The 288,358-nt window shown below is 40.2% G+C and overlaps 2 protein-coding genes and 1 non-coding gene across 16 annotated transcripts; 1 reads left to right on the top strand and 2 right to left on the bottom strand.

Moving 5' to 3' along the window:
- Nucleotides 1-212: 212 nt before the first annotated feature.
- Nucleotides 213-158,114, bottom strand: ENAH (ENAH actin regulator). Of its 14 annotated transcripts, none has more exons than XM_061382369.1 (16): nt 157,388-158,114; nt 77,005-77,170; nt 67,724-67,901; nt 46,823-46,879; nt 41,895-41,979; nt 24,329-24,633; nt 22,359-23,159; nt 20,114-20,418; nt 18,982-19,127; nt 18,767-18,824; nt 17,932-17,980; nt 15,335-15,401; nt 12,708-12,770; nt 9,497-9,575; nt 3,760-3,817; nt 213-3,204 (listed from the first exon to the last, which is right to left on the bottom strand). In XM_061382369.1, exons 1-16 carry the CDS (start codon nt 157,390-157,392, stop codon nt 3,167-3,169), a joined length of 2,460 nt encoding a protein of 819 aa, XP_061238353.1. In that variant the 5' UTR covers nt 157,393-158,114; the 3' UTR covers nt 213-3,166. The 14 variants fall into 14 exon arrangements, with proteins under 14 accessions (XP_061238353.1, XP_061238352.1, XP_061238359.1 ...); XM_061382368.1 differs by lacking the exon at nt 157,388-158,114 and adding an exon at nt 156,995-157,337; XM_061382375.1 differs by lacking the exon at nt 157,388-158,114 and adding an exon at nt 156,995-157,318 and having other exon boundaries at nt 22,359-22,469.
- Nucleotides 158,115-227,383: 69,269 nt separating this feature from the next.
- Nucleotides 227,384-227,457, bottom strand: TRNAG-CCC (transfer RNA glycine (anticodon CCC)). The gene has a single exon. It is a non-coding gene; the product is annotated as a tRNA-Gly (tRNA).
- Nucleotides 227,458-266,604: 39,147 nt separating this feature from the next.
- SRP9 (signal recognition particle 9) lies at nt 266,605-277,340 on the top strand. The gene is made up of 3 exons (XM_061382384.1): nt 266,605-266,878; nt 271,551-271,619; nt 275,787-277,340. Exons 1-3 carry the CDS (start codon nt 266,807-266,809, stop codon nt 275,904-275,906), a joined length of 261 nt encoding a protein of 86 aa, XP_061238368.1. The 5' UTR covers nt 266,605-266,806; the 3' UTR covers nt 275,907-277,340.
- The last annotated feature ends 11,018 nt before the right edge of the window (nt 277,341-288,358 follow it).

Consider the following 288,358-nt stretch of genomic DNA (forward strand, 5'->3'; position numbering starts at 1 on the left):
TCAAGCAAAAAGCAGATACATGACCACATATTCCCTCTGTATACATTACTTAGTATTTATGACTTATGAAATCTTTAAAGAATAGTGTCGTGATATGTAAACTTTAAGTAGTGAAATCATGGATTTTAAAGAGCGTTTTTTACATTCAAAACAACTTATTTAGAACCAACAGATTATGTCAGATTATCTAAGTGTCACAAACAAGCAACATGTATATACTGCAATTTTATTTCAATCGCACAAACGAAGTTAGCGTGTAGGAAATTTAAATGGAACAGTATGGTAAAAATAGCAGAGAAACAAAAATTCTACAAAGGAAGTACACCTAGAGCATGAGGATTCAACATTCATTAGTGTTTCATCTTCAGTTCTGATTGACACTTGATGCTTGCAAATTCTGAAACAAACTTTGAGATCATGATGACTATTCTGAAGAGATTTCAGCACCAGCACTAAGGTTGTACATTCAGTTGGTTTGCAGTTGACTTGTTAGCCATTTACATAGTGTGTAGTACAGATTTGTCACAGGTCAGATCACAGTGTTAAAGGAAAGAAGTACCTTCCTGTAATTAGAAAGGATCCCCTAAACTGCACTCAGCTTAAGACATCCAATGTACAAGAGCACGAAAACCATCATAATAATGTGGCTCCAAGGAACATAGTTTTGATAAGGAAAATAACCTAAGCTTCTGTTTCCCATTTTAATTACTGAAATCTCTAACAATGACAAAACTGTCACACAGGACAGTAAATGTGTACAGTAATTCAATCAAACTTCTTGGAAAGAACACATTTAGCAGTCTGGGATAAAGCAGAACGACAGGAAATAAAATGTGATTCAACACTGGTTCTTTTTGTCATTTTACATAGACATGTTAATATTTAGACCAAGGCACAAAACGTTTAGTGCATAAACCAGTTTCTTCTTCAAGATCTAGCATTTTTAGCGTAGTCTTTTATCTTACTTTGGACCACTTATACCCAGTACTCTATCCTACTGTTTAACTTAATCAACAAAATCAAAAATGATTTCTGACCAGATTTATGGGGGACATAAACATTTATATCTCCAAAGTGTTTGCATAACCAAAAGTACGGTAATAAAGATGGGAATGCCTCCTATTTCTTTAAGAAAGTAGTACTTTATAAGCTTGCTGCATCTTTAATGTCTTTACTGGTGGATGACAATATCTGATAGAAAAAGAACCGCATATTAGAATTATGATAGCTCATCCATCACAGATTAATCTAAAAATGAAGTTTCTACAGAAACAAGAACTGTTTTAATACGGGGGAAAAAAAATTTCCTCATTCAAACCTCTTTGAAGTGGTGATGGCCGCAAACCTGCATTTAGAAAACTATGCTATCAACAAGCTCTGTCTTATGAAGGAAGATTAAGAAATCCAGAAAGCAGACAACAGTGGATTATTTCTTCAAAATTTTAGTAAAACTACAGATAATCAAAGATTTCAAAGCAAATATGGCACATAACAACTCAAGCATAAACCAAGATGGAGAGCCTGGAGAATTTTTGATTTCCTAGATTTCCAAAAAATGCTATCATTGTAACATACAGGATTGCTCCCCTATTTTAATCTCAGAAGTTTCAAAGAAAAGGGAGTGCATTGCACACACACACACACACACGTGAGTGCCCACACAAACACGCACACGTACATGGTGGTAAGTAGGGCATCTAGTTCCTTCTTCCTACCACCTAACTCTCTATTTATTAAAAGAAAATTATGCAGGACCCCTCGTCGTTTTTCCCTTTATCTGATGATTTCTGTGACCTTAATTGCTGCCATCGTTGTTACTTTTCTAGTATTTCAACGTAAAAGTCCGAAAGCAGCTCTGAAGTCAGGAATGTGTACCTGACACCTGGATAACTACAGGGCACCTAGGTAATAACAACTGTCAGATTCAGGGACGAACGTTTGAATTCCACAGTAAGACAGAATTCACGTGAAGCTCAGAATCATGTTTCAGACCATTGAAGTTACTGAATTAAAATACAAATAGCTGAAGACATGATGTAAAAGATTAAGTACTCGGTTCTGTTAACATATTTACCAATTAAAGTCACAAAATATTCCTCATCATTATTCATGCAGATAACTGAGAAAAAAGATAGTGCAGAAATTAACTTTAAATAAAAAGTTATTCCTTCCCCGCCTCCCACTCCCTATACTCTACAAAATGTTTTCCCTGGGACTAGGCCTTGAGAAGGCCACTACATATTAGTTTAACATGCATTACTGTCTGCAATTAAAAAAGCTAATTTTTGTGGTGGTTGTAATTACGTTATAAAAATGTCCACATGCATAAATCTAAAAAAGGTTGAAAACCTACAGTAAATCTACAATATATTGTTTTACATTTGACCACTGGTTTGTGTTATGTAGGAGTCATAGATTTGGTAAAGCATTGTAACAATTTAGGAAGGCATCTAAATCTTTAAATTCTGGATGAATTTTATGTTTGAATCTACAAAATTGCATGAAGGCTAAACTCGAGAGACCTCCTATCATTCTAAAATTCCTCTCTGGACAAATCATTTTTAGGACACTTTCTTATAAATGTCACCTTTTGAAAGCACATACAATTACATTTGTTCCACATTTTATGATCTTAACCTACACAGGGCTGATCTCAATTATCCATGGAATATCAAATATGATAGGAAGACAAACCTGAGAGAAACATTTACAATACAATAGCATCACTTGCTAAATTCTTCATCAGCATTCTCTGGAAAAAAAACTTCTCAAGCCTTTCTCCTCTTTATTTTAGCAATGGACTGTGGAAAATGTGCAATTGTCTCTTGACATGAAAATATTTTCAATGTACGGTGATCTTGCCTGACGGGTTTAGTTATTTTCTGCATAACTGATATAGGAACTCCTATACGACTCTCTTCCATCCTGTTGTAAAGGTCAGAAAAAAGCAGCAAACTGGGAGGGAAATAGCTTATCCGCCGGAGTAGTAATGTTTGAAGGCTTTCAAAGTATGTTGGTTTTCCCCTCCTTCCGACTGTGTATCTCCGTTTTCTTCTTACAGCTCACAAAATGTAAGGGTTTTGTTGTTGCTAACAGTTGTTCTTCGCAGGTTTTTATTTTCTTCTTTTTCCAGATGAAAAGTCCTGTCTCTCCTTAGTTTGTTTCTCTACGCAGTATTTGACTTGCTCAGTTCCTGCCTGATTGCTGGTAGGAAAAGGAAAAATATTAGAAATAAATATAATGGTAAGGTAATATAAGTGGGTGATTCATTCTTAAGAAATCTTAATGACTGCATTCAAACTCACAGTAATACAAAGATAAACTGTGCATCTTTCATTGAAGAAATCTATGTTATTATTTTTACAATATTAACATCATATATATTTATATATTCTCTCCATTTTGTACACAAAATGAAAACACTGATTCTTTGGGCTCAAAACAAGAGTTCAGTGGGATGGGATGGATGAAAAGGAGTAACCTAGAGAAAGAGTGGTTTACTTAGTTTTCCATCTAAAACTACTCAATACCAGAAACTTAAGAGGAATTTTGTTTACCCTGTTTTCACAAATAATTTCCATTATATGAAGGAGAGAGACCCTCTCTTTGGCATCTGAAGCCAGGTAAAGGGCAGGATAATATGGGAAAGTAATTGTTTTATGCCCTCAAGTAATAAACTAGGTATTTTTTAATCTTCATTTTCTTTAACATGGGTATTATTAAGCATTATAAGAGTAGCAAATTTGTTTAGACACTCACCATCAATGAGCTCTTCTTTTAGCTTAGTTAATTCTTTTCTCATTTCATCTAAAATGTCCTAAAATATTAGAGAAAAACATCAGAAATACAGAAAATAAAGATTCTTGCTTATATAAAATTTTATGAATGTATAAAATGTTAGCTCTGTCTTTTGTTTCCAGGTTCATAATTTATGACTTAGAAGATCAATTTTGGTAAATTGTGTTTTAATAGTCTTCCCTTCCCAATCTTTGCTTATTCTAGCTTAGCAAAATATGAAGCAGAATGTTTTCTAAACCTAAAATAATTACCCGGTCATGCCGTGAAAGCTATGATTCAGATAATGCCTATAAAACATATAAGAGCTCTGCTTTTAATCTAATCTTTTGGGAGCTAAGAGGCAATCCATAAACAAGTTTCAAGGAAGAACACACAAACTGGACAATCAGCTCCTGGGAAACTTGTCATCTGGTCTGAAGTATGGGGACTGCTTACGAATCACCAGAGCTGTCAAACTAAACTTCATGGAATCTAGGATTCCCCTGGAGGGCCCTCGGGGGCTGCCCTAATAGGTGGGGAAGTAGGAGGATGGGACCCTGCTGGACATACACAGTCTTAAGACAGAAGACCAGCCACACATAGCTACTGAGCACTTGAAACATGGCAAGACTGAGGTGAGATGCACTGTAAACGTTAGACACCAGATTTCAAAGGTTTACTATGAAGAAAGTAAAGTAAAATAACTAATCAGTAATTTAAACATACTGATTATATACTGAAATATTACTTTGGCTACATCAGGTTAAATAAAAATATATTAAAGTGAATGTCACCTATTTCTCTATATTTAATGCACCTGCTAAAAATTTAAAGTATGTGATCCATCTTACAAAGAGTTGGTCAAAAAGTTCACTTGGAAAAACCCTAACAAACTAACCAATCTGATCATATGGACCACAGCCTTGTCTAACTCAATGAAACTATGAGCCATGCCATGTAGGGCCACCCAAGACAGACGGGTCATGGTCAAGAGTTCTGACAAAACGTGGTCCACTGGAGAAGGGTATGGCAAGCCACTTCAGTATTCTTGCCTTGAGAACCCCATGAACAGTATGAAAAGGCAAAAAGACAGGACACTGAAAGATGAACTCCCCAGGCTGGTAGGTGCCCAATATGCTACTGGAGATCAGCTGAGCAAAAACAACACCCAGTTGTGGATGTGACTGGTGATAGAAGCAAGGTCCAATGCTGTAAAGAGCAATACTGCATAGGAACCTGGAGTGTTAGGTCCACGAATCACGGCAAATTGGAAGTGGTCAAACAGGAGATGGCAAGAGTGAATATCGACATTTTAGGAATCAGCGAACTAAAATGGACTGGGACGGCTGAACTTAACTCAGATAACCATTATATCTGCTACTGTGGGCAAGAATCTCTTAGAAGAAATAGAGCAGCCATCAGTCAATAAGAAGTCCAAAATGTAGTACTTGGGTGCAATCTCAAAGACAGAATGATCTCTGTTGGTTTCCAAGGCAAACCATTCAATACCACAGTAATCCAAGTCTATGCACCGACCAGTAATGCTGAAGAAGCTGAAGTTGAACAGTTCTATAAAGACCTACAAGACCTTCTAGAACTAACACCCAAAAGAGATGTCCCTTTCATTATAGGGGACTGAAAGTAGGAAGTCAAGAAATACCTGGAGTAACAGGCAAATTTGGCCTTGGAGTACAAAATGAAGCAGGGCAAAGGCTAACAGCATTTTGCCAAGAGAACGCACTGGTCATAGCAAACACCCTCTTCCAACAACACAAGAGAAGACTCTACACGTGGACATCACCAGATGGTCAATACTGAAATCAGACTGATTATATTCTTTGCAACCAAAGGTGGAGAAGCTCTATACAGTCAGCAAAAACAAGACCGGGAGCTGACTGTGGCTCAGATCATGAACTCATTGCCAAATTCAGACTTAAACTGAACAAAGTAGGGAAAACCACTAGACCATTCAGATATGACCTAAATCAAATCCCTTATGATTATAGAGTGGAAATGACAAATAGATTCAAGGGATTAGACCTGATAGAGTGTCTGAAGAACTATGGAAATTGTACAGGAGACAGTGATCAAGACCATCTCCAAGAAAAAGAAATGCAAAAAAGCAAAATGGCTGTCTGAGGAGTGCTTACAAATGGCTGAGAAAAGAAAGGGAAAGGAGAAAAGGAAAGATATATCCATCTGAATGCAGAGCTCCAAAGAATTACAAGGAGAGATAAGAAAGCCTTCCTCAGTGATCAATGCAAAGAAATAGAGGAAAACAACAGAATGGGAAAGACTAGAAAATCAGAGATAACGGAACATTTCATGCAAAGATGGGCTCGATAAAGGACAGAAATGGTATGGACCGAACAGAAGCAGAAGATTAAGAAGAGGTGGCAAGAATACACAGAAGAACTATACAAAAAAGATATTCATGACCCAGATAACCACAATGGTGTGATCACTGACCTAGAGCCAGGTATCCTGGAATGAGAAGTCAAGTGAGCCTTAGGAAGCATCACTATGAACAAAACTAGAGGAAGTGATAAAATTCCAGTTGAGCTATTTCAAATCCAGAAGATGATGCTGTGAAAGTGCTGCATTCAACATGCCAGCAAATTTGGAAAACTCAGCAGTGGCCACAGGACTGGAAAAGGTCAGTTTGCATTCCAATCCCAAAGAGAGGCATTGCCAAAGAATGCTCACACTACCGCACAATTGCACTCATCTCAAACACTAGCAAAGTAATCCTCAAAATTCTCCAAGTCAGGCTTCAACAGTACGTGAACCGTGAACTTCCAGTAGTTCAAGCTGGATTTAGAAAAGGCAGAGGAACTAGAGATCAAATTGCTAGCATCCGTTGGATCATCAAAAAAGCAAGAGAGTTCCAGAAAAACATCTACCTCTGCTTTATTGACTATGCCAAAGCCTTTGACTTGTGGATCACCACAAACTGTGGAAAATTCTGAAAGAGATGGGAATACCAGACCACCTGACCTGCCTCTTGAGAAATCTGTATGCAGGTCAGGAAGCAACAGTTAGAACTGGACATGGAACAACAGACTGGTTCCAAATTAGGGAAGGGAGTACGTCAAGGCTGTATATTGTCATCCTGCTTATTTAACTTATATGCAGAGTACATCATGAGAAATGCTAGGCTGGATGAAGCATAAGGTGGAATCAAGATTGCCGGGAGAAATATAAATAACCTCAGATATGCAGATGACACCACCCTTATGGCATAAAGCAAAGAGGAACTAAAGAGCCTCTAGATGAAGGTGAAAGAGGAGAGTGAAAAAGCTGGCTTAAAACTCAGCATTCAGAAAACTAATAAGATCATGGCATCCAGTCCCATCATTTCATGGCAAATAGATGGGGAAACAGTGGAAACTGTTTATTTCTTTGAGCTCCAAAATCACTGCAGATGGTGACTGCAGCCATGAAATTAAAAGACGCTTGCTCCTTGGAAAAAAAGTTATGACCAACATAGACAGCATATTAAAAAGCAGAGACATTACTTTGCCAACAAAGGTCCATCTGGTCAAGGCTATGGTTTTTCCAGTGGTCATGTGTGGATGTGAGAGTTGGACTATAAAGAAAGCTAAGCACTGAAGAATTGATGCTTTTGAACTGTGGTGTTGGAGAAGACTCTGGAGAGTCCCTTGGGCTGCAAGGAGATCCAACCAGTCCATCCTAAAGGAAATCAGTCCTGAATATTCACTGGAAGGACTGATGGTGAAGCTGATATTCCAATACTTCGGCCACCTGATGTGAAGAACTGACTCACTGGAAAAGACTGATGCTGGGAAAGACTGAAGGCAAGAGAAGGGGATGACAGAGGATGAGATGGTTGGATGGCATCACCAACTCGATGGACATGAGTCTGAGAAAGCTCCGGGAGTTGGTGATGGACAGGGAAGCCTGGCGTTCTGCAGTCCATAGGGTCGTAAAGAGCTGGACATGACCGAGTGACTGAACTGAACAAACTTTTTGGCCAGCCCAATATTTCTATTTAATAGTGATGCTCTAGACCCTCTTTCCTCTATGATAACCACTCTGTCTTTACTTATTTTGCAAAATTTCTATTTATAAAGTTCAACTTGAAATAATGGATACATCCTCTAGTTAAAAAATAAAGATTGTATAACATGAACGCTAAAAGGGCTAATAAGGTGATAATTTTAATGGGTGAAAAACAACTATCCTTTGGAAGGATTATCAAATTCTATGACTTTCTTTAGCACTGTGCACACCTTAGGTAAAATTAAATAGCTCTATGTTTAAGGCTCATCTTTAAAAAAAAAACCTTTTCACGTTTAAATTAGGTTGAAAATTATCAATTAGTTTATTTCCTCCATTTTCCAGTGAGGAAACTGAGGCACAGAACTAATAGATATTCTTTTTCAAATTAACTTAAATCAGTCTTAAAATCAAATCTATTCCTCTCATCAAGTCCCCTACTTCAGACAGTCAAGAACTGACCATATTTTAATTGCGTGCAAGCGCTCCACTTCAAGATATTTTTCCAGAAAAGAAAGCCATGTTTAACACACAGGAAACAAGCACTTGATTATCAATGACCACATGGTTTTCAAATTACATAACTCAACTGAACTGTTCAAACAGTTTTGCAGTATAAAAGTCAGGCTGATCTGAAACTGTTACTATTTGTTGCTTTAATTCCTATTTAACTTTTACTTTGAACTCATTATACTGCAACATTATTGGTACTCTTTTAAGCCCCAAACTGCTGATATTTTAAAAAATGAGTGACGGAATGGGGAAAGCGGGCTCTGAAGATAAAGACAGGATTCTGATCCTGATTATGGGACTGAGTAAATTCAAATTCTCTGAACCTCTGATGTGCACAATTTGAGTACAGACACTATGTTATCTGACTACTACCAGGATTAGGAGACAATGTCACGCTAATAACCTAGCAAATGCATAACACTGAGGTCTGCCAGATAGTCGGTAAATGCCTATTATAGTGATCACTACCACTGTTATCTTTACAGGCTATTCTGAAGTGCAGGATAAGAAGACAAAGATTAAATTGTTCATTACAGGCATAACTATCAGGTCTACAAAACTGATAGCTGTTTCACTAAGACGTCTTTAGCCTTCGTTTTCCAATCTTTTATTTTTTTTTCCAATCTTTTAAAACACTATCATTTTAAATTATTTTACCTCTTTTAGAACTAAAACAGTTCTAGGTTCCAACTATTACTCCTTCCATTTTTTTCTGTGTATATAGGTATTAAACACAATGCATACTGTGTCTAAAATACAAACAATGTCTTTTTCTTATTGACTTTTTCCCCCAAACCGCTTCCTTTCACAGAAATATGTGCAAGTACTCATCTTCCTTACATTCTTGCTAAAACCAGACCTGGTGGGTCTGCTTTGGCCAATGCTGAGTGCAAGCCCATTTTTTCTCTTGAACAACTGTACGCCATTTACTTACATTCAACGTTTATCCTATTACATTAAACCACTGTCGCTACCCTCCACCACTGCTGGCACTTTATGCAAACTGATGAACCAAAAACTGAGGCTCTGAAAGAAGTAATACAGCATGAATGCTACTGTTTAATTTCTATAAAAATATCAAGTCTATATTCTTTTCAAATACATTCACAACCTGTCAAATATACGTACATGGGGTTATTTTTAAAAAGAACAAGTACAAATAAAGGGAAGCTGCTGCTGGGCCCACCTGCTTCAGCCTGTCATAGTCCAGTCCCTCCGTCTGGACTCCGTTGGCACTGGGCTGTGACGAAGGCGCAGATTTTGGTCTGGACAAATGAAATTTTCAGGACAGGTAAGTAACACTTAGCATATTTAATGAGTTCATTAGTAATTCAAACTTACCAACCCAACACCAGATTACAGTACAATTCTTAAAACGTGTTAAAAAGTTAATTATCTTAATAATTGCAGAATTAGGATGTACAAAAATATTTTTCACTTTTACAGCATTATCAGTATAAAAAAATTAGAAAAGGTTGATAACATGACAAAACTCTTCCAATAAAGAGTAGAAGACAATGCTCTTTGGGCACGAGGAGGGTGGTAGGGTACCAGGTAGCATCATGACCAGGACAGACGGGAGGCCAGCTGCAGCGACCCAGCCCAAGTAACACCATCTTGTTCTTTCCTTTTGAAACTGTACGCTATCTACTAAATATCTGGCAAACCAACGAGAGTGAAATGATAAAGATCAAACTGTTTCATTCTGTATAAATCAATTTTCAAATTCTATGCCTTGGTTTCCAGTGGCAGGGGAAGGAATTGCTTAATGAGTATGATTTCTTTGTATGTGTTCCATTCCATATCAAGCATCAAAATAAATAAGCATCTTGGAAATATGATTAAGTTAAAAATAAGTTATTAAGTTTTAAAAAGTATGTTCGTATCCAATTGGCTTTATGGCTATTTCCCAATGAAGTTTTTATAAAGATGGTATCTGAGTGGTCATCTAACTACTTCCACAAACTTACTTTGTTTAAAAAACAGGGGGAGGGTAAGGAGACAGAAGCAGACTGTCAGTTACTATTACATTTTCAAAAGTTGAGCTTCTGTTAAAAAATTTTACATGAAGAAGTAAGTCTTAAGAATTAGCCATATTTTAAGCAAAAAGTTTCAAAATCAAATCAGTCAGTCATGACTCCCTCTCCAATTCTGGCAATAAGAGAAAACACTAAGTGGAAAAACTTAGAATTTTAACTGAATGATACTTCATTTTCAGCTTTTAGTACATATTAAGTGGCCACTTTTTAAGGGTCACAAATCAACGCAAATGAAAACTATTAGGCCATATATTTCCAACTTTGCAGAATACCAATGTGAGAAATCTGAACCAAGACTTAACAGGCATAACTTTTTCAAACTTACAATTCTTATAAGGCATATTATACTCCAAACCCATAGGCACTGTGTGTGAAGATGAAATCTTGAGTCATTGAGGTTTATATCAAACATATGACAGCTTAAAAGACTGATGTGAAGCAACTCAACCAATTTTACTACATATATGCTGCTATGTTTATATTAACAAGAAAAATAATAACTCATAAAATTTCATTCAAGAGGCACTGAATGAATAAGGCCCTGTGCTGGATAAGATTTATATGACATACTTCCTCTTGAGACAATATGCCTTTTCACCTTGTTGAGGAGGTGACTTAATTCCACAGTCATTTAAGATGCACTGAGATCCACAGTATGCAAATCACACTGCACTGCAGAATCCAATCTATACAGTAGGTATCATAAACGTCGACTTTTATGCATTTCCTTTACCCATACTGCCTGTTCCTGCTCTCCAGAAGTAAATTATTATTTATTCTGCTTTTCTTTTACATTTCACATTTAATTGGTACAAACACTGTTTTGGTTTCTTTTACTAAACTTACATAATGAATATCCTTGAAAATCATGTGAATAACAATAGTCTGTTACTTAACTGGGGAGTATGTTATAAATATATCCATATTTACTAAACAATCCAGAAAATTATTGTTATATAATTTTAAGAAATCGTGGAAACATGCAATTTGTAAAAAATTTAATTCATGCTAACATGCAATCCACCACCGCCGCCGCCACCACCACCACCATCACCATGATAATTAACTAAAGGGGGGAACTTTTCATACTTAAGGAAAGATGTAATCACCACTTTTTAAAAAAGGTTTATCAACAACATTATCTCAGGGGGATACGATGTATGAAAGCGGCAAACTGGAAAGATTTACAACAGAAAATCTCATTGTTAAATGCTATTTTTCTATGTGTTAGCAAATTTTCTAAATAAGTCTTTGGTCAAAACAATTAAACCACCTCAAAAAAAACAGGAAAAACTATTTCACTACTGTATTATAAATACTTTATGCAAATTTAACTGGCTAACAAAAACGAACTTGCCAAATATTTTAATCATCAATGGCATGAAAATAACTGTAGCTAATAACAATAACAATGTGGTCGAATAGAGTCTGATTACAGAACTCCTTACTCACTACCAAAGACAACCTCCCGTATACTATTTATGCTCCCAGTAGACTTGATGTGTACTTTAAAAAACAGATGCATACAGTAACATGAGTATAATATCTCAGTTATTTCTATCATTAAGGTTTTCGCCATAATTGGTAACAAAAAAGGGGGATTTTTATTACTTTGTAACGAGAGTGCTGCCTCTAGATACTGCCTATAAAATAACTATACTGCAACTATTTAAGTCCCTGTTTTGCAAAATTAATTCTAAATATAGCTTAAGCACTTGAGGATCTTAAGAAATTGTCAATTTTTTTTAATTAAGAAAGAAATACATGGTTCATATCCTAAGTTTTCTTAATTAAAAAATGGTATAACAGGACTCATCCTAGAAAACAAATAATCTGCTCAAGGATATTAGATGTTAGGTTGTTAAAGATACTCAATTTACTGCAAAGTACGTAGGAAACAAGAGATTTTCCTCAAATAATAAATTATTCACAATGGCTATTCACTGTGGCTGTAATACTGTCCTGTCTTCCAGTGACAGAGGACAGGATTTTCTGTTCAACTTTTTAAAGCCTTGTCTTCTAAAAGGAATGGCTTTTAAAATAAAATGCAAAAGCTAGACACTCTCGATACATGTGGACTTCGATTCTCATTCTCGTATTTCAGGTATGTTGACCATTAATGTTCATCATGATCCAAATATAAACTGATGGCAGGGAAATGAATACTATTAATTTTTCTCACTAAAATCACTCCGAATTTTTTCTAAAAGGGTGTTTTAGATACAGCTAAATATGAAAGATTTACGTTATCGCCATTTCGCCTTTGTGGTGATTACCAATCCATGTAGAAAAAGCTCAGCCCTATCCTGAAAATGTTATTTAAAAGTCTCAAATCACAAAGTCACATCAGGATGATACCTGTGTAATGAATCATAGGACCTGTTGTCAAAAACAATCTGATTTTTCCTTGGAGAATCCCGTCTATGAAGGGGAAAAACCATTTAAAGGGATACACAATAGAACTCTTAAAAATAATTCTCATTTTGTTACTGTTTTACAGGTTTTTAGTTATAGCAAACAGAAGAACTAAAGGAGTCCATTAACTTTAAAATAATTATATAAAAAAAAAAGATTATTTGGAGACTAAGTCTAGTTATGTGAGGACACTATTTACTTGATAATTACAGAGAATTCTTTTAAAAAATCATTACGTAGTGGCTGCTTTTACATACTGTAAAACTTACATAAAAATTCAACAAGTATCAAAACACAGGACATTTCTATTAGAGTGAATATAAATAAAACTACAGACTCAAATAAAAAGCACAGTAAGAATCACTGTAGCTTGAAGTATACAAAATTAGCTCTTCTAAGGAGGCATGTAAAGAACTTTTTTCCATCTTGAATACAAGATCTGTAAGCTCCCAATAAATGCCATGGGAAGGATTCATAAATTTTCCAATGTTACATTCCAGTCATGATTTAGAGCTTTTTTTTCTAATTTATTTTTTATATTGAAGGATAATTGTTTTATAGAATTTTGTTGTTTTCTGTCAAACCTCACATTAATCAGCCATAGGTCAACATTCTTGCTTTTATTCCACTGTCTGACATCTTCACTTAATACAGAATATATATTACAGGATATTAATCCATCTTATCACTAACATAATTTTGACACTGCATATTTATACTTTCAGTACTGTGCAAGGATAAAGTGTTATCCTTGCACAGTAAAGGATAAAGTGTTTTTTTGCTTAAAGAAAAGCAAAAAAAAAAAAAAGGCTAATATACTTGTTTTCAGAAGGAATGAGGGGAGTAATTTAGGAAGAAAAGCAATACAGTTCTTTAATTGGGCATTTTAGAATGTTCACTCTAGGAAAAGAGAGGAAAATCATCTACCAGAGTTAGAACATGATTACAATACACTACTGGATAATAAGAACCCATATTTGATTAATCTATACAAAATATTTTTAAAATAGTAATGCTTAAAACATTTATCAAACTTTCTTTAGAAGTCTGAAAACTCTCTGAAAGAATATTCTGTCCTTTATTAAATGAACCCAACCAGAACAAGGAACACATACATTCCACCTGGAGAAGTTTTTCCATGTCCCGTCTATGATAGAACTTTTGCCATGAACTTAAGTTTAGCTTTAGGCAAGCTCATTATGGAATCCCTATCAATGAGGCAGGGATGAAAGTAGTGACAAAGAGAAGGCATTCCTCCCCGTTACAATTTGCAACTTCAAAGGACACGGCACATCACAGGTCTGTTCTGAAAGGCACAGTGCTTGATAAACTGGGTGTTGAACAGTGCTCCTGAAGAAAATCTGTAACTACTACTAGAGATACATCAGAAGGCCACATCAATTAGGTATCTGGGAACACAAATGCAGTTTTTCCACTGTTGAAGAAACATGTTCACCAAAAGCAATTCCAGTCAAATATATTCATCTTTCAGTGACAGAGAAACTGAAAGCTTTTATATATTCAAAAAGGCCAAGTTTCTTTGTGAAATTTAATTAACTATGTCATCACCCCAAATTTTTCTCACCAACAGAAAGAACCACACAAAAAACCAACCCAAATTTAGACTGAAGCTCATGTACAACAGACCTGTGACAATATAAGGTCTATTCTTGTATTTTTTTAAATTAGGCTTCTATAATTAGATGTTAAGTCTGCTTTTTTATGAGGCAAAAATAAGGCGAATAGCTCAGAAACAAAAGGTAAAAAAAAATTTTTCAGTCTCAAGACACATACTTTTTTCTAGGAAAATTATGAGTCCTTTAAACTGTCTCATAAACCAAGAAAATGTTTCATCTATGTTTAAGACCTACAATATAAAGTTAGTTATGACAGTAAAGTATACCTGACTAAGGCATACTGAATTTGCTTGACTATGCAACACATAGCCACTTGTAGAAACATGAATTAACTAGTGTTGTTCCTGGGCATTATCTGTCTTAACTCGACTATAATTAGAAGTTTCAACTGAAAAATAAATCTTTCTACTTTATATTTTCAAAATTTTAGGTTTTATTCTGTTCTCTCTTAAACACTATAGCCTTTTCTCTCCAGCTGCTTTTCAGTTTAAAGCATTATGTTTCTTTCAAAAGTTCAATGTTATTTATTGACAGTAATAATGATATTGAGGTTATACAAGAGAATATCCTGTTTCTTAAGACAAATGCTCAAGTATTAGGGCTGAAGCAGCATATATTTGCAAACTGCCTTCCAAGTATTCAGAGAGAAAAAAGTGTGCATGTGTAGACAAGAGTTCAAGCCAATGTTGGCAAAATGTTAATAACTGGTGAATCTAGGTGATGGATACATGGATGTTTGCTATATTCAATTTTTCGGTAGTTGTTTTGAATTTTTTCAAAATGTAAGTACTGGGAGGAATAAAAGCTATCTAGAAATTTCAGACAACCTGGGTGATAATAATAAGCATATGGTAGAATTCAGATCGATAAAAATGCAGATGTTAATTTCTTAGATACAACTGTAATATAAAACTTAGAAAAAAAATTGATTACCTGGAAATAACAGGTGACTTGCTGCCATTCATTGTATTTGTTCTTTCCCAAGGTTTTCTTATCGGTTCTTTAAAAATTAAAGAACTTAAGTTAGATATCCTATATGCTCCCAGAGTTAAGATTCTAATTTGTATAATTGCAGATCCCAAAATGAAAAGAAATTACTAAGCAACTAAGTGTGACAACTTTCTCTACGAAGAACTTAGATTGTTAAATTTACAATACTGTAATTCTATACACCAGATGGTAAAAAGTTTCTCTAATAAAGATAGGATAAGAAGAATAAGGGTAGGATAATTTTGATTAATTACAATGAAATCGTAGGGATTATTTTAAATTAATAAGGATAGCTTAAATTAGAATGGGAGAGTACGGACTATACACTCTTTTAAACTATTTTTGGTGCCAATGGTAAAACAAATAAAAAGAATCTTTAATGTGTTCATGTACTTCAACATTTAATCTAAATTCAAACAGCCCTCTTGGCAAAAAATTCAAGCAACTCAAAATGTATTTCAGAATTATCTCATTCTACTGTACTTCCTTGATTTTCAAACAACCAATTGTTAGGACTTAGCAGACAATTCCAGTTAAATAAAATTAGATTTCTCTGAACTTTCAGTTGATTGTGTTTTGAAAAACGAAGTTCTAAACTGTTTTTGCTAACCGGGGCTGCCTCTCTGATGCTGTCACTGGCCTCACTAGATGACTAGGTGAAATCCGGAGTGGAAGCCTCTCATGGAAGAACAAATTTGGGCCATGGGAGAATCAAGTCTAAGTTGTGCAGAATTTTAGCTTGAAAAACTGCTGAGTTCTGCTGTGGCCCCTCCACTGGCCTATGGGCATGCACGTATGCAAAACTCCACTCTCAACTCAAGCCTGAAGCACTGCTTATTTTCCAGATTTCTGCTGTCTTCAGTCATCTAGTGAAACAAAGTCATCATTCATCTTGCTTTACTCCTTGTCCATCAACCAGTCAATCATTGCTCCTTCTGTATTCTCACAGCTAACACACTCTCACTGACCACCACAGACTGAGCCAGTGGACGTCAGATAATCAGATGAGGATGTCCATGACAGAGAGAATCAGAAACACATCCAAGAGATACCTCCAGAGTAGGGGAAAAGAGGGGAATCCTGAAGGACAACTGGACAGGCAGTGGATGGTCATAAGAACACTGTCACTAAAGAAGAGATAGGCGAAGTAATGTCTCCTAGTCTCTTCCAGCTCCAACTCCCCATCTCTGCCCATGCCATACCCACTTCCTCTACTTCCAGCTAAGTGAAATACTCTTCAAGGCAAGGCAAAATGTCATTTTCTCCTACAAAGATGATCAGGTGACTCCAAACTATACAATCTCCTTCTCCGTGATACATTTTTTAATATTCAACATGTGGTTATGAAACATTAACTTTTCACTTGTGTGTGTGTCTCAGCATCCAAGCTGAATCATGAATTTCTTGTGCTTAGGCTGACTTCATCTTTTGCTTCTTTTTGGCCTGGCAGGTGTCTGACATGTGGCAATTAGAGGAAAAAAACTGACTGCAACAAGCGAAGTAAAAAAGCCTCTAGACCTTTTGAATGAATCCTTAATTTTATAAAAATGGTACACATGTGCAAAGACACACAAAAAGACACATGCAAAATCCATGCTTCAGTTTTCCATGTTTTAAATAAGGGGATATACATTAGATAAGGAGTCTGTACATAACCTTCAGGGAATTAGTGAATATTTCAAAATGATGATCAGTTTTGTATAAAAATATGATTTTTTCTTCCCTGGGAGAGGGCTCATAGCTCTTTTCAAATTCCAAAAAGTTCTCTGACTCTAAATTATAGCTGAGTCCTAAAATATCATTGGTTTAGTAATAGCATGTATACTGATTTTGGGAAGACAAAGGTAAAAATAAGTAAATCACAAACAAGAGAATTTTTAATGAAGGTAACATAAACTGATTTGAGTCCTATTCAGAGGAAAAATTATTCACATTTACAATATTAATTATAATACAGCAATCAGGCCACTACAGATCACTATTCAGTGAGAATGAGTGGTTGTTATAGATATTTCTCTATAGTCAATTCCTATGGCTAACTCTAAATATTAATTCATCAAAATTATCAAACTTCATTCCAAATTAGGTAGGGAGAGAAACAGGCAGTTCAGTGTTTAGTCATTTAGTCAAATATGAAGAAATGACATGCAAAATCCTCGCCTTTAAGAATCAATTATTAAAAGTATTTCTTTCATCTAGATAACATATTTTTCCTTGTTTAAATGAGTAACTTCAAGTGATTAACAATAATATACATAGAATGTGTAAAAATTATGATTTTCAGAGAAAGTCACAGAAAAAACACTTTGGATTTTAATATCATCTCCCAAGGTCATCAAGAAATGAACAGCTAGCTGCTTCAGGGTCACAAAAGGTAAAGGAGAAAGTCAGTGCTTTCAAGTGTGAACCAAGAATTTTAACGTTTTAGTAGCTAAGCAGTCACTTGATCTAAACATGGGGAAAGGGAGAGTTTTTTTAATTGAGAAGTACTAATATTTAGATCAAGTTCATAAAGATGAAAATGTATCCCCTGAACTTACCAGGTGTAGTTGTTGAAGAGGCCTTAGAAGTTACAGGCTCTGAGTCTTCCTAAACATACAGAAATATATATTAATAACATCATATCTTCTAGAAATCTGCTGCATATATTTGGTGCTTTGTACCTTCGGCCATTTCCCACTTTTGCCTTCATCAGTCTCTTCTCTCTTCTACACTAAGTTTAGGCTTTTTTTCCTTTCCTACCAGCCCCACCTCCAAACTCCTCCCTCCCCCACTGCAGTTCCTTGGGGCTCCCTTCCTCGTGTGTTCTCACTGAGAACTGCACACTCAATGAGAACCACACCTGCCAATGTGCTGCTGAATGGAAGAGAGGGCACAGCTAATAACCACCAGTATCTGGTCAAATTCCTTCATTTTTAAATGCAAGGAAGCTGAAACTCTCAGATATTTTAAAAACCTAGGAAAAAGTCCTTCACTCCTTTAATGGCAGGCTTAGGTACACAATTAAATATAAGTAAGAATTCCAGTACTTTTCCCCTAACTACACACATTCAACCCATTTTACTAAGAATGTCATTTAAAATATATAAAAAGTGATGCCATTTTTAATATCTGAAGAGTTAAAAATAAATATTGTTAGTTGAAATTAATTAAATTCAAACTAATCTTTGACATGAGCTATACTTGAATCTCACATTTTCAGGTGCAGCAGACTATTTTGATTTTTATTTATTTTTTGCTCACACCACTCAGCATGTGGGATCTTTGTTCTCAGACCAGGGATCAACTTGTATCCCCTGCAGTGGAAGCATGGCGTCTTAGCCACTGGACTGCCAGGGAAGTCCTCGTGAACTAGACTCTTTTTTATTAACTTACATTTTTGTCCTCTTTTTGTTCTGTTTCTATCGTTGATCCCTTTTCAGCAATTCTTCTCCTAGGAAAAAGGTACGTCAGGTAAAAAATTAAAACAAATCATGTAACAGTTAAAAACTATACCAAAAAGGAAGGCCTGCATCTAGTTAAATTATACTTAGAATAAAAATAACACAATTCTTTCAATCCTGGACACACCCACGTAATTTCTCACTCACCTCCTGGCCAGCAGGGCACTCATTTCTTCCATTAAACCACTACCCCCTAAAGGAAGGGGTCCATTTCCACGACCTGTATCTGTTTTAGATGAGGCCGAATTCACACCAGTGGTGTTCCCTCCGCTTGGGAAAGAGGCATCTTCCATCTTAATGAGAATATAAACACATAATGAGAATATAAACACATATGTGGGGCAATCCTAATATATCAATCTTTTATTAATATATTACATTCAAAACAGAAGGATATATCCTTTTTATATTGACATTAATAAAAACATCTAGGTATTATTTTTAAAACAATAAAAATATTGTCAATAAAAACATCTAGGTATTATTTTTAAACCTTAAGAACCAATGGAGTAATTTTATGTATCAGGGAAGTTTTATCAAAGCTAACATCACCAATAATGGCATAACATGCTATCACATGTCTCCTTGTATAAGGCATTGAAAAGGATGTATTACGTTGGTGGAAAAAATTGCAAAACCTGTCCCCCAAAATGCATAACCTCCATCAAATCTTAGGGAAATACCAGATCTACAAAATACTTATATTATTGTCTTCAAAAATGTCAGTATCATGAAAGAGGAAAATGAGGAATTATTACATTTTAAAGTAAATTAAAGCGATATCACAACAAAATGTAACAGGAGTGACCCTGAAACAGAAAAAAATTGCCATAAAAGACATCATTGGACAACAGGTGAAATTTTAAGAGGTTTGTAGATTATGTAGTATTGTATCAATTAAATTTCCTGATTTTGATAATTGTATTGTGGTCATGTGGGTGAATGTTCTTCTTACAAAATACACACTTCAGTATTTAGGGAAATAGGAGCATGGTGTCTCTGATTTATCCTCAATTCAGACAGAGTGTGTGAGTTTATGCAGAAGAAAACATATACAAAGAATAAATATGGTAAAACGCTTAGTGGCCAATCCAAGTAACGAATTTACTGAAATTCTACACTATTCTTGCAACTTTTCTTAAGTTATTTCAAATTTTTTTAGTCAATGAAGTTAATAACACAGGGTTCATACAATGAGAATACAATAAATTCAATTTTTAGATGCTGAAACAGAATGAGACACACATAAGAAATACAATGAATTAGGAAATCCATTTACCCGTGACACTTTCCTAAGTTTTGCTCCAGCAATTGCAGCTGCAAGTCCAGTTAAAGGGCGATTGTCTTCAGACATGGATCCCGAAAAAAATCCAGACGCAGGGAGGGGAGGAGCAGGAGGTGGAGGAGGAGGAGGGGGTACTTGATTGGGAAGAGGTGGTGGAGGAGGCGGGGGCGGAGGCCCTGAGGATGGGAGTGGAGGAGGTGGAGGGGGTCCTGGTGGGGGAGGGAGTATGGCTGGTGCCTGGGCAGGACCTGGCGGGAGTGGAGGAGGGGGTGGAGGGGCAGGTGGTCCCAAGACAATGCCTGAGAGGAAGAAATGTTAAGACCGTCAATGATAGAGCCATGTTACACTATCTTAGAGGAAAGGCATGTAGAGTGACATGCTAAATTAAACATTTATCACAAATTTATGAGCTCAATTTACATAACAGTTAAAATCCAAGTCAGTATTAAAAAGATACTACAAAAAAAATTTCTTAAAAAATGCTAAAATTTAAAGCCAAATCTTAAGCTAACTAATTAAACGTAGAGTTTAAGTAACAGAACTTCTAAACAGATTGTCTAATTAGGTTTTTTTTGGTTCATGGGGATTTGGTAAATAAATGCTTATAAAGGTCGGGATGGAGGTAGCATCACTGGAAAGAGAAATACACGTATAGGTCGGCTGTTAGTGTTATTTGAAATAATAGACCCAAAATAATCTGGATAAACCTTCGGAGTTGAGATAATAAATCCTACACTAATGAAACATGTAGTTTACTTGCTTTCCAAAATGGCTGAATTGAGACCATGAAAGAAGGGCAGGGCCCACGCTCCAGCATCTCAAAAATACTCCATACTTAAATACAGTGTATCAAGAGAGTTGAGAATAACCGAAGTAAAGGAATCTTTACTTTATTAAAATAACCAGGAGACACAGAACTTGTACAGAGTTTTAGCCTAGAAGACAGGGGTGGGAGAATGTCCAGGTCTTGTAAAATCACAAAGCAGTGGACAAGAACAAAATCAGGAGACTGACCCTGTAGGTCCTTCCCCTTCCTTGAAGGCTTAAAGGGCTGTTTTAGGACAAATAAAATGCTATTTGCGTATTGAGTGGTTGAGTTTTTCAAAAGTGCTAACTTTGAACAGTGACACAAGCTGAAACGACAAACTCCTGGCAGAAAAACAGTGATGGGCTGTCAATCTTCCAACAGAACTCTGAGGATACAGGAGGTGGCTGTCTGACCTTGTCAAACTCTGCCTCTTCTGTCCAGCACCACTTTCACAGTGATACTGAACTGCATCTACTAGAATTGTGATGCAATGTTTAAGCAAAATTCACCAAGTCAACATGAAAAATATATATACGGAGATAACAAGACCCCTAGAACAAAGATCTTTTTTTAAGATGTGCTTAAATCCAGACTACAAAACTGCTTCTTTGTAAGTACAAATTTGTCATATTCCTTCCTGAATTTCTCACTAAATCCTATTTTAAAAAGGGAGTGGTTGCTAGGAATCTTTTTATTTACTTACAGAACCAGGTCCTTCTCTACTTAGGAATAATCCACACCTAGAAGATCATAACCCCCTTCCCTGTCACCGAGACAGCAAAGTTCGAGCATGGGGAATAGGGGGATGACTGCAGAGGATGCTACCATCTCCCAGCTATCCCTATAGGCTGCTACATCTTACAATCTGGACCATGGAATCCTTTGGGGCATACATCACGACTGCCCTCTCCCCACTCTGTGCAAAGCTGGGATGCTCCCCATGGTTTAGGGTGGCAGCCACCCCTGGAAGTTTGATACGAGAAGCCCAATGCATACAGGAGGGGCCAAAAAGAAACAGGGTCCAAGATAAGAACTGTCCCAGAGGAGACTCCTGGATGACATACATCTAATGACTACAGTTGGGCACTAAACATAATTTCTCTATTTCCCAGAAATTAAAGGAAGACACGTTTGATTATATATTTATTGTGTGGATTAATATGTCTAGTAATGTTTTCCCAGTGATTATTCAGAGAAATGTACAGAGACCCTGAAACACGGAAAAACACCTCCAACACTGCAGAAGAACCCAAATCTAGCTCAATAGGGAAATTCCTCCTACTGATCCTCCAAATGCAATCAATCCAACGGAAAGAAACCCACCTTCAACTTTTTCAAAACCATCCTCCCCATTCTTCTAGGGAAGTGAAGCTGTCTGGGGTGGAACATTTTCAAGGGCTTAGCGGTTAGTCGCGATAAGGGAAGCCTTACCCTGCTGGGCTGGAGTCTCGGCCGGCTGAGAGGCTGCCTGCAAGCCTGGCTCAGGAGCAGAGGAGTCTCCCAGCACAGAGTTTAGAGGAGTCTCCACAGAGGCAGGGGCAGCTGCAGAGGGAGAAGGGAGAACACTAGGCTTGGATGAGGGAGTTGAGGCAAGAGGGGTGCTCGGAGGTGGAGGAGGAGAAGCTTGCGATCCACAGTGTGAGAGTGGTGCGAGGGAAGGCAGTGGCGGCGGCGGCGGCGGTGCTGCTGGCCCTGAGGTAGGCGGCGGAGACACGGGGTGCGGGACAGAGTCAAGCAGCCCGCTGGGCGCTGTTGGTGAGGGGGGCATCGGGGGCACAGGAGAAGAAACACAGACGGGGAGGACAGGCCTTGGACCCGTGGCTTTGCCTGGGGGGCTGCTAATCATTACTGGGGGAGACGGAGGGAGGGGTGAAAAATTGGGAGTAGGCCAGGCACAGGGCTTCGTAGCTGGAGGCTGAGGAGAGGGTGTGTTCACAGGAGAAGAAGGTCGAGAGTTTTTGTTCAGAGGACGAGGAACTGTAGCATAGTGGGGAAGAACGGGGTGGAAGGCAGAACCTAGAGATGTTGCAAAACGTGTCGCGGGGTGTCGAAGTGGTGGTGTAGGGGGTGTGGAAGTAGGTGGCAAAGCGGTCACTACAGCGTATTCAGGAGTGGCCTCTGACACTGGAGCTGAGATGACTTTAGCGTATGATGGAGGAGGTGCTGAAGGAGGCTGGCAACTGGCATACTCAGGAAGTGGAGCACTATACAGGGAGCTGTCGGAGGATGGAGCTGGACAGAGGTAGAAAGCAGCAGCGAAAGACAGGATAAAAAAGGAGAGAGAAAAAGGGAGCTAGTAAAGCCACAAAACCAGCATTCAGACAAAATGTACAAATGTAGACTACAGTTAGTTCCAGAGAATTAAAGCACATGTGCAAATACCTGACTTCACTCAAGAACGTTTTAACTTATAAATAAATTTTGAGATCCAAAAGACGGTATGTTTTCTTTAAATCAAGTAACAGATCAGTAAATTAAACTGATTAGCTTATTCTTGCAGCAAAAAAATACAGTCGTCTTAACCTTCATTATTTTATCCACTAAAAGGACATTAACATTACATGAATAAGATCACAAAGAAGAATAAGTTGCTTTTTAAAAATAATAGAGAAACTAGCAAAAAAGTTCATCATTAAGGGCTAGAAGCCCCCAAATTCAATGATCATTTGTGGAAAAGTTATGTTGACTATAATCCCAGAAAATAACTAGGCAATCAAAACAAATGAATTAACAAACCAATCAATATTTAATCAACCCACATTGAGACTTTAGATATAGATCATATGGAATAGAAAAATTGTTAAATCCTATAATAAATGTTAATTTTAATGAATGTCAAAATACCTCAAATTTTTAGTCATATCTTTACCCTTATGTCCTTCAATAAAATTCCATATTTAGTAATTTTCACTAATTTTTCACAATATTAAAATACGTTTACATTACTAGTCAGCTTTAGAGATGGTATTTTTTAACTTGCTGTTTTTAATTCCTCCTTCAAAAACTTGAGAACACAATCCAGCAAATTTCTGGAAAGCTACAGTACTCAAGAAAATTGAAGCAACCTCAAAAGGGAAATATATTCCAAATTCATCTAACACAAAAAATTTCCCATGAAAATAATTTACACTTTATAGCCAATTTATAGGCAGTTAGAAGAATTAGAATGCCAGGATAAAATTTTCCAAGAGCTTTAAGTCTCCAAGCAATAAAAGCAACACAGAAAGAAATTTAAAAAAAAAGATAAAGTAGCAATCACCACATATTTTTTCTAATTTCAAATCGTACTGCTTAATCCCAAGAATCTCAAATGCTAAATATTCTTCCTAATTTATTATGACTCCACCAAACACCACCAAGCTCAGACATCAGGAACACAGAACAGTCTGTAAACTTCTTACCGGCATTTGATATTCTCCGCTCTCGCTCCCACTCCAGCTGCTCCCTCTCTAGTTGCTCCTGCCGCTCTCGTTCCTGCCTTTCCCGGTCCAGTCTCTCCAGCCTCTCCCGCTCTTGTCTCTCCCGCTCCAGGCGATCCTGACGTTCCCGTTCTTGTCTCTCTCTCTCCAGCTGCTCCTGTTCCAGCCGCTCCCTCTCCAGCCTTTCCCTTTCTAACCTCTCCCTCTCCATTCTCTCCCTTTCCATTCTTTCTCTCTCCAGCCTTTCCCGCTCCAGCTCCTTTTGTCGTTGCTGCTCTTGCAGTTGCCTGAAATTAAGCAAGTAAACAGTAGGCAATTATGGCTACTCACAATGAAAAACCCATTCTTTTCACAATGAACCTACAAGAACCTTATTTCTGATTTAAATACAAAGCAGTGTAGACCATGCAATCAACATCTCTCTTTCCACGTGAAGAAGGACTATGTTCAGTAGAGACAGCTTATGTTACATACAAATGAAAAAAATTTCTCTTATTAGGATCATTTTCGCTGCTTCAGCACATTAAACTAATATCACATTTTATCTTGCACTTTTCCTGAATAAAGTGGTCCAAAGAAACAAATAACTGAACATACCACTTTAATGACCAAGACATCCAGAGGTCAGTATAATTAACATTTTGACATTCACGCTCCCAGACTTTTCCTCATGTAAAAATACATAAGGAATATGAGGAATATAAACCAAAAACCAAATAAAACAGAGTATTTCTCTACCACTCTGAAATCTGTTTTCCTCTCTCCCACTTGATATATTGTAAAAGGTATTTGACGCACTAGGTAAAGTTTTGCACCTTATACTTTTCATGCCTGTGTAGTGTTCCACTGTTCAGTTGTTCAGTTTGAGCAGTCTCCTATGGTACAATATGTTAGCCTAATACTATTACTAATATGGCAATAAACATTTATCCTCACGTATCTTTGAACTGTTTTCTAACTGCTTCTTAAGCATCACCATCCACACAGATTTGCTAGATGAAAATATATAAATATCGAGAATTTTGATATACAGCTCCAAACTGTCTTCAGCAATAGCGGTGCCAATTAACACTCGCCAGCAGTCCAACAGTATATGAGAATATCCACTTTTCTTTCCTTTCACTATCATTGTTTTTAATCTCTGCTAATCATGTAACAATTTTCACTTAATTACTTCTGATGTTAAATATTTTACAATTTGTTTACTGATTTTTATATTAGTATTGACTGCATATGTTCTTTGATCAGCTTTCTCTTGGGAGAGTTAATACTCCATATTTCTCTGAAAGATTCTTTTCTATATTAAAGGTCACAATGCTTTGTCACACATTGGTCATAGGTATTAACTTTTATTATGGCTTTATGTCTTTGATTTTAAAAGTGTTATTTTGTAATATGGCTTTTAATTTTATAGAGAAAATCGAGTAATATTATTCCTTTATGTAACCTGCTTTCGATACCCTTCTGAGGCAGCCTCATCCCACAAAAAGATTATATAGTTGCTAACACTTTCTTTTCATACTTTTATTTTTTTACAATAAAAGTCTTTAGTTCATATGAAATTCGTCTTGGGCTTAACATGTGAAGAAGTGACCTATATCACAGCACCTATTATTGGATAGTTTATAGCCCTGATTTAAGATGTCACCTTTACATGTGCTGACTATTACTGAACTTCCAGAATGTTCTGGAGCATGGATCTGCTTGTCTGGCAAGGCACGAATATCTTGATGCTTTGATACCCAAAGTATACTTTAGTATTTACTAGGATGCAGCCATTCTTATTACTCTTCTTTTTGAGTTTTTCTAGATGATTCTCAGATATTTAACTCTTTCTAGGTAAATTTTAGAATCACTTTGTTTAATTTACCCTTTCTGCCAACGCCTATGCTTTCAATCCTATCAATGTTTCATTAAATTAGAAAAAGTCATATTTTTATCTCCTTATCTAAGGAAGTATAGACTGTCTCAGTATTTATATTCAATTCGACTAAAAATCTCAACTCTAGGACCTCAAATGATGACTATAAAAATATCTGCAATTATACTAAAACCTGCAGAAGCCTCCTGCGTGTGGCTCTAAAATACTTTGCTTTTTACCTTCCATACATAATATAACAGAGCAAGAAGATGTCTCCAAGTATCCAGCTCAACTTAAACAATTAAACTGTTATAAAAATTAACGTGCCCTAAGATTTAAAATAAAAGGTTATATTCATCTTACACATAAAATATTTTAAAACACTGGCAGGATGATGAAATGAGATAGTATCGTGAAAGCTCTTTAATAAGTACCTGGAGCATAAGAACACTCAGTAAATGTGAGCTATAGTAATAATTATTTGGAAATTTCAAATTGAGACTTTCCCTGGACTGACTGATAAGCTGACTGGGTTCTGACTAGAGGGAGTGCTACATGACAGAAATGTGTATGCTGTCTTTTGTTCCTCCCAGTAGTATCAATAAACCAATAAAATCTTTCCATAAATCTCTTTCATGCTTCGCTAATTGATTATTAAACAAAAAGAAAAGTCCAAGCCCTCTCCTATTAGCACAAAAACACAGAGCTTCTTTCTGGACAGATCATCATACTCAGTAAATGCAAGAGAAAAACCGAAGACATCTATGGTAGTCCTGCTTATGAGAAATAGCTGCTTAAAAATACTGACAATAAAATCTGATTTTTAGGGTACATTACTGACTTCATTATACTATTTGATAAAATACTAGCTGCCAAAGTTTCTGAGGGATAATGATATCACTGTAGGGATGAGGGCAAGAAATAAGGTGTATTCAGAAGAATGTTTTTAATAATAAGACAAAATTATTATTTTTGAATAACCGGCATCTAACGAATAAACACAGGTAGGGCTTATATTGCATTTGAAATTCATAACACTCATCAAAAAATAAGAGCATATTAAATACAATACTCTAAACAACCTACTGGGTCGAGAAGACAAAAGATATACCCATATTATTCTAATTAGAATATATTTGAAAACAGAAGCTAGGGGAAAGTATTTAACTTTTAATGTAGCTGTACTAAGATCTATGATTAAAATATTCAATTTATTAGGCTCTGTTACGATCCTGTGCTACCTCTTACATTTTATTCTATCAAAATAATACAAGCACGTAGTTTTTAAAGTCTGTAAGAAAAAAACAGCAGTTCACTGCTCCAACCCTCCCATCTCAGTTTCCAACATATCAGAGATAATTACTGTCAACTCTTTTGGCTGTTTCTTTAGATATGTCAGTTCTTTTCATTATTTTAATTTTATAAAATATGTCAACTGACATAAGATATCTCTTAACTTCCTCACCACACACAGGCTTTTCTCAATATAGTCATGGGAAAATACTGATTTTTGGTTATATCAATATTCATTCAGAGTTTACATTATTAATATGATAATGTAAACGCTGTTAACAGCTTAACCACATAGTACTCTAAGACTACATTTCATTTCTCATCCAAGTTCTTGGGTTTTTTTTAACCCCCCAGTTAATGGCTGCTTCTCTAGACCACTTTTAACACAAAAAATAAGCTTAAAGCACAGGCAGAAGGCCAGGTATGACTAAAGTGAATCTGAAAGAATTATTAAATAATGGCATTACCAATCAATGTATCCTGACTTAAAATAACAGTTGCACATGTCATAATACCTGGGTTTTCAGGCTATGAAAGAAAAGGAATATACTGATGTAAGAAAAGAGCACAAGGCCAGAAAGATCATCCAAGTTCACTGACAGAAGACTAAGTAGGCGGTTCCTACAGCAGCAGGAGATTCTGTTATTTATATTTTTGATTTGAAAGGAAGAAAGATGCAAGAAAGAAAAAGTGTTTGAAGTCTCTAATTTTTAGCCTGCTCACTGAAAGGAAACACATCTAAACATATTTTCCCAAGTTGTGTGTCAAAATCTCAGGCTTACAAATCCATAGTGGAATGAATAATTCCCACCTAAATTGGATGGTATAAATAAATCTACTGACTTTCATGTTTTGACTTCTAAAGCAAGACATTTGTATATCTTTTTAGGGGGACAGTTTCCAAATTTATAAACTCCGCTTTTCTTAGAAATATCACTGCCAACTCACACACTGGAAATGCACATGATTCTTCCCAGAGCTCTGACTACAAATGACTGTTTCCAACTGAAAATTTTTTCAAAGTACACAGGCCCTAATTCTGAACGATGGAAACATTCTGGAGACTAATTTTTCTTTTGGATATGCATTTTACAGCAATTTAAAAGTTTCTGAGAAAATATATTTTTTCATAAAAAAACAAAACAAACAAACAAAAAAAAACAGTGCAAATGACTAACAGTATAGTCATAAAGAGCATTTAAAAATATCGGGAAAAATTCTTCCCACCACCAAAATATCTATTTCTTCCCGAGAAGAGTTACCCCCAAATGTAAAGAGAATTGTTGCCTGTAAAGCACCAGGCAACAATAAGATCAATAGCTTTTTTATATACTTGAATACATATTTAGTTTATGTTAACTCAAAGATTTAATTTTCTTATAGCAAGCACAATCTATATAAAAATTTGAAAATACATTTCATTCAGCCTTATGTATAACAAAAAAATAGCACTAGGTAAATGAAAAGTAATTTAAATTTCAACATAATAAAGGAGGAGAGTGGATCAGGAAAAATGCTCCAGGTTGCTAACATTCAGTAACACTAATGCTACCAACATTTGACAGAAAATAAAACCACATAAATAAAATGTGGGCATTTCAAATCTCTATTAGTAAACAAACAAACAATGGATAAAACTAAACAAGATAATAAAGTTTTTAAAATTACAAAACTCCTGAGACAGGAGACAATACTCACAAGAGAAGGCGGTCAACTCTTGGTCCATCCTGCCTCTGAAGGCTAACCTGAGGACAGTACACTCTCATGGCTGCAACTCCTACTTCTGTGCGGGGGTTATTACTCCCCTCTTATAACTTTCAGGTAGTAGTGGTGATTTGCAAACTATTTATAGATACTAACTAAATTAAGTTCTATGCTGAGACTGACACAGGACTGACTCATGTTTCTTAGAATATGTTTTTTCATCAGTCAACCAAGGAAGCCAAATTAATAGTATGAGTAGGAATCAGAAATTGGTATTAACAAATGACACACAACATATGAATAGAAAACTATACTATCATCATCTCACTACAGCAAAAGTATTGGACTAATAAGATTTAACATCTAAGGTAATTATTGATTTTATCAACTCAATTTTACCCTCATGAAAAATTTTAAAATTACTTGTAAAATAGTTTAAAAGGTCAAAGTGTTACAAAGTTTATAATAAAACACTAATCCAACACTCATGGAAAACTAACCAAATTGATGACATGGATCACAGCCTTGTCTAACTCAATGAAACTATGAGCCATGCTCCTTAGGGCCACCTAAGACAGACAGATCATGGTGGAGAGTTCTGACAAAACGTGGTCCACTGGAGAAGGGAATGGCAAACCACTTCAGTATTCCTGCCTTGAGAACCGCATGAACAGGATGAAAAGGCAAAAAGATAGGACACTGAAAGATGAACTCCTCAGGGTAGTAGATGTCCAATATGCTACTAGAGAAGAGTGGAGAAATAACTCCAGAAAGAATGAAGAGATGGAGCCAAAGCGAAAACAACTCCTGGTTGTGGATGTGACTGGTGATGGAAGTAAAGTCTGACACTGTAAAGAACAATACTGTGTATCAGAGTAATCCAAGTCTATGCCCCAACCACTGATGCCGAATAAGCTCAAGTTGAATGGTTCTTTGATGACCTACAAGACCTTCTAGAACTAACACCCCAAAACAGATGTCCTTTTCATCATAAGCGACTGGAATACAAAAGTAGGAAGTCATGAGATACCTGGAGTAACAGGCAAGTTCGGCCTTGGAGTACAAAATGAAACATGGCAAAGGCTAACAGCATTTTGCCAAGAGAACGCACTGGTCATAGCAAACACCTTCTTCCAACAACACAAGAGAAGACTCTACACATGGACATCACCACATGGTCAATACTGAAACCAGAAGCTGACTGTGGCTCAGATAATAAGCTCTTTATTGCCAAAATCAGATTTAAATTGAAGAAAGTAGGGAAAACCACTAGACCATTCAGGTATGGTCTAAATCAAATCCCTTATGATTATACAGTGGAAGAGACACATATTCAAGGGACTAGATTTAACAGAGTGCCTGAAGAACTAAGGACAGAGGTATAAGACACTGTATAGAAGGCAGGGATCAAGACCATCCCCAACATCCCCAAGAAAAAGAAATGCAAAAAAGGCAATATGGGTGTCTGAGGCGGCCTTACAAATGGCTGGGAAAAGAGAAGCAAAAAGCAAAGGAGAAAAGGAAAGATATAAGCATCTGAATGCAGAGTTCCAAAGAATAGCGAGGAGAAATAAGAAAGCCTTCCTCAGTGATCAATGCAAAGAAATAGAAGAAAACAAGAGAATGGGAAAAACTAGAGATCTCTTCAAGAAAATTAGAGATACCAAGGGAACATTTCATGCAAAGATGGTCACAATAAAGGACAGAAATGGTATGGACCTAACAGAAGCAGAAGATAAGAAGAGGTGGCAAGAATACACAGAAGAACTATACAAAAAATATCTTCATGATCCAGATAACCATGATGGTATGATCACTCACCTAGAGCTAGACATCCTGGAATGAGAAGTCAAGTGAGCCTTAGGAAGCATCACTACAAACAAAGCTAGTGGAAGTGATGGAATTCCAGTTGAGCTCTTCCAAATCCTAAAAGATGATGCTGTGAAAGTGCTGCACTCAATATGCCAGTAAATCTGGAAAACTCAGCAGTGGACACAGGACTGGAAAAGGTCAGTTTTCATTCCAATCCCAAAGAGAGGCAATGCCAAAGAATGCTCAAACTACTGCACAACTGCACTCATCTCACACACTAGCAAAGTAATGCTCAAAATTCTCCAAGCCAGGCTTCAACAGTACGTGAAGATGAACTTCCAGATGTTCAAGATGGATTTAGAAAAGGCAGAGGAACCAGGAATCAAATTGCCAACATCCGTTGGATCATAGAAAAAGGAAGCAAGTTCTAGAAAAACATCTGCTTTCTTGACTACGCCAAACCCTTTGACTGTAAGGATCACAACCAACTGTGGAAAATTCTTTAAGAGATGGGAATACCAGACCATCTGACCTGCCTCCTGAGAAATCTGTATGCAGGTCAAGAAGCAATGGTTAGAACCAGACATGGAACAACGGACTGGTTCCAAATTGGGAAAGGAGTACGTTAAGGCTGTATGTTGTCACCCTGCTTATTCAACTTCTATGCAGACTACATCATGCAAAATGTCAGACTGGATGAAGCACAAGCTGGAATCAAGATTCTCAAGAGAAATACCAATAAACTCAGATATGCAGATGACACCACCCTATGGCAGAAAGCAAAGAGGAATTAAAGAACTTCTTGATGAAAGTGAAAGAGGAGAGTGAAAAAGCTGGCTTAAAGCTCAACATTCAAAAAAGGAAGATAGTGGCATCCAGTCCCATCACTTCATGGCAAATAGATGGGGAAACAGTGGAAATATGACACTTTATTTTTGGGGGCTCCAAAAGCACTGCAGATGGTGACTGCAGCCATGGAATTAAAAGATGCTTGCTCCTTGGAAGAAAAGCTATGGCCAAAGTAGACAGCATATTAAAAAGGAGAAACATTACTTTGTCAACAAAGGTCCATCTACTCAAAGCTATAGTTTTTCCAGTAGTCATGTATGGATGTGAGAGTTGGACCATAAAGAAATCTGAGCACCAAAGAATTGATGCTTTTGAACTGTGGTGTTGGAGAAGACTCTTGACAGTCCCTTGGATAGCAGAGATCCAACCAGTCCATCCTAAAGGAAATCAGTCCTGAATATTCACTGGAAAGACTGATGCTGAAGCTGACGCTCTAATACTTTGGCCACCTGATGCAAAGAGCTGATTCACTGGATAAGACCCTGATGCTGGGAAAGACTGAAGGCAAGAGGAGAAGGGGATGACAGAGGATGAGATGGTTGGATGGCATCACTGACTTGATAGACCCAAGTCTGAGCAAGCTCTGGGAGTTGGTGATGGACAGGGAAGCCTGGCGTGCTGCAGTCCATGGGGTTGCAAAGAGTCAGACACGACTGAGTGGCTGAACTGAATCCAACACACTAATCCTCTTCTCAACTCTTCATTACTTCTGATTCCTCTCCCCAGAAACAACTACATTCAACACTTGATATTTATGTTTCTAATTTATTTGTTTAGAACTAATACTTCTTAGTCTTTCAGATTTAGAAGTTATCTACTGACTTAGACTACATAAATGATTTAATTCCCAGACCCTCTAACCCTCCTAAAAATCTTACCTTACTTATTCTCCATAAAGTCATGACTTTGGATACATCAGCAGCCACTTAACTTACTCTTGCTGACCATATTTACCTTCCAGAACAATTCTTTTCTAAACAGTGGTGTTAAAAATGGCTATTTTCAGAATTTGATTCTTTTTTCCATATCTAACCCAAACTCTCCATCAGAACTCTAGACCCTCTCAATGCGGTCAAATATTATCGGGTGATCTATTTTTGTTTGTTTGCTTACTCTTTTTCTTTCCCCCAGAAAATTTTGGCCCATCCTACAAAGCTACAGGGGTAGAGATGAACTAATGCCACAGAGACCTTGTGGCCCACAAAGTCTAGGACCTTTATTGTCAGGCCCTTTTCAGAAGAAGTCAGCACCCCTGACCATGATCAGGTCACTGAATTCCAGGAAAGTTCCTTATATTATTTGTTTGCAGGTTCCATTTCCTCACATTTTTGATCTTGTTCTCCTAAAATTCCTATTATTTAGATGGAATGCCACCTAATCTGATCTTAATTTTTTTCCCCTCATATACTATCTCTTTTACTGCTATTTTCAGGACAATTGCCTCATTCTTATTTTTCAAGCCTCCTATTATTAAAATTAATGCTGTTTCAAAAAGATTTTCTAAGTACATTTCTTTACACTCATTCTTTTTAAAATATATATGTGTGTGATGTTCAAGCTGTTTTAGAAAAGGCAGAGGAACCAGAGATCAAATTGCCAACATCCGCCGGATCATAGAAAAAGCAAGAGAGTTCCAGAAAAACATCTATTTCTGCTTTATTGACTATGCCAAAGCCTTTGACTGTGTGGATCACAATAAACTGTGGGAAATTCTTCAAGAGATGGGAATACCAGACCACCTGATCTGCCTCTTGAGAAATTTGTATGCAGGTCAGGAAGCAACAGTTAGAACTGGACATGGAATAACAGACTGGTTCCAAAAAGGAAAAGGAGTTCGTCAAGGCTGTATATTGTCACCCTGTTTATTTAACTTATATGCAGAGTACATCATGAGAAACGCTGGACTGGAAGAAACACAAGCTGGAATCAAGTTTGCCGGGAGAAATATCAATAACCTCAGATATGCAGATGACACCACCCTTATGGCAGAAAGTGAAGAGGAACTCAAAAGCCTCTTGATGAAAGTGAAAGTGGAGAGTGAAAAAGTTGGCTTAAAGCTCAACATTCAGAAAACGAAGATCATGGCATCCGGTGCCACCACTTCATGGGAAATAGATGGGGAAACAGTGGAAACAGTGTCAAGACTTTATTTTTCTGGGCTCCAAAATGACTGCAGATGGTGACTGCAGCCATGAAATTAAAAGACGCTTACTCCTTGGAAGAAAAGTTATGACCAACCTAGATAGCATATTCAAAAGCAGAGACATTACTTTGCCAACAAAGGTTCATCTAGTCAAGGCTATGGTTTTCCCTGTGGTCATGTACAGATGTGAGAGTTGGACTGTGAAGAAGGCTGAGCAAAGAAGAATTGATGCTTTTGAACTGTGGTGTTGGAGAAGACTCTTGAGAGTCCCTTGGACTGCAAGGAGATCCAACCAGTCCATTCTGAAGGAGATCAGCCCTGGGATTTCTTTGGAAGGAATGATGCTAAAGCTGAAACTCCAGTACTTTGGCCACCTCATGCGAAGAGTTGACTCATTGGAAAAGACTCTGATGCTGGGAGGGATTGGGGGCAGGAGGAGAAGGGGATGACAGAGGATGAGATGGCTGGATGGCATCACTGACTCGATGGACGTGAGTCTGGGTGAACTCCGGGAGTTGGTGATGGACAGGGAGGCCTGGCGTGCTGCGATTCATGGGGTCGCAAGGAGTCGGACACGACTGAGCGACTGATCTGATCTGATCTGATCTATATTACATATAGATACAAATATCTCTCTATATATTTGTATATAGATACACGCACATATTTTTTTCCTGTATCAGGTCTTGGTTTCAGCATATGGGATCTTTAAGCTCTGCCATGCAGGATCCAGTTCCCTGACCAGGGATCAAACCCACTTCCCATTCCTGCCATATTAGGAAAGCAATATCTCTGGAATATCAGGGAAGTCTAAAATAGCTACAAATGTTTGCTTTATGAATAAAATATATTCTTAGTTCTCTGAAGCTATTACAGTATATTTTTAGGTTTTCTTCTGTTCCCTGTTATTACATCTATTTCCTCCAATATCAATTTTTTTGTTTGTTTTGATCTGTCTTCATGTTGTAGAAGTTATCCTTAAAGACATGATGATCCCTGGCTGTCCACTCACATTTATAAGCAGTACTAAAGCTGATTCAGAAGGCCTTAAAAAAATGAGCTTCACTGGGAAGGACCCTGGATGTCAACATCTTTGATTTTTCTCTTGGCTGAGCAAGTTTCTGGAGGAGGACTCTTCTTCCTCACCTGAGTTCTACGGTCTGGCTGCCAATGACGGCAACTGAGCAAGGGAAAGAGACCAAGTTGGCGGCTTTCACTCATCCCCTCTCCGGTATGGCCTCTCGCCTACATCTTCTCTTCTCTGTCCTGCGTCAGTTTAGCTTTTGCTGGCCTACTAAGTTAGTGACCACCTATACTGGTTTCTTTGGTTACATAATAAAGAACCACACACTAGGTGGCTTAAAACAACAGAAATTCACTGCCTCAGTATGAGGTTAAAGTCTGAGATCAAGGTGTCAGCAGGGCGGGTTCCTTCTAAGGGCCTCAGGGGAAGAGTCTTGTCCATGCTTCCTCTTCCTTCTCAGAAGGCCGTTAATTCTTGGCATTCCTTGCCTTGCAGAAGGATCACTATAGTCTCTGCCTCCATCTTTACATGGTGCTCTCTGTGTCTTCACATGATTATCTTGCTTCTGTAACTTTCTCATCTTCTTATAAGGACACCAGTCACATTTGACAAAGGGGGTCCATCTCACTCAAGTATGACCTCATCATAACTAACAACTCTATTTCCAAAAAGTTACATTTTGAGGTGGTGGATTTCCTGGGAGACACTATTCAATTTGTAACACCACTCATCAACAAAACTGCAGAAACCAGAAAGCAGATGGCCATTCCTAGTCTTCACATTGTACAACTGATGTCCCTAAAGTTGCAAATGAAGTTCCTCAATGTCCAATGGACTGTCCCAAACAAAAGCAGATTCTTCAGAAATCAGATTCAGATTCCTACTTCACTTCCTCTTCAAGGCACAGCTCAGAGAACATCTCGTCAGGAATGCCTCCTGCCGGCTCTCAGAGCACAGACAGAATAGCCCAGGCAGCATGAAAAGAGTGCGTATTATCTTATTTAATGGTCCCAACAACCTTATGAACTCCTATTTTCTGCCTGTTATGTCCCAACACCTACATATAAATGAATTCAGTACCACTAGCTTTTTGGCTTTTTATTAAAAACTTTATTCAGGATCCTACTCTCAAACAGCCAACGATGTTTACTGTACAGGTTAAGACTCATATGTAAAATAAACAACAAACAATAAAATATAAAAAGCGTGTGGTTAAATTGTAGGAGTTCAGAAAAGAACATCATTAAAATACCTGGAGAAGAGTCTACAGAAAAATGATAAGACAAAAAAAAACAAGAAGGGCAGGACAGAAGAGGTAAAATGCTACTGAGGGAAGTGCAGAGGGAAGAACAGAGTATGGTGTAGAAACAGTCATACAGAGGAAAGAGACACATGGAGGGGCTCTCCAGGCCAGAGAACTGAACTGGGTGTAAGGAGAGCTGGCCCCCAGGAATGCAGGCGGCGAGTGACAGGAGTGTCTGGACTCTTACTCAAGTTGGTAGATTTGACCAGTCAGACTATCTTTCCCCACTCCAGAATGCTAATGGAATTTAAAGTGTGCATAAACAAACCCATTACAAAGTAGGAAATTACAGAGTGGTCTTTCGTAGACCAAATTTATCATCAAATTTTCGGAAGACAGAAAGGGTAGGGAGGAGTTACATGTCTAGAATTCTTTCCCAGTTTCTACAGACTAGTTCATCCAACTACCTATTTTCAAAATTCATCTGATCTCTCCCAAAAAAATCTACTCAGTCTCACCCGTTTCAGTTCATAGTAATCTCATCCTTCCCACTAGTTCACGTTAAAAGCCACAACTCCTCTTCTCTCACACTCACGTACAATCAGTCCACCAGAAAGTGTGAGGACCTTTCTCACTGCTCCCACTACCTGGGGAAGCCACCATTATCTCCCACCTAGTTAAGGTCTCAACAGAGCAGCCAGACTAAGAGGTGAAATCGCTCAGTCATGTCCAACTCTCTTCGACCCATGGACTGTAGCCCACCAGACTCCTCGGTCCACGGGATTTTCCAGGCAAGAATACTGGAGTGGGTTGCCATTTCCTTCTCCAAGGGATCTTCCTGACTCAGGGATAGAACACTGGTCCCCCGCATCACAGGCAGACTCTTTACCATCTGAGCCACCAGGGAATCCCATAATTAACAGAATTAGAGCAGCCAGACTAATTCTGTTAAAATTTTAAGCCAGATCATTCCCATCAAAATCATCCAATGGGTACTTCATTTCTCTCAGAATAAAAGATAAATTCTTTATAATTGCCTGCAAGGTCCTGCATGATACGACTCTCCTTTTTTGCATCTGTTCTCTCGGCTAAAGCCTCAACATCTCCTTGTTCCTCCCTACACACGTGAGCACAGTCCTGCCTTAAGGCTTTGCAGAACCATTCTCTCTGTTGCAACGCGCTTACCCAGACATCTACTCTGCTAACTCCTTCCGTTCATTTCTAGAAGATGCACTCCAACCAACCTCTTTAAAGTTATAACCACTTCCCCTGCCTTCCTGCAACATATATTGCCTTTATTCAGCTCTACTTCTCCCCACAGCACTGACCAACTTCTACTACACCATGCCACATTCCCTCTCTGATTAGGGTGAGGCTTTTTGTCCACCACTCCTCACCATCATGTACTATAAGCACTTAGAACAAAACACTTAGCCTTGAACACAACTGGACTGAAGAGTGGAGGCATCCAGAGTCCAGAACACACAAGGAGGATGGCTGAAGCAGACATGAGAAGAAGCTGGGGAAGACCTAACTTGAGACGAGCAGATACAAGAGGATGGAAATGTGAAACATAACCTTAATCAAGCTGATGAAGAAACACACACATTATCTGAAGAAAATTCACCAGTCATCCCTCTGCTCCCTAATCATTAAAAATAATTTTATGTTTTACTTCTGCTGGTATGGCTATTAGAAAAATTTTAATTGAATATGTAGCTTCTATTTCTACTGGACAGTTCTGGTCTAGAATGTACAGTTAAAAATATCACCAAGAAGGGACTTCCCTCGTGGTCCAGTAATTAAGAATCTGCCTGCCAATGCAAGGGACAAAGGTTCAATCCCTGGTCAGGGAACTAAGATCTCATATGCCTAACAGCAACTAAGCCTGTGCAACACAAATTACAGAGCCCATGCACTCCTAAGCTGTGCACCACAGCTAAGACCTGATGTAGCCATAAATAAATAAATATCTTAAAAAATATCACTAAGAATACAGAACAAAGAAACAGAGGCAGGAAATGAGAAAACACCAGCATCATAAGGAAATAACTCAGGAGGCACAGCATTTGATCAGTAGGAGCTCCCCAAAAAGAGAAGAGAAGAAACAGAAGGAAATGGTTAAAGAAATTAAAACTTCTTAAAAATTTAGGAGTTGTGGCTAAGTCTTAAACATTAACAGTCCACCAAGTATTGAGCTTAATAAACAGGGGAGGACCCCAAAACCTAATCTTATCACATCTTGGTGAAAACTCAGACTACTGTGGTTACTAAGAAGGTTAAATGGATTCTAGGAAGGGGGAAAAAAGATCACATAACATAAAGACAAAAATTTAATAATAGTAACAGAAAGACTGCAAATGTATAAACCTTGAAAATAATAAAAAAGATGATGTGTCTGCCAAAGCTAGGTTGCAGAATGGAAGAAAGGGGGCAGCAGGACGTACAGAACTACTGCACTCTTCTTACAGAGTTAGGAGTTAAGACATATTGTCTAAGGCTGTTGTTGTTTAGTCACTCAGTTGTATGCGACCCCATGGACTATAACCCGCCAGGCTCCTCTGTCCATTAAATTCTCCAGGCAAGAATACTGGAGTCAGTTGACATTTCCTTCTCCAGGGATCGAACCTGTGTCTTCTGCACTGGCAGGCAGATTCTTTACTGCTGAGCTACCAGCAAAGCCTTAGAAGAACTGAAAATAGTAACTACTCATAATTGGCAGGGGAAGTAAATAAATCTTCATTTTTCATAGCAAAGATTCAATAGCTACTCTCTGTAATGTGACTAATCAAAAAATAGAAATATAAACAAATTATTATGGGAGAACTCATCAAAAGTACTTAAGGTAGAAATGGTTAAAAATGTTTAAATCTGGTGATTAATATGAGGAGAAGGCATAATTGTGCAGCAGATTACCCTCCCTAACTTGAGACCCTCCTGTACTGTTTGAGCAAAAAAAGTTTAATAAAAAAAATTAATCTGGCAGTGATAAAGTAGGAATAACTGAAAGGGATCTAGGTTAAAGATAGAAAAACTAGAAAGTCTAATCTATAGTAGTATATAAGAGAATAAATACTGGAGAAAGCTACTACCAATGAGACTATTAGAACAGTAAACCCAACAGGCTTTTAGAGAAAGAAAGAATGAACTGTATTTGAATAGATATCATGAATGAAGATAATTATAGACTTTCCAAGTAGCAATTCTGGGAGAAATATTAGAGAGAAGAAGGAATGTACATTACGAATGACATCATAAGGGTTTAAACTCAGGCATCAGTGGGATACCCAGGTGGATGAGCTCTACACAGGAATTTTCATTAAGCATCCATTGTTGGAATTAAAGGGGTCTGTGATCCTCTGGACCATGTAAGGACAGACGTGTGCACAATCACACACACCTATCTGAAGGGTGTGTCTGTGGCGGGGGACAGGATAGAAGGAGGCAGTGGTTTACCACTTCCTCCCAGTTCTCAAAAAGGACCCATGACTCTACTCCATTTCACTGGAAATATGGGTCTAGATCTCTACTGGATAATTAGGAGCTGTAGATTTTGAAGCCATCAGCATAAAACTACAAGACCCAACCAAACCATCAATTTTTCAAAGGTTATACTATGTGCAGAAAGAAAAAATAAAGATAGTTTAGTGTAAAAACTTACATAAGAAAACAAAGAGGTACAAAAAGGAGAGAAAAGGAGAAGGGTTAGGAAAAAGAAGAGATTCTCAAGTATCAAAATGAAGAAAGAGAAGTGGTACATGTGTTCTAAGAGAAGACTAGTCTAAGTAAATGATGGAAGCAGCATGTCCAGTAGATCTGTGGAGACACAGGCAGATTTCATAAGAATAAAAAAGAAGTGGGTGGAGAATAAAGAAAAGGAATGAAGATGAAATAACTATTGGAGAGAGAAGGAAATTGGTTGGTGTCATGTGGAAGGAGAAAGCAGTCTATGCGTGACTGTGGACAAAAAATATAAAATTTATATGAACTTTTCAGAAGTTTGGATTTTATGCTTCAAAATGACTGAGTTCAAGTCTTCAACTAAACAAGTAATGTAAACATCTTCACTTTTCAAACTCAAAAGCATCTACTTATATACAAAGAGAAAAACTTCGCTCAGATGAACACTTTGAAAAGAGAAAAAACATACATGAGGCATGGTGTTCTAGTAACAATTACTAAAAATTCACTTAAAATACTCACTTCCAACTAAAACTGTATGCTGCAAGTTCTTGACAGCCCTGTGCAAAGCGGATGTCCCACCTGTGACCCTGAATGAGTCAGCAGTACTAGCAGATGGTTTCTGTCTCTATTCTCTACTGTCCTGGCCTCCAGCAATTGTGTCTGGGATTGCTTGCTTGCCCACTTTGTAGCACCCAAAGATTATGTACTTACTATGTTCAGGGTTTTCTCCTGATTCTTCCTAGCCTTCTACAAATCTACTACTCTTAACATTGGGATGTTAGTTTCCTGGCCAGGGATCAAACATGTGCCCCTTGCAGTGCAAAGACAGAGTCTTAACCACTGGACCACTAGGGAAGTCCTCTATGATAATTTTTACTAACTACTTTTCTTTTTGTGTGTGTGAGAGACAGATCATTACAATTTCTGTTAGAATTATCCTAGTATGTTTAAAACTTTCAACACAGAACTGAAATGATTATGTCCTTTCAATTTTATTTCTACAGAAACTCATTTTATTCATATCTGTCACAGCATCACTCTAAAGGGCAGACATAGTTTCACCAAATATGGAGGCTATTTCTGGAACTACCTGAAGATACAGACTGTCAAAAACAAAATTCATTTTGGGAGATCCTGGAGGGCATTCTTCAAGAACTAAGTAATTACACAGCAAAGTAACCAACACAGAACCACAGCAAGAGATCCCTTGACCACCCGTCAGGGAAACGTGGCACATGTATTAATAACATAAAGAATATAAAGAATGTTTCAGATGTGAGGTCCAAATCAAAGACAACAATAAAAAATACTGGCCTGCATGGAGCAAATCCCTTTCAACTGGAAAATTCCATCTACATGATGGCTATCAATTTCCAGAACAAAACAGGGGTAATCTACTAGTAATAAAAAGCAACATCAACATCTCCAAAAAGTTTTCCTTTCTTTAAGTAGGACACCTGGTTTGACTAGCTTAATTTTAGTTACTGATTGTACCTGAATTTTATAAAACTGTTTTGTTATAAAGTAGCTTATAATTTAGAGACTATTTTGCTAATTCAGAAAAAAAAATCCCTAGATGAAGCTGTATTATAATTTCAAATGTATTTCTACACTACACTGAAAATAATGAAGATAATATTATTGATTTCATTAAACCAGCAGTTTAATCAAAATCAGAATGACTATACACTTCATTACTAAGTCATATCTAATGTCCAATGCCTTATACAGTCAACACTACTTCAACCTTCCAAATTAGTCACTTGACAGCCGTAACAATCATAGATTAATTTATAACAGCTATAAAAATAAGATGTCTTGAAGACTTCTTAACAGTACACAGTTCATGATGAGACACAATCTACTTTCAATATCAGATGTTCACAGACTGGTCTTCTGCAGTAGACAGGGGCAAATAATAACTTGGGAATTTACCTTCTTTGAATTTCCAATTCTTCTTGTGATGGGCCATTCTGAACTTGGGCAGGTAGTTGTGAATTTTGCCTAGGCAATGTTGGCCCTAAAAAGGGAGGGAAACATTATAAATGAACATTATCTTTATATTGTGCTGGATAGAGGAGGTAAAATCATGAGAATAACATAAAACCATCACATAATTACAAATGTATCTTCTTTTTGTTTAGCAAAATAAAATATAAGCTTCATATAACACACAGCAAATGAAAGACTGCAACAAAATACTGTCATTATTTCCAGAAGGCTTACTTGAAACAAATGGAAAACATCAACAATAAAGGAAAAATAAACATTTATATATGAAGAGCTTGAGTAAAACAAGTGTTCAATGAGCATCTGAATAGGCACCTAAGCTTGACATTTTCTAAGACAATGAGACATTCTCTTTGGGGTACTTATTCATGAAGTGGAGAGGGAGAACTTAAATGAAAAATCAGAATTCAAAAACTCACCTAAATAGAACACTGGAAATGAAAAACAGGAGAGAGAAAGCATGAGAACCTTATTACTAGACTGATGCACGCTAATGCATTTATCAAACTTGCCCACTTTAAGTTGCCATTCTTATTTAATGGCCTGGCATTTCCAGCACTGGTGAAAACAAACATTTGCTAAACTTTCACATATAATTAATCTACTTATCTGAACTTTTTAATGTAACAGAGATAACTGCAATAATTTTTCACTTGGGGTAAAACAAAACAAAAAACCTGCATTCAAACCAACACGATTCTGTCATGAGAAACTAATGACCATTCATTCCCATGTCATATAAAATGCAGACCCATTTTTAGCATCTCATAAAGAAGGCCACTAAACAATGGGACATTTTAATGTCACTGGATATAAAAATTGTGTCACAAAATGAGATAAATAAAATACTGGACCTAATATACAATGCTTATAGTTATAATAGAACAATCTTGAATTTAATCCAGTAAAGAAGAGAATAAAGAAATAGTAGTTATCTTTCACTCTTGGAGAGAAATATATGCATAATGATAATGCTATACATATTTGTGAATTCTAGTGTGCTAGCAAAGGCCCCTGGCAGATATTTTGAAAGTGTTTTTATAGACCACTAGTATAAAATACAGTTAATAAATAAATGCTTCTAAGTGCTAAAGCAAATTCTTGTAAATCTGAGTTAACAGCCCCAAGTATCTATTTTATACTAGTGGAGATTTCACAAAGAGAACGATAAGGTTCATTAGAATATAATACAGTACTTGTTATATCGCAAGTGTAAAAAAAAATTTGATCTGCACTTACCTACTAATTTTTCCCTCATCTCTTTACATGTTTTTAATCATTTAATTTGTCCTCTGAAGACAAATTAGATGACAACTGCAATGATACTTCACTAGATTTCCTAAAAGTCTCTGCTATTTTAAGAGCCACATAAAGGAAATATAAAAATATATTAATTCCATGTCATCAGTAACAGCAACAACAAAAAATCAAAAAGCTTCTAAAATTAAGAATGCATTTAAATGTTTGCATAAATGAAAATATATAGTGTCTAGTAAACAGACTGGAATTCTCCCCTTTCTGATATCAAGATAATGATACAAAAACAGACTGCCGTATTAAGCCATATACTAATGTTCAGTGTACATTACTTGTCTCTTCTGGCCAAAGGACGGGGACAAACAAGGTGGGAGGGTACTTTTGAAAACATAAACTAGTTGGAGGCAGTATTTCCAAAGTTATATTTATAAAAAAAATACTAAATGTGAGTATTTAGCATGGGCAACTCACAAGACCATCATGGTTTAACAATTTTCAAAAATAATGTTTGGATATTTAAGTTAAAACCTCATGCGGCTCAAATAATTAATCAGGTGAATGTCGGATTTGTTTGGCATCAATCTCAAATTTGATCCTAACACATCTATACCAGGCACTGTAATTATTATTGTAACAATAATATTAATAGATTAAATTCACCAATTAAAAGCTCTTGATGTTAAGTTTCAACACAAAGAGAAAGATGTCAATAACTCAATCCTACTGATTTCATTTAAAGGTTTTTTAAATTAAACTAACGAAAGTTTGATATAACTCACAAAAAAATCTGAATGTGAGAAAGCTCTCTTTTAGCAATTCATAAAAACTAATTTGGATTTTTTTTTTAAGTTTTGAGTTTTAAGTTTACTCAGCAAACTTGTTTTAAAAGGAGCTTTAAAAAATGTGGGTAATATTTTCTGGCTTATATTACTAATTATAAAAATAGTTTACAACAAGGAAGATCCTTTTTAAATGGGAGGAATCCAAGAACTAAAAGACACTCTTTAAAATTCTTTTCTACATGGTTCTTGGTGATAATGGGTTATCTTCCCAAAAACTTTCTTTAAAAGGGGTGGGGGTGGGAACAGAAAAGGAGAAGCCTCCTCCCCCAGCATTTTCTCACATCCATATTTAATCTGGTTATTTTGTTTCCTCTTTATCAATACAGTCAACTCACAATTAACAAGCACATTGAAATGTATGTGCATTTAAAAATAATATAAATGTACTGTGAGATTAAGTAAGAGTTCTAGGTAAATTATGAACTTTAGGTACACGATTACATTCTTTCTTCTCGTCCAACACTCTACGGGGCTACACAGTTGGTAAATTATACCAAAGGCACCACACAACATGAAGCAGCAGGTGAGAGTACAGGCTGTCAGCTGCCACTGTACTTTCTGTAACACAACTACTGGTCACTGCACACAGGTCATATGTCTACATGAGTATCTGTGTTCTCAGAGAATGCCAAAAAAAAAAAAAAAAGGTAGTTTTCTAACAAGTGGGTTAAATAACAACATTTTAGGAGCATCACAGGATAGTCAACAGTTCTTTTGGAGGGAAAAGGGAGAAGAGACAAGTGAACCTGCTCTGTCCCTACTCTAGTATCATAAAGAACAGTAGCTATATGAGAGTTAAGTTTTTTTCTGTTTTATTACCAGAGCCAGAGACAATAGTTGGTCTTAATGTGTCCTGGCTAGGATTCATGTAGCAAAGTATGTAAATCACTGATTCTAATAAAGAAAATGTGTCCATGTCGCTGATACAGTAATTTACAAATGATGGAAATCAGAACAGAACATCTCTCTAAACCAGGAATGAATGGCATTTCAGTCTTGACTTTAGTACTGAGTTTTGGCTAAAGCACATTTCACTTATTGTCACATTTTAATTTTCCCATATCTTGTTTCACACTTAGCCACAGACTATTTAAAAACACAGGACTAAAAGACAAATAAGTGTTATTATACACAATACAATCAAGTTTAAACTTAGCAATGTGGTAATTATATTGTTTGCACACAGTTCAATCAATCAAAGGTAATAATGGGGGAAATTTGCTTTTATTTTACAGCTTAAAAAATTCACCTTTATGAAGGCCAAATCTCTTTCTTCTCTGCAACTGGGTAAACTCTATTATTCTGCAACTAGGTAAACTCTATCTATTATTCTGCATGTGAAACCCCACATATTAAGTAGCAAAGTATAGAACATCAAGTAAGTTTTCAAAAAGAGCTACAGAGTCCTAATAACACAAACAGGAACAATCACACTTGCAGCTAGTCCAAAAGATGGCCTGGAAGAACCCCCAGGAGGAGGCAGAAAAATCAAAATTAAAAGTTACTAATTAAACACTTAATCTGCAAGGATTAACTGAGGAATCTGAGATGGAGTGAAGTGTTTATACAGGGCCGCATGACAGGCCCACTCCTATAACTGTCACCTGGAACAATCATAAAATAAAACCTCAGGTGATTAAGGAATGCAGCAGAATTTTCATTTTGGGGGGCAATTTATAACACATATTTCCTTGCCTAAACCAGCAAGTATATCAACCTTAAAACAATTCTCTTTATAGGTAAAGAAACAATATTAGTAGTACTGAAGGAGCATATCAAAAACTCTGAGTCACGTGGATAAAATAAAGATACACAGCTGAACTGTTCATATAACATTTTAGTAGTGTTTATCATTCTATCTCTCATAAAATAATCTGGCCAGTTAAGGTATATAGTGGTAAAAAAGGCATATCTGAGTCAAAGACGGGGGCTGCTGCGCCTGTAAGATTTAAAAGTCACTTTTTGAACTGGGGTTTTCAAAACCAAAGTTTTAGAATCAAATGAAACTAAAAGGAATTCAGATGTATGTCTGTGTGTGTGTGTAAATGTTTACATATGCAGATATATCCTAGAGTAAGGAGAAGGATATGCATATACTTGATTAACTGTAATGTGGAAAAAAGGCTAAGTGACATAACTGATTTGTCCATGCAAACAACACATATATGTGCACACATGTGTATATGAGCGTGAGAGTGAAAGAAAACACACTATAAGCCTAAATTCACTCCTAAGCCACAGATATCTAACCTACTGAATCAAGGAGGCTGTCGATCAGAAAATCAACCTATCAAAGCATGAAAGAGCTCACAGCTGCCTCACAACATGTACATTTGGAAACTAATTCAAGCTAAGCAAACGCTCCCTTCCAGTAAATCCCAATTACATTCCTGATATCATAGTAAGATGGATAAAACTTTCCCTCTAAAACTCTAATTTAAAAGACTGCTCTCAAACAAAGTAGTTAAAAACAAAAACGAACAAACAAAAACCCCTCTCATTCATGTTGGAAGAAGTGAACAAGAATTAGTTCTGAGATCCTAATTTTAACTAAACCCTCGCTAGGAAGCCAACTCAAAAGCTGACCAAATCACCTACATGAACCACAACAAATATCACAACATAAAACAGTAGCTTGCTGTATATCCCAAATTCCACAAACCAGACCATGGCCTAAGGAAACAAAAGTTATGGAAATGCGCAAGTAGTATGTACCACAGCTTGAAAAAGTAATGTAAACATAATGTTGCTTACCACAGAAAATACATCGCAAATTAGTGCTGTCCTGGGTAGCAGTAACCTTGCTCTGGGCTGCAACAGACACCTTGGTGTTAGAAGCTTCAAAAGACAACGGGGCCATCTGAAGAACTTCACATAAACTAAAAGGTGCTTTGAAAGGTTCAAAACGTATTATACATACGTCCTAGCTAGACCCTCATACTCTGTGACATAATTTTTTCAAAAAATTTTATGTGGTTTTTTTTTTTTTTTTGTGGAAAAACCCTATAATAAGCCACAGATCAAATGATGCACTTACAGCTTAATTATTTCCTGAGTTACACAATCAGAGAACGCATCAATTTGAATTTTACAATTTATCTTAAAACATAAATGTATCTGAGATACACGGAGTCAAACCTTTGGCCATTAGTTAATTTCAAGATAGTTACCCTCTTTCAGTATTGCTCATTTAAAAGAAGCTGCAGCTGAACAAAATTTAAGGGAAATGCTTATGATTAGCTTAACATGAGCTGAACTCATTTCTCCTAGTTGAAAAAGACCAAAGCCATTTTAAACAGCCTCCAACAATTAAAGTGTTACATATTTATTGATGTAAAGTAAGAATATCTTCATTTTTCACTTTGAAAAACATCAAAACTATTGTTTTATCAAGCCACATTTTACTTTTCCTTTTTCTTCAACATGTGTGTATGCATACACATTTGAAAAAAAATCTTACTAAAAATGTGTGGCCACATCAAAAGGCCATTTAGTATTTAGGCTATCTACACTAAAATTTACTTTGAGTATTAATGAGATAAATTCTCTTTAAGTGAAAAATTCAATGAGGAGGAGGTGATAATTTATGAAAAGGTTTTTATAAAAGCAAGATGACACTCAAAATTAGGGTGGGAAAAACAAAACTAAATTTCTTTTAGTTTTACATTAATAACATTCAAAACTTTACATCAATACTTTTCTATAAAATACTAAAGAAATTCTTTTCAGCTTGGGAAAGATTTTCTCTTCCAATCAGTATTAATCAAGAAACAGTGAACAAGTTAAAAATATACTGACTTAAGAAAGACTGAAGAAAGGCAAACAAGACAGTATTTCCCTTAAAACTGTATTCTTTAATAATACAATATATGCTAACTAAAAAAAGTCTGCATAGAATCAGAACCAAACCAATTTATATTTTAAGAATATACACCTGCAAATGGTAATAAATCTTAAATAATCAAGAAAATCTTTATCATTTATAGAAATTAGATTTAATACAATCCAATTAAGTTTAAATCTTGCTTTAAAGATATTAAATACAGCAGATTTTTTAAACACAAACAAGACTAATGAATGTCACCTTTGCTAAGTACTTCCACCCACCCAATCAATTATTATTAAAGTAGCATGCACAATTATTTACAGTAATGACATAAAAAAAGACCACAGGCACACATATAAAATGTCTACTAGCCTAATCAGATCATGCCAATCAGTAATTACATTTTAAGTTTAAACTTAAAAAAAAAAAGATCTGTCTTACCGATGTCTGTAAATGACTACTTCTATAAAGCCTTTAGTAAATAAACATGCCTAGTCTTCAGGTTTTACCTTTCAGTTCCTTTCATTTATATTTAAAGGATTAAAAAATAAGAAAAATATTAAAAACTTACAGGAAAAACCTGAGAAATTATCTCGTCTCTGACAGCAAAGAAACTGCCACATTCCATTACCAATCATTTTGGCAAAAAGTCATCTGACATTTGTCAGAATGCAGGTAAAACATTATTACCACATAAGACACAAAACTCCCAATCTCGTGACAATTTAAACAATTATGCAATATTCTATGCAACCTGGTATCTTTAAACATCTTTTTCCTACTGACTTTTACTTCATACCACCCTGTAAAGAACTATCTAAATTCTGATAAGCTAGATTGAGTTCTACTGCAGTTTGCATTTCCCGAAGATACTAAATTATTCATTCCATCATATGCATAAGGCTAACAGCACTTCCTGCTTAATACTGATGCTGCTGACTCTTTGCTCAACTGAGGGAGGAGCATAGAATATGCGAAAAGAAGGTTCAGTGTTCGGATTGAAGAAATTCAGTTAGAAAAAGAAAAAAAGGGACATTTCTCTTTAAATCAGCGTATTAAAATAGGCTTAGGGCTTAGAGAAATAAGGATGGACCCTAAAGGAAAACACGAACTGAGGAGGTTAAGATGTATCAAAAAATCAAAACTTAACCTCTATTTTAGACTTCAAGAAAAGAAAAATGACCTATCTCTATTAGCTACACCGACCGTGAAATAGTCTTGTCATGGTTGTTCATATATTTCTAATAGTTTGTAAAACAGCTATCCCTCAGGCTTTCTCCACCCTTTAACATACTTTATCGTTAGGTGTTTTGTACAAGCAGGGGAGTACAGAAACCTTGGGTGAGATACTAGGAGAAAATGACAAGATGTCACTTGATCAGTATTACTGTTACTGCTATAAAGAATTAGTATAGTAGATTCTTAGTATTCACATTTTTAACCTTAGGTGTCACAGCAATTAATCTCAAAGCAACTTGTAATGAGGATACTACCCATCTCAGCATTTTTTCTGAGGATTAAATGAGAAAATGTTTGCTTAGAGCTGGTTTTCATTTGGTTTGTGCTCTCTGGAAAGCTGGTCTGTTGAGTGAGCACAGCACCAGCATCCAAATTAGCAGTGGCTACCACGAGGGCCCCAGGTTATCATCATCATGACTGCAAAGAGCTACTGTCAGCAGTTGTGAGAGGGCAGGAAAACATGTTAAAAAGCAGAGACCTCTGCCAACAAAGGTCCGTCTAGTCAAAGCTATGGTTTTTCCAGTAGTCATGTACGGATGTTGAGAGTTGGACTATAAAGAAAGCTGAGTGCTGAAGAATTGATGCTTTTGAACTGTGGTGTTGGAGAAAGACTCTTGAGAGTCCCTTGGACTGGAAGGACTGATGCTGAACCTGAAACTCCAATACTTTGGCCACCTGATGCGAAGAACTGACTCAATGGAAAAAGACCCAGATGCTGGGAAAGATTGAAGGTGGGAGGAGAAGGGGATGACAGAGGATGAGATGGTTGGATGGTGTCACTGACTCAATGGACATGAGTTCGAGTAAGTTCTGGGAGTTGGTGAATGACAGGGAAGCCTGGCATGCTGCAGTCCATGGAGTCACAAAGAGTCAGCCACGACTGAGCGACTGAACTGAACTGACTGAAAGCAAATGTGCTTGTGTTTGTTCTAATACATCTAGAATAGAATGGAGGAAGACGCTGCAGTGTGGTATGGTTGCCTCTCTTCAAAAAGTAGGTACCATGAAATAGAAGCTGGGGCAGCTACTATGGAAAACAATATTGAAATTTCCCCCAAAATTAACAACAGAACTACCATATAACCCAGAAATCCCACTTCTTGGTATATTCCCAAAAGAACTGAACACAGGTAACTGAAGAAATAATCTGCATTCCCATGTTCAGTTCAGCAACAGTCACAAAACTTGAGATACAAAACAACCTAAGTGTTCATTAACACATGAATGGACAAAGAAGATGCACTATATTAATATATATATATTAATATACACACACTGCAATATTATTCAGCCATAGGAAAAAGGAAATACTATTATTAGCAGCAATGTAGATGGATCTTGAAGTTATTATGCTAACTGTGATAAGCTGGACAAAGAAAAGACTGCATGGAATCACCTGGATGTGGAACCTAAAAAGCTAAATTCACAGAAACAGAAAGTAGAAGAGTGATTGCCAGGGGCTGGGGAGTGGGGTGGATCGATAATAGGCTGGTAAAAGGATACACATTCTTAGCTATAAAATGAATAAAGACTGAAGATCTAATGTAAAACATAGTTGATAACAATGTACTGTATAACTGAAATTTTCTGAGAAAAGAACATAAATGTTCTTACCAAACAAAACCACTAATCAACCAAACAGAAAAGATAAATATGCAATAGCTGCATTAACCAGATGGAAGAAATCCTTTCACAACTTATACATGTATCAAATCATCATGATGTACACTGTAAACATCTTACAATTTTGTCAATTATACCTCAATAAAAATGGGAGGAAAAATGTACTCTATCTGCAGGGCACTGTGCTAAATGACATGAGACTTACAAATAGTAAATTTTACTCAAAGTGTGGTATTTTTAAAGTGGTATTTTAAAACATTTTCAAAAGAATTTCAAACTGTTTTAAAATACATATAGTTTTTAACAAAGGAAAATCTTACATACCTCAGGAAATGAAACATTACATGTCCATAGTCATGAGTGAAAAAAATACCACCACTCTCTTTTTCTAAATTACTGAGTCTTAGGCAAAACTGTTTGTATGGTTGGGTTTCCCCACCCCTCTTCATTTCTTTAGTTCTCCCCTAAATTAGGGCCTCAAACGCATTTTATTTCTTTCTAAGCAAGTATGAAGATGACTGCTCACAGTTGATAAATTGCTGATAATTGATTAGGCTTTGGCAACAGCATCATTCCAACACCTGTTTCGTAAGCCCTTTGGATGTGGAATGAGTGACTACCTCCAGCTAAAGAAACTGAAGAGTCAAGCTGCAGGGTCTATATGACACTTCCAAAGGCAAGAGTAACTCATGTCCAGCATTCGTGTCTCTGCTTCTTCCTCCTGAGCATAGATCAAGGCCTGTCCATCAATCACCTTACCACCTCCATCCCCCCACCCCCACCCCTCCCTGTCCTTCCTTACTAAGAAATTAGTAAGAATATGCTCAGAGAAAGCAGCACGTTCAGGCAGAATGCTTTAACAAAGATGTTGAGCTCATTACTACAGCATCTGGTTAACTCTCTAATCTATTCAGGTACGCAAACCAGATATCTAGGGCTCTCTTCACCTCTTTTTTCTATTCTGCACTCAGTGGTGTCCTACTCTTTGTGACCCCATGGAAGGAGCCCTCCAGGCTCCTCACTCCACGGGATTATTCCACCAAGAATACTGGAGTGGGTTGCCATTTCCTCCTCCACGGGAATCTTCCCAACCCACGGAGTAAACCCAAGTCTCCCGTAGCTCTTGCACTGGCAGGTGGATTCTTTACTACTGAGCCACCTGGGGATTCCGTTCCGTCTATTACTACTATTCAACCTATTTCCAAGTCCTATGAATACAATCTCTGCATTTCTCTCTCCAAACCATCTCCACTGCCACTGTTCATGTTCCATGATCTCTTGTTTTGATTCAGGATCTTTTGGTTTGCAAAGTGGGGTTCATATCCCAGAATACTAATCATACCCTGCGATGGGAAAGAAAATAGTAGTACTTCTACTTCTGTTCATTTTTTCTCATTCTTTTTATATTTCTATAATTTCACATTTTATAATGTATTCAACATGTCAATACTAAACATAAACTATAAATACACATGCATTTAGGGACATAAAATACACCAGCCTAGACTATTTTACATGGGGCTTCCCTTGTGGCTTAAAAGGTAAAGACTCTGCCTGCAATGCAGGAGACTCAGGTCCGATTCTTGGGTTGGGAAGACCCCCTGGAGAAGGGAACGGCAACCCAATTCAGTATGCTTGCCTTGAGAATTCCATGGACAGAGGAGCCTGGTGGGCTACAGTTCACGGGGTTGCAAAGAGTCAGACACAGAAGCTACTAACACCATCACTATCACTAGCCTATATATGGCATCACCTAATTAATCTGTTCATCCTGATTGTCCTACCTCTCCCCTCCCCCACAGAAACCAGTAATACTTAATAACTAAACCAGATCAAATCATCTCCCTTAGTAAAATCGCTTCAATAGCTTTCCACTGATCTAAAGATAAATACCAAAATCCAGTGCTTTCTCCCCATGATGTAACTGTATCCTAACTCATCCAACTCATACTCTGTTTCTCTCTGGGTACGCTGGCCTTTTAAATTCTCAAATGAGCTGTATGCTCCTCCTATGTGCACATGTCTTCTGTCTGTGATCTTCTTGGTCAACCAGTATGCTCCCTCTTTGAAGATTAGAACTTTCTGGTAGTCAGCAGGAGTTACTATTAGTCTCCAGACAACTAAGATAATTATTTCTCCCTCCTTTCCTAGGCATTCTTATTTCCTGTTTCAAGTTTTATTAATTACCTATGTTTTTAAAGATTTTCCACTTCAAAAATTTGAAAGGAGATAATTAAGTATAAATACAAAATTGGGTAATACTAAATTTTCTAAGAAATGTGAAGAATCTGCCTAGACTTAAAAGTTTTAGGCAACATTAACATTAGGCAAAGTGGGAGGGAGAAGAGGGAGGGGATGGGGACCCAATTCCATGGGCCAGGCTCATCTGGGGATGAGAGGTAGCATCTAATAATATGAGAACACCTCAAAACATTCTTAAGGAAATTCACACAATTTCGTTCCCTCATCCTTAAGTGAAGAGGTGAAATTCTTTTAACTAAGAAAACTGTTTTCACTCTAAAAGTGCAACACAGAAGTTTTCAAAGACCATGTCTGTTCTTCCCTACTTTTGTAAGAGAGGAGAATCAAAAAAGTATGAAGTTTAAAAAAAAAAAGTATGAAGTTTCTAAGCTAATGCTCTTGGATATGGGGGTAAAAGTGAAGGCAGGACAATGCTGGGCGAGAAAATGTGCCTGAGAGCCAAGACAATAAACCTAAGAGATTTTCACAAATGGTCCAGCATTCTTCTCTATATACAATCAATTTGACACAGAAAACCACTACACGATTCTACCTTACACCATTTACCACATTTTAACATGTTGGGTTTTATAAAAAATATGAGGAAGCCTTTCTGCTTTGGTTATAACCTATTTATTTTGAAAATGTTCAGAATTAATCATTACTTTCACTGTATACAACTTTAACACATGAAAATAAATTGTTAAAATGAGAAACTCAGCTGTTAAAATTTAGAAAGTATGCCTGGATTTATAAATATGTGCTAATGATTTACTTTTCAAACTGCCATGCATGACACATGCTACAAAATAGATGAACTGTGAAAAAGTTGTGCTAAGAAGCCAGTCACAAAAGATCACATGTTGTATGATTCCATTTATATGAAATGTACAGAACAGGCAAATATATAGAGACAGAAAACAGGTTAGTGGTTGCCAAGAGCTGGGAGGGATGAAGGAATGGGGTGACGTAAGGGTGTGTGCATGCTCAGTTGCTCAGTCATGTCTGACTCTTTGTGACCCCATGGGCTATACCTGCCAGGCTGTTCTGTCCACAGGATTTTCCAGGCATGAATACGGCAGTGGGTTGGCAGGTGGATTCTTTACCACTGAGCCACCTGGGGTGTGGGGGGTAAGAATGGTGATAATGCTTAATGGTGTGATCAAACTGCTCTAAAACTGATTATGGCGATAGTTATACACTTCTATCAGTATACTAAAAATCACTGAATTGTACACTTTAAATGGGTAAACTGTATGGTATATGAAGTAAAGCTCAATAAAGCTGTTAATGGGGGAGGAAGGGAAGTGCCCTGTCATGCTCGTGTTCTTGGAACTGAAAGACCAAGTTGAAAAGTATCTCAGTGCCTATTACTTTTCTATTATGGATAATATTAAATGTAATTACCTCTGGGTGGTAAGATTTTAGATATTTTTACTTTCTTCTTTATGCTCTTCCATCCTGCTTAAACTTTATAATAAGCACGTAACTTCTTGATTAGAAAAAAAATCAGAGCAAAATGCTGTGCTGGAAATTTGAGCTCTTTGCCAAGAGCAGTTGCCATCGGTGGAGCTCTAACTGGCTCTAGGTTCTGACGTGAGAACTGGATGTACACAATGAGGGAAGTGACTTGATTAACAATACCAGCGTGACCCCAGGTGTCTGGAAGGACTGCAGAGCCAGCACTTGGGTATCCTTCCCAAACACTTGAGCTGGCCTGGGAAGATTCCTCTGCCACCAGCTTGTCCTTCAGGGGGAATAAACAGTCAAAGGCATTTGTTAGGCCATGACTCTGAATACATACCCATTCAGGAAGGTTCATACAAAACCAGGCCTGTCCTAGTTAAGCCAGAACAGTTATCTCCTCTCTGGGAACCCTACTGCCCTTCCCTTCTCATTTTCTCTGCACAGTAATTCATGACACTTCATCGGTGAAACCAAGAAGCAACTTCTATCTAAAACAACTCAGGAAAGCTGATGCTTAAATGACAAAGATGTCCACATTTACTTTTTGAAACTCAAAATTAAGTAAAATTTTACTGAAAGAGTAATTTTGTTCAATATATAATAAAATAAATTGGGTTTGTTAACCTGACATGGAGTTTATGAAATAGAATTAAATATAAAAGTTATTGGTGTGGGCTGTCAGTAAGGACATAAAAACTTATTCTACAAACTAAACTCATTAACTTCAGTCTCTGAAATGTAATTATATTTGTAACAATATGTATCTTTGATTTCACTACTCTTTAAAAAAGATAATATCTAATAATTAGTAGGCCTAAATTAGATACAACAATTCAAGCATGAGGGTATGTTATTTAGACAAAACATCAGTGTACTGAGACAAACAAAGAAAATGAAAAAAGCCAACACCTACACTGTTGAACTTACGAAAAAATTTAGCAAACTTTAAATTAGGAGTGCCATATTCCCAGTCGTAAGGATCCATAGATGTTACTCAATAAAGAACTTCTTTTTCTGGAAAACTATACAAAATACTTATTATCATACTTTAAATGATAGTCTTAGTTATCTTAGTTCAACCTGTAGGCCTATAGTTTTTATTTTCTTCATCAGACATTTTTCACTAAATCTCAGTCTTTTACTACTATTCATTCTCTAAAAATGAACTATTATACAAAAGCAGCAGCAATACACTGTTATTTAAAAATAAAACAGGGGGAAGGGAAAAAGAAAACTTCCATACCAGCCACAGCCCAGAAGGAAACACACTATGAAACATTAAAACTGGCCCAGCTTAAGGTCTTTACAATTCACTGTGTGATGAATTTCCCTTTATATCACGTACTAGAGTCAGCTGTGTGCCTCACTAGACCTCAAGATGCTCAAAGGTAATATTCATCTTCCCAATTACCAGCAACCAGCATGGTGTTCAGCACATTGTAGGTGATCAGCAGGGGACTTCCAGGTGGTGCAATGGTAAAGAATCCACCTGACAATGCAGGAGACGCAGGAGACAGAGGTTCAGTCCTTGGGTAGGGAAGATCCCCTCAAGGAGGAAATGGCAAACCACCACACTATTCTTGCCTGAAAAATTCCATGGACAGAGGGGCCTGGCGGGCTACAGATCATGGGGTCACAAAGAGTTGGACACGACTGAGTGACTGAGCACATACACACAGGTGACTGATAAACCTGTTTAACTAAACAGGAGTTTTACCAAACCAATGCAATGTAACCAAAACCCGCTGAAGGCCTACTATGTTAGAAGTACCTTTACATACAAGAATCCATCTAAACAATGTAAATGGGAGAGAATAAGTATGAGAATGAACGAATCTGTATATAATTTTATAATTAAGAAGCAGGAGATTTACACAACACCAGAAATATTTAAACAAAAGTCAGGGAAAGAAAACTGTCTTCAACTGAAAAACAACCTTTATGTGGATGGGTAAATAGGGATTCCTATAAAGCCTTGTTCAGTATAATTTAAAGAAATCCCTGAATACCCAGGAAATATACATCTAAAGTTTTTAACAGATTATAAGGTTGGGACCCCTCAAGTTTCCAGGAAAAAGAAAATCAACTTTTAAAAAAGCAAGGAAAAACCCAGTGTGAAGACATTCAGGTGAAGGCAAGTTATTTCTACAACCTTCATGACCAAGAACCATAAGAAGGCAGGGCACAGAACTATTAAAGGGAGGGGCGACTCTAGGAAACAGGGAGGTGGCTTTAGATAGGCAATCTGGCTGAATCTCCTCTGGCAACAACTTCATGCTGAATTTGTTTTTTAGCAAGTCAAGATTCTACAAGCTGACTACAGGGACCACACCATCACTATTCACAGGAAGAGGAAATACACAAGAAATACTCATGGGAAGTTTTTAAAATGATACATGTTCTAATTTATGCTTTAATGAATAAAAGAGTAAATACTGCCAGAGAAATAATTGCTGGACTAACTGACAATGTGGAAATACCAGAGTCCTAAAAACCTAGCTCTTGCCTGGGTTATGATAACTCGAAAATAAAACTGAACTACCCAAACTGAGGCAAAAGTACCTACTTAAGAAGGAAAAGATATAAATTCAAGCTGGTTTCCCCAAAAGAACAGCAACCCTTTGGAGCAGAAAAATAGTTCTAGCTTCCTCAGAACAAAACTCTAGAGACTCAAACATCTCATGTAAAAATACTGTAAATTACTACTACTGTATTAAATATACTTGAGAGATGTTTATATATCATATATTAGTCCAGATTAATAAGATTGTAGGCTACATTTAAAAATGTATGAATGCATGTATCTTTTGGCCTTCAGCAGAAGACACTTTGAATAATTTGATCTTTATATGCAAATAAAATCTGCCAGTAACTGTCACTGTATTAGGACTGTCTCCAAATTTATTTATACAAATCATTTTAAAGTGTTTTTGACAACAAAATCCTTTCCCCTGCGCAATTTTCAGCCCACTGGGAAAGACTGGTTTAGGTAATAAACATATAAATCACCAAAAACAAAAAAGTCATTGAAAACACTCACCATGGTGAAAGAAGGAATAGAAGGTGCAAGGATCTGAACCAGGGAGCATGTTTAGTTAATGCAGAGTCAAGAGGGGCCAGTTCATGAAGGAATCCGGATTTCTGGTAAGAAGCCTGTATTCTGTTCTAAGAGCAACAAAAAGCCACTGCAAGGCCATTTGGTATACACAAAAGTCCAATCTACCTCCTATGGTCATTCCCTAGTAACATCTGCAGAAGACACTAGAGACCTGTTTCCAGGAACTGACATCAGTCATCCAGTCAGTACCTTCAAACTCGGGGTGTATGGTTCTGTGACTTAAGAAAAATGTTAAATCCATGGAGACCAGTGTGAGTTTAAGTCTGAACAAGGTAAAGTAATTCTTTGTGTCTAGTACAGTATTATCACGGTAAAGATCAGGACAGTATTTGCATAGGAAATTCCTTAATAAAGATGCATTTCTTCTTATATGAATGGCACTTTCACGGCCAAATTATCACTGAAAATTTCCAGAAAACAGAAGCCACTAGTTTCCTCAGGTGAATCATCTCAGAAACTGCAAAAGCTTACAGAAATAGCAGGTCTACTTCACAGGAGTTATTTCTGGTATCCTTACATGAGTAGCACGCTGTATTTGCCTATCTCATTTCCTAATTACCACTCTGTACCATTCATGGTTCTCACGCCGTCTTGCAGGTATTTCTGACCATGGCTTATCTTCTCTACACAATAGCCTCTTAAGGTCAACAATTTTGAACCATTCATTTCTGTTTCTCTAGCATCATGTAACGTAAGTACCTTATCTGGAGTACAAGTAATTCAGTTCATTGTGGTTTTTCCTCTTTTATGAGACCATCTACCTCTCAGGAATTTTTAACGGGTTAATGAAATAATATCACATATTATATATATATAATAATATGTTGTCTATATATATGTAATATTGTGACACTGTTTATATATGTATGTGAAGTGAAGTGAAGTCGCTCAGTCCTGCCCGACTCTTTGCGACCCCGTGGACAGTAGCCTGCACCACGCTCCTCCGTCCATGGAATTTTCCAGGCAAGAGTACTGGAGTGGGTTGCCATTTCCTTCTCCAGGGAATCTTCCCTACCCAAGGATCGAACCCAGGTCTCCCACATTGTAGACAAACGCTTTACTGTCTGAGCTACTTATGTATGTATGAAAGTGAAAGTGAAGTCGCTCAGTCATGTCCGACTCTTTGCGACCCCATGGACTGTAGCCTACCAGGCTCCTCCGTCCATGGGATTTTCCAAGCAAGAATACTGGAGTGGGTTGCCATTTCCTTCTCCAGGAGATCTTCCCGATCCAGGGATTGAACCCAGGTCTCCCGCATTGTAGGCAGATGCTTTACCATCTGAGCCAGCAGGGAAGTCAATAGCAGATGTTAAAGAGATCACCATTTAATACCATCTTCAGAAGATTAACTAGAATTAATTAGAATTTTGCTATCGTGTCTAGACCATACCAACAGGAATGCCCAGTGTTAATTCAGAGGCACTGCACCAGCGTGTACATGCTCTCTGCTGAATACAAACACGAGCAAACCAACAGTATACACTATCATCTACACACTGATCAAAGTATGTCCAAAATTAAGCTGTGACTCTGAAACTAGTACAATATTGTGAATCAATTATACTTCAATTGGAAAAACACTAAACTGTAAAAGTTGTGAACAGGTTTGGCTACGACTGTTGTAACTGGTCTCACAAGAGCAGAAGTGGTTCCTGCAATTTGAGTCTTCGCATCAGTGGACAATGAGACAGATTCTGTTCTATCAAAGCTTCTCCCTATCTCTTACATCCATAGTTAAATATGAAAAAGTCCGACAAAAAGGTATCAGAACTTTCAACTGTCTAACATCCAGCAAATGCTTCTCCAACCTACGGGCAACAAATAATGATTACAATCCAAGAAGACAAGTAAAGTAATTGTATACAAATAACTATTCTCATGCAGGAAAATAATCACAAAAATAACTGTGTAAATAATCATGAATGACATCCTCAGTTTGCTGCAGCCCCATTAATTAAACTTCAAGTTTATTGTAAAGTAAGCCTAAAGAACTGAAGTCACCAGTTAGACCTGTATCAGACACATTAATAAGAGGTCCAACTGACAAAGAAACAGAGAAATAAGAATGAGAGAGAATACAGTGTCTGACAACAAACTTCAGGCTAAAATAACTTTCTATAATTATGAAACACAGATTCATCAGAAAAATCTTGTCTGTTTTAGTTATTTAATCAATTCTACAACACAAGACTGAAGCTGTGCTTAAGAAAAACACAGTATTAGACTCGAGTTACAGTCAAGACAAAGCAGCTTTCCCAAAAAGCTAATGATCAGGAACTTAAAAGTCACAGAAATAAATAGTTTCTAATTCTTTTATTATAAATAAAAGATAATCATTTGTATGTTATAACGTAATAGTCACCAAGTCATTTTGCATAAGTGCTTAACCCTCTCGTAACCCTGGATGAGAAAGGTTGGGCATACGAACCAGATGCCTAACTCAGTAGTTCTCAACATTTTCAACAGCTAGAAACCCTTTTATTATTTTAGCTAACCCCCTTGGACTCGATACTTACAGTGAGCTTGTTCAAAGGAACTGTATTTATCATTAATCTTTGTTCTTTCTTAAGTAAGCAAAGATACATAATTGGTTGACCTCAATTCAGGTACTAGGACTATTTAATGTTGCTTATCAGCATCGTGGCACAATCACAAGATCCAGAAATTCTTCAAAGTGTCAACAACAGCTAATTAGGATTTCTGATTGGTTTCAGATAAGCATCCCTACCAAGAGCTGGCAAATTTTAGTCCCCAACAAAGAAGTTTAACATCTGACTTAGGAGGTATAATCCTATCGCTGGAATGTATGATGTACATTGTTTATTTAGCTTTCCAAAACACTGAAAATTATCTCAAAAGTGTATCAGTTGTTTTGTATTAGTTTTGTAACAAGTTGAAAACCATTGTTCTAACTCAAACAGAATTATCTCCCAAAGAAAAGGACATTCATATATAACATGGATGCGAACTCTGTTAATAAATTACTGAACTGTGGGCTTAACATATTTGCTCTCTAAAAGCTATTTGAAGACAAATCTGTGTCCATGTACCATTCTTTCTAAAACTTGGACTCTGGTTCACAGTAAAAATTCAAACTCATGCTGAACAGCATTTTCATTTTTCACCTCTTTCTCCCCAACTACTGACTTTTTTCATAAGTAGAAATTATTGTAGGTACCACACTATCGGCAAACAGATATGATACTCTCCCAGAGAATTCTACTGCTTTCATGTGAAAATCTGCAGCCAGAATTCTTTCGTAAAAGGAAAAGTTGTGTAAGGGGAGGAAGTACTCATACAATATTGATTTCCTATCCCTCTCCTACGAGAATTTTCTCCTCTATTCCTACTATTTTTGCCTTTATTCAGCAACTTAAGGCTTGTCTCAGTTTTCAGCAGCTCCCTTTTCAAACCATTGCTGGCCTTCTGAAGTACAGCTTTGTTCACATCATTCCATTTGCTCAAAAACGTACACTCAATCTCTATCACCCACAGCTCTCAAAGGCCCTTTTTGGTCAGACCTATCTTTCTGACTTTATTCCCTATCAGGCCAATCAAATAACTCCTGTTCTACAAACAAGCTCATTTTTCCACTTTTGTACTCCTACACTACTTCCTGGGCCGGATAGATGTGCCTTTCCCCCTTATGTCCCTCTTTTATCTATCTTTCAAAATCAGTTCAAAATCCATCTCATTGTTAACACTTTCCTCAATTGTTCCAATGGAACAATTCCCCTCCTCATATTCAAAGGATTTTATCTGTGTCTCACAGACAACTCTCTCTTTTGGATTAAGATTGTGTCTTATCTCTCCTGCAAGAGTAGAAGAATCCTTGAGGGCAAGATTTGAGTCTAATTTTCCCCTGTCATGTATGTATCAGATGATGGATAAATTAATTGATTTTCTATGGGGAAACATAACATGGTATATCTTTACCAGGCAGTAAAGACAAAGAGGTTGCAGAAAACTTCAAAGTCTGTCTACTACTTTTATTCCTCTAAGAAAATTAATCCACACAGAATTTTCTGTGTATTTTTTAGTATTAGCATTAAAAAATAACATCCTATAGTTTAAAAATACTAATCCCTTTACCTCAATTAATCCCTAGGATACAGTAACACAGGTATTCTCATGATCCTTTTATAAGGATCCCTTTATATGTTTCCTCATTGAAGGGAACAGCTTTAGAGAAAGCAACCTGCCAGGGGAGAAGTCAAAATTGGAGTCTTTCACCTCCAAACCTAAGTTCTTTCCACTAAATCAAAAATGAAAGACCATAAAATTTTACCCCCCCCAAAAAATAAAACAAAAAGTAAATGAAAGTTTCTCTCTTTCCGATTTTCTCACCTTAAACGGACATCCCTCAAAAGCCTTTTAAAATATGCTTTGAAGATCTTGAGCTGAAATGCAGAGAAACAAATACAAAGAAATCTCCTGAAGGTCAGTAAAATCCAATCCCAGTTGAGCCTCCCTTTCTAGGTATATATGACCTCAGCGAAGTCCCACCTCTCTGTGTCAGTCTTCTTAATTAGAAACTGGGGGTGACAATACTGGTAGACTAACCTCATGTTTTTATAGAGATTGTGAGTTTATAAATGTGGAAGGGTGTGAAGAGGTAAGTTAGAGAAGGAAGCAACCAGAAAAAGGCTGTCCCACCCACGCAGCCTCCAAACCTCTTACTCATTTAATCCTGACGAGCAGCTACAGTTCTATGTTTCACAATGTTACTTCTCTGATAAGATCGTTGATTAAGGAAAGTTAGAAGTGCAAAGTACTATATCCAAGATCACCTTTAGAATCCATTTTCCCTGACTGCCCAAAACGACACAATCTGGTAACTGTCTTAGAACAGCATCCTCTTCTTCCTGACCTATCCATTACATCTCATGGACACAGTGGAAAAAAGGTGAATGCTAAAACTAAATCAGGGTACAAATGGCCATTTATGCCACTGTCTTGCTGTGGGCTCTTGAGCCAGTCCAGAGACCTTTTGTTAAGCCCCAACCTTATGTCTTCTGCTGCTGCTGCTGCTAAGTCACTTCAGTCGTGTCCCACTCTGTGCAACCCCATAGACGGCAGCCCATCAGGCTCCCCGTCCCTGGGATTCTCCAGGCAAGAACACTGGAGTGGGTTGCCATTTCCTTCTCCGAAGCATGAAAGTGAAAAGTCAAAGGGAAGTCGCTCAGTCGTGTCCGACTCTTAGCGACCCCATGGACTGCAGCCTTCCAGGCTCCTATATCCATGGGATTTTCCAGGCAAGAGTGCTGGAGTAGGGTGCTATTGCCTTCTCCGAACCTTATGTCAAAAACAAGCTTAATACCAGCAACTCTGTAGTGTTATACAGATTATCGGTAATAAATGTGCCCAATTAGGACCAGCCACAAAGCTGGTGCCTAAAAACAGATTATTATTCCTGCCTCAGAACTGCTTTAAGGACTAAATGAGGATGTAAGTAGAAGGCCTAAAACAATGCCTTCACAGGCAAGGTTGGCACTAAAAGTCTGTCACCTCCTCTCCACTCTGCTCCTTTCCCTTCTCATATTGTGTCATTTCAGGACTCATCACTCTCACTGGTATTATCACAATGGCATCTGAAACTCATCTCCATGCCTACAAACACATGCTTACCAATCCATCACTTTTGTCCTAAAGTATTCAGCACGTTTCAGAGACCGCATTACCGACCAGTATCCTGAACTGCACACCGCCCAGCAGGAACACAAGGCCCTTCCCAGTCTCATCTCTTGCAACTTCCCTTTCAGATAGAAACCGTCTGGCCCAAGCCCACCACATCGCTTGTTTGTTTCCCAACTGTGCCAGGCTCTCATGCCTCCAAGCCTGTCCAGAATGTTCTTCTATCATCTACTTATTCTTCAAAAGACAGCTCAAACATCATCTTCTCTACAAAACTTCCCTTTACTCTAGAATTTTCTTCTGCATACTTCATTCACATGTCACAAACCATACTCTAATTTTGCTAAGAAATCCTAGAAGGCAGAGGATAGGCCTTATCATGTTAGCATCATTTCCAGTATCCAGCACAGGACCCATGCTCAAAACATGTTTGGCGGTTTTGGTGACATAACCTTAATATTGGTCCCATTAATACTGGCATTCTGGATGTCTGAAAAATAAAAGTGCCACTATAAACATAAGAAGTATTTCTAGAAACTTTTTGAGATATTTTAAATTCAGTTAATTCTGAAACATATGTCAAAAAGATTTTTTAAATGCTGAGATAAAACTCATACAAATGCACATATGAAAGGTTTATCAGACCAAATTACCAATTCAAAAAATGAATGGAATCTCAGTCTTCATAAATATTTAACTATAAGCTCTAAGGAAAATTCCCAACAGGAGGTTGCCTTTGACTATATTCTTGCTTTCAATAGATACAAAATAAAACCCAGCAAAAGCAGTCTTAGACAATGGTAAAATATTTTAAGGTTTTCCTCTTAGAAAGGTATGCTTAATTTTGGTTCAGCAGAACGAAAGGAGTAGAATAATCTTACTTAAAACCAATATGATTTCCCTTTTTTACAATTGGATTTTAAGAATTATCTCTTTTCAAATGACTTAAACCTTTTTCAAAAGGAAATAGACTGTGGAAGTTTACATCTACTGATCACGAAAAAGACTGACTTTATATTTTATATAATCCATGCCTATTATCTGCAAAACTGCTACACATATACTTGATAAATAATAAAGAAATAAAAAATACCAGGCTGGATAACACATTTTGAATGTACTTAATTGAGTCCATTTCTATTAGGCAAAGGAAACAGATAAACTAGCTTTTGGTATAAAAGAAAGCATTAAATTCAACTCTTTTTCAAAACTGTTAGAACATGTGACTTGTTTCTTAAATTCCAAATATAACTCACTGTATTTAGCACCTTCTGTACTTTCCAGTATATTAGATAATTGCACACTAAGTTAAAAACAAAATAAAGGAAAACATTCCTGCCACCCACCCCTTTCATAAAAGAAATGGAAATATTAAACATCCACACAGAACACCTTGTAAAGGTCATCATGACTAACTATACAAAAGGCCGGTTTTTTTTTTCCCTTAATTTGAGCATTTTGTTTGAGGATTTAGAGACGTGGAGGGGCAAAGAAAAGAGGAAGGAAGAATTTTGTGATTTTTTTTTTAATTTTGGCAGAAAAGATGAGTTTAGTAATTTCCAAATCCTGCTCGGGGGAACCACATGGGTGTCGCCATGGTCAGAGGCTCCCAACTCCCACATTAATCAGAGAATCTCTGCAGGTTTCTTTTTTTTGTTTGGGGGTGGGGGGTGGGGATGGGGGGCTTGGTCTGTTTATGCACTAAGCACCTGAAAAAGATTTTTCTTGTACAAAGGTGACCATAACTTCAAAAAGCCTAAATACCACTAAAAAGGACTAGCGAATATTCAATGAATAATACATTAAACCTAATAAACAGAAAATCCAGAAGCATTCAATATAGAAAACTGGTTTTAAAAAGTGGAAAGACACCAAGTAAAAACAGACTACTAGCTACAGGTACTTTACCTTTATGAATAAGTTTGTTTCTTTTGCTTCTGATCAGAGATTTACAGGGTATATTATTTACTTAGGGAGGGGACATGCAAGTTACCTGTTCCCAACTTGGTTTTGGCAGGCAGAGAATAGATGGTTTTAGCAAGCAACTGGCTATGAATCCAAAGCAAACAGCTGTGAAGAGGGACGACGTGTTCAAGATGAGAGGTGACATTATTGGGTATGTTTGTTTATGTGGATAGCAGGGACTCACAAAATTAACACTGGGGGTGGAGTTCTTACCGATTCTACTGAGATCTACAGAAAAGTTTATATCCTTTCCTGAGGACACTTCAGATTCACAGCATCTAAATCCTCTTATGACTCCAGTGAAACTCGCTCAGTTGTGTCTGACTCTCTGCAACCCCATGGACTATACATACAGTCCATGGAATTTTCCAGGCCAGAATACTGGAGTGGGTAGCCTTTCCCTTCTCCAGGGGATCTTCCCAACCCAGGGATCAAACCCAGGTCTCCCACATTGCAGGCAGATTCTTTACCAGCTGAGCCACCAGGGAAGCACCTTATGCCTCCAATGCCAAGCCAATTATTGCTATCAAAAACTGCAGACAGTGTTTAACTATACTAATGTATGAAAACAGTCATTTTCTAAGTAAGTCAGACTATGAAGAACATTTCATGTGCTTTGCCTTCTCTGATGAAAAAGCCACAGAACCAAAAGCTTCTATGCCAGTGACTGGGGCCATGATGCAAGGAGATGGCTAGGATGGACCAACTTCTTCCACCACTCTCTCTCCTGCCTCAGCCCATGATATTCTAAGTTGAGACTGTGACAGAGAAGAAAGAGAATAAGCTTCAAACTTATCTAAGAGGAATCTATTCAATTTTTCTGCCTTAACAAAATGCTTGCATAGCTAATGAGATGATGGGCGATCTTCCCATTTACTAAACTTTCTATAATGTGGAAATTACAATAGACAATGTAATTGAGTCTCTCCACATTAAGATCAAAAGATCAAGATCAAAAGAAAAAATCATTAATTAGCATCTGCATTTTGAAAACAAACTATATGACTATACACTGATAAAAACCTTTTCTAATTGGTTAAAAAAACTGATAAGATGAACAATAATGTTAACCACTTTAAATTAGTAACATTCAATTCTAAGGATCAGTGGACAAGCTTTTGAAAGTTCAGAAATAAAAATAATGCTAGACTGTTCCAAACATGGAGAAGCTAAACGTTATTGTCACCTATGCTCTCCAAAGTTTGGCTCTTCAATTATTTATTATGTAGTTGATCTATTCAATAAAATATTAAGAACAACAATTAGAGTTGCTTCCTTATGGTAAAACTAAGTAACAGAAAAGCAATTCTATACCTACAAGAGAATGCTGATAAAATACTGATGCCTGAAAGCAAAGTACAGTGACTTAACAACGTACATACAAGTCTGTACACACAGGCAGACTTCTGTGCTATTTTCTAGATTGAGTGACACACTAGAAGAAGTTCTAGTGGTTTATTTTCTCAAAATAGATGAGAGTTATGTACAAATTATTTATAGAGACATTAATTTCCTCAAAAGAAAAACCACCTATAGGTATAATAAAGTAGTTTTAGTAAGATTCCAAAGTGTCTTCTTGCCCTGAAATTCACATCTGAAATAGACTAACACATAGGCTAGATGCTTCAAACATTTTTAGAATAGGGCAAGGTATAAATAAAACTTAAATTATCTATAACAGGTTTTGAAATTCTGTACTTTCAACAAAATATTGAATTTTAATGTAAGTCCTTCCTGATAAAATATATAAATAAACTTTATTTATGGCATGCTTATATCAATAAGGTTGCTACTAAACACAGAAAGGCAAGCAAGAGTAATCATACGTGTTTGCTTTATTATAACCTTAATTTTCTGAATATTAAACCTATCTCCCCAAAGAAATAATCACAAATTGGCATATTTTTCCTATTTTTTAAGTCAAAATAAAAACAGCTCATCTGTGACACGTATACACTTTCAAATCCTGTGTGTTTTTAAGTGAATTATTTCTACACACCTCTCTGACCACCATGCAGTGTCAGACGACATGCAATTCAAAGCTTACACCACCGGAGGGCACTCTGAAAATCTTTAAACAAGTTTTAGAATGGAATTTTTACCTACTGGGAAGGAGACCTAGTCCTAGACCTTGAAATTCATGGACTCAGTAGTGGCTTAAAAAACATGTTTCAGAAAACATGTGTTTCATCATAAAAAATAAGATGACGACAAATATGCATATTCAGTCTACAGCTTATCTCTAAGTCTCATGTTCTTGCAATGAAAGTTTAGGTTCTAGATCAGAATAAACAAATAATTTCAAATAAGAACACTAAAAAATTACTAACTACTAACCAGTCTCATAAGATTATCCTTCTTGAGTAAATGTTCATCATCAACAAACAGAAGTTCACATTTTTGTAGAAAACAAAACAAATTCAAGAATCACTTCAAATATTAATACATATATATATGATTTAAAAGTTGGTCAGAAAAGACTTGGTTTAATATATACACAGCACTTCAGTTCAAGGAAACAGGTAACCCGTGGACACCCTACCTGTTTCCTGTGAATTCAACACTTCTAAGGCATGCATCATGGCACTTGCGAAGACATTGGCATCTTCTTTGCTGCCAAAGTTGAGACCATACACCTGTCTAGCATCCCGCCATTGGTGGAAGGTCTGTGTAGCTTGATTGTACTTCAATCCTTTAGGAATGGCACAATTTATCACAACCTAAAAGACAGTAATTCTTTATAAAGTTAAGCTAATAATTGGCAAAATCAGCAAAGTCAACATCCTGACTGGACATGCTCATTGAAACCTGCTCCTGACCAACCTCGGCAAAAAAAAAAAAAAAGAAAAGAAAAAAAAGGTTAAAACCAGTATTTGGAGTAAAATCAGTCTGCAGAAGTTAACAGCCTGATAGATGTTAGGCTGTCTGATAGTTACAAGTCTCTGGCCTTAAAAGACTAAATCAGCAAAACAAAAGAAAATCTATATCCCTCATTAAATATTTGAAAATGTTTACTGAAATTTTATAAATTCAGAAAGCATATAAAACATAATCATGTATCTTAGTGATTGCTCCTAGGTAGCCAAACCCTGATCAAAAAATAGGACATTAACATCAGAAACCCCCTCCCAAAGGCATCAGCCACACTTCTAACATCAACAAATAGCTTTGTAGGTTTTGAGGTTTTATGTACAAGGAGTTACACAATATATACTGTAATTTGCTCTCCTTGTCTCAAAATTATTTATGAGACGCATCTATTCATTGTATGTAATTGTGGTTTACTGCACACATTTCTGTGGGGCATATACCTAGAAGTGGAATTGTCACAAGCCATACATATGCTCAACTTCAGCAGAAAACTCCACGTAGCTTTCCAAATTGGTCCCATCAACGTTCACTTCCACAGCAGTATACAATGGCTTGCACAACCACACATACAGTGCATCGCTATAATTGGTATCGTCAGGCTCAAGTTCAGCGATTCTGCTGGGTATAAATACTACATCATTGAGGTTCTAGGTAGCATTTCCCTGGTTACTATTGAGATGCAGCACTTTTTTGTATTTTAAAGGCTATCTGGAGATCTTCTATGAATACATGCTTAAATTAAATCCCTTGCTCATTTTTTAACTGAGTTGCTCATCTTTTTTTTAATTGATCTATTAAGAGTCCTTTATATATTCTGGATGATCCCACTGTTGGTTGTATGTTACAAATATCTACTCCCATTCTGTGACTTGCCTTTTCACTCTCTTAATGGTGTCTTTTGATGAACAGAAGTTCTTAACTTTTATTCAGTCCAAATACACAATCTTTTCCTTTATACAGTCAATGCTTTTTGAAATCCATTTAACAAATGCTTCTCATGTGTGATAAAAGTGATAAAAATATTAGTCCATGTTAATTTATAGAAGCTTTACTGTATTAACTTTCATATTTACATCTCCAATTCAACTGGAATTCATGTATGCCTATGAAACAAGGTTCAGCTTTCTTTTTTGTTCCAATATGGCTGTCCAACTGATCTGGCAGGACCTACTGGCCTGCTGCAGGTTTACCTTTTTCATAAACCAAGTGTCTAAATGGCTCTATTTTGTTCTACTGCTCAGTATGCCGATCTTTGAGCCGACATCACAGTGACTTAATCATCATAACTTTACAGGAGGTCTGGATAGCCACTAGTGTGTCCTCCTACTTCGCAGCTGCTCAATATTGCTTTGGCTGTTCTCAGTCCTTTGTGTGCAGCTACAACTTTATACTTATTGTCAATTTCATATTATTTATCCAATTTACCAGTCTCTGTTTTTAACGGTAGTGTTTAACCCATTTACACTTACTGCAAGTTTTACATAAATCTGGGCCTAAATCTATCATACCTTCCTTTAAAGTGCTTTACTACTGTCCTATTAGCTTGCCAGTTACACAGTGTTTTCACTGTTGTTTCAGTGGTTGCCCCAGAGACTGAAACAGACGTCTTAAACTTATCAAAGACACACAGGAACCAATACCTTTGTCTTCACCTCAACAATCCACAGACTTACAATACTTTATCTCCCCTTTCCCAATGCCCATCCTAAGAATTCTACACTATTTTTATCATGTATTTTTAATTCCATTAAATCCCATAAAACATTATTAGTAGTCTTATACAGTTGATGGTCATTTAAGATTTACCCAATATTTACCCTTCTTTTTGTTGTTTTTTATTCCTCTGTCCTCTCCAAGCTTCTGTTGGGACCATTTCTGATCTTGATGAGCACCCTTCAGAATTTCATTCAAAGTAGATCTCCTGATAATGAATTCTCTATTTTGGTTTCTCAAGAATTCTTGAGAAAGAATTCTCAATTCTTAATATCTTTATTTCACCTTCATTATTGAAGACTATTAAGTATGGGATTTAAGTGGTCATTTATTTTCTTTTATCCTTTGCCTTCTAACTTTTATTGTTTCTACTGAGAAGTCAGCTGACAGTTTATTATTGCTTTTTAAAGGTGTATTTTTCTCATGGATCAAACTAAAGAACTTCAACTTGAATTTAGTATACAGTGATTTTAATATGGTATGTTTATATGTGGTTTTCTTTGTACTTATCCATTTATGGTTTACAGCATTTCTAAGGTGATATCCTTTCACCATTTCTGAACATTTGTGTTCACTATTTTGTCTTCGATTACTGCTCCTCCACATTCCCTCCTCTCTTCTGAGACGCCAATAAGGTAAGGGTATACCTTACACTATTTTTACTATATTTCCTATGTCCCTTAAGCACTTTTTCATATGTCCATAATTTTCTCTCTCCAAACATCACAGCTTCAGAATGAATATTTCCTTCTGATCTATATTCCAGTTTACTAATTTTTTTCAGTAGCTTCTAATTTGTTATAAACTCACCACTGAGTTACTAATACCAGCTATTTTATTTTTCAATTCCAACATTTCCATTTAGCTCTTTTTCTACTGAAATTCTCAATTTAGTCTTTTATCTCCTTGAATACATTAAGCATAGTTATTTTAAAGTCAGTTTCTGATAATCCCATTAACTGGATTCCCAGTAGGTTACTGTTACTGTTCCTCTTACCGTTCCTCTTGTCTCCTCGTATGCTGTTTATTTTCACTGAATGCCAGACACTGGCTATGGATAACTCTATGGAAATTTTGAGGCCTAAAACGATGCTATATTTTCCCAGGGAAGATTTACATTTGTTTCTGGCAAGCAGCTAGGGAAACTAACAATTTCAAATTACCTCAATCCAAAAGTGATTAAAATGATTAGAGGCTGGGTATCAGTTCTTCTAAAGGCTAGTCTACTTAGAGACAAACTTCTTCCCAGGGTATGGGGCTTCTGGGTCCCAAATCACAACCTGGGTGATTACCAAGACAACGTCCCCTCATTAGCAGATCTGACTTATAATTTTTGTTCTACTAGTCCCAAGAGTCTGCCAAAAGTTCTGTTCAGCTACTCAGGCTCCTCTTTCAAAACTAATATGTGCTTCTGGGTAAAAACAAGTTCCAAGCTAGGCTCACTTCTCTGATTCCTTCTTCTTTTAAGTCATGGACCCATAATTCTTCACTGTCATGTAAGCTCTCCAAATAGACTTTTTTCTTTTGAACATTCATCCAATTATTTTGGTTCACAGAGACAGGCTTTATCTAAATTACCTCATCCACCAATATCCAAACATGACATTATTTTTAAAATATGACGACCACTTAAAGATAAGTGAAATAAGCTAGATTTACAGGAAAAAAATATTGTATGATTCCAATTATTTGAAGTACCTAGAATAAAAAAATTTGCAAAAACAATACAGAATGGAGGTTGACAGGGATTATGGTGGAGGGAAATGGAAAATTACTGTTTAAAGGGTTCATAGTTTCAGTCTGGATGAAAAAGTCCAGAGATGAATAGTAGTGGTGGTTGCAGCACGGCAGTGTGAATGTATTAAATGTCCCTGAATGAAATTAAAAAATACTCACCCCTTGGAAGGAAAGTTATGACCAACCTAGACAGCATATTAAAAAGCAGAGACATTACTTTGTCAACAAAGGTCCATCTAGTCAAGGCTATGGTTTTTCCAGTGGTCGTGTATGGATGTGAGAGTTGGACTATAAAGAAAGCTAAGTGCCGAAGAACTGATGCTTTTGAACTGCGGTGTTAGAGAAGACTCTTGAGAGTCCCTTGGACTGCAAGGAGATCCAACCAGTCCATCCTAAAGGAGATTGATCCTGGGTGTTCACTGGAAGGACTGATGTTGAAGCTGAAACTCCAATACTTTGGCCACGTGATGCAAAGAGCTGACTCATCTGAAAAGACCCTGATGCTGGGAGGGATTGGGGGCAGGAGAAGAAGGGGACGACAGAGGATGAGATGGGTGGATGGCATCACCGACACAATGGACATGGGTTTGGGTGGACTCCAGGAGCTGGTGATGGACAGGGAGGCCTGCCATGCTGCAGTTCATGGGGTTACCAAGAGTCAGACACGACTGAGCAACTGAACTGAACTGAACTGAACTGAACCATACACTTAAAATTTATTAAAATGGTAAATTTTATGTTATTTTTACTACAACTTAAAAAATATGGTCACGTCTTACCATTTAATTTCTACACATATTGAGAGTGGGAGAGGGTTACAAATCCTTAGCTCCTAGAAACCCAAAGCTACTAGAATTTAATACCACAAGAAAACTATGAACCAAATTTTAAGGCAATCTATATCCTGCTTGACAAATAGGTTATCAGGGAAGACAAAAAAGATAGTTACGTTTACTTTTTCAACTCTTCATTGACAATTAGAAAAAGTTGAGGAAAATATTACTAGAATTAAAATTATACTACCAAAAAAAAAAAATTATACTACCTAAATCATTAGCTCGGTTTTTTCAATATAGAAATTTTAAACTGTGAAATTTTAATAATTTATAGAATACTTTACAGAAATTTTAATAATTTTAAACAAATTATTTCATTCAATTCTATCTTTCAAGGATAGACAATGCTATATAATCTTAAAAAGCTTTAAAAGTAAAGAGGGACACATACACCTTCATTTAACAATAACTGTTCACTAAGGATGCTATTGGGTATGAACTTCTTCAAAATTCTAATACAGCAGACCCACGGAGCTTGAATCTAGATTAGTGATTTACACCCTGCATACACCCATCCATTTTTAGCCTGATCATAACAGATTAAACCATGCAATAAACATCTATGCTTCTTTCTGAAATGGCTCATCAGCTTATCTTGTCTATGTAGTCATCACAACCTTTTCCCCCATCTTCTCAACAAACTGATCGTTCTTTTATGCCCTAGCTACACAATGATTTATTTATCATAACTGAAACAACTAACTGTGCTTTCCTTACATGTGTAACATCCCCATTCTTTACTGCATTGTTCTTCAACGTCAGGAATTTATTACCTATATAAAACCTAAGCACAGCCCCTAGAACACAGTAAGTACTGAAGTATTAAGGAAAAAATGGCAACTTTTTATATATATGTATATGATTTGTACATATTCAATTTTATAAACTGTGGTTAATGTTTTAACGGCTCTTAGACATTATTTAATAAATTATGATAATATGTTCCCACTTAAAACAGACTGATAACCATTAAGCAATGAAAAAAGGTACTCTGGAATGAAACCAATATTTATGAGATCTATTCTTAGGTATTTTATCACTGCTGTTACTTTAAGTAGTATCTGTATAAAGTTATATTTTCAAATTGTTTATTGCTAGTTATACAAAAATGCTACTGATTTTTATATAGTCATCTTATATCCAAAGACCTTGCTGAACAATTTTATTAGTTCTAATATTTTATCTGCAGATATTGGGATTTTTGTTACATAGACAATTGTATTATCAGTGAATAAGGTCAAGCTCTGTTTCTTCCTTTTCAATCCTTATAGTTTCTGTTTCTTTATCTTTATATTACTAGACTACCATCTCTGCAATAGAAAATGAAAATGACTAAAGCTGAAACCTCAAACTTATTCCTGAGTTTAATGGAAATCCTTTCAACACTGAACTGTCTTGTAGATGTCAGCTGTATGTTTACATTATTCATCCTTATCAGCTTAAGAAAACTCATTTTTATGCCAAACGTGCAGAGCATTGTTCTGTACGGATTTTATCAGTGTTGTTCTTCTAGGTTTTCTCCTACCAAATTAATAGGCTACTTATGTTAAACTACCTTTACATTACTGAGATAAAGAGGAAGAAATCCTCTTTGGTTAAGAGGTGATCTTTCCCCCCACTCCTCCACTATACATTGTTACATTTGGCCTGCTAATATCTTATTGAGGACTTTCATCTCTTTAAAAATGTTAATAATTGAAATGTGTTTATAATTTTCCTCTCTGAAATGGTTCTGTGTCTTAGATATCAAAATTATACTAGCCTCATAAAATACTCCTCTTTTAAGATTTCTTTTTTGACACGGATCATTTTACAGTCTTTATTAAATTTGTTACAATATTGCTTCTGTTTTATGTTTTGGTTTTTCGACCACAAGACATATGGTATCTTGACTCCTGGACCAAGGATTGAACCTGCAGCCCCTGCAGGAAGGCGGAGTCTTAACCACTGACTGCCAAGGAAATCCCAAAACACTCTTTTCTAGAACAGTTTACATAAAACAGGTAATAGTTTAAAGATTTTTAATTTCATTTATAAATGCTCTGGACACTGTCCTTTTTAAAAAATATTTGGGGTAGATTATTAACTACTGCTATATTTTATGACTGATAAAACAAAATATAGTCTATTATGTTTCTACACTTTTTGCCAGTTATGATAAATTGTATTTTTCTACAGAATGGCCCACTTATTGGTGTAAAGTTGTTCATAATATTATCTTATTATTTATTTCCTTACTGTAACTACAGTGATATCTCTTTCCAACCCTAATGCTGTTTTATTTGTAACTTTTGGGGGGTTTGATTCTGTCAATTTATTCAGGGAAGCAGTTTCTTGTGTTATTAATTTCTATTTATTATTTATTTTCTTTTATTTTTAGTATTTCCTTCTGCTTTCTTTGGGTTTGCTTATTATATGCCATTAAGATTTGTCCATCTACCTAGAGGGTATTATGCTAAATGAAGTAAGTCAGACGAAGACAGACAAATACGCTGTGGTTTCACCTGTATGTGGTATGTGAAAGAAAACAAATGAACAAACATAACAAAACAGATTCACACATACAGAGAACAGGCAGGCAGGGGGAGGGACTGTCTATCTAAGGACAGCTTAGACATCCCACAGGTTTCTAGGTGTCATACCTTGTCACTTAGATCCAGGGTTTTGTTGGGTTTTTTTTTTTTTTTTTTTTGACTTTTGAACATTTTCTAATCTTCATAATGATTTCATCTTAGTGTCACAAATTATTTAGAAGTGTTTTTAAATTTCTAACATTTTAAGAAACACTCCATTTGTCAAAAACTGGAAGCCATAGGATAGCTACCTTCTCTTTTGAATAAAAATGTCAGTATTTCATCTTTACACAGATTTCTTTCTAATCATTTGTTTTCAACTGAGGTGTAACTGATATATAACATATTCATTTCAAGTGTACAAAATAATGATTTGATCCCATTATTTTTAAATACCCATCTTCTTTTTCAACAACATTTAGATATATTTAGGTTTGTTCATCAGGATATCAAATGACCAATTCACTGAATTTACCAAAAATTTATTTTACAGCTACTGGTTTGTAATGTGTTTAAAATGTTCAGTAACTTCTATAAAGTCCTAGTTGTCCAGTTCCCATTTTTACTTTGCAGCAGCATCTTAGGGAGTATTCAGTCAGTCTCTGGCCCAACTCACTCCTGAGACAGTCTGCTGGAGGAAAAGACAAAGAGCACAGAGAGGCAGAGAGGGTTCTTGGTACAGAGACTGGGGGAACCAGAGAAAGGCTGAGCAACAGGTGCACAGAGCAAAAGGAGAGAGGGGAGGAAGAAGAAGGAAGAATAGGGTGGAGGTGGAGGCACAGGGGAGAGAAGGGAGCCTGAGAGGGCAGAGAGCAGCAGGCTAGGACAGTCAGTACTAATAGGTAAACTTGCTGCATTCAGTGAACTGCTCTTTCTGCCAACTGATTCAGGTCTTGGAAAGTTCCTCTCCTGGGGAGCAATATATTTGTTTTTGCCAGGTGCCGTAGGAGTTTCACTGGCCCGCAACCAGGATTGGTTAATTTCTCGGCTGCAGATGTGTAAATGAAGCTAGAGGCTTCCATTTTTCAGAGGAGCTCCTAAACTAGCTCAAACTCCTCTGCCTACCCGTGCTGGTTAGGAAGATTGTTCTTAGTCTTCTTTTTATGGTATGCAGCCCCTTGAAAAGGTTCAGCTTTAGGCAGTTTTGAAACTTTGATACCAGTTTCGAGGCCCAGCATCTCAAAGGGCATAACCTGTACCATACAAATACCAAATCTAAGTCCCCGGATATTACCAGTTCATAATTTCCATCCCCAAATACAAGGCTGTCACAGCATCTCATCACACACTACACCAGCCTGTCTCCCAGTGGAAATTCAGAGAACTATCTTTCTCTAATAAGAACTCAGCTGGAAATCTGTTGCATTTTTTCCCCCGCCTATGTTTAACACTGGCTGATTTTACCATCTTACCAGTGTCAAAAGTATTTCGTAAATCTGTTCTTTATAAAAGTCCTCACTATTATTAGTATATACTTAATGCTAGTAAAATCCCATCTCCATTTTGCACTGTCTACTGGCTCCTGATCTGGAAAGACCCCAGAAATCAAGTAATCAGATAATCCAGTCACCTTTCTAAGAAATCCAGAGCAGGGAATTAGCAAAAGCTTAGTTGTCATGCCAGACATGAATGACAAAAGCCTAACTATTCCAGCAACCTTAATACAATTTTTCTATCATATATGAATTTAACAATACTTTATGAAACTACTTAAATTTTGAACTCCTTCCTATAGTCCAATACCCCATGCCTTTGGTGGGAAATGAATTCCTTAAGCACAATCTGCTACTTAAGTGAAATTTCACATTTTAGTTTGTCTTAAATTTACTTTAGATTCCCAAACCTAGCTAGTTTGAAGGCCAGAGGATTTAGTGAATATCATAATTTAAAAACTCAGATTTATATTCCTGAACAATTAGTTCTAAATTGTCATCTAAATTCAAGCTTTATAAAGATGGAGAGGGTGGAATGGCAAAGCTATACCCAGTTTTTCCCACAGAGACTCTTTTGGCTACAAAATATGACTTTATTTTACTGAATATAGCGAGTCCTTTTGTAATACTAGGTAACTTTAAGAATTAACAAATCCTTACCTGATGGTCCTGAATCTTCCTGCCCACCACTCTGAATGTGTTGTTGCCTGTATGGTGATATATGTGAACTCTGCTGAACCCAGTTGAACCACCGGCTGGCACCCACTTTTTATTGGCATCATCGTAAACCATCACGGCAGCTCTTGCCTGACAGATACTCTGTTCACTGGGAAATGGAAAAAAAAAAAGCAAACTTTTAAGATACTCAAATATGCTGTTTCCCATAAGTCCATATAAAATAGTTATCTAACAAGGCGGTCGGTCAGCAATCAGTGCTTTACTTGCTGCTAGAAATGATGACAGTGAATAAGGCAGAGGCCTGCCTGCTCTTATGAGTAGACTCTAATGGGGAAGACAGACCAAAAAATGAAGTGTAATGAGGAAGCAGAAGGAGGAGATCAGGATCCACAAAGGAGACTGTATATTATATAAACAATACAAAAAACATTTTCTTCTATCAATAAATCTAACATATCCATTAAACTGAATAGAACTATAAGTATAAATTAATCATTTCACTGTGTGTGTATATATACATTTATACTATTGGTGAACTGTTTGTGATTACCCATCTTTGGAAAAATTACTTTTATCATCGGGCTTGCTTCAAGGTCTGTATAACGAATTCTGCTAGGCTCCCTCTGTCCCGTGAGATATGGGGGGGCACTAATGATCCTTGGGTGGCATTGTGACTGAGCCCCTGACTCCACTCAGATAAGGTAACATCCTATGTCTCAAATTTCTTTACTTGATTTCTAAGCATTCTTTTGGATTTTCAATTCTAACCTTCACAAATAAATATTAAGGAAAATAAGACCAACTTCATGATAGAATGTTTAAACCTCAGCTTCCTCTCAATTATTTTGTTACCAAGTGAGAGTGAGATTTTGTTGCTGTTGTTGTAGAGATGATCTTCGTTACATATTAAGCAATAATTTCATATTTCAACTATTCCAAAATACTACTGGGCAAAAAAGACTAGTTGGAATTTTACTTTATACCATATTTTACTTCTTAAAAATCAAATACAAAAATTGAACAGAAGAAAACAGGTATGTTAACTCCATGATGACTATTAACCTAATTAAAATGACTCAATCTTCACAATTTTCATAGATTTATCTGACGCTTAAGTAATTGTTAATGGAGATGCCAAGTAGCTTACCCAACCCTATCTTCAAAGAAAGCATTGCTCATTCCACAAATTTCAGCCGCAAAGTAAATCATATGGGTTCTTCCCCAATATCCTGGGAAACAAAAAGTCACTTTCATCCCTCCCTTCTGGCCCATCTCTCAACAGTATCTGCTTGTGCTTTGCTAGACTTCTGTGATTTGATGACAGAAGGATCACAGGAAACCTAAAGAGGTCACAGCACTGAGCAATAAAACCACTCACAACGGTAGTGTTAAAACCGTTCATAATTTTCCATTAATGAAATCTCACCAAAACTAACTGGTAATAATATCTGTGCAGTACAAACACTGAAATAAACCCAGTGGTACCATCTAAATTTTTATGCTGTACTGAATTTTTTTTTTGTTTTGGTAAAATAGTTCTGGGAGTAAAAATGAGACAATGACTAAAGCTTGAATTATTTTTAAAAGCTTGATTAAAGAGTCTTTGTCAGCACAGCAGTTGAAATCTCTTCATCACTCACAATAAAAATACTTGTTAAGTGACAAAATTTACATAACCCTTTAGAAAGAAACAAGCTAAGGCAAACTGCCTTTTATGGCATACAATCCAAGAAATAAATTTACTAACAGTGAACAACAATTCAATAAACCCGTCTGTAAATTAATATAGAACAGTATTTTCCAGTTTTCACAAAACAGTATTTTTGGACACACAATTGCCAGGCCTCAAAAAAAAAAAAAAAAAGTAAGAAAGATATATCAGAAATGTAAAACCAGGAAAGTTAAATATAATGTCCTAACTTTCTCCTCCACTTTTTTCTTCCCCGTTGCTCTACAATGGGATGCTGGAGACATTCCAAATATTGAAGCTCATCAGTCAGTCAGTCAGTCAGTTCAGTCACTCAGTCGTGTCTGAGTCTTTGTGACCCCATGGACTGCAGCACGCCAGGCCTCCCTGTCCATCACCAACTCCTGGAGCTTGCTCAAACTCACATCCATCAAGTCGGTGATGCCATCCAACCATCTCATCCTGTCGTCCCCTTCTCCTCCCACATTCAATCTTTCCCAGCATCAGGGTCTTTTCAAATCAGTCAGTTCTTCCCATCAGGTGGCCAAAGTATTGGAGTTTCAGCTTCAGCATCAGTGCTTTCAATGAATATTCAGGACTGATTTCCTTTAGGGTGGACTGGTTGGATCTCCTTGCAGTCCAAGGGATTCTCAAGTCTTCTCCAACATCACAGTTCAAAAGCATCAATTCTTCAGCACTCAGCTTTCTTTATAATCCAACTCTCACATCCATACATGACTACTGGAAAAACCATAGCTTTACCTAGATGGACCTTTGTTGGCAAAGTAATGTCTCTGCTTTTTAATATGCTGTCTAGATTGCTCATTGCTTTTCTTCCAAGGAAAAAATGTCTTTTGATTTCATGGCTGCAGGCACCATCTGCAGTCATTTTGGTGCCCAAGAAAATCAAGTCTCTCACTGTTTCCATTGTTTCCCCATCTATTTGCCATGAAGTGATGGGACTGGATGCCATGATCTTACTTTTCTAAATGCTGAGTTTTAAGCCAACTTCTTCATTCTCCTCTTTCACTTTCATCAAAAGGCTCTTTAGTTCTTCTTCACTTTCTGCCATAAGGGTGGTGGTGTAATCATACCCTCATAGTTAATTGAATAGCTATTCATCTCTAAATGAACATATCAAAGTAGCCAAGAAAGACCAAAAATGCAAACACTAGTTGATGTTTTATAATGAAGATGAAAAGACATCTTCAAAATGAGATTAAGGATACAAATCTGACACTCAACAAAACAAGAAGCACATAAAGAAATCAAGATTAAATGGAACAAGATAAGACATGGTAAGAGCTGAGATGTTATTGGAGATATTAGAGCCATTCAGGTTATGTATCAAGCTGTAAAGACACAAGTTAGCCCCAGACAGCCCTGGAGTTCTAGCAGGCATCCAGTCCTCAGAGAAGCCACATCACGCAAGGCCCAGCCAGAAAAGAGAATGGCACTGTCCAGTGGGGCCTTACTGACCAAGTCAAATCTTTCCATTCCTTCCACACACCTCACTAGAGACACACATCCTACGGTATAATAAAAAAATACTTGGTCTTTGTCTGGTTCCTGGAACAGAACTCCTAAACCCCTTGGCATCTCCCAAGCAGTATCTTTGTAAGCTAATAAGATGACTGACTCTAGGCTTCCGATGGGGGCTGTGCACCAGAAGTAGCAAGCCATGATCAGAGGGTAGAAATTTTCAGTCCTGGTCTTTCCCCACCTCTGAGGAGGGGAAAAGTGCCAAAGACTGGTCTCACTCACCATCACGCCTCCATGATGAAATCTCCATAAAACACCCAAAGCAGCTCACATGGAGGTGCTGGTTGGATGGCATGCCTGGAGAGAGCATGGAAGAAGCCCTCTTATACCTTGCCCTATGCGCCTCTTTCATCAGGCCGAGTTGTATCCTTTATGATAAATCAGGAATGGTAAGTAAAACACTTTCTGAGCTCTGGGAGTCATTCTAACAAATAACTGGGCCTGAAGGGGAGTCGTGAGAACCCCTGAATTTGTAGGCCGTGGGCATAAGTAGGGGGGTAACCCAAGTATCTGACTAGCAGTGCCCACTAAAAACTGTTACCTGCCATCTGGTTCTACAAGAATGAAGCCACTAGCCACTGCAGTCGCTGACCTTCAATACACCCTGAAAGGAGTTTGGGGCGGAGATCAGGAATGAGGCACTCTGTGCTCTGGGAAAAACTGGCAGAACAGGCCTTCAGATGTGCCCGATTTCTTGCACCTTCTCATATCTAGAAAAGCACTAAAATCATTAACGGAGACATCTGCTTCTCGTGACTAGCAGCAACCTTCTCGTGACTAGCAGCAAGCCTCTGAGAAAACCTGTGCTTGATCGATCCTCCTTCACCAAAATCTCATATATACTGACCTCCCCCTTATCTCTTCAGAACAGTTCCTCAGAGCTTTCTGAGAGGCTGTTTTCTGGGCTACAGTTCTCATTTGGCCCAGTAAAACTTAACTCACTACTGTCGCACTGCATTTTTTTTCCCCCAGTCAACAGCAGTTAGGTCTAAAGTGGGGCAGTCTTGTGGGAATGAGCCCTTAACCTACTAATTTCAGAGAGTCAGTGTTTGTATTCAGCTGAATTGCTGGACACCCAGCTTGTATCAAAAAATAAGAAAACTCATTGTTGACCTGAGAAGAAAACCACCCAATATATCAACTCCAATTACAGGTGTGCACAAATAAGCTAGTGGTACCCAATTTTGGATTTCACAGACTCATAAACTTCAAAAACCAACTATATGAATCAGTACAGAATAGGTCAACAATATTTTGACCTACTTGACAGGCAGGACATTTCAGAAGAGGGGAGGGAACCACCATAACTTACTAAAATGAAGATAGTTTGGAACTTAAAAATCTCAAAATAAATACAATGTAATATACTGTAAGTATAATAACTAGCTTTCTATACAATTTTCTACATTGTCCACTTTTTTTTTTTTTTTTTCATTTCTCCCCAGCCCAGTGAAATACTGATATTATAAGCCTGCTTTACAAGTATGACTATATGACTAGCCCGCTTAGAGGTTCTTCTGGTAGGAATTTCCCACTTTAGCTAGAATTTTTAGATGAGAAAATCAATGAGTGAATTTCTGAAATTATAAAACTTTGCAAATTCAGTATGTGCAGTTTTTCAGGGAAAAGTAATTTGGAAGGAAAAGGTTTAAGAATCACAGCTACTGAAGAGTCAAAAAGGCAGGAAAAAAAATTAAAGAAAATGAAGACCTAAACAAGCACAGCAAAAAAGACAAAAATTTTATAATCTTTACACTTATTATTCTACAAGCCTCAAAATGAACACCTAGTCAAAATCTTCAACACTCTGAATCAGTAAAGGAAGGATACAAAAGATTAAATTAATTAATTACAGCTATACTTCTGTGACGATCAGGCACTAAAATTAGTTATCTATAAAAATTTCATTTTATGACCAAATGCAATTGGCATATGTAATTGGTTATACTTCATCTTCCTGATGTTAATTTTGGCTTTTTAAAAAAAATTTATATATGGCCATAGAAGGCTAGAAACAGCTTGCTTTTTTCTAAAGTATAAAAACCATGACACTACAATCAAATTTTGTGGCTTTGTCAAAATTTGTTTCTGAATGTACTCAAATTTCCTGAACAGGTATATATGATGATAGAAAAAGGTTGGCCTGATTCTATTTTTATAGGTACCCATGAATGAAATGGTTCCTGATATTTAAGCAGACTAAGGATCCCTTGGCTCTTGTATATGCTATTTATTGAAGTTACAATAAATACAGCCAACTCTTTGAAAATAGTGACTTACTTTCAAAGTAATCATTACCTGTCAAAGCATGAATCTGCAGTGCCTAGGCACATAGAGCCACTATTTATTTAAATTCTTATTCAGTACATAATTTCATTTAACAAAAGTCTACTCAAGACCTGGACCAAATACCATTCCTTCTGTTAAGTCTTTCTGGAGCCTTCAAAGTCAGATTCAACTGTTACCTCCTCTGAGTTCCCATAGTATTCATTCATTTTTCCATAAGGAGGACTCTCTGAAGAGGTAATATTTGAGATGGGATTTTACCCAAGTGCACTGGAAAGCCAGTAGAGGGCTTTAAGCAGAACATGACTTATAGTTTTAAAAGATGATTCCAGTTTCTATAAAGAGAAGAGATTCGGGAAGGTGGCATGGAAGTCAAGGACACAAGCATGAAGACTAGTGTGAGAAGTGTATTTATGATGAGATTCGGTCTAGATTAAAGGAGAGGGAAGGGTGTGGGATATATATGTCAGAAGCACAGGACATAAAATTTGCCAACAGGAAAGATGAGAGAGCTGACTCATTGGAAAAGACCCTCATGCTGGGAAAGATCGAAGGCAGGAGGAGAAGGGGACAACAGAGGATGAGATGGTTGGATGGCATCACCAACTCAACGGACATGAGTTTGAGCAGGCTCCAGGAGTTGGTGATGGACAGGGAAGCCTGGGGTGCTGCGGTCCATGGGGTCAAGAACAGTTGGACATGACTGAGTGACTGAACTGAACTGAACTGAAGATGAAAGAGAAGGGAAAGGAAGAAGACAAAGACAAGAGAACAATTATGTCACCTAGCATTTTACTGATATTTCCAAAGTAATGACATGCTACAAAGGATGTAGCATAGAAGTCATGACCCCAATTTATTTTTACATACATATAAAAATGTCATCATCTTTGAAAAAGGAGAATGTCATTCAAATGACAGAGCCTAATTTGCAGTAAATTATCAAGGTCTGTATCATAACCTCTATTATGCTACCAACCACTTAGAGAATCTATCCTAAGAGAATTGGCATCTTGTCTGTTATGATACTGAGTCATTCTGTGAATCAAGATGTCAGTTATGCAGAAGATAAAACATTAAGAAAGAAACTACACAAAAAAGTTGGAAATTTTTAAAGACAGTATTTCCATCTTATTCTCTGATGTCAATTGTTTTACTCAAGCTTGCAATTTTATAACATTTCAAGCATTAAAGAGGGTTAAACACAATGTTAAGATCTCAATTCAAGTCCACAATTATTTTTCATATCTACATTCCATGGCCTCCTAGAGTTTCAGAAGACTATGTACTGAAATCAGGAATAAAAAACATGTATTTTCTTCAAATAGGAAAGTAAACAATAAAGAGCATGCCCTGTATTGTGTTAAGCACGAGAGGAGTCACACACAGAAGACTTTTCCTCAGTTCACCACTCTGGACTCTAGCTGTCTTGCAAACCTAGGGGTCACGCCAGAACTGTCCCTGCTCTTGACCTTGCCAGGTGCTCTGTCACTGAGGCCTGTCAGTTCTACTTCCTGAATTCAGTAGTTCCCTTTGCTCACAGTGCTCACAAGTTTTAATCTGGGCCCTCCCTAGCTTCTCATCTGGATTATTTCAGATATCTCCTAACTGGTATCCTTGACTGCAATTTTACTCCTTCCTCCCAATGCTTCCAGCGGGAAAATTTTTCTAAATCAGATCTCAAGACATCACTCTTCTGCTTGCTGCTGCTGCTGCTAAGTCGCTTCAGTCATGTCCAACTCTGTGTGACCCCAGAGACGGCAGCCCACCAGGCTCCCTGTCCCTGGGATTCTTTCATGGCATTTCTCCAATGCATTAAAGTGAAAAGTGAAAGAAAGTGAAGTCACTCAGTCGAGTCTGACTCTTAGGGACCCAATGGACTGCAGCCCACCAGGCTCCTCCACCCATGGGATTTTCCAGGCAAGAGTACTGGAGTGGGTTGCCATTGCCTTCTCCGACTCTTTTGCTTAAGACACTCCAAAGACTCATTTCAGGATAAACTGTGGCTTCAGGGGTCTGGTGTGATCTGGCTTCTTTCTCAACATTTATACTTTCTTTCAAACACTGACAGCATGATACATGTGTCAGTGTATAATGTAAATGTTCTAGCATCCTGCTGCACACAGTGTTCACTACAGCAGTAACAATTACACCATACCTGTCCACATGTCCACGCCTTTGCACACGCCCTGCACCTAAACTACCTGCTACATAACATTTTCTCCTCCCAAACACCTCCTCCCTAATACTGACTGTTCTCCAAGATTTAGACACAAGTTATACACAAGTATCATATACTCCTGAAAGTTTTTCCTCTCCTGCTCAATACAGGGCCTCCCTTTCTGTGCTCTCACAATACACATGCTTATCATCTCTACAACATTATATTAAACCCCTGAAGGGTTGGCATTATATCTTTTTATCTCTCCAAAGTAAGATGTGTTGAAGTAATGAGTTAGAAAGTAGTGAGCAATATTAATTGTATAAGGTAAACATCTATAAGCTTTGAGTAAAAGCCCCAAAACATGCCAGTGAAAGCTCTTTTCTGACTTCGAGTACCTAAATGGACAATCTCAGACCCTCTCCTTTCCATCTGTAATACATACCATAAGCACTCAAGACCCTGAGCTCTGAGCCAGTAGACTACTCTAATCCCCCTGCACTCTTCTGCTCCCAGCAGTTAGGCTGTGTACTTAGCAAGAGTCAGCTGTGTTTGTGACCAAATGTACTCATACCAATTATACTGTAATTATGCAATTTAAATACTCTATAAATGGATACCATGTGAATATATAGAAATTCTATGAAAATTAAGTTTCTATCAAGATGAGTCACTAAAAAATTGTGAGATATACATAAAAGACAAGGCAGAATGCTATATTCAGAACACTCTGCATATATCTTAAGTTCTCTCTCCACTTCAAAGAAACTGAAGCTGAAATTTTGAAGATAAAACAGAGGCATGCTTTAGCAAAGAAAAATAATGTAGACTTCTCATCACCTAACACTAAAAGTTTTACAAAAACAAAGGTCACCGGTGGCCCTGATCCCTACAGATCCTCAGGAACAGTCAGCCAGGCACTGCTACACCTCTCAGACAGGCTAAGGTCTGCGGCCCCAGCCCCTTTCCCCGTAAGAATAAGGGTGTAGAGTCTCAGGGGGGAATGAGACAGGCTGGGACCTGGGATCCTTTTCTGCAGTGCTGCAATGCTTGCACCTGGACAAACCTCTCCTCTAGCAACAAAATACAAGGGAACTATATGGGACTAAAAATAACTGCATGCATATGCAGTCGGCACAAATTCTGGACAAAAGATACAAAGAGACCAAAAAACCCAACTGCCTCTTTTGAAGAGCCTGGAGCAAAAGCAGGGTACTGAGAATGCCCCCGCACGCAACACTACCAGAGTGGGCAGAACACTGGGCCGCCCCTCCAGCCCGAACCCCACACACCCCTACCCTCAAGCCATCTAAGGAACAAGCTCACCCCCAACTCAACAAGCGAGTGAGCAGGCAAGGGAGCTTATTTGTCCTCACTCCCCTACTATAATAGGGCCCCAGTAAAGCCTTGCTTGGAAAACAAAACAAAGGTCACAGAATTAACACATACATTATAAAGGAGATTAAACGTTCAAGGGCACATGTCATTTTTAAGGATACCAAACTTGAGGTCAATTAACCAATCAGTACAGATCACAATACAAGGGCTTCTTACGATAGGGTACATTTATGAAATACTAACTAGCTTTTCTCCTTTCATATTCCATTCATAAATAAAACACCTGCTAAGAATGGAGGGATGCTACTTGCTAATAACAATTAGGTGCTGCTGTCATGGCTCACCGACTGAGGGGTAAGGGAAGAACACTGTGAATACCACTGACAAATAGCAGATACAAACAATGGCAGCAAACATTTTCTACAAGGCAAGAAAACCATCTGTGAGGCGGCAGTTCCAAAGACACAGAAAGGCAACATTTCCAGTAAAGGCCACACAGTTGTAAACCATTCATCTTTCTAAGAGATACTAAAAGGTTTTTGTAAAAAGTGAAAATATCAATGTCACTACTTAATTCTTTCTTTCCATAACAGCTATATTCATGTACCAAGTACAAATGCAATCTAACGAATGAGAGATCCACAGTCACCACAGAAAATAACCTATGTATCTAAAGCAAAATATACTGCTTTAGAAAACATTTCAGCCAATCTGTTGGGTTATCCCACAGGATGACAAAAACCTCTTAAAGGAGAAATTAATCGTTAAACAATATACAGAAGAAGCATCTAAAAGGAGGCATCTGCATCTTCAGAAGTAAGAGTGATCTTTTAAAAAAAAATCTTTATGGTACTATTTGACTTTAATTATGAATACCGCTGACTCAAGCATAGAATGTGCAGAACTCTGTAAATGTGACTTGGCCAACAAAAAGGACCTGCCTCTGCCCACAATATACCTGGAGAGAGGGGAATAATAGAACGAAAACGTGACAATTTCGGTATTCTTAGAACCACAAGAGAGAGGAGAAATCTAGGATGGAATTTATCAGTTTGCAAAGAGGAAAGAAAATGAAATCACACTGCTGCTGCTGCCAAGTCGCTTCAGTCGTGTCTGACTCTGTGAGACCCCAGAGACGGCAGCCCACCAGGCTCCCCCGTCCCTGGGATTCTCCAGGCAAGAACACTGGAGTGGGTTGCCATTTCCTTCTCCAATGCATGAAAGTGGAAAGTGAAAGTGAAGTCACTCAGTCGTGTCCGACACTGGGTAGGAAGTAAAAAGAGAATTAAGAAACTAATAAAATCTTGGCTGGAAAACTGCCTCTGCATGCAACTGGTGGCAGGGTACTAGAGGAACCTTGGTCTACTGCTGAGAAGCCCAGGTAAATCAGGCCCCTCCTGCCTTTCCTGTGATACAGAAGACTAGGCAACAAAAATAAAGCAAACATTATTTTTAAAAAATCATGTACAGCTGTTTCAGGAGACTGCAGTCTACAAGAATCCACAGGTAAATATTTTTGGAATTTGTTTCAAAGTAATGCTTAACTGCAACACAAAAACCATAACAAAAATCAATGAGGGAAAATGTGTTAATTTTTTTTACTATCTACAGTCTTCAGTATGGATGGACATACCCCCAGTTATAGTCTAAAAGAATCCAAATCTCCTTATATTAATAAAGACCTAAAACCCAGAGACAAGTGACTGTAACTAATTACTGAGTCAATGTGATGATAATACTGTTACTACTAATAATAACAAATACTAATATGAACATAATACTTAAGAAGGGCCACACACTGTTCAGCGTGCTTTGTCTATATTATTTCACTTATTTATTCAACAACTTTATTTGGGAGATACTTGTTAATATTCCCAGTCTACAGATAGGGAACAGAGACAGAGAAGTGTGGTGTGCTTAGTCTCTCAGTCGTGTCCAGCTTTTTGCAACCCCATGGACTGTAGCCCGCCAGGCTCCTCTGTCCATGGGGCTTCTCCAGGCAAGAATACTGGAGTGGGTTGCCATGCTTGCATCCAAGGGATCTTCCCAACCCAGGAATTGAACCCAGGTCTCTCGCACTGCAGGAGGATTCTTTATGGGTTCTTTACCATCTGAGCCACCAGGGAAGCCCAAATTAATTTAAAGAACTTACTGTAGGAAGCAACAGAAATGGAACTCAAAGCAGCCAGTCTGCTTCAGAGTTTGGACTTATGACCACTCAAATAAGAGAGCTAAAGTCTACCTAACTACCGATTATATTAGCTCAACAAAATTAACTCCTCAGAAGTTATTATTTCTGCATTATTCTTCATGTTATATTTAATTTGAAGCTAAGGGGAGGGAATTTATATATTTGCTGAAATTGATGTTCCTGTAGAAATAAACAAGGATTCTTTTGAAGATTTCATGAGAGAAAACTATACCTTATACTACTACAAAAACATATCTGGGGGGCTTCCCATGTGGCTCGGTGGTAAAGAATCTGCCTGCCAGGGTTTGATCCCTGGGTCAGGAAGATCCTCTGGAGAATGGAATGGTAACCCACTCCAGTATCCTGCCAGGAGAATCCCATGGATAGAGGAACCTAGTGGGCTACAGTCCATGGGGTTACGAAGAGTCAGACACGACTCAGGAAACTGAGCACACACACATGACAATGCTTGGTTTGGAAAAGCCCTAAACAACCATCTCTGGGTTTTCTTTAAAAAAGCAAAACATATCTAAGGCTATCACAGAGCTTCCCTTGTCGCTCAGTCGGTAAAGCATCTGCCTGCAATGCAGGAGACCCGAGTTTGATTCCTGAGTTGGGTAGATCCCCTGGAGAAGGAAATGGCAACCCACTCCAGCATTCTTGCCTGGAGAATCCCATGGACAGAGGAGCCTGGCAAGCTGCAGTCCATGGGGTCACAGAGTTTTTAAAAGATAGCAGTACAAAACACATGCGTAAAATAAATCTTTCAGGGAAACTTCCCTTCAAATTGAACCTCAATGTTCTTCTAAGAATTCATGAAGACAAAAATCCGTGGGGAGCATTGTAGGCATCAAATTAGACACACACAACACACATGCACACAAATGGAGAATATAACATGATTTTCTAAAACAAGTCATATGGTAGAATAGCACCCACCATCCCATGATGTTACTCTGATTTTGTTACTACACGATGTAAAAATTTAACATTATAGGAGTACGTGAACTTTAAAATATACTAGCCGATGAGGAATATAGCTCTCATTTTTCAAAAAATGAATAGGCAAAATGAAATAATACAAGAAATGTTAATGATTTTCATCCAAGTTAGTAAAGTACTGACTAGAAAGTTAAGATAAAATTTCAGTCTAAAACTACAGGAAAAAAAAAAAAAAGATTCTTTCAAGTAAATGAAAACAAAGAGAGGGTTGCATATGAATACAGATGGAACTAGGACTAGGTGTAACACTATAATTATTTACTAAAGTCTCCTCAACTAAATTGGGATGGTAAGGCCTTGCTTTACTAATATATTTACATTAGCTGGTATTTAGCCCCTACTTTTAGGAGCTCATTAAACTTCTGCTGAGTCAAAGACTTCGTACAGAATGAAGTGATAATTTTTTAAAAAGTACAGGATAAAAAAGCTCCATTTTATGCTGAGTTCTAGACAGTTACAAGTGCCAGAAATCTCACCTTTCAATGAGTGGCTGATTTACTGTCTGACTCCCCTAAAATTGGACAGATCTGAATTATAATCTAAATCCAAAATTACTGTAGAAATGTGAATGGTCAGCAGACCCAGTGACATATGGTGTGTGGTTTATTTTCTAAAATACCATAAACATCAGCATCTTAAATTACACTAAGTGTACGCATATTGTTAATTATTCTTTAAACCAGTCATTAAAACAAGATGAAACTTTTATGAAAAGGTTTTCTTCTGGTGAGACTTTTAATGAAAACTCTGTATGAAAAGTTCAGTCTTTCACAAAAAGATATGTTAACACCACTTGTAACTAGGCAAAGTTAATGAAACAATTACTTGGGTACCTAGTATTTGTATTTTTTAACTAGTAGAAATCTCTCTTGTCTTCTGCTACAGATGTCTTTTCAATCAAAAAACTTAAAGCTAATTGCTCTCTGTGCCCACCTGTACTGGGCAGCTTCTGAGATAGCCCACCCCCAAAGCAGAGACTTAAACAGACATCTGTACATCAATACTCACAGCAGCATTCTTCAGCCAAAAGGTGGAACCACCCCAATGTTCATCAATGGATGAATGGATAAATAAAGTGTGGTATATACAAACATATTCCTCAGATGCAGAAAAAAATCCTTACACGTGGATTTTACATATATACATGCAACCCGCTCCAGTATTCTTGTCTGGAAAATCCCACGGACAGAGGAGCCCAATGGGCGACAGCCCATAGGGCTGCACAGAGTTGCACAGAGTTGGACATGACTGAAGCAACTTAGCACCGCACAGCACATACATCCTATATATGTAACATGATATACATGTACACAATGGTATATATCATCCATATATAGTATGGATGAACCCTGATGACATGAGGCTAAGCTAAATAAGCCAGACACAAAAGGATAAATACTGTACGATTCCACTTATACAGAGTACCTACAGTGGTCAAACTACTAGAGACAGAAGGTAGAATGGTGGTGTCCAGGAGCTGTGGAGAGGGAAGGAGGGGGAGTAAGTATTTAATGGATAGTTTTAAAATGCTGGGAAGATCAAACAGTTCTCGAGATGCCTGGTGGTGACAGTTACACAAGAATGTGACTGTACTTAAGACCACTGAACTGTGCACACTAAACATGGTTAGAATACACAAAACTTGGTATTATGTATACTTTACCATAACTAAAAATACATAATAGCTTTAAATATTAAGAAAATGTGAAAACATTTTTTAAAAAAGTATTTTTGTCTTTCAAGGAATAAAACTTCATTTATTAATCCCAGTCATATTTAGTTAAAGGTTGTACCTTAACAAAAATCTTAGAATTTTTATATTAATACAGAAAACACAAATAATGACATTGTCTAGAATTAATCCAACATGTTATAATGTATATTTAACATTTTCTTATGTCCTGTTATTTAAGATGCTTTGCTACTCATTCTTCTTTCTGTAAGACATTTCTTTGGGCTGTACTAACAACCATTAGCTTCCTAGTTATAAACTTTGGTTTATAATTTCCCCCAGCTGTATGTTTCTGGCTCCCATTACAAGAACAATTACAAGAAATAATTTGCATCTTTTTTCCTCCTCCCAACCACACAAAAAAAGATGGCTCCCAATGACCACCACCACCTGGTACTCATGCCTGCAAGCACTGAATTCAACCATAATTATGTGAGCGAGTATAGAAGCCCCCTCCCCTCATGATGACTTCTGTTAAGACTACAGCCCTGGCCAACATGTTGACAGCAATTGTTGAGAAACCCTGAGCCAGGGGACCTATGTGCTGTGCTTAGTTGCTCAGTCATGTCCAACTCTTTGCGACCCCATGGACCGGGGCCCCCCAGGCTCCTCTGTCCATGGGGATTCTCCAGGCAAGAATACTGGAGTGGCGTGCCATGCCCTCTTCCAGGGGATCTTCCCAACCCAGGGATTGAACCCAGGTCTCCTGTATTGCAGGCAGATTCTTTACCATCTGAGCCACCAGGGAAGCAGGGGACCTGTACTCTGTCTAATCCACAGAAACCACGTGATAATGAATGAGTACTGTTTTGAACTACTAAGTATTGCTGTAATTTTACTGTGTTGCCATAAATAACTAATATGCCACCGCCCCACCCCTTCTTGCCTGTCCCCCAAGATCTTAAACTTCTTTTTCCCCCATTATTTAAGTTCCAGGTATACAACATAATAATTCAGTATTTGTATATATTGCAAAATGATCACCACAGTTAAGTCCATCACCACAGTTACAGTTATTTTGCTTGTGATGAGAACTTTTAAGGTCTCTCTCACCAACATGCAAATATACAATATAGTATTTTATGTAAACTTAAAAGTCAAAACAATCTCAGATTTCACATCCCCCAAAGAACTCAGCACATAATATTCATACACATATGGCTCATATACTGTATCTACCCACTCATCTGTTTTTTAACTGACCTTAAGTTTTCAAGCATCAATTCTCAGTGAATGAGCAAATCTATTAAACTTTGATTCATAGCTTGATAGCTCACAAAAGTAAGTACATTTATAAATGGTCAGCGACAGGAAGGAAATACAGGAAAACACTTCACTTGACAACACAAACCTTGCCTATCCTAGCAAATCTTCCCATTAATAAGAATTGAAGCAATTGATTAGAAGTGTCCCTGTTTCCTGAACTTTTCTGCCTCACAATATTTTCATCAGGCTGTAAAAAATATAAAAGGTTTCATTCATCAAAAAAAATACAATCATAAATGTTCAAAACCCATGAAGCAAAAACTGGAAGAATCGTGCAATGTATCAGTGCATCAAATCAACACTTTACACTTCCACAATCTTGTGTGTTAAGTTTATCTCAATACAGCCAAGAAAAACACTGACAAAGAGAGAGGACAACAATTTTCACAACAATTAGTTGCAAATTTTAAACCCCCCTCTCAGTTAACTATTAAACTAGATAATAATTTATAAAGTAATTAAAAAAATACTGAACACAGAGAAAATCTGAAACCTATTAACCACTATGACTTAACTGATATTTCAAAAGCATTACTGCAACAACTGGCGAATATACATTCTTTTCAAGTACACAGTATGATCACCAATATACTAGCCCATTATACTAGCCCATTAAAAAATTCTCAATAAATGTAAAATAACTGAAAGCATACAGAGTATAACCTCTGACCACAATGGAATTAAATTTGAAGTTAATTATACTAGGCTTCCTAAGCAGAGACATTACTTTGCCAACAAAGGTTCGTCTAGTCAAGGCTATGGTTTTTCCTGTGGTCATGTATGGATGTGAGAGTTGGACTGTGAAGAAGGTTGAGTGCCGAAGAATTGATGCTTTTGAACTGTGGTGTTGGAGAAGACTCTTGAGAGTCCCTTGGACTGCAAGGAGATCCAACCAGTCCATTCTGAAGGAGATCAGCCCTGGGATTTCTTTGGAAGGAATGATGCTAAAGCTGAAACTCCAGTACTTTGGCCACCTCATGCGAAGAGTTGACTCATTGGAAAAGACTCTGATGCTGGGAGGGATTGGGGGCAGGAGGAGAAGGGGACAACAGAGGATGAGATGGCTAGATGGCATCACCAACTCGATGGACATGAGTCTGAGTGAACTCCAGGAGTTGATGATGGACAGGGAGGCCTGGCGTGCTGCGTTCATGGGGTCGCAAAGAGTCGGACACGACTGAGCAACTGAACTGAACTGAAGTTAGAAAAGAGTAAAGAAAATCCAAAGGAAGTAGGACAAAGAAAATAACAAAGAAATCAGTGAAACAGAAAACAGTAAGGAAAGTAAAATTTCTAGTTAAACTTATCAAGAAAACGAGAGAAAGTAAAATACCTAATAACAGGAATGAAAGAGGACTTATCACTACAGATTCTATAAATACTTCAATAATACTAAGGGAATTTGATGAACATGTTATGCCACCTAATTTGACAAATTAGATGGAATTGGAAAAATTTCTAAAAAATAAATTGACATAAGATGAGACAAAATCTAAATAGCTTTATCTATTAAAGAAATTACTGAGCTTCCCACAAATAAAACTCCAGACACAGGGGTGCTCTAGTGAACTGTATCAAATATTTAAGGAAAACACAACATCCATTTTACACAAACTCTCAGGAAACAGAGGAGAAATCATTTCTAGTTGGTTTGATGAGGCCAGCATGACTCTAATTCCAAAACCTGACAAAGACGTTACAAATAAAATGACGTTGCCTTTCCATAATACAGATTTGACAGTGAATAAAATATTACAAAGTCAAAATTAGCAATATATCTAAAGAATAATTAAATATTCTTTATCCTAGGAACGTACAGTTGACTTAGCATTTGAAATCCAAAGTAATTCACACATTAACAGAATACAGGAGAAAAACTGTGGACTGCAAAAGATGCAGAAAAAGCATTGGATAAAATGCAGTATCTGTCATAACAAGAACCCTCAGCAAACTAGGAACAGAAGGGAATTTCCTTGATATGAAGAGCATCTACAGAAATAGCTATAACTAACGTTATACTTCACTGTGGCATACTGAACTCCTTCCTCCTAAGATGAAGTACAAGGCAAGGATGGCCCTTCTCACCACTTCCATTTAACACTGTAGTGGCAATCCCAGCCTTTGTACCAAGACAAGTAACAGAAAGACCAGAAAAAGTAATGCCTTCTAACTACAAATGACAAATATTTATATAAATAAATCCTACCAAATCCTCAAAGGCAGCTACTATAACTAGTAAGTGAATTTAGCAAGGTTGCAGGATTCAAGTATTTGACTTAGTAATAAATTTAATATCAGATATGCAAGATCTCTATGCTGAACATTATAAAACACTGGTAAGAGAAATTAAGCACAACCTAGATTTTAAAAAGTATACTACATTCATATATTGGAAGACTCAATAATGATACAATATAAAGGCTCCCTCAAATTAATCAATGGATTAAATGCAATTCCAATGAAAATCCCAGGAAACATTTTTGCAGAAATTAACAGAGTCTAAAATCCACATGGAAATTCAAAGAACACAGAATATCCAAAACCACTCTGAAGAAGAATGTTAGAAGGCTAACACTATCCAATTTCAAGACATAAAGCTTTAGCAAACAAGAGTATGATAATGACTCCAAGATAGACAAATGTATCAATGAAACAAAAGAGTTAAAAATATGGATTGATTTTGTGTTTTACAAAGACGCAAAGACGTATTAGTGGGGAAAAGAGTCTTTTCAATTAATAAGTACTGGAACAACCAAATATGCACACAGAAAAACATAAATCTCAACCTAGACCTCACACCATACAAAAGAATTAATTCAAGATTATCATAGACTTTAACATAAAACCTAGACTCAAAACTTTTAGAAGAAAACATAAGGAGACTAGTTTCATGAGTTGAGGGTAAGCAAAGGTTTCAGCAATAATCACAGGAAAAAAAAAAAGTAGGTGGGTTAAAATTTTCTCTCATTAGAAACCACCTTAAGAAAATGCATGACATAAATTACATCTCAATAAAGCTGCTACAGAAAGGAAAGAAACTAGGGAATTTAGGCCACAAGGGAATTTCTTTACAGACAGGCAAGGTACAGATGTGTAAAAAAAATATTTACAAAACATAAATCTGAAAAGCATCTAGGCTGCATTTTTAAAGCTCAATAATTGAAAGACAACTAATAAAATATTGGGCAAATAATTTAAACAAACGTCACAAAATGTGATACACAAATGGTCAGTAAATCCATGTAAAAGTGTTGAACACCATTAACCATCAGGGAAATACAAATTAAATTCACAATGTAATGTCACTACCCATCCACCAGAAGAGGTAGAATGTGGTGCAGCTGTTAACTCCCATACAGTACTAATGGAAATACAAAACTGTCACACAACTTTCAAAGATACTTGGTACTTCAAGATATAGAACAAAACATACACTTACCCTTTGACCCTTCAATTCCAATGCTAGATATTGCAAAAAACTAGAAAAAGCCCAGGTATCCACCAATACAAAGGATAAACTGTATATTCATATAACAGTGTATGATTGAGCAAGAAACACAAACAACAGAAACAAGCAACAACAGAGTGTGGAAAGCATTAGTCACTCAGTCATGTCCTGACTCTTTGCGACCCCATGGACTATAACCCACCAGGTTCTTCTGTCCATGGAATTCTCCAGACAAGAATACTGGAATGGGTAGCCATTCCCTTCCCAACCCAGGGATCGAACTCCAGTCTCCCGCACTGCAGGCAGATTCTTTACCCTCTGAGCCACCAGGGAAGCCCCAACAATATAGATGAATAGCAAAAACATCCTGGGAGGGAAACCTTAAGCAAGAATGTGTATTTTATGATTCCTAATAGATGAAGTTCTTGATTAGGAAATACTTACAGTGGAAATTAAACAGTGGTTGTGGGCGGGGGCGGGTGGGGGGGGGGGAGGAGCAGACAGTGAAAATGAGGATGATGTGAGAAGAGGCTTCAGGGAACTCTGCCATCAGTCCCAGAATGTTTTGTATCTTGAAAAAGATTTGGGTTACACAGGTGTGTGCATCTCTCAAAACTTACCAGATGATCTGTACAATTCCCTGTATATATTTTACAACAAAAGGGAAAAAACTGTATTATAGAGCCCTAGGTAATGATATACATACAGGAAATAGTGCACTGATGACTCCACATACATACGACTAGATAGATAAGTGATAAAACAAGTATACTGAAGTGTTAATGGTAGAATCTGGTAGATGGTGGGCAAATAAATTTTCACTGAACAATTCTTTCAATTATCCTGTGTGTTTACAATTTTTCATAATAAACTGTTAGGGGCTGGAAGGTAAATTAACTAAACATTCATTCCTGTGTAGTCTCCTCTATAAAGAAGCTAATTATGCAGACTCAACACCTGTAATAAAAATTATGATTATGTAATATAGTACATTTTTTTTATTTTCAGTAATAAAAGAGAAAGACAAAAGACTGGCATGATTTACTTCTCCACGTTCATTCAAGAAAGAACTCTAAAAGTTTTAATTGAATGGGTTGAGAAACAATGTGCAGATGAAAAGAATCAGCTTGGCAAGTAGTGTAGTGACTAATCCCTTCCCCCCTCACTCAAAATACACACATACAACCACCACCATCACCAAAGCTTAAATAAGAGTCCACACTCACAGTTTCAAATGATACCTGCTAGAAACTGCCAGCACAAAGTGATTTCCAGCCCATACTTCTAAGCTCTAAACCCATACAGACAGCTGCCTGGTATGTATTTCTACTTACATTATCACAAACTCATGTCAGCATACAACCTATTTTCCTCCCTCACACATCTGCCCCTCCCTATTTCCAATTCCAAGGAAGGGATACAAAAGTCCTACTGTCTGGCACCAGCTAGAAACCCAAGTGCCACTCCAGGCTGCTCCTCTGCTCTCATCCCCACGTCAGTCACCAAGCCTAGCCAACTCCACCATCTAAGTCTCTACCAATACCGCTCCCCCCAAATCTGTCCCACTACCCCCGCTTTAATGCATTATTTCCTGAATTACTACAGGGCCCTCCAAAATAGCATTCCTACCTATACCCTCTCTGGGTAGAAGCCCGATAATCAGCACTTTCTGCACAAGAATAAGCATCTTAACACTACCTAGAAAATATAATGTCCCACTATTTCTCCATAAGAGGCTCCAGTTAAGAATATTTTAATTTGGACCCTTTACAAAACAGATTTACATTTCTGCTGGTTTCACTAATTTTCATTTTCCAGTAAAACTAATAAAAAGTTTATTCATACTACCACACCAGTTTAATCATTAAGACCAGATGACAGTGATGATCTTAGATTTCACTACAGAACTGTTACTAAGCCTATATAAGTTACTAAAATCATTGATACACAGACTATACTTCCCTCCCTGCTCCCAAAACAACTTGTACTTCAAAAGGTTTCAAATTTCTTTCTGAGACCTTAATGTCAGTCAGTACTAGATTCTACAGGGCACAGAGGGTATCTTTAAAAGTGCTAGAGCATGGGAGTTAAGAGTGGAATTGAAGCTGAATCAATTTCAGTTCCAGCTCTGTCATTCCCAATGCACACATACATGTGACCCTGAACAAGCTTCTGTTTAGACTAAGCCTCCTGATGGCTCCGACAGTAGAGAGTCCACCTGCAATACAGGAGACCCAGTTTCAATCCCTGGGTTGGGAAGATCCCCTACAGAAGGAAATGGCAACCCACTCCAATATTCTTGCCTGGAGAATCCCGTGGACAGAGGATCCTGGCGGGCTACAGTCCACGCGGTGTCAAACAGTCAGACACAAATGAGCAACTAACACTTTCACTTCACTTTCCTGATTTCTAAACTGGAATGATAATAGTTCCTGTGTCACAGAACTGCTGTGAGAATAAAACCATGTACTTCCACTACTCGGCACATCACTGGCATTCAGTAATGTTTTACCATTATTGGTACAGCAGCGTTAGCAACAGCATTTTGGTAAATGAGGACAGCAAATAAGTGGGATTCCAGAATCACAAGTGATGGCAACACTACTGAAGAACTGAAGCGCACCCTTAACATTTGATGTGCTAACAAACAAACCTAAAGATCCATGGCATTCATGGAGTCATCCTTCAACCAATACAAGACTCAGAACATCCCACTCTTCCAGTCTGGCGCAGTAAGAGTGAGCTTGATCAGATTTCTATCACCTGCATGCCAATGGGGCTGTCTTCATTTCTACACATCCCTGGGTACCTATTCACTTTGGTGACTACTACAGGCTCAGTTCAGTTCAGTTCAGTCACTCAGTCATGTCCAACTCTTTGCAACCCCATGGACTGCAGCACACCAAGCCTCTCTGTCCATCACCAACTCCCAGAGCTTACTTAAACTCACGTCCATCAAGTTGGTGATGCCATCCAACCATCTTATCCTCTGTCATTCCCTTCTCCTCCTGCCTTCAATCTTTCCTAGCATCAGGGACTATTTGAATGAGTTAGTTCTTCGCATCAGATGGCCAAAGTATTGAAGTTTCAGCTTCAGCATCAGTCCTTCCAATGAATACTCAGGACCAGTTTCCTTTAGGATTGACTGGTTGTATCTCCTTGCAATCCAAGAGACTCTCAAGAATCTTCTCCAACACCACAGTTCAGAAGCATCAATTCTTCAGTGCTCAGCTTTCTTTACAGTCCAACTCTCACATCCATATATGACTACTGGAAAAACCACAGCACAGGCTACAGTAGTTATTTATGGATCTGGTAATTCATAATAGCCTTGGAATATCACAAGTATACTGCTGCAAGTGGCTGTTGCTTAGCACATCTCTATGGGGCTAGAATATAATTCTAGCTTCATGTTTCAATTTAGCTGCTTCTGCATGTGACTTAACAAGGATTATGGACTACTCAGGGGATTCTCAGGTGGCACTAGAGGTAAAGAACCAACCTGCTAATGCAGGAGACATAAGAGACACAGGTTCGATCCCTGGGTCGGGAAGACTCCCTGGAGGAGGGCATGGCCACCCACTCCAGCATTCTTGACTGGAAAATCCCATGGACAGAGGAGCCTGGTGGGCTACAGTCACAAAGAGTCGGACACGACTGAAGCGACTTAGCACACATAGCACATGGACTGTTCAAGTCCTAAAAAGTTGCTTTTTTGTTCATTTTTAATAGTTGATTTAAAAGTTAACTTAAAATAAGATATATATATATATATAAATATGATGTTCAGGTAAATAGGATATGTAGTCAATTAAACTAATTATAAATACACTAAATCAATTACAAACATTTCTCATGCTTAAAAACAACCACCCAAGGAAAGTCTGGTTTTCCTATTACTCTAAGGAAACTCTTCATTTCCCAAGAGTGTTTCTTGAACATTCATGGTTCCAGACCAGATATTTATATAGTTTGGCAAATACATTCAACATCCGCCAGCTGCCAAGTCTTGTTTAAAACTACTTTTTTGAGTGGTGAAATCCTGCCCTGAAAAACAGTCTGTCCACTACAGCTGGGAAAACATACTTCTCTAGTCTTTCTCCATATATAGTTCTTCCACATAGACCAGGAATTCAGCCCCTAAATGACAGACCATATCATCCTTGGCACAAATCAGCTAAACCAAACGTCAGCATACTTTAGTTCTGAGGACTAAACTATGATGACTACCCAAAAACAAATATTCCAGAAAAAGCATCTGAAGATTACAAGATGCCACACAGCAGGCTTTCAACACACATACCCTAAAGGAGTCTAGGAGCCCTACAGAGCCTACAGCAAACACATTTCTTGGAAGCTTCACATTAAAATGTAGTGAAAGTGAAAATGTTAAGTCACTCAGTCGTGTCCGACTCCTTGCAACCCCATGGACTGCAGCCCACCAGGTTCCTCTGTCCATGGGATTTCTCAGGCAAGAATATTGGAGTGGGTAGCCACTCCGCTTCCAGATCCAGGGATAAAATGTAGTTGAGTATTCTTCAATTCACTCCATTACCCAGGCTACTTTAATATGATGTTCTTCCCAAAAATCTTTCAGTGAAACTGACATTCCAGGTAGAGAAGCCACATTTGCCTGACGATCTGCTTCATACACAAGCGCACTGCAGCACGTCCCTGAGGTACGGACAAGGACTCCGGCAGTGTGAGCAGACCGAAGTACCAAGAGTGCAGTAAGCCCTGCAAAAGGGAGCCTGAACTGCACAGGGAATACCAAAACTTCACGCAGGCGTTGGCAAGCGGAAGAAAATCCACGTGACTGACATGGACAACACAATAAACACGATAAAAGCTGAGAGTGATTCAGGAATCACTAGCATAGGATGTTCTGTCACGCACCTTGGGGGTGTGTCTGAAAGTAATTATAGCAAAGCATGATCAAAGAGAATGGCTGACCATATCTGAAAAACAGCAGCCCCACTTTCATCACTCATCTTCAGCCAAATATAAACAGCTTGACATTTAAGAAAATTTTCAATTTCTTGTTCTGTACTTCTACAAAATGTTCAAACAAGATGTAATGATAATTATTATTATTATTTTTTTAAGTTGCTTGACTAGAATGCCTTAATGCTGTGCTTTGCTAATCATATCAACAAAGTGGAGTTAATAACAATCAACAGCCGAGTGCAATGAAGACTGCCTGCTGGAATCTGCTGAAGTAGCAGCCAAGCTAATGTGCCTTGAGAATATACCAATTATTCTCACGTGGTATCAGCTGTAAAATTCTCTTTTCAGTCTACCATAAGAAGAAGTTGAAATGAGTGTGCATGCAATAAATGTTGAGGGGAGGCTAGAAATGCAGAGATTATTTATCTTGGGAACCAACTACACTGCTTCATTCTCATGTTGCTAGATTCAGAGTCAAGGGTATTTCTTCTGAAATAGCTGTGGAAAGTCATAAGCACATGCAGTATCGTTTATTTTTTCAGTGAGTGAGGACATCTTCAAGCACTGCAGTTTCTGGAACTGCTTCAGTGAAATGACGTCATCACCATCTACTAGACTTTGTTTTCCACTTGGGGCAACAGTCTCTCTTTTCTCCATTCCTTTGATCAGGCTACTCCTGAGTGTTCAAAAGCCTTCTCTGCCTTCATCACCTTGTTAATTGTGACTGCTCAATCGGCACCCCGCAGTTCACATCCAAGTACCCTGGGAATGGCCCCTTCCCATACCACCCCTCAAGGAGGTCTGCACGCACCACAGAACTCTAGGAGCACTCCTATCATAGCGTGATTCTTTCTGTAGTGTAACAATTCATTAGGCAGTGCACATCCTGGTACAGAGAACAGCACCACCTCTACACTGTTAATACCTGAAGCGTATTCAAGTATTTGCTGAATGTCAAGTGAGCAAACGGATCGAAATGCCCAGCATGAAACACGGACAATCACTATTTTAATCTTCTTAAAGTTTTTAAATTAGCAATAATAATCTCCCACAGAAATAATATGCAATTTTGTATCCGAAGTCAATGGGAAATTTTCTCTTTATAGACATCTTTGCTAAAAGCATGTCAGTGAAGGTTAGAACCTAACCTTCTAGATTCTGAACATTTATATAGTTATGCACTAAATAAATACACATAACTGATACAACAGAGGGGAAATGGGCATATAAAAAACAACACTTACACTGGCAGATCTATTTAATTGAAGTTTGACAGTAATTCTATCTTAAAACCATCAAATTAATTATGGCACAAAGATTCAAACTAAATATTTCTACTAATCAATTAATTTTTATCAAATGAAATCTGAAACTAAAGTTGACTTAAATATATCTTGACATGAGTAGTTAGTTGGTCATACTTACTCTAATTCTTAACAAAATGAAGGGGAAATATTCCCAGCTTTCCAATAGAAATCCTAAAGCCAGGCTCTCAACCATGAAGTGCTCCTTGTCATGACTACTGGGTACCTAAAACAAGGTATGCACTATTCAAAACATTCAAAAGCATGATTTGATACCCATATTCTCATGTGTTAGCTTCATCTTTTATTTTTGTGGCAGCTGACTATCAGCAGGCATAGGACCTAAATCACGATCCTATTTCTCACAGTAATTCACATACATTGCCAAGCAACAGCTGTGTAATTTTTATAGTACATCTAAAAATATATAGTTCAAAACATTAAATAAATTTCATCTAACATTTAGGAATGACTGAACAAAATAGTCAAACTCAATTCATGTCAAAGGAGTAATGTAGCAGAAGGGAACATTCAAAACGATGAGTAATTCAATTCACAAAAATTAAAAATGTATATGGGCTACATTTTAATTTTAGAAGTATCCTCTTTCTTTCCTTCATGATATGTAATGCCTGCAACTATACTTCAAGTACTACTAAAGAGGATATTCTCTTTGGCTAAAAATTTAGAAAGCTATAGTTTCCTCAGTCTCTTGACATAGGTCTATGCCCTCCCACAACTTTAATTGAAAAAGACTTTTCTGAAGCTGGCTTATTTTGTCTTCCCTTGACTGACCTCATAAGCCACTTAGCTGCAAAAGGCTCATGCTATCTTTTAATACGCTTTCCCAGAAGTCCCACTGCTAATGAGATATACAGCTCTGTCTAACACAAAGTACTCCTCATCGAAAAACTTGATTTTCAGATGCTTTTCTCACCTAAGCAACAACTGCCATAGGGACTTATGTTTTACTTTGGCTTAAGCGTGCCAGGCAAACCCACCTGACTGATCCCTCTGCAAATCAGCCCTGAGACCTGATCAGCAGAGTTTGTGAACTCCAGTTGAGTTCAGCCCTCTTGGAGTTTTCAACCTCCTGACCTGTAAAGTAAAACAGTCCCTGGAATTACCCAAGCCATATTACAAAACTAGCAAGGCCACATATAGCCTTGGTAAAGCTTGGGTTGGGGTGGACAGGAAGGGTGGCTTCAAAAAGGACTTTTTCAAAAAGTTTAACTATTCACTTATACAACACTTATACAAATAGCACTTATACAACAACCAAAAAAAAAAAAAAAGACTATAATTATTCCCCAATTATTAAGCCTAAAAGGAGTGATTTAGCTTAGGTATATTATTCCAATTAAGTTTTTACAGTTTCCAGGAAATCTGACTTATTTGGTCTAGGAAAACAGTTGAAAACTTGATCATACAGATAACCATTTCAAAAGTCAGTAAAATCAGGTGATACAAATCACACATGATAAAATGAGGCGATAAAATCACACCATCATCAAGTGATACAGACAAAAATTGGGCAGCAAAGGGTTAAAACTTACTTTGCTCTTGCAATTGGTTAGGCTATTCTTCACAGCTGCTACCTTAAGACTTCAGTTTTTCTCTAAGATATTCAAATAAAAATTAAAACATTTCACCAGTAACATAAATGGTACGTAAGTTGAATAAGTGGCCACAGCTGCTAGCTTCAGTGTTTCTCTCATTCCCATGAGAAATCTAGGTCAGAAGACTTAAATTCCCTACCCCCTCTTCCCTCCCTCCTAACACTCTCTTGAAAAATACAGTAAAAGTTCTCCAGTCAACCAGTGGACACCATTCTTATATGTGGGATGTATACCAAAGTGACCAGTTATGTTTCTGTTCTGCCAAGAAACCAATATTCTACCAGTGACGAAGCATAACAATTTAAACATTAAAACCATGTTAAATCACTACCCAGAGAGACCCCATGTTTTGTAATGGTAGTGCTTTGGAACAAGGTAAATACTAAAACAAAAAATTACTAAAAGTGGAGGACATTACACAAAATAAATAATCTTTAACTCATCAAAAAGGTCAATTAAGAAAGACTGGAGAACATTCCACAATAAGAGACATGACAACAAAACCCAGCATGCCATCTGAGCTCAACCCTGAACCAGAAAAAATGGAGTTTTGTTTTTGGTTATACTAAAACTGAACAAAATATTAAAAAATAAAGTATAATGTCTACCAGGTATATACTAATATCACATTCTAATGGTATATACTAATATCACATTCTAATGAGATCCAAATCTGAAATCAACCTGTTTAACTTTTTATTTAGGTCTCTGCTTCTTAATCACTTTAAGACTTTCCTTCTGCTTACTGTTTTATTTTTTACAATTATTAATTAATATTATTATTAGTTGGAAACAGTGGCAGATTTCATTTTCTTGGGCTACAAAATCACTGTAGACAAGACGCTTGCTCCTTAGAAGAAAAGCTATGACAAACCTAGACAGCATATCAAAAAGCAGAGATGTCACTATGCCAACAAAGGACCGTATAACCAAAGCTATGGTTTCTCCAGTAGTCATGTGTGGATGTGAGAGCTGGACCATAAAGAAGGCTGAGAGCTGAAGAATTGATACTTTCGAACTGTGCTGCTAGAGAAGATTCTTCAGAGTCTGTTGGACAATAAGGAAATCAAACTAGAAAATCTTAAAGGAAATCAGTCCTGAATATTCATTGGAAGAACTTCTGCTGAAGTTGAAGCTCCAATACTTTGGCCACCTGATGCAAAGAGCCGACTCACTGGAAAAGACCCTGATGCTGGGAAAGACCGATGGCAGAAAAAAGGGGCAAGAGAGGATGAGATGGTTGAATAGCATCATCGACACAATGGACATGAGTTTGAGCAAACTCTGGAGGAGAGTGAAAGCACAGGAAGCCTGGTATGCTGCAGCCCAAAAGGTCATAAAGAGTCAGATGCAACTGAGCGACTGAACACCACCACCACTTATAAAAGTAGGTGTAAAAAAATCCTAAATAAAATACTGATTGACCAAATCCAATAGTGTACTTTTTAAAAAATAAGATCATATTAAGAACATATTAAAGGCTAAAATATACACATTATATGATTATCTCAATAGAAGCAGAAAAGCTCAAAGAAATCAGCATCTATTCATTAATTTTTATCTTAGCAAACTAGGAATAGAAGGAAGTTTCCTTAACTGGAAAAGGTTACATATACTGAATACTATATCAAGTTAAAAATAAAGAAATTTCACGTGAGCAAGCTCCCGGAGTTGGTGATGGACAGGGAACCGTAGCGTTCTGCAGTCCATGGGGTCGCAGAGTTGGACACGACTGAGCAACTGAACTGAACTGAACTTTAGGTATGTGCACAAGAATAATGGCCAAACAGAACCAAATAAGAAATTACTACATGACACAAAAAATTTAAATGATAATTTAATACTGAGTAAAAGGGCAAGGCTCTTAGCCATCCAAAATGAGGACCTTAAGAGTGTCATTTTCTCTAAGTAAAAAAATAGAAAATTTAACAAAATGAACATTTAAAATTAGACATGAAACTTCTAAAGAATTTTAACTACATATATACCTCCTTCTTAAGAGTTCAAAGTACATGTTTAAAAGCTAGTGAAAAATAATTGCTTAAATGAGTTGTTTATGATATGGTAATCTTTAGCTCCTGCAAAATTATTTTTAAATATATATTAGTGACCATCAAAAAAGCAAGAGAGTTCCAGAAAAACATCTATTTCTGCTTTATTGACTATGCCAAAGCCTTTGACTGTGTGGATCACAATAAACTGTGGAAAATTCTTCAAGAGATGGGAATACCAGACCACCTGACCTGCCTCTTGAGAAACCTGTATGCAGGTCAGGAAGCAACAGTTAGAACTGGACATGGAACAACAGACTGGTTCCAAATAGGAAAAGGAGTATGTCAAGGCTGTATATTGTCAACCAGCTTATTTAACTTATATGCAGAGTACATCGTGAGAAACGCTGGGCTGGAAGAAGCACAAGCTGGAATCAAGATTCCCAGGAGGAATATCAATAACCTCAGATATGCAGATGACACCACCCTTACGGCAGAAAGTGAAAAACTACAGAGCCTCTTGATGAAAGTGAAAGAGGAGAGTGAAAAAGTTGGTTTAAAGCTCAACATTCAGAAAACGAAGATCATGGCATCTGGTCCCATCACTACATGGGAAATAGATGGGGAAACAGTTGAAACAGAAGCTGACTTTATTTTGGGGGGGCTCCAAAATTACTGCAGATGGTGATTGCAGTCATAAAATTAAAAGACACTTACTCCTTGGAAGGAAAGTTATGACCAACCTAGACAGCAAGCATATTAAAAAGCAGAGACATTACTTTGTCAACAAAGGTCCGTCTAGTCAAGGCTGTGGTTTTTCCAGTGGTCATGTATGGATGTGAAAGTTGGACTGTAAAGAAAGCTGAGTGCCAAAGAATTGATGCTTTTGAACTGTGGTGTCGGAGAAGACTCTTGACATTCCCTTGGACTGCAAGGAGATCCAACCAGTCCATCCCAAAGGAAATCAGTCCTGGGTGTTCATTGGAAGGACTGATGTTGAAGCTGAAACTTCAATACTTTGGCCAGCTGATGCGAAGAGCTGACTCATTTGAAAACACTCTGTTGCTGGCAAAGATTGAGGGTGGAAGGAGAAGGGGACGACAGAGGATGAGATGGTTGGATACCATCACCGACTCAATGGTCACGGGTCTGGGTGGACTCCAGGAGCTGGTGATAGACAGGGAGGCCTGGCGTGCTGAGGTTCATGGGGTCGCAAAGAATCGGACACAACTGAGCGACTGAACTGAACTGATTCTAAATTAAATTAAACTGGAAAAAAGCATGCCCTCAAATATAAACCTTTGCTTTCTTTCTCCAAAACTGCAATTCTATTCATCTTTAAATTTAACCCTTGTATCAAGTTCAGTTCCAAAAAAAAATCAATTGCCTCCACAGCCTCAAAATGTACATAGAGGCATTCATTACAGGCATGCCTGGCTACCTAAGTGCTATGAGTCATGCTTATTTTCAAAGACAACACTAAGGGAATGTCAATCAAAAAAACTGTGAAAAAGCATATTAAGAAAAACGTTGAAAGTGAAAGTGAAGTTGCTCAGTCGTGTCCAACTCTGCAACCCCATGGACTATAGCCTACCAGGTTCCACTGTCCATGGGATTTTCCAGGCAAGAATACTGGAGTGGGTTGCCATTGCCTTCTCCAGGAGATCTTCCCGATCCAGGGATTGAACCCGGGTCTCCCGCATTGTAGGAAGACGCTTACTGTCTGAGCCAATTTACCAAATGTAAAGTTTTAAAATTTAGATTATCAGCCAACACACAAATTGGTAAAACAAATTATTTAACATAAAATTTTGCAAATTTAAGTAGCATATGGCTATGGGTTTAAATTAAAAATGCTCATTACTTAGGATTGTAAAGAAAAGACTGTAAAATCAGAAATGTATTATAAAAAACATGGAAGTACTACCCAATAGCCTTTAAAAAATCAGGTTTTAAGGGGTCAATCTTACTCTAAATCTTATTTATTCAATTACAATGTAAAATTTTTTGTGGGTATGGTTAATCTCTGCTAGAAACTTCTAATAAAACTTGTCTATAGGTCAAAAAATCTTCAGTAACAGTACACATTATAAGTAAAAATAATAACACTATCATTCCACGAAATAAACATAGGAACTCAAGCTACTTTCAGTGGTAGACATAAAAACTGGAATTCCTTGTCTTGGTCCATTTTGAAAACACCCAACTCTTAGGGGGTAATCCAGGCATAATTAAAGTCCACGCTTTTTCACCATTTTGGCCAGTGAATTACTACTGCTTTGTTTTCCTTTGGATACTGTCAATGACTTATGAACGGATGGGCAAATAAGAGAATAGGGAAATGAGGCTTACTAAACAAAAGTGGGTAAATAAGTAGGTGGGAAAACATGGACTGAGTGGCTGTTACAAAGGAAGACTGCTTACCAAGTGATTTGTCCACAAGCAATACGCACCAACATTTAAAAATTGCATGTGTTAGAAAACAAACATAGATACCAAAGGCGGAAGTGAAGGAATAAATTAGGAGTTTGGGATTAAGAGATACACACTACTACATATAAACTAGGTAAGTAACAAGATTTACTGTGCACAGTAAACTATATTCAGGGAACTATATTCAGTATCTTGTAATAACCTAACCTATAATGGCAAAGAATAGATACAGATATATATGTGTGTAAAACTGAATCACTTTGCTGTACACTTGAAACTATCACAACTCTGTAAATCAAATAAACTTCAATAAAAAAGAAAAACAGACAACCACCATCCAAAACCTAAAACACTGGAATATAGTACAAACAGAATATAAAATACCAAATAGCATAAACCCTGTTTTATTCTGCTAAACAGCACCAAAAAAAAAAAAGGCAACAAGTACTTGGAAAAACAAAACAAGATCTGAAAATAAATATAATTCACATTATTCAAATAAACCCTAAGAGAAAAGATTACAAGCCACTGCAAGAATACCTCAATCAACACTTAACTAGATATTACAGTAGGGATTATGAAGGGTTAAACAGTTTATACACAGTAAGGATGTATGTCAGTATACCATATTGATTGCTCACAGCGCGTATGAAAAAAATCTGTACAACAGAAGAACAATTCCAAAAACATGAACCTGGAGCAATCGAACTGTTAATCTCTGAAATGCAAATAGGAAATAAATACTAAATTAAAAATCTGAAACACACTCAACTTATAAACAGCATAACATTACTTTGAAAAGACAATAAGAACATTATAAAATAAAGACTGAAATGCAAAACAAAGAATGACATCTGCCCTTTAAACAGTCCTGCTATAGATAAAAAATACTACTAATGATGGCAAAACAGTGAATATATTATAATCTACTTTTAAAAAAGACTGGACACAAAGATCTAGCTTTTAAACTCTACTGGGGTGGCGAGGGGGGTGAGGGGGGAGTCACAATTTTATCTTAGTATTTAACCAAGCAAGATCTACTAGCCTTTTGGTCAAAAGAGTTCTTGTAATGTGCAAGCCTTAACTTCCCCAATAATCAAGAAACATCCAGGGTGTGCATCTATGCACCGTGTGCTTTGTGTTGTAACAAAACCAGGTCCAAAGCAAAACCAGCACTGTCATAATCATGGGTCAGTTGATTGCTACTGAAAAAAAACAGCGAGTTACAATAGGAATCCCTCCTAAATATGGTGTACTATATGTTTTATTGTTTTTATTTTTATTGAACTATAGCAGAGCTGCAATGTTGTTAGTTTTATTCTATTTTTAAACTATTATCACAATTAGAAAAGCGACTAAACAGACGTATTCAAGAAATCTCAAGATTGTTTTAAGGCTAATTACAGTTAGCTGGAAACACATACTGTCTTGAATTAAAAAATTATAAATACTATTTGAAATAAGTACTCCTCTCTATTTAACGCAGATGAGGTTTCTAGTGAAAAGGCGAGGAATGCCAAAAGGGCCCTGGAATCAAGGATTCTACTCCCACAACCATTAACTAATCTTTTCACTCATAGCTTACCTTCCACACAGTACTTACTATGCAACCTGCACTGGATAAGAGCTTTTCAACCACTATCTCAGCTAATTCTTGCATTAGTAATATGAAATAGGTACCATCTGTTGTTATTCCCATTTTTCAGGTGAAGAAATTGAGATTTGGAAGTTAAAGAGCTTGCCTAAGATTATTAAGGTACTAAACCATAAAATCAGGATTCAAACTTGAGCTATCTGAACCTAGAATCCTACCTTTAGCTACCAAGTGTATATGCATTTTGGTCTTTTTAGTTTCAGCTTCTTCAACCAGGAAATGAAAGGTTCTATTCTCTTTAGTTTAATTAACAAGTAAGAAAACAGAATTTTCAACTTTTACACAAGTAAATCTAGAAGCAATGGAAAAGACACTTAAATAAGAACACAAATACCCCAATATAAAAATGGACAATTCACAAAACATTTAGAGAAACCTTATAAAGATATGGAAAATACTGAGGCTCACTAGACAAAGAAACGCAAGTTAAAACAAGGTATCTTTTCTAACTTTGATAATGTCAGAATGGGAAAAGGGCACTATCTTATCTTGTTGATAAAGGTGAAATAAGCATTTTGAAAAGCTGTTTGTCCTTAAACATCAAAAGTCTTTGAAATGTGCACTGATCAAGCAGATTACATTTCTGTAGGTTTCACTTAAGTATCTGCATGCTCAGTTCAGTTCAGTCGCTCAGTCGTGTCTGACTCTTTGCGACCCTATTAATCGCAGCATGCCAGGCCTCCCTGTCCATCACCAACTCCCAGAGTTCACTCAGACTCACGTCCATCGAGTCAGTGATGCCATCCAGCCATCTCATCCTCTGTCGTCCCCTTCTCCTCCTGCCCCCAGTCCCTCCCAGCATCAAGGTCTTTTCCAATGAGTCAACTCTTCGCATGAGGTGGCCAAAGTACTGGAGTTTCAGCTTTAGCATCATTCCTTCCAAAGAACTCCCAGGGCTGATCTCCTTCAGAATGGACTGGTTGGATCTTCTTGCAGTCCAAGGGACTCTCAAGAGTCTTCTCCAACACCACAGTTCAAAAGCATCAATTCTTCAGTGCTCAGCCTTCTTCACAGTTCAACTCTCACATCCATACGTGACCACTGGAAAAACCATAGCCTTGACTAGACAGACCTTTGTTGGCAAAGTAATGTCTCTGCTTTTGAATATGATGTCTAGGTTGGTCATAACTTTTCTTCCAAGGAGTAAGCGTCTTTTAATTTCATGGCTGCAGTCACCATCTGCAGTCATTTTGGAGCCCCAAAAAAATAAAGTCTGACACTGTTTCCACTGTTTCCCCATCTATTTCCCATGAAGTGATGGGACCGGATGCCATGATCTTCGTTTTCTGAATGTTGAGCTTTAAGCCAACTTTTTCACTCTCCACTTTCACTTTCATCAAGAGGCTGTTTAGTTCCTCTTCACTTTCTGCCATAAGGGTGGTGTTATCTGCATATCTGAGGTGATTGATATTTCTCCCAGCAATCTTGATTCCAGCTTATGTTTCTTCCAGTTCAGCATTTCTCATGAAACATTTGCATCCTCAGTCCTGTCCAACTCTTTTGTGATCCCATGGACTACAGCCTGCCAGGCTCTCTGTCCATGGGATTTCCCAGGCAAGCATACTAAAGTGGGTTGCCATTACCTCCTCCAAAGGATCTTCCTGACCCAGGGATAAAACCCACGTCTCCTGCATTAGCAGGTAGTTTCTTTACCACTAGCCACCCAAGAAACCCCAAGTAAGTATATTATGTATGTTTAAGAATGTTAAACCAACAACCGATGACAGGAAATTTCACTGAGGGACTGACTTAAATACATTTTTCAGTTGAACCTTATGAAATTGCCAGTATTCAAAATGACTTGTGAATACAAAAGCATACGGTAATTTTTAAAATAATATATAATCTATATTTGAAATTGACATTTTTTGATATTAAATGGGGGGGGATAGACAAAATACAGTATTTTAGGGGGAGAAAAATCCAATAGTGAATATTTGAGAGGCAACTCTACGTCCAGGCACTTTAACATAGTCTTTAATTTCATACAACCACCCTGTGATATACTGTTACTTCCAGAGTACAGATTTGGAAGCAAGTCTCACAGAGGTTAAATAATTTAGGGAACTATAAAGAGGCAAGACTAAGATTCAAGCCAAGCCTATATGTCTGCCTACAAAGACCATGTGTTAGTCACTAAGTCATGTCCAACCCTTTGCAACCCCAGACCGTTGCCCACCAGGCTCCTCTGTCCATGGAATTCTCCAGGCAGGAATACTGGAGTGGGTAGCAATTCCCTTCTTCAGAGGATCTTCCCGACCCAGGGACTGAACCTGGGTCTCTTGCATTGCAAGCAGATTCTTTACCATCTGAGCCACAAGAGGAGCTCCACGAAGACCATACTAGTAATATTTCTACTGGGCTACACAAGTACATTCCTTTCTCAACTGTATTTGAAACAATACTGCTTTCAAAGCATAAGAGATAATAAAAATATTTTTTAATGGCTGAATTTTATTACCCCCACTCACCCAAATTCATATGTTGAAGTCCTAACACCAAGTACCTCAGAATGTGACTGCATGTGGAGTCAGGATCTTTAAAGAGACAATTAGGTAAAATTACGTGGTACACAGGGGCCCTAATCAACACGACCCGTATCTGTGTTAGAGGAGAATGGGACACAGACTAAGGGAGGACTATGTGCCGACAGCGTGAGGTGCCCCCTACAGGCTAAGGAGGGGCCCACAGAAGAAACCAAACCTGCCAACACCTCGGTCTCCAATCCAGCCTCCAGAATTGTGAGAAAATTAATTTCTGTTGTTTAAGCCACCCAGTCAGTGGCATGTTGTCATGGCAGCCCTTCCAAACTAATACTCGTAATCTAAAAATACTGAACATCTTAAAAACCTAAACCCCACATCCCCCTTGTATTAAAGAATATACTCCTTTTAGAAAGATTATCCATAAAGCACCAAAAGAGATCTTTTAACAAACAGTTTTAATGCAATGTTAATCATTTTAAAAATACATTTTACTGAAATTTAACTTACTAGAATTACTATATCTTAATAAATAAGTTGAAAAGCACTGATAGTCTATTCAAAGTAAGTAAACTTTAATAACCTTAACCAATCACAAAACTTCTGACATTTATCCAATGAAATAAGTACACATGAAGGTCCTGAGTAATGCAGCTGACAGTCCCAACACAAAGACCGAAGAAGGCCTCACCAGAACACCCATCCTCTCCTTAGCAGAATGGAGCAATGGCGTTTCCTATAAGTCCAACATTAAATAATAATTATTTTAAGGCAGAGACCATACACAAGCAAAAAAAAAATAAGACTTACACATACATACACGCACACACACACACACAATTGTAGCAAACTATACTTTTGGAAGCTAGAAAGTAAATGGATGAAGACAACAGACATTGTCTAGTGAGGCTGTTGAGGGTTAGTGCCCAGAAAAGCCTACAAAGGTTCAGGAATCAGGAGTCAGGGTAGGCTAAAAAGAACTGGTTAAAAACACTATAAAAGGAGCAACTCCCAGACCACATAACCCAGAAATCCAACCAGATACCCAGGCCTTCATTTTGGGAAATTTACACTTAGGGAGACTGCAAAGGCCAATTCTGAGGGAAGGAATGACGAGGATGAAGTGTAAGTGTAAATACTGAATGGTAACTACCCACCACCTACCATCCTCCTCTCTCCCAACACAGCACAAAATCTTGGCAGTAAAGCTTACCTCTGAGGCAGGAAAATCTATGGAAAACAAATGCCTACAAGAAAAAAGACCTACCAACACTGCCAACTGAAGGTCTCTCAAAGAAAATCAGATCAACTAGTTACCCTTCAAAGAGGAATATCATACTATAAGCTTTCCATGTAAATACACCCTCCCGTTCACTTTAAAAGGGAAAAAAAAGCTTCACACGTCAATCTGGACAGCCAAGGATCATCGAACATTTAAGACTTTAATTTGAAAACCAAGGAGCAAAACAGAGGGAAGGAGGGAAGAAATTTTAATATAGAAACAAATACAGTAAAGCAGGGAACAGGAAAAATTTCAAGTTACGTGAAATACATATCCTCAGAAAAAAAGATATTCACTAGTGAAATAAAAATGTTATTAAAAGGGACATTCATAAAACAAGTCAAAAAATTTCAAAATTTAAAACAGATGCTAAAAATTTCAAATTCAATAAAAGAATTAGAACACAAAGAACAGCAACAACAAAGATAGGAAACAGGAAGAAAAAAAAAGAGAAAGTTAAAAAAAAAAGACAACTGGTTCAGAAGACTAAAAATAAAAACGTTAACAGGCATTCTTCCTTTTCAGAGCCCATTATCAAAGAAATAATAAATTTCCTAGCATTGAAGAACATATGTTTCTAGATTAAAAGGGTCTAGTATAATGAGTTTTGGGGTTCCCTCCCCCACAGAATAACATTAAGACTCATCACTAACAAGTTTCACAGCATCAGGAATAAAGTTGCGCTGTGTGCGTACTCAGTCAATGGCTGACTCTTTGCAACCCCATGGACTGCAGCCTGCCAGCCTCCTCTGTCCATGGGATTCTCCAGGCAAGAAAACTGGAGTGGGTTTCCATTTCCTCCTCCAGGGGATCTTCCCAACTCAGGGATCGAACCCACATATCCTACATCTCCTGCACTGGCAGACGAATTCTTTTAAAGGCTCCCAGGAAGAAAAAGGTTTCTTACAAAGGACCAGGAATCAGAATGACACCAGATTTTCCACAACACCACAAACTAGAAGACACTTAAGAGCAATGCCTTCAAAATTCCGAGGAAAAATAATTTCCAACCTTGACTTCTAAACTAACAGCCATATTGTTGGTCAGAGGCTCTAATAAAGAGCCCCTGTAGTCTAGGTCTAAAGCCATTTGCTTCTCATGCTTCAATAATGAGGCAGCTACAAGTGGTAATAAGCACACAGAAAAAGCCAAAGAGAATTCCCATGATGATGGTGAAAAAAAGCTCCACTACAAGAAGCCGGTCCAAAATGGAATAGAAGGTTAAAGGTATCCAAGAAAAAACTGAAAAACACTGAAAGATTACTTGATATGTCTGACTATATTGAAAGGAGAGTTAAACATCAGAAGCACAGTTTGGAGCTGAATAAATGATGAGTGTATGGAAAACTATTAAATAAATGAACACAAAGATTCATTAAGTCTGGATAAAACAAAAGGCTGTTTCAAAAGAAAATGTAATCATAGCACACACATGGCACAGATGTAAATATTATGTAATCATCATAATGCAAACTTGGTTAACCAAAATTTGTCATACAGCCATACCTAGAATACAGAAAGTACATGTTGTGGGGAGGGACGCAATGTTTAAAAACTAAAATATCTTCCACAGTGGCAAGTTAAGAAATAAATTCTAAAATTGGAACAAGTTAAGAAATGTTGGTTTAAGCGTGTTATCTGGAAATACCAAAAAACTGTAGAACAAGTAAAAGACGGGAGCCATCCCTCCACAGAGTCAGATTGTAGAGGGAAAAAAAAAAGCTACATCCCCCTCCCCCAATCCCAAGCCTTGCCAGAACTAGTTGAACTCATGTGCTACTTTTATAGAAACTAGATTTTACATCATGCTTTTATTAAAAAAAAAAAAATTCAGAATAATATAGAGCAAAATATTCATAGTACACTATTATGGGAGAAATCACATTATAGAACATTATGTTCAACATAAAAACAATATTGCATTAAAAATACAGGAAGTATACACAGAAAAGTGGTTTTTTTCTAGAGGTACTGGTATTACTTTCACTTTAAGAAAACTTTCCTGTATTTTTCAAATTTTCTATATCACATGTATGCTATTTCATAATTTTAAAAGAAAGTACTTCAAGAAGGAATAGAAGATTAATAGAACTCAAAGATCAAAGAATTACAGTAATATTTAATTCCTGCCTCAGTAAGTCACTTACGGTCTCAATGTGGGGGTTAAAGATAAATGGGAGTTTTTTATAATTACTGTAAAAACACTGGCAAACATTCTTAAAATTTAATAAGCAAATAAAACAATGCCAGATCCCCAGGTCAAGAAATACTCTTTTTTTTTCAAGTATGCTTACATTTGATCACCCTTCCACTTCATACCAAGATTACCTGACTCAGAGAGCTGACTCTCCATATCAAAAGCTCCAGATGGAGTGGTCACTTTCTAAACTTACAGTTAACCAAAGGGAGAAAAAAAAAAGGAAACCACTAAAAACTTCCTTATGTCCAAAAAAGAACTAAAATTAAACAAATCAGCAAGCAAAAAAAGTCAACCAACAAAGTAAATACTTACACCAAGGGCAACACTACAAAACTACTACTAAACCTGAAGCCAGTACAGCCACTCTGGAGACTGAATATGGGCAGCACACACGTGCTCAAGAAAAAAACAAATACCAGAGTTCTCAAAACACTATCATATCCCCAAACAAGAAACTACACATGCAGATGTTCATCAACAGAATGGATAAACAGCTAGCATTTCACACAACGGCATAAAACGAACAATATGGATGAATGAATGGGACCAACTGAAAGTTAAGCCAAAGAAGCCAGACACAGAATACATACTGAATAATTCTATTTACAGAAGAACTAAAACAGGCAAAATATGTTACAAGTAAGAGTGGTTACCCTTTGGGAAGAGGTTTTAACTGTAGGAGGGCATGAGGGGAGCTGGCTTCTGTTGCTTGATCTGGATGCTGGTCACATGGGTCTACTGAGTTAGTGAAAACTGAGTTAACACTCAGAACAGGTATACTTCTGTACATGTTATACATGTTGTATGTCAATTAAAACTGAAAACTGAAAATTTTCAAAGGCCAACAAACACATGAAAAGATTATACAACATCATTAGCCGTAAGTGAAACAAATCAAAAATCACAATGAGATTCACTCACACTCAGTAGACTAGGATGGCTATAATAAAAAGCAAAAATATCAAGCGTTGGAAGACAATGTAGAGAAAGATGAACCTTCATACACTGCTAGTGGGAATGTAAAATGGCACAGCTGTGGAAACCAGTTTAACTGGTCTAAATAGATTAAAAACAGAATTACCTTTTGACCCAGTAATTTCACTCCTAGGTAAATGCTCAAACAAACTGAAAACGGGGACTCAAATATCTGTATGTAAATGTACATAGCAACTCTACACACTCACAATAACTTCAAGGGAGAAATAACCCAAATGTCTATTAGCAGATGAATGGAGAGCCAAAATGTGGTGTAACCAAACACGTACGGAACAATGGAATAAAATGGAATACGGCGCTTACACTTGCTGTGGCTTAATGAACCTCAAATCCTCAGCTAAATAAAGCAGCCAGACACAAAAGACCACATATTCTATGACTTCTTCTACAAGAAATGACCAGAATAAGGAAATCCATAGAAACAGAAAGCCTATTAGTGGCTGTCAGGAACTGGGTAGCGGGGGTTGGGGATGGGGGGCATGGAAAGTGACTGTTCAGTCTCAGTGGGTACTGGGCCACCATCTGAGGTGATGAAAAAGTTCTGAAATGGCAATAATAGTTGTACAACATGATGAATGCATTTAATGCCAATGAACTGTAACTTTTAAACGGTTACCATGGTAATTTTAGGTCATATATACTTAACCACAATTTTTAAAATTAAAAAAAAAAAGACAATAATATAGGCCAGGATATAGTAAGAACTCTCCATACACTGGTTACTGCAAAGTATTTTGCAGTAAGTAATTCTTATCTTTGTACCAATTCACATTTCTCCTTCTGAGAACAATCCTAAGCAACAAAAAAGCACTCATGTAACATTTATAATAGTGAAAGACAGAAAGAAAGAAAAGGAGGAGGAAGGGGGAAGGAAAGGATGAGAGGGAGGAAGAAAAGAAATCTAAATGTCAAATTATCAGGGAACGGGTAAGAAAATCATGAAGCACTTACAAAATTAATTATGCCAGAACGAAAAATGTTTACTAAAAGCATTCATTGTGAAATGGGGGAACGTTTATATGATGAAGCAAATGTGATACAAGCAGAATACCAATTCTATAAACACAAGCCGAACTATACATCAAAAAAAAAAGACTCGAAATTATCTTTCTCTTTGTACTTACCACAACATGAGAATAACTGAACTTCTGATTTACGTACATTCATCTTTCTTCTCCATCCCCTACTAGAATGTAGGCCCCCTGAATACAAGGACTCTCACCTTTTAATTTTAAATGTATCATGCCACCCCAGTCTGGTCAGCAGACGTTCTGCTGAAAAATCAGCTGATAACCTTATAGGCATTCCCCTGTATGTTTTCAATATTTTCTCTTTGTCATTTTGATTACAACGTATCATGGAATATTCCTCTGTGGGTTTATCCTGTATGGAACTCCACGATTCCTGGACTTGGTTGACTGTTTCCTTTCTCAGGTTAGGGAATTTTGCAGCTATAATCTCTTCTAATATTTTCTAAGGCCCTTTCTCTCTCTCCCTTCTCCTTCTGGGACCCCTATAATGAGAATGTTAGTGCGCTTAATGCTGCTCCAAAGGCCTCTTACACGGTCCTCATTTCTTAGCATCCTTTTTTTTTTTTTTCTGCTCCACGTTAGTGATGTCCTCTACTCTGTCTCCCAGCTCACTGATCTGTTCTCCCGCATCTCCTCTACTAGATTCCGTTCAGTGTGTTTTTCACTTCAGTTATTTTATTGTTCAACTCTTGTTTGGTTGTTCTTTATATTTTCTCTGTTAAAAATTCCTAACTTATCAATCTGTGCATCCATTTTTCTCCTCAAATTTTTGGATCATCTTTACAATCGTTACTCTGAACTCTTTCTCAGGTAGATTGCCTACCTCCACATCACTTAGTTCTTCTGGGGTTTTATCTTGCTCCTTCATCTGAAACACATTCCTCTGCCACCTCATTAACTACTTGTCTCAAGTTTGGAGAAGGAGCCTTCTTAGGAGACCTCCTATGGGTCCCAAGAGTGTGCTCCTCTCTTGTCACCCAGGGCCAGGGACCAGTAGTGCCAGGGTAGTGTTTGGCCTGCGTCTGCAGACTAAAGGCTGCTGGATCATAGTTTTCTTCCTTCTGGATTCTGCCCCAGATGGGTGAGGCTAACCTAGAAGCTTGTGTAGGCTTTCTGGCAGAAAAGGCTGATGCCTGCCCACTGGTGGGTGGCGCTTGGTCCTGGCCCTCTGGTGGGCAGGACCATGCCTAAGGGCCTGTGTCTAGAGGTGGCTGTGGGATTAGGAAGTCTTTAGGAAACCTGTCTGCTAATGGATGGGGCTGTGTTTCCTGCCCAGTTAGATGTTTGCCCTGAGGCATCTGGCCTAGAAGCCTACAGGCTCTCGAGGGGGCGGTCAAGTCTTGGTGCTAATAGTCCAAGCAAGATGTCTGCCTTGAGGAGAGTTCATGCAGATAAATAATCCCCAATAAATCTGCCGCCAGCTTTCATGACCACATGAGGCACAGCTGCCCCCTGCCTCCCCAGGAGACCCTCTCCAACACCAGCAGGTAGGACTGGCCCAGACTCCTATGAAGTCACTGCTTTTGCCCTTGGTCCCAGTGCACGTGAGATTTTGTGCAATCCCTTTAAGAGTTAAGTCTTCGTTTCCCTCAATTCTGTGGAGCTCTTGCAATAAGCCCTGCTGGCCTTCAAATCCAAGTGCTCTGGAGGAGGTGGGGGGTGGGGTGGTCTTCTTTCCGATGCTAGTCCCCTCAACTGGGAAGCCAGATGCAGGCCTCAGAACTGGCTCCGTGGGACAGCCTCTGCAAGGTCACCCACGGGATGGGGCTGGGGAACTTGATCATATTACAAGCACACACCTCCTACCATCTTGCTGTGGTTTCTTCTTTATGCCTTTAGATGCTGAAGATCTTTTTCTGTAGGTTCCAGACTTTTTTTAATCATTGGTTCTTCATCAGTTAGTTGTGATTTTGATGTGTTCACGAGAGGAGGTAAGCACCAGGTCCTTCTACTCCACCATCTTGATCATCTTAAATAAGGACTCTTACCTTATTTATCTACACATCTCCAGACCCAGAGAGCTGTACCTCGCAGTATTAATGAATACTTGTGAAGCTAATCAGTAATACTGGTTGACTTTAACCTGTTCTTTCTATACTTCATCAATTTTCTATAACAGCACACACTACTTTTATATGTTTTAAGTTTTTGTTTTTGTTTTTTATTTTCTTTTGGCCACAGAGCACGGCTTACAGGATTTCACTTCCCCAACCAGGGACTGAACCCAGGCCCTCCACAGTGAAAGCACAGAGTCCTTACCACTGGACCACCAAGGAATTCCCTCTAATCTTATTTTTAAATATAAAATACTTTGGTGGGCAAATATCACTTATCAAGTCAACGAAAACATATAACTTTGGTGATATTCCCTAATACAAGGCAAGGGTCCAGTTTTCAGTCATAACAGCAAAATCACTAATTACATACTCTTCCTAATAAAGGGTAAAGTTCTAGTACATTTTACAGCACATCTTATCAACTTTCACAAATTTAGAGACCTCTCTCAAATTTCTGATTCCATAAGGTACTTACAATAACCCTTCTCCCAACCCCAATTCTACGCCCACCATCCCAATGCCCTCCCCCATACACATACAAACCCGTTGAGTAGTATTTTAATAGACTCACATCTAACACATGAGAATTATTTCAGAATTCACTGGAATCAATATGCTAATATTAAACAATGTTGAGAAAAAATAAATTTAACTTTACTCATGTGAGTGAATTTCAAATTAAAATATACTAGTGTCCTAACTACATTTACTCTTGTGTTGATCTGTAATTAAAATGCAGTTCCACAAGAACCTAACTATATATAGTATTTGCAACTATATTTATATTGTATCCATATATAAAAATTGAAGAGAAAAATATCCTTGTTTTGAAGAGAAGAGCTAGTGGGATGTTGAAGAATCTAAAGTGAAACTACCGTTCACAAGGAATAATTCCAGACTCTGATAAAATGTAAGCATTCAAAATTCACTGTCACTAAGTTTCTACTGGTGATTGGAAAACTGAGCCCACTCACTAAATTAAAGTTTGAAGACAGTAGGTTTAAGTGCTGAAAATCTGCTGAGCTCAGGCCAACAAATGCAACTGTGGACATCAGAACGAAAAGGACACTTCCATGTCTTGTTTTAAAGTTTGATAAAATTTACCTGTCCACTGACAACTGCATCAATTCTTAAAAAAAAAAAAAAGTGAACTAACTTCTTTGTTGTATCACAAATATACAACAAACTGAATATGCAAATACACCTCGAAATCCTGTGCCTTACCCTTCCAGGATCCCAGATAGCACAAGACTTTCCAGCTTACCGACAACTTTGTAAGTGAAAGTGAAAGTCGCTCAGTCTTGCCCGACTTTTTGTGAACCCATGGACTAAAAAGTCCATGGAATTATCCAGGCCAGAATACTGGAATGGGTAACCTAGCCCTTCTCCAGGGGATCTTCCCAACCCAGGAATCGAACCACCGTCTCCTGCATTGCAGGTCAACTTAGCCATCAGGGCCAGACCTAAATAAATACTGGGGCATTAAGACCCTGGCTCAGGATACTTAGATATCAGATTATTATCTGACATACAGAAGTCAGCACACACCGCAAATGAAGCCCGAAAAGCAGCAGGTTCTCATCTCTAAAGTATTAAAAAAAGTATTTACTCAGATAATCAAAAAGAACTTAACAGAACAGTGCTAAATGGGCAATGGGCAATAGGCTGGCAATAATTTAGTCTCTTCTGTAAATGTTTGACTAAATTAGTACCATGATTGGTCAGAAATACGACACATGTATACAACTCCAACCCACTATCAAGCTTAGGATTCAACCAGCTAAGTAAATTCTACTACAAATGCTTCTAAGGGGCTTCCCAGGTGGCACAGTGGTAAAGAATCTGCCTGCCAACGCAGGAGACACAAGAGACTGGGTTTGATCCCTGGTCGGGAAGATCCCCTGGAGTAGGAAATAGCAACCCACTCTAGTATTCTTGCCTGGAAAATTCCATGGACAGAAGAGATTGGCAAGCTAGTCCATAGGATCATAAACAGTTGCACACAGCTGAGCAATTGATCACACACACAATGCTTCTAAAGGTTATTAGAATTTAAATTCCAACCCAAACTATGGGTAAATCTTGCTTGATACTGACATCCAAAGGATCAAAAGGCATCTTCCATCTCTACCATTACCAAAATGGTTAAGTAGTAAATAGCAAATTTTTTAATTCAAACATCCTGCTACCACCAACTTGTGATTAAATTTTGAGCAAAAACTAAGGGAAGACAGAAGCAACATTTTTAATTGCTTCATAGTAAGTAGCTGTCAAAAACTATCAAAGAAGCGCCCTTCAAGAGTGGCTCAGCTGGTAATGAATCTGCCTGCAAAGCAGGAGACCTGGGTTCGATCCCTGGGTTGGGAAGATTCCCTGGAGAAGAGAAAGGCTCCACTCCAGTATTCTGGCCTGGAGAATTTCAGGGACTGTATAGTCCATGGGGTTGCAAAGAGTCGGACACGACTGAGCAACTTTCACCTCACTAAAGAGGAAGGTTATCAGAAAAATTACCAGCCAGAACTAAATGAATGTAACCGAAATAAGCAGAAAAACATTTACCCTTGAGGCAAAGAAACATAATTTCAGGAACCAGGAGGCAGATTTCAACTACATACCAACTTGTACCTAATCCCCAAGCAGATTGTTTAGCAGCTGTTGCCCTTGCCAAAGCAGTCCCTCCATTCTCATCCAAACATCCCCCAGGAGGAAAATGACAACTCCCTGAAAGCAATCAGCCTTCCTCACAATCAACTTTTCCAATAACTGGGGAGAAAGAAAAAGTGAACCATGGGCCAATATCCCTCAAAACTAAAACCACCACCCAGTAGCTCTCTGCATGAATGGTTTATCCATTTCTCTTCAAACAGAAAGGCCATCCAGATACAAAACTGGCCACAGGGACTGTTTTTAATCAACCAGTTGCCGATTTGGGATTCCTTCCCTCTTATCTCTCCCTTCCAAGAGCACAGTATTAAAATTAAGGGAAGATAATCACCTCTGTTCACTTGTGCTTCATATTCACTAATAAGTAGTTCAATGATCCTAGACAAATGTTCAGACTCTCTCCATTCACTTAGCCAGTCCACAAAGACTTACTGAGTGCCTGCTAAATGTCACTATTCTATCTTGTTTTCTTCTGAATCACAGATGAATCCTTGGTGACTTCTACAAAACTCAACTAAGAAGTTTTTTTGTTTGTTTTTTGGCCACGCCACAGGGGATCTTAGTTCCCTGACCAGGGATCCAACCCGCAGCCTCTGCAGTGAGAGCACTGGGTCTTCACCACTGGACCACCAGCAAAGTCCTTTAACCAGGAAGTTTTACATTCTACTAACAACATTGAAACGAAAAAAGGAGAAAGGCATCGACCTCTGTGTCTTAGGTTTTCTGTTTTTAACTGCCTTTAGACCAGCAACTACTAGGAAGCCCCTTAAAAAAAAAAAGACTCCCAAAGGATTCCACCCTCTATAAAACTGTATTTCATTATATGGCAGGTAAAGATAACCCAGTGAAAGCGAAGAAGGCCTATCACTTGGCCCACAGTAGAAACAGAGTTAACAAAGTCCCAGGACCCTACAACAGTATACCTGAAACCCAACCTACAGCAATTCATCTACCGAAACAGCATCAAATTACTGAAGCCAGTGATAAATACACGGTACATACCACGACGTAGTACATACATACAAAGAGAACTGAAACAGTTTCATGGAACAATACTTGCCATAACAACGTACAATGTACTCTGATATTTTCTATTCTACTCTTTCATTTTGATAAACACTGTTTAAAAATCCAGTTTGAAGACCACCATCATAAAACACTCCCTTCTTACCCTTTTTCCCCTCTCATTCTCTCCTCTTATTCCAAGGAGGATCCCTTCTCCCAATCTGAGAAGGAGCAAAAGCAACATTTTGGGGAATGAAGAATCTTCGATCTTGGGCATCTCGATTTCAAACTCTGCACGGATGGTCCCAAAGAGATGTTTTAAGATATGTCTATCAGGTCAATTGTGTAGGACCAATGTTTGTCAAATAAATTACAGACATCAAAAATATCTGGTGAGAATGAAATGTACTGGGCTGAACCATATTCAATTGCTAATAACTGATGCTTTTTGACCTAAGAGTGTAATACATACTTCAAAGACATGATGCATTAAATGGCCCGTGGACTGAGGACCTAATCACCCCTCATTACAACATAGTTTCCACAGAAAGACATGTGCTAAATTCTTACCAGACAACTGATTTCAAAAGCTGAGACTATCTGAAGTTAAGCTGTGATATGATCTGATAGCTCTGAAAGTTTTTTCAATACCATCGCTACTGGTTTCTACTTTTTTTTAAATTTTATTTTATTTTTAAACTTTACATAATTGTATTAGTTTTGCCAAATATCAAAATGAATCCATCACAGGTATACATGTGCTCCCCATCCTGAACCCTCCTCCCTTCTCCCTCCCCATACCATCCCTCTGGGTCATCCCAGTGCACTAGCCCCAAGCATCCAGTATCGTGCGTTGAAGCTGGACTGGCATCTCGTTTCATACATGATATTTTACATGTTTCAATGCCATTCTCCCAAATCTTCCCACCCTCTCCCTCTCCCACAGAGTCCATAAGACTGTTCCATACATCAGCGTCACTTTTGCTGTCTCGTACACAGGGTTATTGTTATCATCTTTCTAAATTCCATATATATGCGTTAGTATACTGTATTGGTGTTTTTCCTTCTGGCTTACTTCACTCTGTATAATAGGCTCCAGTTTCATCCACCTCATTAGAACTGATTCAAATGTATTCTTTTTAATGGCTGAGTAATACTCCATTGTGTATATGTACCACTGCTTTCTTATCCATTCATCTGCTGATGGACATCTAGGTTGCTTCCATGTCCTGGCTATTATAAACGGTGCTGCGATGAACATTGGGGTACACGTGTCTCTTTCCCTTCTGGTTTCCTCAGTGTGTATGCCCAGCAGTGGGACTGCTGGATCATAAGGCAGTTCTATTTCCAGTTTTTTAAGGAATCTCCACACTGTTCTCCATAGTGGCTGTACTAGTTTGCATTCCCACCAACAGTGTAAGAGGGTTCAATGGATTAAAGATCTAAACATAAGACCAGAAACTATAAAACTCCTAGAGGAGAACATAGGCAAAACACTCTGACATACATCACAGAAGGATCCTCTATGACCCACCTCCCAGAATATCGGAAATAAAAGCAAAAATAAACAAATGGGACCTAATTAACCTTAAAAGCTTCTGCACATCAAAGGAAACTATCAGCAAGGTGAAAAGACAGCCTTCAGAATGGGAGAAAATAATAGCAAATGAAGCAACTGACAAACAACTAATCTCAAAAATATACAAGCAACTCCTCCAGCTCAACTCCAGAAAAATAAATGGTTTCTACTCTTAACCACCAGAGAAGCCCCAGGCCTCTAAAAGCCCAGAACTTTTCCATGGTTCATTCTTGTTTTCACACAATTATCAAATCTGGGGTCTCAACTTCTGCTCGATGCTTCTATCAGCCCTCTCTGATTTTCTTAAAGTATGTTCAGTTCAAACCAACTGATCATAAGCTCCTTAATGGTAGAGACAGTTCCTTTTCATCTTTAAAAACCCACTTCTTTGCAGTCTTGTACACAATCAAATGTGTCCTGAATTAAAACAGATCTTCTCAAGAAAATCTTTGCCTGATTTCAACTTGCCTAAAATCTTTTGAGAAGTGACAATGAGCCTACATACTAGCAAATTCCATAACACTGGCTATGCTTTCGTACCACATGATCTTTAACTCACTGGAGTCATTACTATATCAAAACTACTTTGTCTACCAAAAAACTTTCCAAACACTCCTTTATTTCCTACCAATAATCTAAAGCTGTACCAGCAACCATTCTCATTATATTTATTTTAAATGAGGAGGAGCCTATGGGACCTTCCCAGGACCCTCGACCACCTCATCTGCTTTTGCTCCTCTGTGAAGTACGTAGATAATAGTAGATGAGGCACATTTCCTGAGTTGTTTTTACAGCTGCTAAAACCCCCACCAAATGAAAGATGTTAAGTTACTTGATGACCATGAGCACACAGGCCCCAGCCTGAGGCTTGATAGTGTCAGCCCCTCACTGCCCTGTTACCTCCCCATCAACCAATCAGAGAACTGTGTGTGAGCTGATCACATACTCTGTGATTCCTCCATCCCTCACCTGGTCTTTGTTGGCCGCACCCTTTACGGGATCTTAGTCCCCAACAAGGGATTAAATTCGGGCCTACAGCAGTGAGGTCACAGATCTCACAGTGAGATCACATCGCTGGACAGTCAGAGATTTCACCACCTGGCCTTTAAAAATGCCTCCCTGAAACCCATCGGGAAGCTCAGGCTATCATGAGCACTCCTGGACGATTTGTGTGGCGCCTCACAGTGAACGCTGCACGCTTCTTCACCACAACCTGAGGTGAGAAGGACTTCTGCAAACTGGGCATGTGTGTGGGTGGGGGGTCCTCTTTAGAAGAGTACCTCCCCCATAGTTCCCTCCTCTGGCAATTCACCCTTTGAGTGACTTTGTGGAGCACACAGGGTCCTCCACCCTCAACCTTTTCTTATAAGCTATCTTCAAGTGTTTGAGCCTTGTAGTTCTGTCATTCTGCCACAGTTTTATATTTAATACAACTTAAACATTTTAACAGCTTTATTGACACATAACTGACATAAAGTAAACACCACCGCCAGGTGAGCAGACCCAAGTGTGAGTGAGGCCATGAGAACTGTCTCTTTAAACCTGCCTCTTGGCATTATGCTAAGTGTGTAAGCCAGAAAAAGACAAATATTGTATATTCTTGCTTCTGTGTGGAATCTAAAAAAGTCAAACATATAAAACAAAGAACAGACTGATGGGTGCCAGGGGTTGGAGATGGGAGAAATAGGAAGATGTTGGTCAAAGAGTACAAACTTCCAGTTACAAAATGAATAAATTCCAGGGACCTAATGTATAGCAACTGTATTAACAGTACTGTACATATACAGTTGACCCTTGAACAATGTAGGGGTTAATCCAAGTATAACCTAGAGGTGGCCCTTTATACTCAAGGTTCCTCCACATCCACAGACTCACCCAACTAGGGACTATGTGATACTGAAGTATTTACTTTTGGAAAGTATCTGTATATAAATGGAACCTCAAAGTTCAAACCCACCTTTTTTTTTTTAATCCACATTTTTCAAGGGTCAACGGTACTCGAAAGATGTTAAAGAGAATAGACCTTAAATGTTCTATTTTATTTTTTTCACATAAATTAATTATGTGAGGGGATGGAGGTGTTAATTAACCTTATTGGTATTCATTTCATCATACATACAGTTATCACCTTGAATTTACATAGCTTATATGTCAACAATGTTATATGTCATCTCAATAAGGCTGGGGAAAAAAGAAATGAGCACGTGTAAATAAACAAACCTACCTCTTCATCAACCATTAAGATTATTTTAGATTCACACCACAAGAATCCCGTCATTCCACCAACTAAATTTTCCCTAAATATTTTTCCCTAAATTAAATATTTCAAATTTGCACTCTTGCCATGTGCTACATAGGCCTTTAATAATTGAATACATCCCAACTAGGGACTCTCATTCACCATCTGCCTCATCCCACAGTTTGTTTCATTTAGTTAGAATGTACAAGCTCTCTGCAGCATACCTGTCCCTCTCACGCCCGAGGAGATGAGTACTCACTTCGGAAGAGAGGGGACCATTTACATGCAGTCTCACTCTCTTTTACTCTCTCCTTGCCTCTTTCTTCTATATCTCTTACCCCCAAAACAGCTGAAAATGTCTCTATCCCCAACATGAAACATTCAGGGTACTATCAAGTCAGATGTGCAAAGAGGGTGTTTTAACATATCATTGGTCAACTCTTTAAATAAAGTCCTGCTACTATTAAGACCAGGTAACAAAGGGGGAAAAGTGTTATTGATACTGTGGTAAGTTAAAAAAAAGATACCACAGGTCATGCAAATCAAGTGTTAGGATTTAGGAGTGACTTCCCTTTTTCTCCCTATTCTCCAAATTTTTGTTGACATGCTTCTGTTTTCCTTTTAAATTAGGGGTGATAAACAGGTTCACTGATAGCTTCCCTGGTAGCTCAGCTGGAAAAGAATCTCCTGCCTGCAGTGCAGGAGACTCAGGTTCAATCCCTAGTTCGGGAAGACCCCCTGGAGAAGGAAATGGCAACCCACTCCAGTGTTCCTGCTTGGAGAATCCCATGGACAGAGGAGCCTGGCAGGCTACAGTCCATGGGATTGCAAGAGTCAGACACAACTTGGAGACTAACCCACCACTACCAAACAGGTTTACTAACTTGACTGTAGTGACGGTTTCATGGACACATACATGTGAAAACTTATCCAGCTATACATTTTAAATGTGACATTTATTTTATGTCAATTATACTTTAGTAAAACTATTAAAATGTCTAAGTTGTATTAGTTTATGAAATTATGGCAAAAATGAGAGAACGGCAAGCCTCAAACATGTAAAACTAGCTTATAAGAAAAGACTGAAGGCGTGAAACTCTCTATGCTCCATAAAGTCACTCAAAGGGTAAAATGCAAAAGGGAGTCGGGGGGTATGTTTCTAAAGAGAACCCCCTCACACATGCACTCAGATTACAGAAGACTTCTCTACCTGAAGCAAAAAGCAAAAAAAACTTGCAAGTTTAAGGTTTCAGGAGTAGGAAAACTTTTGCATTGCAGAAAAGATTCTCGACGACACTAAGATCCAAAATAAAGGCAGCCAAGAACTTTCAAAACACTGGAGTTCTCACTGGGGACCTGAGGTATCTCTGAAAAAACAGGCTCAGAGAAAGGAACAAGATGAAACAAAGGGGTTTTTTCCCTATTTGCTTTTAACGACACATGCTTCTTGTGCTTAGCTATTATATTCTGTCATTCTGTTTTTTGCATTATATCTGCTAATTAGCAAATCAGTCCCTTTGTTTTCTATTTTCCTCCAGTTTTTGTTTTGCTTATTAATATTAATATTATTGTATTAGTCAAATACTTCATCAAGGGCTCTTAGAGGTTAATTCTTTTGTGTCGGTGCTTTTTTAAAAAAACAACTTGTGTTATCCTGGTGATGGGGGCGGGGGGGAGGGGGGGATACCTAAAGAGTCTCTTTATCAGAGATCAAAAATCCATAATGTCACTTGTAAATCCAAAGTACCATGATACTTCCATCACTTCCATTAACAAATCTCTTGGAAAATAAGACAAGCTTCGAATGTTAAAAGTTTCCTGATTTAGTGGAAGGGAGACCATCTGTGCTAGACAGTGAAAGGATGCTCTGTTTTCCTCAACACCTGGACTCTAGCTACAGGGGATGAAGAAACCAAGATCAAGACCCCCTGAGGGGGAAACAGCTCAGGATCCGGACAGGGTAAGTTCTCTCCAGGCCACAATCTTACATGGTAGATACAAATAGATAGGAGAGCTAAGGAGTAAGGACACCCTGACCCAGTGGGATGCCAAGTAGCTCCTCCTTGAGTCCGTTTTCTGATGGTGGAGTAGGAGGTCAACATACTGGACATGGAACACTCAGGATGTGGAACTCCAGGACCCCTACTCTCTCAGACATCACCCATTTCTGGAAGCAGGATGTCTATGAGCTGAGCAATAGTCTTTAAAATGAGTTTTCATTCTAAGAGTCAAAATCCAGAAAATTCCTGGGTAGGGGATGCATGTTTAGTTTTAAAAACTAAGGTATGAAAACTCACTTAAATAAAAAATACAGATAAAATTAATTTTCTAAATAAGTCTCACCTCAAATTTCTAATTTCTTGGCTTACTTAAAGCAATATTTAGTAGACAGAAGTGATTTTTGTTGTTGTTGTTGCTCAGAGACCTTATAAGAAATGAGATGTTGTCTTACCAATTTTCTTTAAACTTTGTCTTAGGAAACCCCAACTTTTTTATTACTGTAAAGGAAAAGGAGTGTTGCAAGCTACATTCTTTGACAAGCTCTGTAACTCTGTATCTCAAGCAGGTAACTAACACATTAATCTCTAACTTCTCACATCATAAAACTTTATCTTTTAGACCTGTCTCTCTCTTTTGTACATGTAACTGGCTTTCGCTACCGTCCTTTTCTGAGTTATCATAATGCATTTCTGTTTGCCAGCATTCCTTCTCCCACGTTAGAAAAGCTCACTCCCCACACCACTGACGCTCATCACAGCATTCCACCCCCCACTGGAGAAGAATGCACAGTGACCTAGGTAGGGCTTATTACCAATCTTCAGCCAGGATTTTTTTCTACCTGAAGATCACAAGAAACATTCATTGACTTAAATTTACAAAATCTGGAAAAAGGGACTCTGGAGAAGCCATGTGAAGCAAGAGTATGGAGCAAAGAATAAAGTCTAGCAAAGAATGGGTAACTACTAACAGTTAACTGATACTGCCAGCTCTGAAAGCACTCCGGGCTTCAGCCGCTCTCACTGTGATGCTGTAAGCTATACTAGGGTCCTTCTTCAGCTAAACTGAGTTTTCATCAGTGTCAAAATTATCACGTATGATATACAAACATAGAAACCAGTTTAAGTACAAACAGGGGTCCATCCCATTACCACTTTCAGAATACCTAGTGACTTTCAGATTTCTTTCAACTGTATTATTAACATTTCATTTCTTGTTTCCTCCTCGTTTTTATGAGCACCAACAACAGTACAAAAATAAATGTGAATAAAAATACAATAAATAAATGCATACGATAATCTACAAAGGCATTGATACTGACAAAACTGAACTGTTGAGTAAGTTGTACCACCATACAATAGTTCAAATTACTGTTTGTCACCTCACATATGAAATACTAACCTGAGGAAAAAAAGAATGATATTTAATGGTACAGGTACATAGCTCACATTAAAAAAATCCTTTAATAAGAACCCTTCTTCGTTCAGACATTCAGAAGAAAATAGGTAAACTTTCTTCTTGCCTACCAGAAGAAATCACGGATCTAAAGTTTACAAAATGAGAGTGAAAGGCATTCCTTTCAGTATTATAAGTCCTATACTGGTATTATTTATAATTTAGCCCCTTATGTTATTTTTTATGGTTGAAAGTCTGAGGGAAAAATGTCATTGAAATATGTATTTATCAGTAAGTACAAATCTGTATGTTCGTATCACACACTCTGATTTGGACATGTGATGTTTAAGGTGCTCATTAGTTAAGCAAATAAAGTTGTGAGCTTATGTGGAGCTCACAGAACTAGCCAGAAACTTGAATCTGGGAATCAGAAGTACACAGGTGGTCAAGTCCAGGGGCTGAGTAAGACTGGGCAGGAATGCAAGTCGAGGGGGAGAAAGAAAAGGGAGGAGAGGACTGAGAGATGCAGCCAGTGACATGAGGAGAGAACCAAGAGAACTTAAAGCCACCTCAGCCCAAGCGGTCCAAGGCAGGACAGTCAACTGCACCGAATGCGGTTATGAACCCAGAGGCAGCTTCTACATTATCAGCTTTCAGGAATGCTTTTCCCTTGACTTTTCTTCTACTCAGGGAAAACATTCTATCAGCTCTTAGTTCTTCTGAATTCTTTATGAATTTTTAGGGAAAAGCCACTTTACCTCCAGAGCTGTTCGTTATTTTCTAAGTAAAGAAGTAACAGTAACTCAGGCTACATCTGAGAAGCACCCCCTGGACAAGGTGGCCACTGAACCTGATCTCGGTTGCCTCTGCTGCCCATGGAGCCCCCTGAAGGGTGAAAGAGAGCGCCAAACCCATTCCTGCCCAGGCTCTCAAGGGAAATGTCATCTGAAACACACACATTGTTCCATACCATCCAACTTATCAAAATAATTAAGGGACTGAAAAGCAGAAAAAGTCAGTCATTCGCGCATGCAAAAGGGTACAGGGGTAAATGAAACCTCATCTGGGCACTGACTGCATCAAAACAGAAATCAAAAAGCAGTTGAAGGATAGAAACTAGTAGCCAGGCCTCCCGTGTCTCGAATCTAATCTCAACCACAATTATAATTCTAGGTGTAATTTAGGATAAAGGTCCAGCAGAGCTGTAAGTCAACTCTTCTTAGATTTAAAGGTCAGCATCAAAACATTCTCTGTTGCTGCTGGTTGTGGTAAAATGGACACTCCATAAATTGCAGGCTGGCATGAAAACGGGTACAACACTTCAGGAAAGCATTTGGCAACATGATTCAAGAGCTTTTAAAACTGTTTCTATTTATTCAGAGATCTAATACTATTTCTGGAAATCTATCTTAAGGAATTAGTCTGCAATTAGGAGAAAAAAACCCTTAGAGTTCATGAAAGCATTATTCATTATACAAAAATCACTTTAAACCATACAAATAGCCATTTAAAAGGAAACAGGTAAATTACAGTGAAACATGCTACTAAAAATCCTGAACAGCTTTTTAAAAGCATAGAGAATGCAAAACATTATCAAGTGAACAAATGAAAAGAGGCATCAACATATATAGTAATGCACAAAAATAAAAGGAGAAAAAAATTTTTTAAGATGGTGCAACTATGAAGAGAAATGAAAAGCAAACTCACTATAGAACAAATCTGTTTGAGCAGGATGAGACCATATAAAACAGGGAAAATCAAGGTCAAGGGTTCTCAAGGCAAAAATCTACTGGAACGGGGGGAGGGGCAGCACGGGATGGGGGGGAAGGTAAGTACTTCAGTTAAAGAATAAAAAGAGACATAAGAGTACCTAACAGAAAGACAGCAAAATTTTAAAAAAAATACCCATCCCTTTGCATCAACTGATAGTTCAAATGACCGCCTGCACTGCTCTTCTCCCTTTTCACTCTTGAGCACTGTTCTTTATTGTAGATTGCCAATACTACAATTAACTCCATATTATCCTTGAAAAAGAAGAGCATGAATTTAGAAAATACGAAGAAGTAGATGATCCAATGCCAACTGGCTTTAGACTTTAAATGGCATCACTTTAGAATTCTTTAAAAATACTACACCTTCCTGTATGTTTGTATCAAACGATCAGAAAATAATCTGCATATTCCATACATTCTATTGGAAAGAATTGCAAGGCAAATGACCCAGAAACAAGCTGAAAGGGGGAATTAAATCCTTTCTATATGGTTAACCAAAAGGTATATAATTTTTATACAAAATTAACCATAATACAAATTATATCCTTTTTAAATATTCAGGGAAAAAAGTATAAAATATGGCCAAATTAAATTTACTAAGAGTCCATAATACTGTTAAAGCATATTAATTTTACTTGAATAAACTATAAAAATTAAAAAAAAAAAAAACAACACACACACACATTGCTCCTACCACTAAAAAGAAAGTAATTCCTAAAGAGGGCAACACAGCGTAGCGGCTGAGAGCACAGCAGAGCAAACTGCTGGGGTGTGTGAATTCCAGCTCCACTCATGACTAGGGCATGCTCTTCTCTGTGCCTCGGTATTGTCACTTGGAACATAACAGAAATACTTACCTTACAGGGTTGCTATGATGACCGAATGAGTTAATTTATCTAAAGCATTTACAAGAGGGCCTGGATTAAGTTACTAAATGGATGCAAAAGGCTATCAGTTCCAGAGATGAAGAAACGTGATAGTCTGTACAACTATGTGAGTGTACTTAATGCCATGAAACCATACACTTAAAAATGGTTAAAATCATGAAATCTTATTGTAATATTTTGCCCCTTTTTTAGGAAAAGGCTCTTATCAACCACCCACTTGCTATTAAAACATTTTAATTTTCCTGGGAGAAAATAAAGTAACAGATTCTACAGGAGAGTCTGTATAAGTTTAGGATTCCTATAAAAAACATCTTTATCAACAAAGGGATGCTGATATCAACATCTGGGTCCATACTTCTCAAAACTAAAATTTAAAATAATACGTTGTGCTATTGAAAAGCTCTGATTTTCAAATTACTTAACTTGAATTTCCAAGCAAAATCTGACTCCGTGAAAGTGGCAGTACCATCCTTCTTACAGTTACAGAACAAAAATACTGCTCTAAACTGAAACTACTTGGAAACAGATCTATAAACCCTTTCTTTGAACACAAGCATTTCAGTGTATCTTCTACACAAGAACAAAGACTTCACAGACCTTAAATGCAACCAATTAAAAAAAGCAACAAAAATCTTCAAATGCCTGTTTTAAAATAAAACCTTGCAAAATAGCCTGAAACCACTTCTCTCAGATTACAAAATGAGCATGTGGTGAAAGGGACAGAGAACACCAATTTACTATACCCTGTGCTGACTGACAACGTCTGTTGCATAGCAACAAGATTCTGCAGTCTGAAAACAGCACAGAACTCCTTTTCTTGACTTGCCAAGCCTCGATTAACCCCATCAAGGCTGAGAAACCAAATTTACAGAGATTACTACCAACATCGGCTTCCCATGTGGCACAGCGGTAAAGAATCTGCCTGCCAGTGCAGGAGACTCAGGAGACATGGGTTCGATCCCTGGAGGAGGATATGGCAACCCATAACAGTATTCTTGCCTGGGAAATTCCATGGACAGAGGAGTCTGGCAGGCTACAGTCCACGAAGTCACAAAGAGTCAGACACAATTGATCACGCATGCACAATACTACCTTCAGAATTCCAATGATATTCTAAATGCTAAAACTATAGTATCATAAGCCTAAATTCCAGCCTGTTCACAGCTTGAATGTACTGGTATGCCTTCACTCTCCATGATTCTCTATGTACTAGCATAAAACTGCTACTTAAATTCTTTTAAAAGCATCATTTAGAAGAGTCATTTTTAAAATCCTATGTAACAGCATACCACATGCCTTTTGTTCCATAATTTAAAAGTCCTCTCAGTTTATTTTCAAAAAATCCTAATTTATAAAACAAGGGCTATAATTTCCTAACAATTTAAATTTCCTACTTGATATTTACTTGAACTATTTTAATGGATTTGCCTATATAGGTAACTAGTAACTTTTTTCCCCCGAAGTCTTCATCCAAAAAACAAAAATTTAGAGTCTGCAGTTTTTCTTGCCGTGTCTATAAATATTTGCATTATTTGGGGACATCCCTGTCTTTTGAGAAAGTTAAATGGTTGCCAAGCCCCACCTAAAAAACAGATCAAATACAGATAAAGTCAATTTACAACAGTGGTTTTCAGCCTTTTTGAAGATAAGAAGGCCCTGTAAATTCATAAATTCTACTTTTAACATATTCTGACTCAGAAAAAGTGATGTAAAAGTACTTAGAATTTACTACCTTTTAGGTTAATCTATATCTTATCATAAAAGTACCTACATACTTGAAATATAACACTTACAAAGGCAGGTATCTCTGGGTTACAGACAAAGCTTGGTGTGCACCAATTGGTTCAAACTAACTCCTCAAAATAATCCCACAGCTGCCCCCAGCGACCACAAATTAGAAGTCATTAATCTACCAGAAAAGTTCAAACCACTTTGAAGACATAGGGCTAAACACATACAGGTTTGGAAGTGAAACAAAGTTGGGTTTAGGGTTCTGAAACAAAGTTAGGTTCCTTCCACCCCTTATTAGCCATATACTCAAGCAAGGCCCAGGGACGGAAGAGCCTGGTGGGCTGCCGTCTATGGGGTCACACAGTCGGACACGACTGAAGTGACTTAGCAGCAGCAGCAGCAAGCAAGGATACTAATGAGGGTGATACCTATTCTAGAAAGCAGCTGTAAAGATTGGAAGAAATAGTGTATAGAAGTATGAAGCACATGAGTTTCATTCCTTTCCTGTTATTCAAAGCCTTTATAAAATCCAGTTCAACCTGCTGCATTTCCCATACTTCCTATACAAACTCCAACAGTATTGGATTCAATCTTAAGGATGGAAAATGAAATCTGAGAAGCCGCATTAAAAGAACAATTAAAAGCCAAAGTAATACATTAAGAGCAAGGTCTTTGGAATGATGCAGGACTTTGATTTGAACCTCGGCTGTCATTTAGACCATGTGACTTCAGACAAGTCACTTAAGCATTCTAAGCCTTGGTTTCCTCTAATGTAAAATTAGCAATGATGACACCAATCTCATTTATTCTAATTTATTAAATGAAAAGATTCACATGAAGCGCTTAGCAATTGCCGGGCTCGTAACAGATGATAGCTGATATTTATAAACATCTACTTACTTTGGATAAGTGGAGGATACTAAAAGTTGTCATGTGTAATTGGATAGCCCATATGGCCTGTAGGAAGCATGAACAAAGGTTAGCCTCCAAGATACCACAATCTTCAGCCAAGGGCTCGTGTCCTGTGCCAGGTACGTGATGGGTTTCCAGTTACTGGGCCTCTGGATCAGTGAGGAAAATTTATCAGGTTTTAGGGACACAAAAGTTAATCATGAAATTTTCTTTAAAAACAATGAGTTAAGTTTGTTTTAAACACTAATATTGAACTAATTATGAAGAGGTATAACAATTTCTTCCAAAGTGTTTTTTTTTTTTTTCTCCTTTTCACCTATGTTAAAATTCAAAGGCTGATTTTTTTCATCTTCAGGTAGTTTCTAACTTACAGACAGACTTAAATTGACTGATTTGCAGAACACATTTTTCTGTTTTGAAACACTTTATACTCTGTGGCTGGGTTACCAGACTAAAGTTTATATCTTTATAAACTTTATATCTTTATATTATATCTTATATCTGGTATATATATAAATATATATAAATCTTTGGGATATAAATCTTTGGGAATCAAAGTAGGAAACAAAACAGGAGTCACCTTTTTTCACTTAAACATAAAACATTTAAGGGAATTAATTCCTTGGTGGTCCAGTGGTTCGGACTCTGTGCTTTCACTGCAGAGGACATGGGTTTAATCCCTAGTCAGGGAACTAAGAAGATCCCACAAGCCACATGGCACAGCAAGGAAAAAAAAAAATTAAATGTTTTAAAATACACAGAACATATTTTTTTAATATTTAAAAGTTATACGATAATTCCTGACATTTCAGAATTCATAGCAGTAGTTCTCAACTGGGGCGATTTTTCCCCCATCCAAAATTTCACTAGGAGGAAATTTCCACTAGGGGTGAGCTACAGGTATCTAGTGGGTAGAGGCAGGAGTACTACTAAACACCCTTCAATGCACAGGACAGCGCCCACAACACAGAATTCTGAGCCCAAATATCAATAACACCAAGGCATTCATACTGTAGAGAAAAATCCCAAACTCTTTCAAAAGAACTATGAATATCCAGTTTTCTCAGTAACGTGTTGAAAAGATTATCCTCTTCCCATTAAATGATCTTGGCACCCCTGTCAAAAATCGATGGATTTCCCCGTTAATCCAGGGGCTAATACTCCACACTCCCAATGCAGGGGGCCTGGGTTTGATCCCTAGTCAGGGAACTAAGATCCCACAAGCCTCGCTACACAGCCAAAAAAAAAATTTTTTTTTTAATTTTTAAAATAAAATCAAAAATCAATTGACTGTAAACATGAGTTTGCCTCTGGGCACTCTATTCTGTTCTATAGGGCTATATTTATGGCAGCACCACGCTGTTTAGATTACTGTAGCTTTGGAGTAAGTTTTGATATCAGGAAATATGAGTCCTCCAAGTTTGTTCCTTTTCAAGAGTGCTCTGGCTATTCCAGGTCCCTTGAAATGCCATACAAACCTTAGGATGAGTTTTTCTATTTCTGCAAAAATACATCACTGGGGGACTTCCCTGATGGTCCAGTGGGTAAGTACCTGCCTTGCAATGCAGGGGATGCAGGTTCAATCCCTGGTCAGGGAACTAAGATTCTACATGCCACCAGATAACTAAGCTTAAGTGCCAAAACTACTGAAGCCCCCGTTCGTGACACAACTAGAGAGTCCATGTGCCACAATGAAAGATTCTCCCATGCCACAAAGACCAGACACAGTCAAACAGATACATAAAAAAAATTTTTTAATAGATCACTGGGGTTTTGACAGGGATTGCCTGAATCTGTAGATCATTCTGGATAGTACTATCATCTTAAAAATATTAAGTCTTTCAATCCATGAACACAGAAGTTGTTTTCATTTACTTAGGTCTTAATTTTTTCAGCAATATTTTGTTAAATTCCATTTCACTGGTTAAATTTATTCTGAGGTATTTTAGTCTTTTAGATACTACTGTAAATGGAACTGCTTTCTTAATTTCCTGCTCATATTGCTCACTGCTGGTGTACAGAAACAACTGACTTGGGGGCATTAATCTTGTACCCTGCAATTTTACTGAATTCATTCATTACTTCTAACAATTTCATTGTGGATATTTTGCATGTATTTATATTTATTATATGTGTACACGTAACCTCCTCTGTTCAGCTGACTAAAGTGAGAGATGATGAGACCAAAGTCTTGGTCCATACCCAAATGGGAGACTAAGGCAAAAGCTGATGTTGAACTAACTCCCAGTAACACAGAAGGTGATACTTGGAACCACAGAATCATGGCAGATATAATTAGTTAAGATGAGATCACATTGGAGTAATCTGGGCCCTTAATCCAGTATGACTGGTCTCCTTAAAAGAGAAAAATGCCATGAGAAGACAGACACACGCAGAAAATACAGACTTATGACAACAGAAGCAGAGATTAGAGTAAGGCACCTCTAAACCGAGAAATGCCAAGAATTGCCAACAAACACCAGAAGCTAGAAGAGGAAAGGAAAGAATTCTGCATCAAGACTGTGACATAAAAACTGAGTTTCGATACTACCGGCTTGCCCTACAAATTCCAGACTCAAGATGCAAAATCAACTCTTGTCTGAATTTCCAGTGTGCCAGTTTGCCTTACAAATTTCCTTCTAATCGGCCCCCACAGTCATGTAAGTCAATTCCTTTAAATGAATGAATAAATAAATATTGGTTCGATTTCTCTAGAGAATCTTGACTGATACAGAATTACGGAAGCATTTAGGAAAATGAGGGAAAGAGGAGATCTGGCAGTCACAAAAAATAAACTGTCTACTTCATCACTGTACCCGTGATCTGTATTAAAACCTTATTGAATTAGTTTCCAGTTTAATACTTTTTACAGACTCAGAAAGAAATGCAACAGTTAATCTGTTAAAGAGAAACAGGACTGCTGATTGGGTGATAGAATACTTATTTACATAAGGTTTCCAGCTAGGAAAACAAATACACATACATACAACTTGTGTTGGTCCTTAATAGTTTCAAGTACATATTATATTGTTTTATCCAAAAACCATTAGCATTACTCACCCAAACCTACTTAACTTTATAAAAATACACTGTTTAATATTAAGTTGCTCAAAGTACCCTAATACCTTTGAAAATAGATGATTTATCTAGAGAATTAAAATGAGAAGGACTAAAACAATCAATAATCATGAGTTTGGTTTTTATATATATATATTTTTTTAAGTTACGGAAGTCCCTGATTGTGCCCAGCATGCTATAAAGTGCTTATGGAAATGTACCAGGAGTAAAAGGAGCCCACACTTGATTTTTGAAGGAAAATTTTAGGTCTGAAGTACCAAACAAACTGAATGGTCAACAGATGATCTGAGTTCAATAAGAAAGACTTAGCCAGGAGTGATCACTAAAAGATATAAACTAGCAGAGGAAACTGAAGCAAGAGTGAGACTGAGTAAGCACAGAGAAGGCAGCTCTCCAGAAGACAGAACAAAGGTAATGAGACCAAAACTCCACCAGAACCTTTGGGAAACAAAAAGCAGACCACTGTGAAATGAATTCACATAATGAGTATGGACAGGCACAGCTGGAATGTTTTGCAGAGGACCCTGAATGCCAGGTTGAGACAGCTGTGTGCTTCAGAGTACAAGTGAAAGTTTCTTCAGAGAAAGTTTGGAAAGAATAGCTGGCCCAGTATGGACCAAGCATATGGAGGGAAGGTTAGAGTGGCCACTGGGGGAGAAATGAGGCTTGCTTCCAATGATGCAAGTAACAGTTCCACAGTTCAGGGGGTCTGTTTTTCAAAAATTCACCTTAAGAAAGCTTAAAACACTTTAAAATACACATTCTCTAAGACTTTAACTAGCTCCTTGCTTTTAGAGTGCCTAAAATCAGAAGTCTTTCATACTAAAAGTTAAAGGGACCTTCTTGGTGGCACAGTGGATGTGCCAATGTAGTGGATGTGGGTTCAACCCCTGGTCGAGGAACTAAGATCCTACATGCCATGCCACAACTACTGAGCCAGTGCACTCTAGAGCCCACACTCTAAACCCAGTGGAGCCAAACAAATAATTCTTAAAAACAGACTTCTCTGGTGGTCCAGTAGTTAAGAATCTGCCTGCCAATGCAGGCGGACACAGGTTTGATCCCTGATTCAGGAAGATCCCACATGCCACAGAGCAACTAAGCTCGTGTGCCACAACTATTAAGCCCATGAGCCCCAGAGCCCATGTTCTGCAACAAGAAAAGAAACCACAATGAGAAACCTGAGCACAGCAACCAGAGTAGCCCCTGCTTACCACAACTAGAGAAAGCCTCAGGGACCAGTGCATGTTTACAATAGCTAGGACATGGAAGCAACCAAGATGTCCATCAGCAGACAAATGGATAAGAAAATTGTGGTACATATACACAATGGAATATTACCCAGCTATTAAAAAGAACGCATTTGAGTCAGTTCTAAAGAGGTGGATGAAACTGCAGCCTATTATACAGAGTGAAGTAAGTTGGAAAGAAAAACACCAGTACAGTATATTAACGCATATATATGGAATTTAGAAAGATGGTTAATGACGACCCTATATGCGAGACAGATGTAAAGAACAGACTTTTGGACTCTGTGGGAGAAGGCGAGAGTGGGATGATTTGAGAGAATAGCATTGAAACATTTATATTATGTGAAACAGATGACCAGTCCAAGTTCAGTGCATGAAACAGGGCACTAAAAGTTGGTGCACTGGGACAACCCAGAGGGATGGGGTGGGGAGGCGGGGGAGGGGGGTTGGGACAGGGGGACACATGTACAACTGTGGCTGATTCAAGTCAATGTATGGCAAAAACCACCATGATATTGTAATTAGCCTCCAATTAAAATAAATTTTTTAAAAAAAACCCAGTGCAGCCAAAAATTAATTAAAAAAAAAAAAAGTTAAAGAAAATGGCAAAAGAACATTCAGCAGCTCAAATTTTATTTTTTTAAAAAGGTTATGGTACAACACAAAGAAAACAATACACTAAATCAAGTGTAAAAGAATACACTAAATCCATAAATTTTCTAAATGCACTAAGCCAAACCAACTAAACAAGGCAATGGATTATTAACTCCATATGGCAGAGACAGAAATTGAGATTGGGGACAGCCAAAGTCTCGAAGTTGGTAAAAAGTAAAACGTCTTTGAAGCCAATGATGATTCTATTAGACCTGCCTATCTCCTTCTAAAATGAAAACACCTTGAAAAGCTTCCATATCCCGAGGAATATAAAAAGATGACAGAGGAATTTCCCTTAAAGTAGATACTTTGAACAAAATAATAGATGGATTTAACAAAATACTTCACTAAAGCAATACAAAATAACATTGGCAAGCTGCTATAAATAAAAGGCATACATACTAGAGAAAAATCTTAAACATTATTTGCACATGACATTATTCAGAAAGGAATCAAACAGAAATAGATGAAAGTCTACCTTCGCGATGTGTGAAGTCGCTTTAGTCATGTCCAACTCTTTGTTATTCCACGGACTATAGCTACCAGGCTCCTCTGTCCATGGGACTTTCCAGGCAAGAATACTGGAGTGGGTTATCATTTTCTCTTCCAGGGAATTTTCCCAACCCAGGGACTGAACCCACACCTCTTAGTTCTTCTGTATTGGCAGACGGGTTCTTTATCACTACTGATTAATGCCCCCACCCTGACTAAACTGTAAGCATAAGGGAATGGGTATGTCCATGTACATCTTTTACTTTTTTATAACTGGCTTTTGAGGATTCATCTTATTGTGCCATTTTACTAACTTTGGAATCACAGAGCAAGAAGATTCATGCAGGAAGTAAGCAATGAAAAGGAAGAGTTTGGTCTTAATTCTAAGAGCGACATGAAGCCCTTGAAGTGTTTTAGACATGACACTGAGGTGATGAATCTAAATTTCAGAAAGATCTAACTGTTGCATAGATCACAGATTGGATGGGGTAATACACCACTGCAATAAATTAGAATATCCAGCAACACATATGTAAAAATGTAATACAGGACAAAATAAGGCTTGGGGTCTTAATATGATTCATTGCTGATTCATAACTTGCCAGGTTGCCCAGGAAAGCAAAATCATCCTAATACATACACACCAGAAAAATGAATGAACTAACCACTTATAAAATTCAACCCTGTCAAGCATTCCTCCTAAGGTAACAGTAACCTCTGTCAGTTCACTTTCTTTACCTGTCAGTCTCTCAATGACGGCAGGTATTTCAACGACAAACACCACAATGAGTACCATGGACAAAGTTGAAGTGCAAGCCTTCCAAGAGATGTAGGGCTCTTCAAAGTTACTAAAAATGATGAGAACTGTTTCCAACTACTCGCAAAGCCACTGGCAGAAATGAACACTGGAGAGGGACACTGACTTGGAAGGAATGTTAAAGGCACTTAATGGCGTGATGAGTATGTTCTGTATCCTGACCTGGGTGGTAGTTACACAGATGAGTGTATGTAGTAAAAATTCATCAACCTGTAGATATACTTATGATTAACAATTTAGCTGTATGTAAATTATACCTTAAGAAAGGCGGAAAAGGAACAAAAGATGACCCTTCTTCCCATGAAGAAATCAGTGGTTCTGAACGTGAAGCCTAGAAATCCCATGCCCTGCTTGCTACCAGCGTGAAGATTAAATGGATACTCAAGATGGCAAAATGTACCTGGGTTCTCAAAGACATTTGTGAGCCACCGAGTGGAGTGGGCCTGGACCCCACTCTTTCTCTAGACTTTCAATTATATGCGACGGTAAATGTTCTTAATGTTGAAGTACTTTGAGTCTGCTACTTGGAGCTAAAAGCATTTGAACAGACACCATCAGCAAATAACTGGAGAAAGCTAACCAAGATGAGATAATAGGGTCAAAAAAAATCTGAAAATATAAGTAAAGCTCTGCTAACAAAGCTCTTGAATATTTTTTCAAAAATGACTTTCTTTAGGATCATACTAGAAAAGTCCATCATGACATGAATTATATAGTGTAGTTTCATACCACTTGCAATTTTTAAAGAAAAATTATGTGAAACAAGCAACCAACACTTGATTTATTCTTCTTCCATCTTAAGAATTTAACACACAGTAGCAACCATAACATGAATGTTTCCATAATTTTGTTTCCTTTTTCAAGATTAAACCCAAATAAAGCCTTTTCTCCCCACCCCTGCTATCTCTGAACTGTTCCTCCTATTCTAGGTCAATTCATTCTACATGGCCTTGTTCTTCAGAAAATAAAGAACACTTACATGATGAAATCACAGAGAAAAATATTCACTCACACATCAACATTTAGGAAAATTCAAACACAGACCTCAGTTCATAATAGTGAATCATTACAGAGAGACCCTGGAATACTGGTTAAAAGCACGGGCTCTGGGATCAGACTGCCTGGGGTGAAATCCCAGTTCACTGTTCACCAGCGGGGAACCCCAGGTGAGGTCCTCAACCCTCTGAGACTCATCTTTCTCACCTACAGAAGGAGGCTAACAACTGTTTCTACCTTGTAAGTTGTAAAGGAGAGTATTAAATGATTATATGGGAAGTATTTCAGGCAGTAAGTACTCAGTAACTATTAGCTATTACATTTCAAAATCTAAGAAAACTGAGGAATATAAATGCCAACATTGGAAATTAGTTATTAGAGAAGGAAAAACTCAAAACCAAAAGCTTTATGTTTAAAGGTAAGTATATATGTTAAATAAAATTAAGACAAAGAAAAATGAGAACAGATATATACTTACCACAAAAATGAGCTGAAAATTTAATTTCTAAATATAGAAGTTTTTAAAGGTACAATATCAAACCTAAACTATAAACTAAAGTACCGCTACACTTTACTAAAGATAAAATTTTAAAATCTGAATACATAGAGACAAAAAAGAACAGAAAATTCCATATTATAAAGGGGTCAATTCCCCCAGCCATGTTAATCCATTAATTTAACACAATTCTAATTAAAACTCCAACAAGTTTGGGAGTACAATTTTTTATTTCATTTTTGCTTTTATTGATGAGATGATTCTAAAACTAATCTAAAGGAATGTATCAAATAGAATAGCAAATAAAATTTTGAAAAACAATAAATGAACAGTAACTTTCCTTTCTAGATACTAAAATATACTATAGAATCAGAGTAATTAAGACAGTGAGGTAATAGCCTAAAATTAGACAAATAACTACTGAGTCAAATAAGTATTATTATGAAATTAATAATAATGTTAACAAATAACAAAACAGAGCTAAGTATTTATGAGAATTCAGTATACAATGAGTACGACATTTCAAATAAATGGGAAAAGATGGATTATTCAACAAATGATGCTGACAACTAAATGTTTGATATTTAGTCAAGTACTAAGCTCCCATCTTGCACCAAAATAAATACCAAGTGGCTTAAATTTAAAGATAAATGAAACCCAAAAGTAACAGAAGAAAATGAAGGTGAATACCTGTATCATTTTAGTTTGAGAACAAATGGCTTGACACCAAAGGCAGAAACCATAAAGGTAAAGACTAACAGAACTGACATGAAACTTTAAGGCTTCTATACCAAAGCAAAATTAAAAGGTAAGTGCTAAATTTCTTTATAAGATACATACAGTTGGACTTCCCTGGTGGTCCAGAGGTTAACAATCTGCCTGCCAATGCAGGAGACACGATTTGATCCCTGGTATAGGAAGATTCCACATGCCCTGGGGCAAGAAAGCCAGTGTACCATACTACTGAGGCCAAGTTCGAGAGCCTGTCCTCTGCAACAAGAGAAGCCTCGGCAATGAGAAGCCCACACATTACTACTACAGTGTAGCCCTTGCTTGTCACAACTAGAAAAAGCCTGCACATAGCAATGAAGACCCAGAGCAGCCATAAATAAATAAACAGACGAACTTTAAAAAAAAAAAGATACATATGGTTGATTTTGATTCATCTGTGTGTAGTCTCCTCCCACCCTGACTCTGGGCTTGATCATATGCCTGACTTTGTCAAAGAAGGCATTAGGGAAGAGGATGCAGGCAGAAGTTTGGTAAGACCATGCAACTGGGGCATAATCCCAAGGAAGGCTGCTATTACTAAGTGAGAGACAAAAAGACATAGCACATAAACCCAGTTAAGAAATGAAAAGATACAAGTGAGTCCAGCGGAACTGACCAGCCAACTCATACATGTTTTGCTAGATTTTGAGGCAGTTTCTAATACCACATTAGATAACTGACATAAAATATCTACACCATAAACAGTTACCTTTTAAAGACGTTATAAATCATTACAAGAACAATTAAAATCCTATTGGGGAAACAGGCAAAGGACACAGAGACAACTCTGTCAAAAGAAATGTCGAATAAACACAAGAAGAAATATTCAACTCTATTATCAAAGAAATACAAATTAAAACAATGAGATAACATTTTTTGCCTATCAGATAGGCAAAGATTAAAAATGCTGACAATGGCTTGAGTTGGTTAGAGTGAGGTGATGGTAATGTGTATCAAAAACTAAGAAAATTCCCTTTGGTCTGGCAATTTCATTTATTATTCACTCAAACATTGCATACTCACAGAAGCCTATAAATTCTCATATTCTAGGAACCAGAATATAGTCAGATCATGCAGCACCTACTAATAATTTTGGTTTTATTATTAATTTGAGTTTTATCCCAAGAACACTAAGATGACATTGAAGGCTTTAGCAGGCAAAGAACAGTATTGGATTTCCACTTTAAGACCATTCTAACTGATGTATGGAGAATGGGGCACAAGAATGGAAATGAGAAGATACCAACTGCTCCAGTTAGAGTAACAGTGGCCTGGGTTTCAGCAGTGTTGGTGAGATGGAGAGAAGCAAAGGGAGACCTGACAGGACCTGCTGATAGAAAAGAGTAAAAGAAAAGGGAAAAATAAATACTCTTCAATTTAATCCTACGAATTTATCCTAAAATGTAAGTATATGTGCAGATATAAAATATGATATGCACAAAGATATATACCCAAAGATGTTCATAGCAGTATTTTTTATAAAACAAAAAAATCTAAAAGTCTACCCCTTGTGGCTCAGTTGGTAAAGCATCTGCCTGCAATGCAGGAGACCTGGGTTCAATCCCTGGGTTGGGAAGATCCCCTGGAGAAGGGAAAGGCTACCCACTCCAGTATTCTGGCCTGGAGAATTCCATGGACTGTGTAGTCCATGGGGTCACAAAGAGTCAGACAGGACTGAGTGATTTTCACTTTTAAGAGATTAAGTAGATTAAGGTCAGCCAAAGCATAGTGAAAATACCATGCAACTTAAAATTATTTTAGATCTCTATTTAGTGACAAGATGTGGAAAACAGCCAGTTACAAAATACATAATTTTGCTTCTAAATAGTATGATCTCACTTTTACTTAAAACACACTCATACACCCACAAACACATTTATGTGCATTATGGGGGCTTCCAGGTGGCACCAGTGGTAAAGAACCCACCTGCAAATGCAGGAGGCGTAACAGAGGTGGCTCCAATCCCTAGGTTGGGATGATCCCCTGAAGACGGAAATGGCAACCCACTCCAGTACTCTTGCCTAGAAAACTCCATGGACAGAGGTGCCTGGCAGGCTACAGTCCATGGGGTTGCAAAGAGTTGGACATGACTGAGGATGCACAACATATGCCATATGCATTATGAGAAGTCTAGAAAGCTATATATCAAAATATTAAAATTCTAGATGGTTTAGATTTCAGTTATTGAAATCTTTATACTTTCCATACCTTCTAAACTCTATGTAGAATCTGTACTGCTTTATAATGAAAAGAAAAAAGTAATTAAACACTGACCAAGCCTTTGTTTCAGTAATAGTAAATTGGGTTCATTTTCTTAAACCACAGCAAATAAGAGACTAAAAAGAGATGAAAGCAAATGAAATGAAAACTTTTTTGATCCATAAACCTTTAATTGCTAAAAAAAAAAAAAAAAAAGAATCGACACAATTTGCTTGCAATATTAGTCTAATGTGAGATAAGAATTTGGAGGAGATGAGGGGACTTCTCAAAGCAAAAGCAGATACTCAAATATAACCAATATTTTATATCACAACACCTGCACAGAAAGATCAGTTCATTGCACTGTAAGACAAGCAATTTGGATTCCCTTGAGATTTGACCTAACGAGCTATTCATTTTATTTCACTTTATGGTCTGAGGTTTTTTATGAATCTTCTTCCCTACCACGCTCACACATGTAACAACGGATACCAAAAAAGGACAGGAATGAGGACCTGGGCAGCACAGTTAGTCATTTTGACTTCATTATCATTAGACATATAGGTTTGTCAAGACCAGATGTCCTAGAAGGGTAAAAATATCATCAAGGTTGATGACACCAAAGACAAAACTTTCTCTGGTATTTGTGATTACTGTAAACAGACCCAAGAAAAATCACTATCCAGATGAAAAAGCTTTCTGAAGATTCTGATGGACTTGTTTCACTGATATTATCAGTGACTTCAGTCATCCTTGTTGTAACAGAGCTACCAGAGAGATGGCTGCTACCTGTGCATAAAGAACTCCAAAATCTGATCAGGCCTCTCAGAGGCACCATTAATTAACATTTCCACTTCAGCACTCCCACCTACCTGGTTTCCTAAAGAGAAAAGCCCAATGGTTCTCTATCTTCATTCCCTCTTCTTTAGAAAACATGAAGATGTCAATTTAAAACATTAGTCTAAGAAGAATTGCTGCTTTTGAACTGTGGTGATGGAGAAGGCTCTTGAGAGTCCCTTGGACTGCAAGGAGATCAAATCAGTCAATCCTAAAGGATATTAATCCTGAATATTCACTGGAAGGACTAATGCTGAACCTCCAATACTTTGGCCACCAGATACAAAGAGCCGACTCAGAAAAGATCCTGATGCTGGGAAAGACTGAGGGCAGGAGGAGAAGGGGACAACAGAGGATGACATGATTGGATGGCATCACCAACTCAATGGACATGAGTCTGAGCAAACTCCAGGAGATGGTGAAGCCTGGTGTGCTGCAGTCCATGGGGTTGCAAAGAGTCAGACACGACTGAGAGATTGAACAACAAAGTATATTCACAAGGTTGAACAATGATCATCATCGTTTAAATCTAGAACATCTCCCATCATCCCAGAAGGAAACCCAATATACATTGTGATTTTTAAGATATATATTTGGTCTTCCTCCACAGTTTCAGGCTCACAGCTCCCAGAACCCTTGAATTTCTGAAGAAGAGTGATAAAGATGTCTTTTGGTTATGTAAATGAAATAACTCTCAGAAGCACCCAAGGATCGGGGCTGATGCCAGAAGGACCAAGTTGGAACTTTCAGTGCCACCCCCTACCCGCTCCATCCTATCTCCAAAGATGAGGAGAGGGGCTGGGAGTCCAATCAACCACCACTGGCCAATGGTTCAGTCAGTCACGACAATGTGAAGAGGCCTCTACAAAAACCCAAAAGAATAGCTTTCAGGCTCTTTTTTGAGAGCTTTCACATCAGGGAACCAAAACACTTTCATATGTCACCGTACCATGCCCCAAGTTCCACAAGGACACAAGCTCCTTTGTTCAGGAACTGTGTAGCTCTTCATCTGGCACATCCTCTTTAATATCTTTTTTAATAATAAAGGAGGAATCTAGTGAGTAAACGAGCTTTCCAGAGTTCTACTGCTGCTGCTAAGTCGCTTCAGTCGTGCCCGACTCTGTGCGACCCCAGAGACGGCAGCCCACCAGGCTCCCCCGTCCCTGGGATTCTCCAGGCAAGATCACTGGAGTGGGTTGCCATTTCCTTCTCCAATGCATGAAAGTGAAAGTGAAGTCGCCCAGTTGTGTCTGACTCCTAGCGACCCCATGGACTTCAGCCCACCAGGCTCCTCCATCCATGGGATTTTCCAGGCAAGAGTACTGAAGTGGGGTGTCATTGCCTTCTCCCAGAGTTCTGCAAGCCATTCTAAAAAATTAATCACACCTGAGGAGGGGGCTATGGGGCCCTCTGAGTCACAGCCAGTCAATGAGAAGTACAAGTAACAACCTGGACTTGCGACTCAGCTCTGAAATGGAAAGGGGCTTCCCTGGTGGCTCAGTCAGTAAAGAATCCACCTGCAATGCAGAAAACCGGGGTTCAATCCCTGGGTTGGGAAGATCTCCTGGAGAAGAGAATGGTTACACACTCCAGTATTCTTGCCTGGAGAATCCTGTGGACAGAGGAGCCCGGTGGGCTACAGCGTATGGGGACGCAGTGTCGGACATGATTGACACACATTCTGAAACAGAAGGCGGGTCTTGTGGGGCTGAGCCCTTTACACATGGAATCTGATTCCATCTCCAGGTAGGCAGGGTCAGAATTCAGCTGAATTCTCAGACACCCTGACGGCACCCACCCACACACATATACACAGTGGAATGGGGTCGGGGAACCCTTCTGCACATACTCACTTCCCAATCCTCCTTTACTCTCCCAAAACCATAGCAACTATTAATCTTCTTCCTGTCACCAAAGTGGCTCTCTGTGTCTGACTTCCATTCACTTAGCATGTTTCCAACCATGTTCCTTTTGGCTATTATGAGCAATGCTGCCGTGAATGTTTGTGTAGAGCTTGTATGGACACCTATTCTTATTTATTTATCTTGCGCATATTCCCTGGAGTGGAATTACCGGGTAATCTAGTAACTCTATGTTTAGCACTTGTTTTCTAAAGCGGCTCCACCATCTTACATCATTTTTCACATTCTTAACATAAACTTAGGAGATGTCAGACTTCCACAGAATTGGGGATTTACTCTCACCAAGCCCATTTTACATGCCAAATGTTATGCCAGGGTTTTAAGTAATTTCTGATTTAATTTTCCTTAACAACTCTATAATGCAAAAAAGTGTCTCCATTTTATAGGAAAAATTCGTATCTCAAAAATTGTGATCTACTCAAAGTAGGTTTATAACCTACTCTGAACTCAGGTTGACTTTAAAGCCTGTCCTTTTTACCCTCTTATATGCAACACTTTGGCCACCTGACACGAAGAACTGACTCACTGGAAAAGACCCTGATGCTGGGAAAGATTGAAGGCAGGAGAAGGGGACAAGAGAGGATGAGATGGTTGGATGGCACCACCAATGCGATGGACGTGAGTTTGAGTAGGCTCCGGGAGTTGGTGACAGACAGAGAAGCCTGGTGTGCTGATGTCCATGGGGTCACAAAGAGTCGGACACAACTGAGCGACTGAACTGAACTGATGCAACCTCTGCACTGAGCCATATGCATAATTTCATACCAAAAGAATCATTTGAAAAAACAAAAGTAAGTTTATCAGTCATTATAAAACAAAAACTTCCAAATGTACAGAAATTTCTAGAAAATATAAGAGGTTTCTTTCATCAATTTCATCATTTCATCAGTAAATACTTTCTTCACGTAGAGTTACTTAAAACCAATCAATCTAAAAATCACCTAAGCATTATACAGATTTACTTCTTCCATCAAAGCTATATCCACTGACCAAAAAAACTGGGCTATGTTCTGCTATGGGCTGAATTATTTCCCAGAAAAATCCATATATTGAAGCCCTATCCCCTCTTTGACTATATTCAGAGACAGGACATTAGTAGGTAATTCCCTGGTGGCTCAGACAGTAAAGCGTCTGTCTACAATGTGGGAGACCTGGGTTCGATCCCTGGGTGGGGAAGTTCCCTGGAGAAGGCAATGGCAACCCACTCCAGTACTCTTGCCTAGAAAATCCCATGGACAGAGGAGACTGGTGTCCATGGGGCCGCAAAGAGTCGGACACGACTGAGCGACTTCACTTCACTAAGGTTAAATGAGGTCATAAGGGTGGGGTCCAAATCCAAAAGGATCAGCAACCTTATAAGAAAAGGGAGAGACCTCTGTCTCTCTGCCATATGAGGACATTGACAAGAAAGTGTCCAAGAAGATGGCAGTCCTACCAGAACTGGCCATACTGGCACCCTGACCTCAAGATTGCCAGCCTCCAGAACTTTAAGAAAATAAATCTCTATGGGACTTTGTCATGGCACCTTGAGCTGACTAATACACCTTTCTTCATGAATATCACGAACTATCCAATTATTGTTATTTTAAGCACTAATAAGGATCAAACAGAGAAGGAAATGGCAACCCACTCCAATAGTCTTGCCTGGAAAATCCCATGGACAGAGAAGCGTAATAGGCTACAGTCCATGGGGTCACAAAGAGTTGGACACAACTGAGCCACTTCAGTTCCACTTCTTTATGACTTCCCTAGTGGCTCAGACGGTAAAGCATCTGCCTACAATGCAGGAGACCCGGGTTCAATCCCTGGGTCGGGAAGGTCGCCTGGAGAAGGAAATGGCAACCCACTCCAATAGTCTTGCAAAGCAGTCATTAAGCAGAGTAGAAATCAGCTAAGCCAGTAGACATGTATGCATTTTGAGCTTGTTGCTCAAAAATATTTGCAAGTCCCATGATCAAAGAAGCTAAAAAACAGAATGATGGCCATTCTGTTAATTCAGAATTTAATGAGAAAGTCAAGGAAACCCAGAATCTTCCAAAAGGGCTTTGGAGTTAGACAAACCTGAGTCTGACTCTTTTTGGCCACTTCTGAGCTTTGTTCGGAGAAGGCAATGGCATCCCACTCCAGTACTCTTGCCTGGAAAATCCCATGAATGGAGGAGCCTGGTAGGCTGCAGTCCATGGGGTCACAAAGAGTCGGACACGACTGAGGGAATTCACTTTCACTTTCATGCATTGGAGAGGGCGATGGCAACCCACTCCAGTGTTCTTGCCTGGAGAATCCCAGGGACAGGGGAGCCTGGTGAGTTGCCATCTACGGGGTCACATGTTTATGGGTTCGCACGACTGAAGTGGCTTAGAAGCAGCTGCAGAACTTTGTGTTTGAGTAAGAAACAAGCTCTCTACCTATTCTTGTGTTCAGGATGCTTGTTTTATTTGAATTAAATAACTTTATTAACACTTACTATACGCTGAATACTATTTTACATGCTAGAATACCCAGTACAGCTACAAAACATTAGGTGCTCCAGACATGGTGGTGCTTATTGTTAGTGAACAGACTCTGGAAAAGGACACCAAGTCAAGCATTTATATAAGCACCCACCTTATGCCAAACATTTTGCTGAATATAAAAGCGCTGTCCTACTCTCAAGGAGCTTACAGAGAAGAGGGACAGAAAAATCCACATCATTATAAAACAGTGTAATAAATGCAATGGCAAAAAAAAATACGCAAAGGACATAGTAACACAGAAGAGAGCTGGGACGTAGATAAATCAAGGACTACTTCTCAGGTCTGACAAGGAATTCTCTTCCTGATTTCTATTCCAGAAAACTTCATAAGCCTTTATTTGAGAAAGCATTCACTGAAGTACAGCCTCAGCTCAGATTCTCTCTTTGACTTTTACTTCCACTCACTTCCATCCATCAACTCAGAGAAAGGGGAGAAGCGCACAGGAAGAACTGAAGTATCTTTTTCCTCCCCAACAACTGCAGAAAAATTGAAATCACATTTTTCCAAACCCTTCTTACACTTATGATAAAGACTGGGTGTTAGACAAAGAGAACAGATTTATGCACAAGGGTGGGGGCTGGGGGAGGAAAGGGTGGGATGTATGGAGAGAGTAACATGGAAACATCTATTACCATATGTAAAGTAGATAGCCAATGGAAATTCGCTATATAACTCAGGAAACTCAATCAGAGCTGTGTAACAACCTAGAGGGGTGGGATGGCAAAGGAGGTTCAAGAGGGAGGGGACATTTAAAAAAAAAAAAAGACTGGGAATCTCACAAGTTATACAGTCACCCCAGATTTAAGCTGTGTGTAGGATAAGTAACCAAAGCTGTCAGTTGAGTAAGTAATTTCTTCTATACCAGCCAAATGGGCCTGCCAGTTATTTCAGTTATTCCAACTGGACTAACTGAAAACCTTGACTGCTGTAAAAACCAGTACATTTTCTTCATCAATCCACATTCTTATTCATGATGTATTCCTTAATACCTACAAGGCAAAACAATGCCTAAATACATAGCACTGACATTCTAAAAAACGCAAATTTGGCTCCTGCCCCTAAAATTAACCTCTGTAAGAAAGCCACACATTCAAAATCTACAAGCATAAAGCAAGATCCACAGGAACAGACAGACTACTATTACTATCCTTTCATGGGCTCTCACTTGACCGTTGACACAACAATCCTTGAAATAATAGAATAATCTCCATATTTATTAGTTTTCTCCATTAACAAGTCAACATATAAAACCAGGATCTTCTGAACTTTAGCTATGCCACACTCTTAAAATGTGTATTAAATTTATCATTACTATAAATGAAGGTAACAAAATCACAAGAACTATTTCAAAGACTAAAGATACACAAGGAAAGGAAACAAAGATCGGTTTCCTCACCTATAAAAAAAGAAGACTGGACTAGATCACAGATGGTTAAATTAGGAGCATACCAGGAAACACTTTATTGCCACTCTGTACAACCCTCATCCCAATCAAACATCATGGCCCCTTTTCACAAAACCCAGAAAAGCAGCTATGCCCTTATCAACATGGCAGCCACTATCAACTGGGGGTAGATAAGCAAAATACAACCTGCTTGCCATCCTTGAACTAGATGAGGTGAAGCAAACTACCGAAAAGATTTACCTAACCAGTCTGACACAGAACTAAGCCCGAAAACAAGATGAGCAACGTAACTGTCTAAGGTTTGCTGCTGCTGCTGCTGCTGCTGCTGCTGCTAAGTCACTTCAGTTCTGTCCGACTCTGTGCGACCCCATAGACGGCAGCCCACCAGGCTCTGTCACCCCCGGGATTCTCCAGGCAAGAACACTGGAGTGGGTTGCCATTTCCTTCTCCAATGCAAGAAAGTGAAAAGTGAAAGTGAAGCCGCTCAGTCCTGTCCGACCCTCAGCAACCCCATGGACTGCAGCCTTCCAGGCTCCTCCATGCAAGAGTACTGGAGTGGGGTGCCATTGCCTACAAGTACACAATACACACTGTCTTCTAGTCAATATTATCATTTGATCCTTAATACCCAGTAAAGAATTATCCCTATTTTGGAAGTGAAGTGGCTCAATTGTGTCCGACTCTTTGGGACCCCATGGACCGTAGCCCACCAGGCTCCTTGGTCCAAGGGATTTTCCAGGCATGAATACTGGAGTGGGTTGCCATTTCCTTCTCCAGGGGATCTTCCCGACCCAGGGATTGAACCCGGGGCTCCCGAATTGTAGGCAGACGCTTTGCTGTCTGAGTTACCAGGGCAGCATCCATATTTTTAAATATAGATCAGTGAAATAAAGTGACCAGCTCAAGGTCATCCAGCTAATAAATGACTTGGCTGAATACTCACAACTCAGCTACACCTTTTTTCCATGAGAAGGTCACAGAAGAGTGAGTGGAATCCTGGACTATTTAATACAGATCTAAGAATGTCAATCCAAAATCTTCTGAGCTCTTCTTAGCCACTAAGCTACATGCAACTATCTTATATCAGACAAGCTCCTCTATCAAACAAAATTTTTTTTTAGTAACTAACCAACTAAGCAAAAATGTTATCATTTAAAAGGTATATACTATATTAATATTACACATAATCGCCTACCTCTATCACAAATCACCTTACACTTTTCAATCATTACATAAATGAAAAATAAGAATAGAACAAAAAGTTGGATGTTCCACTAAGTACCAGTTTTTTAGGTCTCAACCCTCTCACTGTTTTGTATAAGAAATACATGTTCTCATTTTAATTCTCATCTGTTTTTTAAAAAAGTACTAACAAGTAACTCTATACACAGCTTTTTAAATGTGTAGAATGCCATTAAGATTGCTTCAGGAACAGGATCTCAGAAAGCTGGACATGACCGACCAACCAAGCACAAGGTATTATTCTGCAAAGGAGTTATTACATTATACCACAGTGAGAGTGCCATTCCTGAAACTAAAGTCCTCGACGAGATCTTATCACAAATGCCTAAACCGCAACATATTTATCACATCCCCTCTTCAGAATTATGACCAACTTAAGGGGAAATTTCCTACCCATGCACTCCTATTTCTGGATGGCCTTTAAAGCATCAGAACTACTTATAATTAGAGAGACTCAATTTAATAGTATAACATTTACGTCCTAGCATACTGGAAAGCATCGAGACCAAATCAATATGAATATAACCTAAAAAGCCGTTAAATACGCACCAAAATATGCCAAAGCTTTTTGCAACCAGCACTTTTTACTTCCTTACCAGACTATCCTGCTTTTACAGCTATCTAAGGAAATGTGAATACATATGAGTCGCACAAACCACCTACCAAATCATCCAATGCCTTCCAAAGTGAAAAGCTGATCCTCTTTTTCTGCTTGTAAATTATTCACAATTAGCCTACAAAGAATTACTGTAGACTACTTTAACAAACTTTTCAGACCTGTGTACCATGTTCTTTATTTAAGCTACTGGAAAGCTTCAGTGTGATTCCTCCCTTTCTACATTTAATAAGGAACAGAGCTGAGCAGGAAAACAGCTTAAAAGTTACAAATTACTTTTTATTAGAAAAGGAATTTTTAAGTGAAGATATAATTTACCTTTGACAGGTTGATAACTATACATAATAGTGATCAAACTTCAGAGTATTCTTTAAGTTTTTTTTTTTTTTTTTTTTTTGGTTCAGTCTTTGAATCTGACAACTATACAATCATTTTAGTTTAAAATAATTCACTTTCATTGTTTTACATTTTTCAATGTTGGGAAGTTTACCCAAAGTTTGGAAAAACTTGATAAATTCTCGTCTCCAAGACCCCTATAATAAGCATTAAAAGTTACAGCAGAAATCAGCAATATATTTTATTACAAGACTTAACATTAGCAATGCTTTATTATAGTTCCATAGGTTTTAGGGACATCAATAACTTGATTCAAAAAAAAAAAAAACTATGTTCAAAGGCATGGCTCAAGTTTTTCAAGCCATATTTTACAAAGTATGCCATAATTACATTTTGCACTGATCTATACTTGAAAATAACTTGCTTGTGAAATCACTAAGGAAAAGGGGTCACTTACAGTTTTTCAAGCCTTCAAATAAAGCTCCATAACTTGAATCAGAGATAAACAATTCAAATTCACAATAAGCTGAAAGCTATATCTCAAATATATATATATATATAAAGACCAAAATGGGAAAGTAGTGTTCAATCTTGATAGGAAAAAAAAAAAAGTTTAAAGTGGAACTACTTAAATTGAGAACGAATTCCAATGACAAGACATTTTCTTGCCAAAACGCAGGAATGTGTAGATTATATCATTCAAATCTCACTGTATTACACTATAAGGGTCTTGGCAATGGTTAGCCATTAATCTTTTAACACAAAGGAGATTCAAATCCAAACGAACTGTAAGACTATCTCTTCCAGAAGGCAGAAATGGAGTAATTCACTTTTATCCACAATTGTTTAACCTAAAAGGAAGGCCTAAAGGATGATAACGCAGAATGGATCAGCCTTCAGTCTCCCAAGTCCCATTTCTCACGAAGTCTTGCACCAATCCGAAAAGAGAAGGTTATGGACACAAAACATAGGAAAGGCTGAAAAAAAATCTCCAATGAATGACACACCACATCATGGTTTATTCTCTAACACAATTGGAGAAACAAACACGAAAAATATCACACCATATGTTTCATCGTATCAATTAAAGTAACATTTTACGACGGTACATTCAATTCTTTGGGGCTGAAAAAATAATTTAGCTTCTGTTTTATTGATTAGAGAGAAAAAGGAAAAAGGCAGCTGCTGCAATGCAACACAGGCTGCTAGAGGAAGAAGAGAAAAGGGTTTTCCAAACAAATCCCTCCCCCGCCCCCGTTTACACACCCCGAACAACTTACTTATCGCAGTCTTTCACTGTGTTCCCCCCGCCTCATATTAACGTAATAAATTCTTTCCCTTCCCCCACCACCGTGAAATTTCACCTTTCTGAGCTCTTTCACCTACCACTACCAGAACACTTTGTTCCCCACAGAAATTTCAGGTCTTTCAAACTTTTATCCTTTTTTTTTTTAGTTAAACACCAGAGTTTTGTTATAAAAGTGAACGAAATTTTTACATAGAGACGGAAAAATACCTGTTTCCCAGCAACAAGCACGCTTCGATTCTCGAACCCCTCCCCATCTCCCAGGTTTGTCTCGCAAGGGCTGGGGGGGAGGGAGCCAGGAGCACATTAAATTTAGGAAGGGAAATCCTGGGCGCAAGAGGAGCATTTGAGGAAAAACGGGAGAACGTCGAAAAGAGGAACGCCCCCCCCCCTCCCCAATAAGAGGGGCTGGGGAGGATTACAAGAAAGAAAGAGAAATGAGAAGGGACAAAGGGGGAGGGGGGGAGATAGAGACCGAAGACCTGGGAGACGCGCCGGGCCGGGAGAGGGAAGGCGGGGTCCGGGGGGAGAGAGAGAGAGAGAGAGGGGTCGCGGCTCCCGCGGCACAATGGCCCGCCGGCCCCCGCCCAGCGCGCCCCTCACCTCATGGTGCCGGCCGCGCCGAGGCTTCCCCAGCAGCCGGGAGACGCGGGAGGCGCCGAGCCGAGCAGGGGAGGGGGGGGTCTCTCCTCCAGGGGCGGGGACGCAGCTATGGGCTGGCAGACAAGTGTCCAGCTCCTCCTTCGGGCGGCCGCGGGGCTACACCATCTCCTCGCACAAAGCCGAGGCGCCGGTCCGGAGCGGGAGAGGAGCGGGCGAAAGAAAAGCTGGGGAGGGGGCGGAGAGGCCGAGGCGCCGACTGTGGGTCCCGCGGCCGTCGCAGCCCCCCACCTCCTCCTCCTTCACCTCCTCCTCTCCCGGGAGCTTCTTTGGCCGCCCTCGGAGGGGTGCCCGCCGGGGCCGCGCGCCCGGCCGCCGCTCCACAGGATCGCGCCCCGCCGCGCCCGCCGCCGAGGCCGTGTGCAACCGGCAGCTGCGGCAGCCGCGGGAGGAGAGTCGGGATAGCCGCGAGGAGCCCGGGAGGAGGCGGGGCGCGCGGCGGAGGAGCACGCAGGCGCCGCCTTCCTCCCCTCCTTCCCCCGTGGGCGAGGGGGCGGTGCGGGGGGGGAGGGGAGGCAGGGGGGCCGGGCTCCCCGCCCCACGCCGCCGGCCCGGGACCCCGCCGGCCTGCCGGGAGCCGCGAGGGGCGGGAGCGGGCTTGGCGACGGCGGGTTAGCAAAGGCTCTTTGTTGCTTTCCCACCCCGCCCCCGCCCCCGCCCCCCGGCCCCCTGGGATCAGGGCTGCCCACACCCCCGCCCCGAGTTGTCCTTGGCCGTCGCCCCCCCTCCCCCGCCCCCAGTCTACTCCCGCTCCCCTGAGCCTGGGGGAGCTCCCGGGCCTCCCCCGCGCCAGAGCGCTGAGTGCCCAGACTGGGGCGCCAGGACCTCCCGGTGCGGGACCTGCGGGCACAGGCGTGGGGAGCCGGGAGGCGGCGATCAGGATGCGTGAGACTGGGCCGGGCCGGGGGGACTCCGGATCTGCCCGTCCGGGTGCCCTCGCGCGGGGCTTGTCCTCAGCTCGCCCTGTTGCTGTATCTCACGACCCGGACATGCCAGTCGTTGGGCATCCCGGCCAGCCCCACGGCCCGCCCCCGCCTCGCGCGGCTCCAGGCGATTCCTCCGGGCTGGGGGGAGGGGTGGCGTGTACATGTAAAATATGGTCATCATTGTTCGCTTCGCTCCTTTTCTTTCCGAGGAATCCCAGTGTGCTGTACCGATGTAACGAACTGATAGGCACACACCATGTATAGGGATGACTTCATCCCCGAAAGAACGCGGCCAACTCGCGGGGAAACGCAGTCGCCGGGAGACGCGCGAGGCATCGTGTGCAGCAGCAAGAGTGGAAGAAGAAACGCAGCTCGGGAAACCGCTTTCTGTCGTCATTAGCAAAAAGGGAATTCCGGCCGCAACAGGGGGATAAAGGGTGGGAGACTCAGGGTAGGGGTGCAGGGGGGCCGGGGAGGGATATGAATGATATAATGATGGTTTTAAATTTTCCATCATTGGGTTGGTCTTGAAATCACCTTTAAAAGGTAAAATGTAAAATGCTGGCGAAGCAAACTCATTTAAAGTCAGTGGCGTTGGGGGATGGGGGAGTCCATCCAGAAAGCCAGGATTTACAGTAGTGGGAGTTTTTAGGTATCCAGAAGCAAATCCAAAAATCAAATGAAAAATTAAACTGGACAAATTGCAGGCCTTTTGTAGTCCCAAGAAGAAGTGTGTGTTTTTTAAGATGACTGAGAAGGAAAAGGTCTATTGCTACTGGGTCCGGATGACTGGAGAATCTAATCCAAAATGGAGGACCTGCCATGACTCCTGAAATCTAGTCGAAAGTTTTGGTGTTTTATAAGATGGAGGTACAATTCAAATTATAGTTTTGATCATTGAGATCGTGTACACTTCCAAAAGAAAAGTGAACAGGTTATAGTCATACTTGGTGAATGCCTGACTTGTCTATAGTAGAACTGTGTGGCCCAGTTTTAGCTATAAAAAGCTTCCCGGTTTCAGATTCAATACCAGTTATTTTCTTTTTGGAACCTGCAGCCTCTAACCAACAGCCCTGTATACTCAGTGACCTGGAGCTATGGCACAGGACCAGGGTGGCCTCAGGTAGTAAAAAAGCAGGCACAATGACTCTGCTTAGACATGGTGTGCTTGAACACTAATTTCCACCCACATGTCTAATTACATCTTAACTATCACAGTGTATTTTATTCAGGGATCTCCAAGCACTAGAAAGGAAACAGTCTTGCCCATCAAATGTCCTTGCTGCCATATTACAGGTAGAGACAGAGAAATACAGAACCCCAGAACTGGATGAGTTTGTGCAATCACCACAATTAAAAACCATAACTACTAACTATGAGGCTCATTGTCCTATCCTAAGTACTCACTGTTATTTATGTAATTAAAACACATAACCCTCAGATAGTCTCCAAATTAACCAGAGAACATTTGCTGTGGAGGTTTTTTCCTTGGAAAAGTAATAATAAGACATGTTGAACCATCTTGCAAAAATATTAAGAAGAGGTATTCGACCACAAAGAATTCACACCAATTTGCCTTAGTCCATTCATAGCAATACAGTAAATCCAGCAGAGCTTATGTTTCAGGGAAAACTCTTACAAAGGGCCAAAAGGGGTGGAGATGTTGCTGTAATGACTCAAGCTATCTCCTGCCAGAGACAAGAGGCAAGGATAAAAATGCCTTACGGATGACTCCATAACCTACTTCTCATTTGTGCAAGTTAATCCATCCTGCGCTAAATAAGTGATATATCACATCATCTTTATCCTTCCAGCAAGTGTTCCAATGGTATGGGCACCAAATTAAGCAATCCAAGTGGAAAATGCTGTTCTTATTTTCTATGTTTATTAAAAATGTACCAGCCAAGAATTTTGGCTGGCTACAACCATTTCCATACTTTTGGATGGCAGCCCGCCAGCTCACAAGTTGATCATACCATTGCCTTTGGATTTAGATGTTGTGATGGGTGGCCTGACCTCCAAAGGTCATTCAGTGGAAGGGCAATTTGTTGGCTGTGACAAAATATTATTACTTCTTGTTCATATTTGGTTTAACAATAAAAGAGCAAAAGGGAAACTTGAGCTGGGAATTCACCAACTAATTCTGGTCACAAAGGAAACTTTGTGGAATGTGTTACTGTATAGAATAAAAGAATTTTAGAGATGGAAGGAATCTTAAGTCCAACCCACTCATTTTTTCAAAAAAGGAAAGTGAGGCCCAGAGAGGTTAAGTAAACTGCCCCACAGTCACGCAGTCTCTTTCTGGTAGAACTGGAACTTAAACCCAGGATTTCTAATTATTGGTCCATTGCTCCTTCTACCACATCATACTGCCTTCCTAGGGCATAAGTAAGTGAGTTAGTAAAATGTAAAGCTGCTTTAAAATTAGATGATTTTATTGGCTTGGCTGAATGGTGAAAATCGCTCGCATTTTTCTCTCACAAGTGTTGCTCAGCCTGAAGCCCAATACCTGGCCCTCAGGTAGGCACCTGGATGTTTGGAAATAAACAAATAAATGAATAAATAAATGAGTGACTGCTCTAATCAAAGATGAAGAGGAAACTCTTCATCAAAAGAAATACAATCTCTTCTTAGCACTGAGTATATGGACTTAAACTTTGGCTTACAGAGCAACACCCCAGCTTAACACCACAATGGAAAGCCTGCTCCAAGCCCTAGGTATGCACAGCAATCCCCGCAATCCAAGTTGTTCTGTGCCTCTGTTAGTAGTGTGTGCCCAAGTGTAAGATGAAACAAAACACACATCTATTGAAGATGGGTTTGCTGCAGGAGTGTTGTCAGTCTGGCTCTGAGGGTTCTCTCAGAACAGGCCTTGTTTAAATTCGTCTGATAGCATCAGTGTAGGCTTATCCTCCATTTATGGGCATGAGGAGGATGCATGACTAATGCTGCTTAGCAGTCAGGAAATTATTGCTAAGGATTGTAGGCACAGTCTCCTCCATCACCCAAAAAAGGGATCTCCCCTGAAAAACCAAGAGTTACATAGCGATGGGTGAGGACAAGAAGTAGTTTGGAGCGAATGTGATTGTATACTTTCACCTAGATGTAATGGGATTGGGTTTTCTTTTGTGGCAATTAATGTAATTTTTGTTTGTTTCCCCAAGAATGGGAAAAAAAATAATATATAGCATGATATTCCAGTAGGATTCAAGATATTTTTATTACTTATCTTTCAACTTTAACTGTCCATATATAATCTTGGTTCAAAAATATTATCAGAAGACAAAGACGTTAGAGCAAACTATTTGCCTCTCTGCCATTTGCATTTTTCTGCCATTGTCATTTTTCTCCCTTCCAAATTAGGATTTATTCAGTTAATTTCATTTCCTCTTTCCCAGAGTCTCTTTCTTTTCTTACTGCCACAGTGTTTAAACTTGGCAGAAGATTTCTAAAGCCTGAATAATATTAGAGTAACAATTAGTAGAGGCCACATTCTATACAATGCAAGGCATTATTTCCACAAAATTCAGGCATGGATCCCATTTAAAAAGTACAGCAGGTGGGCTTCATTTCTAGATAGCGATCAAGTCATGATGCTTTAGTAATTGGATTGGAAAGAAGCATCGCCATAACCCTATTCTGAATTATCTCTTATAAAATCTGGCTGATAGCTTGGCAAGAAAAATGAGTGGTTGCCCTGTCTCTTGCATTGAGTTGATTTACTTGTCCCATTGACTTAATCAAATTTGAAAATACCAGTCAATTATCCTAGGGACATTATGATTGGGCAACAACTGACCTTGGAGTATTTCCTCAAAGGAGATCAGGGGAAGAGTTAATAAAAGATTATTTTTCTGGCTAATCATGGTACAGAAGAAAGATATTATCACTAGGATATATCCTGAATGAACTGTTTAAAGTCACACTGCCTAATACCATGTCTTTTGTAACTTTCAGCCCACCTTTCAGGAAAATTTCAAAGCTTATTAAAAATCCCAATTATCTTTTTCTTTGAAACTGTTGCTCAGCATGGTAACCTGGCCAAATTCCAGGTTGAGAGATCATTTTCTTGGGTTTAACATAAAAATTCAATCTCTAATCAAGTTTTGCTAAAGCCAAAAGATAAGCAGCAATAATCAGAAAATAATTATTAATGTCACTAATTGTAATACTTTCATTTAGCCTTGAAACATTCTAGTACTCAAGTCATTTATCATTGCTACCAACTTACGGTAAAATAGAATGGTGACACGGTATTTTGTGTATGAAGAAGTTGAGTGCTTTGACCAAAGTAGCCAGTGGCTAACTATTCTAAGATTATTGTTTAGTCACGCAATTATGCCCAACTCTTTGTGACCCCAGGGTCTGTAAGTCACCAGGCTCCTCTATGAGATTTCCCAGGCAAGAATATTACAGTGGGTTGCCATTTCCTTCTCCAGGGGATCTTCCGACCCAGGGATCAAGCCTACACCTTCGCATTGACAAGCAGATTCTTTACTGCTGAGCCACTGAGGAAGCCCATTCTAGTGGCAAATGAATTGAATTGCAAATCAAAAATTAAGGCAGTTAAGGCCCAAATTTACTTTGATTCCCCTCTCCTCTCTGTACTAATTTGCTGGCTTTAGATGGAAGCTGGCAAAGATTGGCTTTACATTTGAGGGAAGAAGTGTCCTTTGAGTCACAGGAATGTAAGAAGTGAATGTAAGTGATTGGCTAGCCAAGAAAGATGTGTGCTAATCTACTAGGCACTCACATACACTCATTCAGTCCATCCTTACAATATTCCTTGAACCTGCACACCATTACTGTCATCCTTGCCATACTTGTAGTTCATGAAGGTCAGGTACAGAAAGGTGTAGAGATTAACCCAAAGCCACCCAGCTAGGACAGAAAAAGTCAGAAAGGCCATTTCCACGAGCCCACACTCCAGCTCTGCATTAGGTGGCTTCTATTTCACTTCACTTCTCTGATTAAAGAAAAGGAACAAAAGACTCAAGTTCCATTTAGGAAACGGAACGAACATAGTTAAAAACAAAGCAAACAAAACACAAGTCACTTTAAGTCGCAATTGTGCTACAGCAATAGCCCATCTTGTAAATCGTGACATGGACTACCCAAACTATGAATAAACCCCTCCCTTAGCCAGAGATCTGTATATCAAGGGCCTATGCTTGTACCCTGTATCATGCAGGGACTCAGTATATGAGTTAACTGCATCTCCAAATTAGGGAACTTCAATTAATTTTTTTTTTCAGCATAATAATGCTACTGAGAAGGGACCAATGATCATTCATTCATTCACCCTCCTTCCCTTAGATAGCCCAGCCATACAACTAGCAGAGGTTAACTGAGCTTATAGAGGTTCAGTTCAGTTCAGTTCAGTTCAGTCGCTCAGTCGTGTCCCATGAATTGCAGCACGCCAGGCCTCCCTGTCCATCACCAACTCTTGGAGTTCTCTCAAACTCACGTCCATAGAGTCGGTGATGCCATCCAGCCATCTCATCCTCTGTCGTCCCCTTCTCCTCATGCCCCCAATCCCTCCCAGCATCCGAGTCTTTTCCAATGAGTCAACTCTTCGCATGAGGTGGCCAAAGTTTCAGCTTTAGCATCATTCCTTCCAAAGAACTCCCAGGGCTGAGCTCCTTCAGAATGGACTGGTTGGATCTCCTTGCAGTCCAAGGGACTCTCAAGAGTCTTCTCCAACACCACAGTTCAAAAGCATCAATTCTTCGGCACTCAGCTTTCTTCACAGTCCAACTCTCACATCCATACATGACCACTGGAAAAACCATAGCCTTAACTAGACGGACCTTTGTTGGCAAAGTATTGTCTCTGCTTTTCAATATGCTATCTAGGGTGGTCATAACTTTCCTTCCAAGGAGTAAGCATCTTTTAATTTCACGGCTGCAGTCACCATCTGCAGTGATTTTTGGAGCCCCAAAAATAAAGTCAGCCACTGTTTCCACTGTTTCCCCATCTATTTCCCATGAAGTGGTGGGACCAGATGCCATGATCTTCGTTTTCTGAATGTTGAGCTTTAGTTTCCTTAAATCAATTCAGTGAAGCAAAAACTCATATAGGAATCCTTGGAGTATATTGGCTAACATTTTTGGTTGAAAACAGGGCAATAAATGAAGTGAAGCCAAGCCCAAGTGTGTTTTCAAAGGTGTTGAGAGAAGTGTCTATATATTCTTCATTAATGTTCTAACTAGTATCAGAGAGACTAGATAGGAAATACCATACCCCTTTGGTGACCCGTGCTATCTTTAGCTATGGTTGTTTGCAAAGCAATTGACCATAAACGTCTTAGTCTAGATGAGCCTTAACAAGAATCTTTGAAAAGGAATCATGTATTTTTTCATTTTTCTTCTTGTGAAACTTTTTTAGGACTTAAGTACTCACTGCAAATTTATCACCAATATGTATGGTTACAATATTTTAGGGAAAGGCCTTGAATAGAACTCTGCCATCTGAGCTTCCTGTTCAGGCTTTCTTGTCTAACTCAGGTGGCATTTTATATCATCAAGCATCTGATAAATAATTTTTCTTTAAATAGCTCCTGTTTTATGTGTTTTTTTGTAATGTTGCCTTCATTAAGCATCTCATTGTACTTGATTTTATTCAGTGTCTCTCACTTGCAAATATTTCCCTTCAAAAGTTCAGAGTCTGGTCTTTTCCAACTTATTTTTTCATTTTATTTTCTCTCCTGTTACTAATGAGATGGTGATCTTGATTTGCTTTATTTGAGTTATTTATATCTTCAGACCTCTGTTTAATATTAAGTCGGGTTAGGCATGCCTTTCCTACTGAATGATGCCCAAATTAAGTTAAGAAACAATTCCTAAGAAAGCTGGTCTGTGATTCTTCATGTTCTTCTGGTATCCTAAACACTGGACAGTCTGTTTAATTTTGAAAGTTGATGTAACGAGCTAAGTTCATAGTTTATGTCAGGTTTGACTCAATGAATGCTTTCCAGAATAACTCTGTTCTAAAACCGGTTGGGATGAGACAAGTAGGGAAGGAAGAATTAAAGCAGTCTAAGTGATGAGCAAAAGTGCATAAAAGTTATTGACATGCAGCAATTTGATATCTTAGTTAACTCCTACTCATTTGACATCAGTTCATAAACTATAAGGCATATAATCCTCTCCTAATGATGGGGTTTCTAGTGAGAAGACACTCAGTGGAATATAGTAACAAGGGGCCCTGATGCTACATCTACCATAGAGAATTATGTCCACTGTTACGATCAATGTATCAAAGAACTATACTTAAAAGATAGATGACCAACAAGGACCTACTGTATAACACATGAAACTCTCCTCAGTACTCTGTAATAACCTAAATGGGAAAAGAATTTGGAAAAGAATAAGTATATGTATATGTAAAACTGAATCACTTTGCTGTATACCTAAAACTAATAAAACATTGTTAAATTACTATAAAATGTTAAATAATATAAAATAAAAATTTTTATAAAAGTCTGTCAAGGGAAAGGAGCTTTTCTCCTTTGATCTTCTATTTGAGGTCAATAGAAGGTCAAACCTATATTTTTGTTAGGTTTCTGGGGGCAGCTGATAGAAATCCAATTCAAAGTAGCTACCAGACCTAAATAACTGGCCAGTCAATCCACAAAATCATGAAAAAATAATGGTTATTGTTTCAAGGTGGCTAATGTTAAGAGATCGGAGAAGGCAATGGCACCCCACTCCAGTACTTTTGCCTGGAAAATCCAATGGATGGAGAAGCCTGGAAGGCTGCAGTCCATGGGGTCGCTGAGGGTCGTGCACGACTGAGCGACTTCAGTTTCACTTTTCACTTTCCTGCACTGGAGAAGGAAATGGCAACCCACTCCAATATTCTTGCCTGGAGAATCCCAGGGACAGGGGAGCCTGGTGGGCTGCCGTCTATGGTGTCGCACAGAGTCGGACACGACTGAAGTGACTTAGCAGCAGCAGCAACATTAAGTGATAGTTTGTTATACAACAAAGTTAGCTGATACATCAATTCTCTTCTTCAAGAAGTTCCCACATTCTTTAAGGAGAGTGGTGGCTGCTGTACTGTGAGGGAAATGGTTGCTCTAGTTGAAGGATATTCACTTTTGCCCAGGTTGTCTTGTCAAGAGATGCTCTGAAGACGTCTCAGAGTCTATGCACCTTTAGGCATCAAAAGTCCTCACTAGTTGTTTGATTATTATACTGATACTTGGAAGTTCTTCCTCCAAAATAAGACAGAACCTGCAAAATGGGAAAGAATGCACAGGATAATAAAAAGGCAGGATACAAAATTACAAGCAGATAAGACAGGAGCACTTGAGTTCATGAGCAAGAACCGTAACTTACAAACCAGGTAATCTAGATTCTTGTTTCCCTCTGCTTGTTTTTCTTTTGTTATCCACAGATCTTTAGCAAAATCTTATTTGAATGCTCCAAATTGCTTTCAGTGGGTCCACAAGGTCTTAAAAGAAAAGTATCTGTCCATGTTCAAGTTCAAGTTTCTATGGGGGAAAGCACCCCTCTCAGGCCATCAGGTTGGTGGCAAAGCTAAGTATGAGGAAGAAGCTCCACCCCTCATCCACCAAACTCTGAGGAATCAGCTCCTGCTCAGTTACCCTCGGCAGAGTTCTCAGTGAGGGACCATTGTCGGTATATCATGACTAAGGAGCCAGGCAGAAGTTGGGATGAAACCCATGTTTCTCTCCAACTTGAAAAACACACTGAAGTCATTCTTCAGAAGAGTTTAAGAAGTCCATTTCTCTCCAAAGAGGAAAGAAGGAATGAAGCAGAGATTCCTGGAGGTCTCATAGCAATATTTTGGATCTTGGCCTCCAGACTTACTAGGCAGCAGTCCAGTTAAATGACTTTAGTGAAGCTAGAGTACGTAAGAGATCTGAGAAGGCTCTAAGAAGGGAACTTAGAGCTCAAGACGCTTAGGTCTGATTAGAAGTGTTAATCTGGGTCAGGAAGGGAGTCAGAGAGAGGGGAGGCCCTTTAGAAATATCTGGAGTGCAGAGTTCTGGAAGCAGTCCTGAATGTATCAATACACACATGCCCTTGTTGGAGGACCCCTGAATATTTCTTTCATTAGAGCCCCCAGCCGCTCTCTGCTGCCCTAGAAAGACTGATTGCATTGTAGTCCAAGTCGGAGGACAAGAGTTCCTACTTTCCTACATTAATCACTCCTTTTAAAAGATTATAATAGACAAAAACCAACTTGAACTGAGGGAATTATTTCTCATGTCATAAAATCTCAGGAAAGGCAGGGATGACCAATGTGCCAAACAGGCAAGACTCTTTCTCTGCCTTCTGTCTAATTCTGAGTAATCGCTTCTTCCTCTCAGACTGGCTTCTTCACAAAGCTGTAATACAGCTGCCAGAGCTTCTGGCTCACCTCTTACTTGGCTATCAAGGAGGGACATATTCTACCTCAACAAATTGTACGTGGGAGGAACAGAGATAAGCTCTGATTGACTTGCTTGGGTCATGTGCGCATACCTGACCGAAACACTGGCCAGGGATGAAGGACTTTGATTGGTCCAGCTTAGGTCCATGCCTCCCTCGCTTGAGAACCCTTGTAGAATCACACCTCTGGAGGGAGGAAAAGAGAGATTCCTGAAAAGAAGGGAGGGAATTTCCCCTGAAGATCGAGATAAAGCAGGTCTTAATCCTTCTGGCTTCCTTTCCAAGTTCTTCTCCTTCCCAGGCAATCATTCCTTTAAGGAGTAACATGGAAAACAATAGAGAAAAGTCTGAATGATGGCAGAGTTGTTATGGAACAAGTTCTGTGCAATGTCTCTCTCCTTTACTTTATCTTCCTTCATATTTTACTTTTCCACAATTTCTTTTCCCCTGGATGTATAATAAAAATTGTGAAAATAGAATAAAAATGAAAATACAAAGGAATAAAGAAATGTCTAGGATCAGCACTATTAAAGATAGCTCAACTATTTTATGGAGTTTAAGTGCATACAGAAGAGATACATTCAAAATATAGAAAAATATAAAAATGACTTTTCAAATGGGTGAAAGGTGATTCATAAATCCATAAAATAAATTATTTCCAATCTAGTGGAGTTTACTAATACCACATTAACATCTACTTAAGTTGCTTTTTGCTAATACATGGAACTGGGACTCTGTATTGGCTGCTGAATTTTACTATATAACTCTCTCCTTCTGATTGACAGAATGAAATGGAATGGGAGATCCTTTTTGTATTTGTTTCTGTCTGCGTCTTTTTGATTATTTTAAGACATCAATTTATAATTAAATAGAACCAATGGAAAAACCTAGGTGGTGCTGGTGGTAAAGAATCCACCTGCCAATTCAGGAAACACAAGAGACACAGGTTGAACCCCTGGATCAGGAAGATCCCCTGGAGTAGGAAATGGCAACCCACTCCAGTATTCTTGCCTGGAAAATTCTATGGACAGAGTAGCCTGGCGGTCTATAGTCCATGGGGTTGCAAGGAGTAGGACATGATTGACCACATGCATATACACAATGGAAAAATTTGTAAAATCAGATCAACTGCCATGTTTTTAGTTAATTTTATTCACCAAGTTCAATTTACTATTTTTAAATGAAATTTATTGTAACATAATTTATATATAATAAAATGCATCCACATTTACTTGAGTTTTGTCAAATTTATATACCCTATGACCACCATCACAATTAAGGTATAGGACAACTCCATCACTCCAAAAATATTCCCCTGTGACTCTTTCTAGTCAATCCTTCCCTCTGCCCCAGGCAACCATTGGTCTGCTTTGTATTATTGTAGATTAGATTTGTCTCTTCTGGAGTTTTTCATAAATGTAATTATGCAGTATGTATTCTTGTGCTGACTTCTTTTACCTAATGTAATGCATTTGTGATTCCTCCATGCTGTTACAGGTATTAATAGATCATTACTTTTTATTTCTCAGTATTCATTTTATGCTGTTTATTCACTGATACACATTAGGGTTTCCAGTGTTTAGGTTATTGTGCTGATATACATTTACAGCTGATGTGATCATTCATCTACAAGTCTCTGTGGACTCTGTGGATTTTGAATACTGAAATGAATATGTTTTTATTTTTCTTTGGTAAAGAATTAGATTTGGAAGGGCTGGATCATGTAATTAGTGTATATTTAACCTTATAGAAATCTGCCAAGCTGTTTTCCAAAATTGTACCATTTTACATTCCTACCAGCAGTATATGAGAATTCCATATATGAGAATCCTTGCCAACACTTAGTACGGTCTGCCTTTTTAAGTTAAACCATTCTAGTATATATAGTGTCATCTCATTGTGGTTCTAACTCCTATTTCCCTAATGACTAGTGAGTTGAGTGTTTTTTTATTTGCTTACTGGATATTCATATATCTTCTTTGTTCCACCACTGCCACTCTTCCACATTTAGGCTCTCATCATCTCCTGTCTAGGATGTAAATTTCTAACTCATCCCCAGTGCAAACCAAGTTCTGATCATATCCCAACCCTACTTATAAGCCTTTCACGAACCCATATTTTCTTGGAATAAAATTCACACTCAGCAGGACATTCAAAGTTTTTACCAATTTAACCACATGAGATTCTTTAAGATCAATTTTCTGCCATTTTTCCCCCTGCCTTTTCTCCCCACACCCTTGCACCTTAGGCTGATGGCCATTCCCTAGTCCTGCCACAGATGCTCATGAATTTGACGCTTTGCTCATGTTGTATATTCTGCTTGGGTTGCCTTTTGCTCTTCTCTACATGAACACAAGAAATCTTCATTCCTTAAGGCCCAGTTCAAAAGTCTCCTCTTCTGGGAAACCTTCCTGACTGTCTCAGGTAAAATTAACCTTTATCTTTGTGCTTTGGTAGCACTTAGCCCATGCTGCCAACAAGGTCCTGAGCACAGTCCACTGTAGTGATTAATTGTGGGGTTGCCTGCCTCTTCTTGCTGGAGTTTAAATCCTTAAAAACAGTCTTGGTATCTTATTACACTCTTTTTGCATTCGGAGGGCCTCACATTGACTCCTGCCTGCTAACCGTGGTTGCTTGAATATGTGGATGAAGGACTGGGTGAATAAATGAAAAAAAAAAAAATCTGCCTTTAGGCAATTTGTTTATCTTCTTTGTTTCTTTCTCTTTAAATTGAGAAAGAATAATATCTTTCTAGTTCTAATGTTTTTAAAATTCTATATTTATTATTTGAAATCCAGCAAAACATTGTATTTCAACATATTTCAAACTGCATGATGGATGAAGTGGTGCTAATTACAGAAGAGTGGATTATCATTGACTTTGATGCTTGAGGAGCAGAATTTATTCACTATAAAGTGATAGGAGGAAAACAGTGAGATTCTTCACAATTAACTTTGCTAGCAGATGTGATGGAGAAGGAAATGGCAACCCACTCCATTACTCTTGCCTGGAAAATCCCAGGAACAGAGGAGCCTGGTAGGCTGCCATCTCTGGGGTCACACAGAGTCGGACACGACTGAAGTGACTTAGCAGCAGCAGATGTGATCATGAAAAATTGCACCATTTTAGTATAAATCTACAATGCAGCAGCAACAGTACATTCTCACATTTTCTCATAAATGTGTGCCTTGATTTTTCTGTTCCAAAGAATAGCAAGGAGAGATAAGAAAGCTTTCCTCAGCGATCAATGCAAAGAAATAGAGGAAAACAACAGAATGGGAAAGACTAGAGATCTCTTCAAGAAAATTAGAGATACCAATGGAAAATTTCATGCAAAGATGGGCTCGATAAAGGACAGAACTGGTAAGGACCTAACAGAAGCAAAAGATATTAAGAGGTGGCAAGAATACACAGAAGAACTGTACAAAAAAGAACTTCATGACCCAGATAATCACGATGGTGTTATCGTGATGGTGACAATCACCTAGAGCCAGACATCCTGTAATCCGAAGTCAAGTGGGCCTTAGGAAGCATCACTACAAACAAAGCTAGTGGAGGTGATGGAATTCCAGTTGAGCTATTTCAAATCCTAGAAAATAATGCTATGAAAGTGCTGCACTCAATATGTCAGCAAATTTGGAAAACTCAGCAGTGGCCACAGGACTGGAAAAGGTCAGTTTTCATTTCAGTCCCAAAGAAAGACAATGCCAAAGAATGCTCAAACTACCACACAATTGCATTCATTTCACACGCTAGCAAAGTAATGCTCAAAATTCTCCAAGCCAGTCTTCAGCAATACGTGAACCGTGAACTTCCAGATGTTCACGCTGGTTTTAGAAAAGGCAGAGGAACCAGAGATCAAATTGCCAACATCCTCTGGATCATGGAAAAAGCAAGAGAGTTGCAGAAAAACATCTATTTCTGCTTTTTTGACTATGCCAAAGCCTTTGACTGTGTGGATTACAATAAACTGTGGAAAATTCTGAAAGAGGTGGGAATACCAGATCACCTGACCTGCCTCTTGAGAAACCTGTATGCAGGTCACGAAGCAACAGTTAGAACTGGACATAGAACAACAGACGGGTTCCAAATAGGAAAAGGAGTATGTCAAGGCTGTATATTGTCACCCTGCTTATTTAACTTATATGCAGAAACGCTGGGCTGGAAGAAGCACAAGCTGGAATCCAGATACTCAGGAGAAATATCAATAACCTAAGACATGCAAATGATACCACCCTTATGGCATAAAGTGAAGACCTAAAAAGCCTCTTGATGAAAGTGAAAAAGGAGAGTGAAAACGTTGGCTTAACGCTCAACATTCAGAAAACTAAGATCATGGCATCTGGTCCCATCACTTCATGGGAAATAGATGGGGAAACAGTGGCTGACTTTATTTTGAGGGCTCAAAAATCACTGCAGATGGTGATTGCAGCCATGAAATTAAAAGATGCTTACTCCTTGGAAGAAAAGTTATGACCAACCTGGACATCATATTAAAAAGCAGAGACATTATTTTGTCAACAAAGGTCCATCCAGTCAAGGCTATGGTTTTTCCAGTAGTCATGTATGGATGTGAGAGTTGGACTATAAAGAAAGCTGAGTGCTGAATAATTGATGCTTTTGAACTGTGGTGTTGGAGAAGACTCTTGAGAGTCCCTTGGACTTCAAGGAGATCCACCAGTCCATCCTAAAGGAGATCAGTCCTGGGTGTTCATTGAAAGGACTGATGTTGAAGCTGAAACTCCCAATACTTTGGCCACCTGATTCGAGGGGCTGACTTATTTGAAAAGACCCTGATGCTGGGAAAGATTGAAGGCAGGAGGAGAAGGGGACAACAGAGGATGAGATGGTTGGATGGCATCACCAACTCAATGCACATGAGTTTGGGTAGACTCAAGCAGTTGGTAATGGACAGGGAGGCCTGGCATGCTGCAGTTCATGGGGTCACAAAGAGTTGGATACAACTGAGCGACTGAACTGAACTGAACTGATGTTTCTGTATGCTGTATTTTTTTCTTTCTTTACAGCTCAAGGGACAGAATAGAAAAAGGAATAATAATACTTACAAAAATATAGTCTACTATTTAGCTCTATAATCACAATTAAAGCAATCTAGTAATTATTACTTAAATTATAACTTATAGATTGATAATATTTTTTAAAAGTTGTTTACTGAAGTGTTTCAAGTTAAAAATACATGATGAAGAAGTTTTTTCCATATGGGAATATGACAATTACTGTTTTAAATGATACAAATTATCATTGTTTGACCTATAAATCTAGACATTTCTCTTCCACATGATCATCCTGGAAAAAGTTAGAAATTTAAGCAGTCTGATAGCTTCTTAACTTTTTCCCAGTATTATAGCATTTGTTAGCTGGCAGCAGCCAGAGCCAAATCTACAATTTGGATTTCGAATTTAGTAAGTGGTAAATCACTTGTAGGACCCAAAATACACAAAGCTACAGCAACGACAATATCCTTCCCAAGCATTTCAGGAGGATCACAAGCACACTGCCAACACTTATTAATTGCTCTCTAAAAAGGCACACACGCATGAAAGCATGAACCCCGAAGGTCTGACAACACCAAAGCATCATTAGAATTATTGTTAACTGTCAATTAACTCTGAAGGAGAAGCTGCTCATGAAATTACACAGTGATCTTCAGGGCGCCTTCATATTTTTTAGGAATCTTTGAGTGCCACACTGAATTGGCCCATTCTGCAAGTCTCTTTCCCATATGTAACAGACCAATATTCTTACCATTTGAAAAAAATACCAGACCAGAAATACCTCTCTGGGTGTCTATCTTTCACCATCTATAAAATGGGAGTAACAGTCTTAGGAAAGAGTCTACCCAGTGGGGCTCCTGTAAAAACAGGTTTGATTATTTTTTTTAAAACCCTAAAGTATACCTGAGAAAGTCCAGAACATGAATATTCCCCAAAAGATAATAAGAGGTGATTATTTTTTAAGGATTCTTACTATACAGCTATTAAAAAGCATGTATCTGAAGCTGATTTAAAAATATGATGATATGGAAAAATGCTACAGACTACCAAACTGCAAGAATAGAATAAGGCCAGTTTAAAAGAATAAGAGTGGATAAGCTACAAATCCACGAGCATGTATGGGAGGATTAGAGAATAATCAACAGTCTAAGGTGCAAGTATATGAGTGTTTTGGGGACCAGGGCAGAAAAGATAGTGAAGAAAAATGACAGGGAATATATATAAAATATTTATATATACAAAATACATATACATAATGTATACATATAGACACACACACATATATGTGTAGAGGGCAAGTGTATAGAGAAGGGAATATGAACACAAATATTAACAGAAGTCATCTCTACACAGTGGCATTATTTTCTTTTATTCCCTTTTCTATAATTTCTAAATTTTCTACAATGAATATAATTTTATAATAAAAAGTTATTTTGTAAAAAAAATATTTTAAAATAATTGATTGTAAGCTTTTTTTAAATAGCTAGCTCCTCTATACTACATTTAAAGTATGATTTTTATGATCACAACTGCTGTGAGACATACCTGCCTAACTTGTTATTGCTTCACACGGTAGACACCCCACTGATCCAGAGGTCTTGAAAGCTGGTAGTTTTTCACTACATAAGGACAACTAAGAACCAGTAAGTAAGCAAAAAAAGGAATTTGACAGAAGATAACAAGTGTTGGCAAGGATGTGGAGAAGTTGGAACTTTTGTGCACTGTTGGTGAGAATATAAAGCGGTGCAGCTATTATGGAAAACAGTATGGCAGTTTCTCCAAAAATTAAGAATAGAATTCCTACATGATCCAGCAATTCCACTTCTCGGAATATACCCCAAAGAACTGAAAGCAAGAAGTCAAAGAGATATTTGTACACTCATGCTCATAGCAACACATTATTCACAATAGCCAAAATGAGGAAGCAATCCAAGTACCTATCAACAGATGAGTGGATGAACAAAATATAGTACACATACACTGCTGCTGCTGCTAAGTCGCTTCAGTCGCGTCTGACTCTGTGCGACCCCATAGACGGCAGCCCACCAGGCTCCCCGTCCCGGGGATTCTCCAGGCAAGAACACTGGGGTGGATTGCCATTTCCTTCTCCAATGCGTGAAAGTGAAAAGTGAAAGTGAAGTCGCTCAGTCGTGTCTGACCCTCAGCGACCCCATGGACTGCAGCCTTCCAGGCTCCTCCGTCCATGGGATTTTCCAAGCAAGAGTACTGGAGTGGGGTGCCATTGCCTTCTCCATCACATACACAATGGAACATTATTCAGCCTTAAAAAGGAAGGGAATTCTGACTCGTGCTTCATTGTACACAAACCTTGAGGATTTTATGGTAGGTAAAATAAGCCAGTCACAAAAAACCACACACTCTATAATTCCACTTACATGAAGTATTGAGAGCAGTCAAATTCATAGAGACAGAAAATAGAATAGGGGTTTCCAGGGCCTGGAGAGGAGAGGGAATAGGGTAGTTATTGTTTAATGGGTGTAGAGTCTCAATTTTGCAAGATGAAAGAGCTCTGGAGACGGATAGTGGTGATGGCTGCACAACAATGTGAATGTACTTAATGCCACTAAATGATTACGATACTAAATTTCATGTTATGTGCATTTTACTACAACTGAGACATTCGAATAGCTATGAGCCACTTCCCTGGTGGTCCAGTGGTTAAGAATCCACCTTGCAATGCAAGGGACGCCAATTGATTCCTGGTTGGAGAACTAAGATCCCGCATGCCTTGGGGGCAACTAAGCCTGCCAAAACTAGAATCCATGCCATGCACTGAAGATGCCCAGTGTCACAACTAAGACCCCACACAGCCAAATAAATAAACAAATATTCAAAACTAAATTTTAAAAAAGAAAAACACTTACGTTGATTTAAAAATCAATGTACCAAAGCTCAGACAGGTACTTAATTTGTAGGGTTCAGGCTACCATCAAAACTGTTTTCAGCCTGATTTATTAACCTGTTCTGAGAAGTTCCAGCTTCTGGCTCCCTGGCCCTATACAAATTAAAGAAAAGGGCCTCAAGAGGCAGCTGCGGGTGTGGCAGCACGGCAAGCCAGCACCTGTATGGGGTGGGGGACAAGTGCTTGTGGGGACAGAAGAGGAGCCCCACGGACCTTAGAGGTCCTAAACGTGGAACATTAACGGAGTCTCACGAATGAAGACCCAGAGCTATATCCCGGTACATCAAAGGGAATACATCTAAAAAGTTTCAAAAACACCACCAAATGTTTTCAGATTTGCAGTTGGGGTTCTTAAAGGAATAAGTTCCGGTTACCTGGAAAATTCACCATTCTGGCCTCCCCTGCGCTAGACAAAGAGGTGTTACGTGTTCCTTTGCTTGCCATCGTTTGCCATCGTGATTCAAATGATTCACCCCACACCCAGGCCAGCCTTAGATCGCCTTGGTTACAGTCTCTGGAGCAAAGCTTCATTCATTACGGCTCGCTCTCAGGGCCTCCTCTCCGGGCACGTGCCTCTGCACTCGGATCTCGGAACTGTTGCACTCAGACTCCGCCCGCGGCAGCCAGCCCTCTCAGGGGATCGGAAGGTGCGGAGTGAGCCAGACTGAATGGGGCTTCTCTCCAGCATCGCAGGTCAGGCAGGGATGTTCACGGATCTGTTGAGATCACGGACTGCACACGCTACTATCACTTAGTCCTTTCAGTGAAAGGGAATCCTGCCCTTCCTGCTTTCTCTCCATTTAGGCCAAGGATCATTAACCACGTTTAGTGTAGTGTAGTAATAGTCACTCAATCGTGTCCGACTCTTTGTGACCCCATGGACTGTAGCCCACCAGGCTCCTCTGTCCCGGGAATTTTCCAGGCAAGAATATTGGAGTGGGTTGCCATTCCCTTCTGCAGGGGATCTTCCCAACACAGGGATCGAACCCAGGTCTCCCGCATTGCGGGCAGATTCTTTACCATCTGAGCTACAGGGAAGCCATGTTTAGTACATAGTATTTTAAATACTGTCCAAAGATAACTTTTGCTGTGTCCAAACACAGCAATTGGTCAATAGAGACAGAGAGCTAGAACCCCATTTAAGGTTGGGTGACTTTGTGAGAGAAATCAGTTTTGAAATATTGGAGAAATTACCAGGTTTTACCTCTCAAAATGTAAGTAGTACAGTTTCGTGGGGCGGGGGCGGTGAGGGGGCAGTGGGGAGTGGGGTGAAGGAATGAGGGAGGGAGAAGGTCCAGGTTTGGCTCAGTAAGACTTGTAAAGATTTAGAAAGTTCTGACCAATATGATGGGCAGTTTCTGGATTCCTCAGGTCACCCTGTGGACAGCACCCTCTGGGGGAGCTTCTGGACTCCTCACCTGCTTCAGTCAGAGCAGATTTGCCTTCATTAGTTTTAAATTCTGAGTACACTTTTCTTTAGAAATCCATAAACAAAAACAAAAATGTGCTTCTGCTTCTAGAATAGAGGTGAAGATTGAGGACTCTTCAATCGAGAGCACTTCAGTCACTCAGTTGTATCTGACTCTTTGCGACCCCATGGACTGCAGCACGCCAGGCTTCCCTGTCCGTCACCAGCTCCCAGAGCTTGCTCAAACTTATGTCCACTGAGTTGGTGATGCCATCCAACCATCTCATCCTCTGTCGTCTCCTCCTCCTTCTGCCTTCAATCTTTCCCAGCATCAGGGTCTTTTCCAATGAATCAGTTCTTTGCATCAGGTGGTCAAAGTATTGGAGCTTCAGCTTCAGCATCAGTCCTTTCAATGAATATTCAGGACTGATTTCCTTTAGGATTGACTGGTTGGATCTCCTTGCAGTCCAAGGGACTCTCAAGAGTCTTCTCCAACACCACAGTTCAAAAGTATCAATTCTTCAGTGCTCATCTTTCTTTATGGTCCAACTGTCACATCCATATTGTGACTACTGGAAAAACCATATCAAATGAGATCACTGGGATCAAATCCTACACTCATGAGTCCCTGGACAAGTCACCTACTTGAATCCTAGTTTCTTAGAAGGAGAAATTGTGATAAGGTTATTTCTCTCACATGAGATGACTTGTTAGTAGCAAAGTCGGAACTGGCATGCTGTAAGTTATTAAAATTTTATCCAGTCCCCAGTGCCACTCAGTCTACCTCTATCTCGTTTCCAGAGATTAAACACCTCTGACTTAAAGAAACAACTTAAATTTTAAGTTCAGAAAACCTGGTTTCCAATTCCAATGCCACTACTTGTTAGTTATGTCACGTAGCTTTCCTGAAACTTTGTTTATTCACATGTACAATTGTTAATATATACCTTAGCCTCTCTTCAGCTTTAGTATGAAAAACCAAATGATGACTCAGTTTTTGTGTTTAAATTTTTAAATATTAATGTTGAATGTGTCAAAGTACTGAAATTATCAATATTTCTACTTAGTCTTACAGCCTAATTTGCCCCAGACCGGATACTCCCTTTTATTTTTGATTCAGGAAGAACTTGTCATGTGATCCCATTTCAATCAAACTTAAAACTCGGGTTATTTTTTCTTTAACTTTAAACTTTTTATTTTGTATTGTGGTATAACAATGTTGTGATAGTTTCAGGTGAACAGTGAAGGGACTCAGCCAGACATACATACATGTATCTGTTCTCCCCCCAACACCCCCTCCCATCCAGGCTGGCACATAACATTGAGCAGAGTTCCATGTGCTATAAAGTAGGTCTTTGTTGGTTATCCATTTTGAATATAGCAGTGTATACATGACCTTTCCAAACTTCCTAACTATCCCTACCCCCCCTCGCCCCTGGGCAACCATAAGTTTGTAAAACCCGGGTTTAAAACAGTGCTGTTTGGAGTTAGTAGGGAATTTGGAGCTCCCTTTTCCTGTGAGGTGGTACTAGCAGTAAAGAATCCGCCTGCCAATGCAGGGGAGAAGGCAATGGCAACCCACTCCAATACTCTTGGCTGGAGAATCCCATGGATGGGGGAGCCTGGTGGGCTGCAGTCTATGGGGTCACACAGAGTCGGACATGACTGATGCGACTTAGCAGCAGCAGCCAATGCAGGAGACGTAGGTTGGATCCCTGGGTCAGGAAGATCCCCTGAAGTAGGAAATGGCATACCACTCCAATATTCTTGCCTGGAAAATCCCATGGACAAAGTAGCCTGGCAGGCTACAGTCCATGGGGTTACAAAGAGTTCGACATAACTGAGCACGTGCGAGCACATGCGAAGACTTCCTAAGTGCTCATCTGATCAAAAATGATCTTCCTGGCTTGCTTAGTTCTGGTACAGGTCTTCTTGTTAGGCCTTAGTGAATGTTGATTTAGAAATGTTAGTGTCATTCTAGAATCACCTACCTGATTACACCAGAGGCTGTACCTGACCAGGGGTTCTAAATACAGGGGTCAAAGGACACCTGAAACCAAGAAGAACCACTGCTGGTAGAACTTTTCTGGCAGATGATGCTGCTGGCTGCCTGGCCTCTGGGGAAGCCACCTGGCCCTCTGCCTGCCTCTGCACAGGCCCTTGGCTGCCCACTCTGCCTCATCTTTCCCCTCACCTGCCTCACCTCCAATCTGTTATTCCGTGTTCAGTTCTAACTGCATACAGGTTTCTCAGGAGGCAGGTAAGCCCATTACCTGCCCCCTCTCCAACTGTGTCTGACTTTCTCCAGTGCTCCAAAGATGGGAGTTGTCAGAAAATGACAAGATATGAAAAATAACAACTCAGGTGGAAGCAACCCAAGTGTCTATTGACAGATAGATGGATAAGCAAAATATAGCATCTAGATGCAGTGAATATTATTCAGCCTTTAAAAGGAAGGGAATTCTAACACATGCATATGTATTCGGACACATATAACATGAGTGAAACTGGAAAGCATTGTGCCAAGTAAAATAAGCTAATCACAGAAGGACAAATATTGTACGATTCCACTTATAAGAGGTATCTAGAATAGTCAAATTCACAGGCATAGAAAGTAGAGTAGAGATTATTGGAGCTAGAGGAAGGAGGGAATGAGGGGTTATTGTTAATGCGCAGGGAATTTCAATTTTGCAAGATAAAAAAGTTCAGTAGATGGCTGGGGGTGATAGTTGTACAACAATGTGATTGAATGCACTATTTAATGCCAGTGAACTATCACTTAAAATGATTTCAATGGTAAATTTTATGTATATTTTACCACAAACAAACCAACCAACCAACATCTCTCTTTAGAAAGTTTAGGAAACCCTAGTGACTTTTTTTTTTCCCAAAAGACCTAACTCACACAAACAGTTCAGATTTCCTGAGTGTTAGAAATCAAAGACAGTGCTTATTACTTCTCAAGCGTATCCTGTTTTGTTCCATTCATTATAGGACTGGCTTAGCCAGTAAATTATATCTTTATTTCTCACTCACAAATCAACAGAAATTCTAAGCGGATAAGTAGAATTTGGGCATCTAGTGAAAGTATAATTGTCTTATAACTTAACTCTATAAAATACTCTTTGCAATTCAGGAAATTGCTAGTTGCTTTTCCTACGCCCTGTAAAATGTCTACATTTTCAAAAATCTCAGATATCTTTGAACCTTTTAAAAATAAGATAGCTATTGTGCTTTACTACATGCCTGTCTCCAAAATGATTTGTCTTAATAGCAAATAACATGATGGAACCCCAAATTCAGTTATTTGAAACGTCTATATACATTGGGCTGCATAACAAGAAGTGCAGATAAATACTTGGTTTAATTATAACATTTGGTCCAACACCCCTAACCTTGTTTGAAGGAAAGAGCTCCTTATTCAGGGGAATGACTTATTTAACAATGAACCATTCATTCCCCTGTGATTGCACCAGAAGAGAATTACCAATTCTTCCAAGTAGCTTTTGAAAGCAAGAAATTAGCCTTTTGGGGGTGAGGAAGGCTGGGAACAGGCAGGGGGTAGGAAAATGGATCTAGATTAATTCAACCTGGGCCACCCAGGACCAAGAAGCCAGTTCCAAATTGTGGCTCAGCAATAAAGAATCCGCCTGGTCATGCAGGAGATGCGGGTTTGATCCCTGGGTCGGGAAGATGCCCTGGAGAAGGAAATGGCAACCCACTCCAGTATTCTCTTTTTTTTCACTCCAGTATTCTTGCCTGGAGAATGCCATGGACAGAGGAGCCTGGCGGTCTTCAGTCCACAGGGCCACAAAAGGGTCAGACACCTCTTAGCGACCAAACAACAACAGCAACAACAACAATCTGAGTTCTAAACTGCTGGCTCTATGCCTATTTTGAATGCAAAGAAATTCCCAGCACCCTGAAAGCAGCTGATGCTGATAGAGACTTTATCTGATCATCTCAGCAGAAACAGCAAAAGCTAGTGGGCCAAGTGACCATCTGCCCTCTATTTGAGACCATGGTGGACATAGGCATGGCGGTGGTGGAAGGAGAGTATCTAATCACCTCTTCAGAAGACAATTTTTCCTCTGGAATTGTCTCCACTGCCTTTTTCCTGTGGGTTGAATTCTCCTTAAAATTAGGCAATTCTGTGCAGGGGGACTTAGAGCAATGAGAAATCCGTAATATTACACAGATTAACCAAAATGAAAATTAGCAATGAGTTTTAGGGTAGGAAGAAATTCGTTTTTGGATGACAGTGAGGGACAGTGCTGGCAGAGAGCCAGTTTGAATGAGGAACTGACTTTGGGAGAAAGAACACAGATGGAGAAGAGCAGCATGAGCCCGCCCGAAAGAGAGGTAATGAGAGGACACCAGCCACGAAGTCCAGCACTTGACTCACATTTTATGCTTGAGAACTGAGACCATCTCTCCCCATTCCCATCCACTCTGGACATAAGAACCAAAACCACCTACCCGTCTGCCTTAGTATGACTTTGTTATTCAATTGTGTTTATCATAATTGAATAATTTACTATTTACATAATTTACTATTCCAGGAGACACTTTCACAGGCAAATAGCCTTATTGTTCAATAGAGGAACTTCCAGCTGTTTCAGTAGAAAGCATCAACTGTTCAGGCTCAAAGACTCTTTGACATCCAGTGTCAAAATCCTTGCTTTGCTGTGTCCATCATTATATGCCAGTCTTTGCTAATCATCCTCAAGCCTCTATACTGAAAGACTGGTCTTAGACCAAATTTCAAGTTCTTAATAAATTTCAACCTTGCCTTTTCCCCTCTAATCCCTACTGAAACTCTGTGCAGTGGTGTCCTCACTTTCAACAGTGAGTAATCAGCTCAACTTTGTCTTATCAACAGGTTGGGCTGGAAACTATGCAAACTGGAGTCTTAATTCCAAGTTTCCTGATATCACATGTTGACTATAAACCCTCAGTGGTTTAGTCATTCAGTCATGTCCCACTTGTGATCTCGTGGGCTACAGCCCACCAGGTTCTTCTTCCATGGGATTTCTCAGGCAAGAATACTGGAGTAGGTTGCATTTCCTCCTCCAGGGGATCTTCCCAACCCATGGATCCAAACTGGGTCTCCTGCATTGCAGGCAGTCTCTTTACCAACTGAGCCACCAAGGAAGTGTAAACTTAGAATCATAATTATAATATTAAGTATTTAAATAGGATATAAAGCATTTGCCTAAATCTTAGTGATCTAACGTGTATTAGTTTGCTAGGACTACTGTAACAGTACCACTACTTGGTGGTTTAGAATGACAGAAATCATTGTCGTTCTGGAGACTTGAAATCCCAAAATCAAGATGTCAGCAGGGTTGAGTCCTTTTGAGGTCTGTAAGAGGGGATCCATTCCATGACTCTTGCTTAGCTTCTGGTGGTTTTCTGGAATTTTTAGTATTTCTGTATCACTCTGATTCATGCCTTCATGTTCACATGGTATTCTGCCTGTGTACATGCCTGTGTCCAAAATTTCCCTTTATAAAAGGAAACTTTATATTGAACAAAGGTCCTACCAATTCCAGTATGACTTTGTCTTAACAAATTATGTCTACAGTGACTCTGTTGCCAAATAAGGCCACATTTGTGAGGCAGTAGGGCTTAGCACATACATTCTGAGGGGAAACAATTCAACCTATAGCACAAAGATATGAAAATTTGTTCCACCTTTGCAAGCCCAACAGTTCATAATTGATGCTTTTGTTCCAGTAGTCCTTGGGACTAAGAATGGTTTTTAAGACTGTAAAAGTTGCCATTGTATAGAGACACTTAATGGGCTTTCTAGGTGGCACTAGTGGTAAAGAATCCACCTGCCAAAGCAGGAGATGCAAGAGACATAGGCTCAGTCCCTGGGTCGGGAAGATCCCCTGGAGGAGGAAATGGCAACCCACGCCAGTATTCTTGCCTGGAGAATCCCATGGACAGAGGAGCCTGGGGGGCTACTGTCCACTGGGTTGCAGAGAGTTGGCCACAACTGAGTACGCACACAGAGACACTTAATACCTTAGGGCAGATACATTTCCTGGGCTGCTATAAGGCTAATTTTACTTTATTCTCAGTAAGTAATCATGAGTACTTCATGAATTATTGAGTCAAATGAGTGTGGAGAAGCCATTGTTTGTATTCAGTTTAAAGGATGCATCCATTTCAATTGCATTTTGAGAGTGAGGGCAGCTAATGAATTGTGTCCACTGAACAGCCTGGTCCAGATGGCACAGGCTGTCCTCTGGTAAAAAGGGGTTTGTGCAAAAATACAGTTTGAAGAAAATAATTTATTTTAGTCAAGAAAATCAAGGAACGTGGCCTGGTACTAACTTGGGTGAATTTATTCTGGAAACCTTTTCTGCTATAACATTCAAAGGCTGATCCCAGGAATAAACATTCTGCTCCTCCACGGGGGACTCATTTAGCAACCGTGAAAATTATACCACAACTCGCACACACGTGGGCATACACATGAAACAATTTATGAAACAAAACTTCTTACTACAATGTCCTCTAAGTTTTTCTACTCGATTGTATTCTTTAAAAAATATTTATTTATTTGGCTGTGCTGGGTCTCAGCTGCTGTTTTTGGGATCTTTGATTTTTGTTGCAGCATGTGAACTCTTAGTTGCAGCATATGGGATCTAGTTCCCTGACCAGGGGACGAACCCAGGTCCCCTGCATTGGGAGTGCAGAGTCTTAGCCACTGGACCACCAGGGAAGTCGCTGTATTCTATTTTGTTTATTAAAAATGTCAGTTGTATGCCACTAAATAGGTTCACGACCCAGGAAAGGTGCAACTTTGGAAAAAACCTGATCTAGAATACGTACTCAGGAGTGAAACTACTAAGTCCTAGTTATATGAATGTTTAACTTTACAAGGAAATGCCAAATGATTTTCCAAAGTGATTATAGCAGTTTACACTCCCACTAGGAATGTGAAAGAATTCCTGTAGCCTTACCTCTTCTCTCCCACGCTGGGTGTTGTTACAATTCTTCATTCTTGCTAATCTGGTGTGTATAAAAAGGTATCTCAGTGTGGTTTGCACTTGCAATTCCCTGAGGAATAATTAGCTTGGACTCCTTTTTGATTACATCTTCACAGTCTCAGTGAACTGCCTGTTCATGTCTTTTGCCCATGTTTCCGTTGGGTTTTTTACAAGGCGCTTATTGAACAATTTGCAACACACTCTATGATGTTTTGTTCATTTCATGCAGGACTTAAATGGGAAGATTATTTCTTTAAGAATGGATTGAGATTCAAGAAACTTTGTCTGGTATGAAGGAGGTGTAAGAGGAAAACTGGTACCTTCTTTTTGGTTTACTATTGAGACCTCCTGTTTACCCTTGTCAGGAGTAAACTTGCATCAGGAATACTCTGCTCTCTTAGCTAGGTTCAGGACCTCTTCCCTGATGTCTTCAATGTGTAATAGCCTTGCAGACATTCGGGATGCGGGTGTCGTTCCTCACTGACACTGCTGGAGGGATGCCAGTCCATCTCCCCCTTCCCTGCTGTGTTTCTCTTCTACCCCAACTGGATGGCTTGCATTTCTGCCGATCTGGCATTGGGATCCAGGGCTCCTGCACATTCTGGAAGCTTCTTTTGAGGTCATCCACAAATGTAGTCCTGGTGGCTCAGATGGTAAAGAATCTGCTGGCAATGCAGGAGACCCAGGGTTCGTTCCCTGGGTTGGGAAGATCCCCTGAAGAAGGAAATGGCAACCCTCTCCATTATTGCCTGGAGAATTCCATGGACAGAGGAGCCTGGTGGGCTACAGTCCATGGGGTCACAAAGAGTCAGACATGACTGAGCAACTAACACTTTTACACTTTGATAATGTAATCCTGAGTTGAAATTCTGGATCTTCTCTTTCACACATCCCTCTCTTCCTTGATATTCATCACAAGAGGTAAGAGAATCGCTGGCCACTGGTACTGGTAATTATGATGTTCTGACCAGGGAGCTCATGTCCTTTGCCTGAATCTGCTCCTGCCTCCCAGTCAGGGTGGACCTCGTCCTGTGAGGGTTTTTGTAGCAGTGTAGTCCATGAAGCCACTTCATCTAGCGGGTGAAATTTCCCCACAGTAACCAGGTTATAGTTGGGGTTTGTGTCGTTGACTAAATCAATCATGAATATAGCCATCTGAATATTATAAAAATTTTAAAATGCACAACGCTGTGTAATAATAAATAAAAGGAGTCGTTTTATCACAGAATAGGGTTTATGGAATGACCTTACTTAGGGAATGAGTGAAGTTCAGTTTTCTCACTTTTAGGATCTGGAGCATGACTTCATTGTTACAAGGTTCAGAGTGGTCCTGGTTTGGCTTTGATGACATTATCCTTGATAGTAGCTTTGACCTGCTTCTCACAGATCAGGGATCCTCAGATTAGGTTTCTTGGAGCCTCACTGTTCTGGGGGAAAACCTTCAAGTGGACATCAAACACCGTGGGTGTCGGCCTCTAATGTGCGAAGACAGCCAGAGCAGGTGGCCAGAATTCTGGGCCCTCTCCTCTGTTTCAGCCAGAGCAGTCTTTTTGTTTTCTTATTTATAATTAGAATCCCATTTAAGAATGCATTTATAAATGCAACTTCTTTTCTAGAAGTTTGGAAACCACTGTAGCAGTTAATGTTGAAGCAAAGCTTAAATAGTGGGTTGTAGCCAAAGAGGAAGAGCAGGCTAGTATTTGCTGACAGTGTCTTTTCCTTAAAATGGACACACAGTTCCTAAGGATAACATCTTTTTTTCTTTTCCCTTCCCATGACATTTCTGATGGCTGGTCAAGCATCCGTAACTACCCCCCTCACCGGCTAGTGTGGTCTTCTGGTTCCTTATTGCATCAGACTGACCTTGTCTTCCCAAATCTATGCTTCTCTTCTCCTCTGGTAATGGAATTTCAATCCACACACCCCCACCCAGCCAAGAGTTTCATTTCCCAGCTCCCCATGGTGCAATATGGCTCCGTGGCCGTGCTCTCACAGTGGACTGTGAGCACCAGTGATGTGTGTAATTCCCCCATCACTTGTTTAAAAGGAAACTGCTTATCCAGGAGTTTTCTTTCACTCTTCCCCTCTCCCACCAGCTGAGCACAAATGTGATGGTGACCCTGAATCCCACGTGCAGACAAGGACAACTCTGGGGAAAGATAGACCAGCAGATAGAAAGGACCCAGGACCTAGGCCTGGGTGAAGCTCAGTGTCCCAACAGGTGGGACAGCTTGCCTCCAGACTGTGACAAGGGTCTGTAGTTAACTGCTGTGTAAGTGGTCTGCAACCTTATTCTGTAATAGTCTCCAAATCTAAGAGCTTCGGACTTGACAGAAGAGTAAGAATCATTGAAACCAGTTCTAGGATTTGCATCCCTTCAGAGAGAGAAGTTACTTTTGGATTTCTGAGGTCCTGAGATCACAGGGAGTTGGGGTGTGGGGTGGGAACACGTTTTACGTAGAGACTAAGAAGGCGGACTGCCTCGGAGAGAGCACCCCTCCCCTCCAGGATCTGCAGCCGACAGCTCTGGGTGTTGGAAGGACAGAGGGAGGGCTTGGCTTGCTGGAAGCAACCATCTTAGGTCCTCACACAAGTCTTAGCTCTGTCTTGACTCTTTTGGAGGTCTCTACTTTGGGGACCCCATCTTTTTCTTTCGCTGCACCTTGCAGCATGCAGGATCTTAGTTCCTCAACCAGAGATAGAACTTGTGCCCCTGGCAGTGGAAGCGCTGAGTCCTAAACACTGGACTGCCAGAGAATTCCCTGGAGACCCCATTCTAATTCAACCTCCGTGGCTTATAGAGAAGAAAACTGAGCTCAAGTGTCTTCTTCGAGGTCACACAGTGATTTAGTGGCGAAGCTGGGACTAAAATCCAGATATCCCTAAAGTATAAGACTGTCCATGTACCATGACAAAATGTTTGACCACATTTTGCAATAGAAATGAAGAGTTATGTCTCTTGATCTTGGCTTCTTGTCTGTTCTTGTGTTGCCGATCAGATATTCCTGCTTTCCTTCTCAAGTCTCTTAGCTCGAGCCCTGTCCTTATCTAACAGTCCACCTTATCCATCCTTCTGCATCTCTACGATTTCCCTCTCTTTACTGAGCAGACTCAGCTTTCCGTCTGATCCTACTCTTTGGCCTCTTTTCTCTTTTTGCTCCATTTCAGCAGAGCATAGAAACAGAAACTAGGCAGGAACCCTTTGGACAACAGCCCGTAAAACATCAAGACAAACAGGACAGAAGACTCCTAAGAAGTCACATCCTCCACTCTTCATCCATCTTTCCTGTCAACACCTTTCTGATTGAAAAGAAATGGGAAAACTGTACTTGAGTTTCACATTGATACTTTTTAAGATCCAGCAGAAATTCCACATCCTTTCGTTGCCTCCTAGATTTCAGTCTCTTCTCTCTTTTTCCTCCTCGTTTTTATATCAGATCATTTAACAGACAAGGGTCAGAACTAAAAATAAATCCTCATTTTCCAGAGCTACCTACAATGTCATTTACTGTATTCCTAGGTCTCTGGAGTCGACACTGCTGACACACGGGCATGTAGATACACATTTGCAAAACGAAACCTCAGCTCACAAGCAGTTTCTGGAAGCTTGTGGTACTGCTTTGGGCTGAGGACTGGACTTTTCCAGGGGCTGTTCATCCACATTGCTCCTGTGTTCCCTATCACCTTTCATCCAGGGATCTTACCGGGGTTTCTAGCCCAGCACTGATGCTCATACCTCCCCATGGAGCCACCAATAACTGCTTTTAACAGAAGGAAACTGAGGTCCAAAACAACAGCAAAGACAATGGACTGAGTGGATGGGGAAGTTTCCAGCCAAGTTAGAAATAAAATTCATTTTGTAAAAACCAGGAACACATGCTTTTGGTTGATACCAAAAGAGGATCAACATGCAGAGGGTTAAACATGTGGGGGAAATAAATTTAGTGGTGTTGGTTCAGGACAGAACGTATTGGGAATGAATAATAGAAAAACAGTACTCTCACTAAGTTTCATAACTCCAGCAAATTTGTGGATTGGGGTTAACCAAGGCTGGAATTCCAGAACTCAAGTTACCCAACTGTGGCAGGCCAGGGGAATTTCTGTTGGTTGGATGGGAAATCTTCAATGTCAGCATTCATGTTCAACTGTACTCAACACTTTAACCCAGTGTGTAAGTAACTTTCTTTCCATTCTTATGGTGATCAGAAGCCTAGAGCCTGAATGGAACAGAGAAAAAGGTCTGTATTCACTTGGACTAAATGTGGCCACCGGTCATTAAGAATGCTGACTGTGCCCATTCCCAGTCAGCTCCTCGAGCCTAGTGCTAGAAGACACTGGACACCTCTGGCTGCAAGGACTTCAAGCGACATCGTGAACTTGTCACTTAATTCGTGAGCTGCCACGAGTCCCCAGCTAGCTGGCTATGTGAAAATGTCCTACCCTCCCATTGAGCTGGAAGTCCCTTGAAGTCAGGGACTTCCTCATATTCCTCTGCAGCTCCTGTGTTGCTCCATGTTGACTTTCCATCAGCCAGAGTTCACTGAAGAGAGCAGAACCACTATGAATATCACAGGATGTATTAGGCAATTGTGGGAGAAGCTGGTCAAGTAGAGATGCCCAACTGGGAGCTGGAGGACTGGTGACTAACCAGTTCTCTTGAAGCCCTGGTGTGAATGGGACAGTCAAAGTCTGCCAAGAATAGCCAGGCACATCCAGTTGCTGGAGTGGGACTGTGAAAGCAAAGTTGGTAGAGAAGTCCATGGAAAACTATTGCCTTTGAATCTGGTAGTGGGCCTGGGACCACTGGACCAACCGTCAGAAGAATTACTAGAGCGAGTCCAATGGTGATTGCCAGGGGCTGGTGGCAGACATTAGTCGAAAGGTACAAATATCACACAAAACAACAACACTGCTACTACTACTAATAAAGAGGGTGGGAGGAAACTTTTGGAGGGGATGGATGTGTTTATGACATCACTTATTGGGATGGTTTCACAGTTATATACTTACTCCTACAGTCATCAAGTTGTATACATTAAATATGTACAGATTTTTGTATGTTAATCTTACCTCAATAAAATGGTGAAAGAAAGAAGGAAAGAAAGGAAGGAAGAAAGAGAGATTTGCTGGATGTGGAATGGAAAAGACCAAAGGCAAACTGGAACCCAACAGCACTTTTGCATCTGTTGCCACATGAAACCACAATGACCTTCACAAAGTAGCGGCTATCGCTCTACTTTCACCTTCCAAATCTTTCCCCCATTCCTCTTTGGGTCAACTCTAACCCAGAATCATACAGAGAAGGGGATTCTGAACCAAGTTACACAACACAGTACACAGTTATCACAGATGTGCAATAGTCTCTTTGAACTCATCTGGTCGGTTTCTGGCATCACTGGGAAAGTTCTAATCTAGAGTCAAGAGATGAGCCTGGGATGGTTCTACCTCTAAATATCTGTCCTTAGCTAGGTTGCTTAACCTCTCTTCCTGGCAGGTCCACAGATGGGAAAAGGTGATTCATCACCTCCTAGGAGGTCCATGCAGAGGGAAGGGACTTAGAATGTTAGTGAGCTTTGATAACTTCCAGCCAAAGGTTCTAAAGGATACTAGATTCTGCAACATTATTTCTCTCAGATTTTGCTAGTGTGCATTTAAAGTATGTCTATTTAGAGCTGAGTCTCCTGGCTAAAGCAAGGGTTTGAAAATCAGAAATTCCAACTATTTTTTTTCTCTAACTATATTCTTGGCATGCTATGAAATTCGGAGCAAGTCGTTAAACCATTTGCTGTCAACATTTACTTATGTACAGAATGGGGATAATCACATTCCAAGAACACCGATTGCCCACTGGCTCAGTCCCTTAAAGAAATGAAGACCCAGCAGAGCCATTATAAGCTTTACCAGAGCAGTGTTCTACAAAATTTCCAGGGCTTGCTCTGTTATCTCCTTCTTGGGACAATACATAAAATTGTGCCAGAATTTATGAAGCCAGCAAACCTGCTCCATTTCACCTTGAGCTAAAGCTGCAGAGTTTGCTCCCTTTGATGATGCACCATGAAATACAGAAAAACTGGTTCCAGTCTGATCATCTGCAAAGCAGTAAAAAGCTTCCTGCCTTGCTCTGTCCACAGGATGTGGTGACAAGGAGCCCAAGAAAGATGGAGGAGATGGATTCAAGCCAGGGTGGAGGAAGCAGGCTGTAACCTGCAGATTACCCTCTCCAGAGACCAACTGCTTCCCACAGAAGAGTTGGGAGCCCTGCCAAAACCCCCTCCCAAGACCACAACTCTGAAGAGCATAAAGTACAAGCTTCACTCCTTGGATGTAGAGGGTTAACTTCATGGCAAACAAAGGGTTAAGAAAAGAATTCACAATAATATCCTCCCCCACACACTCATTTTTCATGAGCAACAGTGTCCCTTCCTAGGTCTGAGTGCTTTAGTGCCTTCCCTGAATAATTACTGTCTGGGAAATTAAACGTTTCAGCTCTTTCTACCTGGTATCTGTTGTGTCAGCCAGAACCCACTAACAAATGTAAACCGATGACACTTGAACACCAAGTCATGCCTCTTGCCTTCACAGGTGACAAAGCTCAGAGTAGCATTTTTCACCCTCAGCTTTCAATCTTTAGCAAGTTTGTTTAAAAATCGGTGAGGGCCTGGGAATCCCCTGGTGATCCACGGGTTAGGACTCTGAGTTTTCACTGCTGAGGGCATGGGTTCAATCTCTGGTCAGCGAACTAACATCCCACAAGCCTCACAGCACAAAATAAAATATTGGGTTGGCCAAAAGTTTCTAACAAAACTTTCTTGTTAGGTTTGTTAGAAACTTTTGGATAATACAATACAATAAAATAAAGGTGAAACCTTGTATTGTACCATGCGCTCTCTCCCACAGGTCTCTGTGATCCAGGGGCATGTTTCAGCAAGTTGGCTGATGGACAATAAGTGAGGTCTGAACATTTATAGAGTCGAAGATGAATACGTTTTGGTACTTTAAAAGCCCGGCGTAAAAATAGCAGTAAGAATATTTCATGATAAAAATAATCAGTTCCGAAGTCCTTTATTCATTCCCCCGTTTCTTAATTGGAAGACTTTGGTGTGACTTACAGCGTTTGGGTCCAGTGTCATGTTTGTTATGTTTATATAGTAACCAAAATCTATGGATAAATATTTATGTAGTTACAAAACTTTTAACAGGCCCCAAGCTTGGAATAACCCAAAAGAAAGCAAAGCACTCCATTTGGGGCAGTTGTAAATCCCTGGTTGTCAACGTGACTTGGACATCGGAAGGGAAGGAGTAAGCCCCAGTGGCTCCCATATGTTTGCCTAGAGCAGCCTTTGGGGGTGGGGGTAGAAGGAAGAAGAGAGGAAGGGCCGCCGTGGACAGTCTGCATTGAGTGTCCCGACAGTCTGGGAACAGGCAGAGCATCGTTTTGCACTTGTCAGCTGTTGCCCGGTGGACGCCTGCATGATAAATGAATAATGGTGCCACGGGCTTCTTCTTACACTAAAAAATTCAGTGCATATGGTTCTGGCTGGTTCTCTCCCCCATCCTATCTTTTGGTCATTATGGAAGTACATTTGTTCCCTGGGCCATAAAAAAAAAAAAAAAAGAGTATTACAGCTTTTAGAAGAGAATTGAGGCCAACAACTTAGAGATTCAGTCTTGAGGGACATGATATAAAGAACTCATATCTGAACCCTGGATGCAGGGTCATTGAGAAAAGTACTCGGGCTCAGTGGGGCAGTGTTGTTGAGAAAAAGAAGCTAACAAAGATTGCTCTTTCGAATCCATAAAGACCCATTTGTGCACATTTTATTTTAGAAAATATTTATTTATTTGACTGTGTTAAGTCTTTGTTGCATCCTGTGGGCTCTCTAGTGCGGCACATGGACTCTCTGGTTGCGGCATGGGCATAGCTGCTCTCCAGCATGTGGGTTCTTAGTTTCCCAGCCAGGGATCAAACCTGCATCCCCTGCATTGCAAGGTGGATCCTTAACCACTGGACCACCAGGGAAGTCCCCACTGTGCATATTTTAAACTGGTAATCATTTGAGAAATTTTAGAAGAGAAAGTAAAGTGAGGATGCTTCCAGGCATATATGCATTACAAGGTGACTGTGGGCTGACAGTAATTTGGGTCCAGTGATCAGAGTAACAGTAACTGTACTGACCTCACAAGTTTGTCATGAGAAATAAATGCAGTGATATGGAAGCTGCTTAGCATAACACAAGGGGCAATCCATCAGTATTACTATTACTTAGCTTTGGAGACATTGTCTCATTACCTGCACTGCAAGGAAAGAGTACATACTAGACATACTTAGCTGAAACGATGGGAAAAATTCAGCAGAAAATCTTCACTGAAGGCTTAGAGTTGGAGGAGGGGATGTTTTAAGTTTCTCTTCCCCGAAAGCTCTGGCCAAGGGGCATAGACAGCCTCTCCCCACCCGGGAGAGAAACCCTACCTCACTGTGGCTAGGTTAGCAGAAGGCTGGCCTCCTAGGAATGGAGTCCGTCATGGCCTTTTGGTCCTTGAATAGTTCAAAGCATTTCTGGAAGCTATGCTAGTGGGGCAAGGAACGCTTGTCGAAACCTGAAATAGCCCTGCCAGGGCTGATGGCCAACAGCTGCAGCCATGGCAGTTGCTGTGCCCCAAGTCACTGCACCTGACCCCAGGCACGGGGATCCCTGACAAATGGTCACGAGAGCCTCGCAGTTCTCATCTGTCTGGAAGCCAGTGAGAGGTGAAAGGGAGCCAGATTCTGGTCCCCAAAACTGGCACCCTCCAGTCACATCTGCCTCCAGTGATCTCTCTCCTTGCCATGGAATTCCAGGCTTTGGAGCTACATGAGGAATACTGTATCCTTTCACCCTGTTTTCAGGACAGTTTTATTTCACTGTGAAATTCAGCTAAATTTCTCATCAAAGTAGAATTTTATACCCGGTGCTATCTGAATATGGTTTTGAACACTGAATATGGTTTGAGCAGGAATAATGATGCAAACTGCCGCTTATAAAGGACCTACTATATGCCTCTAAGTACTGCAGTGCTGCATAGATATCTCAATCTTACAAGTTTTACCTCCAATATCAAGGTAACATAGCTAATTAGTGGCTACGGTAGAACAAACTCATCTTTCACCTCTGTAAAAGGTTTTACAGGGAGTCTTTTTTCTCCTTTAATGGTTTATAAACTTCTCTGGTTATATAATAATATATAATTCAGAAAACATGAGATGCATTAAAAAGGAATAATTCTACTACCCCATATAACTACTGTTAACTTAAAATTTTTTTCTAATATGTTTTTCTGTATATATACTTACAGTATTTCCCCTTTTCCAAACTGGGATCTTGAAACTTTTTAGACTTTCCAAAGATTTTTAAGTTTCCTTGAAATACCAGGAAGCCTGTTGCACCCAGGGAAGCAACTGTGGACTTCAGAAGTTCAAATGCAGTTCAGAAAACTGACCACACAGTTTCCGAGAGGTGACTAAAGCTGGCAGAATGCCTTTTTCCACCCTGATAGAGGCTTTAAGTGCCTGGCCATTTGTTTTTCTGGCAGCAGGACCATTCTTCACTGTAACCAATGGCTACTAGTGTTATTAGAAGTTCTTCAACCTTTTTAGGCCTTAATCATGCTCCAGATGTTACAGAAATTTAGTGACTGAGAATGAACATGCATTCAAGTCTTCAGCTGCTTCTTCAAGGTCATCGGGATTTCAGCTTCAGTCTCTTAATTTGGAGTTTCAGCCAGACCCCTTCAGGGGGATTTCACCCTCATTATAAGCCAAGGAGACTTCCTTTTAGATATATTTGAGTATTTTGTATTTTCAGTTGGCTGCCCAGTAGTGTATGTGTTCCTTTAAAACATCTCTCCTTTGCCAGACAGCCCATCCTGGGGGGTCCTTTTGTGGCTGTGAGAGGTTATACTGAGTTTTATTTCTATCTTTGCCCCCAAGAGACCAACCAGTAGCACTCTTCCTACGCTGTCTGATCAAATAGAGCTATTTTTAGTAGAGGCTGCTTTGCTTGGAAGACAGCTTATAGTCTTAAAAAAGCTCTTTACACTGTAGGCATATGGGTTTCTTGACAGTGTGTGTCTAGAGTGGCAACATCCTCGCTGCCCAGAAGACGAGCTTTGAATTCACCCTTTCTGCTCCCGTATGTCTGTAAAGATAAATGAATTGCTTTGGTGCTAAATACAGTAACTGTCACATCCATCATTTGTGACCACTACTTCCTGAACTTCATCCCTGAGTGCTGCACACACCATTTTTATTGGTTCTCACCAGAGCTCGATGGTGCCACAGGAAGCGATCAGCAGACAGCAGTAGCAGCTGTGCCTTCCCATGACTTTTACATACTGCTTTACAAAACTCGTCCAGTATTTTTACATATTCACTTAACAAACGGAACACACGATCTATTTGACTGGGGCCTTGTTGGATAAATATGGAAAAAATGTGGGAACTATGTCATGAACCACAATGGGTTTGCGTTCTGTGTAATTTGAAGACAAGATTCTTTTGCTGTGTGTCACTTACCTCCTATATTACCACTGTCGCCCAATATTTCGTAACCATCAACTCTTTGCCAGTGCCCACATGCAAAGACGGGTTTGTATTAAAAAATAAATGAGAACAGCACATTCTGATGTGGTGTAGTATATCAGCATTTTCCACCGAAGCCTTGCTGCCTGCCCTTCCCCTTTTAAGAAACAAAGGATCCAAAGCAGAGCGACTTATCGTGTTACAGCTCCCGGTGAGAAGGGTGATGAGATGTCAGAAAGAAAAAGAAAAGCCTTTTTCGTTTGAAATATCTAAATGTCCAAAGACGGGAACAGCCACAGCGGGGAGAATACTGTGCTATGCTGTTTGATCTGATTCTGTGGACCATCCGTGTCCAATTGGAAAGCTCAATTATTTTCAATTGCAAGAATCAAAAAACCAGACTCCTAGCAGCTTCAACATATAGAGCTTTATTTTTCTCACAGAACCAGGTGACCGAAAGTGGGCTGTGCAGGCCAAGTCATCCCAGACTCAGATTTTCATTTCTGCTCCACCAAACTTACCAAATGTTGGATTTCTTCCATGTACTTGTTGCCTCGTGGTGGCAAAGTAGCTGCAGGACCTCTGGGACTCATTTTTAATGTAGGATGAAGTGAACAGGGCCATACTAGCCGGATGGTCTCCTTCTACCTGGAAAATCAGCAGATCTCTCTCTGCTATCTTCTCCTTGGCCAGAACAGAGTCACATGGTCAATCTCAGTAGGCTTGAAAAATGAGTTTTAGCTGAGAGCATGGCTGATTTGACCTACAGGGAAATGGCAACCCACTCCAGTGTTCTTGCCTGGAGAATCCCAGGGACAGGGGAGCCTGGTGGGCTGTGGTCTATGGGGTCACACAGAGTCGGACACGACTGAAGCGACTTAGCAGCAGCAGCAGCAGCAGCAGCAGTGATTGTATTAGTGCAGAAGAGGGAGGAATGGGTGCAGTTTAGTCACATACCTCACACAGCTGCTTTCCTTAAGACCTTCCTTAGAGGGTGGCATGGCTGAAGGAAGGGCCCAGAGATAGAACATACCGGCCTCTTTGGAGATGTGACTGTCCCCGTGTCGTGTTCTTCTAGGCAAAGGCATCACAACAATACTTGCTATATGAGAACAGCCCCAAACTTTTTGTTCATATGTGAAATTTGGTAATTTCAATTACCAAATTCAATGGTAATTCCCCATTGCAATTCTTATGAAAACTCACTGTATTTAAATTAATGGAAAAGTAAGAGTGTTCTTTTTAGGGACTTCCCTGGTGGTTCAGTGGTTGAGACTGCATGCTCCCAATGCAGGGGGGCATGGGTTTGATCCCTGGGCAGGGAACTAAGATCCCAAATGGCACAGCCATAAATAGAAAAAAGAAAGAAAACTATTCTTTTTGAAAGGTTAATCTGACCATTTTACCACCCTGCTTAAAAGTCTTCTAGAACTTTCTTCTTAGAGCTCGTAAGATAAAATGTAAAACCCATGGCTTGACCTTTAGAAACCTACAGGACACAGTCTCTCTATTTCTGCAGCCTCCTATGTCTCTCTGCCTCAGGACCCTTGCATGCCCTTTCTTCTGCCCAGAAGCCGTTTTTCCCCACTATGAGCTTAGCACCCTCTGCTCATTGCTCTGCTCTAAGATTGAAGAATCTCTGGAGAAACATTCCCTAACCTGTCAGGCTAGCTTGGGACACTCTGATATGAACTCCAAGCATTTTAATTTTCTTCTTGACATTTATCTAAAAAAAACAATGAATTGGGACTTTCCTGGTTGTCCAGTGGCTAAGAATCTGCATGCTAATTCTAGTGGACACCGGTTCGGTCCCTGGTCCATGGAGATCCCTCATGCTTCAGGGCAATTAAGTCCATGAGCCACAACAATTGCAGTCCACATGCCCTAGAACCCGCAACAAGAAAAACCACTGCAATGAGAAGCCCCCACACCGCAACTAGAGAGAAGCCCTGGCTCACAGCAACTAGACAAACCTTGCACGCAGTGATGAAGACCCAGTGCCGCCAAAAATAAATACATAAAAATTAAAAACTAATTGATTTGGAGTGAGTTGTTCCAAATTTGCTTCCCCTGCTAGAATGTTAGCTTTGAGAAGGCCCTAATGTTCTTATTTACTTCACTTGGTTTATTGCCTGCTGTGTAGTAAGCATTTAACAAATATAACTGAATGAATGAGATGAAATTCTAAAAGCATGAAACTGAATTTGCTGATAATATGTACTTGTGCTACCCAAAATATAGTCCTCATACTGGTGCTAATCTGCAAGTTGTTCCCTGTTAATCTACCACAACTATAGAAATTGAAAGTCAGTGTTTAGAAACTTTTATAGCAATTTAAAAAATGTTGTCACTCAATGGTTTGAAAATTTTAAAAAAATAAAGCTTGTCCTTCAACACAGATGGTTTGAGAAGCTCTGTTATAGGTTATACTACAAACTGTCATTACACTAGTAAAAAGGCAAGCATTTCTAAAGCTGGAGGCAGACTGCATAAAATAGATAACCAGCAAGGACCTACTGTCTAGCACAGGAAACTATATTCAATGCCTTGTTATAACCTATAAGGGAAAAGAATCTGAAATAAAAAGGTATATATACAGACTTGAATTGCTTTGCCATATACCTGAAACTTTCAGAGAAGGCACTGGCGACCCACTTCAGTACTTGCCTGGAAAATCCCATGGGTGGAGGAGCCTGGTGGGCTGCAGTCCATGGGGTCGAGCAGAGTCAGACACGCTGAGCGACTTCACTTTCACTTTTCACTTTCATGCCTTGGAGAAGGAAATGGCAACCCATTCCAGTGTTCTTGCCTGGAGAATCCCAGGAATGGCGGAGCCTAGTGGGCTGCCGTCTATGGGGTCACACAGAGTCGGACACAACTGAAGCGACTTAGCAGCAGCAGCAATATACCTGAAACTAACACAACGTTGTAAATCAACCATACTTCACCTTAAAAAATATATATATAAGATAAGATGAAGGCACAGGAGCTCCACAGCCTATGCCAGCGGCCATCAAGCAGGCAGATCAGCCTGAATTGCCAGCAAGAGGAAGGCCATACAGCCCCACCTCCACCTCCTAAGAGAAACCCTGTCTCCCTAACATCACAGCAAGTTATTTAATTTGAACACAGTCTTTCATCATTTGTGCCTCAGTTTCCTCATGTGGAAATGGGGATAATGACAAAATCTACTTCACGGGGTTGCTGTGAAAGACTAAGCTGTGCAATTATATGCCAAGAATTTGGAGTCACTTTCATGAGTATCTGATATTATTACTTGCAATACATGAGAAAGCCATTTTGCAAAAAAAAAAAAAAGAGGCGATTTCTTAAAAAATAAAACCCAGTTTGTATTAAAATAACACTTGGGATATAAAAGCACACTGAACAGAGATTGATATCAAACACTGAGAACAAACAGCCCGCTGGGAGGATGTGAGGCTGTGTGTGCCTGAGGCAGGCTGAGACCGGGCTCTGACCTCGGATCAAGGAAAATATTTGCACAGCGGAGCTGGCATATTCATGCGTGGTTCTATATAGGAAAACGTGCAAATGGAACAGTCAGGGAGGAGGGATGAGTTTATGTTTTTTACTCTAATATTCTGCTCCAACTCAGGGTGGATGAATCATATCATGAGGCTGCAGCCTCTTAGTTGAAGGCTTTCGAGTCAAATGCAAGTACAGTTGATAGGTTACTTTTTAAGCTCTCACCAGTCATTTACACTTTAGTATGAAATAAAAATCGAGTGGAGCTTGGATGGGAGCCCTTTGCTCATGTCTTACCCTAATCTGGCCCTTGCTCCCATCAGCAAATCCTGCCCATTATGCACCGTGTAGCCTTGCTCAATGCTTAAATTTGAACACTTTCTTGGCTGTCCAGCCTTGCTCTTCTCCCACTTTCCTGATAGGACATACAGGCTGTGCCACAAAATTGAGCACTTGTTTGTTTATATTCTGCCGTGCACTGTTCCATGCTGTTTTAAGGCATTTGTCTTAATCGAATCTCCAAGTTTAGGGACCACATCTTACACTTTGGGTTGCCCCTCCTCCCTCCGAACAGGCCTGCACACAGAATGTGTGCTTGTTCAGTCACTTTGGTCATGTCCCACTCCTTGCTACCCCATGGACTGTAGCCCACCGGGCTCCTCTGTACATGGAATTCTCCAGGCAAGAATACTGGAGTGCATTGTCATTTCCTCCTCCAGGAGATCTTCTTGACCCAGGGGTCGAACTTGTGTCTCTTACATCTCCTGCCCTGGCAGGCAGATTCTTTTCCACTAACGTCACCTGGATGGTCCTCCATAAACTCTTGTTGGATCACAAGGAAGGTGAGGTAGGAAACCTGGGATGTCTGTGTCAGGACAGTGTAGGGTAAGCCTTGGATCTGGAGCTGCACGGGGTAGTTGTGACCTTAAAGAGCATTGTCAGTGGGAGCTGAAGTTGGGGCCAGGAGAAAGGAGCACAAGGATGGTGAATACAATGGAGGCAAGATGTGTAACACAAAGTCATTTTTTTTCTGTGTCGTTTTTGCTGCCTCCTTTCTCTCTATTTTTTTCCTTTCAGTTTTATTGTGATACAATTGACATATAGCACTATACAAGTTTAATATATACAGTATAATGACTTGAATTATAATATTGTGAAATGATTGCCACAGTTATCTGTCATCTCATATAGATACAAATTTCCCCTGGTAATTAGAACTTCTGGGATTTACTCTCTTAGTAACTTTCAAATATACCACATGGCAGTGTTAACTATAGTCATCATATTGTACATTACATAGTACTTATAACTGGAAGTTCCCTTTTGATCACCTTCTTCCAATTCCCTCACCTCCTGCTTCTGGTAACCACAATGTGATCTCTTTTATGAGCTTGGGTCTTTTGAAATTCCATATATAAGAGACAGCACACACTATTTGTCTTTCTCTGGCTTACTTCACCTAGCACAGTGCCTTTGGGGTCTATTCAGGTTGTACCTAATGTCAAGTTTTCATTCTGTTTTATGACTGAATAATATTCCATTGTACATATACACGACCGCTTCTTTATCCATTGGTCCTCTGATGGACACTTTAGTTGTTTCCATATCCTGGCTGTTGTAAATAATGCTACAGTGGACATGAGGGTGCCAATATTTTTTCAAATTGTGTTTTCATTTTCTTCAGATAAATGCCCAGAAGTGGAATTGCTGGATTATATGATCAAAATTTGATTTTCAGTTAAAAATAAAAATTTTTAGTTTTTTGAGAAACCTCCATACAAGTTCCATACTGGCACTTCCAACTAGAGCCAGTTTGAAGTGTGACGCAGGGTGCCCAAAACCGGCGCTCCGTATGTTTTACATGGTGACTGCCCCGATTGACATTCCCATCGACATGCACAAGTGTTCCTGTTTCTCCTCACCAACACCTGTTGTTTCTTTTTGATAATAGAAAGCCCCTTTTAAAAAGAGTTCATCAGTAAAGATGATTGGAGGAGACCAAAAACAGGGATGTTTTCAAGAGAAAAGACAGCAGGAAGGAACAAGACTACAGAGAAGGAGCATTTGTAGGTGAAGAGAAAGGGAGAGTTGGCGAATTACAGTCCCCCAAAGATACGGGATCAAGGGTCTCAATAGAGGGGTTCATTTTAATTAAAAGGAGCAATCCCTGTTCTTCTGAGACAGAAGGGAAGGAAAAGTGGGTAAGTGAGGACATAGAAACACCAAGAGGTGGAAAAGCAAATGGATGAGGGAAGGAGCTGGCAGACTTATAGAGGATCAATAGCTAGGACATGGAAGCAACCTAGATGTCCATTAGCAGATGAATGGATAAGGAAGTTGCAGTATATATACATGATGGAATATTACTCAGCTGTAAAAAGGAATGCATTTGAGTCAGTTCTAATGAGGTGGATGAACCTAGAGACTATTATACAGAGTGAAGTAAGTCAGAAAGAGAAACAAAAATACCATATATGAACGCATATATATGCAATCTAGACAGATGGTCCCGATGATTTTACGTGCAGGGCAGCAAAGGAGACACAGACGTAAAGAACAGACTTTGGGGCTCAGTGGGAGGAGAGGGGGAGATGATTTGAGAGAATAGCATTGAAACATATATATTACCACGTGTAAAATAGATGACTAGTGCCAGTTTGAAGTATGACTCAGGGCGCCCAAAACTGCTGCTCGGTGACAACCGGGCGGGAAGGGGTGGGGAGGGAGGTGGGGGGTCAGGATGGAGGGGACACATGTATACCTATGGCCAATTCATGCTGATACTGACGGTTTCTTCATAATGTAAAATCCACCACAATATTGTAATTATCCTCCAATTAAAATAAGTAAATTTAGAAAAAAATTGAGGATCTAGGTTCCCTTCAAGGGAGAGCATCTCACCTCTTCTCACCTCTATCCTACAGTTTGGGGCTTTATAATAGTAGAAAGAATGTTGGAGCTGGTGCTGAAATGTCAGCAAAGAGGTGTTTTAAATGTTTACTCAGCGACTCTGAGGACCTTGCTTTAACTGGCTGCCAGAGGTGTGCGGCAGACCCAGCAGGTCCCTAATCCATCCAGCAGTTATGTGTCTGGTATCTGTCTTCTGCTGGCCTTACTTAAATCTTTAGGGATACAGCTGTGAGCAAGCAGATTCCACTCTCTTCTTAAGGAGTTTGTAGACTGGAGGGGAGACAGACAAGCAAATAGGTAGTTCGTGGATACAACGTGGGGAGTGTTACAATGGGGGTCAATATGGAGACTGTGTGGAGATAACTTGGGTCTTAATAGAGAACTGGCACTAGTGGTAAAGAATCCACCAGCAAATGCAGGAGATGCAAGAAATTTGATCCCTGTGTCGGGAAGATCCCCTGGAGAAGAAAATGGCAACCCATTCCAGCATTCTTGCCAGGAAAATCCCATGGACAGAAGAGCCTGGCGGGCTATAGTCCAAGGGGTTGCAAAGAGTCGGACACGACTAAGCCCACACGTGCAAAGGCTGTAAAGATTTTTCCAGCCATGGTGAGTGGCAGGATCAAAGACCCAAACGCAAGAAAGAGCCCCACATTTTTGGAAACTGAAAGTGGAACCGAGTGTACCTGGAGGGAAGAGAAGATGAACAGAGTGGAAAAGTCAGGAAAGTGGGAGGAACCAGATCACAAGGAGCCCAAACTATCCCACCAGGGTCCACCCAACACGCTCCAGAGTCTGGTTTTATCCTGCAAGGAGGGAGGGAGTTTGGAAACAGAGGCCAGTTAAGAAAGTAGTGACGGTGGAAATGAAAAAAATGAATAGCTTTGAGGGATTTATAGGAGGACTAATTGACAAGGCTTGTTGATTGATTGGATAAGGGAGAAATGAAGAAAGATTCTCAAGTTTCTAGCTTGGACAATTGGGTAGAGTGATGTCACTCACTCAAAGAGGAAACAGTAGGCAAAGCTAGTTTATGGGGAATGCTGATAAGCTTGTTTTTGAACATATGGACTTTGAGAAGCCTGTGGGAAATGCAAGTGGAGAAGGCAATGCATAGTATATGCATCTGGAGGTCTGGGCTAGAGACACTAAATTATTGGTCCTCAGCACTGGATAATAAAGAAAGTCACAGAGTCACTAGGCTGAACCAAGGGAGAGAGGAGAATAAGAAGAGAAGCACACTGAGACTAGACTAGGAGAGAATCTAACCACTTAGGGGAGGGCAGAGGCTGAAGGACCCACAGAAGAGGAACTCACACAGGAGACCGACGAGGGAAAATAGGAGGAAAAGTAGGAGGCAAAGTTGAAAGAGTGTGAAGTTACGGAATTCAAGGGAAGAAAAGGCATTTCAACGAAGGGACAATCAACAGTGTTAGAAGCTGAGGAGAAGTCAAGGAAGAAAAGACTCAAGATTGTCTATTGGGTCTTGCAGCCACAGGAAGATTTTAGTGATCTTGGTAAGACTGGCTTGGAGGAGTGATGGGTGGATTCAGAAAAAAAGAGGAGGAAGGAAAGACAGTGAGAGGGGACCACTGTTTAAAGAAGGTTAAGTGGAGGAGAAAAGAGAATGACAGATGGAGGGGCATGTGGGGTCAAGGAAAGGTTTTAATTTCATTGTCATTTTAAAAAATTGGGATAAATTGAGTTTTAAAAAATGCTGATGGATAGGAGCCTGTACAAGAAACGCTGAAGAAGTAGAGAGTGAAGAACTGATAGAAAAGCAGTTCCTGAGGAGGCAGGATGGGATAGAACTCAGAACAACGAGGAGGGCCCTGGACTGATGCTCACAGTGTCAGGCCCTCTGCCAAGCCTTTTATGTCCATTATCTTATTTAATGCCCATAATCATCCAGTAAAATAGGTACTATCATTATCCCGATTTTTAAAGTGGAGATCAGTGTTTCACTGAAGCCCACACAATTTGCATCAGAGCTTGTTAGCGATGGAGCTGGGACTTCAGTCTCAACAGGAGCGGAAGAGGAGAAGATGGACTCAGATGCAGGCAGATTTGGTGACAGGAATCCGTGTGCATTGTCTTCTGTCTTTATGAACTGGAGATGGGGGAAGGGCCGTGGGAGGGCAGAGGGGAGGGAGAGGTTGCCCGCCTCTGTGAGTTCTGTGAAATAAGCAGCTGTGACAGGGCCATGTCTTCAGCAGCTCCTGGAAGCCAGGGAGCAGAAGCAGAGACGGCGGCCACACAGGAGTGGTTCTCGCTTGTCTCTCCCTGTTTTCACCTTTCAGACCCGAGGGAGGACCTGCCTTGGAGGTGTACTAGCCAGGCTGCCAATGTAGAGAGAAAGCAGGAATCTCTGGTTACCTGCCAAGGCATGTCAGAACAATAGTCCTGCCAGGTCCTGGAAAATCGTGGTGCAACGCCCATGTCATTACCATCCCTATAATTTTTCATTGGCTTTTGGAGCAACTTTCATTTTCTTGCTCCAACTTTAATTTGGAGCAACTTTCATTTCAACTTCATTTTTGAGGTCCTAAGTCTCAGTGGCATAAGAGTTCTTAGTTCTCAGATGTTTCATTCATTTCATCATTCATTTATTCATTCCACAAATATTGACTGAAAGTCAGGCTGTGCTTAGTTGCTCAGTCGTGTCCAGCTCTTTGCCACCCCATGGACTGTAGCCCGCCGGGCACCTCTGTCCATGGGGATTCTCCAGGCAAGAATACTGGGGTGGGTAGCCTATCCCTTCTCCAGGGGATCTTCCTGACCCAGGAATCAAATGGGGTCTACTGCACTGCAGACAGATTCTTTACCAGTTGAGCAACCAGGGAAGCAGTAGTGGCCAACACATCCATTTCCCCTGTCCTCCAAAGCCAGGGAAACAAATCTATTTTAAGTAGAATGTAAGTGCCACAAGGTCAGGGATTGATTATTTTACTCACTGCTGTATTCCTAGTGTTGGCAACAGCGCCTGGCATACAATAGATAATCAACAAACAGGTGTTGGATTCAGAAGCACTTTTAACTGTGAAGTAAAAGAAGTTGAAGCTTAAGCCCCTTCCTTCACCGGTCCCTTCCAAGGCTCTGGGAGGGACCCTACTATGTGCTTTTGTGGTTATATGTTTTTATTAAAGTTACCAAAGAAAGATATTTTAACTACTTAAGGCCTATTTCTACTCCAACTTGCCCTCCATCACCTTTCCCTCCTGTCAAGGGATATTGGAGTGGCCACAGGCATTTGGGGACTGGGCTAAGAAGAAGCTGTGCTGGGAATTTAGTATGGGGTGTGGGGGACACAGTTATGTGGTGTGTGGAGTTATTGCTAGCTGTCCTCGTATAGGAACAGCTTCGAGGAACACTCCCACCAACCACTTTGAAGACTTGCCCAGCGTGTCACAAAGGAGCAGAGTCTGATGTGGTGTCACAAAAACGACCATGGCCTAGGCTCCTGGCACTGGAAGTTGTATGTGGTAGAGAAAGAAGGTCTTCCTTAAAGAGGGCCTCTAAAATTGTTTCAGGCCCCTCAAAATGTGGATCTGCCCTTGGCTAGATGAAAGGGTGAATCTAAGTTCTCTTGGGTTGAGAAATAATCAGCTCCTACTTTACTTGTCTTTAGTTCTTATGGACAATAGAGTTAAGTTCATACCTTATTTTTGGTCCCAGGGAAGACATCAAACCCTGCTAGTAAATGGCTCGTCTTCCTAAATGATGCTCTTGTGAGACTTCTCACCAAAGGGCAGCAAGCTTCCAATCACATCTTTAGAGCTGATATAGCCATCAAGTTCTAATTTCCTATACATAACAGCCAAATAAATATTGTCACCGCCAAGATCTTTACTAGTTGCTTTACAAACAGAATCATTACAGCTTAGCTAATGGTTTTATTATTATTTTTCTGGTGGTGGTCATTCATTCGTTCGTTCATTCATTCAATAAATGTATTGAATCTTTACTATGAGTCAGGCATTGGGGGGTAAAACATTAAATAAGACACAGTCCCCTTCTTCAAAGAGCTTTTAGGCTCATGGGGAAGTGAGATATTTAAATAGGCAATGACAATCCAAGATTCGTACTAAGATGGGGGCGGTGATGAGCACAGCATTTTCGAAGCACTCGGGTGGAGCACCTAACTCTGGAGGCGAATCAGGGAAAGCTCCTTGGAAAAGCTGAGTCAACCGCCTGGCAGGGATGTGGAAGCTCTCTGGGTGGGGGTTGGGGGAGGGTGAACTGGATCAAAAGTTCCCAAGTCAGGCTTATCATCACATCACCTGGGGCAGCTTTGAGACATCCAGGCCTACCCCAGACCTAGTGACTCAGAATTTCAGTGGGGTAAACCTCAGAAATCTGTCTTTTTAACAACACCCACAACCTGGCCGTGTTTTTGATCAGCCGGATCTGGTGAAGTGAATGACCTTTGTGATGGTAGGGAGGCGTAAAGAGGCCTGTAGGGACAGGTAAGTCCTATGGTGGAGACTGCAGGAGACGGAGGAGCTGAGGATGGAGGCAGGCAGAGGGGATGTTCCAGGCAAGGAAACAAAAGCCTCCTAGATGGACTGCTTGAACAGATCACAGGCCCTTTTAGAAGTCACTCAGCGTAACTGGCAGTTCGTAAGGCTGCCAGCTAACTCAGACTCTGAAAGCCGTTTAACAACCTAACAGAGGGCACAGAGCCAGGTGTGTTTTGCAGGGAACAGGTGTGTGAGTACCTGTGTATGAGCACGAAGGAGAAGGCTCAGGCTGACCGCACAGGGACATGCCATCCCCCAAAGTTTGGCCCTAGTCTCGCCTCCATTTCTTCTAGTTTAAGAGATAGTTCCTTGTGTCTCTTCCCTTAAGACAAACAAAAACATTACTTAGATTTAATTGATATTTTGGCTTGGCCAAAAATTTCCTTTGGTTTTAAAGTTAAAATAAAAGACACATTTTTCATTTTCACCAAGAACCTTTATGAACAACCTGTTCACCATTTTGTTCCTCTACTCTCTGCCATTTTTCAGGCAACTTCATAATTTCGTCTTCCCAAAACTTTTTATCTCTTTGAGCAAAAAATTGTTCCAGCTGCCTTTTACAGTCTTCCAGGGAATTGAAATTTTTTCTATTAAAAGAATTTTGTAAAGACCGAAATAAATGGAAATCCAAGGGTGCAATGTCTGGTGAGCATGGTGGATGAATCAGAACTTCCCTGCCAAGATGTAACAATTTTGCCTGGTCATCAAAGAAACATGTGATCTTGCGTTATCCTGATGGAAAGTTATGCGTTTTCTGTTGACAAATTACAGATGCTTTTTGTCGGGTGCTGCTTTCAATTGGTCTCATTGGGGAGCAGTGTGAAAAGCAAAAGCAGCAGTGGTTCCTTTCACTTGCCCCCAATCTCTTCCATCCCACATTGTTGTACAGTATCCACTTTTCACTGTCCATCACAATTTGCTTTAAAAACAGAACACTGTCATTTCATTTCAGTAGAGAATTGCATGTGGGAAAAGGGTCAAGGTTTTTTGTGTTTAGCTTAATGTGGAACCCAAACATCGAAGCAACTAACATAACCAAGATGGTGCAAATGATTTTCAGAGCTTGATTGGAATATTTTTAATACATTGGCTCTCTCTCACGTGGTATAAAGTTGACTGTTTTCAATTAATATCTTGATTTGATCTCGATCAACTTCAATTGCTCTACCTGACTATGGAGCATCATCCAGAGAAAAATCTCCATATATAAGTTTGTAATCTCCATACGAATCTATGTAAACCACTTTTGACACGTTCAATCAATCACAGCACCTTCTCCATACACTGCACAAATCTTTTTTTGCATTTTTACCTTTCTTCAAATAATAAAGCATAATATGCCAAAAATGTTGCTTTCTTTCTTCCATCTTCTATATTAAAACAGCTACACAAAAATTCACCAATTCTGATGTTTTTTTTTTTAATGCAGGCTGATATGAGAGCTGTCACAATACATTCTAACAAAATTGTTTCTAATGAAGTTAAAGACTACTAAGCGCTACTAGGAGGCTGCCCAGGTGGCACGAGTGGTAACAAATCTTCCTGCCAGTGCAGGAGACCCAAGAGCATGGGTTCGATCCTTGGGTTGGGAAGATCCCCTGGAGTCGGAAATAGCACCCTGCTCCAGTATTCTTATCTGGAAAATTCCATGGGCAGAAGAGCCTGGCAGGCTACAGTCCATGGGGCTACAAAGAGCCGGACACAACTAAGCACCACCAAGTAAGTGCTACTAGAACCTCTTACAGAAAAAAATGAACAAACATTTTGGCCAATCCAGTACCATAAAATTCATTCTTTTAATATATAATTCAGTGGTTTTTAGCATATTCACAGAGCTGTGCAACCATCACCGTTATCTAATTTTAGAACATTTTCATCACTCCTGAAAGAAACTTGAACCCATTAGAAGTCACTTCTCATCCCCGCTTCCCCCTACTCTTGCCTCTCTCCCCATCCCCTAGTCATCACCAGTCTGGTTTCTCTCAATAAATGTGTCTGTATGTTTCATATAAGTGTAGTCATACTATATGTGGCCTTTTCATAGCATGTTTTCAAGGTTCATCCATGTTGAAGTATGTATTGGTACCTCATTTCTTTTGATGGCTCAAGAATATTCCATTGGATAGGTTTTGTTTATCAGTTAGTCAGTTGACGGACATTTGGGTTGTTTCTATCTTTTGAATGTTAGGAATAATGCAGCCATGAACATTGTGTATCAGTGTTTGTGTAAACACGGGTTTTAATTCTCTTGGGTATATATGTCGGAGTAGAATTTATGGGTCGTATGGTAACTATATGTTTAACTTTTTGAGGAACTGCCACACTGTTTTCCAAAGCAATTGCCCCATTTTATATTCCCATCAGCAGTGTAGCAGTTCTGATTTCATCACATCCTCCCCAACACTTGCTTTTTACCTTGTTTTCATTATAGCTTCATCCAAAGGTGGAATGGTACCTCACTGTGTTGATTTGCATCTCCATTATGACTAATGATACTGAGCATCTTTTCATGTGCTTACCAGCCATATGTATATTTTCTTTGGAGAAATGTCTATTCAAATCCTGTGCCCATTTTTCAGTTGTCTTCTATTGTCAAGTTGTAAGACTTTCTTATATATTCTAGATATAAATCCCTTATCAGATATATGGCCCATTCTGCAGCTGTCTTTTCACTTTCTTGATGGCATCCTTTTGAAACACAAAAGTTTTTACTTTTGATGAATTTATCTATTTTTTTTCTTTTGTTACTTGTACTTGTGCGTATTTAAGAAATCATTGCCTAATCCAAGGAAATGAAAACTTATTTCTATATCTTCTAAGAGTTTTATAGTTTAGCTCTTCCATTTAGATTATGATCCACTTTGGATTAATTTTTATATGGTGTGATATAGGGGGTCAACTTCATTCTTTTCATGAGGATATCCAGTTGTCCTATACCATTTGTTCGAAATAGTATTTATTCCCCCCTTGAATTTTTGGCATCCATTTTGAAAATCAATTAACCATACGCGAAGGTGTTTTTCTGGACCCTCAGTTCTATTCCATTGGTCTATATCTCTATTCTTATGCCAGTACTCCATTTTCTTGACCTTTGTAGTAAACTTTGAAAATCAGGAAGTAGGAGTCCTCCAACTTTGTTCTTTTTCAAGATGGTTTTGGCTATTCTGGGTCCCTTGGATTTCCATATGAACTTTAGGACCAGCTTGTTAATTTCTATAAAAAAAAAGGCAGTTGCAATTTTAATACGGATGTCACAGCAATCATTGATCCTTGAAGTAGTTTCATGAGATCACTAACAGGTCAGGGAGGAGCACGGGTATTTATTATCTACTTGACAGATAGAAAAATTGGAACCAAAACAGTGCATTTAAGAAACTCCTCACTCTGCCAATGCTACTTTCAATACTAGAATGGATACCTCCTAACCCCCATGATGCCTATCTCCTTCTCTGTTGTTCTCTGTCAATCTTCAAATATTTACTTAGCACTTGCTCTGTGCCAGGCACAGTTCTAGGTACTCAAAAATTTAGAAGTCAAGCTTAAGAGAGAACCATTTAAAGTTCACAGTCAAACCAATTATTGTTTTTGATACAGAGACGTGATGTCCAAGCCATTTTTATGCTCTGTACCATACAGAAAATCCCAACTAAATTTTCTTTTAATCTAAAAATTTACCATTGTTTTCGTGATTGCATAATTAAATGTGCTCACTTCGGATAAGAAAGGGAGTGGTCTTGAAATTTCTTAAGCTCCTGGGGACCTTGCTAGTTCCCTGGGGTCTAAGTAATCTTATGATTCACAAGGTGAAATTTTGTAAAAGTTAAAGAAAAACCAGCTGCTTTTTGCAAGCAAATCGATGATGATATCAGTTTGTGGCCTGGGATTATATGTGGGAGCCCCCAGAATTACAATTTAAAGTCTTACTCATGGAGTAGACTCGTTGCCTGGGACCCTTTCCCAGTTGGAACTCCAGGTTGCTGTCATTTGGGACTTTCCAGTGCTGTTCAAGTCTGGATGTAAGTGTTGACCCAATTTGGTGATGTATATACTATTACTTGGAGAAGGCAATAGCACCCCACTCCAGTGTTCTTGCCTGGAGAATCCCAGGGACGGGGGAGCCTGGTGGGCTGCCGTCTACGGGGTCTCACAGAGTCGGACACGACTGAAGCGACTTAGCAGCATACTATTACTTGTCTCTATTGTTTCTATTTCCTTCGGTGCTTCTAATGTAAAGAAATAGAAGAAAACAATAGGATGGCAAAGACTAGAGATCTCTTCAAGAAAGAGATACTAAGGGAACATTTCATGCACAGATGGGCACAATAAAAGACAGAAATAGTATGGACCTAACAGAAGCACAAGATATTAAGGAGAGGTGGCAAGAATACACAAAAGAACTATACAAAAAAGATCTTCATGACCCAGATAATCACGATGGTGTGATCATTCACCTAGAGCCAGACATCCTGGAATACGAAGTCAAGTGGGCCTTGGGAAGCATCACTACAAACAAAGCTAGTGGAGGTGATGGAATTCCAGTTGAGCTATTTTAAATCCTAAAAGATGATGCTATGAAAGTGCTACACTCAATATGTCAGCAAATTTGGAAAACTCAGCAGTGGCCACAGGACTGAAAAAGGTCAGTTTTCATTTCAATCCCAAAGAAAGGCAATGCTAAAGAATGCTCACACTAACACACAATTTCACTCATCTCACACACCAGTAAAGTAATGCTCAAAATTCTCCAAACCCAGGCTTCAACAGTATGTGAACCAGGAACTTCCAGATGTTCAAGCTGGATTTAGAAAAGGCAGAGGAACCAGAGATCAAATTGTCGACATACGCTGGATCATCGAAAAAGCAAGAGAATTTGAGAAAAATATCTATTTCTGCTTTATTGACTATGCCAAAGCCTTTGACTGTGTGGATCACAATCAACTGTGGAAAATTCTTCAAGAGATGGGAATACCAGACCACCTGACCTGCCTCTTGAGAAATCTGTATGCAGGTCAGGAAGCAACAGTTAGAACTGGACATGCAACAACAGGGGTTCCAAATAGGAAAAGGAGTTCGTCAAGGCTGTATATTGTCACCCTGTTTATTTAACTTCTATGTAGAGTACATCATGAGAAATGCTGGGCTGGAAGAAGCACAAGCTGGAATCAAGATTGCCAGGAGACATATCAATAACCTCAGATATGCAGATGACACCACCCTTATGGCAGAAAGTGAAGAATTAAAGAGCCTCTTGAAAGTGAAAGAGGAGCATGAAAAAGTTGGCTTAAAGCACAACATTCAGAAAACTATGATCTTGGCATCTGGTCCCATCACTTCATGGGAAATAGATGGGGAAACAGCGGAAACAGTCATAGACTGTTTTTGGGGGCTCCAAAATGACTGCAGATGGTGACTGCAACCATGAAATTAAAAGACGCTTGCTCCTTGGAAGAAAAGTTATGACCAACCTAGACATCATATTAAAAAGCAGAGACGTTACTTTGCCAACAAAGGTCTGTCTAGTCAAAGCTATGGTTTTTCCAGCAGTCATGTATGGATGTGAGAGTTGGACTATAAAGAAAGCTGAGCGCCGAAGAATTGATGCTTATGAACTGTGGTGTTGGAGAAGACACTTGAGAGTCCCTTGGATAGCAAGGAGATCCAACCAGTCCATCCTAAAAGAAATCAGTCCTGAATGTTCATTGGAAGGACTGATGTTGAAGCTGAAACTCCAATACTTTGGCCACCTGATGTGAAGAACTGACTCATTTAAAAAGACCCTGATGCTGGGAAAGATTGAAGGCAGGAGGAGAAGGGGATGATAGAGGATGAGATGGTTTGATGGCATCACTGACTCAATGAACATAAGTTTGAGTAAGCTCCAGGAATTGGTAACGGACAGGGAGGCCTGGTGTGCTGCAGTCCATGGGGTTGCAAAGAGTCAGACACGACTGAGTGACTGAACTGAATGACTCTATATTGAAATTAAGTTAAATAATCTTGTATTAAAAACTGAAATTGTTAAAAAAAATTAAATGTGCTCATCACAAAAATATGGGAAATTCAGAAATTCTCAAGAACAAATAAAAATTACCCATAATCCTGCTAGTAAGAGACAATCATGATTACCAGGCTTGTCTAAGACCCTTAGCTCTATAATAGTAGGGCTTCCCTAATAGCTCAGTTGGTAAAGAATCTGCCTGCAATCCAGGAGATCCCGGTTCAATTCTTGGGTAGAGAAGATCTGCTGGAGAAGGGATAGGCTACCCACTCCAGTATTCTTGGGTTTTGCTGGTGTCTAAGCTGGTAAAGAATCTGCCTGCAATGTGGGTTCGATCTCTGGGTTGGGAAGATCCCCTGGAGAAGGGAAAGTTTACTATTATAAACTGTATAATAGGAGGTAACATGGTGATTATTGCATGTCTGACCTGTTTAAATATTTCACATTTATCATCTCAATTTAATCCTCACAATAACCCAATGAGTTAGGCATTAATTGTTCATTTGTCCAATATATATTTTTTCAGCCCCTATTAAGTGGTCTTTGGTCCTACTCTAGGTGCTTGGGATGCAGGCACAGCCTATGGAGAAGTGGCATGGGTTGCCTCACTGAGTAAGTAAATAGGATAATCAGGTCTATTTATCTATTTGTTGTGATTATAGCTGATGTTCTGCTGCTGTCCAGATATCCCTTCAGGACTGAAGATTTTCCCCCAACTGCTCGGAGTGTTGACAGCCTTCAGCTGTCAGTCTTTTTTGGAAATTGCCTTGGGTGAAGAAAATCATCTCACCCAAGGCTTCTGGGGCAGCCCATATCCAATGGCTGGTTAATGCGGGTGTTCAAAGACCCGCCTCCTTGCCCCTGCTTGACACTACTGCAAAGGGTCACCCCAGCTTTCACTCTCCACGTGGGCCTGGCTGAGGCCTCATTCAGGCTGCACTGTACTCCAAACAACTTCTCCCTGTACACAGTCCTGCCTCGTCCCTTCCCATCCACGTCCCTATCCCATCTTGATATCAAGAGCACATCTTTTCTTCTCTGCGGATGCTTGCCTCAGAATCTGCTTCCCTGGGACTATTGGTACCAGCAGTGGTTGAAGAAAGAAGGTGCTAAGATGTGATTTTGGAATTTGATCACCCATCATCCAGCTGACAGTAAGGACCCTATTGATGTCAGTAGGTAGAATACAGGTAGGCCCTGGTATGAGGTGACAGTGACCTTTTTAAAATTTTCACTGTTGTTAAACTGGAATAGTATTCTGGTGGAAGGGAATGCACTAGTGGGTGTGATAAATCAGGCATTTGAGAAATACGGGAGACATAATAATCACAAGGACAGTGGAATTAGAATAGTTAACACTTCACAGTTTTGAGGAGTAATCAGCAATTTCTTTGGTGATGCTTTTGAATTATCGTGCTTACAAAGACTCTTGAGAGTCCCTTGGAGAGCAAGGAGATTAAATCAGTCAATCCTAAAGGAAATCAACTCTGAATATTCATTGGAAAGACTGATGTGAAGCTGAAGCTCCAGTACTTTGACGACCTGATGCAAAGAGCCTACTCATTGGAAAAAGACCCTGATACTGGGAAAGACTGAGGGCAGGAGAAGAAGGGGACTACAGAGGATAAGATGGCTGAATGGCATCACTAACTCAATGAACATGGGTTTGCACAAACTCGGAAACAGTGAAGGATAGGGAAGCCTGGCGTGCTGCAGTCCATGGGATCACAAAAAGTCGGACACAACTTAGCAACTGAACAGCAATAATCAGCAATTTAAAACCTAGTGCAAAGGCCAGAGGGCCTCCTTGGGAGCATATGAGGAGACGCTCCCCTCTGCCTGGAGGATGGGGAAAGCAGAGGATCGGATCCAAGACTTAATCACAAGAGAGGCAGAGCACTAAAGATGGTCAAGTTCCCAGCGTCGGTAGGACAGAGCCCCGACTGGGAAAGAATGGAAACTCTATACATGTAATGTGAGTATCTGAGTTGATATATCCCCATAAATTTAAATTTTCAGGTTATCTGAACCCTCTGAGCTTGCAGAAATGGCCTGCCTCCCCAGTGAAGGGCTGGCCCTGCCCCCTTGCTTACAGAAGATGCAGGGGACTCTCCCCCGCAGGACACAAACCTGCTGTAGAATCTGCCACTACCTGCCCTCCTGATCACTAAGCCAATACCCAAGGTGCGGTCACAGTGTAACATGAACAGAGACAAGCTGGGCCTGATGAGGAAGGAAAGGGCTCCTACTCCAGAGAAGCAGCCAAAGCTCCCAACACATAGCAGGAGCTGCTGTGAGAGGACACAGGAGACTAACTGTATCCTGAAGGCATGGGATCAAGAGGGACAGTACAGGAAGTTGCAAAAGAGACTGATTTTTAATTTGGGAGCAGACTTTCAGGACATAGGATTTAATACCCTGGCAAGATTCCAGAGTGACAGTGTGAACACGCTGCTAAAAACACAAAGAACATTTTTTTCTTTTAACTTTTTATTTTATATTCTAGTGCAGCTGATTAACAATGTTGTGATAGTTTCACCATTCTCCCCTAAACTCTCCTCCCATCCCGGCTGTCACATACTATCGTGCTGAGTTCCCTGTGCTATACAGTAGGTCCTTGTTGATTAGCTAGGATGGTTCTTTTTTTTTTTTTTTCTTTTTCTTTTTGGCCACATGGCATGGGGGAATCTTAGTTCCCCAAGCGGGGATCAAATCTGTGCCCCTTGCAGTGGAAGCAGAGTCTTAACTGCTGGACCACCAGGGATGTCCCTAGAATAGTTCTTAGAAGCATGATGGCCCACACTAAGTGAGGTAGAATTGCCAGGATGGCCATGGCAGATGATGGAAGAAGGAAATAAAAAGGCTTGGAGAAGGTGGCATGCTAGAATTGCTATGCTATATGCAACAGAAAAGCCTACCAGGTAGCTATGTCCCACCGGAAGGCCTGGCTGCTGCTGCTGCTGCTGCTAAGTCGCTTCAGTCATGTCCAACTCTGTGCAACCCCATAGACGGCAGCCCACCAGGCTCCCCTGTCCCTGGGATTCTCCAGGCAAGAACATTGGAGTGGGTTGCCATTTCCTTCTCCAAGGCATGAAAGTGAAAAGTGAAAATGAAGTCACTCAGTCGTGTCTGACTCTTAGCGACCCCATGGACTGCAGCCTACCAGGCTCCTCCGTCCATGGGATTTTCCAGGCAAGAGTACTGGAGTGGGGTGCCATTGCCTTCTCTGGAAGGCCTAGGGCACACCTCAAAGTGTAAGAAGTGCATGGCGAGTGAAAGGAGGGCACCAGTGTCACTGAGTCTACAGGCCAGGGCTAACGGTAGGAGATGCCATTACAGAACCAGGCTTACTCTTGGTAACGGGGATGATAGCCCTGAAACAGCAGGGGCCAGAGATGGTATGTCGCCCTCAGTGACCAGGTGGATGCGATTATCGTGATGAGCAGCAAGGCTGGAGTCGCAGCCAGGGGACCCTGGCCCTCAGAGAGTTGTGGAGCTGGTTGATAAGACACAGCAACAGTGATTGGGCACAAGTGTTCCGCTTGTTCTGATGATCAGTAATCCAAGGACAGAGTCCCAGTAAAAAGCCATCATCCTTTGCTCAGTTTCCAGAAAGGAACTAGTTTTTAGACCTAGAACTCAGAGGTTGAAAGAAAGGTCAGGTCCCCAGTAGGAAGTACCCTGTAACGCCATGATGATGTACATTGTAGGCATTTCCCAAGTCTTTCCCTAACAGGAACTGTGGCTGCTTATTTGGGTCATCAGATACTGAGAAAAGTGAATACTCTTTCAAGGACAGTTGCATATGGGGTCCGAGTTGAGATCCTGAAGTATCATCATGAGACTCCTGTTACAGTGGGTACATACAGGCACCAGTTAGTAAGTGGAGACTGGGCCAGGTCTGGCACTCGGTGTGCCCACTGGGCATGTGGGCCCACCAGGTGTTCATTTCCCTAGTCCCTGAATTAGGATGCTCATATCTTGGTTTCCTGGCCTATGGAATAAAAGTTATTTAGTGAAAAAGTCTTTGAAACTCCCTTTCTTGCATCACTCCTGCCCCTAGGAGCCAACATAGTAAATCAAAAGCAACAGCACATCCCAGGGAGGATGAGAGCAATTCATACAAAGTAATTACGAAAGTACAATAATTCAGAATCTTAAAGGCTATACGGCTGGCGGTCCCCATCACGTCTCCATTTAATCATTAGTCTACACCCTGCAAAAAGTCAGACAGATTCTGGAGGATCACAAGAGATTACTGTAGTAGAGTAGATCCGTCTGCAGCTGCCGGGCCAGGTGTGCTGTCTTTGCTGGAGCAAACTGTCTTATCCTCGGGTCCATAATCTGTGGCCAGTGAACCAATGAGCCCACTTATTTCTACCCCTACTGGAAAGAGGATCAGAGCAGTTGATTCACTTGGAACAGACAACATATACATGTACAGTCTTGCTTCAGGGCTATGTTAATGCTCCCACTCTCGGTATAATGTGGTCCCAAAGGACCTGGACTGGCTGGATGTTGATGACAACATGCTAATTGGAGCCGCTGAGCCAGAAGTGACTAGTAATTTAGAGACCTCTGTAACACATGTATTCCAGACAGTGGGAGAAAAACCTTGTGAAGATTCAGAAGTGTGAATCTTTTTTGGGGTCCAGTGGCCTGGGGCATGCTGAAACATTCCCTTTCCCCCAAAGTAAAAGATATAATTTTGGCTCTTGCATTTCCCAACACAAAGAAGGAAATCCAATACCTGGTAAGCCTCTTTGAGTTTTACAGGCAGCATGTTCCAAACCTGGAAATGTCACTTCAACCCCATATACTGAGCGACACAAAAGCCTGTCAACTTTAAGTGCAGCCAAGGGCAGGAAAGGGCTCTGCAGAGAGTGTAAAGGCTACCGTGGAGGCAGTCCTGCTGCTTGGGCCATATGATTTGGTAGACCCTGGGTTCCTAGCAGCGTCAGTGCTAGAAAAAGATGTCATGTGGAATTCATGACAAGTCCCGATGGGAGAATCACAAAGCCAGTCCACAGGGTTCTGGAGTAAGGCCATGCCATCTGCAGTAGAGAATGAAATACCTTTCTAGAAAGCTTCTGGCAGGCTACTAGGCCCTAATAGAGAAAGAACACCTGACCATGGGACAACAAGTGGCCAGGCAGCCAGAACTGCTCAGAATGAGCTGGGTTTTGCCAGAGCCATTAGAATCATAGGGTCAGGGAGTCCCGGAAGTAGTTCATTATAAGACAGAAATGCTCCATGCAGGATCAGCCATGGGCAGGATTGATGGGTATCAGTGATCTACTCAAGTTGGTGACACACACACGCAGGCTGCCCACCCCTGCTACATCGGCCCCTCTCTCTCAGCTCCTTCCCATGGCTCCATGCAGATCTCTGGAGAGCTAGTGATGACTGGCTAACAAAAGAGTGAAAATCTCTAGTGAGGTTCGTGGATGGGTCATCTTGATATGTGGGTACAAGCTGAAAATGGACGGTAGCTGTACCACAGTATCATTCAGGGTGATCTCCAAAGGCAATGGAAGCAAAAATCCTCTTCATGGCCAGACCTTCAGACACTGAATCTGTCATCCAATTTGTGTGGTAAAATAAATGTGGCTTTGGGTTTTGGAATAAATAAAAACTCATGGGCTGTGGTCTTGGTCACTGGCCTTGAAAGAGAAAGAGTTGAAGATTAGGACAAGGAAGTCTGTGGTGGAGACGCTTGGATGGACATTTGGGAGCTGGCTTGCAGTGTAAAGGTCATTGTGTGTGTGTGCTCAGTCGCTCAGTCATGTCCAGCTCTATGCGGCCCCATGAACTGTAGCCCCCCAGGCTCCTCTATCTATGGAATTTTCCAGGCAAGAATACCCGAGCGGGTTGCCATTTCTACTCAAGGATTGGCTAACACAATAATACCTTCTTCTTCAAAGAAGTACTAAACAACCAGGTAAGCAAATGACTCAGCTAGCTGAGTCAACCCACATCTGTCATATGTACTGGGACACTGGCTGCATGAGTAGAGGAAACATATGGAGGGATAGAGGCTATTACTGAGCCCAGAAGCTTGGGCTCCCCCTCACCAAAGCTGATCTAGCTACTGAGCTGCATGTCCAACAACAGAGCCAGCCACAGAGATCAACTCTGAGTCTTTTTTTTCCCCTCTCATCCCTTGAGGAAACCAACTAGCTACTTTGTGAGAAGTAGCAATTAAATTTTTTAAGTAGGAGAAAATATGATATTTATTAAGTCTGGACAGGATTGACAATTCTCATGGCTTTAAAGCAAGAGAAGTTATCAGTGAAGAAAAGATGAACAGATCTGAATTTTTAAAATTTAAAACTTCTATGCAAATGAAGAGACAACAGACTGGGAAAATTTGCATTAAATTATGACACAAAAATGATTAATATGACTTTAATATATAACTTACTCATTATATAAGAAAAGTACTGGGACTCTAATAGATAAATGTAGAATATGACAACTACCATTTATTGAATATTTTTCTATGCTCACATAGATTTATAAAATAAGATGGTACGGGTTGTTTTGTGTATAAAATGTTTTGTAAACAGCTTTTTTTCACATGACAGCACAGACTATGCTACTAACCAGTCTCTAGAGCATAGTTTTCAGTAGTTGCAAAGTATTTCATTGGTGAGGAAATACACTCTATTTTACTGAAAGTTTTCTTTCTTTCTTCTTCTTTTTTTTCAATTAATGTTGCAAGAATTAGATATTCCAGTGATGGAATATCTTTACCTTTTCCCCATGCAGAGCCAGTACTGCTACCCAAGTCTTCTAGAGTATTCCAATCCACCAGCATCAGATCCCACATAACATTGTATTAGACCAAGGGGCTCACTTTATAGCAAAAGAGATACAAGTGTAGACCCATGACCGTGTACATATATCATACTATCTAATCAGAGAGAGTGAAGGAATAGGCTGTTGGGGCATCAACTTGGAGGCATGGTGAGGATGGCAACAAACTTTCTTAGTCTAAGAACCAAAAGGTAGAAGCAAGAATGACTCCCTTTACCATCACCCTCAATGATCCACAAAGCACAAGAGAATTTGAAGCACAAAGAGAATTTATGCTTCCTGTCTCTGCAATGCTGGATTCTTCAGGGTTAGAGATCTTGAATATAAAAGAAGAAATGCTTCTACTAGGGGACATAAAAAATTCTCCCTGATCTATAAGCTATGGCCGCCACTCAGGGAGTTTGGTTTTTTGGTGCCAAATGACAAGCATGCAAGAAGAGGAGTCACTGTCTTGGCAGGGGTGACAGACACTGATCAGTGGAGAAGGCTTGATGGCTATTACACATTTGGGGCAAAAAAGAAAGAACATATGTGGCATGCAGGAGATCCATCTGGGTGACCCTTGGTACTCCCCCACCCAATTTTGATATGGACAAATCCAGAAGTTCTGCACAAGAAGGGCATGGTTACAGGGAACATATCCCTCAGAGACGAGGGTCTGAGTCACCCACCAGGTCAACCATCTAAACCAGCAGAAGTGCTATTTGTGCATGACTGGAGTCTAGAATGGATAACAGGGGGAAGGAGAGAAAATACATTTCAACTGTTGCCCCAAGGCGGTCTGCCATGTCAGGGGCTATAGTTTATCCCCTTCACCTTCCTATTGTAAGTTTCCTCTTGGAAAGAAGCCCCCTGGAATTCTGGAGGAGCTGCTCCCCAAACTTCTACAAAGCAGTAGATCTATTATAATGGATGCTATAATGCACTGCCCATGATCCCCATCAGAGCTGACGACCTTATTCACCCTATTGGGAGTGCGGCCAGCAGACAGGCCTCAGCTGTTAGCTATGCCCTGGAACTGCCTCTGCTGAGGACAGAGACATGGTCCCTTCCCTACAGCTGCCCACCAAAGGGCAGTTCAATCCAACAACTAGTTGAATCAGGGAAAGACTATCCTAGCCCCTTATCCTAACCCAACCCAGCTCTGAAAGGCCTGCGGGCTTCAGAACTCCGCATGGGGTTGGCTGACAGCATTGTTGAAACACATAAACCCTGCTTCTTCCTCTCCCTGATGTGGGAGTTGACCCAAAGGGCACTCCTTAATAAACCTGCTGCAGACCAGTTTGTCAAGAAGCAACAGTTAGAACCACACATAGAACAGCAGACTGGTTCAAAATTGGGAAAGGCGTGCATGAAGGCTGTATATTGTCACCCTGCTTACTTAACTTGTATGCAGAGTACATTATGCGAAATACTGAGCTGGGTAAATCACAAGCTGGAATCAAGATTGCCAGGAGAAATATCAGATATACAGATAACACCACCCTTATGGCAGAAAGCAAAGAGGAACTAAAGAACCTCTTGATGAAAGTGAAAGAGGAGAGTGAAAAAGCTGGCTTAAAACTCAACATTCAATAAAGGAAGATCATGGCATCCGGTCCCATCACTTCATGGCAAATAGATGGGGAAACAGTGACAGATTTTATTTTCTTGAGCTCCAAAATCACTGCAGATGGTGATTGCAGTCATGCAATTAAAGGACGTTTGCTCCTTGGAAGAAAAGCTATGACAAACTTTGACAGCATATTCCAAAAGCAGAGACATTACTTTGCCAACAAAGGTCCATCTAGTCCACGCTATGGTTTTTCCAGTGGTCATGTATGGATGTGAGAATTGAACGATAAAGAAGGCTGAGCACTGAAGAACTGATGCTTTTGAACTGTGGTGTTGGAAAAGACTCTTTAGAGTCCCTTGGACTGCAAGGAGATCAAATTAGCCAATCCTAAAGGAAATCCATCCTGAATATTCATTGGAAGGACTGATTCTGAAGCTCCAATACTTTGGCCACCTGATGCAAAGAGCCGATTCATTGGATAAGACCCTGATGTTGGGAAAGATTGAAGGCAGGAGGAGAAGGAGATGACAGAATGAGATGGTTTGATGATCACCGACTCAATAGACGTGAATTTGAACAAGCTCCAGGAGATAGTGAAGGACAGGGTAGCCTGGAGTGCTGCAGCCCATAGGGTCACAAAGAGTCGGACAGGACTTAGCAGTTGAACAACAATAAGACCAATCTCCAGTTCCAAGGCTGCCTCCAGGGAACCCAACCTGTGACACTGATATCTGAGCAGACTTAAAAAGAAGAAAAATGAAGATCATTCCAGGCAATAGTGTGACTAGTTCAAAAGCCCCAAAGACAGGACTATCTGTGGTAATGAAACACAAAAAGACCAAAGTGGCTGTGGTAGAGGGCGTGAATGGGAGGGTAGTGAAAGATGAGATCAGAGTGATCATAAGAAACCAGATCATGGAGGACCTTGAGAGCCTTCAGTGGGATTTGACTTTTTACTCCAAGTGGGCACCACTGCAAGGACTTGATAAGAAAAGTGCCATACTCTAACTTAAAACGTGAAAGGATCATTCAAGCTGCTGTCTTGGAAAAGAGTGGTGGGGGGACTTCACTGGTGGTCCAGTGGCTGGGACTCCGTGCTCCCAATGCAGGAGTCCCCAGTTCGATCCTCGGTCAAGGAACAGATCCCACATGCCAACTAAAGATCCCACATGCCGAAATGAAGATGAAAGATCCTGCAAGCAACAATGAAGATCCGGTGCAGCCATATGAATAAATAAATAAATAACAAAAATTTTTAAAAAGTGGTGGAGAGTAAGGATGGTCACATGGCAACTAGTTAGGAGTCTACTTCAATAACTCAGACCAGGCTAGTAGCAGAGACAGTGGTAAAATTGATCTGGTTTCAGGTATGTTCTGTAGGTACAGTCAACAGATTTTCTAAGATAGGATGTAGGAGGGGACAAGGAAAGAAAAAAAAAGTTAAGAATGACTCTAAAGTTTTTGTTCTGAACAACCTGAAGAGCAGAATGGAGGTAGGACTGCCAGGGAGAGGAACAAACTGTGGAGTGAAAATAAAGATGTTAATTTTGTTTTATATATTCATTTTGAGATGACTATTAGACACCCAAAGATGTTGTGTCATCAGCTGGAAAAATCAGCCGGTATGTCAGGGGAGAGATCAGGAAGGGAGAACTACTTTAGAATCATCAGCATACAGATATTACTGAAATTGGATGAGACCATCAGGCGAGGTGAAGGGGAGTGAGTCGCAAGTGCTCCATCCTTAACAGGGCAGAGAAAAGGGAATATCCAGCCAAGGAGATGGAGGAGTGACCAATGTGAAGCAGTAGGAAAATCAAGAGCGTACAGGGTCCTGGAAGCTAAGAGAAAAATGTATGTCCAAGAAGGAGGGGCCAACTGTGTCAAATTATGCCCAAAGGGTAAATATAATGACAGCTATGAATTATTCTTTGAATTTAGTCAATGTTGGTAACTTTGACAACATCAGTTTCACTGAAGTGGCAGGGGCAAGAAATGAGTGGGAGTGAATTTCAAAGACAGTGCAGATATACTACTCCTTTAAGGAGTTTTGTTACCAAGAAAAGTAAAAAAAATGGTGAGGAGTGGCACAGGAAATAGTTAGGAGAAGGTACTATTATTATTGTGCCCATTTTACAGATGACGAAACTGAGGTTTAAAGAAGTTGAGGAAATTACTTAGATTCATTCAGCTAGTAAGTTGTGATTTGAGCACAGACCTGTGTGATAGAAGTTTACTTATTCTTAATAGAGCTAATCAATATTCTTATAGATAAGCATATAATCACATCTCTGATTATTTCCTTTAAATAAATTTCTAGGGGTAGAAATCTTGGGTCAAAAGGTAGGTACCTGTGCATAGCTGTGAATCTGCATTGACAAAGCCCTGAAAAAAAATGTTATGGATGGTTACATTTTCATCAGCAGCCTATGAAGTCTGTTTCCCTGTATTACTGCCAACACTGGATCCTATCTTTTCTCTCTCCCTCAGTAGTAGAGGTAAGAATAATAATATCTTATTTTGCATATGTATGATTGCCAGTTAGAATTGACCATGTTCTACAAGTCTGTTTCCCAGCATCTCCTTGGCTTCTGCTGAGGTTTATTATTCTCAGAAATGGTCACCCTCATCTGACCACTCTCATCATGAATACTCATCCTTTGTGGCAACATGTCCAGTTTAGAATGTAAACTGCACAGAGAAAATAGACCTAAAGTTAATAATAGCTTAGAAATTAACTCTTGGGTGGTTTTCTTTTTGTTTTTTTATCTGAGAGACTCTGGAAGAGCTAATATATTAGGAAAAGTTGGAGGGCAAGGTGGGACTGTGCTAACAGGATCCTATGCTGCTAAGTCACTTCAGTTGTGTCTGACTATGTGACCCCATAGACAGCAGCCTACCAGGCTCCTCTGTCCCTGGGATTCTGCAGGCAAGAATACTAGAGTGGGTTGCCATTTCCTTCTCCAATGCATGCATGCTAAGTTGCTTCAGTCGTGTCCAACTGTGCAACCCAACAGACGGCAGCCCACCAGGCTCCAGTGTCCACAGGATTCTCTAGGCAAGAATACTGGAGTGGGTTGCCATTTCCTTCTCCTAACAGGACCCTACAGATGACCCTTTATGTCATATGTGACTATTACATGAGAGTACCCAGTGCCAAAGAATCTCCCAGTGGGTGCCAAAGAAGCCCCCAGAGGGTACATGGGCAGAAGAATGGAGATCCCCTTGTAAAATATACTTTGTAGCCCATAATTTCCAAGTCAGCCACTTTTTTTTTTCAATAGAGTTTTTTTCCAAAAGCTTTTCTGTTCTTCCTTTGCTCTTCAATCTGGAAAGACAGCTGATAAACTGGCTGTTGCACGTTTGAGAGAAGTATAGATATTTAGTCATACCAGCAATACTAGTTGTAGAAAGATTAGGAAATAAAGACAAACAGAAAGAAAAATAATTAAACCAATAGAAATTCCTCCCACCATTCTCTCAGATAATTATTTACATTTTCCTGATTTTTGTTTCCATATAGTTTTATTAAAATTTTACATAATATATTTGTGTAAGCTGTTATTTTCAATGAATGAAACTTGAACATCTTTCTAGCTTTCTAGTTGTCAATAAATCTTGATATATTCCCATTTTTAATGAGTTAATTGTTATAAAATCCTGTAATGTGGATAATTGTGATCAATTTACTTAATCTCTTATTTTGGGGCTTTTAGGTTATTTCTTAGTGTTTTTTTAATATTATAACAAGCAAGATCCATAATTTTACACATACATATTTGTACACTCATCCACTATTACTTTAGTGTAAAGTCAAAGAACGGTTACCAGGTCAAAGAGCATGTACATTTTTAGGATTTTCAAGATGTATTTCTAATTGTCCAAACATTTCCCAAACCACTTTATCTTCACAAAAGAGTTCTAGCTCATAAATAAACATTGGTTTTCACTATACAATGTTCCTGCTGAAATAATCAGAAGGAAGTCACAAGTTTTCTTTGGAAAGATAGTTCCCCAGGCAAGGATATTACTTAAGAAAGATGAAGTGAAAACAAGAGATAAAGAAAGAGGGCATATATTAACATCTAGAAAGTGGCTAAGCAGGTCTGTCCTCAAGGGGGAACTGAGCTTCCAGAAGCTTCCATCTGGCCTGACTCTGGTTAATAGTAGCAGCAGTCCCAGGGCTCTTGTTTGCACCTGTCTACATTTGCGCCTGTCTCCTTCCAACACTCTTGTTAACACTTAACCAATGCCAACTCCTTGTGCAGGTGGTTCTCATTGGCTTGTTGCTTTGCGAAGGAGATAATACCTTCTAAGTTCCCTTCCAGCACACAAAATTCCTGCTGACTGACAGAAGACGTGATGACATCGGAAGAAGATGCCACATATCACACATCAAAGATGGATGTGTGTGGACATGTGGCTGGCACAGACACCAAGAGAACTTGGTGTCCTCTTAGGAAGACTTGAATCATGAGCAACAGAAGAATCCTCTGCAAGAATACCAGTCACCACCCTCGCTCCACACCCTGGTCGGTTAACCCAACAGGCACCAAACCAAGCTCATTATTATTTCCCACATTTGTCTTCACCTACTAGCATTGCCACCACGTAGAAGCCTGTGCAGGAAGCCTCATCTGTCACTCATGACTGCTCCCTCACCTTGACCTCAAGCATCTAAGCTGCCAATTGTTTGCAGTCATTCCATCCTCAGAGCATCTCTTTCCCTCCTCTCCATCCTCATAGCCCTGGGTAAAACTGCCATGCCTCTTGCCTATGAGAAGGTGGCAGTGTCCTGAATGGTCTCTCCAGGAAAGTTCAAAAAGCTTGTCATGGCTCCACACAGGCTGCAGAGTAACATTCCCCCTCCTGACGGCCCTTCCAAAATCTGACGCATTCCTTGCTTTTCACGTCGCCCCGCCCCTTCCCTTCCTGAGTCGCACATGTCTGGACCCCCACCCCCACCCCAGTAGCCTCCTCCTCGTACTTTTGTTTCAGTGTTTTTCCCTCACTGTCCTCACTCTCTTGCTCAGTCTGCTGAAGTCCTTCTCATCCTTAAAGATCCGATGCAAACATTAATTCTCTGTAGCTTTCTCCAGGCAGAATTAATTATCCTCTCTTGGTGTTCCCGTAGTGTTTTGTCTGTACCGCTGGGGAAACATTCATCACGATATTAGCTGCCTCTTAATGGACTAGAAGTTCACTGAGGACACGGAGTATGTCTCATTCATCTTTGGATTCCCAGGACCTAGCCTAATGCCAGGAATATCATAGGTGCTTAGTAAATATTGGTTGAGTTGGATGCAGTCAGAAATAGACTCGGGTCACCTGACTCTTATCCAGGGCCTTTTATACTATTCCAAAGCAAAGGTTTGCATGACTAGAATGGGCTAATGTCTCAACTCTCCAGCAGCCATTTCTATCAATATTACCTGTTAAAATTCCACTGGAAATGAATTCTTTTGTGTATAATACTAGCTCTAGTTAAATTACAGTTATCCCCGAGAGAGATGCATTTTTACCAAAATTAACTCTACTAAAATTTTCACGCTGGAAGAGAACTTAGAAGTTATTAGTTCTTCTTTCCCAACAACTAGCCTACAAGAGAAACCTGCGGGTTTTGGCACCAGATAAGTGCTGACAGAAACAGTAGAAGACATACTGAAAGCAGGGGGTGAAGGGGTTAGTAAAGGCCATTCCTGCGTGAGGGACTCTGAAGGGCGGCACAGGGCGGTAAGAGAACACGTATGTTGTGGAGGAGATGTCCACACGGGAAAGGAATTGTGTGGTGGGAGGGGGGAGGCGGCAAAGGAAAATTCCTCCAACTTCTCAGTTTGGTCAAAGGGCTTCCCTGTATATAGTACTGATCCCTAGTTCTGATATCCAAACATCTCTGGTAAACCTTTTTTTTGCTAGAGTGCCAGAAAATTCTTGGGTAATTTCCCAATTTTAATTCACCTTCATCTTAAAAATAAATACATGCCTCGTGGCATTTTTAAGAGGGGTGGGTGTTTGACGAGATGAAATGAGTGACAATAGGGTGTCACAACTCCAGAGAGGTTTCGTGTCGCTGCTTTAGTTTCCCAGTGAGTAGGAGTTTGATGAACTGCAAAAATGAAATGGCTTCCAAATCACTCTGCCCTACTATACTGGTTTGCAAACACATAACCTTCCTACACTGCTTGAAAAGCTTCAGCCCGGGGGTGAATGAACCTTGCAAAGTTAGCGCTTGGCATTCACCTGGCACTTTGAAAAAGGCCGTGAAAGGAAACATTACCAGTGAATTGATAGCTGCATGACCCCGAGGGAGGGGAAGCCCAGCCAAGGCGCTCTGGACAGGCATCCAGGTCAGAGCACAAAGCCTTCCTGGGAATTCTCAGGACTGCAGCAGGCTGGAGCCCTGGCCTCACATTTCACTCCAAAGGAGGCCATCACCTAAATGGGTTGAGATGCTCCTTTCTGCTTCTCCGTATTCAGAGGTTCAAATACCCAGGAAAAGAGAGAAAAGGACAAATCAGCCGAATTAGCATCTGTTTACTCTTGGGCTTCACTCTGAAGCAGCACTGGGGTATGTCAGGACCGGAGGAGTCTAGAAGCTGCTTCCTATGTTGGAAGGCATTCATGACTTAATTTCACATTTTTTTCTAAGCTCTGGATTATGTAGGACTCCTCTATGTGATTGTTACCTCGGATTAATATTTCAAATTGTGATCTTACTATGCCTTGGAGATGGCTCAGATGCTAAAAATCTGCCCACAATGCTGGAGACCTGGGTTTCATCCCTGGGTTGGGAAGATCCCCTGGAGGAGGGAATGGCAACCCACTCCAATATTCTTGTCTAGAGAATTCCATGGACGGAGGCTACAGTCCATGGGGTCACAAAGAGCAACTAAAATAATAAATATGCCTCAAAAAAGAGAGTTTGAGGAGCCTGTTAGGCCAGGATCCGTGTCTTTTAGAGGGAGGTGTAGAGACTCCTTCACAGGTGCCCTGCTGTGGCCCAGATGATTTTGTCAACTTTCCTCACACCCAGGGACTGAGTATCTCTCCCTCTTTGCTTTTTCCTTTTTCAAAACTCTTCACAGCTACTAAGGAATAGGGTGAGGATAATGTACATCAGGGCTCTGCCAACATTCAAAAAGTCTTATTTATTTATTTTCTGTTTTGGCCATATCTCATGGCGGGCAGCATCTTAGTTCCCTGACCACGGATTGAACCTGTGTCTCCTACAGTGGAAGCACAGAGTCTTAGCCACTGGACCACCAGAGAAGTCCCACTATCAACATTTAAAAATACTGATTTATTTGGCTGTGCTTGGTCTTAATTGCAATGCTTGAAATCTTCGATCTTCGCTGTGGCACACAGGAACTTTAGTTGCAACATGTGAACTCTTAGCTGTGGCATGTGTGACTCTAGGTCCCTGACCAGGGATCGAACCTGGGCCCTCTCCATTGGGAGTGCAGAGTCCTAGCCACTGGACCAACCCAGGAAGTCCCCTGCTGTCAACATTTTTGAAGAAAAGGAACTCTTTCAGATGAAATCTTTACCCAACCCCAGTATAGAAAACAAGAGGGTCGAGGTCCTCTGGCTAACCTGGGAAGCGGGCCTGGTTGACCTCACCCTCTCTGCCCCTGGGAAGCCAACCTGTCCCAAGTCTCAGAATCCTGCCATCACCCAAATCACAATTTCTCAATCTCCAAGGGAAATGTTGTCATCTGGCACTTCCACGGCTGCTTTAAAACGTTACAAAAGAGCTGGTGGCGTCCCCCCGGGAGGGGCAGTCACCTGCGTCTGGACATGTAAGCCAGCGGGTGTGGTGGGAGGAAGGGACCGCTGCCCGCTCTGCAGGGGCTCTCGTCCTCCCGTCCTGCTCGCTGTCCACACCACGCAGGGCACCTGGTGGAGAAAAGGCGTCAGGAAGAAGCAGAGGATGCCAGAGGCCAGAAAGGGCATGACACACGCTGACTTAGGTCAGCCCTCAGGTAGCTTTCCCCTCCCAGCTGACTCAGGACGCCTCCCACCATGCTGCCTGCTTGCTGAGGCCTGTCTTGACAACTGGCATGGGATGGTTGTGACTAGTCAGTTTTCCCCCAGGAATCAGTGAACACGCAGCAGAGGTAGACCTGCCACCGCTCAGAGTCCTCCCAGAAGCTCCAGCTCAGGCAGTCTCCTTGTCTGAACACCCCTAGTGAGTGGGGCCACACCAGCAGCTTCCAGGCTGATTCAGCTTAGTAATCTACAACAGCTGTTACTCCGGGGTTTTCTGGAGAAGCAAAAGGAAGGGGCTCTGTCTCAATGGGCAGAGGGAGCTACTTCAGTGTTGGAATCCAAACGAAATGAGATGTGCTCTCCGGAATCTGTAAGCTCTATTCCCCAGGACCAGGAAGGCATGAAGTCAGGCCTGAGCTTTGGGGCTGGTTTCAAGTGCCCACAGGTTTCGGCAAAGAAGGAAAAGCCATTGGCCCCCTGCTCCTGATTCCCTCACCCATCAGGCCGAGTGGGTTCACCACATTCTCGGCACAGTTTCAGACAAGCTCATGAAGCCTCCTGTCCCTTGAAAACCGGCCAGACCAGGAGGACGTGTGCCAGGAGTGATTCTGCTTGTGGTGCCAGCGACAGATCGCGACACTGCCTGCCTTGATTGAAGACCTGAGACTCTTCGGTGAGGGGGGCAGACTGGCCCCCGCTGGGAGCAGGCTAGGCCTCGTCCCTGAGAGGTACACGTTCCCGGAGCCAGAGCCCAACACTCAGCTCACACTAATTCTGTCCTGAGAGGCAGCTTAAGGAAGAACAGTGGAGATTCCAGAATCAGGAGCCGGATTGTCTGAGCTCAAGGCCCAGCCTCTGTAAAGACGATAATGATCATACCTGCTTCTAGAATCATAGCCAAGAGTGAGCTAATATATGTAATGAGACAGGGCTCAGCTCACAGTAGGTGCAGCATAAGCGCAAACTGCCTTTATCTTGACACCCAGATTTGCCTCAATCTCCTCCTCGGCCCACTGGGGCCACACTCCATCCATGATTTCTTGCAGGTGCTGAAAACATGGGGCTGCATCTGGCTCTCTTAACCCTATCCCAGCCCCATCGCATCTCCAGGGCTCTATAGTGTGACATTTGTCCTGGAAGAGATCCCACCTCCCTGCTCCAGGACTTGCTGGCAGTCAGATCCACTTGTGATCTGATTGGATGAGTCATTTTTCACCTCTTGTCCTGAGCTGTGAGTGAAAACAGCCCCATATCCTAGAATTCCACGTGTGCACTTTTCCTAGGATTATGAGTGGCCATTGTGAGCAGTGAGTGCACGGACCGCAGAGGCCCCGCCAGGCACTCACCCAGTGGATGGCTGGAGCTTGCTGAGTAAAGTAAGCAACATGCTGAAAATCCGGGAGTCATCAACTCAACTTTTGCTGCTCCGTCTCACGCTCTTCAGCTTGTTACTTCTATATTCTGCCTTCATCAATAGGGATAAGCTATCTCTGAGATTGTTTTAAGAGACACTAATGAAAATGACTCATTGGAAAAGACTCTGATGCTGGGAGGGATTGGGGGCAGGAGGAGAAGGGGGCAACAGAGGATGAGATGGCTGGATGGCATCACTGACTCGATGGATGTGAGTCTGAGTGAACTCTGGGAGTTGGTGATGGACAGGGAGGCCTGGCGTGCTGCGATTCACGGGGTCGCAAAGAGTCGGACACGACTGAGCGACTGAACTGAACTGAACTGAATGAAAATGATTACCAAGTGCCTCTCTAACCAGAAAATATAGGGAGCATATGTGCTTTATGCAAGGGCATTCAGTCTTTTTCTCCTCCCTTTTCAACCTGAACCACAGAATCAATCATGTTTTTCCAAGTGCAGTGTCACCAGGACAAGATGTGAATCCATTCTCTGGGCGCTGGGGAGGGGCCCCTGCCCTTTGGAGCCTGGTGTCTGGGGCTGGGGCTGGCTTTCCAAGGTTAACTGCCCCTCCCTTCCTGGGATTCCAGCCCAGATACCAGGATTGCATATTTCTCTAGCTTCAGAGGAAGCTTTCTTCAGGGGTTGAGTCTCTACAATGGCTTTGGTCATCTATTTCCATTCTGCATCCTCAGATGTAAACTTAACTATCTTCTGTTGAGAACATATTGCACTCAGGCACTATTCTAAATGCACTCACCAACATTATCTTGCTTACTCCTCAGAGCCCCTTGGTGAGGTAGGTGTGGTGTTACCACTCCTATTTCACCTAAGGAAGTAGACATGTTGGGGGTAGTTACACAAGTCAGCAAAGCAGCACAGAAAGCAAGGGGTAGGGCCAGGCCTCCGCCCCAGTGCACGTTATAACTCCCCATGTTTCCTTTATCAGTTGTCCTGCTGGTTCCAATGTAAGAGAAAATCGAGCTGTAGTTGGAGAGTATGCTAATTAGAGAGCGCAAGGTAGCGGGGCCTTCTGCCCAGGTCCTGGTGAGGGTATGCTAAGTGTGGGTTCTGGGAACCATCTGCCTTGGGGGATGAGGGTGGAGGGAAATTTTCCCTCCTCCTTCTTGTCCTGGAGGCCAGTGCATAGCCTGCAGGCAGTCAGAGCACTTTCTACAAGCTTCAGATCTGAAATACAAAGCATCCAGGCTGTCAACCCCATAGCAGGGCCCCCAGTGGCCTGTGTTTCAATGTTGTTGGCAATCCCCATTTCAGCTGAGTCATCCAGGCTTGTGAGATCTGCCCACTTGCTAGAGAGCCTTTCTGCAGCTTGTTTATGATGACCCCTTCATGGAGTCCCATCTCATAGCAAAGGCAAGAGATGGGTGCTAACGAAAACTAGAGCACAGGAGATGACCCTTTCCATGCTTCTCTTAGTTCTCTACAAAGAGATGAAAAGGTTGATTACTAGCCTCTCTAACAAAGGGAACTGAAATATAGAGCAAAGTGGAGCTGCCTATAGATCTATTGATATTTTAACTTATATTAAAGGTGGAGAGGTGGTGTTGCTTGGAGACTGGGGCAGAGGCTTCAGGTTCCTGCATACTATCTGTTCTCCTCTTCCCCCTTAATTATAAAACTCCAAGCTTATTTGTGGCAGCAATGTGCCCAGCTACAGTCCACATTTCCAAACTTTCCTGACCAATTAGATAAAAGAGGATGTTATATGTACAATTTCCAGAAAGCCTGCCTAGACTCAGATGGGCCAGAAGTCCTTTCGTTGCCCATTGGCTTTCTCCTTCTGTTCTGCTGCCGGGATGTAGATGTGATGGCTGACATGCCACAGTCCTCTTGGACCATGAAGTGACCTTGGAAAGTGCTAAGGATGGTGCTGGAAAAAGTCAGAGTATCTTGGGGTTCTTGGTAACGTCGGGACTGGCAATTGCCCAGGACTGAATTCCTCTGGACTTCTTTCCCAGAAAAAAATGAACACTAGTTTTCTGTTGCATAAAGTCTAACTTAATTCTAACTGATGGATCTTATTTAATAGAATTTCTAGCTAGTTAAGGGTCCTGAGCCCCGTCTGCTCTATCTACCTCCTAAACACACATACTTAAGTCTACCTCATACCATGATGAATCACAGTGGCTTAGTGTGCTTCAGTTGCTTAGCTTTAGTCGTGCTGACTCTGTGACCCGAAGGGAAGTTGTCCACCAGGCTCCTCTGTCCATGAGATTATTCAGGCAAGAATACTGGAGTAGGTGGCCACTTCCTTCTCCAGGGGATCTTCCCAACTCAGGAATCGAACCTGTATGGCCTGCATCGCAGGCAGATTCTTTACCACTGAGTCACCTGAGAAACCTGATAAATCACAGACTATGTGGCTATCTATAAAAGCTTAGGTAAGGGGACTTTGGGGCTTGAATTCAATCCATTACTGTATAAATTTGTATTAAATATCTACCATGCACCAGGTACTGAGCTAAAATACACGGTCTCTGTTGTTTAGTCACTAAGTTGTGTCCAACTCTTTGCAACTCCATGGACTATAGCCCTCCAGGCTCCTCTGTCCGTGGAATTTTCCAGCCAAGAATACTGGAGTGGGTTGTCATTTACCCACTTCAGGGATCTTACTGAGCCAGGGATCGAATCCACATAGCCAGCATTGAGGCAGATTCTTTACTGCTGAGCCACCAGAGAAACCTCTACTCTCAGGAATTTCAATTTAAATAATGTACTTTGAGGAAGCCCTATAACAGAGAGGAGATCCCTCATCTAACCTTGGGGAAGGCTTCCCAGGGAGAACTGGGGCCTTGTAGGGCTAGTGGAAACCAGTTAGGAGTAAAGATAGTCACATAAGAAGCTTTCTGTAGCCGATATGCAATCCCTTTTAATGGACTACATTTGTCTTTCCAAACAGGCCATGACCCAGCAGCAGATTCTTGCTAAGCTTGCAACGATCTTGCGATGATCAATAGTGACAGCACTCCATTACTGGACCGACAGTTTAAAAGGTAGTTTATCATTTTCCTTCTCTTTCTTTAACCACAGTCTTTTCTCCCTTCTAGGGCCTAGGGGGAAAAATGCATGTGGATCAGAAATCTGATCCTTTACTGAGAGTAGATTTGGGTGAAGGTTGGATTCCAGTTGTATCCAGATCAACTTGCACTTTCACTCTGAGCTCTTAGCCCTTGACCTTAGAAGAGTGGTGGTGCCAGGCAGGAAAGCTTCCCGAGTGATCCCGGTCTCCAGGGATCAGTTTGATCATCACTCCCAGACCTGGTCTTCTCAGGCCAGTTCTAAGTCTGCTGCTTCTGCCTTTAACAGAAGTTCAAAGTTTTTGTTTACAGTGAAGGTGAGACTGAATTGATCTTAAGCAGGAGAAATAACTCATGCCAGCTTAAGTACAGAAGGGTAAGTCATTGAATGAGTGAGGTTTTCTTTTTACAGCCCCTGCAGATCAGCTGGGTCTTAGGAAAACCCCTAACACTGGGGCCTAGAAGGTATTGGGATATCTATCTGTCCATGTCTCAGGAGTTGGACATCTCTATGGAAGAAGTGGAAGTGTTAGTCACTCAGTTGTGTCCTACTCTTTGCGGCCCCATGGATGATAGCCCGCCTGGCTCCTCTGTCTATGGGATTTCCCAGGCAAGAATACTGGAGTGGGTTGCCATTCCCTTCTCCAGGGGATCTTCCCTACCCAGGGATTGAACCCAGGTCTCCTGCATTGCAGGCAGAATCTTTACCATCTGAGCCACCCACCTCTCTATGACTATGTCCATTTCTGTCTTCTTACTCTATAATAGACTTTTTATGCTCTCCAGTTCATATGGTAAAAAAAAAAAAAAAAAAGTACACTCCAGTATTCTTGCCTGGAAAATTCCATGGACAGAGGAGCCTGGGGTCGCAGAGAGTCGGACACGACTCAGCAACTGACTGCACACGCACACACACACTTATTTGTCTTGCTTGACTTTTTCTTTGGTTCTGCTTTTTCTCACTTCTCTGATTAAATATATTCTTTGGGACTTGAGGAAGGCCTAGGAGACTACATTTTTTTTCCCCCTACAAACAAGAAGCCAACAGAGGAGATGGCAAGTGGATCTCTCTCTGCTCTCTGCCATGTGAAGATACAAGAAGACAGCCATTCACAAACCAGGAAGACAGCCCTCACCACACACTGGATCTGCTGAAGACCTGATCTTGGACTTTTCAGCATCCAGAATTGTAAGAAATGAACATTGTTTAAAGAAAAGAAAAAAAAAATTAAAGTAATAAGAAATATCCAAAAGGCCTTGCCTTAGCTCCTGGTATTTCACAGGTTCAAGAGATCAGCCTAGATTGACTCTTGTAGTCTCAATTCTAAACCCTGTGGCAGCGACACTAATTAGCCCAGCATGGCTTAGAAGCCCATCCTAGGATGAGAACCAGGGAAGGGGGCCACAGACAGAGCTGCAGAGCCCCTGTCTGCAGCACAGGCAGTGTTGGTGAGGAAGGTCAGCACACAGCCCAGCAGATATCAACTCTAGTCTCTGCAGGGCAGCCTAGGGGTCCCAGAACCTACTTTTCTTCTCTAAGTCCTCTCTGATCCATGCAGTCAGGACCTGATCTCTCAGACAAATGTCTGTACCCTGGTTAGAATATAAGCTCTATAAGGACAGAGGTTTTAATCTGTCCTGTTCACTTAATCCCAGAAATTAGAATAATGCTTGGCACCTTGGGAGGCACTCAAGCACATGGGACATCAAATAATGAAATTAACATCTCCATTCCTGGAAGGGGAAGGGGGACAGGACGACAGCCAAACAGTGGCATGCACAGCAGAGAGGATCAGAATAGAATCTCTGAAAGTGGCCCTGATGCATATTTGGAGGCACTGACCTACCCAGTTTCTGGGCTCTGGATGTGGTTATGAAGCAGCACACAAGTCCTGATCTCTGAGAAGGTAAACATCATTTGCTAGACACCAAACCTGTGTTCTCAGCATTGACAGGCCTAGGTTTACTATTTCTTTGGTCCTGTGATTCCTGGCTACCTTTAAGCTTCTCTGAGGCTTAAAATAAATAGTTTATTAGTAAACAGACCACCAGGTTATTGAGATCAAACTATTTAACATATTAAATACTGCCTTGTATGTACTACAGGCAAGCAGTTCTATAAATACTTATTGACTCTTGCAAAACATGGTGTTGGGTTTTGTGTTGTTTCATGGTGGGTAAATTGGGAATAGGGTAGAACTGTAGCTATGTAATTTACTATAGGCCTTGGGTTCTTAGAGGAGATGGAATTGACTGGTATAATTAGCATTTCTCACACAAAAATAGCCCTGCCTTCACCTGATTCCTTTTGTGGGAATGCTGTTCTTCCTGAATGAAGGCAAAGCTTTGGTCCATCAGCAGGAGCCCTAAACGCAGCATGGGCCATTTGAGGGGGATGATGGCATTTGTCTTGCCCCGCAGATTCCTTCCTACCCACAATGTGGGCAGAGGGCAGATGGGAGCTAATGGCTCCTATGGAGCAAGTTCCTGGGCTCATTCACTCTGTCTTCTCCCCACCTGGCTTCTGGTCCCAGGCTTCTCAAGCATAGTTCAGCTTCTCTGAATCTCCCTCTGCGACCCCGATCCAGCCACCTCCACCCCTCAGATTCCCTTCAGACCTGCCTTCCCGCCTCCCCTCCTTCCACAGCCTCGCTGCCTCTTCTGCTTTGGTTTTGATGCCCTGCTCCCAACTCTCCCAGGGCTCACCACCCCCACCCCACCCCCTCATCCTACACTGACCTGAGAGACATGTGTCCCAGGCCCTGCTCCCCTAGAGACTCCCCCCGACCCTGCCTCCCTCTGTCCCTCAGTTTGGCCTCACAGGGCAGCCAGTTTGTGTTTGAGAATCATCCCTCTCCTCCGGATGTTCATTATCCACCTCCAGCCGTTAGGGACACAGTGACAGTCTGAACCCAATGGAGAATACCACAGAAATTTTTAACAGAGAAAAAAAAAAGAACAGATAATTTCAAAAGGACATTAAGCTCTATTCAGGGACACAATCTCCAATCAACAAAATGAAAGGCAAGCGGTGGCCCCACGGGGACCGACTGAAAGGCAGCCAGTTGGTGAGATTGTTCTGGATTCAGCTTCTCACACAGGGCCTCCCTCACTCCCCCCAGTGACAGCCCCCTCCCCGGCAACCAGCCCCGCCCCGCCCTGGGCGATGATCAGGCCAGGACTCCACAAGGCCTGGGGCCTCCCTGCCAGTGGGGCTTCCTCCCTGACAGGACTCACAAAGGCTCCCTCACCAGGGGTAACAGCAGGACCGCACTTGGCTGACAGAATCCTTTGGCAGAAAAATGCTGTCTGAGTCAGCCCTCAGAAATAATTAACCCTCGGGATGTTTCCTGGAGCACCGAAGTGGGTTGAATGTTGAAGATGCAGGCAGTGATGAAGCATTTGTCTTCTGAAGGTGAGGGAGGGAATGCTTGGGCAGTCAGAGCCCTCCCAGTTAGCTAGAACCTGCTCTCAGGGCCTCAAGACTGCTCTGAGAGGCAGGCAGAAGGCCCTTCTTTCCTTAAGAGACTCTTCCTGGACGCCTGTTTCCATTTAGGGGCTTTTCATAACATGTGAGTCAGGCAGTAAACAAATAAGAGCTGCTCTTTGTTGCTAAGTATGGTACCAAGTGCTCAGAGAAGATACAAGTGAAATCTGTATCTTGACCAAGCCTTGGGGAATTCACCACGTGGGTAGAGATCAGTGTAAAAGGAGAAAAGGCATTTTCTTGAGCCTAAGCAGATTACTTTACACATGTAGACCAGGAGTCCAAAGACTTGCTAAGATAATAATGTTGCCCATGATTTATATTGGTTCTTCCTTCTAAGAAGACTTCAGAGCTCCCTGCCAATGTCTCAGTGAGACTTGGTCAGATTTTCCTCTATCATTTCCCTCCTTAACAAGGGCAAAATTTCTCATCCTCATTTAACAACCAGGAAAGTTAAGACACAGGCCACTGGTTGGCCTGGCTTGCAACCAGCCCCAGGTCCACACAGACTCAAAGGTGCAGACACTGGCACCTCCATCATCACACACACAATAAATTCATTAAGTTTTCAATTGTTAAATGCACTTTGAGAAGAGGAATAATCCAAGGAGAATCAGAGAATTAGAGAACAACAGATGTCACACTGGGGCTTACCATCAACACGGATAACACTGGTGTACTGTATTATGATGCCATGGGAGATAGCTCTGGTGTCAACTAACATTTTTATAAAAAGTCAAATAGCAAATAGTAAATATTTTAGGCTTTGTTGGCCAAATACTAACTCTATTGCATATTTCTTTTTCAATACACTAAAAATGTGTTTAAAAATACACATAACATAAAATTCACCGTCTTTCCCAAGGGGAAAAGATACTCTCTTCAAAAAATAATGTTGGGAAAATTGGATATCCCAAGGCAATGGCACCCTACTCCAGTACTCTTGCCTGGAAAACCCCATGGATGGAGGAACCAGGTAGGCTGCAGTCCATGGGGTCACTGAGGGTTGGACCCAACTGAGCGACTTCACTTTCACTTTTCACTTTCATGCATTGGAGAAGGAAATGGCAACCCACTCCAGTGTTCTTGCCTGGAGAATCCCAGGGACGGGGGAGCCTGGTGGGCTGCCGTCTCTGAGGTCACACAGAGTCAGACACGACTGAGGCGACTTAGCAGTATGCAAAAGAATGAAGTTGTATCCTTACAACTTGTATCCACACAACTTGTATACACATATACAAAAATGAACTCAAAATGGATTAAAAACCTAAACATAAGACCCAAAACTATAAAATCCTTAGAAAAACATAAGGGAAGGCTTCTTGACATTGGACTTGCAATGATTTCTTGGTTATAATACCAAAAGTAGAGGCAATAGAAGCAACGGTACACAAATGGGATGACATCAAACCTAAAAACTTTTATACATCAAAGGACACATCAACAGATTAAAAAGGCAACCTACGAAGTGGAAGAAAATATTTGCAAGTCACGTTCCTGATAAAGAGTTAGTATCCAGGATATATAAAGAACTGCTAGAATTCAACAACGAAAAATCAAATAACCCAGTTAAAAATAGGCAAAGGACTTGAATAGACATTTCTCCAAAGATGACATATAAGTGGTCAACAAACGTATGAAAAAAATACTCGACTTCCCCAATTATCAAAGAAATGGAAATAAAAACCACAATGAGATACCACCTCACTCATTAGAATATTGTTGCTGTTTAGTAGCTAAGTCATGTCCAATTCTTTTGCAACATCAGGGAATGTAGCCTGCCAGGTTCTTCTGTCCATGGGGTTTCCCAGGCAAGAATACTGGAATAGGCTGCCATTTCCTTCCTCAGGGGATTTTCCTGACCCAGGGATCAAACCCACATCTCCTGCACTGCAGGTAGATTCTTTGCCGCTGAGCCACCGGGGAAGCCACTCATTAGAATAATTACTATTCAAAAAAACCCTGCAGGGGCTTCCCTGGTGGGTCAGTGGTAAAGAATCCACCTGCAGGAGAAGATACGGGTCGGATCCCCGATCTGGGAAGATCCCACATGCCACAAAGCCGCTAAGCCCATTCGCTACAACTATTGAGCCTGTGTGAAATTAAGTCATGAACTGCCTTCAAACATAGGAGGCAGCTTCTAGGTTCTTCTGGTCCAGAAACATACCACCCAATACTTCTTCGGAGTCAAGCACAAGAGTAAACAGATGCTAATAAGGCTGATTTGTCCTATTGCTGTTTTTTAAAAAGTTTAAAATAGACCCAGAAATCTCATTTTTTGATATGAAAGTGTTAATCGCTCAGCTGTGTCCGACTCTTTGCAACCCCATGGACTATAGCCCACCAGGCTCCTTTGTCCAAAAAAATTGAAGCAGGATCTCAAAGGGATATTTGCATACCCATGTTGATAGCAGCGCTATTCACAATAGCCAAGAGATGGAAGCTTAAAATGGTTAAGATAATAAATTGTATGTTATGTCTTTTTACCACAATTAAAAAATAATAATTTAAAGGACCTGCCAGAAAAAAATTTTTAACTAGTTTGACGCATTTAAGTGTACAATTTAGTGTGCATGTGCACATGTGTAACAACCCTTTAAGAATGTAAAAAGCCGTCCCCAGTGTGCAAGCTTTATGTATAAAACAGGCTGTAACTAAATTTGACCCATAGGACATAGTTTGCTGACCCTCCATGCAGAATCAATACACTTAAGACCCAGATTTGGTAAAATATAAAGGCTTTAAAGCAGGACAAAGGAAAATCAACATATACATGAGACTAAAGTGTGGTTGTTAAGATTGGTGCCTTAGTCAGACTTATAGGCACATCCTGGGTGTATAATGTGGGTCAGATGGTAAAGAATCTGCCTCGGAGGCAGGAGACCAGGGTTCGATCCCTGGGTCAGGAAGATCCCCTAGAGAAGGAAATGGCAGCCCACTCCAGTATTTTTGCCTGGGAAATTCCATGGACAGAAGAGCCTGGTGGGCTACAGTCCATGGGGTCGCAGAGAGTCAGACACAACTGAGCGACTTTCACTGGGTATATAACCTTAGACAAGTTACTTAGCCTCCCTATCCCCAGTTAGCTCATCAGTAAATTGGGGTGATAACTGAACCTTCCTTGTAGAGTTGTTGTGAGGACTAAATGAGACAACACATTGTAAGCACTTGGCGTAGTGCTGGCCACACAGGAAGATCATGGTAAACTTGGGCCTCTATACATATTTTAAGTAAAGGAATTGTGAGAAAGACGTCTGGTTTATCACACTATCAAGATTGAAACTATTTTAATTCCAAGATGAGGCAGGGGTCAAATACTTTTGCTCAGTCTGGGAAGTCTCTGGATGCATGTGGGCTACAAAAACTGACTGCAGTTCGTATTGTTACTGACCAGGGCTTCTGGCAGGAGAAGGCAACCCATTCCAGTACTCTTGCCTGGAAAATCCCATGGACGGAGGAGCCTCGTGGGCTGAGCGACTTCACTTTCACTTTTCACTTTCTTGCATTGGAGAAGAAAATGGCAACCCACTCCAGTGATCTTGCCTGGAGAATCCCAGGGACGGGGGAGCCTGGTGGGCTGCCGTCTATGGGGTCGCACAGAGTCGGACACGACTGAAGCGACTTAGCAGCAGGGCTTCTTGCCTCCTTAATCCACAGAAATTGATAAGAAGCCAGACAAGAAATTCAAGAAACGCTTTACTGGGGTCCCTGTTGCAGCAGCAGGGAGCAAAAAACAGTAACAGTTTCTTTTGCTTGCTCCCTGAGCGGGGGCATGCTGGTTCCTTGTATGAGGTGTGTCCAGGGGTCAGTCCAGGGGGTGGCTTAGGTGGTTTGCTCACTCCTTCGGTGGTGATGAGTGCAGGAGACATGTGCAGTACTCTTTCTTCACTCCCAACATTCTGCTTTTTTGTTCCCAGCTCTTCAGAAATGGCAGTTGGGTTTTTGGTCTTTTTATATCTTGTGGTCCAAGATAGATTTGCCCTCACTGCTCATGCACACAGTTATTTTTAGTTCCTCATAATTTCTTTGTATTTTGTTGCTCAAGGAGACATGTGTCCAGGTACAAGCATAGCAGCAAAGGGTCCCAGGTCTCAGGTCCCAGCCTGTCTGCCTGGTCCCATCACCCTGGGGCCCTTGGGCGGGAAGCCAGGCCCCCTTGAGTTCACCAATGGTGCTGTTTGAACCCTGACCATTTGGCCCCCTGCTTCCCCAGTCCCTTGGCCTCAAACTTTAAAGCCAGGGAGAGACTGCCCCTACCAGAGAGCATTTCCCTTCCAGGCAGGAGAAGTGGAGGCAACCAGATGGAACCAGTGATGAGGGAAGTCGCAAGAAAGAGAGCTTGGGGCTCCATAGGTCAGGCCATAACCTCAGAGGCCAAGCCCTCCACACACAACCCCGACGGCTGCTTTTCTTTGTTCCAGTGGGTGTGACAGTTGGCCAGGGGGCTAGGAACAGAGATGATCTGTGCACACCCTGGCTTCTTAGCAGGCATCAGAGAAATTAAGGACAGGGTTGAGAATTCTGACACACCCCTCAAAACAGCATCCCCCGCCCCATCAGCAGCCTTCACTGGAGGCCCGTTGCGTGGACCCTGGGGAACCAGCGGGAGGTTAAATGGGAAACCAAGTCGGGGCTGGGCCCTGGCTGTAGAGGGCTCACACTGATCCACAGGCTCACCCTGCCCAACCATCAGTAGCCTCTCCTCAGGGGGCACTGCGGCCCTGCCTTAAAGAGCACCAGCAGCCAGGTGGTGGGCGGGGATCCTTTGTTGTTAGCAGAAAAACAACCACAGATCAGATTTCAAGGCTTTGGGTCTCCACCTCCTACTTCCAGTGTTTTCTCAATAGCTGCAGGAACAGGAACCCCAGAGGGGAGATGGCCACAGGCCCTCAGCACAAAGGGCAGGAACCTCTCTGGGCCCCACCCAGCTCCTGTTGCTGCTGACTTTCCTCAGTCGGGGAGACAGAGGAGTCTGTAGGAACCTCCAGGCGTTCTGAGGGGCAACCCTGGATGGTTCTGACTCCAAGGACAAAGCACCTCCAAAACCCACACCAGGAACTCAACCAAGAAGAACAAAAAGAGCAAACAAAATCAATTCCCTCCACTCCTCCAGAAGACAGAATATTCATAAGCCAAAGTTTATGTGTTCATTCCCCTTGCTCCTGGGGAAAAAAAAAAAGGAGATAAGATTAAGTCCCTCCCCGTTCACGCTGAAACCCTCCTGAATTGAATTTGAATTGAAAGTCGAGTCTGACTCTTTGCGACCCCATGGACTATACCGTCCGTGGAATTCTCCAGGCCAGAATACTAGAGTGGGGAGCCTTTCCCTTCTCCAGGGGATCTTCCCAACCCAGGGATCCGACCCAGGTCTGCCGCATTGCAGGTGGATTCTTTATCAGCTGAGCCACAGGTATCAGCAATAAATGGCTTATGAATTACTTCTCCCATTGTGAGCTAGTTTCAAAACTCCTGTTAGGATAACAACAAGGAACTACTGTAAAGTACAGGGAACTATATTCAGTATCTTGTAGTAGCCTATAATGGAAAAGCATCTGAAAAAGAATATTATATATATTTATATTATGTATAAAAAACAATCACTTTGCTGTACACCTGAAACTAATACACCATTATAAATCAATTATACTTCAAAATAAAATAAATAGATGGAAAGTCATTCAGCAAATAAGGAAAAACTGGAGTTAGGATGAGAAATGTGTATTCAATAAGATTGTAATAACTAGACTTGGTGATCATTTCATAATGTATAAAAATATTGCATCACTCTGTTGTATGCCTGAAACTGATATAACATTGTGGGTCGGTTATAAATCAATAATAAAAAATTTCTTGTAAAAAAAAAGACATGGGCCTTTAGAGACTAAAAGTCACAAACCTCACAAATAGTGCCCTCTTTAACCCTGGGCACTGGGTGTGAGGGTAGGGGGAGCATCAAGGCATGTTCAGGCTGGGACCATGCCTGAGATCAAAGTGTCCCTTGCACTTTTCATTGCAGTACCACCCCCATGACCCTCCACGGGTTAGTTGTTCCTCAAGCAGTGGTATTACCAGCAGTCTTTCAGTTGGTATCTGTAGTCATGCTGACCTGGGGGTACTCAGGCTTTATGAGGTTCTCAGACCAGGTATCAAAGCCCTTAGGGCTGGAGCCCCACCCTAGGCACACTCAGTTCAGCAGAAAGCAGCCGAAGCTAATAAAGGAAGATGTATTTTAGAGGTCATGCCCCAGAGTTGGCTCCATTCAACTGCAGATCCAGCTCTGACCAAGGCTGAGATAAAAATTAATATTATTTTGCATTTTAAACAATTTACTAGTCTTTCAAAGAGTACTGATTGATGAGCAGCAATTAACAACACAGTAATCAGTTGTAAATTGCCAATAAATGCTATCATTTCAAGTGTGCATTTTTTTCCTTCTTCATTTTCTCCTCTGTGCTCTCTGTCTCTGTCTTTAAACCAACATATATTTATTGACCTTCTTTAGTCAAAGTGGGCTAGGAGCCACAGAGCATAAACAGATACACCAGCCAAATGTTTGCATTTGTAATTGTTGTTCAGTTGCTATGTCGTGCCTGATTCTTTGCAACCCCATGGACTGCAGCATGCCAAGCTTCGCTGTCCTTAACTATCTCCTGGAGTTTGCTCAAACTCATGTTCACTGAGTCGGTGATGTCATCCAACCAGCTTATCTTCTGTCACCCCTTTCTCCTGCCCTCAATTTTCCCCAGCATTAAGGTCTTTTCCAATGAGTCAGCTCTTCACATCAAGTGGCCAAAGTATTGGAGGTTTAGCTTCAGCATCAGTCCTTCCAATGAATATTCAGGGTTGATTTCCTTTAGGATTGGCTGGTTTGATCTCCTTGCTGTCCAAAAGACTCTCAAGAATTTTCTCTGGCACAACAATTTGAAAGCATCAATTCTTCAGCACTCAGCCTTCTTTATCGTCCAACTCTCATATCTGTACATGACTACTGGAAAAATCATAGCTTTAAGTATATGGACTTTTGTTGGCAAAGTGATGTCTCTGTTTTTGAATACACTGTCTAGGTTTGTCATAGCCTTTCTTCTGAGGAGCAAGAATCTTTTAATTTCATGGCTGCAGTCACCGTCCACAGTGATTTTGGAGCCCAAGAAAATAAAATCTGTCACTGTTTCCACTTTTTCCCCATCTATTTGCCATGAAGTTATGGGACTGTATCTTAAAAAGATACACCAGCCAAGTGTTTGCGTTTGAGAGATTCCTCGTCTGGCTAGGGTAGTAACACTGTGCACACAGGGAAAAAAACCAAACGGCCAAAGTGCTGTGTGATGAATGCTGGCTCTGAAAAGGCAAGCTTCACACTCGACGTTCAGGGAGTTTGCTTTTCAGTTGCTTGAGGGTTGTCAACGACTTCTGTTTCCAAGGAGAAGCTTTCCTTTACATCAGTGGTTCCCAAACTTGAAAGTCTATGCAGTAGTGACACGAATTCTGTGAAAAAGGTGTTCTATTGGCCAAAAACATTTGGGAGACATGCCGATTTCTTTTTTTTTTTCTTTCTTTTTTTTTTTTTGCAATTGACATGCAACTGACATATAATGTTGTATAAGGTCCCCTTACTGCTGAGCCCAGGAACTTCTAACCCTGTTTAGAAAGCCAAAAAAAGAGTTCATACCTCATTCTCTCTATGAACTTTCCCCTCCAAGTTCAGCCCGTATGATCCCTCTTTGCCTGTACCTCCAAAAGCACTTCTGTGTCACCAGTTTAGCACCAACCACTTTCATGTGTTTCCTATCTCTTTGTACAGCTCCATACCTCATACCACTCAACTTGTGCAGAATATATAGCAAATGCTCACTAATAAGGAATTACCTTCTTATTAAATACACTTCAATGTCGTGGATAACAGCAGACTCTAGACTCAGGAGCCAGAGTTCAGAAACTCGTGCTGGCTTATTGACTGTGTAACCTTGGGAAAGTTACTTAACCTCTCTGGATTTTTTCCTTTTTTCTCAGTACCTCATGAGGTTGCTGTGAACATTAAAGTGCCCAGCACACAGTCAACATTTAATCAACGTTAGCTATTTCTGTTACTAGTCCTAAGTCACCAAGCAAAGGAGAGAGCCTGGCCAGTGCGTGGAGGGCTAGATTTCAAGGGCAGCTCATAACACTGGCCCCAAACACAGTGATATTTTTTATCTCTGCTAAGATCTTGAAGCGCTTTAAAATCTCAACTTATCAATTTTCCCAGGAGTTCCTTGCCATAAGTTGGAATCCAATATAATCAACCTCGGGAGGGGTTAATGACCTGCTCAAGGTTGCTTGCCCGGGTCAACCACAGGCTAGAAATAGAAATTGGCTCCACAATCACCTCTTTGTCTCACAAGCTTCCTCCCAATGTGGTTTTGGCAAAGATAAAACACATAGGAGTGATGTAGCAACTGGAGTGAAGGTCAAAGAACAGCATCTGTGTTTAGCCCAGCCTTGATGATGCTTTTGTTCCTTCATCCTCCCACCAGCAGGCTGATATATCCAGCAGCCTCCTGTCCTTCTCTAAGCACTCAGAATAGAATTCCCTGACCTCCATTCACCAGGATAAGCCAGTGAGAGGAAGAGAGGGAATGCTGGAAATCCCACTGGAAGGGCTGACAGGCAGAAAGCAGCTCCCTGACCTCAGACCTTTTTGCATCGACACCTCCTTCTCATCACCTTGGCTGCCTCCTGCCATCACAGCAGTCACACTAGCTCCTTGGAAGGACCCCGCAATGCCCTCGCTGCTGGCATAAGCAGGAAAAGTTCTCAGCAGCCTGAACGTCTCAGTGGCCGAGTTGGCGACAGCCGTATTTATGACTGCAAAAGCAGTTAGGCTCAGGAAAAAGCAAAACAGAAAAGTCAGAAAACCCTGTAACAAAGTCACTGAAGCAACTCATCCTGGATGTGTGTAAATGTGTGTGTGTGTTTTCAAACCTCTCTCTGCCCTCCCTCTCCGGATACTCAGAGCTCCTTGCTTCTAACAGCTAATAATTTATGGAGTGCGTGCCTGCTCAGTCGTGTCCGACTCTTTGCGACCCCATGGACTGTAGCCTGCCAGGCGCCTCTGTCCATGGGATTTCCCAGGCAAGAATACTGGAGTGGATTGCCATTTCCTTCTCCAGGGGATCTTTCTGATCCAGGAATCAAACCCCGTCTCTCTTGCATCTCCTGCATTGGCAGGCAGATTCTTTACTACTGCTCCACCTGGGTACCTAATTTATGGAGTACCACACTGCATTCAGAGTCTCCCAGGATCACCTGGATTGTTACCACTCCAGTGAGATTATTGCCTAAGTTGTTGGGATTGAATGGGCACGTAGGTGAGCAGTGAGAGACAGTGGCCTAAGATGGTACTCTGAGCGTCATCAGGGGTTGGGAAGAAGTGGTCTGAGGAGGTCACAGAGGACAATGGTAGAGTCTGGCCTGCCTAACTTACCAGTAGTAGTGATGAGGAAGCAGGTGGGAGGGATGCCAGGAAGGTAGAAAATGATAAACAGTGAATTCCTGACCAAGCTATCAGGCAGCCTCTGTTGTGACAACATATGCCTGGAGTGGTTTCCTGATAACCCAAACTTGGGCTCTGGGAAAGCAAGATGTATAAAGAGGTCTAGCCTAAGACTAAGGCCATGAACACCTCGGATTCTGTTCTTTATCACTAGCTTATTATCTGGAGTGCCAGATATTACCTGGGGACTGACTGGTCAGTCACTTCCTTCACAGGAAACTTTGGTTCAGGATTTTTGCTTGCAGGTCTTTGTGTCTGCATTTTATTGCTTGTTACACAGAGAATTTCAAGAAATAACTTCCTCTGGGTCTCTGCCCTCCAGCAGCTTACAAAATATGGCAGAATAGATAAGATGTGTACACAGTGCTGCTGTTGTGGGGGAATGTACTAGAATGCTTTTCTGGAGTCATTTTTGCAAAAGTATGTACCCCTAGAACAGTGCTCAAAAGTCTCTTTTTAACATTTCTAGTTAATATTCACATCAAATGGTAAAAACTGTTTGTTTGCTTTTATATGCATCTTAAATACCTTCCCATATACCTGGTAGGCTGCCGTCTATGGAGTCGCACAGAGTCGGACACGACTGAGGTGACTTAGGAGCAGCAGCAGCATATACCTTATTCATCTGATTGTGGATACCATCAATAGAAGGTGCACTTTTATTTTTGTATACCAGAAAGGAAGAAAAAAACTTCTGCTGATTGAAAAATGCACCTTGATTTCAGAGATATCAACGTGTGAAAAAAAGGTGCACCTTATACCTGACACAATATTAGGCTTAAAGAAACCTCATTTTTATCAGCTTCTTGCCGTAAGTCAGAGAAAAGCACCTCACTCTCTGTGCAAATCCAATGCAAGGCCAGCCTGCTTTATGGTTAATCTCACCAAAGAAAAACCAGGAGGAAGGAAGGGGGAAAGATGAATTTAATGTTTCTATGGATAAGATACTAGATGGATAAGCATGTCTATTCACCCCACCTTTGCTTTCTGGGTCTGCCAAATAATTGAACTCAGCATTAATGGAAAGGGATCTGACGAAAGGAAAGGAGGTGCCTTCTTGACTTGTTTTGTACAAAAAGACTTGCCTTTACCCAAAGCGGCGTGTGGGCTGTGCTACGGGAATGGTTCCGGCAGTCGAGCCGGATGAAAGCTTTGTGGTGAAGGCATCTGATCAGAGATTGAAGGTAAAAGCATCTCAAGACTGAAAATACAGGAAGACAGGAAGACATGCGGCATGGCTGGGCGCTTGGTGCCACCTCGTTAATGACAGCAGACAGTGGGCAACAAAGCTGGAGAAAGAGGAAGGCAGCAGGCTTCAAAGCAGCACACGGAGGGTTAAGGATTTTGGCCCTTTTTAGGCTGGCCATGGGCCACCATAAGGTTTTTGAGCTTGGGAATAATTGGTACAAATAACATTTCAGGGGTGAAAAACAGTATTTCAGGAAAAAAACCCAGAATTTTAGATGACAAATTTGTAGTTCTGTATATGGTTAAACTCATTGGGAAAAGGTAAAAATTGAAAGAACCAATTAAAATTTTAAAAGTTACCTTTTAAAAAATTTATTTTTTATTGAAGTGTAGTTGATTCACAGTGTTGTATTAATTTCTGCTGCACAGCAAAATGACTACATTACACACGTATATACATTTTAAAAAAAATTCTTTTCCACTATGGCTTATCCCAGGACATTGAGAATAGTTCTCTATGCTATACAGTTAGGCCTTGCTGTTTATCCATTCTGTATGTAATAGTTTGTATCTCTTAATCCCAAATTCCCAGGCTGTTTCTCTCCCACCCCACCTGCCCCTTGGCAACCACTGTCTGTTCTCTGTCTGTGAGTCTGTTTCTGAAAACTAACATTTATTAAGTGCACTATTGACAGAAACAGGAAATTAAAGGAAAGAGCTGTTTGGAGACAGCAGTGGTAGAGATAATTGAGTTGGAGGATGAATTTGAGATAATGGAAGAAATAGCCACAAAGTAAATTGGAGACACAGAAATGATGCCGGGGAAAAGAAAGGATTTCGATCACATTTGGGAATCCTTTTCATAGAGGTGCAGGTTGAGTCAGGGTGTTCTGAAGTCATGGGAAAATGTTAGTATTTAGACACTTCCCAACTTAGAAATGAGGAGATCCAAAAGAACACAGGAAGTAGGCTGTTTTAATTCTGGGACGCTTTGTCCCCTAGAGTCAAACACATAAACGTTGGTTGGAGTTCCACATGTGTCCACAGATGCCTAAATTACTCATAAGTTGGTTAAAATACACGATACTGGGAGAGGGGAAGAAAAAAGAAAAGATAATACTTAGAAAGGAGGCACTTTAGGATCTTAATTAAGAAATTGTTTTTTGCAGAAATAGACATAGAAAATAAACTTATGGCTACCAAAGGGAAAGGGGGAAAGAGGAATAAAGTAGGGGTATGGAATTAGCAAATACAAACTACTGTATATAAAATAGATAAACAAGGTCCTACTGTATAGCATAAGGAACTATATTCATTATCTTGTAATAACTTATAATGGAAAAGAATCTGAGAAAGAATATATATATACACACATATATATGTATATATCTGAATGACTTTGCTGTATATCAGAAACATAACACTAGAAATTAACTATAATTCAATTAAAAAATAAATTGTTTTTTAAATTAGAAAATATTTGAAATATTCAGAGTACAAATAATAATATAATACAAATGTCTTACCCACCTCCCAAATATTTAAAAAGTCAATTTTTGATCTATTTGCTCAGATTCTTTTTTAACATTTCTCCTAAAGAAAAACCAGACAGATATAACTGAGATCATCCTCACTCTTTCTCTTCTTCCCTGGAGACAAGCACTCTTCTATTGCTCTGAAGCCCTTCTAATTATTTCTATACTTTTATGACATAGGAAGAGAGCACCAAAAATATTATGTTAGATGTTTTATTTATATACATGATATAATAACATACATGTCTTTTGCAATTTTCATTTCATTCAACACTCATATTATGTTTTGGAAAGTTATCCATAATTACATATAATTATGAGTATATATGTGACTCGTATTTATGAATTGTGTATAATTATATATATAATAATGGAATACATTCATTAAACTTTTGTGTAGTGTGCCATTAACATGAACATGTCATGAATTATTTCTCCTTTTTTTCTCTAGTTTTAACTATTATAAACAATGCTGTAACGGACATCCCAGTGTGTGTTCCCGGTGTGTGTTGTACACTTGCCCAAGACTTTCTGAGGGGTATATATTTAGACATAGAATCCTAGGTTGTAGAATATTAATATAAACATTTCTAGCAGATATTGCCAAAATGCTTTCTAAGTATATGTATTAAACTACACAGCAACTAATACTCGGTATTCAGTTTAGTTCAGTTCAGTTCAGTCGCTCAGTTGTGTCTGACTCTTTGCAATCCCATGAACGCAGCACGCCAGGCCTCCCTGTCCATCATCAACTCCTGGAGTTCACCCAAACCCATGTCCATTGAGTCGGTGATGCCATCCAGCCATCTCATCCTCTGTCGTCCCCTTCTCCTCCTGCCCTCAATCTTTCCCAGCATCAGGGTCTTTTCGAATGAGTCAGCTCTTCACATCAGATGGCCAAAGTATTGGAGTTTCAGCTTCAACATCAGTCCTTCCAACAGACACCCAGGACTGATCTCCTTTAGGATGGACTGGTTGGATCTCCTTGCAGTCCAAGGGACTCTCAAGAGTCTTCTCCAACACCACAGTTCAAAAGCGTCAATTCTTCTGCACTCAGCTTTCTTTATAGTCCAACTCTCACATCCATACATGACCACTGGAAAAACCATAGCCTTGACGAGACGGACCTTCGTTGACAAAGTAATACTCGGTATTACCAGACTTAAAAAAACTTTGCTCATCTAATGGGCATAAATTGGTGTCCTGTTTTCTAATTTACATGTTTCTTATCACCAAAGAGTGTAGGCATTGGTTATCCAAGTGTTCCCTTCTGGGAATGGAATTGCTTGTTCTAACTTACGCCCTTTTTTTCTATGAGGTTGATGATTTTTTTTTTAAACTGCTTTGTAGTCCTTTGTATATTTTGGACAGGAATCCTTTTTCAGATGCATGTGTTCTAAATATCTTCTCCAGTCTATATCATGTCTTTTAACACTGTTCACAGTACCTTTAATTTTTTAATTATGAAAATGTCCAATCACCCATAAAAATGAAAAGAACATACTCAACCATTAAAAGGGTTTTGTGTTCTTCATCGTAAGTCTTTTTTTCTTTCTTATATTTCTACTAACATTTTTTACACTCTTTATGTTGCATTGGGATATAGTGAACTAGGAAACAACGTTGTGATAGCTTCAGGTGCATAGCAGAGAGACTCAGCCATATATATATATATATGTATCCATTCTACCCCAAACTCCTCTCCCATCCAGGCTGCCACATAACTTTGAGCAGAGATCCATGTGCTATACAGTAGGTCCTTGTTGGGTATCCATTTTATATATGTTTCTGCTAATGTATTTTATAGCAAATCCCAGATGGTACATCATTTCACTACTACATACTTCAGTAAGCATCTATACAACTATGGGTATTTTCCTTGTTTAAAAAATTGTATTTATTTTTATTTCTTGGGCCATGTGGTCTGTAGGATCTTAGTTCCCCAACCAGAGATTAAACCTGGACCACCTGCATTGGAAACTTGGAGTTTTAACCACCAGACAAGGGCAGTCTTATGGACACTTTCTTATGTTATCATGCCATGATATGATACCTATCAAAATTAACAATTATTCTTTCATATCACCTAATATATGCTGATTTTGGATACATGGAAGTTTTTAATTGGGCCTCAATTTTTCTACTGCAAGACACAGATGTACCATTGCCTGGCCTGGGGTTATGATAGCTGTCCTTCCTGTGTGAGAATGACCCATGAGGGGTTCCATGCTGACCGATGGCATGTCCTTCAGGAGCAAGCAGGCCTTTGCACACCTGGAGGAGACGTGAGCACTGTCAGTCTGTACGCTGGCAGCTCCTCACAAGGCTGTGGTGACTTGAGCCAGTATCTCTGACACCTCTGTTAGAAAACAGCCATGGACCTCAGAGAAGGTGGGCTGCCTGCTGCTAGCATTTCCCGATGCTCCTCTGTGAGGCTGCTGTGATTTCACACATAAATTCTTCACATCCCTGAGGGGAGAGGGGAGCCAGAGAAAGCTGCCCAGAGTCAGGACGGTTTGGGGAATGAGCTGGGTTAACTCCTCCGCCGTGTTCTCGGAATAAAGAAAACAGACGTTCACTGGGGAAAGAAAGGGCATGAATACGACTACCAGAACAGTGTGTTCTGTGAATCCCTTTACTCAGAGAAAAAAGAGTCTATGGATTTCTCTCTATACTGCTCAACACAGCAAAGGACCCCGAGTCGCTGGAATTAATGGGAAGACTGGAACAGCTCTGGATAAGACACCCAGTGAGGTAATGTCTGGTTTTTGTTAAATATCCCAAATAGATTACTCACTCTTGCTAGATAAAAGGTAAAGACATTGTCATGTATAAACACAAACCCTGCTGAAAACAGGACCCCTGTGGTTTCCTGGGCTGGGGAGCCTCCAGGCTGCCCCAAGGCCAGTGATGGTGGCATCACAGGTAAACCTGTACTCACAGGAAAACCAGTCAGCTCTGTGATCTTTGCACAGAAACTCTTATTCTCTAAGACCCTAGACCACCAGCAAGAGCTGGGATGTCCCTATCAGACGAAGCCAGAAAGAGGGGCCATGTGGAAAGGTCCTTTCTCCCTGTCTTCAGTAGAAGAGAACTACTCAGGCCCAAAAGGCTCCACTCAGCTCCTCTGAGCCCCTGGGAACAATTCCTAGAGGATTCTGTGCCTGGAACAATTCCTTCCAATTAAGGTACTTTACGGGCTTCCCTGGTGGCTCAGTCGCTAAAGAATTCACTTGCAATGCAGGAGACTGCAGTGCAGGATACAAGGGTTCAATCCTTGGATTGGAAAGGTTCCCTGGAGAAGGAAATGGCAACCCACTCCAGTATTCTTGCCTGGGAAATCCCATGGAATACAGAGGAGCCTGGCGGGCTACAATCTATGGGGTCACAAGAGTCAGACAAGACTTAGCAAATAAACCACCACCAAGACACTTTAAAGTTTACAAAGAATTTCCACGTGCAGGGTTTCAATATATCGTCACAAGAACCTTTCAAGAGAAGCAGATTACACTGCGGCCTTGTAGGTTAACTGATAGATTAAGTGACCTGGCAGGACCTCCAACCCAGAATGCGGACACTAAGCTCAGGGTTCCTTTTCTGCATCCACGCAGAGGGCTGGATGACTGCTCCTAGGTAGTCTTTCTTGACCTTGCAGCATGGGGGTTGTCAGAGGCTTGGGAGAGTCTGAGAAGAGAGCCGGGCATCGCTTTCTGGTTCCTGGGGTCCAGCCTAGGCATTTCTTCATGTCACCACACCACCCCCATCACCCTGCCAGGGTACCATCTCTCTCCTCCCCCATGCCACAGGCTGCCATGCGGAGAAGAGACAGCTCAGGGAGCTAAGAGTTGCCCAATGCTGGTCTCTGAGGCAGAGCTTCTGTTCTGGAAAAGAGACTAATGGATTGCCAGGGAAATAGACCGATTTCCCCAAGGATTCTTGCTTCAGCCAAGTCATCCCACACACTCTGTGGCAGGGGACTTGAGATTTCATTTCACAACTTCCTGGCAGATATCAGGGCAGCGGATGGTAATCCCATTAGAGTTGGCCAGTCTCCCAATCAGGCCAGAATGCTCGATCTGCTGCAGACTTCCTCCTCCCCCACACGGCTGCCAGGCCAGCCGGGGCCGCAGTCTTGGTGGCAAGCTCTGAAACCTCGCCAAGAAGTCTCTCCAGGACACATGAAGGCAGCTCATGATAATGAGAGAGGCTCACTATAATATTGTTATAACAGCGAGGCTCCCATACTCCCCACACTACCAACCCCCAATCCGGCATCTCCCCTCAGTGAAGGGTTGTGAATGCTCCCCACCCACCTTCATTTACAAGCTTGTGTCCTATGCATCCTGCCTCACAAGAAGCCCTGAGGCACAGACAAGCTCCTTGAAGCTAGAAGTTTCTCCAGCATCCGGAGGGACCAGTCTGCACAGGGGAAGGCGTGTGCTCAAACCTATTGTATCATATCATCCAGGAAACTCTGCCTCTGAGCAGTTCAGCTTTTCTCACCACGCTTCTTATTGCTCCCAGATACTCCTTCTGGGGAAATCACCAGCCTCCCATGGGGTCACAAGGCTTTAATAACCAGGAACTAAACAGCATGGAAATGAGATGAATCACATGGAGGTAAAACAGGAGCAGAGCAATATCTGCTATTATTAAAGTTAGATGGAAGTGCTGCCTTTTCCATCATCTTCCAGTTACCCAGGCTATTGGTCGGTAAGAAGTGGGGAGGGCTGGTAGAGAGAAGACCTTCTGGTACATAGTAGATTCAAATGCTGGTTTTTCTAAGGTTGGAAGGGAAGATATTATTATCCCCACTCTGCAAAGGAACAAACCAAGGCCATAATATTCAAGATTATATGTATGTGTGTATATATATATATACACGTACATATATCTGTATATATGCTGCTGCTGCTGCTGCTAAGTCACTTCAGTTGTGTCCGACTCTGTGCGACCCCATAGATGGCAGCCCACCAGGCTCCCCCGTCCCTGGGATTCTCCAGGCAAGAACACTGGAGTGGGTTGCCATTTCCTTCTCCAATGCGTGAAAGTGAAAAGTCAAAGGGAAGTCGTTCAGTTGTGTCCGACTCTAGCAACCCCATGGACTGCAGCCTACCAGGCTCCTCCATCCATGGGATTTTCTAGGCAAAAGTATTGGAGTGGGGTGCCATTTCCTTCTCCAATGTGTATATATATACACATACATATATATTGTACACTAACAATGAAATATGAGGAAGAGAAAGTAAAAAAAAAAACCAACAATCTCATTTTAAAAAGCATTAAAAAATTCCTTGCTTGGGAATAAACCTAACCACTGAGTGAAAGACCTATATGCTGACAACTATAAAACATCCATAAAGGAAATCGAAGATGATTCAAAAAAAATGGAAAGATTTCCCACGCTCTGGGATTGGGTGAATTAATATTCTTAAAAATGGCTATACTACCCAAAGCAATCTCCAGATTTAATGTGATCTCTATCAAATTACCCATCACATTTTTCACAGAAGTAGAATAAACAATCCTAAAATTTATAAGGAACCACAGAAGATCCAAAATTGTCAAAGGAGTCCTGGCAAAAAAGAAGAAAGCTGGAGGCAAAACCCTTTCAGACTTCAAACAATACTACAAAGCAACAGTAATCAAAACAGCAGCACTGGCACGAAGACAGACATAGAGATCAACGGAGTAGAATAAAGAGCCCAGAAATGAATCCTCACACCCATGGCCAATTCATCTTTGACAGAGGAGGCAAGAACATACAATAGAGAAAAGACAGTCTCTTCAGCAAGTGCTGCTGGGAAAGCTGGACAGCTGCATGTAAACTAATGAAGTCAGAACATGCCTCACAACATACACGGAAATCAACTCAGAATGGCTTAAAGACCTCAATACGACATGATGCCATAAAATTCCTAGAACAGAACATAGGCAAAACATTCTCTGACATACACTGTAGCAGTGTTTTCTTAGGTCAGTCTCCCAAGGCAATAGAAATAAAAGCAGTAAGAAACAAATGGAACCTAATCAAACTTATAAGATTCTGCACAGCAAAAGAAAGCATAAACAAAAACAAAAGACCATCTAAAACTAGGAGAAAACATTTGCAAATGATGCAACTGACAACTGGGCTTAATTTCCAGAATAGAAAAATAGATCATATAACTCAATAGCAAAAGAGCAAAAAGCCCAACCAAAAAATGACCAGATAAATAGACATTTCTCCAAAGAAGACATACAGATGGCCAATAGGCACATGAAAATATGCTCAACATTGCTAATTATTAGAGAAATGTAAATCAAAACTACAATGAAGTATCACCTCACACTGGTCAGAACGGCCATTATCAAAAAGTCTACAAACAATAAATGCTGGACAGGATGTAGAGAAAGGGAACTTTCTTACACGGTGTGGAATGTAAGCTGGTGCAGTCACTATGGAAAACAGTATAGAGTTAGTTTCCTTAAAAAACTATAAACAGAGTTACCATATGATCCTTCAACCCCACTCCTGGTCATATATCCAGAAAAGATGAAAGCTCTAATTAAAAAAGACACGTGCATCCCACTATTCATAGTAGCACATATCCAGTAGCCAAGACATGGAAGCAACTTAACAGTACATTGACAGATGAATGGAAAAAGAAGGCGTGGCATATATATACACAATGGAATATTAGCCACAAAAAGAATGAACAATGCCCCTTGCAACAACATGGATGGACCTAGAGATTATAATACTAAGTGAAGTAAGTCAGACAGAGGAAGACAAAAATCATATGATATTACTTATACGTGGAATCTAAAAAAAAAATAGTCAAATGAACTTACGTACAAAACGAAAATAAACTCACTGACATAGAAAATGAATTTATGGCTATCAAAGGGGAAGAGAGAGGGATAAGTTGGGAGTATGGGATTAACAGATCGACATGACCATATATAAAATTGATAAACAACGAGGATTTACTGTACAGTATAGGGAACTATATTCAATATCTCATAAGAAACTATAATGGAAAAGAATCAAAGAAAAATATATATACAAATATATGTATAACTGAATCGCTTTGCTGTATACCTAAAACTAACACAATATTGTAAGTCAACTATAATTCTATTTTAAAAATATTTAAAAGATGCTCAACATCGCTCATTATTAGAGAAATGCAAATCTAAACTACAATGAGATATCACCTCACACCGATCAGATTGGCCATCATCAAAAAGTCTACAAACAATAAATGCTGGAGAGGGTGTGGAGAAAAGGGAACCCTCTTGCACTGTTTGTGGGAATGTAAATTGATACAGCCACTATGGAAGATGGTACGGAGAGTCCTTAAAAACTAGGAATAAAACCACCATGTGACCCAGCAATCCCACTCCTAGGCATATACCCTGAGGAAGCCAAAACTGAAAAAGACACATGTACCCCAATGTTCACTGCAGCACTATTTACAATAGCTAGAACATGGACGCAACCTAGATGTCCATCAACAGGTGAGTGGATAAAGAAGTTGTAGTACATATACACAGTGGAATATTACTCAGCCATAAAAAGGAATGCATTTGAGTCAGTTCTAATGAGGTGGATGAACCTAGAGCCTATTATACAGACTGAAGTAAGTCAGAAAGAGAATGGTAAGTATCATATACTAATGCATATATATGGAATCTAGAAAGATGGTACCAAAGAATTTATTTGCGGGGCAGCAATGGAGAAACAGACATAGAGAACACATTTATGGACATGGGGATGAGAGAGTCATTTCCTAGGCAGGTTGATAGGGAGTCTAGGGGTCCCCAAGGAGAGAGGGGTCTGGAATTCTCAAGGAGGAAGAAAGGACAAACTTTTTTTCTTTCTCCACATTCCTTAGGATTATATAACAATAATGTATCCTGCCTGAGGACAGTCTCTGGATTAAGGACAGACTTTGGATTAAACCTTCTGGCTAATTCTGTTATCTTAAAATGTAAATTATGGGAGTAGGTCTGATGAGGTCTTTACAACCTCCAGACATTCTTTGGATTCACTGGTATATAACTTCATTGAGTATATAACTTCATTGTTAACACTAGCAAGCGGGTACTCTTTCTACCCCCTTCTGATGCCTATGTCAGAAGCTTTCTCTATCTCCTTTATACTTTAATAAAACTTTATTACACAAAAGCTCCGAGCGATCAAGCCTCGTCTCTGGCCCCGGATTGAATTCTTCTCCTCCGGGGGCCAAGAATCCCGGTGTATTCGTGTGATTCAACAACAACCTTTCAGGGAGAGGGGAGGAGAGGGTGAGATGTATTGAGAGAGTAACATGGAAATTTACATTATCATATGTAAAATAGATAGCCAATGGGAATTTGCTGTGTGGCTCAGGAAACTCAAACAAGGTCTCTGTATCAACCTAGAGGGGTAAGATGGGGAGGGAGATGGGAGGGAGATTCAAGAGGGAGGGGATATATGTATACCTATGGCTGATTCATGCTGAGGTTTGACAGAAAATAGCAAAATTCTGTAAAGTAATTAACCTTCAATTAAAGAATAAACAAATTTGAAAACAAAAGGAAAAAAAAATATTTATATGGTAGTGGTCCCTAGACTCAAAAGAGCTTTCCTGGCCTCACATGTTCATATTCCAGAATCCTGGGATACAAATCTGACCCCTTCCTTTTTCTTAAATCCTTCATCCAATTAACCCTCTTGATGCTCCAGCTTTAAACTATCTCAGATATGTACCACGGCACAGTTATAAGAACTTTAAATCTAGTAAATCTAGTAACGAATTTATCCTCATAAAACACTACAGGGGGTATCATTATTATTCTCATTCTACTGCTGAGAAAACTGGTGCACATGTGGGTGAAGTAATGTGTCCAAAGTCACATCCTTGCAAAATGGCAGAGCAGGAATCCTGAACCTCAGCTCTTGACCACTACGTTACGTCAGCTCTCACTCACTGTTCTCAGTGCCTGCCTATCTCAGACATTACTCTTTAAGTCCCTTGAAGGCAAGCATCGTCTTTTTATTCTTATCCCTGAGCCCTAAGCACAACGTCTGGTGCACAGTACGTGATCAACAACTGTCTACTGAAGGAGTACATCAAGGCTGTATATTATCACCCTGCTTATTTAACTTCTATGCAGAGTACATCATGAGAAACGCTGGGCTGGAAGAAACACAGCTGGAATCAAGATTGCCGGGAGAAATATCAATAACCTCAGATATGCAGATGACACCACCCTTATGGCAGAAAGTGAAGAGGAACTCAAAAGCCTCTTGATGAAAGTGAAAGTGGAGAGTGAAAAAGTTGGCTTAAAGCTCAACATTCAGAAAACGAAGATCATGGCATCCGGTCCCACCACTTCATGGGAAATAGATGGAGAAACAGTGGAAACAAAAAAAAAAAAAAAGAAACAGTGGAAACAGTGTCAGACTTTATTTTTTTGGGCTCCAAAATGACTGCAGATGGTGACTGCAGCCATGAAATTAAAAGACGCTTACTCTTTGGAAGGAAAGTTATGACCACCCCAGATAGCATATTGAAAAGCAGAGACATTACTTTGCCAACAAAGGTTCGTCTAGTCAAGGCTATGGTTTTTCCTGTGGTCATGTATGGATGTGAGAGTTGGACGGTGAAGAAGGCTGAGCGCCGAAGAATTGATGCTTTTGAACTGTGGTGTTGGAGAAGACTCTTGAGAGTCCCTTGGACTGCAAGGAGATCCAACCAATCCACTCTGAAGGAGATCAGCCCTGGGATTTCTTTGGAAGGAATGATGCTAAAGCTGAAACTCCAGTACTTTGGCCACCTCATGCGAAGAATTGACTCATTGGAAAAGACTCTGATGCTGGGAGGGATTGGGGGCAGGAGGAGAAGGGGACGACAGAGGATGAGATGGCTGGATGGCATCACTGACTTGATGGACATGAGTCTGGGTGAACTCCGGGAGTTGGTGATGGACAGGGAGGCCTGGCGTGCTGCGATTCATGGGGCCGCAGAGTCGGACACGACTGAGCGACTGAACTGAACTGGGAAGGAGAGAAGCTACAGAAAGGCCATCCTGTTTAAACTTAAAATCTCGGAGCTCAAATTGGTCATGAATTCTTTCCTCTGCTTTTATCCAAAATATTAAATGGCCACAAAACGGGTCATGATCCCACCAGAGTCCACCTCTGATGAACTTTGAGGGAGCAGCCCTCCCAAAGGCAGCACCGGCACTCAAAGACCCTATGCGGAGCTCCCAGGCACCCTGCCTGAGATCTGACGTCAGTCTCCCAGGACTGCACTTCTGGGCTTAGAATCAATAGGCTCCCCACAGAAACTGGAAATCTGACTCGCAGCTTCTATGCTGATGTGCTGAGGTGGAATCAAACGGGGAGGGCTTCCCAGAACGTCCGAGTGAATCAGCTGCTCCGTTTGGGATGAATCCAGAACATGTGCCCACAAAGGGCAGCACATTGCAAATTGAGATCTAAAATGAACCATCTGGTCTGGAGAAACGGCCAGCTGGAGGGATGGGGGCCTGGAAACCTCCCAGAGAGCAAACTTATCTGGGGGAAATGATGAGTCAGCTCTGCCCAGAAACAAAAGCCTTCGATAAAGCCCTTTGCAAGAGGTCCCACGACATCTCTTCTTGGAGGCGCCAGAATTCGGTAACTCCATCTAAAGGTTACCTTTGGATTCAAGGTTCTAAGATGTCTGGTCCTGGGGTCCATATGGACCCGGGTACCATAGCATAGGATGCAGAGAATCACTTCACAGCCAGACGAATGTGTCAGGCAAGAGGTGACCAGAAGTCCTGGACTGGTCGGGGACCAGCCTTTTCCCCTAAAATTGAGACAGCTTAGCCTTGATCCTGGAGGACAGCTTTCTGCTGTGTCTTCTTCTCCCAGCCATAGTCACTGTTGCCTGTAAAAAAGTAAAAAGCAAGCCAATTACCAGGTCTAATTATCTCCCTTCATTCTCCTCTTGGCAACAGCTGCTAAGGCTCTTGCCAAAACTCTGCTTCACCAACACCCTGATCCAAAAAGCCCCAAGTTAGCAAGAGAAGGCTCTGCCAGCGCAGAGCAGCTGTAAGGCTTCCCAACGCTAAGACAGGGCGCAGGAGTTCAAAGCAGCTCTCTCCCAGGAGCCCCCTCGGCCTCCGCATCTGGACAGAAAAGAGGTGGTGGCGCCGGCCACCTGGAACCACACCAGGACGTGACACAGGGCCACCAACAGCCATTTGCCCTGTCTGCCCGCACCCCCACCCTAGAAAGCAAGGAGGCTTTTTAAAGGCCTGTTTGTGCTTGCAGTGGGAGCTGCCTGGCCATGGTGAGCTTCATGGCCACTTCTGTCCAGGCTTGCTTAGAGCTGAGCCTGGGCCTCCCAGCTGAGCTCAACTGGGAGGTAGGCCAGGGGCTCTCAAGGGGATGGTGGGAAGCTCTCCAGGCACCATGCCAGAGCCTGTGTGCACATCTTTGCACTCCCCAAGTAGCTGTCCTGCCTCTGCCCAGGGGTGAGCCCGAGGCCTTCTAGTCTCCTCCTGCCTGGAGCGAGCGGTCACTCACTCCTGGAAGATGCCTGGAGACGTGGGGTTCTCTCTGACTCATGCAATAGCGAGCCAGTCTCCAAAACCCCAGTCAGCAGGGAGAGGCTAAACCAGGTGGCAGTCTACTCAGCCTCCAACCCCACAGCCCCAGGGGAAGAAGGACCAGGTGCAGTTCACGGGGCAGTTATGAAACCTGAGAAGAAGCTGGAATGGCGTTGGGCTGGGGCTTTGAGAACAGGCAGGTATTGTGTGGTCAGGTGCAGAGGGGGTATAGAATACCCATCAGTTCACATACAAACACTATCCCAGCTTTGTGCAGAGGGAGGAAAGGCCTTCCAGGAGCCTGAGTGGTTTCAAACCAGAATGGAAAAAGGAAGGCTGTGTCCATGAGGGGGTTGGTGAGCCACACCCAGAAGAAAGGAGGCCCAGAAGCCAATATGGACATGTTTCCCAGCCCTCACCCCAATGCCTAAAACAATTTTAAAGATCCCAGCATATATGCCTGAGACATCTCCGGGGATACGGAAGTTCCATCGGTCAGTGATCAAAGAATCTTTTCCTAACAGCCTTGGGCAGGGGTTAGTTTCTCCACATGTCATCATACTGGTCATCAGCAAATACTTACTGTCTGCATGGTCAAAGATCAGTGCCTGCCCTCCCAGTCCCTGCCTCCTGAAGACAGACCATGAAGGGCAACAAAGCTTCGCAGGAGCTTGAGCAACCAGACAAAGATGGCTTGCAACGGGTCAGACACAAGAGACATGGAACACCTCATCTTTGTGTGGAAGCCAAAGCTTTGCATGTTTTACCATTTTCCTCTTTCACAGTGGCTGGAAGGCTGTGAAAGGTGAGAAGGGAATAAGAGCAGGAGAGAAATTGACTGAGAGCACAATGGCTCATGGAGAGAGTGATAATAAAGTGAGAGGTGGGGGTAGGGAGCCGTGGGGCAGCAGCTCCCAGGTCTAAGTGGGGAAGAAGCCTGGCAGACACCTATTCAGAGAAGATTTCCCCCGGGGCTGGGCTTATCTTCTCCATCTGTCCTCCCACAGTCACCCAGTGTGCTGGACTTGGGAGGGTTCCCTTTCTCCCTTGACTTACTGAGGAAGACTGGAGTTATCAACGCCCTGGTTCCTGCAGCCTCAGGCAACCACTAAAACTCCCAGGCCAGTCCCTCACCCTGGCTTCTCAAAAGATAAAATCCAGAGACAGGGTGTGGGAGCACCTTCCTCACATGTTTCCCGATGTCAATGGCCATTCCAATGCTCTCTTTCCCAATGGGTCATCTCTGTCACTAATACCACCATATTTTAAGCACCCCAGCCTCCCCCTGGAGAAGGGCTCTATCTGCTCCCTGTTTGTGCCTTCACTTACACCTTCTCTGTATTCTAAAGCCTGCCTATTCCATGTCATAATTTGACCTTTATTTTTTTAAATAATTTTGTTTATTTATTTTTGGCTGTGCTGGGTCTTCATTGCTGCATGGGCTTTTCTCTAGTTTCAGCGAGCAGGGGCCACTCTTGGTTGCGGTGCTTGGGCTTCTCATTGCGGTGACTTTTCTTGCGGCAGAGCATGGACTCTAGGGAGTACAGGCTTCAGTAGTTGCGGTACATGGGCTCAGAAGTTGTGGCTCCTGGACTCTAGAGCACAGGCTCAGTAGTTGTGGCAAATGGGCTTGGTTGCCCCACGGCATGTGGGATCTTCCCAGATCAGGGATCAAAGCCATGTCTCCTGCACTGGCAGGTAGATTCTCTTACCACTGAGCCACCAGGGAAGTTCCCTGACCTTTATTTTTTTACATCCAGCTCCTTTGTGCAGCTTTTCCTGATTGCATCCCCATTAACCTGTCCCTTCTCTGCTCAGAATTTTGTGACTTCAGTGTAAACTCTCCTTACTCATACGAGTTGTGCACACATCCATAGCCTGCTTAATGCTGTGTCCACTCCCCATCCCCTCAAAACTCCAGGGAGTATCAGGTAGACACTTAGGACATATTGACTGACTTGTTGGACTGACTGGCTGAGGACATGACAGCTGTGATCAATCAAGAGTCCACAGTCACCGTTTCTCAGGCCACCCGGAGAGTTTCCACAGCAGAGCCTGCTGCGGAGTGGAGATGTCATCCGATTTCTTAATTAATGCAAACACTGTTCATCCGAATGCTCTAGGGCACAGTTTTTTTCTTTTTTTAATTGAAAAAAAAATGAGAACATTTAAAAAATGATAAAAATAACATTTAGCAGCTTAGGAATAAATGAAGCTCTACTTCTAGACCTTTTGTTCCGGCAGCAATCCCGCCTTCCCCAACCCCAGCCCCAGTCACCCTCCACAGGTTGGCTGTCCCCTTTTCCCACCTTTCCCACCGTTCTTCTTTGGGTGATGAACAGAATTCCTGCTAGTGACTACTAATTGGGTTAATGGAGTGACTGTGTAATTGTTCTCTCTTCGCAGCCCAACCCACCACCCTGGCTGCTTTCCGACTACCTGCCTCTCATCTGTTCCAGGATCACTAATTTGCAACAACAACTTCCATTGTTGTCCACATCTGGGACTCTGGGGTTTTAAGTGAATCTCCCTAAGGCAGAGAACAGAAGATGCTGCTATTTCGGTTTGTCTCATCTACAATAGGACCATTCTCTGGGGTTTCTGGGCAGTGCGGGGCTGCCCGGGTGAAGGGGAAATCTGAGCAGTGATGGGACCCAGGCCAGAGCACAGCGTGCTGAGGGAGGAGAGCAGACAGGGGTAAAATTCTGACCTTTTCTTCCCGGCTACTTGGGTTTGCATTTCATTTTAATCAGTTTCAGATGAAACTGACAAGCCAGGAGCCTAGGGAATCCTGGTGCCCCTGCCATTGCCCTCTGGTCTCCGGGGCATCAGTTGGGCAGCATCTGTCCTGGCCTGACCCAGCTTCCCCCAGAGGAGGCAGCATGGATGGTGGCCTTTCTGATCCCCACAACTCAATCGGAGCCTAGTCTCTCTTGTCAGCATGGCCGGACAAGACAAGGCTTTATCCCCCTGTTGTTTTTTGAGGTATGTTCATTCTACTTGAAATCTGTTTCACCTTAAAGGGATCACTGGCTCAGTGGTAAAGAATCCGCCTGCCTAAGTAGAAGATGTGGTTCCCATCCCTGAATTGGGAGCATCTGTTGGAGGAGGGAATGATAATCCACTCCAATATTCCTGCCTGAAAAACCCCATGGACAGAGGAGCCTGGTGGGTTACAGTCCATGGGGTCACAAGGAGTCAGCATGGCTGAGTGACGAAGCACAACACAATGGCAACAGAAGGATCGTTACCTGCCCAGACTGTGGCATGTTAGCATTTTAAAAACAGGGTGTAACGAGGACACTGAGGGACAGCCTCCGGGAGCTCTGTCAGGTGCCTGGGGGGCGGGTTTGTCGGTGGGCGTGGCTCGAGGGTGCTGAGCCCCCTTGAGCTGGGCTCTGGAAATGGGCTTTGTTTCTTGGGGTGACTTCTATCTCCACCTGCCTTCTACCTTGCCCTGTGTCCCTCCCTCCCTCCCTTTCCCACCCTCCCCCTCCAGGCTCAAGGTGACCCTCACTGTTCCTAGGCAGCTCTGAGCTTCTGATCCACAGAACTGGGCAGCGTAGGATGTGGGTCCTGGGAGTCAGTTCTGGGCTTCACACAGTCACTCTTGTCTCTACCTCCAGACCACCCGCCCCATCCCCAAACACCTGGGAGGAGGGGATGCTGAGACCTGCTTGAATCCCCATAAACGCTTGTTTCTGCCTCCAGTCTTGATCGTTTATAAACTCGCCTTGTATCTACACCCTGCTCTGCTCACATTAGCATTTAAGCTGCTCAGGCACATCTTTGTTTTCACTGTAGAATGCCCGGCAGGGTGACTGACACAGAAGAGGTGCTCAATCATTAATTAATTAAACTGGGTTGGAAGTTCCGGACAGTTAAGAAAGAGCTAAGGCTCTTTCTGGAAAGGAAAAGTTGAGACTGAGCAAACAATAAACAAAACGCACCAATACCCGCCTCAGCTAATGCAGGGTTGCGCACTCCACAGGGATCATGAAGAGACTGAAGTGGGCTCTCAGGGATCGTCTCCGTGGGGCCATCTGCTCACCACTGCCCTCCACTGGACGCTGGGCCAAAGCAGCCCGGCCCCGTCGGGGCGCTCTCAGGCTTCCTTCTTGCCCCATGCTGGATCCAGCTCCTGGGCAAACCGGTTTTTCTGCTGGCTTCTCTTACCAGGTTTGTTTCACTCTAACTGTGCTGCACTGAATTCATGAGACCTAGGAAGGCACAAGAGAACTGGGACTTCTTTGAGTCCTGGCGTATCGAGGGTTCCACAAATGCTTAATGCATCAAAATCAACATAATGACCTTTAGTTCCTGACATGCCAGCAGCACTGTGGACTGCTACTATGATTGCAAATATAAGAACCCACTTAAGAACCTACTCCTACAATGGTCTACACACCCAATGCTGCCAGCTTTTAGAAGACAACCGAGGAGAACAAAGGACAAAAAGCTTCTGGGAAAGAATTCAAAAACAGTCAGTCATTTCTATCTTAACAACAACAGACCTTCCTCCTTAGGGGAAAGAGGGAGGAAGGGGAGAGTAAACCCAGGTACCACTAAATCTTGTAGAAAGACCTCTCTCCTGCACTAAATTTTGTGAAATGACTTCTCTCTCCCGCACTGTGCCACTGTTCCTGTCTTTAATTTTAGGTATGGGTGAATTTGCCTTATTATTGCTACCCCTGACCTCTTTCGTTTATAAGGATTTTGCCCAACACACTGACCCTTAAAAGTTCTTGAATTCCTGGCAGTCAAATATGGTGTATTAGTGGCTAATAATTTGCCAAATGGCAATAGTAAAGTAAGTTTAAAAGGACGCATCACATTTATGGCTTACAAATTGCTTCAATTTGCTGAAAAACTGTTTTCGTCTCCCAAAATTGAACTCTGGAGTTAGCCCAAGGCCTGGCAGGCCTTTGGAGATATGAATCTGAAGCTCACGGAAGAACCTGGACTAAGCAGCATAGAGGTGAAAGTGAAAACCCAAATATTGCCCAGTAAAAACTCAGAGGGTGAAATCAAAGTATGATACCTCAGGACCCAGTGTTGAAGGGTCAAGGGAGTGGAGGAGGCTAGGACAGAGCCAGAGAGGGAAAAACCAAAGAGGTAGAAGAAGGAGCAAGGAAGGATGGAGTGAAAAAAACCAAGCAGCTCGGAAATTTCAAGGATGAAGGAGTGGCACATGCCCTCAGATGCAGTTGAATAATCTGGTCAAGAAAGGATTGAGGGACTTCCCTGGTGGTCCAGTGGCTAAGACTCCATACTCCCAATGCAGGAGGCCCAGCTTCCATCCCTGATCAGAGAAAGAGATGCCACATGCCGCAACTAAGACCCAGTGCAAGGAAATAAAGAAATATATATTAATATATTTTAAAAATTTTAAAAAGAAAGGATTGTCAGCTGGACTGGGCAATATGAAGGTCACTAGTGACCCTGAGCGGAGAAGGCGATGGCAACTCACTCCAGTGTTCTTGCCTGGAGAATGCCAGGGACGGGGAGCCTGGTGGGCTGCCGTCTATGGAGTCGCACAGAGTCGGACACGACTGAAGCAACTTAGCAGCAGCAGCAGCAGTGACCATGAGAGCAGTTAGTGACCTTGTGAAAGCAACTTCATTTGAGGGTTGAGGTGGGGACAGAGTCGAAGGCACTGTGGTGGGAATGGGATTGAATGGGAAGCAAGGGCATGGAAACAATCGTAGGAGGTATCCAACTTAGGCCAAAGAATCAAGGCTTTCACTTTTGACCTTGCACAGACTGGACTTCACCGATTCAGCTTCCCTACAGCCACTAGTGACATGTTCTAAAAATAAAAATTAATCATATCACGTCCTGTTGTGATTAACATCTGCCGGCTCTCCACTTGCTGAACAATGGAGAGCAAAGTCCAGGGCCGATGTGTTTAGTATAATTTACTTTCTATAATTGTATTTATTTATTTTTGGCGGTACTGGGTCTTCCTTGCTCTGTGACGGCTTTCCCAAGTTCTGGAGGGCGGAGGATTACTCTTCATTTTGTTGTGGTGCTTGAGGCTTCTAATTGTGGTCGCTTCTTTTGTTTCAGTGCACAGGCTCTAGGGCGCAGTCTCAGTAGTTGCGGCGCACGGGCTTAGTGGCTCAGCGGCAAATGAGATCTTCCCGGGACCAGGGATAGAAGCTATATCTTCTGCATTGGCAGGCGGATTCTTTAGCACTGAGCCGCCAGGGAAGCCTTAAAACTGATGTTTTACTATACATAAAATATACTTCAACTTGATTAAAGAAAAATACCCTTCTACCTCACTCCATAGCCTGGAGAACAAAGTTCAAATTTCTTCCGGCTTAAGTGATATGATTTCTTCCCTTGATTCTTCCCCCAGGCCCCAAATACGTGCTTGCGTGCTAAGTCGCATCGGTCCTATCTGACTCTTTGCAACTCTATGGCTATTCTGTCCATGGGATTCTGCAGGCAAGAACATTGGAGTGGGTTGCCATGCCCTCCTCCAGGAGATGCCCACCACATTAAATACACTACGGATCAAAAATGGGCCTCGACGTCCTGCCCTGCCCACCTGTTCAACACCCGTCATGCTTCTCAAGATTCAACTTGTGCCATCCCTGTTAGCGTCCTCTAGACACAGATGTCTATCATATAAAGCTCTCCATTGCACTCTTCCTTTATGTCTCCCCTTTCTTTCACTAAGCTGTAGGCGTATCACTAAGCCGCTCTATCTTTGCTGAAGAAACCTGGGCTTTACCGTTGTAGGCCAGCCCGAAGGACAGCGGGACAGATCCTCCTCCAGTCCTACAAGGGGCGCTATGGCAACCTCCATCGTCTCCCTTCTCTTCACCTCTTCGGACCCTCTCCCAGACTCGCACGCTTGGGGCTCCGCCTCCTAGGCAACATCCCTCCTTCCCATTGGGCAAGGACGATCCTGGCTGGCCAATGGAGCGAGGCGTTGGTACGAGGCGGCGCCACCATCTTGGAGCGTCTGGGCCCCTGTCTCGGTAGGCGGCTGTGGGAGTTAGGGAGGTAGGTGGGCCGTGCCGCGCCGCCTCCGGTCCACAGCCGTGCCTCTTTCTGTCCTTCTGCCGCGGTCCCACGATGCCGCAGTACCAGACTTGGGAGGAGTTCAGTCGCGCAGCGGAGAAACTCTACCTCGCCGACCCAATGAAGGTAAATCGCCGGCGGACCCAGTGTCTCTGTCCCACCTCCGGGTCAGCATGTCTTCTCTGCCGTCCGCTCGGCCTCCGGAGCTTCTGCAGCATCCTAGGAGGTGCTGTGTGTGAAGAGAGACGGACTCCGCGCGAAGGCCGATTGCTCTTTTTGTCTCTTATCTTAATAAGGGCCCAGTGAAGCCTGAAATCAGCAAAATCAGGGTCAAGTCTGGGCTCTAAGAAACCTTCCCCCGCCTACAATCCCTGAGCTTCCCTGTCGTTGGTTTACGTGTCTCTAAGGGCAGGGCTCCTCCCCGCTGCAGGTTCGGCCTCCTGTGGCGCTTCAGTTCAGTTCAGTCGCTCAGTCGTGTCTGACTCTTTGCGACCCTATGGACTGCACCACGCTAAGCTTCCCTGTCCATCACCAACTCCCGGAGCTTACTCAGACTCATGTCCATCGAGTCGATGATGCCATCGAACCATCTCATCCTCTGTCGTCCCCTTCTCCCGCCTTCAATCTTTCCCAGCATCAGGGTCTTTTCGAATGAGTCAGTTCTTCGCATCCGGTGGCCAAAGTATTGGAGTTTCAGCATCAGTCCTTCCAATGAATATTCAGGACTGATTTCCTTTAGGATGGACTGGTTGGATCTCCTTGCAGTCCAAGGGACTCTCAAGAATCTTCTCCAACACCACAGTTCAAAAGCATCAAACACCCCAATTTGGAGGCATCTATCTCCCGCAGATTAGTGGTTCTTAATATTTTGGAGGTTAGTGCCCTTTGAGAGCAGGAGAATGCACTTAACACATAAATGTTTGTAAATAGTTTTAGGGGGTCCGTGGATCCTTGTGGGCTTCACTGGAGGCTCAGACAGTAAAGAATCTGCCTGCAATGCAGGAGACCTGTGTTTGATCCCTGGGTGAGGTAGATCCCCTGAGAAGGGAATGGCAATCCACTCCAGTATTCTTGGCCTGGAGAATTCCATGGACAGAGGAGCCTGGCGGGACTGGTCTAGAGTCCATGGGGTCACAAAGAGTCAGACACAAAGTGAGCGAGTAACACACACACACGGATCCCTGTAGTTCATTCATGGCCCCCATAAAATTATAATAAGCTAACCTCTGACATTGACTTATCATAATTTTATGGGGGCCATGAATGAATTACAGGGATCCGTGTGTGTGTGTGTGTGTGTGTGTGTGTGTGTGTGAGTAACCAAAGAGGTTGCAAGAACAAGAATTTAGCATTTGAGTCTTGATTTTTCTTCCTCTTGGTGTTTATTGTCATCTAAATATTATTTAAAATATTAAAAAGCCCTGCTAGCTTTTTAGACCTAGATAAGTAACAAGAAACCGGAAACATTCTTAGTTCCATTCTTTGCAGTAAAGTGATGTAATAGTAATAAATGATAAAATGAATTAGATACTTGTGAAATTGAGTACTTTGTTTATGACACAATTTCTGGCTCCTCCATTTGGTTGATTTTGTTCGTAGGATCATTTGTTTCTTTAAGCAGTGTACCATGAGGACTATACAGGACTTTTGTAGAAGTACCCACAGTGTAAACTAAAAGTATTTGGAAAGATAGTAAAGAATATACAGATCCACAGTAAGAATAATAATACTGTAAGAATGTGGTCATAGTTATAGGGAAAATGAAAATAAAATGATTATTATTGAGCGTTGCTATGAACAAAGCATGTGTAGAATAGGCAGGAGAGGGAGAGCCTATGAGTTCTGTTAAGAAAATTCCAGTGGCCTAAAAACTTGTGCCTTCTCAGGCTAACTTTCACTTCTTTTTAACTGATTTTTTTTGATAGGTCGGTGAGGGGATGAGTGGGAGAGAGCTGGACTGACAGTTGTATTGAGTACCTTCCATGTGACAGACATTTTATGTATATACACTTAGCTGTATAATTTATGTATACAATTGAAGACAATCCCTTGAGGTAGTTGAATGAACAGTCTTAGATACATTAAATGATTTGCCTGGTGATCGCTAAGAGATTAGGCTAAAATTTGAACCCACATCTCTAAACACCGTGTTCATGCTGTTTCTACCAGTCTATACTGCTGAAACTAAAGAAGAAGAAAAATTTTGTCAGAACTCTTTGGGATCTGTTTTACAGAATTCTTTGTCTTCTCTCTCTCTTGATCATATTTATCACCTTTTACCATTCTCCATTGCATCTGCTCTAAGTGAAGATGGTATTATTGCTGGACCATGTAATAACCTCTTTGCCTGCCTGCATTTAAAATTCCTTTTTCACTCTCATACATACTGCAGCTATCTCGGACACAAAAATTGAATTCCCAGTTTCCTGTTTTAAAACTAGTTCTTCACTGATTGCTGGTAAAAGTCCCATCTTCCAGGCCCCAGTCTGACCCTCTCTCCAGTCTTGTTGGCTTTGTCTCCCACCATTTCCACCGTCCTCAGCCCTAGCTAGCCTCAGAAAGCTACAGAATGCATCATATCTTCATTCAGACTGCTGCTTCAGCCTTTCTCCTAACTTCTTCCCTAAAAGAAAACAAAAAATGCATTTCTGCAGCCATTTCCATAAATTCTTTTTACACTTTCCCTTCCCCCAATCTAAATTACTTGTTTCCTCTTTTAGCATTTTACCTGTGTATGTCTTTCTAGAACTTAATTCATGTTGTCTTATGTTTTGATTATTTAAGTTGGTTGAATTACTAAAAAAGCAAGAACCTTGACTTCTTTTTCTTCTTAGTGGCATCTGACATGGTAACTTAGGTGCTTTCTAATTTACCAGTAGAAAGGGAATTGGGGCTTCCTAGGTGGTGCTGGTGGTAAAGAACTCGCCTGCCAATACAGGAGACTTAGCGGGTTCCAGATCCCCTGGAGGAGGGCATGGCAGCCCACTCCAGTATCCTTGCCTGAAGAATCCCGTGGACATAGGCGCCTGGCAGGCTATATAGTCCGTGGGATCGCAAAGAGTTTTTAAACTCATTTCTCCTAATGAAGCCACTGAGTATTCTTTTAAGCAGGAGTTAAAACTTTACATAGTTGTCATGCTTAGTACGTTTTTAAGTTGGTTTCCTTTTGTTTCCAGAGGACTGAATTTTTTTAATATGTAAAACTGAATTTACTAGCTCAATAGTAGAATCTTATTAGGTAGTCTAAAGATACTTACACCTGCTTAAGTGCTTGGTGAGTCCCCTTTGCTCCCTCACCAAATCTCAGGGTGATACGACCTTTTTAAATTTGCAAACCCATGAGAGTAGAAGGCATAACGAGAAAAGCTGTAGAAAAAGCTCTAATAGCCCTTTTTATCTAGTTTCCAGAATTATCTTGAGGGTCCTGTGCTGCATTGGAGCCATTTTAAATATATGTTCTTGTTTTGTCTGGTAGATACTTAGCAATTTTTAAAACAGCTAGCTAAAGCTAAACTAGAGTTATTTATTATATTTTTGATTAATAAGAAACTTGACTCTGCTGCAGTACACTGTTTTGAATCCATCATTTAAAGAAATAAAAATAATATTCATGGAGGTTGTAAACTCTATTGGGAGCTGTTTTCTTCTATTGGAATATACTGATATCTAAATCATTTTCTTGGCTTCCTAACTGTAGAACACCCAATAGCAAAAAGTGCTGTGTAGCATGGCACTCAATGTAGGAGTTACTCTAGATGTGGAAAGTTGTGTCTCATGTCATGGCATCGTGAGAAAGATACGATTTTGCTGAGTAATTAATCTGAGTCCACCTCTTGAGAGCCATGGGAAAATGGAAAGTATGAACTGCAACTGCAGTACTTTCTCCTGGGAAATGGATTTGAACTTTACTAGCCATTTCTGGTACTCCCCGCCCCGCTTTTTTTTTTTTTTTCCTATCAGTCCTCTGGCTAGATGTGTGGGTATTATAGGGGAGAAGAAAACCTTCTCTTTTACTCTCTTAGGTTTCATAACTGGGGCTCTGCAAATTAAACTGACAAAAGACAGGTTAATAAATACAAAGACTTTACACTTAGCATAGAAGTTCACAAAGAGGAGGAATTTGGGACCTATATACCATCTTAAGGGTGGGAAAGTAGGGGAGGGAGGTTGGACAGAGGAAAAGAGATTTGGGGTTTCTGGGAGGGAGTATGTTCTGAGAAGGTGCTTAGGAAATGTATGGGCAATATTAGAGTTGTCTGGTAAGGTTTTTAGGGAACAAACCTTCTTCTCTTTTCCCAGGGAGAAGAAACACCTTTTCAATTGGAAACTTACGTAATCTTTACAAAGCTTAATTTATGTCTTGCTTTTGATCAGAAAGGGCAGAGAACTAATTGCCTTCAGCTCAAAACTTTCCTTTGGCTGAAGTGGTATACTTTTGAGGTAGCATGCTGTGAATACCCTTCAGTACATAGTCTTACTGGCAAGAAACGCCAAACCACCTTAAGAGTCTTAAAGACATTCTCTGAATATGGGTGTGCCTTGGGAATTTTCAGTACATCTTTTCAAAGTGGCTGAAAATAAAATACCTGACTTTCTTTTAAGTCTTAAAAATATTGTAGCAATAGGAATGCACAAAATGCTGTTTTCCCTCATTTCAGTAATGATAAGTTTACAGTAAAGGTGCCTTTAGATATTTTGGCTATTCTAAAAGGATCTATTTTCGCTCGCTTGAAGACTAAATTATTTATGAGAAATGTCTTCTGACTTCACTGTTTCTAAATATGTATTTTTATTTCAGGCCCGTGTGGTTCTCAAATATAGGCATTCTGATGGGAGTTTGTGTATTAAAGTAACAGATGATTTAGTTGTAAGTATACATTTTTATTTGTTGCATACTTTCAGATTTGTTTGAGTTAATCATTTGTTTGAAATTATTTACATAGAATTTATGCAAGTCACCCATTAGAATGCTTCTTTTGTGTTTCATTCCCAAGTCAAGAGCCTTGTTCTTGAAGCTATTTTTCTAGGCACTTGGAAAGATAATTCACCTTGCTTCATTCATACAGTTTGTCAGGTCTAGTTTAATAACAGCTGAGCAAGAGGAACATAGAGACCAAACATAGATACAGGGGTGAAGGTTTCCTTGTAGATGAGTGAGGAGTAAATGGTGTCTGAACACAAGTTACGGGCTCTGTAGTTGCGTTTCTCTCGTTCCCTGTCTGCTCATTCCTGTCGCTTCCTCACCCCATATATTTCTCACCCCTCTGCCATGTGGTTTCTACATGAAGTCTTTCCCTGAACCTGCTCTCAGTGAGGGCTCAGCAGCAGCCCCTTCATTTTCAAACCCAGCAGTTCATATCTTGCTTGACCTCCTGGCTGCTTTTAATATTTTTAATATTTATTTGGCTGCACCAGGTCTTCGTTGAGACATGCAAGATCCTTAATTGCAGAATTCGGGTTCTTAGTTGCAGCATGTGGGATCTAGTTCCCTGATCAGGGGTCAACCTGGGCCCCCCGCATTGGGAGCGCAGAGTCTTAGCCACTGGACCACCATGGAAGTCCCCCTCCTGGCTGCTTTTGATACAGAAAACCACTTCTTGTAGAAATTATTTTGGCATCTGTGGCTCCCTTTTATCTTGTTTTTCTTTCTCTGTTTATTTCATTCTTTGCTAGTTATTTTGCTGACTTGCCCCATCAATATTGGTTTCTCCAGGATTCTGTCCTTGATGTCATCTTACCACTTCTGGATCAGTCCATTAAGTCCAGTACTGCTTGTATGTCTGTTTCCAATTTTGTACCTTTAGCTCATATTTTTCTTTTGGCTTCCTGACTAGGTCTGAGTTGAGCATCTTTCCTCCTCTACTTGGTAAGGTTAGCCTGTCTAGAATGGAAGTCCTCATCCCTTATCAAACTGGTTCCTCCTGCTTCCTGTCTTTAATTACACTGTCATCTACCTGCTCAGAACCTGGGAATCATTTTTGGCCCCTTCCTTTCCCTTATTCTCACATTTACTATTCCTTCATTTGAAAAACTTGTATTTTGATCCTCTGATAAGTTCCATATGCTTTGCTGGGCATTTGTGAATTATTGATTCAAGGTCTCATCTCATTTCCTGTCGTGAACCCTCCATCTTCATTGCTAACCTCTTAAGGCCTCATTGTCACTTGCCTGGACTAGTAGCTCTGTGTCCCTGCTTCCAGTTCGTCCTTCAGTTGTCCTAATACTACTGTCCTGCCAGAGTGATTTCTAAAAATGCAAATTGGATTCTTACTACCCTGCTTAACAATCTTTAGTGGCTTCTCATCACTCATAATGTAAACTCCACCCTCACATCCCCTCTAATCTCTGTCTTTTTGTGTTACTTAAGGCCTCCTTTAATATGCCATGCAGTCTTAGGCCTCTGAGCTTTTGAACAAGTCTGTCTCCATCTTTGCAGTATTGAATCCCACCCCTGCCCCAGTGTGACAAGCCAACTGCTTATATTTCAAAACCCACCTCAGAAGGACTGCTTCATTTCTTGTTTTTATTTCTGCCTCTTTTTGTGCTGTTTCACAATTTTTTTTTTAATCACATTTGACTTTTAATAGGTTGTGGGCTTCAAAATAACAAGAATAGATGAGTGATAGTCTTAACTGTATTTGAGGTGACTAGTCCTGACCCAAAGGGTACTTAACAAGCATTTCTTTTAATGGATTAACTCTTTTAAAAATCTCATAGTGACTTTAAAAATGACTTTCGGTCGTATCTTTTACTGTATTTGTATTCAGGGTTCCATTATGAGGTTGCATGAAGTCAGATCTTTTTAAATTAGTGTCATATCTTCTAAGAACCTATTGAGTTTGATGAATGTGAAATGCAAAAAAGCAGTAAATTGAGCTGTTGTGTGCTAAACCTAGGTTGAGGAGATTTGAATCCTAGCTTAGCAATCTAAGAGTATTTTAGTCTTGGGGAAGATCAGGCCAAAAGTTTGGCTTTGGGGGCCTTAATCTGTGAAGTGCCATAGTAATAGTCTGCTCATCTAATTGGGTTGTTGTACAAAGTAAATGAAATATGTGGACGTGTTTAGCACTAGTGCCTGCCACTTAGTAGGTTCAATAAATGTATACTTGAATCCTGAGCATTCACATTGAGAAAAATGTTACTTGTGATTGTCACAGAGTGGATAGGTATATCTACTGAAGAGAAATTGGTATGTTCTGCTTTAAAAATAGAGGAAAATGCAGAATTGAATTCAATACAAAAGACTTTACCTCCAAATGATGACTTTTGGCCTTTGGTAATGATTAAATATCGTTAAAGATCCATGGTAAGCAATACTGGAAAGAACTTTAACATTAATGATTTCTGTGATAAGATCTAAGTATAAAGGATTCTTTTTGTTCCCTTTCTTAAAACTACTGAGAATTAGTCCTTATCTAGAAGGGACCAAAGAATCAAATCCATCATACTAAATAATAAATGTGTGAACCAACTCCAATGAAAAAATCTATTTTCTAATGATTGTTAAAGAAAAGTTTGTATACTTCCCTCAGTAATTCATTTTAATGGCTTAGAAAACTCTTCTTAGACTTTATTATCTTAGAGCTTTGACTTTTTTATAGTCCCATTTGTGCATCTTCTGTTTCTAATTCCATGTCTGATTTATAATATTGTTTTCTTTGGACCTCTTTCTATGTCAAACTGTAGTGAGAAGGTATATGTTCTCCTATAGTACATACACTAAAATTGAAACTCTGGAGATGATTATGGCCACTTTATAAGATTGTTAGACAGATTTGTACCATGTGTGAACTTTTCTAAGTAAGTGGTTTAAGGGCTGTATGAATTCAAATCAGTTGCGCATTGTCAACCACAAATTGGCACTTGCCATCTACCTCTACAAGGATTAAATCATGTGCTGCTGATGGAGAGCAGAAATGAGGCACTCTCTGCTCCCCGAAACCTGGCAGGACAGGTCTTCAGATAGTTAGATATTCTCAGGAGCTGATTTTCTGAGCCCAGTTCTTATATCTCCTTGTATCTAGAAAAGCACTAAAATCTTTCATGGTGATGACTGTTTCTCATGACAGGCAGAAGCGTCACGAGAGCAGCAGAAACTTTCTAAAAAATAAACATGCTTGATTGCATGTACTCCCCCTTCACCAGAATTGCATGTATACTGTCCTTCTCCTTTATGTCTTTGGAACAGTCTCTCAGAGCTGTCTGAGGTGCTGTCTCCTGGGCTGCAGTCCTCGTATTGCCCCAGATAAAACTTTTAACTCATGACTCTGATGTGCGTTTTTTTAAAGTTGACAGCACGATCAAGTTGAACTCCAACAAATCAGTTTAAGTTGATGAATATTACTGCAGGATCACAAAGTTCTCATTGCTTAAAACTCATATGAATCCATAAGATGGGCTGAAAAAAGATGGATTTGTGTTACAAAACGAGACTGCCATCTTAAGTTTGATAATTTGGAAGATTCTAGATGAAGAATGTAAAGCAAGGAAGAGTTTGGATTGGTTTAAAAGTTATAAATAATACCAGAAATCAAGGTTGAACAAATTTATCTAGCTTGATGTAGGTAGCAACCAGCAGTAAGCAAGGAATTCCTGATTTTTAAAAGATTATCATTAACCATATACTTCCCATTTCATAAACAGAGAAAGAGATCCTAAAATGTATATGCTTTTCCCACTATAACTATAGAATCATTTATAACCAGATCCCAGCGAGAAATTACCTGATTCCAACCTTTAATTTTTCTCATCAGACCATGGCAGAATTTGATTACATTAGTCTACTGATCATTTTTGAGATGCTTTGAATAGAGTACCTTTTGTTTTTCGTCCATAGCAGTGGCATTTTAAATATTATAAAATACTAAACTTAAGGAATGTAATTGTGGGAACCTGGAAACTTGAATGATCTCTGGAGGAAGTAAAGCAAAACAGTGGTAGGGAAAGACTCAGATTTTTACCCAAGAATATGTTTGCTATGTCGTTAGTAATCTAGTTTTACATAGTTAATGTGTGCTTTTAAAATTCCTGACAGTGTTTGGTGTATAGAACAGACCAAGCTCAAGATGTAAAGAAGATTGAGAAATTCCACAGTCAACTAATGCGACTTATGGTGGCCAAGGAATCCCGCAGTGTTGCCATGGAAACAGACTGAATGGTTTGAAATGAAGACTGTTATGTTCTTAGGAAGTAAATATCTTTTGAATTTGAAAAAGTATTGGGAGAGAAAATACTTTATGTAACTAAGTGGGCTGTTCAGAAGCCAAGAGATCATTTTTTTTGTACTTTGTTTTTTAATGTTTACTTTAGAGAGCCAGGAATGTAAATGCTTTCAGTTAGAAAGCCTTTATTTATTTTTTGGAGATTGAACAAGAAATGCATCTATCTTGGAAACTTTTTGTGGATTATTTGGTGTTAAGCAAAATAAATAATTACTCGCTGTTAAGTTTGTATCAGTAACTTGAAAATGAGATTAAGAAAAGCTAGTTCTTCCTTAAATTTAGTTAATCTATGTTTAAAAGAAAATTGAATATAATTGTTTTGCTAGATTGATGTATTTTTTTCAGAGCATAAATTTTGTGCTGTTGATGACCAGCAAATATAAAATAAGGTAACTGGAATTAACTGTGCACAGCAATATAGCTGATTATATATAGTAGTGTAGTCTCAATTATATCTAAAAATAATTATGCAAACAAGTATGCTTTACCTTAAACTTTACAAATTTAAGCTATATTTTTAAATATAAGGGATTCATATCGTTAATTTGTTGAGCAAAGACTTACTTTGAATCTAATTTTCAGTGCTCTGAAACATCTGCGGTTACTTTAAATGCATGAACAGAATGATCACTAATAGATTGAAATTACCATATTACAGAAATATTTGCCACATATTTGCCATCTATCTTTTCTCAGAAGGGCTAAAGATTATTTGAACTGTTAAATTTTTGCATACCTCTGATACCCCAGCCCGTTTTTGTCTTTACTTAACCAAGGTATTAAGCAAGACTGTCACAACTGTTTCCTTTAAACCAGAAATCTATTATTTGACATTTATCTTATATTTGCAATTAATTTTACCAACCTAAATATAATATGTTGATTCCTACATTAAAATATTTTTTGTTTGGAATTTGTTGTGTTGACCAGTGTTTCAACATGCAAGGTTCCATTAACTGTATGAATTTTGGCATGTTTCAGAGAGGTCAGTAAATAAAATATTACGTAAATGTGTATTATGTCTCTTTAAGTTTTCAACTTCTTAAGGATAATTGATTTCTTGACTGGGATATTCTATATTAGTTTAGACTAAAGTGAGCCTAATTATGCTGTATGTACGTTTTATTTGTTTCTTCGTACTTTTATTACTCAACTTTCTCTGTTACGGCATTTGTTTTCTTTTTTTTTTCCCCACTGTTTTTCACAGTTGTATTACAAAAGAACCATGCTAGCTTTTTCAAGTCTCCTATTGATAGACATTTGGTTGTTTCCAGTCTTCTGCTGTTAGGATGCTGCACTGAATATACACATGAGTAGTATATGTGTACATTAAATTTCTAGAAATAAAATTGGTGAGTCAAAGGGCATATGTGTTTCTAATTTTAATAGATATTGTCAAATTGCTTTACGCCACGATTGTCCCATTTTGCATGCCCAGCAGAAACGCAGGAGAATGCTGTTTTCTCACAACATTGCTGCACAAAAATAGAAATTCCGGATTTTGGGCATTCTGATGTGTAAACCACAGTTGTTGTTCAGTTGCTAAGTTGTGTCCAGCTCTTTTGCCACCCTGTGGACTGTAGCCCACCAAGCTCCTCTGTCCATGGTATTTCCCAGGCAAGGATGCTAGAGTGAGTTGCCATTTCTGTCTCCAGGGCATTTTGTTTTCTTGAGTAAAAGTAACATCAGGGACTTCTCTGGTGGTCCAGTGGTCAAGAGTCCATCTTGTACTGCAGTGATGTGGATACGGTCCCTGCTCAGGGACTAGAATCCCACATGTTGCAGAGCAGCTAAGCCTGTGAGCCACAACTAGAGAGTCTGTGCACCGTGATGAAAGATCCTGCATGGCTCAAAGAAAATCCTGTGTGCCACAGCTGAGGCCCAGCGCAGCCAAATATTTACAAAAGAAAAGTAACATCAGGTAATGTAGGGGTTTTTTGGGTTTTGGCTGTTTCCTGCCCATAATAAAAACTGGAGGGTTTTTTGGCCTTTGTCTTTCTCATTTAAATCTTCTACTTTTTAACACTATGAAGATAGCCTGGAAGGGGAGAGACATAGGTTTGGGTTCTTTGAATCCTTGTAGCAGTGATTAAGAGCAGAAGTTCCAAGGCAGACTGTGTTGCAGTCTTGGCTCCACTACTTCTACTTCCTAGTTCTGTGGTTTTTGAGAGGATATTTCTCCATTTTCTTCTCTGGAAATGGGCCTGAAAGTAGTAGTCATAGGGCTTTGAGGATTAAATGGCATAATCTACTTTAAGTCTTGGCACATTGCCTGGAGCATAGTAAAAGCTCAATAAATGGTAGCTATTATTACTGTTACGGTTGTTATTTTTCAGTGGAATCATTATAAGTAACCAGCTCTTAAGTTTTCTCATTTTAATTGAATAGTTATTTATAAGTTAACATCTGCCTTTTCTACCAAGCTGTGTCTACTATCAAATGCTATTTTTGGCAGATGGGAAGTAAAACAAGATTGTCTCCATGGAGAGTGTTTTTATGTAGTGGGGGAAACTGAAATCTTAAATCTAAGACATGTTCATTTGTACCGACACAAAATTATTAAGAGAACTAACTGATGGTGAAAATATTAAGTCTCTCAAAGACTGTATAATAATAAAACTCCAAATTATATATTCTAAAAGTCACAGTGCTGTATACTCTGACTTTTTTCTTTTATCAGGAGAGATTTCTGGATACTATAATCACACTTTTCATGGACTAATTTTTTTTTTTTTTTAATCATTTTACATGGCTTATGGGATCTTAGTTCCCCACCCAGGGTCCTGGCAGTGAGAGCCCCAAGTCCTAACCACTGGACTGCCAGGGGATTTCCCATGGACTAATTTTTAGCAAACTGTTTTGTGATGTATTTAATCAAATACAGTAAATTACTTTACTGACCCTAAAGTAATCCAAATGCAGTTATCATAGTAATTAACATTCTAGGTACAATTAGCAGTTCAAATAATTTTTGTTCTCTTCTTAGGAAGACCCACTCTCCTCGGAGCACATAGCATTGTTGGAGTATTAAGCATTGTTGGCTACATGTGTTCTCTGTTATAAAGGGCTGGCTTTTCCCTTCTCCCTAGCCTGTCAACGTTTTGTCTTAAAAATATAAAATTTGTTAGGCAGAGCTCTAAGTGATTAGAGGCTGTATTGGCAGCATTTTATAGTTGATGTCTTCTGTTACCCTTAGAAAAATCTAACACTAGCAACAGTATGATGATAATAGTCTTGAAAGTACAGCTGACCCTTGAACAACATGAGTTTGAACTGTATGGGTCCACTTATATGCCAGTTCCTTTCATAAATACGTAATATAGTAATATACAATCTGCAGTTGGTTGGAATTAAGTTCTGGAGGGCTGGCTACAAAGTTAAAATTGGATTTTCTACTGCAGGGAGTGTCAGCATTCCTAACCCTTGCATTCATTATTCAGTTCAGTCGCTCAGTCGTGTCTGACTCTTTGCGACCCCGTGAACTGCAGCACACCAGGCCTCCCTGTCCATCACCAACTCCCGGAGTCCACCCAAACGCCCATGTCCATCAAGTCGGTGATGCCATCCAACCATCTCATCCTCTGTCGTCCCCTTCTCCTACCCTCAATCTTTCCCAGCATCACGGTCTTTTCAGATGAGTCAGCTCTTCACATCAGGTGGCCAAAGTATTGGAGTTTCAGCTTCAACATCAGTCCCTCCAATGAACACCCAGGACTGATCTCCTTTAGGATGGACTTGTTGGATCTCCTTGTAGTCTAAGGGACTCTCGAGAGTCTTCTCCAACACTACAGTTCAAAAGCATCAATTCTTCGGCACTCAGCTTTCTTTATAGTCCAACTCTCACATCCATACATGACCACTGGAAAAACCATAGCCTTGACTAGACAGACCTTTGTTGGCAAAGTAATGTCTCTGCTTTTCAATATGCTGTCTAGGTTGATCATAACTTTCCTTCCAAGGAGTAAGCGTCTTTTAATTTCATGGCTGCAGTCACCATCTGCAGTCATTTTGGAGCCCAAAAAATAAAGTCTGACACTGTTTCCACTGTTTCCCCATCTATTTCCCATGAAGTGATGGGACCGGATGCCATGATCTTAGTTTTCTGAATGTTGAGTTTTAAGCCAACTTTTTCATTCTCCTCTTTCACTTTCATCAAGAAGCTCTTTAGTTCCTCTTCACTTTCTGCCATAAGGGTGGTGTCATCTGCATAGCTGAGGTTATTGATATTTCTCCTGGCAGTCTTGATTCCAGCTGTGCTTCCTCCAGACCAGTGTTTCTCATGATGTACTCAGTTCAGTTCAGTTGCTCAGTCGTGTCCGACTCTTTGGGACCCCGTGAATCACAGCACGCCAGGTACTCTGCATATAAGTTAAATAAGCAGGGTGACAATATACAGCCTTTTCCTATTTGTTGTTCATTGTTCAAGGGTAACTGTACTCCTTTTCCTATTGTTCATTGTTCAAGGGTAACTGTATTCTAAAACTAATTTATAATGAGTTAAATATGGGACTTCCCTGGTGGTCCAGTGGTTAAGATTTCACCTCCCGATGCAGGGAGTGCATGTTCAGTCCTGTTCTGGGAGCTAAGATCTCACGTGCCCCTGGCCAAGAAACCAAAATGTAAAACAGAAACAATGTTGTAACAAATTCAATAAAAACTTTAAAAATGGTCCACATCAAAAACAAAAAAAGAGTGAAATGAATTGCCCAAGAACAATAAAGTTTCTGCGTTTTCTAAGTTTGTTTCTTAGAATGAAAGAAAACCAAATTCCTAAGTAACATTTATTGCTTCCCTATTTTTCCTCTTTTAGTAAAAAATACCTTGTGGTAATGGCAATATCATAGTATTTAGTATTATTTCTTTTTAAAATATTCAGGAGTGAGATGGGGGAAGGAGATGGAAGGGAGGTTCAAGAGGGAGGGGACATGTATACCTATGGCTGATTCACGTTGATGTTTGACAGAAAAGAAAATTCTGTAACACAATTATCCGTCAATTAAGTAAATTTTTAAAAAATAAATAAATACTCCCCTAGTTGGGCTTCACAGGTGGCACAGGTGGTAAAGAATCCACCTGCCAGTGCAGGTGATGCAAGAAATACAGGTTCGATCCCTGGGTCAGGAAGATCCCTTGGAGAAGGAAATAGCAACCCACTGGAGTATTCTTGCCTGGAGAATTCCATGGCCAGAGGAGCCTGGTGGGCTCAGTCCATGAGGTCACAAAGAGTCGGACATGACTGAGCACACAAGCACACGCATTCATCTAGTTTTGCAGTTAAAGTTTATGATAGCATGAGAAGAAAGAATATTTCATTCTTCTTTCTTACATTAAAAGTAGTAATCGGGCTAGTTCCAGAAAAAGATGGGATAAGCACACTCCACCTCGGCTCTTCCGCTGAATCCAGCTATGAATACACAGAGCAACTGTTTGAGGACTCTGAAAAGAAAAGAGGTGGATTGGGCAGGAAGACCAGCATGTGAAGTACCACTGAACCAGTGATGATTGATGCTTAACCAATTTTCCCCCTTGGGGTATCCCCCAGCGCATTGAATTCAGTCCCCCACTGCATTGAATTCAGTGCACTGGAAACCTAGAAGTGGGTACTGGGTTGCAGACCAAGAGTGCCAGAAACCTTTAGGTCTGGTCCAAGAAGAAGAAGGGTACTTATATTTGGAAAGAGTGCAGAAATCCTTTTTCTTTTTTCCACCTTTTCTTTGTCCTCTTACAGCACACCCGCAAGCAATCCCATGGTGGTGACAGCGTGAACTACCTGCAGTGAAGCCAGTAGGAGCCCAAACTCGGGGAGATAGCCCTTCCTTTCCATACAGCTTTGTTTCCAAGAGGTTGGAACCAACCTTCATCTTTTTCTCTTTGTTCTCTATTTGCTTGGCTCTGGATACAGATGATGATGGGGAAAGTACACATGGTAGCTAAAGCCTCAGTCTTTTGGCCAGAGAACAAATAGAAGAACCAGAAAGTACCAGGGAGATCATAGAGAAGAAGAAACTAAAAATAAATGACCCCATAAAACTGTTTATATAGTTCTCAGTCTACCCTCAGTGTGCACATGTATATGGATCTGATTCTTTTTAGCACGTTAAAAACTTAGAAACTGAGTATGAAGGAGGAAACAGAACAGGCTCTTGAGAGCAGGACTCCATCTTGGGCCAGACTGTGGACTTTGAGCTATATGCCCAGTATCTATGGAAACGACATACCAGCTGGAAAACCAGGCCCCCGGAAGGAAGAGCCCCAGGGCTCGTACCTAGACTCTCCCTTGCCTAAAAGAGTACCCTAATTATTTGTGTAACAGAATAGAATCATCCATTCTATTATGTGTATTGGGGTATGACCACAGGCCTATTGATAATTGTCCACTGTTAACTTCCTAGGCTTAAGGCATATGAATCACAGGTTAACTTTGTATCTTTCTTTTTCCTTTGTTCAGACTAGTTTCAGGGAATTTGGGGAGGTGGGTTTGGGCACGTACACTTAGGGTATATAAAGGTTTTCACAAAAACTGGTTGGGGTCCTTGGCTAAGAAGAGACTCTGCCTTAGGCCTGCCAGTGTCGTAAACTGCACTCCACTATCTGCATTGTCCTTCTGAGTGAGTTTGTTTCCCAGAATGTGTGGCTACAACAAATAGACTACACCCAAATCCCAGACTGGCAATCAGGAGGCATTCACATGCAGTAGGTCCAAAATGCACTGCAAAAATTCTGAAAGCTGAACTGACATCCCAACCTGTCTTCTGCAGGCTATGATTCCAACGTCAATTCAGCTTTCAAAACCTTTTCAACACCTGAAACAAAAAGAAACCAAAAAAACTTTTGCCTGCAACCTAACCAGGTTGACTGCCTGCTGAAATAGACAAAAGTTCTGTATTCTCCATAGTATTTAACCAAGGCCCCAAGTTGGTACCAATATTCAAACTGTCAAGGATACTATCCAAAACAGTATACCTGGAAATGGAAAAAGTATCAATTCTTAGAGAAAGACAGTCAACAGATCCCAGTCAGAGATGTTGGAGTTATCTGACAAAAGACATTAAAGCAGCTATTACAAAAGTGCTCTAGCAAATAATCATGAGCACTCTTGAAATTAATGAAAAAAACCTAATCAAATAAATAGATATTTTTAAAAGAATAAGTGGAAATTTTACAATTGAAAAACCACTCAACAGTCTTGAGCATAGTAAACTTGAAGATGAACTAAGAGAATTTGATCTGAAAAACAGAAAAAAAGATTGGGAAGAAAAAGCAAAACCATGAGCAGAAAGTTAGAGACTTGTAGGGCAATAATACAGAGAAGGCAATGGCACCCCACTCCAGTACTCTTCCCTGGAAAATCCCATGGATGGAGGAGCCTGGTGGGTTACAGTCCATGAGGTCGCACAGAGTCGGACACAACTGAGAGACTTTCACTTTTCACTTTCATGCACTGGAGAAGGAAATGGCAACCCACTCCAGTGTTCTTGCCTGGAGAATCCCAGGGACGGGGGAGCCTGGTGGGCTGCCGTCTATGGGGTCGCACAGAGTTGGACACGACTGAAGCGAGTTAGCAGCAGCAGCAGCAGCAGCAGGGCAATAATAAAATGTGTAATGTTTGTGCCATCAAGAATACCAGAAGGACAGGATAAAGTGCTGAAAAAAATAGTTGGAGAAATATTGGTTGGAAACTTTAAATTTGGTGAAAAACTTAAACCTATAGATTCAAGAAGGCCAAAGTAATCCATCATAATGGAAATCTACTCACCGCCACAATGAGACTGGACAATGATCTTAAAAGCAGCTAGCAAAAAGCATAACCTCAAGGGAAACTGATTTGAATTACTGGATTTCTCATCAGAAATTGTGGAGGCCAGGGGGAAGTGGCACAATACTTCTAAATTGCAGAAAGGAAAGAACTGTTAACCCAGAATTCAATATCCACAGATAACAACCTTCAGGAACAAGAGTGAAATAAAGTCATTCTTGAGTAAAGAAAAAGGAAGAGAATCCATTGTCATCAGACTTGGTTTAAAAAGAATTACCAAAGGAAGTCCTTCAGTTAAAAGGGAAATGACACCATAAAGAAAATTGGAACATTCAGGAATGAAGAGAAATAGAAATGGCAATTATCTGAGTTAAATGAAGAAGCTATTATCTTGAGTTCTTAAAATATATTTGATAATAGAAATAAAATATGACATGTTCTCATTGTGTGTAGATGTAGTACATAAGGCATTAATAGCATAGAGGAGAAAAAGATACCTATATGATAGTAAAGTTTCTATTAATACACTCCACTGGAAGTGGAAAATATTGTCAGTAGACTGAAAATGTAAGTATGTATATCCTCATCCCTCAAGCAATCGCTAAAGGATGCTGCAAAGAAATTTAATAAACAACAGATAAAATGAAATATTAAACATTTAAATAAAAAAGGAGAGCAAGAAAAGGACATCAGGAACAAAATATGGGAAACATGAACCAAATAATAAAATGGTAGGCTTAAATGCAAACACATCAATTGTGTGTGTGCACATGTGTGCACACGCACACATGTGATTGGTCGTGTCTGACTCTTTGTGACCCCGTGGACTGTAGCCCTCCAGGCTCCTCTGTCCTTGGGATTTTCTAGGCAGTAAACTGGAATGGATTGCCGTTTCCTCCTCCAGGAGATTAGGGATCTTCCTGACCCAGGAATCAGACCTACACGTCAGTGTCTCCTGCATTGGTAGATGGATTCTTTACCAACTGCACCACCTGGGAAGCCCGTGTCGATACTTAGGTGAGATGTAAGTAGTCTGTGCACAGAGGTTGTCAGAATCAAAAACGAGAACCAGCTGTATCCTCTCTGCAAGAAACTTACTTCAAATATAATGATACAAGTAGGTCACAAGTGAAAGGATGGAAAAAGCAGGCCATGCCAACACTAATCAAAAGAAAGCATGACTGTGTTAATTAGTAGACTTCAGAGCCAAGGGCATCTCCAAGGACAAGGATATCCAAGGATAAAGAGGGACTGAATGTGTTGATAAAAGAGTCAATTCACCAAGAAGACATGGTAATTCTAAATGGCACATAAACAGCTTTGAAATGCATGAAGCAAAACCTGACAAAACTGAAAGAAGAAACTGCAGTGATGGATCAGCTCACATCAGTCAGAAGGGCCATCATCAAAAAGTCTACATGTAACACATGCTGGAGAGGGTGTGGAGAAAGGGAACCCTCCTGTACTGTTGATGGGAATGTAAATTGGTGCAGCCACCATGGAGAAAAGTATGGAGGTCCCTTACAAAAGCAAAAATAGAACTACCATGTGATTCTGCAATCCCACTTCTGGGCATATACCCTAACCATAACTGGAAAAGAACATGCACCTCTGTGTTCATAACAGCACAGTTTATAATACCCATGACATGGAAGCAAACTAGATGTTCATTGACAGACGAATGGATGAAGATGACGTGGCATGAGGGGTAAATTAGGAATTTGAGAGTAACATATACACATTACTGTATATAAAATGAATAATGACCTACTGTAAAAGAAACTTTTTAAAAATCACAAGATATACACAGGAAGCTATAGAACATTACTGAGAGAAATTAAGAATTAATTAAAAAGTGAGTCATATTAAAAATTTTCATATATCTTATTCATGTGTCAGAAGAATCAGTATTTTGATGATACTGATTTTCCCCAAGTTGATTTATAAATTCAGTTCAATCTTAATTAAAATCCTAGCAGGCTTTTTTTTTTTGTTTTTTGTAGAAATTGGCAAGCTGATTCTAAAATTTATATGGAAAAGCAAAGACCTAGAATAGCTAAAACAATTCCACAAAAGAATTAAAGTGAAGAGCTAAAACCTCCTCTTTTAAAAAAAATTATTTTAATTGGAGGCTAATTACTTTACAATATTGTGGTGGTTTTTGCCATACATTGACATGAATCAGCCACGGCTGTACGTGTGTCCCCCATCCTGAACCCCCGTCCCACCTCCCTCCCCATCCCATCCCTCTGGGTTGTCCCAGTGCACCTGCTTTGAGTGCCCTGTTTCATGCACTGAACTTGGACTGGTCATCTATTTCACATATGGTAATATACATGTTTCAATGCTATTCTCTCAAATCATCCCCCCTCACCTTCTACAGAGTCCAAAGGCTGTTCTTTACATCTGTGTCTCTTTTGCTGTCTCACAAATAGGGTCGTCGTTACCATATTTGTAAATTCCATATACCATATACCATATGCGTTAATATACCATATTGGTGTTTTTCTTTCTGACTTACTTCACTCTGTATAATAGGCTCCAGTTTCATCCACCTCATTAGAACTGACTCAAATGTGTTCTTTTTAGTAGCTGAGTATTATTCCATTGTGTACCACAGCTTTCTTATCCATTCATCTGCTGATGGACATCTAGGTTGCTTCCATGTCCTAGCTATTGTGAGCAGTGCTGTAATGAACAATGGGGTCCACGTGTCTCTTTCAATTCTGGTAAAACCTCTTTCTTTCATGTCTTATTATAAAGCCTCAGTTAAAGTGCAAAGGCAAGTCAATGGAGAAAAGATAGTCTATTCAACAAATGATGCTGGTGTGATTAGATATCCATATGTTTAAAAAACATGAAATTGGACCTCTACCTTACACTGCTGCTGCTGCTGCTAAGCTGCTTCAGTCGTGTCCGACTCTGTGCGACCCCATAGACAGCAGCCCACCAGGCTCCCCCGTTCCTGGGATTCTCCAGACAAGAACACTGGACTGGGTTGCCATTTCCTTCTCCAATGCATGAAAGTGAAGTCATGAAGTCACTCAGTCGTGTCTGACTCTTAGCGACCCCATGGACTGCAGCTCACCAGGCTCCTTCGTCCATGAGATTTTCCAGGCAAGAATACTGGAGTGGGGTGCCATTGCCTTCTCCGATACCTTGCACTACGTACAACAAAACCAGTCATAAGTCCAAGTATAAAACCATGAAACTTCCAGAAGAAAACAGGAGAAAATCTTTGGGACCTTGGCTAGGCAGGTACCACACAAGAGAAAAAAATTGGACATCAACATTGAAATCTTCTGTTCCTCCAAAGACACTGTTAGGAAAATGAGAAAACAAGGCACATATCAGGAAAAACATTTATTTACAAGCATATATCTGAGAAATGACGTATATCCATAGCACAAAGAATGGTGAAATCTCAGTAAAATCCCCCACCCTGCATAAATAATACAGAAAAGATTTGAACAGACACTGAACTGGAAAAGATGTAAAGATGGCAAATAAGCACAAGAAAAGATGTTCGACATAATCAGTTGTTAAGGAAATGAAAATTAAAATCACAAAACACCACTACATATCTATTGTTTAGTCGCTAAGTCGTGTCCGACACTTTTGCGACCCCATGGACTGTAGCCCACCAGGCTTCTCGGTCCATAGGATTTCCTGGGCAAGAACACTGGAGTGGGTTGCCATTTCCTTCTCCAATGCATGAAAGTGAAGTCATGAAGTCACTCAGTCGTGTCTGACTCTTAGCGACCCCATGGACTGCAGCTCACCAGGCTCCTTCGTCCATGAGATTTTCCAGGCAAGAATACTGGAGTGGGGTGCCATTGCCTTCTCCGATACCTTGCACTACGTACAACAAAACCAGTCATAAGTCCAAGTATAAAACCATGAAACTTCCAGAAGAAAACAGGAGAAAATCTTTGGGACCTTGGCTAGGCAGGTACCACACAAGAGAAAAAAATTGGACATCAACATTGAAATCTTCTGTTCCTCCAAAGACACTGTTAGGAAAATGAGAAAACAAGGCACATATCAGGAAAAACATTTATTTACAAGCATATATCTGAGAAATGACGTATATCCATAGCACAAAGAATGGTGAAATCTCAGTAAAATCCCCCACCCTGCATAAATAATACAGAAAAGATTTGAACAGACACTGAACTGGAAAAGATGTAAAGATGGCAAATAAGCACAAGAAAAGATGTTCGACATAATCAGTTGTTAAGGAAATGAAAATTAAAATCACAAAACACCACTACATATCTATTGTTTAGTCGCTAAGTCATGTCCAACACTTTTGCAACCCCATGGACTGTAGCCCTCCAGGCTTCTCGGTCCATAGGATTTCCTGGGCAAGAAGACTGGAGTGGGTTGCCATTTCCTTCACCAGGGGAACTTCCAGACTCAAGGTTCAAATCCGCATCTCCTGCATTGGCAGGCAGATTCTTTACCACTGAGTCACCGGGGAAAGCCCACATACCTATTAGAATGGCTAAAAGACTGACCATACCAAGTGCTGACAAGGATGTGGGGCAACCAAAACTCTCATACTGCTGGTGGGAACGTAAACTGGTATAACCAACTGGAAAGCAGGCAGTTTCTTTAAAAGTTATG

The sequence above is a fragment of the Bos javanicus genome, chromosome 16 (genome assembly GCF_032452875.1).
Source record: "Bos javanicus breed banteng chromosome 16, ARS-OSU_banteng_1.0, whole genome shotgun sequence".
Classification (NCBI taxonomy): domain Eukaryota; kingdom Metazoa; phylum Chordata; class Mammalia; order Artiodactyla; family Bovidae; genus Bos; species Bos javanicus.

What these genes read in the sequence shown, in the direction of transcription:
- ENAH (XM_061382368.1), bottom strand. Translation starts at nt 157,041, where the DNA reads ATGGGGAGGGGTTCGAGAATCGAAGCGTGCTTGTTGCTGGGAAACAG. An exon ending in TGCTTGTTGCTGGGAAACAG is followed by an intron (nt 77,171 to 156,994) that starts GTATTTTTCCGT and finishes TCCATTTCCCAG; the next exon opens with TGAACAGAGTATCTGTCAGG. An exon ending in TCCTATGATTCATTACACAG is followed by an intron (nt 9,576 to 12,707) that starts GTATCATCCTGA and finishes TCATTTGTCCAG; the next exon opens with ACCAAAATCTGCGCCTTCGT.
- SRP9 (XM_061382384.1), top strand. Translation starts at nt 266,807, where the DNA reads ATGCCGCAGTACCAGACTTGGGAGGAGTTCAGTCGCGCAGCGGAGAAA. An exon ending in ACCTCGCCGACCCAATGAAG is followed by an intron (nt 266,879 to 271,550) that starts GTAAATCGCCGG and finishes TTTTTATTTCAG; the next exon opens with GCCCGTGTGGTTCTCAAATA. An exon ending in AAGTAACAGATGATTTAGTT is followed by an intron (nt 271,620 to 275,786) that starts GTAAGTATACAT and finishes AATTCCTGACAG; the next exon opens with TGTTTGGTGTATAGAACAGA.